The sequence below is a fragment of the Dipteris shenzhenensis genome, chromosome 2, assembly GCF_047967505.1.
Source record: "Dipteris shenzhenensis isolate YYH24624 ecotype China chromosome 2, Dip_SZ_1.0, whole genome shotgun sequence".
NCBI lineage: Eukaryota > Viridiplantae > Streptophyta > Polypodiopsida > Gleicheniales > Dipteridaceae > Dipteris > Dipteris shenzhenensis.
Window position 1 is genome coordinate 57,277,806 of NC_141597.1, and position 288,358 is coordinate 57,566,163.

A 288,358-nucleotide genomic window follows, 5' to 3' on the forward strand; every position below is an offset into this window, starting at 1 on the left:
GTAATCAACATAAGATAGATTTGAGATTGGATATTTGAGTGCAATTTCTTAGTGTTAAATATATTTCAATGAATATAAGTTTATTTATATAATATTATATAGCCATATATAGTGTGGTTGGAGAGGTGGCATGCTTCCTCTTCGAGGGCTATAAAAACCAAGAACGGACCCTTCCCTCGTGATGTATTGGTGTCGTGATCTGTCAATCCATTGCTTTCGGTCCATCGGTTTGAATTGTTAATAGTTGAGAAAATTAGATTACCTTTTCAAATGTTTGTCAGGTCGCAAAAGTATATGAACAATCATTGTTAGATAAGGCAGATGATCTCTGGTTCGGTTTTCTAACCTGTAACATAGGATAGTATTAGAAAGTTATGGATAAATAGAATAAGAAATAACACAAGAATGAACACAATAAGCTTCCCCTGAACATGTTTGACTCGTTATCTATATAATTGCAAAGACATATATATCTTTATATGTATGTATGTATGTATGTACACACACACACACACACACACACACACACACACACACACATATGTATGTATGTATGTATGTATACATACATACATACATACAATATATGTATATATATATGTGTGTGTGTGTGTATAATCGCCAGTTAGAATTTATTATGCATCTTGATTCTTGAGTCTCCCTTGCTCAGCATGGTATTAGCTCTAAGGGAAATGTTTTTTTGCTTAATTTCCAATTTCCCATGTCTTGATGTTGAGGTAGTATCTGCAGAATCCAAATATAAAAGTCGTGAAAATTGAATTAAATGTGAAGAAGTGTGCAAATTCACAATGGGTGATGAATTGAAAGAGTGAAACATCCCGTTTACATTATCCAACAGTCAATCCAAAAGCCTGCAATGCAGAAGCAATGGTCATGTATTGACATTTACATATTTGTATCCGTGTGTATAAACAAAGGCTAAGATTTCAAGGGTGTGCATGCATTCCATTTTATGCTTTTGTTGTGTTAGAGTTAGCCTCCAATATGGCAACGGTGAGATATGTCGAGTCAATCAATGCTTTTTTTGCCCTCAAGCAATCCCCAGTAATTATCCTTCCCATCAACCAGTACTCCCCTTGCCAATGTCACCCATTTCCTCACCATGTTGAGCATAAATCCAAAATGATAATCCATCTCTTGCCTTTATGAAGTTCTGTGTGTCGTCCATCCATGCTCAGTTTAATCTAGACATTGTGGAGTTGGGGGTGAAGATAGATGCCTTGTTTATAGAATCTCCTAGATGGGGGTTCTCGTCAGCTTACTCGTTAGCTTACTCGAGAGAGTAGGTGAATGATCTACTCTCTCCATTTCATTGCAGTACAGCATAGCGAATTCGGCCCTTAGACTTTCTCATGATGATTGCCAAGATTTTATTCCCCTATATGCATAGGTTTCTTTGACCATCTTGGTAAAGATGTGCAAACATTTCACAATAATTTTAGGGCACCAACACTACTCCTTGTTTGGAATGGATGTTCCCCTTTCCCTTTTACTCCCCACTGTCATCTTCTTGAGGACTCTTCGAGCTAGAAAACTAGTATTGTTATAAGCACAGAAAGCCAAATTAGTAAAATCTTGATGTGGCCTTCAAAATGGTTTGAATCGAGGTCTAATATTGCTATGATGGGCAACTTTGGAAGTCATGGGTTTAATCCACCAAAGAAGTGGTTTGCAATCAGATACATGAAATTGACATATGAGCAATTTGCGTTATAGACTCAAGAGTGGGACCTGTGGACATGTTAGGTTATAGATAGAGTCCCTAAGGGTGTGGTCAATAGATTCCCATTTGTTCCAATAGGGTTCCATGAAAGTGATTGTTTCTAAAAGAAAGGTCAAGAAGTGAAGTGCAATTTGAGAAGGCAAGTAATGTGCCATAGAAATTATTAGAGGACAAGTCCAAAACTTGTAAGCTGGAGAGATTACAACTATTTGAGGCTTGGAAATATTGATGTTGAAAAGGTAGCTATTGTTTGCAAAGCCATGAACATGCATAAAAGGAGGCCATGAACATGCTTGCAAAGCAACATAATAGCATAAAACAAACAATGTGAAAGTGAAGCGTACCTTCAATGAAAGTTATTCACAGGCTCCAATTAGGTTGTAAGGCATGATGAATCAAGGATCCAATTATATTGTAAGGTATTTGAACAATCAAGTTGCATGTAAAGGATGGTTGGAGCACCTTTATATAGAAAGTAGAGGGAAATTCATGTTGGATCATGGCTAAGCAGTGAGATGGAAGTGGAACCACCAAAACAACTTTCCTTCTTTATTCATGAGAGAAGGACAAGATATAGGCACTTGATACATACATGAGAGCCAAGCTCAGCTAATTTCTCTTCTCCATTGATTTCTCAATCAACATCTCTCAATCACACCACGCTCCTATATTCACTCAATCACAACCTACTGACTGGCACATCATAAGTCACACCTAACTCAGGCACACCTACAAACACACATGCTTTCACACACTCACTCATGTGATCACACTCACAACCACAAACTTTGTTATCCTTGGTATTGACCCCAATACCTCAATTTGTCCCATCATACCCCCTCACAAATTGATGACCTCAACCCTAGCAGTAGTCCATGGGAAACTTCATGGCTTGACCACCTCTAGAGTGACAACACTCATGATCCCAACCTAGCACTTACTCTAGTTGCATCAGTAGTAGACTTACTTGGGCATCTTCACCCCAACATGATCTCACTCTGACTTTGGTCTCCTGGTTTACAATTGGGAGACTAGACAATGACTATGCATGGGAAGTCCCCATAGGTCTAACAAGGTAAAACCTCAAACATAAGACTAACAATTAATTCTAAGTTGAAGATGTGGGGAAATTCACCCCCTTGATGGTGGCAATATTTTCTTGCCTTCATTTCCAAGCCACTATTGTATCAGACTCACAAACTTGCTTGTCCATTGCATTGTACCTCATGTCAATGAAGCAAAGCTTTCCTTCTTTATGTATCTTCTTGGTATACCAAAGCATAATCTTTTTATCAATGTGAAGCAAAGTATCCAATTCTAGGCAAGGTCTTACCACATGGGCAATGTCTAATGCCTTACAAGGTTTGACAAATAGACTCAAGCAAGTGGAACTTGAGAACATATTCTTTGAGAGCACAAGCATCATATCATCCGCATAGAAAAAGCTTATAATGATGAATATAAGCTTCATGACTGAGTTCTTGTGGTGAAACATGGTAAACATATTCAAAACTTTTAGTCAAGTATAAAAGCCCCAAATTTTGATTGCTTGGTGAAATATCTTTGACCAAAATAGGAACAAATCTACCTAGACATAGATCGGTTGGAGGGTGGAATTCGCCCTAACTATAGAGGCTATTCAAAGGGTCTTTTGGTGGCAAAAGAAGCCTTGAATAGCAGAGAAGATCCTCTAGCAAGAAGGGGCAAAATGGATGCGCAGGTCGACCGAGAGAACTGTAGCAGATCTGGCATCAAATCACCTTGAATATTAAAGCATATGAGCTTAGATTTGAAAGAGAGGTAGATCTTAGTGTCGCCCAGCCTTCCTTGAGAGGAATTAGAGAGATTTGTCTCTAGTAGCTCGCATTTGACAAAATGGCACAGACTAAGTATTTTGTCAGCACCGGCACATGAAGCGAGCATTTGTCAATTCCTCCTAGCCAAAGGTTTGCTCTAGCATGGAGATGATTGAGCTCAAAGGGCATCATCAGTGGCTCAGAGAATGAGGATAACAAGCCTAAGGGAAAAACTTGGGAAGAGAGGGAAGAAATTCTTCCAAAAAAAAAAAGTCAGAACAAAGTTTGTAATATATTATATCATCAAAGATATGATCAATACATAGTCTTTAGAGTAGATAGCCAGCCCCCATGGGGAGAAGGCTTTTTAGCAAAATATTTCTGATAGAAACTCAAGAGCTTTGAAACTTCTAAGTTTGTCACAGCAACAGAATTACACGAGGGCTACTAATGTATCACTTATACCATCATCAGTAAAGTAATCAGAGTATGTGAAATCCTTATCAGATGAGTCACCTGTATCATCAGAGTCATCAAAGATAGCAGCATGAGCTTCACTGTGTGAAACTGAATCATCCTTCATAATTGGAGGTTGGATCTGCTTAAGAAAACAAGTAAAGTCACTAGGGATTTCAAAGGGGGTAGTGTTGTCCATCCCAAAGCATCTTTGCACATGGTCTTGAAGATCAACATTAAAAAGGGCAGCATCAAATCTGAACTGAGTTATCATTTCTGCAATTTTCCTTTGGTCCTGTGCATCCAATTAAGATAAAGTATATCAGCATGCAACTCAAGTTGGTTAAACTGAAAATTGTTTTTGGTTATCCAAATAAACCACAGTGCATGTGCTCTAATGGGTGCCCATATCTCCTGATTTATCTTTGAAGAGTCCCCTAATAGAATAGCTTTCCAATTAATGGGACCTCCTATTTCATATTGTACTATTTTCCAAACCTTTCTAGTAGTAGGAAAGGCAACAAAGAGGTGGAAGACATCTTCCTCTGGAGACATCTCAAGCACTTTCCATTTCCCTTTACAATTCTCAGTCCTCTACTGTTGATCCAAACATCTTTGTGCATTATTAACCAAAGCAGGGCAGGCATTTCAATAGGGATTGAGCTTGACCAAATGCAATAGAATATGAATTTCTATTTGCCCCTAGAATCCTGCAATTTCCATCTAGTATTAAGGACAATGAAGAGATCCCCTATATCCCTGGCTGGGGTAGAAATAGGGAAGAAGGAAGTACTCTCAACCTAATTGAACTCTCTACTGTAGACAAAAAAGGATCCACCTTTCCATTTCTATTTACCCTCCCAGAGGTGGATTCTATTCATGATCAATGTCTAGTTCTGATTATTTAATATGAACTCCCTCCTAACCTCAGTCCACGCTTTCCATCTGAACTCACCTCTGCTCCAAAGCTGACCCCAACATTGCAGTCCTTTCTTGTAGAGCTAAGAAGCCATATCAAACTCTTCATAGGGAGAACAACCTCCTTAAATATAACAGAGACCCAGATTGAATCTAGTGACATAAAAGCCCCTTTGCTAGAGAAGATAATTTGGCTTTTAATTCCTTCAAAGGCTATTCATAGAGAATGCCAGATCTGATTGCCTTTGGCTTTACAAGGTTCAAGATTACATATGGCTGACAGTATGGGGAAGTTTTTTTGCTTGGGAGCTCTCAGAGGTCTTAAAGGACTTACATTCCTTAGTAAGAGTTGAGGCCAGTCATCTTCAGGATGGAGAATTGCTTTAATTATCCAAGTTGAGGATAACTTCAAAGAAGATTGTTCTATATCAACAACCTTTAGGCCTCCTTCCTATTTGGGTTTGATACAAAAATACCATCTGACCTTGGCTATCTTGCCCCCCCAAAGGAAGGACCTACAAATTCTGATGAACCTGGCAATTCCTGTTCTAGAAGGGGACCAAGATGTGAGGTAGAAAATGACAATTGGGTATATGCAATGGTTGAGAACCATTCTCCTTCCAACTAGACTACCTCTCCCTTTTCTCAATCTTGTTTTGAAATCTGCTAAAAAAGTAGTCCCATCTCTGTTTGAGGGAGATGTCAAAGCCCATAGGTATACCCAATAATCTGAACATAGTACCATGTTTGATTCTCTAGCAACCCATCACCTTTGAGAGTTGCATACCCAGTTTTTTAATGATTGATTCTGGAACCAAACACTTTATAAACAATATCTAATATCCCGAGCCTTGTTCCTGAGGGTTAAATTTATGTCATCAGCAAACTGTTGGCATATAAGGTGTTTGCCAGAGGGTAACTCAATGCCTTTAACATTTCCATCTTGGCTTTGAGGTTGAAGAAGCCAATCTAGAGAGTCTGCATCAATTGCAAAGAGTAAGGGAGCAATAGGACAACCCTATCTTATAGATCTTTTAAGGAAAAAGGGTTGACTCATGACACCATTGACACAGACCTTGGTAGAGGTATTGGTGAGAAGAAGTTTGATGTATCAGATGAATAAGGGGTAGGGCCAAGGCCCTATCAGAGAGAGTCTGAATGATGAAGTCCCACTCCAATCTGTCATATGCTTTATCAAAATCAACCTTCAGAAAGCAGATTTCCTGCTTTGTTTCCCTAGCATATTCATAGCCCTCCCAAATGTTAATGATGGCTTCCAATAAGTGTTTTCCCTTTATGTATCCCCTCTGTTTTGGTAGTATCCACTTAGCCATTCTATTTTTAACTCTCAAAGCAAGGGCTTTGGCAAAAATCTTGTAACTACAATTAAGCATGGTGAGTGGCCTCCAATTTCTTAACTCCTCCGTATTCCCCTCCTTAGGAATTAGTTTAATAACTCCCCCATTTATATGAGTAGGTAGATTTCCACTGCTAATACTCTCTCCACATAAAAGAAGGAGATAGGGACCAACAATGGACCAACATCTTTTGTAGAATTCAATAGGCAACCCATCTTTTGCTGGTGTCTTGCCATCTACCATTACCTCGACAACTCATAGAGTTCATCAAAAGAAAGAGGTTTTTCAAGGTATTTGTTATCAAAGTTGAGTACAATGTTCTTTCTAGCAAGCTTATAGAGTTCCCTGGCATTACTCACCTCAGCATCAACTTGTATAGTGGAGGATAACAAATTCTAAAAATGGAGATGAATGAGCTCAATATTCTCCTCAAGAGAGGACACAAGAGACTTTTCAGCTTTTGTAAGGAGGGGAATCTCTTCATTAGATCTTTTTCTTCTAATAAGCTTGAAGTATTCCTCGGTAGGTCTCTTAGCTTTGCCAGCCCACCAATCTCTAAAGTATACTTTAGAATCATTAAGAAAAATCTATTCTTGTATCCTGAGTTCATTCCTTTTCCCAACCAAATTAGCTTGGGCCTATAAGTCTCCCTATCTGGCTAAGCTTTTCAAAGAGACTATCTTGTCTCCATTCTCTTGACCCTTATTTTTGCTCTATCTTTTCTTGCTTTTATGAGTAGCCTTTAGGTCTATTCAATAGTTGTATACCAGGACTCAATGGCAGAGATAGACTCAAAGAAGGCCATTAGCCAGATTGCTTTTATCCTTTCCTGGACACTTTTAAGGTCAAAGAGTTTAGGGTCAGGAGGTGGTCTTTTGTCCTAGGCCAAAGTCACATTTGAGGAGCACTGGCTTGTGGTTAGAGAGAAAAAGAGAAGAGAAGACCTGAGTTTGAAGAAAACTAGCCTGACTTACTAGCTCTTGAGAAGCATAGACCCTATCCAATCTAGCCTCTCTTCTATTGACTCCAACTTGACTGTTGGACCATGTAAAAGAACCTTTCATCCCCATGTCCACAAGGCTTAGGTATTCTTTCAAATTCTCCCATATAGTGAATTCACTACCTCTGATTATTGTACCTTTTCCAAGCCATTTGTCAATGGAGTTCTCCACCATGTTGAAGTCCCCCACCATAAAACACTTGTTGCTTGCATGTAGTAAAGATTCCCAACTGACCTTCCTGTCTTTTATATTGTTAGGGGCATACATTGAAATCACAGTGAAAGTATGACCTTGTAAAGAGAACTTGAGCATAATCCATCTGTGTTATGTGTCCAATTCAACACTTAAAATTCCATGTGAATAATTAGAAAGTATCCCAACTGCCACACCACACTTTCCCTCCTGATGCGGGGTGAAGAACCAGTATCTCTTATAAATAGTTTTAAGACTGTTTTCAAGAGAGGCTCTAGAGACTTTGACCACTTGTAAAGTAAGAAATGTAGGAGAGAGATTATTGGCTCTCAGCCAAGAAGCTACCTCTTCTCCTCTACCAGGGTCAGTGAGATGACATTAAGGGAGAGAATGTCTATTGACTGAATTGGGGCTTTTGACTTGGGGGGAAGCACCTTTACCTTGGAGAACTTTCTCTTGCTTTGCACTTGCGTAAAGGTCTTTCCTTGTTCCAGAGTATCCTTTTCAATAGCATTGACAATGTCTCGGTGATCTTCTGGAAGAGGTCATCTCATCATCTCTATTGATGTCCTCTTCAAAGTCTTTTGACTAGCCTGGCTCTACTTGAGAATCCAAGTCCATATTCTGATTCTTTTTTATCCACTCCTCTATCTCACTATCCGCAATGGCATCAAAGGTATTGTTTAGCACTAGAGAGCCATCTATTTTCCCTTTACCTTTGTCTTAAGAGGGTTGGGGCTTGGTAGCACCTTCACTTAGAGGGAGGGACTTTACGAAAGTGGCAGGGACCTTGGGGATCCATTTCTCAGTCTGCTTGGGGTTATTAGGTGTAGGAGGATCCTTGGGTTTGGATTTAACTCTCCTCTATGCATAGTTTTTAACTACATGACTTTCCAATGCATAGAGGAAGCAAGAATTTGGCAGATTCTTGTAAAGGAGGGGTTGTTCTCTGTATATACTGGCATTTCTATTCACCATGACCAGAGTGCTAGGAAGGTCCTCAGCAATATCCATTTTGATGCACACTTGAGTTTTAGCTCTAGGATTTATAAAATTTCTTTTCTCAACCCCTACTATCTCAACCAGACCACTACATAGGGAGGCAAGTTGGTTGTAGAGGGATAGAGGCAGATCTGGCAGTTCAACCCAAACAGGGGTAATAGTGGACCTAGGTAGGTCAGGTTTAAAGTTCTACTTCTACCTCTTTAAGTAGAGAGGTTGATGTCTAATGGTCCAAAGAGTATAGTTAAGGGCCTTGAAAGCCATATTGGTGGACTCAAAGAGGAAGACAAAAAAGCCCTTTCTTAGAAGCCTCACATTAGTGACATTAATGCCTTGTCTCACCCAATTGGTTCTCACCTAGTTCTCAATAAATGCTAAGGGTGGGGTCTGGGACCAGGAAGGAAGCCTATCAGTGCATGGGTGTTAAGCCATTCTATAGACTCAGAAAGAAGGTCCTCGTTTACAAAGGCTGCAACTTGCTTACCTCTTGCAGGTTTTTGGCTCTCACCAGGAGAAGTCTCTTTCTCTTCAGTGCACTTTCTTTCATCAGACGAGATGTTGGTGGTGGTGGGGGCCTATGGGTCTTCCTTTTCAGTCTTACAGTGAAGATTCCTTCTTTCAGCTGCTTCCCCAAGTCTGCCTTCTTCACCGATTTTGGGGTCTCTTTGCTTGTTTCGGTTTTGCATGTGCCTCATCTTTGGCATTGCGGGTTCTTTCTTTACTTCCATCAACATCGCTGGTTCTTCCTTTACTTCTTTCAGTTCGAGTAAATTCATGAACTAGAAGTTGGAGCTCTCTGGCTCCTTGTTGGTTTGCTTTGGAGCTAGCGAACCTTTCAGCTTCTTCGGAATCTTCCCACATTGGAACCCCTTCGGGGTTGGCAAAGAGAGAAAGAGAATCCTTTCTCGTAGGTAGCGAGAAGAACCCTCCTCTACGCTTCTGTTTTGCAACCGTGTAAGATACCATGGCCCCCCCCTCCTAGCTCAGAAGGCTAACGGAGAGTGTCCATTCTCGCCAAGTGGTAAAGGAGCATAGATCGAAATGGCTGAAGTTTTGTCGTGACTCTGGGACCCTCTATCTCTATTCAAAAAAGGCTGGTTGCGCTCAGAAGAAGACAAAGTGTTCTTTTCACCAAGCTCAAGGAGCATGTCCTCACATGTCAAATCAACAGACTAGTCTTGGTAGGAACGAAGAGCAAGATGTGATAGGCCGCCATCGTTATCATTTCCATTCTCATCCTCCATCTCTTCATCCAAGTCCTTTCCATGGCTTATTGCACCGTAGTCTATTCTAAGTGGTGGGTGAGGAAATCCAGTTTGCAGGTCTTGGTCTCCATCTCCATCTCCATCTCCATCTCCATCTCCATCACCATCATCCAGCACCAGTTCGTAATTATCTCTCGACATAAAATTTTCAACTCAGAATTCCTTCATTTGGGAAGATGATGACATGGCATTGAAAGTAAGGCTCAAGGAGGACATGGTGGCTCTGATACCACATGTTGGATCATGGCTAAGCAGCAATATGGGAGTGGAACAACCAAAATAACTCTCCTTCTTTATTCATGATATATGCACTTGATACATACATGAGAGCCAAGCTCCACTAATTCTCCATTGATTTTTCAATCAACATCTCTCAATCACACCACACTCCTAGATTCACTTAATCACAACCTACTGACTGGCACATCATCAGTCACACCTAACTCAAGCACACCTACACACACACGTGTTCACACATCATCAGTCACACCTAACTCAGGCACACCTACACACACACACACACACGTGTTCACACACTCACTCATGTGATCACACTCACACCCACATACCTTATAATCCTTGGTATTGAACCCAGTACATCAATTTGTCCCATCAATACAAAACTCAAAAAGCTCATCTATGATTTTAAGAGCTTAGATCCACACCATTAGATTTGTACAAAATCAATGTGTATGATTGTGACAAGTGGCTTCATGAGGATTCAAAAAGCCCAAAACCTTCTATAGGCTACCTTGCATAATCAAATGGAAAATCAATATGTGAGGAAACACAAATTCAAATTGACTTTCATTGGGAGACTTGGGATGAGCTCATGGACTCGCACTTCCTCCATAGCTTGTTGAACTATGAGCTCAAATGACCCAAATAAGGTTTTGAGTAATGGGAGACCCAAGGGGAAAAAACTAAATTTCATTGGTTTTTTGAATTTTCATCTCTTATTTGGAGACTTGGGATGAGCTCATGCAACTCACACTTTAGAGTGATCTGAGGTAAAATAGAAAAGCAAGGGGGCATATTGCAACCACATAGAGGCCTAGGATACAGGTTCCTTGTGAGCTAGCCCTTGAAGAGTATGCTTTAAAACATTTTATTGGGCATTCCATAACTAGGGTGCAATAGGCAACCCTTAGACTAGAGTAAGCAAGCAAACGCAAACATGAGCAAAAATAAATAAATAAAATAATATCTATGTATGTATGTATGTATGTATGGCACACACACACACACATACAATATGCATGCATGCATGCATACATACATACCTACCTACCTACATACATACATACATACATACATACATACATATATATGGTTATAGTTATGGCTCTTTAAATGGCTTTTTGAGTAGCATGATCTCCTGAGAAATGGTCAAAAATTAAATCCGCTTATCATCACTTCCCTCCTTGGCATTCATTTGTTCATTGCTTGCTGCATAGATTTTATAGTCCTTGGTATCTAAGTATAAAAAAATGAATTTGTGATTTGAAAAATATGAGAAATACGAATGAATGATTTGATAGGGGGAATAAATCGGGTAAAAAAATGCTACCACGTCACATTTTAAAAATAAATTTGCCACACCATCCGATAGTATTCATATGAATAAGTATTCATACAAATATTTATTGGTATGAATATGTGCTGCGATGCCTATATATGCACATAGAGGAGCTTTTTGCATTCATCTTGCACTTCATTCTCTAGATGAGCAAAAGAGATCAAAGAAGAAAAATAAAACAAGGTAGGCCTTGGAGGTTGCTTAGACAATCTTAGAGGTTTTCATCAAAATGGAGTTTATTTTGTGTGAGCTCTTAGGATCTCTCTTTTGAGGTTCTAAGATCTCTTTTGTGAATGAGTACAGTTTGTGTGAGTTCTTAGGATCTCTATTTTGAGATTCTAAGATCTCTTTTATGAATTGTGATTTGTGTTTTGTTAAATGGAGTTTGTTTTATTTGATTTGTGTGAGTATGGAATTTATTTTGTTTGTATGAGTTCTTAATAATCTCTTTTGAGATTTTAAGATCTCTTAAGAGAATGTAAATTTGTGCTTCTATTAAGAAAGTTCTTTGGATCTTGTTCCTAAGATCTCTAAATTGTGCTCCTGTAATTTGTTTTCTTGTTTGATAAAGTTCTTTGGATCTCATGTATATGTATTCCTAAAATCTCTAAAACTATTCTTTGTTTTAGTTTATAATTTATTTATTTTTAAATATTGGTGAAATAGTTTTATTCTTGCATACATGATTAATTTTTAATCTTACGTTATAGGTTCTTACACTTATTATTGAAATAATATATATATATATATATATATATTCTTTCTATTTTATGTGCATGAACTTTTAAGTATTCACATTCTTACACTTGCTTTTGAATGAATATTTTTTATTCTTTCAATAGTATGTGAATGAATGTTTTGTAATTTGTATTCTTTCATATGATAAAGTTGCATTCTTTCACTTACTCTTGAATGAATATATTTATTTTTTCAATTGAATGTGAATGAATGTTTTGCAATTTGTGCTCACAAATTTGAGTTCTTACATTTACTCTTGAATTAATATATTTATTCTTTCAATTGAATGTGAATGAACATTTTTCGATTTGCACTCCACGAATTTGAGTTATTACACTTATTATGGAAAAAATATATATATATACTTTCAATTTTATGTGCATGAAATTTTAAGTATTCACATTCTTACACTTGCTTTTGACTCAATATTTTTTATTCTTTCAATAGTATGTGAATGAATGGTTAGGAAGCTTCATCACTCTTGTCACTAAGATGACTATGGCACCATCATTGGTGGCTAAATCTAGGGTCATTATAAGAGGTATTAAAGAGGTGCTATTGTAAAGCTGGGGACATTCTAAGAGAACCTCTTATACAAGGCTGAATAACTCCTTACTCCAATGTCACTTTATCTCTATGCTTAGCATCTTTATTATCCAAACTATTATCATCAAACATAGAGGATGTAGACTCATTCGATGATTCCAATTTATTGGCTTACCCCTTCCAAGAATGCTTATGCTTATGGAGCATGACGTGCTCGACCCGATGTGAATGTGTAAGAGCAAAGGTATCTATAGAATCCATAACATATTTTAGAGGTTTAGAAAACAAGACACCAACACTTTGATCCAATTATACTTAGCGGTTCACAAGGGTTCCTAGTTAGGATTTTAGCCAAAAAGCCATAAAGATAATATTCTTATGCAATAATTCCAATGGGGTCCGATATTTTTTAGTGTTTACATCAACTTCATCGCACATTATTATTGTTTTTCCAAATTTCAGGTCTGTGTCAAGTAAAATTGTTCTTTAGTATCTCCTCTAGAAACATTAATTATGAAATATTTTGATCTATTATTATTAACTTTTCATTTGTCCATTTGCATGATTCTACGAGATCTACTGTAAACCTCATCTTTCATCCCTGTTAATTAGTCTCTCCTAAGCAATAGAGCTATTCAAAGTTAACACTTCTGTATTTTTTGTAAAATTATGCTCTATGAAAAGATACTGGTGGATAAAAATGGTTCTTTCAATGAGCTATTGTTGCAACTCATCACATGAAGGCTAGCTTCATGTAAGAGGTGCTATTGTGAAGTTGCAGTCATTATAAGAGCACCTCTTATATGAGGCTAAAGAATATGATGAATTGCAACAAGAGCTCTTTTCATATAGTATAGTTTCACCAAAAGTACAAAAGCATTAATTTTGAGGAGCTTCTAATTTTGTGAGATACTACTCAATATGGATGGGAGGATAAGTTTACCTTGGATTTGGTAGAGTTTAGGGGATTGAAAAATGAAAACTTATTAATATTTGATTTAAATATCTTCCATTAATTCCACTGGAGGAGATACTAGAAAACAAATTTGAACTATCATTGTACAAGAAATTAAAGGACGATAAAATTTGTACAATGAAACAAATGGTCACATAATAATAATATTGGTGTCTATTAGAGCATGTCCTAAAGAAATTTATCTTTTGAGGGTGTCGTGTATGATATTTCATGATGTGCATTTGGATGTTGCACTCATGAAACAATCATTAAAGAAAGATAAGATTTTCCACCTTGACAAGTTTTTGACATGTCTTGACACACATATGGCTTTGCTGGTCACTGACTTGATACACATTTGAATGCATCGATCACTCTGACAGTCATCTTTATATATGCAAAGTAATGTCCAAGTAATCATGAGTGACTTTCAATCAACCAAAGTCAACATGGCCCTTGAGGGATCCCCATTAGGAGCCAGGACATATTGACAAGCCAAATATGTCCCAGTGGCATCATTCACCCACAAAACCACTTTGGTGATAGGTTATTCCATGTAAACCCTTGCAATGGATGGAATCAAACTTTGATTACACTTTCATGCAAGCATTCAAATAATCATGTATTGCCTATAATTGCTCTTTTTTAGTAGCTGTTCTGTCGAATTAATTACATGCTAGACCATTCAAATGTCTAATTAATCATGAGTATCCTTCAATCAATCAATTAGGCATCCAATGCTAGTGAGGTGGCTTCATTCACAATAGAAATTAGTTCTTCGTCTTTGGTAAAACAAATACTAGTTTATTCGGATGAATAAAAGTATTCATATGGATAAAATAACATAAAATGTCTAGTTCATTTTAAATCGAGAAAAACATAATTTTATTTGATTTTTTGAATTAAAAAAATAAATTGACAAATTAATGCAACTTAGCTTGGAATGTATTCATTTATTCAGGTTTGGTAGTCCCATTTTTGTCATGGAGGACGTAACTACAACTTGAAATTGAACTTAAGAATCCTACCATTTAACAAAACCTTTAAAGGAAAAAAGAAGAATGAGTAAATATGTACATAAGACATGGCACATGGTCCATTAAGATGAGATCCTTGCTCTTACTTCATCTTAAGGATATAACACAAAGTGCTTGTAATAAAAATGGCAAACTATATAGCTCAACCTTGTCCATGCTCAAAGTGTTAAGCTCTTCATGGCAGTATTCCTTTGTTTGGAATACTCCCTTCTCCAATTGCTTATGCACAACAAACTTGTATTTTTTTATAGCTCAACCTTTTTCTTGTAATAAAAAGGGTGCTCAAAAGAGTATATAGCTCAACTTTCTTTATGATTAAGGTATTAAGATCTTCACTGCAACCTTTCATTGTTTGGAGCACTCCAATATCCCATCACTTTTGCACAACAAATATCTTTCTCATGCTGTGTCAATGGTTCTCCTCTCTGCTTATACTGGACCTTAGAAACTCGACAATCTAATCCAACTTCTCGGTGATTACTTCCTTCCCTTAGACACTATTCCAAAGATGTCCATTTTGGAAGTGAGAAAATGAGAAGCAATTAGTGACTTAAGATAGTGAAAAGGAGATGAAAATTCTTTGGAGAACAAAAGAGAAGAAGTCAGCGATGACAAAGAAACAAGAATGCTTCGATAACTTCATTCTAGGTCAAATTAGATTGTATAAGTCCCAAAAATGATGAGTGACAATGCTATAAAATAGTGTCATTTACTATAATAGACATGAACTGGATAGCTTAATGAAAATCAAAATAATTGCCGAGTTTAAAAAATTCATGTTTCATGTTTTTGTGGCCACAAAATCATCACAAGTAAACACATTAACATATTTCTATTTACTTTCTTTTCCTTCATTGGTATCATTTACATAGATTTCATATTAGCTCTCTCCACATCAAAAGACATTTGTCTTTCAATCACTTGGACATCCTTATCTTTGACTATTTCACACAAGTACAAATGTTTTAGGCAAAATGAGATTTTTGCTTATAAATGTTTCTCCTTTCCTATTTTTTTTGGTTTCATGGAGGGGAATAAACTAACCAAAATAACTACTTGTAACAAAACTATGCATTAGAAGAGAGAAGAGCTTCTCCCCTATTTGCTATAAATTACAAAGTCTTCTCTCACCCTTCGCATGTTCTCTCTCTCAATGGTATGAGAAAACTTATCGACTTCTTGGGTAGAGCCCATAGGCACCTCTTTCTTTTGGACTCCCTTGTAGAAACACCTTGACTCAACTCTCAATGAGTTGGTAGACTTAGTACAAGAAAATTGGGGTAATTGAACATGTAGCTAGAGGATAGAATAAGGTTTTTCTCCCTTTTCCTTGAGAATATTAGCTTGAACTAGGTTCCTCCTACAGCATCTTTGTTTCTTTACAAGGTGTGCTAGTAACAATGGGTGGAGTGATCACGTTGCTAGACTTCCATGTGATGCATTTACAAATGATCTCGATGTGCCAAATGGTATAGTTTAATGAAGCACTTATCCAAAAATGTATCCCACAATGAGGAAAATGGAGATGAGGAGAGTGATGATGACTTAGAGGATTATTATGAAAGACAAACCATATGACTTAGAGGATTACCATGAATCCGAAAAGTATGGAGATCTCTACCAATGTTAAATTTTTGGCTTTGTTTTTATTATTTTTCTAACAAATATTTTCACTCTGAGAGAAAATTATATGCATATATACTTTATTTTCTCCCAAAGTTTCATGGTGTTTTTAGGATGAGACTTCAGATGATAAGGAGAAGATTATTACACATGTCTACTAGGGTCTAAGAACAGTAGGGTGTACATACTATTGGCCACAAGGTATACTATTTGTACAGGGATTTTCATGTGTAATGGAAGTCTCATTAATATAACATGTCTCTTGCTTTATTTTGGAAAGAGTAGGTAGTAAGTAGATTCTCATGTAGGTCATTAGAGAGGCACATACAAAATCTTTGAGGAAGCAAAGCACATTTTGAAATTCACATGCCACTCACTGAGCTCAATTCTGCACATTTGAAATCTGGATAGGTGCATTAAGTGTATGGTGCAATCACTGCTCTAGGCTTGTGCTCTCTCTCTCTCTCTCTCTCTCTCTCTCTCTCTCTCTCTGTTCTGTCTCCTCTCTCTTGTAGCTCTGTCATTCTCTCCTTCTCACCTTTGGGGCCTCTCTTGCTACACCAAGATTTAAGAATTGATTCACAAATTGCTCAAGCTCAACTCCCAACCTGAAACTTTATCAATGTACATATTCCTTCTCTGCCTCTTTGGTGATCTTTTTTATATCTAAATAATTGGTCAACTTTTACATGCTGGGATTGTTAGATAGGTTGATAATATTTCCATCATTGGGTTTCTAATTCTTTTTTAAGTGTACTGCATGTATGTATTTTTGAGCCACTAGCTAGATTTGTGCATAAATCTTAGCTTTAAGCTCAAGCACCTAGATTTAATTCATCTCAACACCCAACCTGAAACTTTATCAATGTACATCTTCCTTCTCTGCCTCTTTAGTGATCTTTTTTATATCGAAACAATTGGTTGACTTTTGCATGCTATGATTGTGAGATAGGTTGATAATATTTCCATCATTTGGATTCTAATTCTTTTTGAAGCATACTATATGTATATATTTTTGAGCCACTAGCTAGATTTGTGCATAAATGTTAGCTTTAAGCTTAAGCACTTGGTTTTTAATTCATGAATCTCATAAGTGAGAGAATCCTCTATATGTTCTATGGATGCAGCTAGATGGCTTCTCAACAATGCAAAACGTCCACTTCGGAAGAGGTACGGGGCAAGAAGAAATTTGTGTATTATTTTGAGCTAAAGTTCGAGGCACATCCCAAGATGCAGAGATGGTAAATCAACACATGGGGGTCAGAAGAGAGAGCCGGAGATGGTACCTATGTTTGTCTCACTAAAAGAAGAATGGAAATTAGAGTTCAAAGAATTATACATGAACATCTACAAGTGTGACACCATAGTCAACAATGATGTAGGGGTGACTCTGGCGCATGCCTTTGGTGCATTTAAGCATGGTGAGAAGGCAGACTGGGCATATTTTGAAAGAAATTAGAACAAGATTCCCATGTACATACTGACTCACCATCTTGTGGCTCTTTCATCGATGTGATTCCACAAAAAGATGTGAAATCATAGGTTTTGAAGCTCTTTGCGAACTATGGTTTGTAGGCTATTATAGAAGAGGAGATGGCCATATCCACTAGGCAAACTAGCATGAAGACAGTGTTGGCCTCACTTTCTATCAGTTACAACAAGTTGTGGCAAAGGAGAAGGAGCCCGAGCTTGTCTCCATGAGCACAAGGGCACTAGAGGTCACCTTAAAAGGAAAATTAAAAAATTGAAGATTCCATTGCAAACATGCTTTAAGGGTATTATTTGGTGATTGACCTAGATCTTCTATAGACCACCAAGCTAACAACAAAATAGACCTTCACAACATTGGGAATGACATTGCCTTAGTGCAAAAGCACCTTGAAAAACATGTACTCATGCACATGGACTTGGAGGTTGAGGTGGATTTGAAATCTAGATGCCATAAGAATCTATGTGATTTTAGAGATGACATTGCAAGATGCGGTATCCACAACCTCACCCCATAGCCTATTGATCACCTACCCACGATACAAGAAATTAGGCTCGGGACATTACACCATGTGAAAACCCCTTATATCATGTGCATTCAAAGAAAGGGCTTTTAAGTACCCCTTATATTCCCTTTGAGTCTTCTATTGAACTCACGTGCTATCTTACATATTATGTGGTGAACTCCCTAGAAAATTAGGTTGATAGTAAAACATTAACAAGTATTACTTGTCCTTTTCATTTGTTGATATTAAAATGATTATTAGAAACATTCCATTAGGAAAGTTGCTTTCTCTGTAAATGTTGTTGCAGTTGTGCATACTGTGGGTTGGGTTTCCACCTGCTTATGCTAGATGTTATTGTCACCCCGTGCCTTCATGTGTATCACCTATTTTGTGCTTTGTTGGTTTTTGGGAATAACACTACCTGTCATGAGTATAGTTGCCATAAGCAAATGCTAGCCATGTGAATTTTTGCAATGGGTTTCATCAATCAGCAAGTAGCACTCATTGTAACTATTAAGAGTACCAAAGTCTTAGTAGGGCATGATGTTTAGCTTCCTAGTTTATTTCTAGAGTACTTAGTACTCTATTACTTGTTAATTAATGTGTTGGTTGATTTGAAGACATGTATAGAGTACTTTTGTGTTGAAAGAAGTATCTTCAAGCATTACACTGTAGTATCATGACTATTATATGTTGTGTGATTACTATGAGCAGGATGAATGATTACACATGTGAATACTATTATTACTACAGAACTCTATTCACCCTACATAGTATTATTTTGTGAGTTGGAACAAACAGCTCTGTTTTTGTTCATACTATTAGTATTACAATGGTATGAAAACTAACCCAATAGATTTGATAACACAATTAGGTGACAGATTGTAGTGGTGCAAAAGTAACCAAGTAGTGGGATTTGCACCAAGCAAGTACTATAAGTACTTTAGAAACTCAGTTTTGATTAATACCATGACTATTATTAGTACTTCACTTACATTTGTACTTACTTTCAGTAGACTATGATACATACATGTACTTCAGTTACATTAGTACTTACTTTAAATAGACTGCAATACATACATGTACTTCAATTATGTTTATGTCTACTTTAAGTAGCCCAGGATACATGCTTTAAGGGAAATGGAAGAATAAGTAGCTTGAATTCATACTTGCTTTTGATAGCTTGGATACTCTCTAGTTGCATAGTACCAGAATTCATGGAGGGTCACAACCATATGACTTTTTTAGATTTGTGGTTGCTACAAAGATATTAGGCATACATCCCATGGCACTTCAAAAGACATTACTTGGTCGAGAAGAGTGCTAAGACAAATGTCTCCAATTAAAATTTCATTTGCTTTTTGCAAATCCTCTGCCAAATGTGGCAGAGCGAGATCAACAAAAGAATAGAAAACCTTCCCCTTAGTGTTTGGGAGTATCTTAGTACAACAGTCTTATAGATACTTTATAGATGCATGTATTTATCTCAATATAGCGGTCCTTTACATATTTTGTAGGTACATGTGCATTGCTCAATATAGTATTCTTATAGACACTTTGTAGGTACAATTATTTTTCTCAATACAAAAACAAAAATTCCAAAACTACCATTGGAAATGGTTGGCCTTTAGGCCCTTTGAAAAATATTGGGTCTGTGTCTTTTAAATAGCTACAATCCTCAAAAGAGTTGTGCTATAGTCCTTTGTAAAAACCTTGTGAAGACAAATTCAAAGAAGACATGGTGAACCATGTGAGGGGTCTACAAGTAGCAATTCAATTTCCGAATATGAAGTAGCAATTTCAATTGTGGGTATGATTGTAGGACCAGATTTGCAAAGGGGAATTATAGAGAGGGTTGATGAGATTGTCAGACGTCTTGTGGATGTAGGGTATGTCCTAAGAGAGATTGTAAATGTGGATGTTCAAGATGATGTGAGAAGGATGGTGAGGATGAGAGGGCATGATCTCTTATGTTTTTGGGGTCGTTCATAGAACATACTATAGAAAGAGCATGTAGAATGGGGACATCTATTCTTGTGAAGTGAATGATATTTATTGACTTGATGTCAAATGATTGTACCAATAATATAGAGAGGGTATGTAAAGTGGGGACATGTATGCTTGTGAAGTGAATGATATTTGTTGACTCAGTGTCAAATGACTATACCATATGCATGTGCCAAAATTACTATTTTTTGTATACTACTTCATATTATACTAAAGCGTTTATTTCATTTTTGTGTATGTTGTTGGCAAAATATGTGTAACTAGGTTGGTTTTTCATTATTATTATGTCTTGTTGGGGAGAAAAAGCTTAGCTCAATTATGTTTGCAAGAAAAAGATATTATGTCTTGGAAGTTGTTACCTATATGTGGGAGTCATGTATATTTAAAACAAATCTTAAGCTCTTTGTTACACGCAAAAGTAAAAGAGACTACAAGTTGTACATTAGAGGCTTCTAAACATCACCACATAGTATTCTCCATTTTTTGCATTATCCTTAGCTACATGAACCCCAAATTTATCTCCCATGGAAAAAGCATGGCAAGTTGTGGAATGCATTAAAGATCGCTAGCACACATCTTTGCATGTGTAATAACTATGATTGGTGTAAGCTTCTTTAGTTGCCATGAACTAGTATGGCACAAATTGGGGCATCGGCGGTCCCAAGCCTCATCAATGCAAATGGACAAAAGCACGAAAGGGATTTGAACAAAACTTATGTTGGGTCTTTCTTAAAGCTATAAATTGAGTGGAAATTATGTGTGCCCTGTCCCATTGATTCTATTGGTTCACATTAGTGGCCTTCACTAGCACATACCTCCTTTTGGCATTCTTAGTGTCAGTTTGGGTACTGGTTAACCAGCCAATGACATCTTCCATATTTTTTGAAGGTTTGCCCCATCTATCTTTATCTGTTTGGCCATGAGTGCAAGCTTCACCACTACTACTTCACCTTTCTTGTGTTGACCCTTCCTATGGCTTGAGGCAAAGTAGTGGCACATCATGTGTACAACGGTCATAGAGAAAGACTAGGGTGAAAGACACAATTGGATGCTTCAAGTCCACTTACATATTCATGTTGCAATAAGAAACAATGTTGAACAAAGAGGGGAGGATTACCAAAAGTGAGCAATACAAAACAATAAAAGATTTACAAATCTTTGCATATAACTTTAAATCTACTAACATTAATTTCACATCAACCATAAGAGAGTTGGTATGTTTTATTGCCAAGTCATTATTAGTATCAAAGAAAAACCCTATTGCAATCAAGTTCTCTATTTGCACCTAGTAATTGAGATCATCAATGCAACCTTCCACACAAGCTTACACTCTGGGGGTCACTCTTCATAAACCCATAAAGCATGTGTAAAAAATTACCCCTATTCTTGCATTTTTATATTTTTTCATGCTATTTACATTTTTAATTTTAAAATTGAGACACCGCTTAATAAATCTATACATAAACTATGTTAAGTTGCTATTTTATAAATCCCTTGGTGTACATAAATGGTTTATAAATCCCTTGGTGTACATATATGGCATGTAAATCCCCCCTTTAAAAAATATGCCTCGATGCACAAAAGTGCTATGTTACATGTTTATGAGTGACCCCCCGGGGTAATTGCCAAACCCAAATGGGGTCATGTTAAAATAGTTATTAACTTTGGAGTTCTCAATTTCAAGATGTGACACAAAAACCCCCTTTTGAATACTTTATAATTCAAGCAATTATTTTATGGGACACTCAGATTCTTTCTTTGCTTGCTTCATTTTCCTAATGCTTCAACAATTTGTTGCTCTCTTTTTTGGGCTCGCTCACTTTTTCCCGCTCACTCTATTGACTGTCTCCAAAGAGGGTATCATGTTGTTTATCATTGGAAATATAAAAATTGTACTCCTTTTTTAGTTTCCCCTCTTTGCGCCAATAGCATATGTGAATATGCACTCCTAGTTGTGCCAATGCATGGATTATGCTTCATTTTTTGTTTGGAATGAATATTTTTATGCAAAATCGATAACAAAGACCACTACATCATCCAAAAGGTTTGCAAGACATTCTTTTACTGGGAGTGCTACCACTATGGCCTAAAATTTTGTGTAATAAAAAACTTTAGGAGATGTTGGAATTGCCCAATCAACATTGACAGAGATGTTTCTTTATATAGCATATCAATTCTTTTCTTCTTACTTGCTTTCTTAGACTTTTCCATTGTGATATATTCACATGTCCTCCATTTTAACTACAACTCTGGATCAATGTTGTTCAACTCACGCAGACAAAAGAGAACCTTGGATAGTGCATTTTCCCAATAGGCATGTTTTTTAATTCCATTGGCATCCATCACCTTTGCACATACCACAGATGTCCATAGATCTTTAATAGAATAATTGTTTGATAATTTGTTGAACCTTATGGGCAGTAGACAACACAAAGGCAATCACAAGCCATAGTGTGTAGTGAAGACCTCATCTGATTAACTCCCAGCATCAGCAAGTGTGTGTAAACATGGTAGACACAATAGCAAGTGTTCCTCTCAGGCTTTAACTTTCGAAACGCTCGAACCTTGATGTCACATTTTGGGTGCTCCTCTTTGAACTTGCCAAAGAACTCCATCTGCACAAATGTCTAGACCTCGATGTGATAGGCTAGGTGCTATCTACCAAAGAACTCCTTCTTATCTAATTACACTCTAACTCTACTAATTGTACTAGCAATGCAATAGAATTTATTGTTTGGAGTATATCTAGTACGTACTATTTGGCATATACCTAGTATGTACTCTACATACTACTACACATATACACATAGTATGTAACATGCATACTATGCACTTAGTATGTAACATGCATACTATGCATACTACTACACATATACTCATAGTATGTAACATGCATACTATGTACTTATCAAATCTATCTTCATATATAGTAATATTTAGGGTTGCAATTCTCTTCTTCCCTTCCTATCTCCTGCTCAAAGCCTGTTAGGAAGGAGCGATGAGTCATCGTGCACAATAAGATGTTATAGTTTTTCACCACTCCTTGCCATCAAGTTGACTCCAACTACATTGTCAGTCCATATTGCCTATGCCCATACATTAGGGGAATTTTGGATCACAAAGGGCCTAATAGTATGTACTATGTACCATTAATCTCAATGAAATCCAACATGATATAGTATTTCTTGGAGTATTATTAGTATAGAATACATAGTATGTAGTCAAATTATAGAATACATAGTATGTACTTAACTGACTATCAATTCTACAAAATCTAACTATTTAGAGTATTACTACTACTAAATACATAGTATGTATTGTGCATAATATGTACTTACAAATCTAATCGTATATGCACTACTATAGATAGCACTATTGATGCCAAATACATAGTACATACTGGGTATAGTATAGACTAGTCCAATCTAGCTATGTATATAGTATTGTTTGGAGGACTATTACTACTACATACTTAGTATATACTTATTTAACTATTAATTCTAACAAATCTGACAATGTTTATAGTATTGTTTACAATAATATTAGTACTAATTAAATAGTATGTACTGGGTATAGTATGTACTTATTTAACTACTATTAATTCCAATAAATCAAATAATGTTTATAGTACTATTTAGAGTAATACTAGTAGTAAATAAATAGTATGTATTGGGCATACTGTGTGCATAGTATTCACATAAAATGTACCATCATTCTTAGCGACATCCAACAAGATATTGTACTATATATATAGTAATGTTTGGAGTACTATTAGTACAAAATACATAGGATATACTTATCTAACTATTAGTTCTACCAATTCTAACTATGTATGTAGTATAGTTTAGAGTAATATTAGTACTAACTAAATAGTATATGCTGTGCATAGTATGTGCATAGTATGTACATAGTATGTACTATCACTCCCAAAAGTATTGCTTGTAGTATTGTTAATACATAATACTTAGTATGCACTTACTAATAACTATCTATTCTACCAGATCTAACTATGTATTTAGCATTGTCAGACTATTACTAGTATTGAATACATAGGATGTACTTAGCAAATCTTATTGTCTATATACTAATATAGATAGTACTATTGATACCAAATACATAGTATGTGATGTGTACAACATAGTATCTACTATGTGCGACATGGACTTGTCCAATCTAGCATTGTATATAGTACTTCTTAGAGGACAATTACTTCTAACTACTTAGTATGTACTTATTTAACTATTAATTCTAACAAATCCAACTATGCATATAGTATTGTAGAGTAATATTAGTACTAAAGAAATAGTATGTACTGTGCATAGTATGCACATAAAATGTACCATCACTCTCAACGAAATCCAACAACATATAGTACTGTATGTAAACTAACGTTTGAGTAGTATTAGTACTAAACACAAAGTATGCACTTATTTCACTATTAGTTCTAACAAATCTAGCTAGGTATATAATACTATATGGAGTTACAAGTAACATTAGTACTACATAAATAGTATGTATTGGGCAACATATGTACATAGGATAGTACAACAAAATCCAACAAGATATATATAGTATTATATGAAGTACTATTTGGAGTACTATTAGTAAAAAATACAAAGTATCTTCTTAGTAAGTCTAAATGTACTACATATATACTACTGTAGATACTATTATTGATACCAAGTATTTAGTATGTGATAGTGTGCATAGTATGGACTTGTCCAATCTAGTTGTATATATAGTATTGTTTAGAGCACTATTAGTACTAAGTACATAGTATGTACTTACTTAACTATTAATTCTAACAAATATCTATGTATATAGTACTATATACTATTGAATAAATAGTATATACACTACATAGTAATACATAATACTATTTAGATTAATAATATTAATATTAAATAAATAGTATGTATAGTGCACAATAATGCATTGAAGAAAAGAATAAAAAAAAAGAATACCACATCCACCTCCAGCAAATGTAGTTTGTACTTATTTCACTATTAATTTTATCAAATCTAACAATATTTATAGTACTTATTTAACTATTAATTTTAATGAATTTAACAATGTTTATAGTACTATTAGTAGTAACTAAATAGTATGTACTAGGCATAGTGTCTGCATGGTATGGACATAAAATGTACCATCACTCTCAATGAAATCCAACAAGATATAGTGCTATTTAGAGTATATTAGTATAGAATACGTAGTATGTACTTATCCAACTATTAGTTCTACCAATTCTAACTATGTATGTAGTAGTAGTACAATTTAAGACTGATATTAGTACTAACTAAATAGTATATAATGTGCATAGTATGTACCATTACTCCCAAAAGTACTGCTTTGGAGTATTATTAGTATAAAATACATAGTATGTACTTATCTATCAATCCTACAAAATCTAACTATGTATTTAGCACTTTTACAATGGCCAGTGTACATAAATTAGCTAATTCATAGCACTAGTTGTGCACTAGTTTGGCACGTTGAAGGATTGATTTTGGTTCACACAGTCTTTTGTTCTAGACTCCATGTCACCAGCGGTTACCCCAATCTACCTCCCTTTGCACCCTATGCCTCCCCTTTGCATAGCTTATCTGTGAAAGACAACCTGCTACACCCGGTGCAAATGACATATCTCTTTGGTGTGCTACATGGCACCTCCCCAATTCAAGGTGTGAAATAGAGCACTTGCTGTGCATTTATACATCCTGTCCACATTTTTGTATGGCCCAAAGTGCAGCGCCTCTAGCTACGCACTTTGGGTTGCATGTACATAAGCTCTTTTAGTATTACTAGTACTAAATAGATAGTATGCACTTAGCAAATCTAATTGTCTATATACTACTACACAGATAGTACTATTGATACCAAATACATAGAATGTGTGATGTACAGTATGAACTTGTCCAATCTAATTGTGTATAAAGTACTTTGTAGAGGACTATTACTTTTAAATACTTAGTATATCCTTATTTAACCGTTAAGTCCCAACAAATCCAACTATATATATAGTATTTTAGAGTAATAATAGTACTAAATAAATAGTACGCACTATGCATATTATGTGCTTACTATGCACATAAAATGTACCATTACTCTCAACAAGATCCAACAAGATATAGTACTATATATAAACTACCATTTGGAGTAGTATTAGTACTAAACATAAAGTATGCACTTATTTCACTATTAATTCTAACAAATCTAACTTAGTATATAGCATTTTTTGGAGTAAGTACTATTTGGAGTACTATTAGTATAGAATACATAGTATATACTTAGCAAATCTAAATGTCCTACATATATACTACTATAAATAACACTGTTGATACCAAGTTGGTGGTGTGCACAGGATGGACTTATCCAATCTAGCTATATATATAGTATTGTTCGGAGCACTATTAGTACTAAGTACATAGTATGTACTTATTGAACAATTGATTTTAATAAATCTAGCTATGTATATGGGATTGTTTAGAGTAATAGTACTAATGAGTAAAAACTATGTACATAGTATAGTAATGCACTAAAGAAAAGAACAAAAAACAACATACCTCATCCACCTCCAGCAAATGCGGGGAATGTTTTTCATATTTGCCTACTCCGATCCTCTTTTGGCATATGTCCTTATTTGGTAAGACATGAGTGTTCTAATACTAGAAATTGACTACACACTACACAATCATAGGGCTCAAGCAATCAGTTCTGCATTTATGTTCTCCAAAAGGCCATAATTTTTTTTCATAATGAATGTCTTCGAGTTACGAGGGTGGATGCCTAGAGCCTTAGCAATTTTTGAATCACTTTATGTCAACTCCATTGTTGCACCCTTAGTAGTTGCAATCATGTGACATATTGACCTCCTTGTGCCCAACTAATCTCTACTATGAGCTCCCTTACGTGGCTCGAATATTGTTTTGAGTTTTTGCAAAATGGTTGATACATCGTCATGGCATAATTTTGCAGCACTTATCATTTCTTTCATTTATGGATGTTGCGAGAATCTCCACATAATGTTAGCCTTTGTTTCCAAATCTAGAAGGTGTGTCTTAGTTTTGGTATCTTGGGAGTGTCTTATCTGAAAAATATTTCACCATCTCCAATGGGTATCTCCTCATTGAATGATCAGAGTATTGCTCTCTAGTCAGGAACTCTCCCTAATCCTGCAAACGATTTACCAATTTGCCTTTAACATGCTCCCCCACATCATTTGTCGTGTTGTTTGGTGTATGGCTACTTTGAGCATTGTGGGAACCTATTGCGAGTGGAACTTCATGAAGCTATCGAGGCAAATCAGGCGGACCTAGCTAGCTATATTATGTGTCACCATCAAAATATACATGACTCAAAGAGCTTTGAAATTGCAAATCTTTGTCATGCAAAAACAACCACACTCTCATCATTACACAAAGCCATGAAAAAAACATGTTTCCTTGATGGACTTGGAATTTGATGAGATATGCATGTCTCTTTTGTGAAAAAGTTCTTCATGAATACTTTGAGAAGGTTCATTGGTAAGACATGTGGAAATACCTTTCCCTATACTGCGTGAAGATGCTATCCACAGAGAAAGTGACAATGCGCAAAATTCCCATGCTTGGTGGTATGGAGAGAGAGAGAGAGAGAGAGAGAGAGAGAGAGAGAGAATATGAGAGAGTGGATGGAACTTATGCCACACAAAACTTGAGGTGTTGTGTAGAGCGAGAGAGCGAGAGCAAGAGCGAGAGAGAGAGAGAGAGAGAGAGAGAGAGAGAGAGAGAGAGAGAGAGAGAGAGAGAGAGAGAGAGAGAGAGCCTAGATAATCTATTTTTAAGGAGTTTGTTTAATTTATTTTTAGAGACTTGGTTAATGTAGCATTCAGTGTATGATGGTGATAGTTTTCTTTCAAAATTTTAGGCAAAGTATACTATTCAGAACAAAAGTACTTCTTTAGGTGCTTGGCAAAAAACAATATTTTTTAATACACCTGTACCCTGCTTAGACCCACATTGCAAATTTAAAAAAGTATAACAAACTATACTGGTGTGTTTTCTTCTCTGTGTTTTAACTATTTTCCAAATTGACTCTTTTATTTTAAGAGAAAGTTAGATGCAAGATTATTCAAAATTTTGTAACCTTTTACAATTTCTAACTAGATGAGGTCTCGGAGGATGACAAGGAGAGCATTCCACACATCCACTACTACCATACAACACAGAGCATTTGTTTTCTTCTTTCCTATAACTTGCAATTTTTTATACTATGTTGTCTGTGCAATAGGTACCTTGTTTATCTATGAATTAAAAGAGTACACTTCACTTGAGCATTAAAATTGAGTGCCAAAGCAATTCCTTTCTTGTAGGAAGTGATTCCATTGCAAATGCTTCCATTCCAAGAATACATATGATAAATAGTCAAAGAAGAAACAAAGGAAGGATTTCCATTGTAAATAGTTTCATTCTAGGCATTAAAGAAAACAAGTTATAACCACACAATTGGAATGGAATCTCAAGTTCAATCTACTAAAATTTAAAATAAAATTTCAAATGCGCTCTCTTATTCTAAGAGAGCATAGTTGGAGGCCTTGTGCAAATATAAAAGAGAGCATACATGTTGCAAGATAGCATATGGAGTGCATTTTGAAAGTCCAAAAGTAATGAGCAATGCATTTATTACAACACAAGCTATAATGTGTTTTGATTTTACATACTCTAAGATGATTTCTTCTCACTGTAAATTAAATCTTCAAAATCTCACACTTGTTGTTTGCAAGAGAGCATACATGGGAAACCTTGTAAAGTACAAAATTGATGAGCAATAAGTTTCTTAAGACATAGTTTGAATTTTTTAAAATATTATAAACAACAATATGATTTCTTCTCATTATAGCACCCTTTAGTAATAGAAATAATAAATTATTTTATTATGTCACATTGTAAGCTCAAATGTCCCAGGGAGTGTTAAAAATTTATTAAAGCATGTTTCATCTCTATCAAAAAAGGCAACATCATACTAGTAGGGTACAATTTTAAAATAGCTATGTCTTTTCCCTCAATAATATAAGAGACTAAAGGATAATGAACCCTCTTATCCATGTCACATTATCATGGATGAAGAATAATATACCTCATGCCATTATGACATGAACATAAACGTAAACAAACATTGAAAGGATTGCCTTTTATGTACATGAAGGTCATTGTTTATCATAGGCATGGTCAAGCTAATTCTATTTGGCATGCAAAATATATGCTTCAAATAATAAAAATGAATTTACAATGTAGCTTAAGCATCCACAACATTGGGAGCACTACTTAGATAGTCACACTTACATTAACCTCAACAAATTGTATAGTGTCTAAATTGAATAGCAAGCATGTATTGTTCCTGCTCAAAATTGTCCATGGTGAGTGACTCAAGCATGGGTGGTCATGACTAAGACACGTGTTTCCTCTCACCTTTACCTTGAGATTTATTCTACTTTTCTTTCACATCCTTTTTCATATCCTTAGCCCTCAAGGTGTCTATCTTTCACCTTGCCACAACCTCTTTCAAAGAGTGCCCTTTTTCCCTTAGGTTTTTGATTGTGTATCATCTAAGGGAATGGACTTGATCAATTTGGTTTACTAATTAGTACTTGCATATGGTAGTTCCTACTTAGTATCTAAATATGGTCATGTCTGGTCTGCTAATTAGTGTTGAAAAATGTTTCGTACTTTGATTGCATCCATGATAAAATTAGCCTACAATGGATGCATAGATGGAGGAGCTAGTTGTAATGTGATGTTAGTGGTCATCCATGATAAACTCAGCCTACAATGGATGCTTGTACTTGTATCAAGATCAAGGTGGTTTATAGAAGAAGGGTTCTACCAATGGGTGGTAGCTTCAGATACCTTGACTTTTAGGGGAAGCTATAGCTTGGATAGTGGGAATTAGTTCTTTGACTTCTATTATTGACCTTCTAGATCTACCTTTCTTCTTGTGCCCAAATCACTTCCTTCCCTCATTATCTTGGCTCCGAAAATGTCCATCAGAGGGTTATTAGAGTTCTATTCTTGACTTTTTTGGTCTATTGTCTCTTCTTTTGCCCAAAATTACTTCCTTTCCTCATTCTCTTAGCTTAAAAGACTTCCACATCATAGGGTTACTCTAGCTCTAGGATATTTAATCTAACTGTTTGATCAAGACACTTGAACCACTAATGACCCTTCTCTTATGTGTCCATGACAAGTAATTCTACTCTTATCCCTCATAGGACGATGATCCCCCTGTCCCTTCTCCACCACTAGCCCCCCCCCCTCCCGATTTTGAGTGTCAAGAAGATTAAATATTACTTCATCAAATTTTGCAGGGCAGAGAGCTACTCCACTGCTTGATGATAGAAGAGGACATGGCTACCAAAAGAGGTAGGAAGAAGAGGAGCATTTGCTTATACAAGTTGAAAGTAAAATGTAGGTATAGGTTCTTGTTTGTTTCTCTACAAACCATATATTATATGAGATCATATCTAGGAGTATAATTTTAATATCAAGCAAATTGTGGAAGGCAAGCTATAACTTTTCAAAAAGTTAGATGAGTATGAAATTGTGAAGGCTAGGTCCATGAGCATTACCCCTATGTAAATGCTTATGAAAAATTTTAATATCACGCAAAAAATTTTAATATCACGCAAATTGTGGAAGAAGACTATAATTTAGATGAGTATGAAAGTGTGAAGGCTAGGACTGAGAGTGCTCTCAACGGAAGCAAGAACGGAAGAAGGGACAGAGAGAAACAGAGAGCCACACAAGTTTTGGTGGATGCAGAACCACCCTAATCTTCTTTTTCATTCATTTATATATGTGTTTGAGTATTGTACATAACTAGGGTAAAGGCACAGTGACCTTTAACCCCCACAACCTTCCACTTAAAGGACAATGTGCCTTTAAGGGAGAACAACCAGTGAGCATACTATCCAATGCCCATCAATACACGACAATACTCAAACCGCTGACTAGGTAGACTCTTCGTCAGCATATCTGTAGGGTTATCATCTATATGAACCTTGACAAGCTCTATGCGCTTGTCCTCGAGTACCTCCCTGATGAAATGGTACCTGACCTCAATGTGTTTGGTCTTTGCATGAAAGACCGGATTCCATGCTAGCTGAATAGCACTCATGGAATCACTATGCAATGTCGGTACACCTGTATGAATCCCCAAATCTCCCACTAGCGATCAAGCCATATAGCCTCCTTGCAACCCTCTGTGGCTGCAACATACTCAGCCTCTGTGGTAGACAAAGCAACGCACTTCTATGCACGAGACATCCACGACACTGCACCACCTGCAAAGGTGAACACATAACCAGAAGTGGATCTCCTACTATCCACATGCCCTGCATAGTCTGAATCTGTGTATCCAAGTACACGCATGTCTCCTTTACCAAAGCAAATGCACATCTCCTTGGTACCCTTCATGTACCTCATGATGCACTTAACTGCCTCCCAATGCCTCTTTCCTAGATTAGCCATATACCGGCTAACAACTCCCACTGCAAATGCAATGTCTGGTCTAGTAGCTATCATAGCATACATAAGACTCCCAACTGCTGATGCATAAGGAACCTTGGCCATCATGGCCCTTTCCTCATCTGATTTGGGACTATCTGTATGACTCAGTTTCACATATGGAGGCAATGGAGTACTCACTGCCTTCCCCCCCTCCATATTGAAACGCTGCAATACTTTTGTAACATACTCTTTTTGTGAAAGCCAAAGGAGTTTCCTACTCCGATCACGCGTGATGCGCATACCAAGAATATGACCTGCAAGTCCCAAATCCTTCATATTAAAGGCCTCATGCAACTTGGCCTTTAATGCATCTAGCTCATAAGTATTCTTGCTAGCCAATAGCATATCATCCACATATAGTGCCAAGATTATCAAGCTATTATCCTTAGCCCTTTTAGTATAGAGGCAGTGATCAATTTCACTCCTCCTAAAACCCTGGGACCGAATGAAAGCATCAAACTTCTGATACCATTCTCTAGGCGCTTGCTTAAGACCATAGAGACTCTTCTTTAGCTTGCAAACTAAATGCTCTTTGCCCTTTTCTTCAAAGCCTTCCGGCTGCACCATGTAAATTTCCTCATGCAAATCCCCATGCAAGAAAGCTGTCTTGACATCCATCTGCATAAGCTCCATATCCTCTGATGCCACTAGTCCAAGCATGCATCTAAGTGTGGTCATCTTCACAATCGGAGAGAATATCTCATCAAAGTCCACACCCTTCTCTTGCTTGAACCCTTTAGCAACCAAACTGGCCTTGTACCTAGGCACATCATCACCTGTGACCTTCATTTTGTAGACCCATTTACATGGCAATGCTTTCTTTCCATGTGGCAAAGAAACCAAGTCCCAAGTCTTATTCTTCATAAGTGAACTCATCTCTGATTGCATAGCATACTCCCACTTGCGTTGATCCTCACGCATCATAGCCTCTCTATAGCAAGAAGGCTCCCCGCAATCAGTAAGCATCACATAGTCTACCCCTGGAACAAACCTATCAGGCGGTCTAGACACTCTAGATGATCTTCTCAAGGGCATTTCAGCTTACTGTCCCACTTGCATATCAGCCACATTTGGCTCATCATTTCCACCAATAGATGATCCATTATCTACCCTTGATTGTATACCTGTGGGAGTACTTGGTGGTACCATTTCTTGCACATTTGGTGCATGGGCAGCTAGCTTGTTGTCTATCAACATATGCAGGTGGATTCACATCCTGGAAAGTGATTCTCCTCATTTCCACATCCCTCATGGGTGCCTTATGCATCTTCTTCTCATTGAAGACCACATCATGGCTGCGTATGATCTTTTTTGCTTCTGGATCCCAGAGACGATAGCCCATCTCTCCACTTTCACCATAACCCAGAAAGATGCATTTCCTAGACTTCGGATCTAGCTTCTTTCGAAGCTCTTTTGGCACATGTGCATATGCCTCACACCCAAATATACGCAAATGAGAGTAAGAGGGCTTCTTGCCACTCCATGCCTCTTCAGGAATACCACCATCCAAACTCTTACTAGGTGATCTATTGATCACATGCACTGTAGTCTTCATTGCCTCAGCCCAAAAACCACCAGAAAGAGTTGCATTGGAAAGCATGCATTGCAACCTTTCTTGAATGGTACGGTTCATCTTTTCTGCAACTGGATTTTGCTCTGGAGTATGAGGGGATGTGAGCTCCCTCTTAATCCCACGTGTATCACAGAAATGCTAAAAGTCATGAAAGAGATACTCTCCACCATTGTCAGTCCGTAGGCATTTAAGCGTTCTACCTGACTGATTCTCAACCAAGGCCATCCATTTCTGAAATACCTGGAATACATCACTCTTCCGAGCTATAGCATAAGCCCACACTTTCCTAGTTGCATCATCAATGAATGTCACATAGTATTTAGCCCTGCCTAATGACCATGTAGGCATGGGACCGCATACATCTGAATGCACCAAATCAAGCTTTTCAAACTCTTTCTTTCTCCTTCTTTTATGGGCTAATTTAGTCTACTTCCCATAGAGACAGTGCTCACAAAATTCAAAATTAGAGAAACTCAAATGCGGTACATAACCCAAACGGCATAAGAGTTTCATTCCATTCTGGCTCATGTGCCCCAACCTGCAATGCCACAAAGAAGTGCTTGGCTGCTCGGTTATTGCAACAACATGATCAAATACCCCTGATACATGTAAGGGATACAAAGTCCCACACTTGGCACCCCTAGCCAAAAGCATAGAGCCCTTCTGAATTTTCCAACTTTGAAAGCCAAAAGTGGTGTGAAAACCAGCATCATCTAGTTGACCCACTGAAATAAGACTCTTGATCAACTTAGGCACATGTCTCACATGTTTCAAAATAAATGCAGACCCATTTGCAAAAGAAAACTTTATGTCACCTGCTCCCACTATGTCACATGCATAGTCATTTCCAAGATGCACACAACCTGTCTTTCCACTATCATAAGTGGAGAACCATTCCCTATGGGGAGTAACATGGAATGAAGCACCAGAATCCAAAATCCAATCCTGGGAATATGCATCATCTGAAGTGGTAAGCAACTCTGTAGATAAACTAGACATGACGAGAACGTCATTGTTACTATCATGTGTGACTGCATTGATCTCCTCGATCTTCACTTTTGCTTTGTCTTCCCTTGGACTTTCTTCCTTTTGATTTGCACCCCAATTTGCATTCTTTTTCTTATTCTTTTGCTCTCTTTTCAGCTTGTAGCAATCCTTTTTCATATGGCCCTTCTTGCCACAATGGTAACACTCAATGTTCCGTGCCCTGGATTTGCTACGAGACTTCCCTCTTTCTTGGGACTTCCCCCTGAACTATGATCTGCCCCTTTGCACATTTAAGCCTGCATCCTGCTTGTTGCCATCCATAGACTTCCGTCTAATCTCCTCGGCCAACAAGCTACCCATAACATCATCAAATTTCAGTACTCCACCAGGTGCAGAGTTACTGACAGCTGTACGGAAGGTATCCCATGAGGATGGCAATGAACATAAGAGAAATATTGCCTTAGTCTCCGCATCAAAATTCATTTTCTGAGGCTGAAGCTGGCTGAAAATAATATTGAATTCATTCAAGTGAGAAGCAATGGAGACCCCTTCCTTCATTTGCAGCTCAAACAACCTCTTCATGAGGTAAACTTTATTAGAGGCAGTTTCCTTTTCATAAGTGGCACATAGTTTCTTCCACAAATCTTCCATAGTCTACTCATTTACTACTGTGAAATAAACTGACTCTGCAAGATGAAGTCTAATAGTAGACTTTGCTAATGCATCCAACTCATTCCAATCATCCTCAGACATATTTGCAGGCTTAGCTTCAATCCCTGCCAAGGGTTTAATCTGCTTCTTTTGAATAAGCACATCCCTTATCTGTTCTTTCCACAAAGAAAAGTTTGTCCCATCAAACTTTTTAATGCTGACAAACTCCTTTTCAGGCATGGAAGAGGATGCCATGATGCAAATAAAGCAAAATCCCAAATGCTAGTGCCTGCAAGAGAGAATCACACCAAATACCAAGTGCACCCAAATGTGTATGCCACTATAGAGTGAAATATCACCAAAACTCAAAGCTCAAAGCATCAAAAGATGCATCTGACTCATGTGCATATACTATGCATCCATATGAGCAAATCTGGCCCAAAAGAAAATGCCAATAAGTGCCAAATGACTCAAGCATAAACACCGTCCACTGGCATATGCATCAATAATATCTCATCCAAGAGAGCATAGCACTATCAGTGCATCACCTGCAATGTGTCAAAGCTGTCCCTCAGCTTAAAATAGCATCCATGTGCAAAGCGTCCATAAAAATAGCATCCCACAAGGCAATTTGGGCCTATCAGTGCATCCAACAAGGACCGCAATGCATCCAAATGGCCTATAAATCATCCATTGCAACCCAATGCATACCACGAATGAGCGCACACTGCTCAAACTGCAACCAGAGTGATCTGCATAAGGTATGCTCAAGGTAATGAGCGCTACTGAAAATAGAACCTGAGATGCTTCAAAACATGGGCGCCATTGCATAATCGGACTCAGCAAGAAAATCTGCAAATATCTCTCTTCTGCCAGAACTCCAAAATCCCAACCGATGAGTAAGAAATGGGAGTCAACACTTATCCAGTGCCATGTGGCATAAATCTAAGGTTTCAAAACCTTAGTATGAAAAATGCATAATAGAGAGACGAAATCGAATACACAGAGATTTATAACTCTGAAAATCCTCCACCGAATCACGCAAGAACTGATAGGTAGGGGTTTTTGGGCGTCCGAAATGCAATGGGACAGACGGTTTTGGAAACCGTGGTCTCAATCACTAGGTCCAACACACGGACTGAAAAACGTTTTTGGAAACAGAGCTATCTGTAAACTCCACTGGAGTGCAAATGATGAGCAACATAGAAGTTTTAGGACCTCCTGAGTCCACCGGAACTGACAGAACTGCAAATGGTTGCTCCAAACTTGAGTTCCAACACCCGGGCAAAAAACGCAGGAACTGACACAGTGAGTCAGAAATCCACTAAAATGATCCCAGATTCAAGAATGAAGGTGTTTCCAAGCTCCTGAAGTAATGTGGACACCAAAATCAAGCAATAGTTGCCTCTACAAGTCAATACGGAGTCTCTGTCATCGAACGGAACAGGAAAAAGCTCAAAAAACGACTTTTTCTTTGAAACCACTTAACAGGCTCTCAAAACCACTTCGCAAAGCCAAAGTGACTTTTCCAAAGGTTCCTCCAAGGTCTCTGCATTACTCGGATGCAAGTAAAGTCACCCACAAAGTTTCCCACAAAGCTTCTCCTTCCTCCCACAGAGCTGCTGAGCTTCTAAGCATTCACGCACGCTCAGCTAGATCACTCGGGCTCTGATACCAGTTGAGAGTGCTCTCAATGGAAGCAAGAACGGAAGAAGGGATAGAGAGAAACAGAGAGCCACACAAGTTTTGGTGGGTGTAGAACCACCCTAATCTTCTTTTTCATTCATTTATATATGTGTTTGAGTATTGTACATAACTGGGGTAAAGGCACAGTGACCTTTAACCCCCACAAAGACCATGGATGATTTTTTCATGTTAGTTTCATTAAGAAGCAAAATTTTTATCTTGGTGTCAAAATTTTCTATGCCCTAATTAAAATAAATGCTTGAAACATTTGCCAGGATTTAAAACTTTTATGTGAAAAATTTTAAAGTTTCGCCAGGATTTACATCTTACTTCAAATATCAAAAGAAAATGTACAAAAGTGTACTATATTCTATCAATATAGTGAAACTTAAAAACTAGCTCAATAAACTGTTGCCAAGATTTTATATTATAGCTTATAAACAAGGCCTTATATCCTCATTGAGCTTATTTGGTGTTTTCTCAAGCTTTTTTGGTGGTTCTAGAGTTTGTTGGGTGGTTCTCTTTACTTTTATCTTTCCTCATTCTCATCCTCTTTTCATTCACTTTGCCTTTTTCCTTTTGTCCTCCTCTCTTTTCATTCTCTTCCCCTTTCTTCTTTCCTCCTTCTTTCTAGCTTTTCTCTCTTTAGTCTCTGGCTCTTTCTCCTTTTCTCCTCCTTTCCCTCTTTTTGTAATTTTCCATAGGGATTTACTGCTCTTCTGAATTCTCCTCACGCTCACCTTCCCCCATTCTATTTTAAATTTCATTCTCCCTCTTTCTCCTTTTCTCTTCCTTATCTTCTCATTCTTTTCCTATTATTTTCATATTGCGGAGGTTAAGCAAAGAACACGTTCCTATTCTTTTGTCCTTCTCTCCTAGGTTTAATATAGAGAATCATTTTATGTTACATATTGAGATATAAAACCCAATGGGGCTTTGTTCTTTATTAAGAAAAGGGTCTATTTTGTCACATTAATAAAGCATTCAAGCTTTCTAATGTAAAAATTTGAAGATCATAACTCTATACACCACATAACGTAGGCAAAAATCTACCTTTCACATTTGAGTAATAGCCCACAACAATGAGGACTATTTCCATACCTAGAGAGGTTTCAAGGAAGGATGACAGCTCCTTAATGGTAAATGAATCTTCACAACCAAGAAGAAGAAGCATTATAGAAGGAGAAGCAAGTTTGGATGAGAAGCGTAGCACAAGGGAAATATTGAGCCAAAGAAGGGAGGTAGTGTGATGAGGCAAACATGAGACGAAAGGAAATGGGCATGGAGGAAGGTGCGAAGCAACAAAGAGGGGAGTGCATCATGGACAAAGGAGGAGATGTGCGCTGGAGAAGGAAGATAGTGAGATGAGATGTGAAGAAATCGGAGGAGAGAGTTGCGGAGAGGAAGGGCAGCGAGGTGATGAGTAGTGTAGTAGTTAGGATAAACTGATGACATGTCATGCATGGCCTCATGAAACTACCACATGAAGGTTGCAAACCCTCAATCACTAATTGCGATAGATCGGATCGTCATATGTACACTAAAATGTGCACAATTATAGCTTCCAAGCTACATTGTGTAGTACCATTGCCATAAGTCCTTTTCTAGTTCACGCGTGAACTTAACAAGTGCACAACCATAGGTCTTTGGATTCGCATTTAGGTGCATGTACGCTAGTGTTCTCAAAAAGTGCACAATATATACAAGACAATTGCAAAATTTTGAATCTACCTCATAATATCAATTTTACAATTTCTAAGTTGTGCGATTTTCCTTGTGGAAAGAGTTAGATTTTGGCCCTGATAACTTGAAAACAAACGTGCTATGCATGTTCTCTATCTATGAATCTCTTTGAAGACCGGTGTGTATAGTGCACCATCTCTAAATGATGATTTTGAACTTAAATTGGATTTTGAGTGGCTAATTGAGGAAGAATGCCATAAAGCGCATGTGCTTCCACCCTTTCCACCAATTGGTGTTGCAATGCAAGGCTGCACATTGTAGCATTGCACTGCCCTGAGCAACAGTCGGGGGCTACCATGCTTGTCCACCTATCATATTGTGCTTGGTCACTACACAATTCACGGTCCCATAGCATATAGCTTTACTTGTTTCTGGGCAACGGGCAGTGACCGGAAATCTTCTCCAGTGTTTGCTCGTCCATGTCATCAAAGCCTCAACATATTGCCATGGCATTGAGCCGGAGTGACCTCTTAGAGCGTGATCACGTGCGCAGTTGGCTTGGTAAGTATTTCCTTGCCCATTCTCACACTGTTGCACCACGTGATTTCACTAGCAACAGCAGCTTACCAGTGCAGGTATTGCAGAGGGGACGTAGAGGAGAGTAAGTAGCAGTGAGCCTGAGTGTAATAATGCGTGTGAATGAATTTGCGAGTGATGTTTTCATGCCCTGTCGGTGCATAATAGACCAGCCGTACTTAACTCTTAGGGCAGTGCACACAAGACCACTAATCCGCGGCTGATACTCAGCTTGCCTGCGAATTTTGGTTGTAGCCTTGAACGGGCAAGCTGAGTTCACACGAATGAGTTTTCCTCAATTTGCATCACTGGTTGTTTGCCTCTGCAGGACTTGTCTGGCTCCGTCTGCAATCGCTAGTACTGGCAAAAGTTTGTGAAAACCCATTTGCGCACTACTGCGATGTTCGGTATCTCCAAAATGGAGTCTGCATTTTTAGCACTGGCCTCGCATTGATGCAGCCTCCTCTTCATCCTCGAACTGATTCGCAGCCAGTCTCCAGAGGCGCTCCTGAAGCAGGAGTGCAGTGGTCCTCAGGGAGTGGAGTTACTAGAGTGGCCCTTAGATGGGCACCTAAAAGTAACTATAACAGCTTCATTAATTCTCTCATAAGGGTGAGCTGGAAACTTGAGCCCTGTTTCTTCATATATGCCTGGGCTCATTGATGATTGGGTGGCAATGGAGCGATCATCATCACACAGTACACTGTCCGCTGAACAGCTCTTCAGACTGGCACCGTCTTCAATCACAGAGAGTACCCTATATCTTTATGAAGATCTATCGCCTCCATAAATTGAGCTCGCTTCTCTTCATCAATTCAGCTCCTCGCCATGTCGCCATCTAGACAGTGGCATGATGCATCCCTACATATATAGTGCAATCTACGACCCTACGACAGTACGACAGTACAAGCGTGAAATTTCAGTGCTTTGGTCTCGGGCGTTGGACTTTGGGAGTCGGGACTCGGGTCCCGGGACGTTCCTCTCACGGTCGATTAACTAGATACCCAGTCCCAATCGGGGCCCCAGTTCAGCGACCCGACTGCCTGACTATCCATCCTAAGGCAGTGACAAGTGTCGTCTACATTTGGAGACTACAGTGTACACTGTAGATACGCGTTATGTACTCATGTAGAAACAGGATACTTAACAGTGATTGCACGCCCAATGCCCATCATTGCCTTTCTTTACGTTCTCCGAAGGGAGAAAGAGCGTGATTGACTGCTGAAAGCTCACGCTTGCGAGCTTGTCACTTGTGAATTTGCGAACTTGTCACTTGTGAATTGTGATGAGTCAGGTGACCTCCGAGTCACTCAGGTCGCCGGTACTAGCATCTAATGCATTACTTCCGCAATTCAGTACCCGTACAACAGCAATGTGTGCACTGTACCACAGTGCAAGCTGTGCGATTATCTATCTGCCTATCGATGGCTCGTATTCACATGGGCGCCCATTCTCTCGCATGTGATTTGACAGTGAAGGCTTGTAGTTGCAGACTAGTCCCGACCCTATTCTCGGCAGCTACTCTGAATTCTCAAGCGGCGTTGAGGTAGCAATTAGCACATTTCATTCTAATTTCTCCGCGTTCTGCCGGCAGCCGGGGGGCCCTCGAGAATGACACATTCATTCCAGAATCCACGAAAAGAGGTGTTCAAGTTTTGAAATTGGGCTGGAAGAATCGACCAATGTGCTTATGAGACTGGAATTCCACGGCCATGGAGCCTATAGCAGAAACTAAAGGTCACCCGAAAGTTCAAACTTGCCTTGCGTGTGTCAAATCTGTTTATCCATGGATCGGATTCGTGATCCGAAGACCGAGAGACTTCCAAGTGCCCAACTCCACCAATCACGATCTTTTCATTCATCGGAACGCATTCAATATTAATGAGAGCCTAAAGGTTCTTTCGAGTTGTGGGAGGATTCTTGAATCCAAACTCTTTGCAAGTGCCCAAGTGAATGGATTTGCCTCCAAAAAAACTTCAAAATTATTCCAAATTTAACTTTTAATTTCCTTAATACAAGTCGGCATTTTTTATTTATATTTATAAAGAAAAGAAAAAAGAAAAAACGTGAAGCCACCTCATACATTCAAGCATTTAGTACAACAAAGGAATAGAAGCTATAAAAAGAGTTCCAAATAGCATAAATGAGGCAACCATGAGTGGACAATGATGCCATGGGAATTCGTAATAGAGAGTCACTCACATCTTGATCATGGGTGGAGATAGGGGCTTAGGTACAATTTGCAACCCAAATGCATTGTGAATTAGCAACTTGAGCTTTTTTTTTCGTCAATGACATGAAAGATGTGCAACCAATTTACCACTTTAAGGCCTACTTGTTAAAAAATAATTAGTACAAACGAATTATTTAATAGTTTTCTGACCTTCATTGAAATATTAAAAGTTAAGTCTTTTTGGTATTTCGAGGACCTTTTAATAGTTTATGGATTTTCCATAAATTAGTGGCCATGTTGGTCAATAATCTCCTGTGGTGTACATCACAACTAGAAAAACCTCCATACAATGTGTGTTCAAGGCATAATACTTTTTTTTGTGAAAATAAAGAAACAGTCGACTTTTATTATGGGGCCCAGAAAAAGGACCAGATACTAAAGGAGGCTAACCAAAAGGGGAAACCGCTCGTAGCCTACACTGCTCATGCATTGGAAGATCCACTAAATGAACTTGCGCACTTCAAGAAGGCTAGAACTAAAGAGGGAGTCCTTCCTCATTACCAAGGTACCGAAATCAAAGAGGATTAACCTCGGTTTCTTTCGCATCTTGTTGGCTCGTAGACCAAATGGCAGTGAACATATGAACACCAATGAATTTTGAGTTAGCCAACTGGCCCAATAGACCTCTACTCTGATATAGATCCAGTACAGAGCTAAAGTCGATGGTAGCTATACTGCATCACTGATCAACACCATCTTCTATTTGTTTCATAATGCAAATGACTGCATCACCCCGCATTTCTGATGGCCATCTCCACACATTTCCAAACCTCCTTCATCAACGGGCATTCCCAAAACAAATGTTTGATATGTCCACATCAACACCACACAGACCACAAATTGGACTAACACGTGCCCTTTTAGAAAGTCTACTGCGAATTGATAACCATCTATGAATAATCTTCCACAAGAAAAAGCAAAGCTTGCTTGGGAGACGATTCTTCCGAATGTCCTTGAACATCTTTGTCCACCACCCAGGGCTTCCTTGTAGACCCCATTCAAGAATTTAGATCCTCTCCATCCACATCGCTCCTCAAAATCTCCCTATACACTACCCTTGCAATAATCTTACAAAAATTGGTTTTTCCAATAGTCCAATGATTAAGCCTCTAGTGAGCAGATGGAATTGAATTAGTTGGCCAACATTGAGGGAACATTGCCACTACCTAACACCCTTTTTATAAAGGGACGTTGGACATTATAAATTTAGAAAAGCTAGGAGTTTACCATTCACTAACAATGCATTACCCCACCAAATGTGCTCTAAAAGGCTGGAATCACTGCGAAGGTGAGTCCTTCCCTTCTATTTCAACAAACTCACACACTGTTTCCAAGCATCTACTAAGCCTGCAATCAACTCTGACACAATAACATTAAGAGGAAAATATGACAATAGTTTGTCATAGCAAGAGAGACCCACCCATTTACCAATTGCTTTCCCACCGCTCCTCTCAACATAAAATGGACAATTTCGGACCACAAGGCTGAACATTAGAAAAACCTTGGGAAACAATTTGCAATAAAGGGAAATATTCCTTAGCCCAATATAAGGGAGAGACAAACCTCCACACTCCTTATGCGGCTTGATCCCATGGCACATAACGTAGGCATCTTCAACCACTTCGCTTCGCCCAAAGGAAAGGCCTAAGTAATTTCTCCAACTCTTGCCAAGGAGAGGCCTTATAGTGCCACACCGAAAAAACATACGTTGTAATAGTAGAGAAGGATGCTTAATCCATGAAAACATGGCATTCCACCCTAGGCTGAGACCATGCCATGAGCTTCTGCTGGACTCGCTCTTTGAACCAGTTAAGCCTCTGATGTAGACTAAGTCCAAGACACAAGGGAGCACCCAAATAATGAGTAGACTTAAACACAATTCCCAATATTACCAGTGGTCAATTTAAAATTATTTTTTGATGGCCTATATAGATAATTCTTGAGGTTGTTTGAGTAGCCAATTTGTGATGCAGAAGTTGGGCAAGCATGTCATGTTGTCCACAAAAGATGAGACCTTTAGAGGATAAACAAATCAATTAGCCATATAATTACATTGAACAAGCCAAACAAAAATATTACATACTTGATAAAAAATGCAAGCCCAAATAGTCATGCATTTTTCCTAGTAGACTTGCCTTTGCCAATGGGACTAGGAATTTCATGATCGTGTTGGAACCTCTATGTAATAGGAGCAAGATGTGAGTGCGTAGGTGTGTGGGGTTGGACTGAATAAGCATGTGAGGAACCAATGAGATGTGAGTGAGTGGATTAGGGAATAAGGACCTCAATCCATAATGTTGTATAAGTACACACACAATTGGAATGTGTGGTGTGAAAATAAAATCCAATAGTTGGAGTTGGATCTTATCTCCTTTATGTTCTTGTGAGTTCCCTTTGTGATATCTCTTTCTTTGAGAATCTTCCACCCTCTTTCAGTTGCTCTTCTCTCTTGTGCACTTTGAACCTAGTTTATCTACATGGTATCAAAGCTATGGTAGCTCTCATCTCGATTCTTACCCTTGCCAAGAAAATTGTGATCCCGATATGTTTTGAAGATCAAGGTTTTGTGAAGGTTGGTGGTGTTCTATAGAAGGTGGTTTTAAGGACTTCTTATCAAAGGCAACTCTCTATGTTCCCATTTTCATTAGGTTTATTTGTTTGTTGGGTTTTCACTTTCCCAAATTGCCAACTCTCTTTGGAAAGTTTCCATCTCTGTTATGTCACCAATCTATGTGTTGTTGGTCTCATTTTTCTCTGAGAGGCCACTATATTGGATAATTTTTGAAGATAGGGGTTGCGAAGAACATTCCTCTAAGTTTTCAACACGTGGAAACTTTAATTTTTGGCCCGGAAGCCTCCCTTTTGCAAACTTTAGGAAGAAAGGTCAACTGTATGATTTATTGACTAATTTCAGTCACTCTAGTTGTATTTTGAGAGGTCTGTTTACTTGCCATTTTTTGGCAATATTTTTTATTTTTTCCTTGGCTGTTATTGGCAAAATTATTTTTCAAAAATGGCAAAGAACATATTGCCATATGTTTTTGGGAGAAGTTTTTGATCCTAATAGTGCAAGAGAATAAGAGAGAGATGGAATCTCTAATTGGAAGAGGGCTATGCATGTAGCAAGAGGTTATAATTGAAACCTCTTATGCATTTTTCTAAACACAATTTGCACATTAGAATGTGCATGGACACCTCTAGTGTAAAGAGAAGAATGTAAGCATTAATCATTAGGAGTGAACACATGTGCTCCACACACATGCAATGCTATCTTGTAAGATTGAAGATAACAAGAATTCTGATCGTGCGTGCCACATGTTGGCTTTTAGAGGGAATGTTGGAATCTCTATGTAGTATGAGAAAGATATGAGTGCATGGTTGAGTGGGTGTGAATAAGCATGTGAGGAAACAATGAGATGTGGGTGAGTGGATTAGGGGACAAGGACCCCAATCAATACTATTGTATAAGTTGTCCCTGATCTCTCCTCTCCATGTTTTTCTCTTCCTTCACTCTCATGCGTTGCATTAAAGGTTTCATGGTTCCCTCTTTCTTTACTGTCCCTCTCCTCTCCATACTTCTTTTCTTCCTCCCTCCCTCCTCCTTTTAACCTAGTCCTCTTTCTTTTCCTTCTACCCTTATTCTTTCATATAGTAGGGGATAATTAAACAACACTTCACGTACTCTTCCCCTATTAACAAGGTCTTAATATCTCATCACTTAGTATTTGTCCGAAGTAGCCATCTCCTTCTCTCCTAGGTTTATGTTGAGAATTATAGATGTCACATATTGCAATATGAAATGTAGAAGGATTTTGTCTTTATGTCTTAAGCCTAGTTTATTTGTTTTAAATATGGCTTTCAAATGAAGTAAAAACAAAGGGGCAGCTAAGGAGCTAAAAACCAACTCTAAAAATAGTGAACAAAATCTATGCTATAGGCAATCAATATGGATGCAAGAGATGGAGTTACAAAAGAGAGATTTGCTGAGAATGCAAGAAGTTTTGTAGTTCCCTGTGTTTAGAGTATTCACATGCATCTACAAGATAAAAATTAATAGTAGTGGTAACAACACTTCTTAGTTCCAAGTATCTAATTATATGCATGGTAGGCAATGTGATCATTATAATGATGATGCTCATGTATACTATTCAATAAATGTAAAAGATGCTACCATCATGGATGTAGCTAGGCAGGCCATGATTTCACAAGTGCACTAGCTTGTATACACTAAATCCACAGAGCTAAAAATGCATTTTCAATCACCACCAAAGGATGATGTGGCCAATGAGTTGAATTAAAAAATTTACATGCCTAAGAAGAAGCAATTTGATCCATTGTCGACTCTTGAAAGGATGGATATATCTTGAAACATAGAAAGAAAATGATTCGCAAGGCAATAGAAGACCTCCTTTTATGAGGCTATCCCATACACATAAATATTATTTTGAATATTGAGATCCCCTAGGAAGCACAAGAAAAACCTTAAAGCTACAAGAATTTGGATAAAGAAAGTGGGACAATACTAGTTGAGATCAGGTAGCAAGGTGTGGTTCATGGCTTATTTTATGAGTCATCTTCTTTCTCTAAACCTTTTCCCCTATCACTTATCCCTTACAATCTTATTTTTCATGTGTCTACAAAAGAATATGATAGGTAATTGTTAACCCTGTGGCAATAAGGGCCAGAAGTGCAGTCTAGGACAACAACTATGAGAGCATTGTGTGTATAGAGTGCGGCAAAGCTCTGATTGTAATATCTTGAGCCTGAAAGATAGTATGATAAATCTTAAAGGATGAGGATAGCCAAAATTCTCTCTAGAAAAGATCCAATCATACTTGCAAAATGAGGATCTAGAGAGAGAAAGACTAAATCTAGAGAGAGAAAGACTAAAAGCCTACACTTTCGGAGGTCCCTCGACCTTGTGTAGAGACCCAAAAAGTCCCTCCACTTTGTGTAGAGACCCAAAAGGTCCCCCCACTTTGTGTAGAGACCCAAAAGGTCCCCCCCAAAAGTGGAGAGACCAACATGTATAGATATCTCTCAATGGAATGAAGCTCCCACTCTTTGGGGTTCACTATTGTGTTCATGCAATTGATCTCCATTGCATCCATGCTCTCTTACACTATCATGTTCTAGCATGCCCTTACCCTTGTACTCTCTACCCTTGAACTCCCTCCTCCTCCTCCTTCCTCCCTCTTCCTCCCTTCTCCTCATCCTCCTCCCTCATCCTTCTCCTCCATCTCCTCCTCCTCCCTCCTCCTCCTTCTCCTTCCTCCTCCTCCTCCCTTCTCCTCCTCCTCTCTCCTCCTCCCCCTCCTTTCTCCTCCTCCTTCCTCCCTTCCTTCTCCTCCCTCCTCTTCCTCCTCCCTTCTCCACCTCCTCCCTCCTCCTCCCTTCTCCTCCTCCTTCCTCCCTCCCTTCTCCTCCCTCCTCGATCAATTAGTAATTAACTTTAGTTAGTTGGACTAACTATAGTCATATTCATTATTATAGTTAGATAAACTAGGTTAGGCTAAGAACTAGTTATAGTAACTAAGTCCAAACTAACTAGCAGTTAGTGCACAACCCTAGTTAGCTCAAAGGTCTAGGGCCATTCACACTTGGCCCTAAAGACAAAAGGGCCCCTAAAAAATCCCTAACTTTGAGGGTCCATATCTTGCCCGTTTGGGACCCAAATGGAACCACAACTTCACACATAGAACCATTGAGCTACAGGAAAATTTTCCAACCAATCCCATACCATTCAAGCATCCATAAAACATGTTAATTTGCACCCCTGTGTGGGTGACTTTTTCGCACTAATTCACTCATAAGATTCCGATGAGACCTCCGATTGACATCCTGTCTACACTGACACATTTTTACACTCACGTGGAACAATCCTAGGCACGTTTTTAACATGACGATTCCTATGACACTAACACATCTCTAACCCGCCTAACAATTTTGACTCCTTTTTTGGGAACCCGTATCTTGGCTATTTAAAGAACAAATTGCACCTAGATTGAACATAGATTGCATGCATGTAAAGATCTATTGTAAATGAAGTGTTTCAAAGTGTTTAACCATCAATTTTGGGCTTTGGATTTGGACCTACTGCTTGCTTATTTTTGACCATTTTCGGGTCCACGAAGGTTGAAATCATAATCGAACTTCGTAGTCATATGCACCCACCTGAAAGTCACAAATAGGACTTGTTTATGCTCCTAAGATTAGGAAAAAGACTGGAACCTTCCTACTTCTGGGAGCTTTCTTTGACCCTTGCTACTCTTCAAGAATTCAACCTCTCACCATTGACAAGTAGCATGGAGGAAATTACAATTGAAGAAGCAATAAGTAGCGACAATCAAAGTCCTTCAGAACACCTTAAAGAACGACGCAACCACAACAACAACAACAATGGCAGAGGACACTTTGGTAAATTGGAAATGCCAAAGTACAATGGATGAGGGGACCCCGCCAGGTTCCTTCAACTCTTTGATGCAACATGTTGTGCTGGAGGCGACCAGTCAAAATGAAACCAAAGCCGCTAGGTTCTCGATGGCCCTAAGCGATGAGGCTTCAAAATGGTACCTCGACCTTCTCGTAGAGGAGAGAACCACATGGGCACTGCTATCTGACCAGTTCAAAAGAAGATTCCAAATAGAAAGGCTGCAAGATGACCCCACATTACAACTCGGGAATATAGATATGCGCAAGAAAGAAAAGGTCAGAACATACCTAGGAAGAATGAAAAGATTACTAGCAAAATGTGATCCCTGTCCGGACGATAAGTACCTCATAGCATGGTTCATCTTTGGCCTGAAAAAATCCATTCTCAAGGATATGAAAAAGGTCAGCAGCTATGCACATTTCAGCGATGCTCATGAAGCTGCAATTGACATTGAGGATGGCATGACCAATTCTGATAGCGACAGTGATGGTTATAAATCAAGTCATCATGACAAGAAATCTTCAAAGAAGGGAAGCACTTCCCACAAAGATCGCACCACCAAAGACAGAGTGGAAGCCATGGCCCTAAGAGTAAAAGAAGAAATGATGCAAGCCATTGAGCAAAAGTTGTGTGTCTCTCAGCCACCACAGTACCCACGGAGAGAAAATATTTGGTGCCCACATTGTATGGCCAACCATATAGGTAATGAATGCTCGATCTTGAGGAACATACTCAACCCACCAAAAGTGGCTCAACCCCCATGCTTATGGTGCCCCATTTGCAATGCTGCAGGGCATGATGTAAATAGTTGCTTCTACAATATGAGGGTAGCATGACCCTGGTCCCAATAATACTAACAGCCGCCACAAATCCTAGTGTACAGACAACCAAGACTCGCACCTAATGCACAAGTGCCACGTCTTAACCCACTCTTGGTGAGAACACAAGTGCCTCAACTAATGAGGAATCCCAATCCTCCGCAATATCCATGGGTTCACAATCTTGCTCTAGTAGTTCCAGTGCAACAACTCCAAATTGAAGAGCAAGAATCTCACTATGAGTATGAAACAGAATACCCTATGTACTACATGGATGGTGCTGAAGGACTCATCCCGGTGTATGCAAATCACATAAGACCCACCACATATCGAACACCCATTAAGTGTTTTGGTTGTGGAGAAAACCACCGCATAGCAGAATGCCCACACAAGGGTAACCCCACTTCATTGTAACGTGTGTGCAAGGAATGCAGAGTTGGGCATGCTTGCATGGATTGCCCACTAAGAACAAAGCCTCAGCCAACCATGAAAGTAAAACCTGAAGTACCCCTGGGGATGATAAGTGTGGAAAATCACAGTGTGGCAACACAAAGTGTGGCATCATAGTTGACAGTCTTGATCATAATAAGACAACAAAAAGAAGTAGCACAGCAAAAACTCCTTTCCGCTCAAAAAGCAAAGAGTCCTCTAGCAAAACAAGCCATGCCAATCCCATAACACAGTGAGCCCATGCCTAGCATATCCACGGAAAGTGCCACCCAAGGAGCCAAGGAAGCATACCCCAATGCTGAAACTAAAAAGATGCGCTACCAAGCCTTGAAGCAATGGGTTTAACAAGAACAAGAAAAATTTGAGACAAATAGGATGGCACTAGAAGAGATCAGAGCACCATCATCACCTAGCATTGACACAGTGATTGATCCCAACAACTTTCAAGAGGTAATAGAGCAACATGCAAAACATCCCCAATTGGATGGCACTGCACTAGCAAGCTTGATAAGCTGCCGAGTCACGATGCCAATTGGGACCTTACTAAGAAATTGCCCTATAATGTGGGAAAGTTTCAAGGGATGGATCAAATCTTCACAATACTTCCCCCATCTGAAGAAGAGGAAAAGAAAATTTTGGTAAAATTCGGTGCTCCGGACGACATAAAAAATGTAACCATCCCATTGGAGCATAAAGCCTTTGGTCAATACCCGGCAATAGTGGACAACGGAGCCGGAGTAAACATTCTGGCAAGAGAGCTATATGAAGAATGGGGTCTACCTCCAATGCAGAAGGCCACATTTAACATCCGCCCAGCTAACCACACGAAAATGAAGCCATTGGGTATCATTGACAATGTGTCAACAAAAATTGTTGGAGTAAGATTCATGCTGGAGTTTACTATCTTGGATCTTCCCAAGGGCACCACAGCATACCAGATATTGTTGGGAAGACTATGGCTTCGAGAAGCATCAGTACTCCATGATTGGGGCACTAATAGGATCACTATCCAAAATAGAGAAACTGTTGTAAAGATAAATCTGGGAACACGGGAAATCAAACCCACTATTCCTAAAAATGTTGAAGACACTTCTTCCACTACAAGCACTAGTCATGCATCCCTTGAACCTACCAATGCACAAAAGCCCATAGAGGGGGATACACAAAGTGAGATCAACAATTGAATACAGACGTTTGGTACAATAGATAATTGTGAAACAACACATCTAATGTTGCCAGATGTGGATGCCCAAATGATACAACTAGAAGCACCAATCTGGGATGATGAATCAGAAGTAGTGGAAATGCTAGTCTTCATGACAGGCATCGAATGGGACAGTGACCCTAAAGAGTCCATAATAGAAGGCTATGGTGCCGACATAGAGTGGGATTTGGAAACAGAAGCTAATAATGCATCCTTGGAAGGCCAAGTATTTGAAAATGACTTGGCAATCCTACAGGCACTCATGGCCATTGAATTCCCCAAGATCGACCCTCCATCACAATCCAAAAGCAACCGGTCTAGGAAAAAGAAGGAGGGTGTACAACACCACAAGGCCAAGATAGAGCATTTCAATGAATTCGAAAGAATGCAGACAAGAGTGGTAGAATTGTACTTGACTAAGCCCACAAAAGCACCTGAGTACCAAAATTTTAAATGGGATCCTAAAGGGCTTGAAGGTTTTTGTATGACCAAAGAACCACTCCTTGGGAGTGCAACTCCTATTGAAATTCCATCACTAGTCTCACAAAGCAAAAGCTTAGGAAGTTCAAACCCAATGTGAGAATGAAGAGTGAAAAGGTGAATAGTAACAAAAAAGAAGAACAAGAGAACACACGTTACTGATGAGCAAATAAATGCAACATGCTAAGAAGAAATGCCACAGAACTAAGGGATACTAGAGGCAAGAAAAATTGATTATGCAAGATACAGGTGCAAAACATCTTGAGGACCAGTCCAACAAGGAGCTAGCAACAAATGGAACAATACAACTTGTATGGCCATAAGTCTCAACGTTCGCCATGTCACCCAATGCTTACAACTTCTTGTAGTCAAAGGGACTATGTAGTCTTTTTAAGAAGCTAAAATCCTTCTCACCAACACCTGCTATGGCAGAATGCATTTGTTAATTCATAACATCATATAAAAGCAAAGATTTGGAGAAAGATAAGTATGGAACAGTAACATATAAAGAAAAGACCTTACAAATTTACCTCAGTAGATCCACTATGCAGGAGTCTTTCTCATTTCTAGATGCATAAGAATAATATCAAAAGAAACATTTGGATGCAATATTCTCTAGACTTTAGGATTTATTCCCACCTAACACAAAGTCACAAAGCAGGGGAATACACCATGATATGATTCTGGACCCCATATGCAAAGAGGTAGCTAAGTTTTTGGCTGACATTTTTAATCATTCAGGAGTGAGAAAAAACTATATGTCAATAAAAACTCTTACACTCCTTGGTAGAGCAAACTACAAGATTGGGCTTAACACATATTCTTGCTCTAACCAATTATGTATCCACTACCCATAATGGCAAAAGCTACATTGCCCATCTATTGGCCATAATAATTGGGTTTGCAATAGAGCAAGAGGATGACTCTACACCCCTCTCAACATAAGATATAGAGGACTTTGAAGCATTGATATTATCGCCAGAATGGGAATTAGACCCTCCACCTACTCTCAATGAGGATAGCATGGAAGGGCAACAATTCGAACAGACTCCAGAGAATGACAATGTGGAACTCTGCCTAAGAATACTACAACTCAATTCAGTCTTGCTCCTACAATAGAAGGACTCGAGCATGGAAATCCAAGAGGATACCATTCCACATAATGGCTTTGCAAGAGAGCCAAATAGCATACCTCTCTAGGAATCACAAGTCACCAATGTTGACAACTCCACGACTCTAGAATCACAACCCCCAAATGTCTCTATTGGCACCATACAATAGACTGTTGTTCAAGACATAGATCAAAATTCCACATGGGCACATGGGAATCAACTGTATGTCCAATACAAGCACGGCCATAGCACATTTCAGATCATACAACATCATAGCCAATAGTTACAACAATGGTCTCAATTATTTGCTACCATGGTGTCAAATGAGCAGGAAAGAGAAATGGAAAGATGGATGCTCCCATCACTCCAATCCAAGTTGCAAAGTGCCGAGACTGAAATTATGAAGCTCAAGGAAAGCATGGCAAAACAAATGCAGCAACAACTCCTTGCACACAATGCTCTAGCAGAAAGTAGAAAGGATGCCCTATAAGCCACGGTTTCTCTCCAAGATAAACACCTACATCTATCTGAGGCCTTGAACCAAAAGGAAAAGGTCGCATTATCCCTCTCCCATATGCAAGCCACTTGTGATGATATCAAGAAGGAATTGGTGCAATTAAATGAAAGATTACTACTTAAAGAGGATCAGCTACATGCCACATTAAACACAAAGAATGAGTTGCAAAACAGCCTCAAAGAGGGTGAACATCAAATTCAAGCACTAGAGAAGGAAGGCATGGTCAAGGTAGATACTTGTGCACACTAAAGCAGAACTGGACACTCAGGAACAAGAGATACTCCAACTCCGCATGCTTAATGATTAATTTCTAGGGCATCCAAAAGTAGCTCAATAATTCAATAGTCTAAAGCTTGCATACACCTCCACATTGGGTAAGTATAAAGATAAGTGCATGGAGTGGAAAAATCAAAAAGCTATAATTTCCAAGTTGGAAATTCAACTACTACATCAAGTTGATGATGATGCGGAGGGATCAGCACAAGATATTTTGATATAAGAATCACTACATTATACCAAGAGCTTGTTGCAGTCCTCCAGCAAGAGGATCACCTTGAAGGAAGAATACGCATACTTTGGAAACACTTGCAAATCAAAATGTTACATGTAGTATCTGTTCTTGATTAGACCAAACTAGTAAGCACAAAGAATCTTTGAGATCTATGCCAGCACATGGATGAAGACGAGAGGAATGTGTTCTGTCTCTTAGTGCATGCAAATCTCATACACATAAAGGCTGATGCAATACTACATTATGAATGCTTGATGGGAAGCCCCCCTCTTTGGGTAATAGCCGGACTCCTACCTTTACTGCAACAATCACCAACAACTTCCATGGGATACAACTCCCAGAAAAATCCAAAATTAAAGCTGTCAATGCCTACCAGAAGTGACAGGGATTTGCCAGAGGAATATTTGGTCTCCCCTATCTTGCCACTCTCTATTCTGATCTACTCACATCTCTACCTAACTCTAGTACTATCCTCCATACCTTTCCAAAAATCCATGCTAATCCATATTCCTTGCCATGCCTCTTTGCCCATGCCTCTCAACACTATCGCCTAATCCAAGAATCTAACTCCTATCATCTAGTTACACCTAACTTTTTCCCAACACTTGACAATCCATCCCTTGAGGATTATCAAGTTGCCACATCCCTACTTCTAACTTCTCGAATTCACTACTTGCTTTGACCTCAAGCTTTTCCCCTATAACATCTTCCTCTCCCCCAAGACCATATGTCCCTCCAATCTCCCTTAAGTTTTCAATGGAAGACACCATTAATGATTCCATCAATGAGCTTCAAGAATTGGATAATCCAATTCGCACACCCACAAGGGAGTTGCAACAAGATACAGATAGGATTCCCATGCCTAGTAATCCCATTGGTGGTTTTTGGAGGCAATACCCAAACATGCAATCAAGAGGAGGATGGGAACTCTCGGGAATTTCAATGAGTATCCACCAAGCATAAATCACTCCAAACATCATCATGAAATTGGAGCCATAGCCTGCTTGGCATAGACCAAAGCTACTTAATGAAAAGTACCTCCTTGAATACATGCAGGCTCCATCTTCCTTTCACACACATCCCACATTTGATGTAGTGCCCCGTCGCTACCAGTGGGATGCCAATCATCATGATCTAGATGATGTAGATGCTCCTCACAATTGGCCTTAATCAATAGAAACTCTAAAATCAAATGGACAAGCCAGGAAACACTCATCAGAGCCTTGGATAGTAGACATGCATCAATTATGCAAAGCAGTTATGACAAAACACTCAAGGAAAGTGCAAGATATAGTGAAGCCTTAGCAGTCATCCTGGAGGTGTCCCTCACCATTGACGACCATTTGCCCAACCTCAGCTTCAATCCAAATCAATAGGTAGATGCTCAAACAACAAGTCACCTCTTTCAAAGGGCCATATCTCTTCAAGGGCATTATGTGTGTTTGTTTGAAGAAATGGTTGACATTGGCTTCTTAAAAACTGAGCAAGCAATCTACGATGTTCGTGGATTACAAGGAAAAAATCGACAAGAAGCTTGCTCCATCTATCACTGCCACCATCATTACCATATTCATTGGGTAAAGACAACCGCATCACAACATCATCTGCAGACCCAACCATAACCTGGGGATGGGTAATCAAATCGGTCCAGGGGCATTGTTAACCCTATGGCAACAAGGGCTAGAAGTGTAGTCTAGGACAACAACTATGAGAGCATTGTGTGTGTAGAGTAGCGGCAAAGCTCCGCTTGTAATATCTTGAGCATAAAAGATAAAATGATAAATCTTAAAGGATGAGGATAGTCAAAATCCTCTCTAGAAAAGATTCAATCATACTTGTAAAATGAGGATCTAGAGAGAGAAATACTAAATCTAGAGAGAGAAAGACTAAAAGCCTACACTTTCGGAGGTCCCTCCACTTTGTGTAGAGACCCAAAAGGTCCCTCCACTTTGTGTAAAGACCCAAAAAGTCCCTCCACTTTGTATAAGCAGCGACCCAAAAGGTCCCCCCCAAAAGTGGAGAGACCAACATGTATAAATATCTCTAAATGGAATGAAGCTCTCATGAAGCTCACACTCTTTGGGGTTTAGTGTTCAAGCTCACTATTGTGTTCATGCGATTGATCTCCATTGTGTCCATGCTCTCTTACACTATCGTGTTCTAGCATGCCCTTACCCTTGCACTCTCTACCCTTGAACTCCCTCCTCCTCCTCCTTCCTCCCTCTTCCTCCCTCCTCCTCATCCTTCTCCTCCATCTTCTCTTCCTCCCTCCTTCTCCTCCTCCTTCCTCCTCATCCTCCCTTCTCCTCCTGCTCCTCCTCCTCCCTCCTCCTTTCTCCTCCTCCTTCCTCTGTCCCTTATCCTCCCTCCTCTTCCTCCTCCCTTCTCCTCCTCCCTTATCCTCCTCCTTCCTCCCTCCCTTCTCCTCCCTCCTCCTCCCCCCTTCTCCTCCTCCTCCCTCCTCCTTATCAAACTGCCAACCAACTGCCTGTACGAAGTGCCATCAAACTTTTCAGTAGCATCATGCTTACTCAACTTGAGTCCCTTTTCCAATGGAGTAGTCACATGCTTACAGTTCTCCATCTTAAATTTCTGCAACAACCCCTTTGAATACTTTGTCTGTGACATAGAAATCCCATCATGGGTCTACCAAAACTCAATGCCAAGACAATAATGCAATAGGCTCAAATCTGTCATGTCAAAGTTGTGACATAAAGCTAACTACACTACTGTAATTTGCTACAAATTGCTGCTAGTGAGTATCATTGTCATCCACATATAGTACCAACATGACCAATTCTGATTTTTGCTGCAGAACATACAGATTTGGCTCTGTATGAGTGTTTACGAAGCCCTGTGACATCAAAACTGATGTATCTTGTGATACCACGCACGACGTGCTTGCTTCAGCCCATATAGAGCCTTCTTGAGCTTGCATACCTTGTGCTCTTGTCCCTTCACCTCAAAACCTTGGGGCTTATGTACATAGACCTCCTCTTTAAGATCTCCATTGAGGAAAGCGGTCTTGACATCCATCCGGTACACTAACCAACCATAAAATGCAGCAAAAGAGATGACAGAACGAATGGTGGTCATCTTGGCCACTGGAGCAAAAGTCTTCTCATAATCTATCCCCTCCTCTTGTGCATACCCCTTGGCAACCAAAAGGGCTTTGTATTTCTCAACTGTGCCATCTAAATGGTATTTCACCTTATAAATCCATTTCGTGCCAAACCACATTTTTTCCAATGGGCACATCAACCAAGTCCCATGTGGCATTCTTCTCAATGGATTGAATCTCAGCTTCTATAGCTTTCTACCATGCTGGATTATGATGAGCATCCTTGAAGCTCTGAGGCTCATTTTCAGCTTCCATCACTGAGGTCATCAAAGAAAAATTGACCTTTTTTTAAATTTTCTGAGTGCTTGCCTCGGTTTTCCCCAAAGTAGGTTGATCCTTAGCATCTTGAATGGTCAACCTTGCCCAACGTCGAATAGATTTCTCTACTGTACCACTCAGGGCTGCATCAACATCTTTAGTGGTCTCACGACATTGATAATGCCTCCAAACATGAGGCTATCTATTCTCATTAATTGGCTGCAAATATGACACATTTGAGGGAGAGCCATCCTCAACATGTGGCAAGCCATTTGAACTATGAGAAGTAGAAGGGGAACCATCAAGAGACTCCATCTCATCATCCTCAAACTGGATGATGTCCAAAGGGGTGTCATCGTATGGTGGCAAGTCTGCACTAGCCGGCTGCATGCACTCATTCTCAGCAAAGAGAACATCTCTACTGATTAATACATTCCTGGTAGTGGGATTATAAAGCCTCAATCCCTTGCTTTCAATGCTATACCCCACAAAAATGCATTTGACACTCTTGTCATCAAGCTTTGTTCGATGTGCATCTGAAACCAAAGCATATGCCATTGAGGCAAAAATTGTGAAATGACTAACCTTTGGCTTAAAGCCATACAAAGCCTCAAATGGAGTCACATTAGCCAAAGCTTTGGTAGGGCATCTATTTTGAATGTAAGTGGTTGTCACAACTGCTTCTCCCCAAAAAGCCTTTGAGACTCTCTTGAATTTCAGCATGCATCTCGTCATCATTGTGCACTATCTGCAACACTCTAGTTCCCTTGACCCAAAGCCTGCCTCGTTTCCTAAATGGCAAGCGATGCAATTTGCCAAGTGTACACCCCTCACAGACTTCATTTGCTTGTTGCTGCAATTTTGGCATTCCCTGAGTCATATTATTGTTGTACAAGTAGGACAATGCCCTGTGATGGACATGTCCAAACCTAGCATGCCATAAATCAACCTGGAAAGTGTTTGCTATAGCCAATACCTTCTGATCATAAGGCTGAGCATCAAGCTTGTATAAGCCTCTATCATATGTGCCTATTGCTACAACCTCATATCCTTTCTTTGGATCCTTGATCTTGCATCGGTTATCCTGAAATTCAACCAACATATGTTGATCATGGGCAATGTTTGAAAGTGAAATCGGATTTTGCCTCAAATCTAGAACATACCAAGCATCTTGAATATACTTAACTTTCCCATTATCAAGCTGAATGGTAATGTACCCAACTCCGATGATGTCTTGAGAAGCATCATTGGCACATGTAACCTGTCTGCCATGAACAAGTCTGATGCTCTCAAGCCACTCCCAGTGAGGAGTCATGTGCTTACTAGCACCACTGTCGATATACCATGTATCACTTGCAATAAGGGAAGCATCCCTTGATTTATTTTTAGCATTCAAATCCCCCCTGGCATCCATCTTCATTAAATGCAGCAAACACCAAAACCTCTATCACCTTGGGCAAGATGAGCTCCACCATGTGCATCTGAAGCACGAGTTTCAGTGGAGGCAACAAATTACTGCTAAAGCTGTCCCTTTGCCTTTTCTTTTCATTGGCAATCCTTTTCTAACACTCTACCTCCACTCTGCAATGTAATGTCCTTGCTTCTTGCAATAGTTGCATTTGTCCTTTTTCTGATTTTTGCTTGAACTACTTGCATTCCCCTCCTTGGGCTGAGTTGTATGGCTGAAACTGGCCTCTAATCACTCAGAGGGCAGTGGAACTAAACCTTTAATCACTTCAGCACTTATTTATAGCTCACAAAGCATATACCACAACCATTAACCATTGCATGATCACCATTTGGCATTTACCCATTTGTTTACAAACAAAACCACTGAAAAAGGGATGGAGGCTAGAATGCCCCTACTAAATAAACATAGACAAGTGCACTCGATTGGCCCCAAACACCATGGCACCCCTTTCGGTATTTCTTTATATTTCACAATGAAATGATTACAAGTTGCATCTGGGAGACCTTCCCTGCAACTGAACATGCATCCCCAATTCACTAAGCCTTCGCAAGGCTTTCAAGCATAGAATACCATCACATAAGTGCACTTAACCCATAGGCTCAATCCAAAGGCATTCTCTTTTCTGACTGCAATTCCATTGGCTGTCTAGATGCAATCACATTGCACCCGAGCTACACTCTCTTTGAGTGGTTTCTAGATAGCATTCACAAAGCTTTTCAAAGCTCCAAAATAAAATCAGCAAAGTACCCAACCAAAGAATGACTCATGTAGCACTGCCTGGGCACCTGTGAACCAAGAAAGAGGTGGCACACGAGGCCAACCAATACCTTATGGCAAAAAGAAATTGCAGTAGCAAAATGACAACTCACCAAGCCCTAAAAACGTGAATCAAGTCCTCAATCACCAAGAGGACATAGTAGCCAATGCCCAATTGCATTCCCAACCAAAGAGGGGTGCAAAGGCATGAAGAAAGAGCATTTACAAGAGCCGACTAGCAAGAATTCCACTGAAAAATGTGAAAAAAAGCACTTCTATCATGAAGAAGTGGGAGTTCTTGGGCTCAAAAGAAGCGTGCTTTAGAGAGGAATGCATTGAGAAGGTTTTGAGAAGTTTTATCGCTGAAAAGTCCTCCAAAACTGAGAAAAACCAATCAACCAGCACGTGGGACCACTCGAAATTCAACAAAAAGTTGTAGCTACTTTTCTATTTGTGTGTGAATGCATGCATGAGTGCATGTGTGCATGTGGGACTATGCATGAACATGCCATGCACGTGCACGTGTACACACACACACACACTTTTTGTCTTTCTCCCATTATCTTCAATCCATTTCTACATTTCCTCATAGTTATAGAGACAAAATATATTCACCTTTTTTTGCAATGGCACTCATCATTTCCCCTTTGATTTTTGGATCATCCCTATAATTTTAAGGTGAGGGATGAATGGACTCAATTGCTCAAGAAACTATGTGATATAAAACATTGATTCTTGCACCCATCAACCTTTTTCCATGTTACTTTTGGCCATCCAACATTTTGCCTCACAATCCCTTTTAACCATTTCATAATACATACAAGAAAAACGTCCATAGGCTCACCTTGGGTACCTACGTATGCTGATTGGCCCACTACATGGACAACCAAATGTAGTTGAATATTGAAAATTCATTTTCAATCAAGCATATGCTTTAATGGATTGAACTCACATTGGCTCAATTGATGACTTTGAAAGATCCTTTGATGATATCCAATTGTAATATACGCACAGTCATGTAGGAAAGTATAGTCATGCATGGTCTACACTAACATCCCCCATGAGATTAGGTCTCTTCTTCTCAACTAGTGGTTGTGTGGTATAGCATACACCTAAATTCCATGCTATCTCATCTACCAATGATGTTCTTCAACTTGTTTGTAGCACACTATCAAGTCCAACATGAGATGACCCTTATTTATAGTGAGCATGGAGGAATTTTGTGGTTCACAACTATTAGTGGCCATGTAGACTAAGGTGTGGATGCTTGGTAGAAGCAATTAAATCCAACCATAGACAATATGAGACATTTTCTCTTATGGCATGCCCTACCTTCCCATTAGTTAGGATTCTCAATATGCCATCTATTGATGAGCTATTTTCAGAATGGTAGTCCATAAGTTGCACCAATGAAGGGAAACATGTGTTTTGGCAACAATGTTGATTTAAATTGTGCACCCCTTTCACTTTGCAAAGGCCATCTCTCAAGTTAGAGGGTAAAATCACTTGGGCATGCATCTCTTGAGGTGTTACTAGAGTTGTCACTCTATAAATTTTTGGACCCCGTGTAGGCTAAATCTTTTGAAGACTCAAGATTGATAGTCAGTGGAATGGCCTAACGTTGCTACCTCAAATTCTCCCACCAAATGTGAGACAGATCGTGTTCTTTGGCTATGGTGACAATGTTCAAATCCATGCATCTGCCATAGCTACTTGCTATTGCTCTACAAGGAGCTTTTGCTCTTCACATTGTTTTCCCTCTGTAAATGTTGCAAACATTTCTTTTGTTGTTGTTTCAATACTATGTTATTTCTTTCCTCACCCCTCAATCTGCTCCTTGTTCCTTGACCAAGCTTTCAACTGTGTCACTCTTTCTACACCCCATATAGCATGTACAAGCAAGCATGTATTAAAAATGCCCTTATTCTTGCACTTTTACATTTTCTCATGTAATTGATTAACACTCTGTTGCATGTATACATTTTTAGAAGCTTAAAATTTAGATACCTCCTTATAAATCTACACATATAAATTACAATAAGTTTCTATTGCATAAATCCCCTTATCCATGCAAAAGGCATGCAAGTCTCCCTATGGAAAAAGTCCCCCTTTGTGTACTAATGTGCTATGTTACATGTTTATGAGTGAATGCCACCAAAAAAGGCCACTGACAAAAGGGGATGCTGAACTCATGAGTATGTGTATACCTCCATTCACATTAAAAAAAACGACTCTTCCACCCTTACCTGGTAGAGATGCATATAAGGGAGATATCTCTCGAAGAATGATGCTAAAAAATATTAACCCTGTGATGGTTGCGAATCAGGTTTGCTAGTTTATGATAGGGATAACATTTAGCACCCCCCTTTGCCACATGCATTCCCAACTTCATGAACTAATTATGACTTTCATGGTCTATATGGTTGCAGGTACCAAAAGGGCACTCTCTCTATGCTTCAAATCTTTGAAAATAAAAATATTCTCGTCTCTACTCCTCTATCGATTTCTCTTGAGCTTTATTTAGTTTATGAAAGCATATGTGTGTACACACACACACACACACACACACACACACACTTACTTTTTTTTTTGGTGAGAAACACACACGCACACTTTTTTTTAGGTGAGAAACACACACACACACATGCACACACTCATGCAAGCATGCATGGATAGATAGATTTATATGTGTAAATGTATATGTATATTTATATATACATATATATATGCCTATGTATATATGGATATTTATAAGCAAAAGACGGGTTAGGTATCGAGGAGAGTTATCTATGAAACTACATGTGCCTATCTGAGGGAGGAAATTGTGAGTACTAGGGAATGAAATATTACCAAGTGTTGCAATTTTCACATAAGCAATACTCTCATAATTTTATAGTTCTCATGATGAAAAGTTGTAAATAGCATAGACCATCTAAAATATTAAATTTTCATCTTGTTGTTTATGCTCGGTATTGATATTCAATGCAAGGTGGTCACATGTGTGACACATTTGTGTAGGGGAGGGTGTGGTGAAGTGTAATACATCTGATCATGGATTCATGGAGAATTTTTCTCAATCAAGCCATGCTATTGCAAGGGGTACCCAATTAGTCAAAACAATGCTACATTATGTTGGAATGATTCTAGATAGCATGAAAATTTATGACAGTCAAACATCTTTATATTGGATTTCAATTGGTTACTACAGTGTGTAGAGGAGCTCAAGCAATTATGAGAAAATGTTAAATTTATTTTTTACCATTGACCCAACAAATTCTAGGATAGCCTTACAAATACATTAACAAAATCTTATCATTATAACTGGTGCATCTTTGTGCTATCCTTTCTCAATATATTGTCAACCCATTGTCAAGTACCCATCAACAATCATTTTAACGGGTCGACAACATATTTGGTTATTAGCTTGTTATTAGGTTATTTTCCAATTGGATCACATAGATGCAAAATGGTGGCATGTGGTGCAAGCCGCATCGAGGGAGCAACATGTCTTTGAAGATGTGAAGTTCACGAAGAGATGCAAAATGTCACATTAGGTGGCATGTTCCAATGCTCCTCCCCTATCTAATGAGCCAATAGTTATAAAACTCCATGAGGTGTTGATAGATTTAACTCCATGGATTATTCACATAAATAGACGTGCTTGTAAATTTTTTGTAAATGAGGTACAAAATTCTTTAGAAATACTTTCTATTCACATGAATACACTAGTTAACTTATATAGATGGTCTAAATGAGGCTTGGGGGGGTCACTCATTATATGTAACCCTATCACGTGAGTTCAACATAAGGTTATTTTTAATTTCTAAATTTTACAAAAATTAATTTACATAAGGGAATATTTAATCTAGCTTTGGAAAAAAATTACAGATTTGTATAGAAAAAGGGTACATTTATTAAGAAATTTTTTACTGATAAGGGATTTTACAAATATGCCTTGAATGCACGTGATATAGAGGGTTTATACGTAGTGACCCCCCTAAGAAATGAGGTGCAAAATGATGTCAAATTGTGATGACACAAGATCTATCAACTCAACTTAAGAGATTCTCAAGTTATTTCTCTAGATTTCTTATTTATTCAAAGTCACAAGCTTGATAAGTATACTACTTAAAGTTATGCACGTGTGTGTGCGCACACACACACATGTGGGTGTGCACGCACGCACGCACGTGCACACACACACACACACATCCCTACCATCTTATTAGTGGAAGGGGATTACCATGGTCTACCTTCGCTTGGTGCAATTTTTTATAGCCTATCTTTGATTATGTCTAAATTTTAATTGTACATGCACTACACCATAACATAGAGGGAAATCACGATATGATGGATAAGTGATGCATTGACAAATATATAAAATTCATGATATATTTTAATATGTAGATCCTTTTTTGCAATAAAATGAATATGTTCAAGGCTTGATACTAGTAATATATTAGCGAAACATGGCACATTGCATGATTAGAGAACTCACACATACACATATACAAAAAGTATTCTTTCTCTTATAAACAGTTATCTATCTATTGTAAGTACAGTCTCATTAATGTGATTTTCTATGCAAAGTTTTGGTTTTATATAGAAATAAGTAGTGAATTTATATACTAGAGATCATTATTCCATTTTCTAATAAGAATATTCTTTCACAACTATTGGAAGCAGATCCTGTTTCACATTAGCAAAAGTAAAACCTTTACTCAAAGGTAAATAAGTATGAGTACAGAGAATAAATAGCCTTGCCTACTTTCATATGCATGTGCTATTGTGCTCAGCTATTGAAGTCTCCCTTAAATGCAAACACTTGTAATATTAAATAAAATAGGTCAATATGTTAGTTTTTATAGTCATAGAAATCAAAATTTTTATATATTGAAATTCGAGCTTTGCTAAAATCCCAAACTAATCACACTCTTAAAATCTTATAAACATGGGATAAAGCTCCTCTCTTAACATGTCACTATTTTAAAATTAGCTCTACAAGTTGTTATAAAACGTTCTCATAGCTGTACCCTTTCAATCTAGGCAAATGAAGACCCAAGGAACACCCTATCATGACTATATCATTATGAGCATAGTTTTATTCCAAGTGAGCTATTTATTTGTATATGTTTTAAAAAGGACAATGAGGAAATGGATAGTTCCATAAGATATTCCCAAACACATTTTTCTTATGTGCCCCATATAAAACTCAAGGATTAAACATAATATTTTTCCATTACATCTTCCCAAACATTTTTCTTATGTAAACATATAAAATTCAAGAATTAAAAATAAGGAAAGAGGGTACATCCAAGTGCAAGTTGCTCAATATTATCATGTTAGGCAATCATATTTCAAAGGATGCACATAGTGTAATCTCACTCGTCCACCAAAGTAGGCAAACATATAGATCTTCTTAATGTGTTTTATAAGGCAATAGTTAATTGACACACTCATATGCAAATATAGCATGTGGGTTCAACAAAAGGGTTTTTTAAGAACAAAAATTCTTTAGATAGATATAATTATTATTTTTAACTTATAGAAACTCTTTAGAGAAATTTACTTATAGTAAGGCTTTTTTAATTGGTGTATTGACAAAATCGTAAGTTAGAATAGAAAAAGGGGTTATTTTAAAGCCTTATGATTTACAAGTAAGGGGTTTTAATAACACCCCTTGAATGCAAGTACAAGTGCTAACCCCCCAAGTTTCATATAATCTTGCAAGTACAACACATCCTTTCATGGTTTAAGTATGAATTGGTATGAGAGTAAAACTTGTTGACATACTAAATATGGTGCTTGAATATAAATTGATTTTTTAGGAGTGTGCACCTCTCCTTTTTGTGAACCAAGTATAGGCTATTCAAAGTTATAATGACACCTTGGGTTAGTCATAAGACCTAGTAAGCCACATAAGTAAGCTTTTAGTAAATTTGGATTATTTCGAGTAGAGTCTAAAAAGATATAGGAAGACAAAATAAGTAGGAGAGATGAGGTGGCATCCATTTTTAAAGAGAATTTTTTAGGATCACCATGTGAATAACTTAAGCATATTGACATCTTCAAATATGTAAAAGAAGCGCACATGCGTTAGTACGCCACTAGATAGGAAGTAGTGCATGTCCATAATAGAAGGAACTCGTCACAATTGTATATATGTAGCTAGTACTATATAGAAATAATTCAAAGTCTGATAAAGTAACATCATAATGATACGAAAAGGCTTCACTTAAAATTTGAAGAAAACCATAATTCTATCATCGTACTTGCAAGTTGATAAGACAAAGAATTTAAAATATGTGTTGCTAGCATTTCTAGTTCAATATCTTACAACATTATTGGGGTTGCTATTAAAAAGAGGAAAGTTAGGACGGAGAGAAAATAGCTTCATGATGAAGAGGCAACATCCAAGCATCCAAAGCTCCAACAACATTTAGATTTGCCACTCATAAGCTTAAAGATTCTCTCATTCTAAAACCTCATAAAATTCTCCAAAAATCCCACAACAGTTAGATTTTCCATTGCAATGCTTAAAGAAGAAGGATTCTGTATTAGAAAAGCCTCATAGAATTTATCACATGCATGTCATAATAACTAGAAGTAAAGAATATAGAAGCTCTTTCAAGCTTCCAAAAGACATGAGCTTAAAGCTAGATTCAACTTCTTCAGTGCCAAATGAAACAATTTGTGAGAGATATAGAACCTTAAACCACGTTACACAAGCTTTTGCTAATAATGTAGCAATGCACATAACTCAAGGCTTGATAATGCTAGTGTCAATTAGGGCATTGCAATCAATGATTGAAACCTTGAATTACTAATATTAGGATTAATTTGACACAAGGGAGCTTATTTCAATATTTTTATAAATATATCAAAAGGCAATAAGGGCATTTCCATACAAATCCTAGAAGAGGGAGTATAAGCCAATGTAACATAACATTGTGTTTAATGCTAGAAGATTGAGTGCATAATGCTTCCAATGCCTTGAAGCAAGTCATGATTATGGATGGTGTAATCCAAAAAAAGAAAGAGCAACAAACAATAGGTAAAATTATAAAATAACTTGAAGCACTAGTCAAGGTTGAAGCTAATGGTTGCATAAAGGGAAAATTTAGAAGATATGTGAAATAAACTAATACAAATTAAACTTCAAGAAGTTTGAATGTAGAGTCTAGGAAATGAATTGTTTCTTTTTTTCAAGATTCTCCTTTTAAAAGTGTTAGATTGCTTATGATTGTTCACATTCCTTTGGGCTGGAGTTTCATGCAATCTTATAATCATGTCATGTGTCTTTATGCTTCTCCTTTCATGATTTTCTGAAGTTTTAAAAACACATCTTTGTGAAAAGATCTCTATAAGACTATTGTTTAGCACCTACTTGGCATTCTTTTATAAGCTAGAGCCGTGCAATTTTCACCCAACCTTTGTAGGCTAGTGCTAAATTTTTGCATCATTATAAACTCTTTTGTAATAGAAAGCATTAGAGAGAGATTGTAGCCTACTCCTATATTTTCAGATGTAAGGTAGTATATCCCTTTACATGTTCTCAAGGTCTCTTATTTTGCTACTGCTACATTCAAAATCGGAAGCCTTTACATGGATTGGAGATGGGGAGGCTTTCTGGTCTTGTATTATAGAGTAAGCTTTAGTGGTTGGTGGAATTTCACTTAAATAAGACTTCAAGTCTTACGTGGGGATGTATGAGAGTATAAATTGCTCTTTGCACAACAATTGGGGCGAAGAGCCAATGCAAAACTTGCACTGATTAAGGAGGAGAGAATGACTCATCTTAATTGGTCTCCAACCCCATCAAGGTTTGTCACGATAAGTCACATGAGGTTTAACTTGGCATGATAAGGAAAATATGAGTATGTGACCAATTGTCTTATGTTGTGATGTCAGTTGGGAGCCTACACTGGGAGCCTACACATGTGAAATGTGGAGCTAAGGGCTCATTACTCTCTCCTTGGGATGGCTATGTGGGACATGAAGAAATGAATGTGGGGAAAAAAATAATCAAGAAGAACATGTAGGGCATAGCCACATTGATGATGTTGCATTGGTACTTGTTAATTGGATGCTCCCACTAGCAGTGCCCCTAAAGCTGTGGTGCCATAAATTGGCAAGGTTCCTGCAGGAGCATGGCATAAAGCAGCAATATTCATTCAGTCATACCCCACAGCAAAATGGACTTGCAGAAAGGAAAAACAGGCATATTGGAGAGGTATCTCGGGCCATGCTAAATGAAAAAGACCTACCAGATTATTATTGGGCTGAAACAGTTGCTATAGTAGTTTACATAATGAACTACTTCTGTCATCAGAGCTTGCTTCATGGGGATGTGATTTCACACTGCTAGTCGAGCAGCTACAATGCCAGCTCTTTCACCTTGGCAATCGTGAGAGGAGGCTCTCTAAATGGGCACTTGAGGATGCATAAAATCTTTCACTGGTGTTGCAGTGTTTGGAATGTTACAAGTGCCGCTCGATGGGCTGTGTGTGCACAAGCTCTTAGAGGTCTTTCTCGCACATTTCTAGTCACTAGGGAAGCTCGACATTCGTCCCCATGCTTCAGTCGATGGCAAATTTGCAAACCTGAGCACTATATTTTTTGGACATACATGAGTACTGCGTTGGAATCAAACTCAAAAAAGGTAATGCCCGGGGAAAATTCCATCTCCATCGGTCGGAGCTAGGCGGGGGAAGCTGCAAACATATCCACAGCCGCTTGGCAAATCGTGGAAACGACCTGATAGGAGAGGGTCGCTAGATTTAGCAGAGGGGGCGTTAAATTGGGGAAGGCGGGTCGCGGTTAAGCTGACGATTCAAGAGGAAGAGAGAGGGGCCGGGAGTGGCGGCGGCGAGGGTCAAAGGGTTTGACGGGGATTAATAAAGAGAGAAACAAACAAGGGACGTTACCTCGGGGCAGGCAAGCAACCTCATAATAACAAGAGATCCATCGAACAATTACGTGAGACCATCTCCGTCGTCGTCGTCGTCGTCGTCGTCGTCGATCGACTAGAAACTATCATCGTCGTCGTCAATCGATTTTACGTGGTTGATCGATCCGCGGCGAGACTCGTCTTCATCATCTTGTGCTGCTGCTGCTGCAGCTGCGTCTCATGTCCGAACAAGCAAAATCGTTCTCTCTCTCTCTCAGTGTTTACTGTTAGTGTTGGTCTTGTTCGTGTAAAAGTGCTGACAGAAATCACCAGCACTCTCAATTCTTTCTTGCAAGCTACGCTTTGCACCATCATCTCTCTCTCTCTGTCTCTCTCGCTCTCAGCACCATCGTCTCTCTCTCTCTCTCTCTCTCTCCTCCTCCCACTCTGCAAACCGTCCTCTCTCTCTTTGTAGTCATTCCTATCTTTCAAAAGCGCTCTCTCTCTCTCTCTCTCTCTCCCCATCTCCCCTACTATATCTTCCAACCCACAACGTAACGCTTCAATCAACTTTCTGTTCCTCCTCCCTCCCTCCCCCCCGCCCCCCCCCCCCCCCCCCCGCTCTCTCTCTCTGTGTCTCTCTCACACGCACACACACCTCCATAGCTCACTTGCTTCCTTCTCCACCATCTCGTGCCAATCCTCCCTCCCTCCCTCCCTTAGATTCTCCCTCAGATATTGCCCTTCAAAATCCTCCCTCATTTCTTTCCCTTGCCTCCCAGCTCCACATCCTCCAGCACCTCTCTCTTTCTTCCTCATCCTGCCCATGGACCTCCCCCACTCCTGTCTTGACTTTCCCCGTTGCCTCCTTGCTCTTGCCGTCTTCCGTGACACCCGCAAAGCAGGTCCGTTTCTCTCCCTCTCTGCACTTTGTAACGTCACAAGAGCCAGCCCTCTACGTCGGCCTCTTTGCATAACGGGACGTCCTCCTTGCTTGCTTTCTTGTTGCGCATTATCGTCTCACCCTTCCTGCTTTCTCACAGATTTTTCGCTGCATTTCGTGCAGAGTATATAAGAAGCATTCACCTTTACGATCAACATGGCACCGTGTTTTCGATTCAGCAGGAGTTCCTGCTCAATCCAGGGGATTACTCTCGCGTAGGCCAGCCCATCCCCTCGGCATGCTTCCGCACCTTCACAGCTCTCAAATTGAAGCAGTACATCATCGCCCTCAAGAAGATGCAAGAGAGCGATGGGTGGAAAAGCGTGCTTGAATTCCGAAGCGATTGTCCTAACGAGACCACCATGATAGCGTTGCTCAGTCCCTCCAGGTCTTGCAAGAATCAACACTGCAGTCACTGTAAGAAGCATTCTTAGCGCTTACGGGTGTTGAAAGCTTCCATTTTCTGATGACTTCGCTGATTCCTTTCTCTGTAGAAATGCTGAATGGAAGAACATACCCTCCCTAGCTCACGATCTTCGATTAGTTGAGGCTGCTGCGGCAAACTCTCAAAGCTTCGACTCTACTTTGGGGTCAACATCTTGTACGTTTGTAACTGACATTGGAGATGGCCGCAGCGAAGAGAACTCAACCGTGAAAAGCTCGTGTTGGACGCTTCCAACCCTATCCATCTCTTCGGAAGCATTCTCGGAGAGCGAAATTCCTGGTCTGGAAACACCAGACAGAACCCCTCAAGCTCTTCGGTCGGATATATGGCACGAGTGGGGGTCTGATTTAGAACTGGCAAGTCCTCGGATTTCTTCAACGCTTGTGCTGGGGACATGGCGAACCAGCTTTGCAGACCTGAATCAAGGTATTCAACTCCCAGCGTCGTTGCGTTGGAATCCCGAAAGAATTTATGTTCTCTACTGTATGGTCGCATTGATAATTGTATCGAACCTAGAAGCGCTAATGAGGATCCATACGATCCCTATGTTGCAGCAACCTTGAATTCTTCAAGCCCTACTTCGTCGTCGTTTGCAAGCCAAAATGCAGCGGATCCATCTCTTTGGAGCCCCTCCCTCCTAGACTTAAACTTGCATGTCCCAGACTTTCCGTTAGAGGAGGAGACAGCAGGCAGTGGCGTTCTTAACCTTGAGCTCGGCACATCAGCGAGTCTCCAAGTTTCCGCCATGACAGAAGCGCAGGACCGCGAAATGGATTGTTTTTCCCTTGATTGTTTTGGGCTGGAGAGTCCTCTCGCTAGCATGTACGCAAGTGACTGCAACAGGAAACAATCGCCCACATCTCGGTGCAGCGATCATAGCATCGGATCAATGCCGAGGGACCAGGAAGCCGGACAAGATCTCACTCTGGCGCAAATATTGTCCCCGTCAGAATTCAGTATCCAAAATTCTACGTCAAATGCAAGCGGTCTATTTCAGGAGAACGCCAATTCTTCAGCAACATCGAGTGATGTACGCTGGGGGGATGGACGAGATCACCTGAAACTTTTCGGCAAACCGTTTCAGGACTTCGGCGACTCTCCCGCAACATCAAGCGATCGTCACTGGAGCGGAAGGCCAACCAGGAGGAGCACTCCGGGCCGGCAGAATTCGGAGGTGCATTCGTTACAAAGGTCAGGTACATGCGACAGGATTACAGAGATATCTCTGCAGGAGCTCTCCCAGTACTTCAACATGCCTATTATGCAAGCTTCGAAGGAGCTCAAGGTCGGCCTCACAGTCTTGAAGAAGAGGTGCAGGGAATTCGGCATTCCTCGTTGGCCGCACAGGAAGATGAAGAGCCTAGAGAGCCTCATCAACAACATTCAGGTATTTGTACTCTCCAATTCAGACGATCCATGGACCTTCTCTTCATTTCAAGCTTCGCCTCCTGTGCACGTACTCAGTCTCTAGCTGGTCTCGCCGCTGATTCTTCTCAAGGTGTCGCAAAGTCTTCTTTAGAGACGCATTTGATTGTCCCGGTGATTTCGTTTGTCAGTTGTAGACCTGTTCTGCTATCCTTTGTTCGCCTGATGGCTGTACTTACACGAGCTAGAAGCAGCAGTTCGTTTCAGTCAAAAACATGACGCTTGATCAGTATCAGAGCAACTCACGACGTGCCGTTTGGGGTGGCTCATGAGTATCGGCCAGAGCGTTTGCCGATCGGGTTCAGTAGTGCAAGGTTTTTCTGCCATGCTGAAAAAATGACCCGAGAGAAGTGGTGAATTGGTCATGATCGCGGAGGCTCTGCCTAAGCTGGCGTCTTGGCTTCGCGAGTGTAAGATTGTTACAATGGGAGGACGTGATTGACACTGATGAGCTGCTGATGTTTTTTACGTTTTGCAATCTTGTGTTGGATGTTACCGTGAATCCGTGATGTCGTCTGTCAGTGATTGTAGTTGTACTCTGTTTCGTTTGATTTTTCAAGCGAGCTACGAATAGCCAACACGTTGTTGACTGATTGATCTGTGGCAGGATCTGGCAAGGGATCAAGGCGTAAAGACCTCCCCCAGGGTGCTGAATGCCGTGAAGGAGTTGGAAGAACAGAAGAAATTGATGGAGGAGCAGCCAGGGGCGGACCTGGCAGAGAGGACCAAGCGTCTGAGGCAGGCGTGTTTCAAAGCGAGCTACAAAAGGAGGAGGAACTCGCAAGCTCATCCGAGCTCATCGCCATCGCCGATGGATCATCAGCAACCCATTTCTCAAAATCTGTCCCTAATCTCCTCTGATTTTCTGGCCTGCCGCTGATACAACTGCGGGGCTCCCTTCTGTCCAAAACCCATCACGTTTTAGCTTAATTCTACGTCTGCTTTCATCTTGTTGCTAGCTTGTTTTCTTTTTTCCGGCATCTCCATTGTATCGATCTCCATTTGCTGCATGTATATACAGTTCTCCTTTCGCCTTGTGGGAATGTAACTACAAGTCTGAACAGAATGAGCTGGATTCGACGATCCTGAGCACATTGAGAATTTGATCATGAGTATTAACACAGATCGTTCTGGCATAAACTCGAGCCTATTGTCCTCTTTGATTGCTGTCAAATTCAGCAGCGAATAATTTGCTGCCATCCTAGATCCTCTTTCTGTTGTGTCATATTTTGACGATGCAGAACAGATGCTGCTTTCCTAGTATGAGCCCGCCCATGGTGCTCCTCTTAAAAATGCTGGCTCTTTATGAAGATAATGTGTCGCTCTCACGGGATTGAAAGAGTTGATGATGTTCCTGTTGAGCAACGTGCGCCCAACAGCTGCTGCTTCCTAGCTTGTTGGATATTCGATCGCTGTCAGGTCATTGCTATGCAGATGATGTCTCGCTCTTATATGATACATCTGATTGAAGTTTCACTAGAGCAAAATTGTAGATGTTGGATCTCTCTCAGTTCACTGCTATGAAACTGATGTCGCTCGCTCTTATACGATACATCGGATTGAAAGATTCGATCGAGCATCGCCCTCTCGTGTGTCTTATGAATCATGAGCTACAACTAAATTTGACCTCTAAAATAAGCAATGCTAAAACAAGCAATGAATCAATCAATCTCTCTCTCTCTCCCCCGCGTTCTTGGGAGCGTGCCTTGTTCTAAAGATCGTTTTTACAATAGAAACCTTAAGTTCAACATTTTTCTTAACAGATACAAGAAGCTTGAAGTTCAAAATTTTTAAGATTTATGGGTGTAAGCAGTTTAAGGTTTTCTAAATAGCATGTCAAGGTTTACTAAATGGCATGTCATGGACATTGCTTGGTAGCTTAACGGGCGTATACAAATGCAAAAAGTCTTGTGTTTTTTAATATTATTGGTTTCTCTTATATAAAATTTAAAAATTCAATCGTTACTCACACTTCTCCAAGATAGTTAACTTAATTAACACTAGTTTGGTAAAGGGAAATTAAAGTGTCCTAAGGCATAAAAATGTCTTGCTAAGTGGCCATGTTTGAGGAATTTTCATGACATGCAATGATTTTTCATATCCTATCTTTATCATGTCCTTTCTTATGATCATAAATTTAATTTAAAAACATTGTAAGTTATAATTTCGTGTCCTAGGATTAAATTTTATAGAATTTGTCCACCCTAAAATCCTGGTGGTCAAAACAACAGCTTTAAATTTTGTGGAAATTGGGTCTTACAAGTTCTGAATGCGTATTTTTTTGGATCTATAAAATTATAATCATTGCTATATGGACAAAAGCATCCTGTTTGAATAAAAGAGTCCAAAATTTAGGGAAAAGAGTCCAAATTTTAGGGATGTCTCTAGGATCTGATTGCCATTTTCTCTTATTTTTGTTGTTAAACAGATTTAAAATGACTCGTAATGAGTGACTTTTTTCTCAAAATAGATATTTGTATTTTAAGGTTTCTATATATGGATGGAAAATTCTATGTATATCAAAGATAATGTTACATTTTTCAAGTCCTTAAATTGGCTGAATGTGAGAGTTTTATCATCTTTTTTTGAGTCTATGCAAATGAGGAATTATAATACTTGAGCCTAGAGTTGAGCCTAGAGAGTGATATAGTGTAAAGTTAAAGGTAATATATTCCTTAAGAAAAGTTTCAGGTCATGTATGGTTATACATAGGGTTGTACATAGTAACATGGGTTATATAAGATATATTCCCACACTTTTATAGTATTATAAGGCCATTAGGGAGATATACAAGGTTTCAATGGTGCAGAAGCTCCATTATATTGGACTAAGAGCTTTTGAAACCTAATTGAATGGTTAAAAAATGATTACTCATGATTTGATGTTATATCATATTGTGTAAAACAAAATTTCAAGGTTTAAAATTTGTTGAAGTCAAAACGGCAACCATGCAAGTTTTGCAAAGAAAATGGAGGCTCTGTAATAGCTTTTTCTCTATGGAATTATTTTTGCCATGTTCTTGAACAAGTCAACAATATATGTCTTGAAGGGTACTTACATTGGATAGAGGTCCAAACCAGTAAAAAACAAATTTGGAGCCCTAAAAAGGACACTTTTATGTCCTGTTCAGCTACTAAACTAGTATTAAAGGTGTGTTTTATGTTACGTTCAGGTCTTTTTTGAAAGTCAGTTACTCTCACATCTACCATGTCTTCTCATGCAATCCTCTAACTCTCTCTAACAAACATGTCAGAGGTAGCCATGTTCATTTCTCCATTTCTGCAGAGATGGTGGACATAATTCTTTCCTTGACATCTCTCCTCTGCCTTTCCAAATCTAGCATGCATGCATCTATCGCCTTAATTACTTTCTTTCCCTTTACTTAGGATGTTTGTTGTTCTTTTTATAGATAATTTTCTTCAAATATACATATTAACAAGTCCACCTATGTCACTCTTTCTCTCACTCTCTTCTCTCTTACTCTCGATTCCCTCGAAAGCATGGGCATTATACCTTACTTCCATAGGCTGATATTGGAGGAGAACAGAGATGATTCCCAAGCAGAATTGGAATATTTATGGAACAAGATTCACATATTGTATTCTTCATGTGCCGTTTAATTTGAATGTAAGCTCACTTTCATTTATTGTAGGATTTTGTAGAGAAGAAAATTCAAGAAATCATAGCATGTGGGAGGAGGACCTTGAATCAAATACAATTATTTCTCAGTACGAGGCCCACAAAAAGAGAGCACAATGAGAAATAACAAGCACAAAGGGAGAGTAATTGAGGAAGATTAACAAATCCATAAAGCAATGAATCGTCCTTTAAATGATCAAGACAATGCCTAATGCATGTGAAAATCATTTTTGGTTTTTTTTTTTTTTGGGTAGATTGAGTTGTTTCATAGCTTCAAAGCTTGTCATCCTAAAGGCAAATTAGTAGCATCATTTGAGTCATTAGAGCCTTTCTTTATTCGTCAAGTCAAGGATATCTATATACATGTTGCTGTGAATATCACATTCATATGTCTTTCTTGAAGGATTCTCTCAACCACATGCATTCTCAAAATTTTGGTCTCCATGCATGTGGATGTCGATGCAGATGTAAGGTCTGTGCAAGACAAGGTATAAGCATGGCATGTTCATTTGGAGTTCATGCTTTCAATGGTGTCACACAATCATGGGAGTCAATAGTCTACCCAAATCCGGAAGACAAAACCTTCCATGATAGAAAGTGCTTGATGGGACAATGCCAAAATTATGGTGTGAAGAAATTAGAATGCTACCATTTAGAGACAAGAAAGGGAGGAAAAAGTATGACTATGAAGTTAATGTAATATGTGGAAGCTGTGGACAAAAACTGAAATGAAAATAAAAGAAAAGATCTCATGAATAGGAGATACAATCTTGCCAAGTTCCTTCGATTGTTGAAAATTAATCTCTTCATTATTTAGAATTTTATCGTAGGCACAATAGTTCAAGGATTGTCTTCATACTTTCCCTGATGTTGAAACTATGGACATTTTCATTCCAAATGATAGAATTCATTATATATTATTTGTGCAACACTGCTTCATGTTACACTTTCAATGGTTGAAGGAACGAGGAAGGAACAAGGGGTAAAATTAAACTGACATGCAGAGAAGACTATGGAGATGAATGGGAAAATGAAATTCCTCAACGATCATATGTCATTAGAGGTAAGAGGTAAGAGGTAAGAGGTAAGAGGTAAGAGAGCAAGCTGAGATAAATGAAAAGGTCTAAATCCCTAAAATAGAGATCCCAAAATGAAGATGAAGGCATGCCTATCAGTATGAGATATGTACTAGTGGGGAAACGAAGACAAAGGCATGCCAGGCAATATGAGAATACATAGGGTGGTTACATGGTGTGGATGTATTTAATATCAGTCCCATATATAAATAAGCATGCTTAGATGTCATTTTCAATGGAACTTCTTGAGCGCAAGCAAGGGAGCTAATTTATTCTCTTAATAGCTTATGGGACTAAGCGAAAATGTGACTAAACTATAATAAATTATATCATAGCTGTTGTCATGAGTGATGATGTGAATGAAGCCTCAGTTTTGGTGCAACTGAGATGCAACTATCCCCAATGTAGTGTATTTTTTCTATTAATACAAAAAGCCACAAGGATACTGTCAAAACATCAAGGGTGAATGCTAGAAGCCTTCCTTGAGGTTATGAGGAGATAGAGGTAAATCTCCTTCTCTCATGCTCATATTAGCCAAGGCCTTCCTAGTAATAATAGATAGGCATTCGTTTCCATAGTAATGAGAATCATCCTTACTGTATAGTGGATACTCCAACCTCAAATGGAGATGAAGACATGCATGTCAATATGAGAATACATAGGGTCTTTACATGGTGTGGATGTAAGATGTAAATCTCATGGTGTGGATGTAAGATGCAAATCTCATATACAAATAAGCATGCTTAGATGTAATTTTTAGTGCAAGGCTTGAGGGGGTGTATTTGCTAGTAGTGGGGAAACAAAGAGTAAGGCATTGGCTAAAGTTGGACGAGATCTTGTTGTTAATTGTTGATCTACATGTGCGTGTGTAACCATATCTCACACACCCAAAAATGAATTTTGAGATCTTTGATATGAATGTGACAAGTGGGAGAGCTAAGGTATTCTCTCAATAGTCCATAAGACTACTAGTTTAAGCAAAAGTATGACTAAACTGTGATAAATTATAACACATGTGTTGGCATGAGTGATGATGTGCATAGAGCCTCATTGGGTGCAACTATTCGCAACGTAGTGTATTTTTTCTATTGATACAAAAATCCACACTATCTACTGTCACAATTGTTGGGTGAAGGCATCAATCCTTCCTTGAGGTTATAAGAAGATAGAGGTAAATCACTTTCTTCCATACTCATATCTAGTGGTCGCGCGATGATAGTGGGGAAATGGAGATGAAGGCATGCTTGTCAATATGAGAGAATACATAGGGTGGTTACATGGTATGGATGTACTAGATAGACTCCACCAACACTCCACAAATTGACATGCCTTGCACCTTGCTATTGTTAACTGATCCAACATTTCTTTGCCAACAATCGTGTGGCCACAACATTGATGAGTCGTAGAATACTCTAGTGCAACTTTGATGTGCAAGGGGCTTTTTCATGGCTTGTTGGCGGAATCCTCTAATGGATCCATAAGAGGAAATTAGAAATAGGTTCTTAGAGCCCCACCATCAAGGAATACGTCCTTCAGCTCCAATCCATGAATCTCAATGGTGAGCTTGGGACTTTGTTCACAAGTGAGGGCAGCGTAGGCAGAGAAGTGGTCCGGTGTAGACCCATGCTGAGCCCATAATGTCTATGGTGTTGGCTCACTTGGAGAAAATCCCTTTTGTCAACTCCTGGGAGGCAGTTAAGAAATGTAATGGTCTAATGCTTGATATGGGGGGACAATAAACAAAGTTGTTATAGAGTGAGGTTGGGCTTGAAACTCATAAGATCTTCAAATAGGGAGTAGTACTGGACACTAGTATTAGCCTTGTGCAACCTCATCCTCCTAGCCTTTTGTTGAGGGACGAAGCTTACACGAGGATGAGGAGCAAAGATTTTAGATTAGTATAAGGTAGAATAGATCAATGCAAGCAAGTTTGGGATTACAACAAAACAAAATCATGCGAAGAAACTAAATTTGGGGATTGAAAAGTTATTATGGTGAGAAGGAGTACGATTTAGTTTCTCAAAGTGATTTGAGTGCATAGGCATGGTTTGGGGGAAGTTTAAAAGGGTTCTAGGCCATTTTTGGCACTTTTGAAAAAATTAAAAACAAAATTGTTGGGGAGGGGGAGGGGTGTTAACCATGAGATAATTTTTAGAAATAGGAACCACTTCAAAGGGTGTAAAGAGTGTCAACTTTTTGGAAGTGGGGGACCTCTCCAAGTGGGAGAGGGAGGTGCACTTTTCAAGATGACCAAGGGCCTAAGGAGATGTACTTTTTTCCCCCCATATGGAGGTGATGGGACCCTCTATAGGCCGTGTTACTTCTTCATAAATTTTTCTAATTCCCTACTAATCCACTCCTTATGAGTCCCTTTTTGAGTCCAAAATTCCCTTAATGGCTCGTCAACTACCTTTTTGTACAGTGCTCCACCCTCATCTCTCAACCACCATCGTCTCGTACTCCAATCTCTTGTTGCACTCCTTGCTTCACCCTCATCTCCAACTTCTCACTCCACCAAGTGGTATGCCTCGCCTCTAGCTCATCCCTTTCTTGTTTCTAGATGTCAACAATGTAGTGAGAATTCTCTTTCATAACCTTCCATGGCTGGGCATTCTGCCCAATTTAGTCTAAATGAATTGCATGTTTTTGAGTCCCTCATTAATACTTTTTTTATATATTCTATATGGCAATAGCCCAATTTAATTGAGCCATGGAAACCATCTTGTGGGAGCTTTTGCAACTTGATCATAATTTGTCTCCTAATCCTAATTAGATTAAAATTTGGCTGGCTCACCAGTCGGGCATAGCTTCTTGAAAGAAAAGTTGAGCAGTTGGCCATTTGATCAAAGCCTTTTTGTCTTGAAAGATGAGTTCAATAGCTCGTCCTTACTAAGCTATTTTTCTTGTATTAAAAGGATACTTTTTTGTAAGTCAAAATTGTTAATATATGCACATGTTTTATTTATGACCAATGTCAAGAGCAAAGCATGAACTAGTGCTATAATTTCTATAAGGGAGAAATTGAATTAGTGTTTTCTAATTTCAAGGGATTAGAGAGCAATTCGAGGTGCACCAATGAGAGTGATTTAAGGAGTGGGATAGTGGTATGTTGAAGTTGGAAAAAGCATTTTACACTAGCTTGGTAGTATAATAAGACATAAAATTGTCCTTTTGAGGTTTTGGCAAAAAAATCACAACTTGATGTAGATGTGTTATTTGGTGATTTCCTCTCTTGTGCTTAAGGTAGACTCATTGGACTATTTTCTAAAAATATAAGGAGCAAAAAAATCCATTATAGTGATTAAAAAAACTCACAAATGTATGGTGACACATTGTTTGACCTAGACAGTACTCAAATTTGAGAATTTATCTAGCATGCCTAAAAATAAAATTGATTTCAATAGCTAGCATTTTTCACAAAGTGGTAATAATTATATCAAACACCTATAAGTGACAAAACTTTGTTAAAAAAACATTTTGGCAAGATTGATTGGGAAAAGGAATTAGAAGGGGAGGGAATGAAGAGGGGGACTATGACACAAGGGATGCATCCTCCCACATGTATGGTGTGTGTGGAAAAGTCTTCCATGTGGGCTAGGTAGTTATGCACTCTCAATTGTGTGCGACAACTCTTTGCCTCATTTTTCCACATAAATCAAGCCCCATATCTCAAGTCTATGATACTCCCTTGGTCTCTCCCAATTTAATAATATGTTCAAACCTCTAAGAGGACAAGTGGAGGGTTGGCACAAGGAATCTTGCCACCTCATCCTACTTTCCCCATTATTTAACTTGCTCTCTTGGACCTTCTATACCTCCCCCACATGAGCCTATCCTATATGGAGGGAATAACCCAATATAATATCCATCTCCACCTATTTTACATTACTTCTCCCATGGACTTTGAGCCATATCTCACTAAATGCAGCCTAGGTGGATGGGTGGCACATGGAGGAGCCATGCCACCTTACATTTTATAATATTACTACCATGGATTATGTACATCACACCTTATGGGTCCTCTTACGTGGAAGGGTGGCACATGGTCATGCCCTGCTACCTCAACCCTGGGCCCTATGCACACCATATTTTATTATACTATTGCCACACATGCAAACACACACACATATTAATGCCTTTTTCCTTAGACAAATTTATCCATAATAGTACCTTGCACCCTACCCTTTCTTGCTCCACCACCATATGGCAAGCTCTTCATTGGTTGCACAACCTTGATCGTATGCTTGTAACAGAGAGGGGTTCTTTTTATTTTCTTCAATTTCAAAGGCAATTTTGCAAGTTGCTTTACTGGAGAGATCAAGTCTCTTTCAACAATTTTGACTTCTCATTAATCAACCTTGTATTGCCTCTTGTGACCTTTCTTTTGTATCAATATAATTTCTAATCTCAATTTTAGAATCTGCAAGTTTTTTATTGAGACTCTGACTTGCTATTTGTTCTTGGGTTAGCTGCTCATGCAGAGTGTGCATGGTGTCCATAAGTTTTTACATTTCTCCTTCCATCTTAAACAAGTGAACCTTGGAAAATTAGGCTTCAGCACCAATATGGCCAACGAATTTGCAATAGCCAAGCAAGCCTTGAAGACCATATCCCACATATTGAAGTAAACTTGACAATATGGATACCTAGTTGTAACCAAATAATCCATCAAGAAAGATGGAGGCTTCTTTTCCTACAACTATCTCTAGTACATGTTGCGTGAAGGGAAATGGATAGCGCTCTTTTGCATAGGAGCATTTACCTTCTTTAGATCGATGCATACTCTAATTTTGCCATTTTTTTTTAGCACTATGGCTATGGGGGATACCACCACATAATAGCCACAAAGTGTCACATCTTATCGATAGCAATACTCTATCATTAGTGAAAGTCACCACATCACAATAAAGGCTAACACAAAAATAAATTAAGTGCTCCTAACCTCAACCACAGCAAACAGGTTCCACATTAAATTTCACTTTTATAGTATTGAGTTATCCCATATGTAAGTGCTCTACATATAACTTTTTTTTAATGGTATCACTCATTCATGATTAGAGGCACTTTATAAGTATAATTTGAACATTTCAAGACTCTTATGTTATCCTTTAACCCTTGTATCTATAATGAACAATCAAAATAAGGTTTGAATTTTGTGTTGTAGATGATATTAGGTTCCTTAAAAACTCACACTACTCAATAGTATCCTATTGAAGACATATACAAATTATGGTTGAGTTTGGAACGTGTTAGACATGTCAAAGTACTTACAAAAGATCAAATTTTGCCTCGCTATCAGCATTCACTAAAATTACATTTGAGGCCATAGATCTATGATTATCTAGCACCAGCCAACTATTAATATGGCAAATAATTGAAACCTCAAAATACCTTATCGATGTTGTTTATTTATTCTAGGAAGTGGCTAAGTTAACAAGGCATAAAAGTGTCCAAGGACATTTTTATGTCCTTCTACCAAACTAGTGTTAATTAAGGGTGGGAAAACCTCTCACCCATAGTTTGGCCCATAATATTTACTACAAGCCCTCGATCTAGTTTCCAATCTAAGGGATACATTCAAATTTGAGATAATATCCACCCTTGATCAACTAGTAAGATCTAATGGATGAGATGCAAGGGAAATCCACTTGAATCTCGGTCGTAAATTTGATGTAGATCTAAGGGAGGAGATGAGCACTAAATGCACTTCAACTGAGCTATAGATGGTGTAGTGGATTCAAGGGAGGAGATTCTAGCTTAAGGTGCACTACAAGTCGAGCCATCCAAATAGTTGCTTCAATTTGGCCCATGTCAATTGAGTCAATGCTATGGGGCCCTTAGCCTATGGATTACCGTATTAGGTTCACTTCCATTTAACTTAATCCATTTCTTAATCCATTATTTACAAGGCCCTTTTGAGAATAACATCATTCTAGTAGGACAAATCTACCTAGATTAAGAGGCAATAGAGATCAAGCAAAGGAAGAAAAGGCAAGCAAATTGCTGAGCAAAAGACCCTCTACCCATACCATTTTATGGTGGATAGAGAATGTCCTAGATCCACCATCAAATAATTTGGTGATGGAAAGTAGTCCTTGTAGTTGTCTAAGAATTAAACCTAGGAGTCAAGGAGGAGGCACACCAATGGTCAAGATCAACCAAGCAACAACCCCTCCCTAGTTGTAAAGAATCAAAGATCGTTTGTGAATACAAATTTAAGTTCATGTGGAATTACTCAAACCTCATAGGTGTACGCCTTGCAATTTTCGATCACCATATCCCCTTGGTCCATGAAGTGAAGACAATATGCTAGTAGGGCTACTTGATGAACCTAAACTATGCTAAGGAAGTGAAGTTCGAGCCTGACTATCTCATAAAAGCGAGGTTCATCTATGCAATCAATAGAATTTATTGGTTGGTTTTGAAATTCTATTGGTTGGTTTTGATTGTTGTGTTCCCTAAGAAAAATAGGAAGATCTAAGTATGTGTTGATTATCTCAAGCTCAATACCTAGACCATAGAAGATCCCTTTTTGATCCCCTTTATTGATAGCATTTTGCAATAAGTAGTTGGGTATGAGCTATAGTCTTTCATGGATAATTGTAATATGTACAATCAAATAGTCATCACTGAGGATGACCAACAAAAGAAAAACTATGTAACACAGTGGGGAGCTTATGCATGCAAAGTCATCCTTGGATCAAACCATTAGAAGGATAAAAGAATGTTCTCTACACTATGGATAACACACTAAATCCTATTCAAGGGAAAGACATAGCCCATATCAATAATTTTATTGGAAAGTCTGTGAATGACATACTCTAGGTTCCTAAACTCAGTAATGACTAATTAGGGCCATCTTTGATGGAGATGAGTATAGAATGTGAGATAAACCAAAGGAAATTAGCTAGAACTAGAAAAGTGGTGAAACACTTATTTAGAATGCTAGAAAATAATTACACTTTTTGCAATATGGCACAAGAGATATGGACATGCTAGATTCAAAAGTTTTATGCAATTGAGAAATGAAAATATGGTCAATGACATTTCAAAACTCCAATTTCTTGGAAAAGCCTAGTAAGTAATTAAGAGAAATCTTTGGAAGAAGCACCTATATAGCAAGAGCTAGACTTGATTTGATTGATGTACGTGTTTCTAGTTATGCACAAACCTGCAACATTAATGGTTTGATGTTCCATCTAACTTTCATTAATAACTACGGTTCTTAAGGTGAAGTTATTTGAATCTTTTGCTAAGTTTCAAGAACTTGAAGTCATGTTAGACAACAAAATAGGTAGAAGGCTCAAAGTTCTCAAAGTAAAAAAGATGAGGTTAATACATGTCTTTTCATTCATGAAATTTAACAAAGCTAATGGAATCTAGAAAGGCAATTCAAGTGTGTAGATATTCTGACATAAAATGCACTAGTTGAAAGAAAGAATAAGACTTTAGCAGATAGTGCAAGATCAAAGCTCAGTGAGAAGCATATCCAAATTAGTAGAGGATATAAGCAATCCACTATACCATCTACTTTCTTGATTGGATTCCAACTAAACCCCTTTAAGATATGACATCTTAAGAGGCATTCATCAGATATAAGCCATGCATTGGACAGCTTTGCATATTTGGTTGCATAGAATATGTTCACATACGTGAAGAAAATTGCAAAAAATTGAATGTAACACTACTACCATTAGCCTGTTTTTTTATGTTGTTCATTGACGCTTTTTACTTTATTTTATAATAAAAATGACATTTGTCGACATAAGCTGAGAGATAGTGGGACATTAAAATATCCATTGATATTAGCATCCATATAAAATTCCATAAGACAATTGGTATTATCATTAATGTTTGGAGCTAAGTGTTGATATAAACGTCCATATTAGCATTGATAAGGTCTCTGGACAATACAAACATCGATAAAAGCATAAATAGTTGTCAAGAACATGGCCATGGTAATTAAACCCAACACCTTCCAATAATGAAATTTATTGGCAACTAAAAATATATTGTATCATTGTTTCCCTCCATCCTTTAAGAAATTGAAGCCTCACTAGAGATGGCCAGGTCTCACATCTTCAACACCTAGATCAGAAACCCTTTGAGGAACTCAAACTATTTTCACATTCCAAAACTCTAGTAGAAGGGGTATCAGCTATTTATTTCTCTTCCATTTCATTCTCTATTTCCACATCTTGAAAGACATGTTGGTTTCTAGGTGCAACTTAAATCACAAACCACCATTGGTTGTCCACTCGATCTGATTGAAAGTCCAACTAAGAAAAAAATCCATGATATGTTCATGCAAGATTTAATGAAGGAAATATGATATCCATATAATAAAAATGCTTACTTTCTTGTAGTGCATGTGGAGCATGAATGTGATAGTGAGGTCATCCCAAATTTTTGTTGAGTCAATGGTAGAACTTGCATCCTTTCTAACTATACCTGGAGTACCTTTGCAAATAAATTTGAACCATTTCACATCTACTTGGAATTTTCTAAAACTCACTTACAAAATATCTTATATGATTCCAATATAATCCATTTTAACTACGGTGAGATTTGTATCCCTTTCACTAGCTCTACTATCTTGCAAGAAGTTGTCCATGATTCCTCAATCAAATGTGTTGCGCTTTACAACAATTTTCTCTACTCTGTAGTGTATATCATACACCCACATTGCATTGAACAAATAGTCCTACAAAGGTTATGGGTTCTCTTTAGTAAAATATATACAAAAAGATTATAAACGAATGAAAATAAAAGCAACATGATAATATACCTTTAGATCACAACCCCATGCAAATTCCTCCTCCGTATTTGTCACAATCTCCCCTCTTTGATTGGCATCTTCAAGAGTCTTCTAACCAATCAATGGTGCATTTAGCAAGCATTTTGTCTAACTTTGGGGGATACTTCTTACCTCTATTGTTCTTTTTCCATGCTTTTCTATCATCCTCTCTTCCAGCTCTTTCTTCTTCATATTGTTTGATCCATTTCTTCACAATTGTAAAGCCAAAAGGTGTTCACTTTAAGTCACAAGGAGACACTCATTTTCTTTTTCTTTCCCTTCCCTTGTCCAATCTCTCCTCAACCCGTGGGTCATCAGCTATCATCCCAAAGTCGAGGCATGTCTAGTATGAGTTGTACAAGAAATTCTATAATGTAAAACATTGACCCCAGCACTAGCCAACCTACTGCCATGCTTCCCTCCAGTTTAGCTTTTTGTCTTACATACCCTTTTAACACCTTCATAAATTGATGGTTCCAAGAAAAACATCCACTGGCTATGCAAAGTGCCTGCATGCTGCCATGCTTCCCTCCAATCTAGCTTTTTGTCTTACATACCCTTTCAACACCTTCATGAACTGATGGTTCCAAGAAAAACATCCACTGGCTATGCAAAGTGCCTGCATATGCCACTTTATCTACCAAGTGCACAAGTAGATGCAATTGGATGTCTAGGATAGTTGTTGGAAATGCCTTTTTGATCAAACATACAACTTTGATGGAAATAATTTTCAATTTTGAATGGATGATTTCTTGTTTTGATGATATCCTCTTTCATTTATCTATGGGTAAGCAATGGAACTAACTTTTGCAACAATGAGAAGGTAAATTAGACATGCACTTGCATACCCTTTGACAAACACAAATACACTAAGCTTGTTGATGGCATTTGATGCATCTTTAGTACTACATCCCCGCAAAGCAATTGGAAGTACATACTATAGTAACAATCATGTGTCAAAAGAGCTCAAAAATGTTTCCAAATCAAGTGCATGGAAATAATGTTAGTTGTATCATTTTGTGCCAACCATGCAACTTTAGACCACTTAGGTTTCCATTCGAAGTAAAGGCATCCTTTAAGTTATCCATGTACCCAATTGGGGTTTTCATACCCGTGATAACACTCTTCACCCAAACCTCTTCTACTTTTGTCAACACCCATGGTGCCTTTGGCAAAATTGCCTTGCCAACACGGTTTTGTTTTGGCCAGAAGTGTATTTTGGTTTTCATCGCTTTCAAGTCCTCTTGTGCTTTTGGACTATCTCTATCCCCAATCATATGTTTCCACAAAAATTTTGACACATTTTTTAATATATGCATTGGGTCCAATAGATATGTGACTTTATGATGGCTCTAATAAGGAAGAGTGTAAAATATGGAATGACGTTGCATGCCAGGTGGAGGTGTTTCAACTTGTGGATCATGCCAAAGTTGCTCCCAATCACTGGATCTCATGGCTGGAGGAATAGGGGCTAGTTCTACCTCCATAAAAGATGAATCCACTCAATATGGATGGTCCATAGGAAGAAACTGCCTATGTTTCTAATATACCATCTTTGGAAAGAATTTTTGAGTACTAGCTACACAAACTATCACCATAATATGGACATGTGTTGGACACTTGTAGACCTATTAAAACTATAGGACAAAAGAAAATAGTCTTAAGAAGTGAAAGAAGAACACAATCAATCCAAATTTGACAAACGCAAATCAATTTTTTGGTGAGTTGAGAGGAATAGAAATTTTGTACCTAGGCAGTCATGCAATCTGGGATAATCATGCATGGTCCACATCAAAATGCCTTTTACTTGAAAATAGCATTGGACGAAAGGCTTTGAAATTGCATGCCATTCCATAAAATTTGCAACTCATCTACCAAGGGGACTAGGTACACATCCATGTTCTTCACCTTGTGCTTGCTTGACACAATGAGTGCCAACATCAAATGCCCCTTCTTTATGGTCAGCCAAGGAGGAATGTTGTAGATTGTGACTACTACTGGCAACATGGACCATCATGTGGACTGATGTCCAAATGGATTAGCACCCAAGATGCAAATGCCGAGGCTCAAGCCCAAACTCTGGCCACTTCTTTTCTACGTGCCTCCAAGCCTTTCCATCTACAAGGATCCTCAAGGTTCCATCTGTGGAGTGATTGCGAGCATGCTGATCCATAAGTCGAGCTAATGATCCACTATGAAACAGATGTAAGATGAGTGTTAAGATTGGCATGTGTCGAGAACGTTTCCCGGGATATTTTTTCCTTATATGTCTTGCCGGCATTGAGATGCACCACATTGGGGACAAGATGTAGAGTACTCATATGTTCCTCTAGAAAGGATGCAATCATTGGGACATGCATGAATTGACTTGTAATTCATTCCTAATGATGCAAGCATTTTCTTTGCATCCTATCTTGAGTCAAGGATTGTGTTTCCTTTTGGTTGAGACATCGATCCATTCAATGAACTCAAAGCATCAAATTAAGTACATTCAGTGAAACTATACTTTGAAATATATCAAAACAATAGGGATGAAATGCCAATGTTCAATAATCCATATGTTGCTTGTAAATTTAAGATTAGAAGAAGTTCTGCAAGATAAGATTTGCTAGCCCCTTCATATAACATGGTGCATGCCTCAAGTTATAAGCTCTCCTCTTCAGAACTCATGTTATCCTCCCTAGTCTCTTCAACATCTTCATCTCTTTCATCTTGGGGTGAAAGAGCATCAAAGTGTTTATCATTTCTTGCGTAATTTCATCCTCATTCAGTTTGTCCTCCTCTTTAGTGCTTTTATTTTGTTGCTCTTATGCCTCTCAATCCTTCCTTAGAGCGTTTGATATCCTTGGGACAACATTGTCTTGTGAGGACGATTATGTAATGTGTGTGCTCTCAAACTTGCTAGAACCTGTTCATCTCTCTACATTAACAAAATTTAGTGAATTAGTCAAAAAGTCACATACAAGAATGGAACAATAGTACATGAAAAGAATTTAGTGAATTTAGTGAACTAGCCAACCAAAAAGAAACTTGTACCTCATCATTAAACTCAACCTAAGGTAAAGGTTACAAGCGACCAAATCTCTTTATATGTGTGATTGATATGGTGCATAGTCTCCTTATTTGTCCTTTTCATTGTGCACAATCACACAAGAACCCTTGATAAAGACTTGCTCTACTAGTCTCTTCTTTGGATTCCGATGAGCTTGAAGACATCTATAGAGGGAACACTTGCCAATTACATCTCTAGAGCATCTCATGATGACAACAAATGCAAAAGATGCATGCATACTCTCAAAATGCAAACTCTCTATTTTTTCTATATTTTTGTCAATACACTATCTGGAAAATGCACCAAAGTCGATATTAGCATCCACTAAACCATCCATATTAACATTAAAAAACTGCCAGGCTAGTAGACCACATAATCTTGCTTTGATGATCAAAGGAATGTTAAGATACCTCATGAAACTAAAAGGAGGAACAAAAAAATGTACTCAAAGAGTTTTGTGTGGATCAGATACCATTTGATGCAAATCGGATGGCATATCTCCTTGATTTTCACCATGGATCATGCATGGGCAAAAAAAAAAAGAACCGGAATGTTTCTACCCATGGAGGTGGTACTCAATGGTCATGATACATTGCACGAGCCTTAAAACAACCTATTTTAATGTCTGTTCAAAGTATCATGCCCATCAAGTACCATTTGCATGGGTAGGATAGCATATTTCCTTGTTTTTCATCATACATGTGCATACAAAAACATGCATCGGTGTGCTTCTACACATGCAAATGGTAATCGATGGGCATGATACTTTGCATGGGCATTAAACTCATCTAGTGTAAGTCTTGTGAAAAGTGTCATGCCCATAGGGTACCATTTGCATGGGTAGGATGGCATATTTCCTTCGTTTTCACCATGGATCATGCATGTGCGTACAAAACAATGCATCAGCATGCTTCCACCCATGCAAAGTCTACCCAATGGGAATGATAAAAGTATCATGTCCAGTGGGTACCATTTCATGGGTAGGATAGCATATTTCCTCGATTTTCACTATCGAAGTACATGTATGTGCATACAAAACAATGCATCGGCATGCTTCTGCCCATGCAAATAATACCCAATGGGCATGATACTTTGCAAGGGCCTTAAAATCACTTATTTCAAGGATTTTTCAAAGTATCACGCTCATTGGGTACCATATGCAAGGGAAGGATAGTATATTTCCATGGAAGTACATCCATGTACGTACAAAACAATGCATCGGCATGCTGCAAAGTCTACCCAATAGGCATGATACTTTGCACAGGACTTAAAATCACCTAGTTTAAGGCCCATGCAAAGTATCATGCCCATTGAGTACTATTTGCATGAGTAGGACCATGACAATGCATTGTTTCGTATGCCCATCCATGAGGAAAATCAACGAAATATGCTATTGTACCCATGCAAATGGTACCCTTGCATGGGATGTAAATTTACCTTTCTCTAAGGCTATCAGGTTACATTTGTATGGGTACAAGCATGCCGATCCATGTTTTTGTATGCCCATGCTGCATGATGCTCCTTAAAAATCAAGCAAATATGCTATCCTACCCATACAAATTATAACTAGTGGGCATCAACCACGGTCATAAAAAAGTGTGGTTCTAGCTCTATGGATAAGGTATGTGAAGTTAGAGCACAATGGCTAGTTTCAAATCCCCAACACCTAGGGGGGTTCATGGGGCATTGTTATTTTAATACCATCACTATTACCGTCCATATAAGCATCGATAAACGAGTTTAGTGACACTTATATTGACCATAATATCCATGATGTTTTGGTATCTAAAGCCTTCAAAATATAAGCATCGTTAAATGAGTTTAGCAAAGCTTATATTAACAGTAATATCGACGATGCTTTGGTATCTAAACCCTCCCAGAACCATCACAGCGTTCATTTCTTCCTACAATGCTATCTATTGCTCACCTCACTCTTGTGTACTACTTTGCCCCCATTAGGTCTAGTGCTCCCAAGGCTTCACCCTATCACTCTCTCACCCTTTTAGAGGATTTCCACTAAGACTTTGAAGGATTTGGGAAGCTTTTGGAGCTATAGGGGACATTTTGCTACATTGGGAGTCCAATTCTCGATAAGTTGTTTTTGCATCTCTTTGTCCATTTCTAAGCTTCTATCTATGTTTCCATATTCCTTTTCATACTCTAGAATGCCAAAATGCATGTATTCTAAAATGGTATGCTAAAAAGTGGTTTGGAATGAGTACTAAAGAATATACCTTTCCCCTTTCCCCTTTTCCATTCAATTGGTTTGGTTGCTTCCCCTTTCCCTTCAATTCTCCTTTTCCCTTCCCTTTTCCCTTTCCCCTTCCCTTTTCCCCTTTCCCCTTCCCATTCTCCTTTCATGTGTCTTTGTTTAAACACAATGCATGTGTCTTTGTTTAAATACAAAGCATGTTCCCCGTCCCCTTCCCCTTCCCCTTTCATGTGTCTTTGTTCTCCCTTTCCCTTCCCCTTTCATGCGTCTTTTTTTAAATATAATGCATGTGTCCTTTAAATACAATACATGTTTTCCCTTCTCCTTCCCCTTCCCCTTTCCCTTCAAATATAGTGCATGTTCTTTTTGTTCCTTTGGCTCATAGAAACTTGTGGGATTTTCCCAACATAATGTCCATTTTTTAAGTGGGTATCTTTGAGTGCGAGTTAACATGGCCTTTCTAACGCTTCCATTTGGTAGGTCAATAACAATCAATGAGGTGAAAGTTGATACAAGGACACATCCACATTGAATTTAGTTGTCCATGAAGAACTGTGGGGTTTTCACTCCAAAGGGGTAATTCTTCCATTTGCATTGATATTTATTTGTCGATGTAAAATTATGGGGTTTATACTCAAGAGGGGTAATTTTCCCATAGGATAAGATTTTAGACTGGGATAATGGGTCTTGCATTTAGTAGTGCTTGAGAATGGTGTAAATTGTACCATAGAGATAGGGCATAGGGACAAACTCTAACCCAAATAGCGTACAAATAGTTATCTCTTATGCACTTCACTCTCTCTTCCCATGATCCTCTAATGTAATATCACAGTCACTCGTGTTCTATCCCTTGTAGAGGGATTGAAATCTTTTGCTATGTCAAGGCAGAAGCTTTTACTTTCATCAAGGAGCAAGCCCTTTTTCTTGAGGCATCCTTATCTTTTAGCTTCATTGCAATTTAATCTAGTGTATGATTAATCCATCAATTATTCCCCTTCTCCTCTTGATCCTCCAATATGGTATTAGAGACCTCGTCCTCTATTCTTTGTAGAGAGAGTGCAAGCCCTTGCTTTATCAAGGCAAAAGCTCTTACTTCCATCAAGGCACAATCCCTTCTTGAGGCCTCCATCTTTGTTAAGAGCTTCTCACCTTCTCCAAATATCTTTAGAAAGTTCATCATTTTGAGCTATGGAGAGGTTAAGCTCATTTTAGTCTTTACTATTTTTCACCATTCTTTCATTGAGAGTCTTGAATTGATTATACAAGTTTTTTTTTGAGAAGCTTGTGTCAAACTCCCCAATAGCCACCATTTTCTCAAGAGCTTGCTTATCCCAATAGTCCACATCCTCCTAAGCAGATTTGGGTGTGCATTTTGGATCTCAAAGTAGCTTCAACTTGCTTTTAGCCCTCTGCATATGGTTCAACTATTGAATCGTATTCTAAGCTTTGTGATTGGCCAATTTCTACTAAACAATCTTTTGCACTCCTCCAATATGCTCCTATACCATACTTTCACTATATGGATCCTAGATCTAGGTCTTGTAGGAAAGCCTTAAAATATGGGTATTGGAAAGCCCTTAATGATGTGACCACAAGTGTGCAATACATTTGCTAATACAATCCTTTATCAAAAGATATGGCTATTCTTAAACATAAATTGGCCAAGCCAAAACCCTTAAAATAGATACAATATCTATAAAGGGACTACATATTATTAATCTACTCATCAAGAGTTTTCTACTGCATGCCAAGTAAGTAAAAGTGGGTGTGGTAAAATATCACACTACGATCAATCGGCATGCATAATGCATCATAATTGTATTTCAACATACCCAGTTTTCTCGACATGTCACATAAATATGAACATAAATTCATGAAACATGGATCAAGGATATGTATTCCATTTCTAAATATTATTTCTCTCTTAAGAGAGAGAGACTTACCATTTTACATACTAAAAGTAGCCATATCTCTTGAAAGAGGCGTAAAATCAATAAAAGGATTATACATTTATGATCATGTCATTAAGAGCTTTTAGATGATACCACATCTCACATTAGCTTACATAACACGCGTTCATTACACTCACATGTGGAACCATCAAAGTTCATTTTCAATATGCTGACCTTGGATGTAGGTACCATTTAACAGCCCTTGCTATCATGACCACAAGTATGCTGTTACAAGGGGTAAAATATTTACAAATAGAGTACATATCCTTAATATACTCATCAAGTGTAATCTATTGATGAGTTTATTTCATGTCAAGCAAGCAAAAGTTTGCGATAAAACATCATGTGAGGTGTTATGCATATCACTTTTATACATAATACATCAGTGACATTTCAGCACATCCACTTTGATAGACATGTACTATGGTATCAAAACAAGGTGTAAATGAGTCGATTTACTCCTTTTATAAACATTGCATCTCTTTTCAAAAAAGATAATGCCTCTCCATGGTACATGCTTAAAAATAGCTATCTGGTAGAGGAATGATATTAAAAATTGCATTTGTGCATCAATGATCACATCATCCATGACTTTTTATGGTAGCCCACATCCAACAACGGCATACCAAAAGCTACATATGCTCAAATATAGGAGACATCCTACAATATGCTACTGTATAAAGCTTCAACATGCCAACATTGCCATCTTGAGAGGAATAATATTAAAAATTGCATTTGTGCATCAATGATCACATAATCCGTGAGTTTTTATGGTAGGCCACATCCAACAACGGCACACCAAAAGCTACGTATGCTCAAATATAGGAGACATCCTACAATATGCTACTGTATAAAGCTTCAACATGCCAACATTGCCATCTTGAGATAAAGATAGTATGCTAATGATAGACATGGGTACCAAATTTGAGTCTTGTATTTTTTTCAGATGTGTTGGACATGTTTTCCAAACGCCATTGTTATTACGAGTTGCTTGTACAATTTTACCTTTGATGTATGGCCCTATATGCCCACCCTCCCTATATACCTACATCCTCTACTTTGAACATGCTAACCTACCTTAGCTCTCACCATCTCACTATGCCTTCCTATATGTCCACACAACCATCCTATATTATGGCTCTTACTTATCTCAATTTGTTTTCCTATGCGACCATCCTCCCTATAGACATCTTTCATCCTTTGTTTTGGCACTATATTATTCTTCAACCCATCCTACTTTTCCTCTCTTATATCTTCCTAAATTTTCTGTGTTCAGCACTCTCATGATCGCCTTTGGCCTAGCCCTCTTGTTCATGCTCCAACTTGCATTCCCCACTAGCTATTTCCTTTTAGGATTTTATAACGTAAGCATCAAATCCTCTTGATAATGTGTATATGCTCAAGTTAGTGACAATGACCATGGCCTAATGCAGAATGGTTAGATGCTTTATCACATATCAAATATATTAAAGAAATTATGATGTTTAATTCCAATAAACAGGTTTTATCGGGCCTTAGGATGGTCAAAGAGTACCAAAGCATGACAAGAATACCAAGAATTCCAAGCCAACAAAATACTTAAAGATATACTTAAAGAATGCAACGTGATTATGTCACAACTTGCTACTAATGATGTTTTCTATCATTCATTGTAGATTGCCAACATGCTTGGCATTGCAGCTAACTACTACATACGTGATCTGGGGTAGTTGATACATTATGGTCAAAGTTGTAGTGATAATAAATAGACAGATTGATGGTATATGTCTGATTGATCAGCTCTTGGCATGCGCGGGTGGACTGAGAGGTCGGAGATCTATGGACACAAAAGCAAGAGACCCTGTGATATAGTCCACGACACTGTGTCCACCCTCGTGATGTAGATCACCACCAGCTCTTGTACAATGTCATCTCATGGACTCACATGTGTCAAGCAAATGCTGCCTGTAGCAGGTATGTGTGTCCAACGTACGTCTGGATCTCTGTCAGGCTAACTACTTATTTTCAGGGGGGAGACTCAAAAACCCTCAACATATATTGGTCTGATCTTACCCTTCTTTTGGTACTCTTGATCTAAAGTTATATTTATCTATACACGGATCCTGTTTGAAAAAGCAAAGAGTTAAACAGTGACCCACAGTCAGAAGGTTATTAGATGCATTCTAGAAACAATCAATTTGATCAATCCATAGATCAGTCACCCCCCCCCCCCCCCCCCCCCCCGCCTCCCCCACAAAAAGCACCCTCAAATTAGGGTTGAAAATTTCCTGATCCATATTTAACACCATGTTCACGTGAGTTTTTTACAATGTTCATCTTCTATACTCCGATTTGAGAAAGTGGCCTGAGAGAAGGCGATAAACAGAGACATTACTCCTCACCCAAAATAAAGACCTGAGATAATAACAATTGAAAATACAAAAACTCAAGTCTCAGGCCAATTCTGCATATGCTTTTCATGGCTGAAAAGAGCTGTCTTCTATCTCTAGAAGACTTGAACTTTTGAGGATAGGAATAGACAATCAAATAGATCTTAGATAACCTTTTGCAGGAGTTTAGGCACCCTGCATTTTCGGCCAGTTTTTGCAGGCTCCTCTTAAGTTTTGCTGGTGCTTTCCAAACCACCTTATCCCCATGGACAAACTTGGCAAGATGAAGGGTGAAAGCTTGCCATGCGATCATGCAGTCAATTAGACTGAATTTTTTTTCTGCCCTTACCATGTGTTTTATGAAGGTGCAAGGAGACCTTATTACTCAAGCTCAAAGCCTCGAACCTTGATCAGTTTGCTTGTACAAAGCTAGCTTGGACTTGCAAGAAAACAGCAGTTGATACTTACCTTCACTATGGGAACATACAAATGAGCCTTCACAAGATACCAATGCTATAACTTTTGCACATACGCAACATTTCAGCTTCATTGTCGAGTTGTACCCAGATTGTGGCTGAGAATCTCCTGGTCCTTCAAGTGACGTTGAAATCTTGCAAGTCGAGCCTGTAAATTTACAATTCCTGCTGCTTTCCGTGAAAGGACATAGCTCAATTGTGAAACATACCGATCAATGCGGCTCCCAGGCTGGTCCACCTCTGTGAGCAGCTTCATTTCCTGCAGATATAAATTTCCAATGCAAGTCATACACAAGCATATTTAAACAAAAACTCTCTCTCTCTCTCTCTCTCTCTCTCTCTCTCTCTCCCCTTTCAGCCCACCTGCCTCTCTCTCACCGTCAGCCCACCTGCCTCGCTCCCTCAGCCCAGGCCCCACATGCCTCCCTCTCCATGCTGCGTGGCACTCCTGCTTCAGGTCTGCTTCAATCATCACGACATTCCTGCTTCATCACACACCAGGGCCTGCTCCAACAAGTCACACCATTCCTTCTCTAGTTCTGCTCCAATCAGTGCACACAAAGGCTTCTGCAACCAGTCGCACCATCCGTCCGCCTGCTGCGCCATCCATTGGGCACTATTGGTGCTGTTTTCTTGACTCCGCCAGTAGCCCCAATCTGGTGTTGCTGATTCTTGCACCATTTGCTGTGCCATGTCACCTGGGCTAGAGGCTGTTTCGATCCTGGTGCTGCTGCTGCTGATTCGACCCTGTTTCGATCCTGATTTTACCCTGCTGGTTGCTGTTGACTCCAACTTGCTGCTGGACTGGTGCCTGTGGACCTGTGAAGCCACTGCTGGGATCCACATTAGGATACAGGTGCTGGTGGCACTCACCTGGATCTGGAAATAGAGAGTAGTTGAACCTGTGGACTGTTTTCTAGGTCACTCCAACATGGACAGCTCACCAGGAACAAGGACTAGAGGTGAGAAAGAAAGGAAATGCAACTCGTTTGGGTGAGCACACAGAAGATAGGTGGTCTCCATATCAAAACATACCTGGCCACCATGAGAGAAGTAAGCAAAATGCAGGATACAGACATCGAGCACCTACAAATCACTCCGCAATGGATTCGCTGGTTGTATAGTCCCCCCACTTGGTTGTTAGCCCTGTACTAGAGATTCTCTAGGTTGTGAGTAAGGTTTCTCTGGAGAAGGCCGGTTTCTTCTTTCAGCCTTTATCGTTTTTTTCCATACTCCACACCTTCGGAGTTGCTATTTTGTATGAATTTTTGCAAGCATTAAAAGAAGATTCCTTTCTTACCAAAAAAAAAACACTAGACTAATCCTAGTCTCTATGGCACAAGAGATTACGCCAAAAGCTCGCTCTTCAAAAGAGATCACTCAGCACGTCGTCATCCCTACCAAGCTAACCAGTGCAAACCAACTAAAAGTACTATAGTTGATCAAGGTCAATCCTCTTTAACCATGGTTAAGAGCCTTGAGCGAGGTCAAAAAATTTAACCTTAGTGAAATTGGTCTCATCGTAGTCAAGACAAATACTCTGTTGACTGTAGACAACTGTCGTAACCTAAACCAAGTCTCCCTAATGGAAGTCAGGACTACTTGATCCCAGTCGAGTGTCTTTGAACAACTAAAAGAGCTCTTTGTTGATAAGCAAAATAACCTTTTGACTATGATCAAATTAGAGGTCCAGTTTGTATTTTGACTTGGAGTATTTACAACTTGGTGACATCCCCTCGACTTCTAATCAGTTGACCTCAACTAAAAAGCCTCTTTGTAAATATCCAAAGTTTATGGTTATTTCTCCAAAGTCTGTAACATTGTGTAGCATGCAACGGTAATCTGATCGTGTAATTCCCAGCAAGACCTTCTTTAAACCTTTAGCGAGCAATTAGCGTCGTACACCATAGAGAGAGAAAGGAGATGAGGATAGAGAGAAAGTAGAGTCGCCAACCGATTGGGTTCCTGTACCCACAACTACTGCTCTAACTCCCCCTCTATAGACTTGGAAAGTCAATACAGGGACTGACTTAGAGATGTCAAGTCCAGAAGTAGATCAATGCAATGGTCTTCCGATCGGTTGGGAGGAAGCTGGGGTGGTAGATCATCCTGGAGCATGATGTCTTGGAACTCTTGGAGTAGATCCACCATTGCTTGCCCCAACGGAGGAGCGACTTGAGCTGCAGTGATTCGATCGGTTGGAAGGAAGCTGGGATGGCAGATCATCCCGGAGCATGATGTCTTGGAACTCTTGGAGTAGATCCACCATTGCTTGCTCCAACGGAGGAGCGGCTTGAGCTGCAGTGATTTGGCACAAGACGTAGACAACTGCACCCATGGCGCCCTTGCGAGTGACACGACCTGCTTGAATATGCGAGATTAACGAAATCACTGGTATGCTCTGATCGCCGCGTATCACAATGGGCACAAGTAAACCTTCCACAATAGTGAAGGTGTCTTGCCGCCAATCAGGCGCGTCGGTACATGCTCACAGAACCACTGAATCCCGAGGATCATGTCGCACTCCATCAAAGGAGTCAAAATACAATCCCGCATAAACATGGTCTTCTGAACTGAAAAAGTGAAATGGATGACCTTATGAGTGATGTGTATGCGAAAGCTGGGCATGAACCCATCCACTGTAAGCTTGTAAGACACCAAGGTGCGCCCCACTGTCTTCGCAAGCTCAAGGAAGATGGCATCTTCTGAACTCCCCATATCAAATAGGACAATAAACTGATGCCTGTGAGCTGTGCCGTACGCTCGAATGAGCACCTTCTTTTCATCTGAGAAATCATCCTCCTTACCTTCAAAGACCACCGTGGGAACAGCATTCAAAGCAAGAAAGATGGCATTCAAAGCTGAGGAACGAAGTAGGCGCTTTCGCTGCCTTCTCAGCAAGCAACTTCAGACAATCCCTCTTGCCATGCCCAGTAACGTAGGGCAATGAAAGCAACAATGTTAATGGTGGTATCGCTTCTACTCGTCGGACTGTGGATAGCCTCCCGTAATGCCCACTTTAGTCTTCTCATCCAAAGTCATCTTCAATCTGCGCTAGCAGAAAATGAGGTACAAACTGATGAATAAATTGCAAAATTGTTGAATGGTCACACTTTACCATCATGCTTAACAAAATTTCGAGTGGACCGAGTGAGTGGTGTTACCTTTGTCGATGACGAAGCTGTGGTAGTGACGACTGCAATGCTCAAACTTGCCTGCATAGCGGCTAACATTTGTTTATGTTGGAGAAGCATCACCTCTCGGTCTAGCTTTTGTTGCCTCTCTGCCTGGGCGAGCTCTGCACGTCGTAGTGCCCCATTTTTACGTTCCTCATGCATCAACAAAAGCAGTTTCTCAAAATCTGTGGTTTCTCTTTCTTCCAGCAGCTTTTCTACATCTTTTTCTTCTAGACATTGTTTTGTGTGGTCTAGCTGTCTTCTGCTTTCTTCTAACTGGGCTGAATGTACTTTGAGTTGCTGTAGGAGGACTCGATTCTGCTCTAGAGGGTTCGCCATCACTTGTTGAGCACTTGGCCGAAGCGGATCTTGTTGGTAGTCTTTCTCCTCTTCAAAGTCTTTCAGAGTGAATTCTTTTCCCGACCCTTCCATGGCACTTGATTGTGTGTCCTTTCTGATCTCAACACTACCATACACTCGCGATAGTCAAGCTGGATATAGCCCAAAGCTCTGATACCAATGTAACATGCAACGGTAATCTCATCGTGTAATTCACAGCAAGAACTTTAAACCTTTAGCGAGGAAATAGCGTTGTACACCGTAGAGAGAGAAAGGAGATGGGGGTAGAGAGAGAGTAGAGTCGACAACCGATTGGGTCCCTGTACTCACTGAGGGCCCCTCTCCCAATCAGGGGAGAATTTGCTTTATACTTGGAGAACTGAGAAATGCAAAGAACACTCTTCGAGAGAGCATAGAAAACGTGCTTCTCAAGAGCTCACTATGCACACGTATAGCAGACCCAAAGACTTGAGAGGCAGCGCCAACCAATACGGAGACCTTGATGCTGTCCACACTAACGATGTAGGACGCTTCTGCAAGGCAAGGGAGAGGCTTGTGCTGTCCACCAAAATGCAGGGTTACTGCGTGGGTGAGAAAGTGAAAGCTAGGAGTGATAGATCCTATAAGAGAGCTGAGAGATGACATAAATAAAGAGCTGAGAATGAGCTGAGTGAAACTGTAAAAGATAACTGGAAAGAGCTGCTGAAGAATGAGCTGTGTAAAACTGTAAAAGATAACTGGAAAGAGCTGCTGAAACAGCTGCTGAAGAATGAGCTGTGTAAAACTGTAAAAGATAACTGGAAAGAGCTGCTGAAACAGACCCTAAACCTTACTCCGTTTGCTGTCCCGACTCCCTGTCTGATGCGCTGCATGAACACCTTCCCAGAGGGCTGAACTGGTACCAATGGCTGAGGCTGGTCAGAGGGCCACTGGGGGTGACTGTCAGGCTGTTCAGAGGGGGCTGAGGAGGAGCTGTAGGAGGCTGAAGTGCTGGGAGAAATAAACGAGGAAAGAGGGCCTGGAGGCCCCCTATTTTGGGGCTGGTTGGCTGGCCCGATAAAGGCAGTCCTAGGCCCCATAAATGGCAGCCTTAGGCCCCATAAATGGCAGCCCTAGGCCCCATAAAGGCAGCCCTAGGCACCATAAATGCAGTCTAGGGAGGAGTGCAGGGTAGCCTATAAAGGCAGCCCTTCCCCTGCCATTCTCTTCAGTTGTTCCAGCCTTGAGGGGTGTGAGAAACATGGTGAAGGGAGAGAGAGAGAGAGAGAGAGAGAGAGAGAGAGAGAGAGAGAGAGAGAGAGAGTGTGTGTATTAGGATGTGAGGAAATAATGCTCAAATGAAGACATGAAAAAGGCTCTCATTCAATCATCAAGTATATACAAGAAAGTGAAGTACAAGCCATTCTCTTCACTTGTTCCAGCCTTGAGGGGTGTGAGAAACATGGTGAAGAGAGAGAGAGAGAGAGAGAGAGAGAGAGAGAGAGTGTGTGTGTGTGTGTGTGAGTGTGTGTGTGTGTTAGGGTGTGAGGAAATAATGCTCAAATGAAGACATGAAGAAGGCTCTCATTCATTCATCAAGTATATACAAGACAAGTGAAGTACAAGCCTTATATAAGCTACTCACTCACACACTAGCACCTAGTACATCTGGAATAAGTCCCATGATGACACGTGGCACTCACACATGACTCACACACATAGACTAGTACTTCACACTAACACATCACATCACCACACTCTTTCGCTATGATATCTCCAACAAGGGGGCCCAGAAGGGCTCCTATCCTAGCCTGGACCTCAACCTATCCATAAATCTAAGACGGAAACACTACCCTACGGTTCTCTTGTGGGTACTAGTTAGCAAGGACTGATCTTCTGACTTGACCTAAGGCTAAGAGACAGACTTACGTAGCTTGTGCCAGACTGTCCCTGGACAAGGGGTCACAGCATACGACAAAATCTCCTATCAGGGAACTATTACGCACTTGTCGATGTAGCCAATGTGTCACTTTACACCGAAGTGCAGGGATGCATGTGAAACATTAGCATATTGCTCTCTTATCTCATCAAAATGTGAGAATCCTTATTATATTATAGATAGTGGCCAATGTAATGTAATAAGTGGGTTAGGGGCACTTTTCCCTCTTAGAGGTTTTACAGTCTAATCCCTAACTACGATTAGTGATTAGACAGGGTCTTGTCACTTAGACAAAACCCCTCATCTCTCTTTTGTACTTTACTTCATTCAGTCCACTATTGAGTGACCTACGTTTAGCTCACTCTTGCTCTCCGTTTTTCTCACCTTTGGTATCAGAGCAATGTTTCTTCCCGAACCTGCTCCCAACTCCTGCATCTGCTCTCAACTCCTTGCTCTTGGCTCCCGTCCTCGAGCTCCAGCTTGTCCGTACAGTTTCATACTGTACCAATGCCACCGTACAACCCGCAAGCAATCAATACAATAATATGGTCATCCGTATTATTTGCCGCCGCCAACCGTGCCTCTCTGCGTAGTTGTCTGTACAGCTCGTGCGCCATCTGTCTGTACAGGTCGTACACCTACGCCAGATCCATATAGTTGCGCCGCACGTCTGAACTGCATCAGCACCGTACAACTCTCGCATTCTGTTCGTACATGCATTCCGTAACAGTTCTGTCGTACAGCTTCCGTACCCGTCATTTCGTACAAGTAGTCGTCATACGTACATTTGTACGATTTTCATACAGTCGACTACACTTTTGTCATACACTTCCGTCCATACAGTCTATACTGTACGGACTTTTGCAAGTCGTCAGAGTAGAGTACTTGCACAAGGTTCTTGTTGGAAGGGCTTTCTTTGCAGGTGGACCTTGGAAGGCATTTTTTGGCAAGCAAGTGTTTTTTGGAAGATATTCTTACAGAGAGCCATTGTTTGGCCTGCGTTTTGGGAGCAAATTTGGGGCTTTTCAGTTTGTTGCAGAGAATTGCAAAAATTTAGGGCTTTTGGTTCATTTGTCCCTTTCAGGTGCAATTACTTCCAAAACATTGGGCCTTTTGGCATTCGGATGCACTTTGGCAGTTGAAAGGCCATTTGGGAGATTCGCAAGCAGTTCTGGACTCGGTGTGAGTAAATTTGCACACTTTTGCCATTTTTTGCAGATTTCTAGGCATTTAGCAGAGCATTGTAGTGCATTTTGAGCCTTTGATAGACTGTGACAATATTTGTCACTGTGGGCAGATTTTCTTTGGCAAACTTTACTTGTGCATTTTACATCCCAGGAAGGGATTTTACTTGTTCAGTTTGCTGTATTTTTTAGTTTGGAGTCCTCACACAGAAGGGTAAGTTGGATGGCACCAACTACTCCTTGTGGAGTTTTATGGTTCGCAACATTTTGGGTGGCAGACATCTCTAGGATTATGTCAATGGAGATGAAGCAAGGCCAAATATAGTGGCTACACCTGTCACTCCTACAGCTGGAGGTAAGGGTAGAGGTCAAAATGGAGCCCAAGTGGTTGGAGTTGTTGCTCCCCTACAATAGAATAGAAAAGATGGCATTCTAGAGATGCACAAACTCTACGAGTGATTTCTCTTTTTGAATACTCACATCACAAAGCTTCAGGATTTGAGGGGAGCAACTGCTGAATATTGATGAAGTCATTCCGGATTCAGAGATGATTACCACCACTCTGCTATCTTGGTTTCCACACCTCGCTGAATTTGTCATTGAGGGGGGGGCAGCAATCCTCTCTCTTTTCACAAGTTGGTAGGAATTCTGTTGCAGGAAGAGCAGGCACGAAGAAATATGGCAACACGGGCTGGCGAGCATGCCATACTTTCTAAGTCTAAGCCCAAGGGAAAAGGACAACAAAAGAAACATGCCAATCAGCCCGCACAACAGCATAAAGCTGATTCAGGACAGCCCTCTTATAAGGCTAAGGGTGATGCAGATAAGCCTAGAAAGAAGAGCATTTGTCACTACTGCAAGAAGCCAGGTCATGCAAGAAGCGCATAGCTAAAGAAAATAAAAGGGATTCAGGTATGGCTGTGTCAGATGCATTAGCTCCTTCATTTGCATGACAGGGGAGATGTTTCAGCCAACTTTGATCCACTTCAGATTTTTCAATGGATAGTTCAAATGCTACAGCCACTATTGAGGATGACTCTTATGCTTTCTTGACTTGCAATTATGATCCTTAAAAGGATGCATGCTCTCTCAGTGTCATTGAAACACTAAATAGTTGGTATTTTGATACTGGTGCTTCAAAGCACAACACTTCTAAGAAGAGCCTTTTTGCATCTCTGCATCCTCCACCTACTAAAAAGAAGGTGACTTGTGCAAACAATTCTACTTATTCAGTGTGTGGAGTGGGGGCAGAAATTAAAGAGATACATGCAGCCTCTCAAGGAGAGTAGGCTTGAGGAGAGGCTTGAGGCCCCATTGCCTGGTAGGACTCGTAATGTGCATTGGATGCATGCCATGCACAATGAATTGCACTCCATTGAAAAGAATTAGACTTGGGATGTTGTGGATTTGCCACTAGGTAAGCATGCCATTGGTACCAAGTGGGTTTTCAAGGTAAAAAGGAAGCCAGATGGGTCCATTGACAGGTACAAAGCAAGGCTGGTTGCCAAAGGCTATGCACAAAAGAAGGGCATAGATTATAAGGAGACTTTTGCTCCTACATCCCGGATGACCACCATACGGTTAGTTATTGCCATGCCTGCAAATTTTGTTTGAAATGTCCATCAGTTGGACATAAAAACAGCTTTCCTTAATGGGGAAATTTGCAGGAAGAGGTTTATGTCAAACAACCTCCTGGATTTGAATTTTCAGGTTTCTGGCAATGCACTTCAAGTTTGCAAGCTTAACAAAGCTTTATGTGGACTGAAACAAGCCCCACGTGCATGTTATGCCAAGATTGATGCATTCCTGGCAAGTAAGGGGTTACATAATAGTCCCATGGAAAGCACACTCTACATCAAGAAGGATGGGGGAGATATTTTGGTCATCATTCTTTATGGCATGCTGCTCACAAGGTCAAATGAGGAAATAATTGCAGATTTTAAAGCTGAGTTGAAAGCTCAATTTGACATGACAAATTTGGGCATGTTAGATTTTTATTTGGGGATCCAATTCATACAAGACAAGCGTGGCATCGTTATGTCTCAATCCAAGTATGTGCAAAAGCTCTTGGATAGGTTCAACATGCATGATTGTAAGCCTATAGCCACTCCCATGGGGCCGGGGCTGAAGCTTACTATGTATGATGCAAGTGAATCAGTGGATGTCACACTTTACAGCCAAGTTGTTGGATGCCTCATCTACTTGTGCAATACACAACCCGGTACTCAGTATGCAGTATCTCAAGTGAGCAGATATATGCACAACCTAAAGACAACACATTGGCAGGCTGTAAAACGCATCTTCCGTTATTTGCAAGGCACAAAGTCTTATGGCTTGATGTTTCCCAAGGGGGATGACTTGCAGATGCATGCTTACACTGATTCATACTGGGCTGGAGACTATGATACCAAGCAGTCCACTAGTGGTAATTGTTTCCTTTTGGACAAAGATTGCATTTCTTGGCTGAGCAAGAAGCAATCTACAGTGGCTACTTCCTCATGTGAAGCTGAGTACAGGGCAGCTTTCACAGCGACAGTTAAATGTGTTTGACTGCGACATTTGTTCGCTAATCTTCTTCGTCTCTTATTAGAGGGTCCTTCTCCAATTCTCACTGATAGTCACACTACTATTGCAATGGCAAAGAATCCTGTGTTTCATGCTCGCAGAAGCACATTGAGGTTCATTATCATTATGTCAGAGACAAGTTGCATGCAAGGGAGATCTGTATGATCTATGTGTCAACACATGACAATGTTGCAGACATCTTCACTAAAGCACTTCCACATGAGAAGTTTGAGGCATTTCGCAGTGTCCTAAACTTATCTCCTTTTAGTGATTGATCACTACCTTGTACACCACATTGGCACTGCATGGGGGTGTTAGAATTATTATTATATTCTAGGTAGTGGCCAATGTAATGTGATAAGTGGATTAGAAGCACTTTTCCCTCTTAAAGGCTTCCCCCTAACCACAGTCTAACCCCTAACTACGGTTAGTGATTAGATAGGGTTTAAAGAGTGGCCTCTCTAGGGCTGTTCTTAAGTCCAAGGCATAGCAAAAAGGAATGTATCTTCCCATGGTGCCTCCTTCAAACCATAGAGGGCCTTTTTTTACCCTGCACACCTTAATTTCAAAACCTTCAACCTCAAAGCCTAGAGGTTAGGTGAGGGTGGCATAAACCTCTTCTAGTAAAACCCCATGAAGGAAAGCAGTCTTAATGTCCAGCTCATGGACCTCCCAGTGCCTGTGGAATGCGAGAGCAATGACACACCGAATGGTCATGATGCATAAAGTGGGATTGAATGTCTCCTCAAAATCAATGCCATGCTACTACTGGGCATAGCCTTTTGCAACAAGGCGGGATTTGTAGCGGTCAACACTACCATCAGCTTTCCGTTCAATTTGTAGACCCACTAGGTGCCTATCGCATGCTTGCCTGGTGGCAAGTCATACAACTCCCATGTGCCATTTAAATGAATGGAATCAAGTTCAGCTTTCAAGGCATCCATCCATTCTCTGCTATCAAATGCATCCTTGTGACAAGAGGATCCTCATTGCAGGCTGTAGCAATCAAAGAAAACATGAAGCAAATTAGCAGCCATTTGTTTTTTACCACCTCTGGTACAGGCAGCCAAGGGCTCGGCTTGCTTGCTGTCCCGTGAAGTATCCGAGAGAGAGAGAGAGAGAGAGAGAGAGAGAGAGAGAGAGAGGATGGAAATCTGTTTTTTCATGTAGGAATGCCATTTGTGAGCATGGGAAGCTTGTTTTGGATGCTTTTTGGTGTTTCAAGTTGATAGGAACTTAGTAGGCTTGATTGCTAAGGTGTGTGTGTGGTCTAATCACCTCAAAAAACAACAAAACTAAGGATTTTTGTCAAGTTTTGAAGTAGTTTCATGTTCTAGAACTTCGCTTTTCTAAGTTTTTGCATTTTGACTTTCAAAAAGTGTTTGTTTTCTAGTTTTTTTTCATGGAGTAGGTAGAATAGGTAGTGTAGCACCCCCCCATCACAAAAAATCAGGAACAGAAACTAATCCGTGCAGAGAGTCAAGAGTTTGTTCCCACTTTCATTCTCAACCATGCCAAGAAAGTGCTTGAAACAAGAGAAGACATCGGACTTGGCCTTCATGCCATAAACCCCATTGAATCTAGTGAAGTCATCCACAAGAAAATCATAATCTATCATATGCTGGTCATAGGGGCATTGTGCCTACTTTTACAGCCCTAAATAGACTCTTCTATTGGCCAAACATGAAGTTCCTTACATTTCAAGATGTATATCATGTCAAAAAGCAAAATATGATAGAGAAAAACCCAAAGGGCTGTGACAATCTATTCACCATTGACTTCATTACAAGAATCCCCACGAAAAATCAAGGACATGGCATGATTTAGACCATAGTGAACAGATTTAGTAAACAACCTCATTCATTCCATCTCGATAACAACTGAAGGCTCGTAAAGCTACACACCTATTCATTAGGTGTATCTTCAGACATAATAGGTGTAAGACTAGAATCTATCCAATCGTACAAATTCAGATTTTGGTTCTTCTAAAGACAATTCTATAGGAGCATAAATCTATAGTTTTTGGCGGAGATTCTAAATTCACTAGTAACTTTTTACGGATCTTAGGCTCCCTAGACCTACATCCATGCAAGATTTGGTTGCAAAATGATTTTGTATGTGCCGCGTGGAAGGTATAATGCGTACATTTTTGCATGCACTCACTACTAGTGACTACGTATGAAAAATGGCGCACCTATTGACTAAATATTCTTGGCAAGTAATGTTTGAAACCTTGAAACCATTCTAAGTTTTTATTCAGCATTCCATCCTCAAACTAATGGCCAAAGTGAAATTACTATAGCACCCTACTGGATCTGCTCAAAATCTATGTACATGACCAGCAGACCATGTGGGAAAAATATCTCTCCATAGTTGAGTTTTCTTACAATAATACCATACACCAAAGATAAGATCTTTGCCGCTTATCAATTCGTAGAAAATTATGACTCTGCTTATGCCATAGTCCGCATAGCCATCCAAAAGGCTCAGGAAAAACAAGGGGCAGCTGCAAATAAAAGACAGAGGGCCTTTGAGGTCAAAGAAGAACAATGGGTTTTACTAAAGTTTGAAAAAGCTAGGCTGAAAACCACAGTGGGACAAAACAAGATCTCTTTCAAGTATTATGGCCCTTCCAGTGTCTTGAAGGTTATCAATCAAGTTTCAGTTCGGCTCGGTTTACAATCACACTGGAAGATATACATCTTCCATGTATGTTTGATCAAACCCTACGTTGGGGATATTCCTCATGAGACAATATATGAAGATCCACCAGAAGTGGAGGATAATGAGATACTTTTGGTTCCAGAACAAGTAATCTTCCACGACTTCATCACAGGAGACGACTAAAGTTACAAAAAAGTATCTCTTGAAGTTCAAGGATTCCCATCTATAGATGCTGAATGGATAGAAAAGATTAATGCTTCAGGAGTTAAGTGACATTCTTGATGCTTCCAGAAGCACTTGAGTTGAGGTCAACTGAATAAAAGACGGAGAGAATGCCACTTCTCTTCACAACATACATCCACTTGCTAGGTAATTTATTTATTGCATTATCTTTATTTGCTGGAAATTTCAAGTTCTTAAATTAGGATTTGTGCCAAAAGAATGCATATGTTTTCATACTATTCAGTTAGGTACTAATTGGCTCCCTCTACTTCTAAAATTCCTAACTTCCATCCACTAACGATTTGTGCCCGAAATCAATTGCAATAGGTTCCTAATTTGCTGTAGAAAATTCCTAGCACTAAACCTTCCTGCGCCTCTCCCACTCTCTCTCCCGCTCTCTCTCTCCCACTAAACGTAAGTTGGTGCTTATTTAATTTAGGTGGTTGAGAAAGAGGGAACCGGTTGAGAGAGAAAGAGAGGGGAAGGGAGCCAAGTGAGAGGCGGCAGTTGGGTGAGAGAGAGGGAGTCGGATGAGAGGCGGCAGCTGGGTGAGAGAGACAGGGGAAGGGAGCCGAGTGAGAGCTAGGCAGTTGAATGAGAGGGGGAAATATAAAGGAGAGCAAGGCAGTGACGAGAGGCTTCCCACAACAATGGTAATCACCTTCGAGAGACTTCCCACAACAAAGCTTACGTTAATCAACTAGACGCTCCCTTCAATTAATGCCCTTTGCTTAGGTTAATCCTGTCTTGCAACACAGGAGAGTAATTAATGCAGGACAAAAACTCATTGGGGCATCTTACTTGGCTAAGATCTAGCATTTGAGGGTGGACCTCCATTGAAGACGTTAAGGCCATTAGCCCCATGCGTTGAGACGCATCTGTTTAAGAGAAACGTAAAGACCCCAACCCACCCGACTACAAAAAAATGGGACCTATCAAATACATGTAATGCACACTGACCCAACAACTATTAAAGAGTGTGCTTGCAGTAGAGTTGGATATGGGCCTGTTAACATGAAAGAGTCCAAGAGATAGAAGACAACACGACAAACTAATATGCCTAATAGGTTATGTGAGAAGGCCAACCAAAGTCAAACTAACCCTCAGCCGAATTGAATTTCTAGTTAAACAAATAAAGAGTGGTTAAAATAGTCTACAATTTCAGTATGACACGAGGGATGATGACGTAGCATGCTGAGGTGGCAGCGCGCTGCGCCATGGGCCAAATGGTAGCCCATGAGCACATGGAATCCTATGGGAACATGTGGAGGGCCATGCATGAACCATGGCAGCCTGTGGGGACATGTGGAGGAACTGCAGCACCAATGCAGCCCACCAAAACCCAAGGGAGCCAGCCAAATGGGAACACACTCCCACGTTTTTGAAGCTGCCCACTCGTAAATCTATAAAAGAAACACTCCCCCACCCTCATTTGCACCCAGCCTTCTCTCCCTCATGCTGGTGTATACTCTCCTGCAGCTTTTCCTTCCCACAGCATCTCCTCCTGCCTCTAGAGAGCCTTCTCTATGCAGTCCTGCAGCAGCAGAAGACCTTGCAACAGCAGCCTCTGCAGCAGCACCAACCCCTGCAAACAGCACTTCTGCAGCAGCAGCAGCTCCAACAGGAGCTTCTCCTGCAGCCTCTTTCTTACAGAAACAACTCTTACAACAGCTCCTCTTGCAGCCCTTTCCTACTGCCACTCCTGCTGTAGCAGCCCTTCCAACAGCAGCCTCTGCAGCAGCACTCACCCCTGCAAACAGCACTTCTGCAGCAGCAGCAGGCCCTTGCAACAGCAGCCTCTTTCTCTTCAGAAACAACTCCTACAGCAGCTGCTCTTGCAGCCTCTCTATAGAAACTCATACTGTAGTTCTCCTACAGCAGCTCTTCCTGCAGCAGCACCTTTCCATACTTGATCCTATTCCCAGCAGCTACTCTCAATTTTGAGGCAAATCTATGATAAATTTGCATTGTTCAGTATCTTTCTTGAACCAGCGAAATCTAGACTCACACAGTTATGCTATATCAAAATCTCATTTTCAAAGCTTTGGCTAAGTGTTACTGATGTTTGGAAACAGTGATAATTGTGTAGGAATCTTCCCTCAGGATTGGAGAGCCCTTGGAGCCTTGAGTATCTTAGCTAGGCTACTTTCTGGGACACTATTCTGTATATAGGCTTACTACTCAGCCTTGACCTTCATTTTCATGTCTTGTACATAGCTCCAGCTATAGTCCAAGTCCTATCAGTTTGGTCTCAAGTTAGGAAGGCGACTGATATGATTAACTTCAACACCTTGGTCTTGTATCTCAGTGTACTAAAGAGCCTGGATGTGTGTGTGTGTGTGTGTGTGCGCGCGCGCGCGCGAAATCCAATCTTTTAGCATTGAAAGAAGCTGATTGGCATGCACTTCTCTAACCTGGCCACATCCTCCCTCCCCACACTCTTGTGAGGCATCTAGGATAACCCATTGGCTGGAATATTACCCCTCAACAACAGCTCAAATGGGTGCTTCAAAAGATCAACAAGAAGCTGGAATACTGGCATTTGTCCACTTGGCCTCTACATGTTCGACTTCCGATAGTCCAGTCTATCATTATGGCATACGTGCAATTTTATTTGCCTCTTCTTCCCTGGTCTTTTAAGCATTTGGCCTCCTTTATGTCCCAGGCTATGGAGATATTTTGGAAAAGCAAATCTCACAAAAAGGCATTGCGACTTCTTCCCATGCAGGCTGTTTGCTCTCCTAAGACTCATGGGGCCTGAATCTTCAGTTTCATATGCTGGCAAGAAAGAGCACTATGATTGCTGATTTTTTTCAGCAAAAACAGCCATGGGCTATTATGTTAGCAGCTATGTGTGGAAACATGACGTCCCATGCATATGGGCATTGGATTACAGATCACTGGGAAGCAGTCATGACCACATTTCAGGGGAAAATTCCTGGCTGTCCTGTCTCTACTGCTTTCATTCATGATTGGAAGAGAATTCTCTCTTATGCTAAATGGACAGGTGCTTCTTCCAATCATGGTAATTCTTTTCGCTTGGAAAGTATCCATTGGAACAAGGTGTTTGAATCGCCTCTTGCTTTACAGGCGCCTATCAAAGCATATAATCTTATGAAACTGGGCATAAGATTTATCGGAGATGTTGTGGATCAACATGGTTATGTGGTTTCATTCCCACAAGCTTGCAGGACATTCCCCTTGGGTCTGCATCATCGGCCCATTTGGAGAATACTTACAACTATGTTGCAGCCATTTCAACCTGTGCCTCCACTGTTTGTACAGGACAGATTGCTGGACTGGAATCTGACTTCCTTATCCCCTACTACCTGTTCGCTTTCAATGCATAATCTCGCCTCCTCGATGGTTTACAGATTTCTTCTTCCACCGCCATGGATTGATAAGCATGCCAACAATCTTTGGAATTTGGATAGGCCTCTATCTTGGTGGCAATCACGACTCAAGAAATTTTGGAAAGCCAAATTGCCATTGAAACAGAGGCTTTTCTTTTGAAGATGTATAGTGGGAGCTTTTTCCATTGGGGTGAAATTGACAGCACGTCGCATTGCTTCCTCTTCCTGCCCCCGTTGTTCTTATCACCGTGAGACAGTTCCCCATTTGTTATGGTCTTGTCCGCACTCTCGGTTATTGATCACTCATGTTTCTCATTTGCTGCGGCTTCAGTTTCCCTCTATCAGATTTGGGAAACTATTCTGGATGTTTGGATGCTTCTCATCCAAGATGTCTCCATTCCTCCTTTTCTTTCACTGGACTCGCTTTTGGGTACTCTGGACTATTTGGACACAGAGATTGCACTCTAGGATGAGACAACAGTTTCCTCAGGCATATGTTTTCTTCAAAATGTCCCTCAAGCAATCTTTACATGATAGCTATGCTGCGAGGGACTTGGATGCGACTAGCCTTGAAGTGTTTTCTGACTGTTTTTGAGTTCTTCCATTAGGCTCTCTTTTGGAGTCTAATATGATGTACATTGATCTCAAGTTAATAATATAGTTACTGGTTTCACAAAAAAAAAAGTGTGTGTGTGCGTGAGCCGCCCCAGACCAAGGAAAAGAATGAGAATTTGCAATCCAAGGCAACAAATCGAAATGGAGCAAAGAATGCTAAACCAGTTAATCAGGTGCAATCAATTGCTGGAAAAGCAAAAGAAAAAGAAAAAGAGAAGATGAAGGAATCTGTGGGGACAGATCGAGATGGTTTTAAACAGCCTAAGAAGGTGGTTGTATTGAAGCAACGCCCCTTTCAATCTCGTCAATGGGATGCTTTTTCTCCCTTACCAGGACAGGCTTCTACTTCATGGTTATGATATTTTTAATGCTGATACAATGCACTTTTCGGGGGTCTGCATGCTGGTAAAACATGATATGCAGCCCATGGTTGCTTACAATGACCCTCAGGGTCGATGGATGGTGATCAGGTGCACTTGGCAGGCTGATCTCTATGAAATAGCATCTGTTTATGCATCACAAACCTCTGCGACTAGAGCTCAAATGTGGGTCTCCCTCAAACAATATCCATGGCTGTCCAATGCTTTTTTGTGTGGAGACTTTAACAACTCACCTGCCACTCAAGACAATACCACTCATCGTTCTCACATGATCCCCACTGAGCTTCGACATTGGGAAGATATGCTCTCATCCCTGCATAGAAAGATCTATGGCTCTCAACAAGGGACAAAGATATGGGTTATACATATCATCACAATGCATTTACTCATTAGTGGGCTCGACTTGACAGATGGTATTTGCTGCATGCTCAGCAGTATGCTGATTTTACATGTACACTATGGGTTGATCATTCCCTCTTGCTATCTGATCACTTTCCACTATGCTTGACACTATCTATAGCAAGTCTGACAGATGATATGCCTTTTTTTGGTCGTCGACTGCTCCATGTTAACAATGCTTATTTGCTGCATCAGCAATTTCAGAACATGGTGAGAGTGGCTGTCTGTCCCCTCCTCTCAGATGCTCAGGAGGATATGGATTTTGCTTGGGTCAGTCTTGCTCATCGCTTGCAGGCTGTTATTCAAGATTATGGACAGAGCTACATGGGTAACCTCAGGCTCAAGCTGAAATGGGCTCAATCTCACAAGCAGCAAATGGAGTCTCACAAGCAGCAAATGGATGCAATCAGTTCTCATAGACAGCTTACCTCTTCTGAACAAGATTCTTGTGCTTATGCGGTTCATATCATTCACCAAAATGATCTTCGCAAATTAAAGAAGTGGCAAATCCGAGCTCGCATGAAACCCCTTTTGGATAAGGGCTGTTCCTCCAAGGCCTTTTTAAAGGTCTCCACGCGGATAGGCGAAAGGAGGATATTTGCAGGATCAAGAAAGATGATGGCACCTGGACCACTTCCAAATCAGAATTGGAATTGCAATGTTCTAGTCATTTCCAGCATCTCTTTTCTCTTCAGCCTGATCATTTGATACAAGTGAATGCAGCTAGGTCTCAATTTCTTATGCATGTCTAGCCCATATTGTCTCGGGAACAGGCTCATGCATTGGAGCAGCCTTTTATGCTTAGTGAACTGGATGATGCTTTGAGTCATCTACGTAAAAGCAGCTCTCCTAGTTGGGATGGTTTGACTGTCGAATTTTTCCGTGTAATTTGGGGTGATCTCAAGAACACTCTTCTTCTAATGATCAATCATGCTTGGGCAGAACAATCTCTTCCTCCATCCTGGAAACATGGCCTGGTCAAATGGATTCCCAAAAAAAGGTTGTGTGAGACGATGGCTGATTGGCGGCCTATATCTCTCATGCCTGTTATTTACAAACTCATCGCTAAAATGATTGTCCTCAGGGTTCGCTTCCTTTTGCAAGCACGACTTCATCCTAGGCAGTATGGGTTTGTCCCCAGAAGGCAGATCACTGACAATATCTCCAATGCTTTGCTTGCGATTGAGTATGCCAAATATTCTTAACAAGATGTTCTCATTCTGCAAGTAGACATTGCAAAAGCATTTGATACAATCCATTGGGATTTTATTTCTCAGACTATGCATAAATTGGGATTTGGCCCTCGGCTCGTCCATAGTATCTACTGGCTCTATTCTCAGGCCACGGCGCAGTGCCTGCTTGGTGGTGGATTGTCAAGAACTTGGACTATGACCCGCTCAGTGAGACAGGGATGCCCTCTTAGTTCCTTACTGTATGCCATTGCTACCCATCCGTTACTGTTGCACATGGACTATCTTGCAGACATATGACAGCTTCATGGCTTGCAAATTCCAGGGGCACAGTCATTTCTTGCACAGGCATATGCTGATGATTCATACTTTATGCCCAGGAATTCTCAAAGTGATCTTTCTCATTTGATGCATGCACTGAATGACTTTGGTATAGCTGCTGGACTGCATATCAATTTTCAGAAATCCAAACTTCTAGCTATGAAAGAAGCTGATTGGCATGCACTTCTCTGGCCAGGCCACATTATCTCTTCCCATACTATTGTGAGGCATCTACGCTACCCCATTGGTTGGAATATCACTCCGCAACACCAGCTCAAATGGGTGCTTCAAAAGATCAACAAGAAGCTGGAATACTAGCATTTGTCCACTTGGCCTCTACATGTTCGACTTCGGATAGTACAGTCCATCATTATGGCATATGTACAATTCTATTTGCCTCTTCTTCCCTGGTCTATTAAGCAGTTGGCTTCCTATATGTCACAGGCTATGGAGATATTTTGGAAAAGCAAATCTCACAAAAAGGCTTTGCGGCTACTCCCAATGCAGTCTATTTGTTCACCCAAGACTCATGGGGGGCTGAATATTCTCAATCTCCAGGTTCATATGTTGGCAAGAAAGAGCACTATGATTGCTGATTTCTTTCAGCAAAAACAGCCATGGGCTATTATGTTAGCAGCTATGTGTGGAAACATGACTTCCCATGCATATGGGCATTGGATTACAGATCACTGGGAAGCAGTCATGACCACATTTCAAGGGAAAATTCCTGGTTGCCCTGTTTCTACTGCTTTTATTCATGATTGGAAGAGAATTCTTTCATATGCTAAATGGACAGGTGCTTCCTCTCATCATGGTAATTCTTTTCGCTTGGAAAGCATCCATTGGAGCAAGGTGTTTGAATCGCCTCTCGCTCTACAGGCACCTAATAAAGCATACAATCTCATGAAATTGGGCATAAGACTTGTTGGCGATGTTGTGGATCAACAAGGATGTATGCTTTCATTTCCACAAGCTTGCAGGACATTCTCCTTGGAACTGCATCATAGGTCCATTTGGAAAACACTTTCAACTATGTTGCAGCCATTTATTCCGGTTCCTCCACTGTTTGTAAGGACAGATTACTAGACTAGAATTTGACTTCCTTACCTCCTGCTACGCATACGCTTTCAATGCATAATCTGACCTCCTCGAAGGTCTACAGATTTCTTCTTCCACCGCCATGGATTGACAAGCATGCCAACACTCTTTGGAACTTGGATAGGCCTTTATCTTGGTGGCAATCACAACTCATGAAAATCTGGAAAGCCAAATTGCCATTAAAACAAAGGCTTTTCTTTTGGAGATGTATAGTGGGAGCTTTTTCCATTGGGGTGAAATTGGCAGCATGTCGCATTGCTCCCTCTTCTTGCCCCCGTTGCTCTCACAGTGTCATCTCTGTATAAAGTGTTATTATTTCCGCCTTGGATTTCTGACAGAGCAAATTCTGTTTGGCATATGGATCGCCCACTAAAGTATTGGAGAAAGCGACTACGTCTCCTATGGCATTATAAAGTCCCTCTTCGGCAACAGCTTTACCTTTGGCGAGTCCTACTTGGCATTTTTCCATCTACCCAATTACTCACACATAGACATATTGCTCCGGTTGTTTGCCACAAATGTCTACGACACTATGCTGAATCTGTGCTTCACATCTTCTGACACTGTCCACACACTTGTGCTTTCATCGCTCTCATCCGACAAAGGCTTCGAGCGAGATTTCCTACTGTTACTTTTGGCAGGTTTTTCTGGTTGTTTGGTTTTCATCCAGCTAGACAGGGATTTGACCTATTTTTTGTATGGGTACGCTACTAGGCACTGTGGACTCTATGGATGGACAAAAATCATAGAGTCTTTGGTGATCCCCTATTTTCATCTTTTGTTTTTTTCAAACGATCTCTGCAACAATCATTCTATGATTGCGTTCAGACTCGTTTCATTGATCAGGATGTATATACAGCTTATACTGAGATTTTCAGTTAGTAGTAGTTACTCCACTTTCGAAGAAACTGGCAGTCACAGCATGATCGCTCAGGCATATGCTGATGATTCATTCTTTACGCCAAAAAATACTCGGAGTGATCTGTCCATGATTATGCAGGCTCTTTCTACATATGAATTGGCTGCTGGCCTTCGGGTAAATTTTTAGAAATCAAAATTGTTGCCGTTGCATGAACAGGAATGGCACAGTCTTCTGTGGCATGGGGAAATTATCCCCGCTTCTCAATTTATTCGACATCCTGGCTATCCTCTAGGTTGGGAACTCACCCGTTCCCAACAAACTGATTGAGTGTTGACAAAGTTGAGGGCAAAACTTGAATATTGGAAGCTTGCAACTTGGCCACCGCATGTTCGTTGCGAATTGCACAATCCATTTTGATAGCATACATACAATTTTATCTGCCTCTCATTATGTTCACTAAGGCAGAGCTGAATTCCTTTATGTCAGCTATAATGGAAATTTTCTGGTGTGCAAAAAATGGCAAGAAAAGTCTCAGATTACTCTCTATGCATCGTCTCTGTTCTCCAAAGATGCATGGGGGTCTGAACATTCTCAATATTCAAATGCATTTACTTGCTCACAGAGGAAAAATGATGTTGCAGTTTATGCAAGGAGATCAGCCTTGGGCTTTCATGATCCGCTCTCTTATTATATATTCATACTTCTGCGTTTGGGCACTGGCAGCCTACTCAGTGGGATTTCATATTTGGCTCTATCCAAGGCAAGATCAGAGGCTGCCCTTTTGTTTCTCGCCTGCTTCTCGATTGGAAACATATCTTATCCCACTTGGAATGGCATGGTCGAGATTCTTTGTCGGGAAACTCTTTGTGGGCTGAGAATCTTTATTGGTCTAAAGTATTCCACCCTTCTTTGGCCATTCAAGAACCAAGACGTTCTTATTTTCTCTCCTTTAAAGGCATTACATCTGTGGCGGATGTACTTCAGGATGATGGCACACTTTTATCTTTTCCTATGGCTGCCAACAAATACGGTTTGGGAGCTCAATATCTTTATGGCATAGGATTTCAGCAATGCTTCAACCGTTTTTGCCGGTACCTCGCTTGGAACTTCAGAATAGGCTTGAGGATCGGATTTTACGCTCTTCCTCCTCTTCAGCCCGTCCCTTGAAGCTCTCACATATCACAGTGCCATCACTGTATAAAGTGCTATTATTTCCGCCTTGGATTTCTGAAAGAGCAAATATTGTTTGGCATATGGATCGCCCACTAAAGTGGTGGAGAAAAAGGCTTCGTCTCCTTTGGCATTACAAACTCCCTCTTCAACAACAGCTTTTCCTTTGGCATGTCCTGCTTGGCATTTTTCCATCCGGTCAGCTACTTGCACACAGACATATTGCTCCGGCTGTTTGTCACAGATGCTTACACCCTACTGAATCTATGCTTGCTGCACATCTTTTGGTTATGTCCACATACTTGTGACTTCATCGCTCTCATCCGACAGAGGCTTCGAGCAAGATTTCCTACTATTACATTTGGCAGGCTTTTCTGGTTGTTTGGTTTTCATCCAGCGAGACAAGGTTTTTGTAATGAAAGTGGGAAAAAGAAGGATTTTAAGGGGGAAATAGATGGGAGAATAGTAGGGGAAATGTGGGAACTGTGGGGGACTATATAAGTCAAACCAAAAGGATTGTAAGGGACTTTTTGATGTGACATCTAATCCTATCTACTCTCCCTCCTGCTACCTGCTGCCTACGCTCACACTCTCTCTCTCTCCCTCTCTCTATTCCCTCAGCCTTCTCTCTCTTCCTTTCTCCTTCCCCTTCTCCTCTCTTCTCCTCCCTTCCTTTTGCTATTCTCTCCCCATCTCCAAATCTGGCCCTTCCCCCTTCTCTACATTGGTATCAGAGCTCCGATCTCTGGCACCTTCGCTTCCCCTTCAACCCCTTATCTACATTGTTGGACGCCAGCATCACCAAGGGCTTCTTGTTCCCAAGACAGTACGTGACTGCCAGACAAATCGATTGTGAGCAGCCCGTCTGTTCAAGAGCTGCGCTATAAGGGTGTACCCAACGGTCTCGATCTGCAGCCCATCCTTGCTTAGGCCCTCAGTTCGTCAGCCGCCATAACCTGCCATGCACGGGTTTACCCAATGATCTCGATCTACAACCCATCCGTCGCTCAAGCCCTTAGCTCGTCAGCCGCCATAGCCTGCATCTCTAGCATTGTTGCCCATCCGTCGCTCAGGCCCTCAGCCCGTCAGCCGCCAAAGCCCGTCACCATCCTGGCGTCGTGCCTGCAACCCGTCACCATCTTGGCGCCCACGTCGCGCTCGTGCCTTCTCCGCCCGTGCCGTTGACGTCGCCTTTCGTCGGCGTTGCGTTGCTGGAGACCTTAGCAGTTGCTAAGGTTCAGCTAGTTGGGGTTTAGGTTGGGTTGGTTAGCTACTTGGGTTTGGTTGGTTAGGTTAGTTTAGGTTTGGTTAGGTCTAGTTAGGTTAGTGATTGGATAAGGTTGGGTTTAGTCAGTTTGGTTTAGTTGAGACTACCCTAGGTGTCTTAGTTGTCCTAAGCTCCACACACAAAAAAAAAAAAAAAAGCCCTCTTATAGGGTACTCCTACAGCCCTATTCTGGGCCTTTCTAAGCCACCTTCGTGGCTTATTTTGAGCCCCGTTTCCAGCCTCTTCACCGAGCTTTCTTCGAACCTCTTCAACGACTGCATTTGAGCCTCTTTACTGACACCTCTCGAGCCTCTACATCGAGCCTTCGACACTTGGCACATTTTCCTCGTGTCACTCATGGCACCCAAACGTGCACCCCGGTCGGATGAGTCATCTCAGCACGGTGACGATGTTGCTCAGCAGGAGCAGATGCCGGTCCCAGAGGGTGCATCCCCTTCACAGCCAGTTTCTGCTATGCCTACCGACACAGTTTCTAGATGCATTGGCCTCGATGCTTCAAGGGTCTTTTCAGCAGATGGGTCAGCAGTTGGGGCAGCAGCTCACCACTGCTATGGCTATGCACGATACAACTATCACCCAGATGGGTAAGAACCTTGGGCAACAGATCACTACCGCCATCAGTATGCACGATAAGGGTAAACAGCCCGCACCCCAGCACGGGGATCAGTCGGATAGCCAGGGTGATTTTCCTGACCCACACAGGGGATTTATGGCTGATGGCTGTCGCACTTATGATGTTGGTTCTATGCATGCACCCCAGCATGGGGATTATGTTGATTTTGGTGATGCCTTGCCCATGCCGCCGAGCACTTCTCTTATTGATTCCAGGCCTCCATTTGGCTCGCATATTTCATTGGCTGAGCCGTCCATTTTGGGCCGGCCCATTGGCACATTTTTGCCAACGGCGAGCATGCCTGGATTGGGTGTTGGGTTTCAGGGCAATTGGGAGAGGGGCCAATCCTCTTCTCAACCTTTTTCTATGCCACCCACCCACCGAAATGTTATGGCAGGCAGACTCAGCAGGGATTGCATGCTTCGATGACACCTCCTGTTAATACATTCAGTCAGACTCAGCCTGCGTATCAGGGAGGTAATGCTTTCAGTCAGACGCACTTTATGCATCAGGGGAGTCGTTCTCCTAACTAGCATGATGCTGGAAGTGGGCAGCATGCAAACATGGATGATTTGCTTTCAGATGCCTTACGTTCATATAGGGCTTTGCCTGAGGATGTTCGTAATGAGATGCCCTTTTCACAGTATGTGAGCTTCAAGCGTGAGTATGCTGGTAGTCACTATAGGAATAACGCAGCCAAAGATGTGAAAGATAAAATCTCTGTGCATAAGTTTAAGGGTGACACTCGCACTCCCAATGAGTTGGAGGAGTGGCTCACGAAGCTTGAAGATTATTTCCGCTTCTACCCTAAGAATGATGAGGAGAGGATCATTTTTGCTGGCATGCATTTACAGAATTATGCACATACATGGTGGCGTTACATGCGAGAGTCACCTCAGAAGCCTACCACCTGGAAACAGTTCAAGGAGCTTATGGTCACGACCTTCGTCTCGGCCCTGATCCTTGAATAGTACCTTGCTCAATTCTATGCACTGTCACAAACAGGTACGGTCCAGGAGTACTTGCAGCGTTTTTGGAGACTTTCTTTGTTTGTACAGGATATTTCTGAGAAAGGGAAGTTGCTGCGTTTTATACAAGGCTTAGATCCCTCTCTAGCTGCTGATGTGAGAGCTCACAATCCTCTAACCATTGAGCGAGCAGCCCAGCTTGCTGAGGTGTTTGAGCCAAAATATGCTGGCAAGTACAAGCATGTGTCACATAGCTTCTATGGTACTGCTTATGATGCTGACAGGAAGACAAATTCTGCATTGGATTGATAAGAAACCAGCAGCTGCTTCCTTCCCACGATATCCAACGGTTTCTGGAAGTAAGATGCCATATGCAAAGCCATACAAGCCCATGGATGCAAAGACAGGTGTCAAACCCAGCGCTGGTTTTGGCAAATCAGAAGTTAAACAACATTCCAGAGCCATAATGGACAATAGGAAGAAGGCAAATTTATGCTCTAGGTGTGGAGAGAAATGGACACCTGAGCACCGAGATGTGTGCAAAATGAAGAATGTCAGCTCAGCCAAACTCAGCATGATAAGTGAATTATCTGATGATGATGAAGTGGCTGATGTAGCAGACCCCCATGATGTCTCTCATGAGGAATTAACAGGAGTTCATGATGTAGATGAGTCTCCTGACACAGATGCCACAAAGGGGACTGTTTTTCCTTTTGATCCGGGTGGGGCTATTGAGCAAACCACTCATGTGATGCATGAGATTGATATTCAGCCTACATGTAGCAGGAAAGGCCGTAAGCCAACACTCTCTGTGTTGGAGCATCAACCTACAATGCCTTTTCCTGTCAGAGGTGATGCTAATGGTAATGTTCCTGTGGATGATGAACAGATTTATTGGGATGCCCAGTCTACACTGTATACCATCTCACTACATGCCTTGATGGGTGCCAAAAGTGCTGACACAATCAGGTTGAAGGGAATGATTAATGGCAGATCTGTCCATGTATTGGTAGACAGTGGTAGCACTCACAGTTTCATTAATTGTAGAACACTGCAAAGATTGGGATTAGTTGCTCCAGAGATAGACCATGGTCTGAAAGTGGAGATCGCGAATGGACAGCACATGATCAGCAGACATTGTTGCCAGGATGCCAGGATCAAGTTTTCTGATCATTATGAGTTTGCAGGTGATCTTTTGGCATTGGATATGGGACCCATAGATGCTGTCCTGGGTTGTGATTGGCTGAATCCCTGGGGAAAATCAGTATAGATTTGAATGCTTTATCTCTTGAGTTTTGCCACAAAGGTAGAACTGTTACATTGCAGGGCATTGTGAATCAGAAATTGCAGGTCATTTCAGCAAGGCAGCTAGCTAGGGAGCTCAAGAACGAAAGTGCCATTTGTGCATTGAATGTCTCTGTACCTCAGGAGGGTGGTATTCCCCATGTGGATAATTGTGAAATGCAGAAATTGCTCTTAGAATTTGGGGATGTGTTTGCTGATATGCCATCTCAGTTGCCCCCAAAAAGAGATGTTGATCATGCCATAGTCCTGGAACATGGTAGTAAACCAATAAACAAGGCCCCGTACCGACTCTCTAAGGTTGAACGGGAAGAAGTGGCAACACAGGTGCAAGATTTGCTTCAGAAAAACTTCATTGCTCATAGCACCTCGCCATTTGCATCTCCAGTACTCCTGGTGAAAAAGAAGGATGGCTCTTTTCGTATGTGCATTGATTACAGAGAATTGAATAAGACCACCATTAAGAACAGGTTTCCTATTCCCAGGATTGATGACCTGCTGTGGATGAACTCAAGGGTGCTCAGTATTTCACGAAGATTGATTTGAGGTCAGGTTACCATCAGATCAGGATGAAAGAGGGTGATGAGCATAAGACTGCCTTTCATACAGAAAGAGGATTATATGAGTTCAAGGTGATGCCTTTTGGTTTGACTAATGCACCAGCCACCTTCCAGGCACTCATGAACAAGATCTTACACCACCTTCTTTTCAAATGTGTGCTGGTATTTTTCGATGACATTCTCATTTATAGTAAGGATGCACAGGAACACATTGACCATGTCCGACAAGTGCTAGAAATCTTGAGAATGCATCAGCTTTATGCCAAGGCCAGCAAGTGCATATTTATGGCAGAGGAGGTTGAATATCTTGGTCATGTTGTAAGCAGGCACGGAATCAGGGTAGACCCAGCTAAGGTGAAATGCATTAAGGAGTGGCCGCAGCCACAAAATACCATGCAGCTCAGAGGTTTCTTGGGTCTTGCTTCTTTTTACAGGAGATTCATTAGGCACTTCGCCAAAAGGGCTGCCCCTCTCACTGATTTGCTGAAAAAGGATGCCTTCCAATGGTCAGAAGCAGCACAACTCAGCTTTGATAACCTCAAGGATGCCCTTAGCAATGCACCTGTATTGGTGTGCCCTGATTTCTCACGGTCTTTCATTATTGAGACGGATGCCAGTGGCAAAGGTTTAGGGGCTGTCCTAAAACAAGAGCATGGTGTGATTGCTTTTGAGAGCAGGAAGTTTAATGCCAGAGAAATGAATTATCATGTTTATGATCAAGAGATGCTGGCAATCTTGCATGCTTTTGCAAAATGGCACCACTACCTATACGGTAGCAAGATTAAGGTCAAAACAGATCATAGGACACTCAAGTACTTCTTAACGCAGCCTAATTTATCCATGAAGCAGAAGAGATGGCTGGCGCAGTTCAGTCCTATGATTTTCACATTGAATATAGAAAGGGGAAAGAGAATGTGGTTGCTGATGCTTGTCCAGGATGTGGTCATGCAAACTGTCTGCCATTTCCACGCTTCATCAGGAGTGGATACTTGGGATTCATGAGGAATACATGCAAAATTCTGATGCAGCTCCTATTTTTGTGGAGTTACAGAGTCCGTCCAGCCAAGGACATGTTCGATTTCAGCTCCGCAACGGACTGTTATGGTGCAGGGACAGAATTTATCTTGTGCCAGACTCCAAGTACAGGTTGATGGTATTACAAGAAATGCACTCATCCCCTATGTCAGGACATACGGGTATCACAAAAACATATGAAAAAGTCAAGGAGAGCTTTATTTGGGATGGTTTGTGGCGAGATGTGGTTAAGTTTGTCAGTGAATGTTTGCCCTGCCAACAAAATAAAGTGGACAGCCGGTTACCCGCAGGCCTTCTGCAACCGCTACCCATTCCTGAAGGCAAATGGACTCACATTGCCATGGACTTCATTACAGGCTTGCCTTCTACACATAAGGGTTGGGATAGCATATTTGTGGTGGTTGACAGGATGACTAAGCAGGCCCATTTCATACCGACTAAAACTCGGTACTCCGCTTCACAGGTTGCCTGGCAATTCATTGAGTATGTGTTCAAGCACCATGGTTTTCCTCAGGAGATTGTCAGTGACAGGGATGCTAAATTTATGGGTCACTTTTGGCAAGAGTTATTCACTGCAGTTGGTACTTCCCTTGTGCCTAGTACTGCTTATCATCCACAGACGGATGGACAATCAGAGAGGGTGAACAAGTGGTTGGAGGAGTATCTAAGGCATTACTGTCATGACACGCAGAAGTCTTGGGACAAATGGTTAGCATTGGCTGAATTTTGCTACAACAGCACCAAACACCTCTCTATTGGCATGAGTCCATTCGAGGCTATGTATGGATGCAAAGTGGGAATGCCTTCCAGGGTTGCAGACTTGGCTGTGAAAAATCAGCAAGCAAGGAATGATTTGGAGAGTATGAATGCCCTTCTGCAGTTGGCTAAGAGGAATATGCAAGATGCCCAAGCCAAGCAGAAGAAGTATGCGGATGAACAAAGGAGGTACTTATCTTTTGAAGAAGGGGATTATGTGCATTTACGTCTCCATAAGAATCGATATTCCTCGCTGAAAGGTAATACCAACACAAAGCTTGCCCACAGGTATTATGGCCCCTACAAAATCATCCGCAAGGTTGGGCAGGTAGCATATCAGTTGGAACTACCGAGTACCTCCAAGATCCATAATGTTTTCCATGTATCCTTGCTGAAACCACATGTCGGAAAGCATGTCCAGGTTCTTCCTGAGCTGCCTCCTATGGATGAAGAGGGCCACATAATCTATGTGCCGGAGCAAATCAAGGGCTTCAGAGATCATGTACTCAGGAACAAAGCCTACACAGAATACCTCATCAAATGGAAAGGTTTAACGGAAGATGAGAATTCTTGGCAACCTGAGAGCATTGTGCAGGACTACCCCTATCTCCTACAGAGCTGATCAGTTTCTGTTGTATCCTTCTCATCCAGGGCAACCTCTTGGGAATTTTGAGGGCGAAATTCTTTGGGAAGGGATGGCTGTAATGAAGGTGGGAAAAAGAAGGATTTTAAGGGGGAAATAGATGGGAGAATAGTAGGGGAAATGTGGGAACTGTGGGGGACTATATAAGTCAACCCAAAAGGATTGTAAGGGACTTTTTGATGTGACATCTAATCCTATCTACTCTCCCTCCTGCTACCTACTACCTACGCTCACACTCTCTCTCTCTCCCTCTCTCTATTCCCTCAGCCTTCTCTCTCTTCCTTTCTCCTTCCCCTTCTCCTCTCTTCTCCTCCCTTCCTTTTGCTATTCTCTCCCCATCTCCAAATCTGCCCCTTCCCCCTTCTCCACAGTTTTGACTTATTTTTTGTATGGGTACGCTACTGGGCACTATGGATTTTATGGATGGACAGAATGTAATTATTCCATAGAAATAAAAGATTTCTTCTCACAAAAAAAAAAGTATGTGTGTGTGTGTGTGTGTGTGTGTGTGTGTGTGTGTGTGTGTGTGTGTGTGTGTGTGTGTGAACGGATTCCCAAAATATCTCATGTTGTGATCCTGCCATATGGTCCAAAGAGCCCAATATCTGACCCAGTACAAAAATAAAGAGTAATGGACCAAGGTTGTAGGAAGTCTGCCAAAAAGCCAAAAATGATTCCCAAAAGGAGAGTTAGGGAAACGAAGGCGAACCAACATGGAAATTTTGCATATGAAGGTCTTAGTGCTGGAGCACATCCAAAACAAATGAGGCACCGTTTCAGAAGGGGCCATGCATCGAAGACAAGAAGCAGATGCAATCCTTCGTTGAGCCAGAGTGACCCCCACGGATAAGGTTCCTGTAAGACAACGCCATAGGATAAGGTTCTTGCAATCTTATGAATATTTCAGACTCTCCCTACGGCAATCTATCTATGATGCTTGCCATCAAGGAGATCTTCCTCAATCATGCCTGGAAATAGTTTCTCTTTGCTTTTGATTTCCTGTTGAGGCTCTCTGTTTTTTTGAGACCCTCATGTAAATCTTGCTGATAATATACCTCTCATGGATTTACCAAAAAAAAAAAGTGTGTGTGTGTGTGTGTGTGGTATGTGTGTGTGTGTGTGTGAGACAATGGCTGATTGGCGGCCCATATCTCTTATGCCAGTCATTTACAAACTCATTCCCAAAATGATTGTCCTCAGGGTTCGATTTATCTTGCAAGCAGGACTTCATCCCAGGCAGTATGGGTTTGTTCCCAGAAGACAGATTACTAACAATATCTCCAATGCTTTGCTTGCAATTGAGTATGCCAAATATTCTAAACAAGATGTTCTCATTCTGCAAGTGGACATTGCCAAAGCATTTGATACTGTCCATTGGGATTTTATTTCTCAGACTATGCATAAATTGGGATTTGGCCCTCGGCTGGTCCATATTATTTACTGGTTCTATTCTCATGCCACTGCGCAGTGTTTGCTTAGTGGTGGGTTGTCAAGAACATGGACTATGACCCGCTCAGTGAGACAGGGTTGCCCTCTTAGTTCGCTACTGTATCCCATGGCTACTCATCCGTTATTGTTGCATATGGACCATCTTGCAGATACAGGGCAGCTTCATGGCTTGCAAATTCCAGGGGCATAGCCGTTTCTTGCACAGGCATATGCAAATGATTCATATTTCATGCCCAGGAATTCTCAAAGTGACCTCTCTCATTTGATGCATCCTCTGAATGATTTTGGCATCGCTGCTGGACTGCATATTAACTTTCAGAAATCGAATCTTCTAACATTGAAAGAAGCTGATTGGCATGCACTTCTCTGGCCTGGCCACATCCTCTCTTCCCATATTATTGTGAGGCATTTAGGGTATCCCATTGGCTGGAATATTACCCCTCAACAACAGCTCAAATGGGTGCTTCAAAAGATCAACAAGAAGCTGGAATACTGGCATTTGTCCACTTGGCCTCTACATGTTCGACTTCCGATAGTACAGTCTATCATTATGGCATACGTGCAATTTTATTTGCCTCTTCTTCCCTGATCTTTTAAGCATTTGGCTTCCTATATCTCCCAGGCTATGGAGATATTTTGGAAAAGCAAATCTCACAAAAAGGCTTTGCGACTACTTCCCATGCAGTCTGTTTGTTCTCCTAAGACTCATGGGGGACTGAATATTCTCAATCTTCAGTTTCATATGTTGGCAACAAAGAGCACTATGATTGCTGATTTTTTAAAGCAAAAACAGCCATGGGCTATTATGTTAGCAGCTATGTGTGGAAACATGACGTCCCATGCATATGGGCATTGGATTACAGATCACTAGGAAGCAATCATGACTACATTTCAGGGGAAAATTCCTGGTTGTCCTGTTTCTACTGCTTTTATCCATGATTGAAAGAGAATTCTCTCTTATGCTAAATGGACAGGTGCTTCTTCCCATCATGGTAATTCTTTTCGCTTGGAAAGCATCCATTGGAGCAAGGTGTTTGAATCGCCTCTCGCTTTACAGGCACCTATTAAAGCATATAATCTTATGAAATTGGGCATAAGATTTGTCCGAGATGTTGTGGATCAACAAGGTTATGTGCTTTCATTTCCACAAGCTTGCAGGACATTCCCCTTGGGTCTGCATCATAGGCCCATTTGGAGAATACTTACAACTATGTTGCAGCGATTTGTTCCTGTTCCTCCACTGTTTGTACAGGACAGATTACTGGACTGGAATCTGACTTCCTTATCTCCTGCTACCTGTTCGCTCTCAATGCATAATCTGGCCTCCTCAATGGTCTACAGATTTCTTCTTCCACCGCCATGGATTGATAAGCATGTCAACACTCTTTGGAATTTGGATAGGCCTTTATCTTGGTGGCAATCACGACTCAAGAAAATTTGGAAAGCCAAATTTCCATTGAAACAGAGGCTTTTCTTCTGGAGATGTATAGTGGGAGCTTTTTCCATTGGGGTGAAATTGGCAGCACGTCGCATTCCTTCCCCTTCCTACCCCCGTTGCTCTCATCACCGTGAGACAGTTCCCCATTTGTTATGGTCTTGCCCGCACTCTCGGATATTGATCACTCATGTCTCTCATTTGCTGCAGCTTCGGTTTGCCTCTATCAGATTCGGGAAACTCTTCTGGATGTTTGGATGCTTCTCATCTCAGATGTCTCCATTCCTCCTTTTCTTTCACCGGACTCGTTTTTGGGTACTATGGACCATTTGGGCACAGAGATTGCATTCTAGGATGGGACAACAGTTTCCTCAGGCATATGCTTTCTTCATAATGTCCCTCAAGCAATCTTTATATGATAGTTATGCTGCGAGGGACTTGGATGCTACTAGCCTTGAAGTGTTTTCTGACTGTTTTTAAGTTCTTCCATTAGGCTCTCTTTTGGAGTCTAATGTCATGTACATTGATCTCATGTTAATAATATAGTTACTGGTTTCACCAAAAAAAAAAAAAAAAGTGTGTGTGTGTGTGTGTGTGGTGTGAGATACATGGTGTGTGTATGCGTGTGAGAGAGAGGTGTGAGTGAGAGACGCTGATCGACGGAGCTGCTGCTGCTGCTGCCCGTGGAGAGAGACGGCGCTGCCCATGCTCGGCGCACGTATGCCTGCTGCTTCGGCCGTGAGCATCTACCCTGCGCGCATCTGCCTACGCCCATCAAGCCTGCCCGCTCTGCCCTTGCGACCATCAGGAGCTTCCTTCAGCCACATCACCCCGCTGTTGCTCGCCTGCTCTAGCCGTTGCTGTCCGCCTCTTCTTGCCGTCTGTTCTCCTCCCTTTTGTTGTGTATTACCCGTTCCATATCTGTGCATAACCCCTGCTGCCCTCTTTCGTCCTGACTTTGGCCATTATTGGCCCCGGCCATCTGCTCTCTTCTTCTTTCGCTATATCAATCCTGCCCTGCTTACCTCCATGGAGGATTACATTAAAAGTTATTCTCGAAAGGACTTGTCCCGGGACCCCAAAAGATAGCAAGTCGAATTGTCTACTTCTGCCTCTGAAGATGCTCACTATGTTTTAGATATGCTCAAGGATGAATTCCACCACAGCCGGAAGGAGTGGGCCAAACCTCCCCCGGCACTTAAGTATAAGTTGAAGCTGCCCTCATTGGTCTCTCCTCTCCGGAAGTTCTCTCAGCAAGCAGTTATCATTTTTTTCCCTGGCAAGTTACCTTCTGCAAATGATGTGGCTCAGTGGGTTCACGCTTTGTTGGGAGGTTGCTTTATTGAAGGAGTATACTTTGCTTCTCGAGGTTTTTATGAAGTGCACCTTTTGGATTCCTTTTTATCGTCAGCAGATATTGGAGATGTCCCCTCTATTCTATGGCAGACAAATGGTGCATGTCATGCCATGGTCGCGAAATAAGAATTATCACAGTCTCATTCGACATCACTGCCCTGTATGGGTTGAGGTAGTGGATTTTCCGGACTATATGAGGGCTGAGTTACCTAGTCTGGCAGCTACTTTGGGGCAAGTTGTATGCCCACCCCGTCCTTCGGGTAATCAAAATTGGTTTTGTGTTCTTTGGGATACAGATCACCCAACCCCTCCTTCTATTGCGGTAGAGGTGGAGGATGTTCCCTTGGGCGAAAAATATTTTGACTTGAAATGGGGAGTATTTGCAGGTGCTTGTTTTACTTGTCATAAGTTTGGCCATCTAGCTTCACAGTGTCCTACACTCCTGCATCAGCTCCCACCTACGGCTATTGCTACAAAAAATACTACCCCTCCAACTTATGGTCCGGGGCCTAAGGCTATGCCTAGCAAGTTGGGTGATGTGACATCTAAATCTGCTCTTTCCAAAGACAGTGTGGTCCATGTTTCAACCAAGCAAAAGGTTAAGGGAAAGGGCAAAATTTCAGAATCTAATGCCTCTCCCCAGAGTGCCTGGCAGCAACCCAAAAAGGTATTTGCGCTTAAGCCACGACCGTTACAATCTCGGCATTGGGATGCCTCTACTTCCACCCCTGGTCAGCCCTCTACCCCTGATGATAGCCTGACTTCTCGATAGTGGGTTGATGTGCTCAAGAAGGGCATTCCTGTATGTGACAATGATGAGGACGATAGAGCTATTGATCCAAGAGGCCAGGTGGATGTCGATGTCATGGCTGATGCCTGACACCTTGTACCTTTACTATGTTTCTCGATTCGACTGTACATATCTTTTATGTCTGCTTCAATTACTTGCATTACATAGTATGAGTTCATGGAGAAGGTTGGAGAGGCAATGAAGGGCTGCACTTGGTTGCAGAGAGATAGGTACATCCAAGTAATAATTTTGCCTGCATTTCCTTTCCATTTCAAATTATTCTAATATCTATAATCATGAGACTTCCTTTTACTTAGAATTTCAGATGTGTTCATTGTTATAGCAAACGACAACAAATCTTGGATATATGGGAGACTCGATAGAATAAATTTCATAGGCCAATCCATGCAGTAGCCCACATTTTGCACCCTCTATGGAGAAGGGAGGGCCAAATTGATGACGAGGAGTTGTCACAGGGATGGACCAAGTTCTTAGAGAGAGCATACCCTGATGCAACTCAGCGGAACTCCGTGGAGGATCAACTCCTCGCATTCAGAAACTCCTTTGGGGACTTTGGTACAGCTCGTGCATGCATCCGTGAGGCCCAGTTGAGGCTTGTTTCATGGTGGGATAAGTATGGAAAGAGCATTCCGGCCTTGAGGCTGCTTGCCAGTAGAGTCCTCTCACAGGACTGCTCATCTAGTGCCTGCGAAAGGAACTGGAGTGTATTCTCCCTTATACACACCAAGAAAAGAAATAGACTATCCACCGCTCAACTTGAGAGGTAAGTAATCAAATTTACAGCAAGATTGAAATCTGAAAATTTGAAAAGTTGTGTTGAACTTTGAAGCATGATTGCTATAATTTTTGTGGTAGGCTTGTGTATGTCCATGCAAACTTGTGTCTCCTTCGACAAACGAAGAAGACACAAGGTCCAATCGAGGTGAATCCAGATCAAATACGCGTGGAGGTACGTACCTGAGGACGATGGTGATTTGCTCCATCCCAGCAATGAAGATGATGATGTGTATGCCTTTCTCGCTGAGGAGCGAGAATGATTACTGCGTGCCACACGATCATAGACCCGTGGGCGACGAGGAGCTGCAGGAGGAGAGGGGGCTGCATCTACATCTCTTGCAGTTGCACCTACTCCTGCCTCTTCTTCCTCTTCTGCTTCTTCTTCAGATACATCATCCTCTTCAGATTCGGATGCTGATGCTGATGCTGATGCTGATGACATTGAGGGGGAATCTCAGCCAGCTGTGGACCTTGAAGAGTAGAATCAATATTTGGGAGATTGTAGCTAGCTACTAGTATCTTCTAGCTGGTTACAGTTTACGAGTTGCTACTTTTAAGTTTCAATTTAAGCTTTTTGGCTGCTGGCATTTGAGTCATGACTCTTAACTTATAAGTTATAACTGGTTTCAAATTGATGTCTGAACTTTCAAAACTTGAATCTTGACTATTCAATATTTACTATGCAGTGTTCTTGACTCAAATGATAAATCTGAATTCTGAATTTCTGATTAATCATTCATGGGGCTGGAGCCTCGCTCTAGGCTGGCTGGCTGCTACTCATTTATGGATAATGTATGTTGAAAACTTCAGTGATAAATATGAGGCTTAAATTTTAATGGTGGTTGGCTGCTTTTCTACATGTTTATGGTAGGTATTACTGTTTTTTCTATATGTTTATGGTAGGTTACAGGTATTTCTACATGTTTGATGGATGGCTGCTATTCTAGATGTTTATGGTGGGAATTACTAGTATTTCTACATGGTTATCATCATTTTAACATTACATATATATGTGGGACATATTATAGGCCTTTTTGGCACTAGAGACTACAACCATGAGTTTCAAAAAATTTTAACTTTTTTTGAAACGTTTCACGATTCTACGTTTCAAAACGTTTCTTGTGACTATGGTGAGGTGAGGTGAGGAGCGACCTCTGCCCGTTCAGCCCCGTCAAGCCCCCTCGTACAGCCTTCCCCTTCTGTCCGTACATCTGCAGGGTCCTGTACAATCTTCCCTCAGTGCCCGTGCCGAGTCCGTACATCCCTCGTAGGGCCCCGTGTGTGATTTTCGTACAGGTTGTCATCCGTACGCTGTAAAGGTGGTGGTTGTCTGTACGTTGTACAGATTCCATGCGATCCGTACAGGTTCCGTGCTGCAATCCGTACAAGTTCAGTACAGCCCCACTCTGATTTTCCGTACAGGTTACCTGCTTCCAACTGTGACAATCGGCCGTACACTCAGGTTCCGTACAGTTTTCAGCTGTACTGTTTGTGGGTTCTTCTGTACAGTTACCCCTGAGTTTACTCCCCCTCCCTCCTTTTTCCTCTAGCTGTCTATGCCCTTTCTGTAACCTCTTACAGATTTACCTTTCTCCTGTCTAAGCCCTTTCCACTTTCTTTCTTCAGTTTCTTTTCCTCTTCTCCTTTTCAGAAAATGGCAGACTGTCCATATGAAAAGGCTATTCAAAAAGAAAGATCGGTCCAAAGCAAAAAGCAAAAGCGGGTTATGGGTCAGGATGACCCTTTTCGTGCCTCTACAGAGGCCCAACTAGTATATGAGGTGATGCACGAGGGGTTTGAAGATACCCGAAAAAGTTGGAAAGATCCATTTCCCACCACAGGCATCATGGTGGAAGTGGATGATATTTTTGATCCAGTCAAAGAATATGCCAAGCATGCCATCATTATCTTTTTTCCAGGACATGTGCATGCTGCTGCGGATGTTGGTAGCTTGTTGACTAGAATCCTGGGTGGTTGCTATGTCAAAAAAGTTCACTACGCAGCAAGAGGCTTTTTTGAAGTGATCATGGCAGATGAAGAGCGCAAGCAGATTTTATTGGAGCACTCTCCAACAAATGGTTCATGCGTTGCCCTAGTCTCCCACCAGAGATTATCAGGCTTTGATCCACATAGATGCCTTGTCTGGGTGGAAGTTATGGACTTCCCTCAATGTCTGGCTTCTCTTTTGCCAAAAATTGCAGCATCTCTTAGCAAAGTGGTTTGTCCACCACGGCCTAATGGCAATTCAAATAGATTTTGTATTTTGTGAGACACAGATAATCCAACACGAGACTCTTACTAGGTCACAGTGAATAATGTTTCGATGGGCAATGCCTTCTATAAACTGAAATGGGGTCTCTTTGCAAGCGCTTGTTTTGAATGCAAGAAGTTTGGGCATATGGCTTCGCAATGCCCTTCACATACTCCAAAAATGCCAGTGCACGCTGATTTGTCACTTCCACTACCCCCTCTTTGATGAAGAATAAGGGGGTGAAATAGTTTTTCTCTCTGTCCAAGACAAAGCGAAAGCACCGGTTGCTTCAAATGGTGAAGTTCCTCCTTCTGTGCCTTCGGCCTCTCATCCTCACGCAAAGGAAAAAACTTTGAATGATGCTTGGCAAACCCCAAGAAAGGTCTTCTCACCTAGGAGACCTTTGCCCTCCCGGACTTGTAATGGTGCTTCCTCTCAGGGCAAAACACTGGCTGAAAATTCTGGTATTGGTTTGACTTGGGTTGAGGTGACTGCTAATCGTACCCTCTTTCCTGAAGAGGAAGTTGCTGCATTATTGTCTTCTCCTCAGGCTGAGTTTTCTTCTCAAGGCCGAGGCCCTCATACTGAGGTGGAAATGCAGACATAGAAAGCATTTTTGCTGTTGTACATAGCTGTCCTATATCGGTAAATATGCTTGATCATGAAACAAGGTTTGTGTGATGCTCGAAAATGGAAACTAGTCTAGCTGTATATACGACAATTGCATTATTGTCTTCTCCTCAGGCTGAGTTTTCTTCTCAGGGCCAAGGCCCTGATACTGAGGTGGAAATGCAGACATAGAAAGCATTTTTGCTGTTGTACATACTTGTCCTATATCGGTAAATATGCTTGATCATCTCAAATGTCTCACTTTGAATGTATAGGGTTTGTGTGATGCTCGAAAATGGAAACTGGTCTAGCTGTATATACGACAATTGCAGCCTGATAAAGTGGCTCTACAAGAGCATAATCAGCATATGTATGCTGGAAAATCTGGCCATTTCACTGGTTATGACATTTTTAATGCTGGAGAGCACTCTTTCTCTAGGGTAGCTTTTTTGGTTAAGATCTTCACCCTATTGTGGCCTTCGATGATCACCATGGTCGATGGATGATCATACAATGCCTTATTCAAGGTGACATCTTTGAATTTGCATCAGTATATACTCCTCAATCTTTCGAGAATTGAGCTTTGATCTGGGATGCCATGCATAAATTTCACTGGCAGCATTATGCTTTTATCTGTGGCGATTTAAATAACGCCCCACAACCGGGAGATAATACCTCGGGCCACACTCACATGGTGGTTTCTAAAAAGCAGGCATGGTCTGATTTTTTGCTTCAGTTGTCTCTGGTTGATCTATGGAAGGAATTGCAACCCATGCTTCCGGGCTATACCTTTCAGCATAATTCTCAATCTTCATATCATGCACACTTGGACAAATGGTATCGGGTTGATCCGCAGCATTTTGATGCCTTCACTTGTCAGCTTTGGATAGAACATGCTTTCACATACTCTGATCATGCTCCTCTTTGGCTGACCTTTGTCTTCATAAGAAAGCATGTTATTATGTTAGGCTAAATTTTGTCTCCAATCGAATGATCGAAGAAAGCTTGCTAAATGGGAGACCCGATCTCGGCAAAGGGCTTTTTTGGATAAAGATTGCTCTTCCAAGCAATTCTTTAAAAGTTTGCATTACAAAAGACAGGCTGCCAATATTTGTCAGATCCGGATGCCTCATGGTTCTTGGTCCTCATCCCGCTCAAAGCTTGCTACTTTTTGTCTGCAGCACTTTTCATCTCATTTTGGGCATATGGACATACCTTCTCCTCAGGTTGTGTACCTTCTCCTCACGTTGTGTCTGCCCGTCAGCTTCTTTTGCAGCATGTCCATACCATCCTCTCTGATGCTCAGGCTTTGGAATTGTAAATTCCTTTTACTGAAAGAGAATTGTTAGATGCCGTTAAATCCTCTGGTAGAAATCTCCAAGATGGGATGGTCTCACTGTGGAATTTTTTCTTGCCTTCTAGGATACTCTTAAGCACACTTTGCTGCAAATGGTTAATTTAGCCTGGGAAAATCAGCAAATGCCTATGTCATGGAAAAAAGGAATTGTCAAGCTCCTTCCCAAAAAATAGTTATGTGATTTGCTCACTGATTGGAGACCAATCACACTCATGCCAGTCAAGATCATAGGCAAAATGGTTGTTGATCGTATTAAAGGTCATTTGCATCATGGGCTGCATCCTTCACAATATGGCTTCATTCCCCGTAGGCATATCACTGATAATATTGCCAATGCTTCTATTGGGATTAAATATGCCAAATACACGCAACAGGATGTTCTGGTAGATATTGCAAAAGCCTTTGATACAGTTCAATGGGAATTCATCTCGCAAACAATGCGATCTTTGGGGTTTAGAACAAAAATGCAGCAGATTATTTACTAGCTTTACAAGGACAGCAATGCAGCTTGCATTCATTCTGGAGAACTCTCTGATGAATGGACTCTTCGTTGTTCGGTCCGTTAGGGATGTCCTCTTAGTGCTTTATTGTATGCCATTGCTACTCATCCTATGCTGCAATATATTGATCATCTCGTGGCTACAGGCTCCCTTCATGATTTGGAATTGGATGCAAATCGTAGCATGGTTGCTCAAGCCTATGCTGATGATTCCTTCTTTACCCTGAGGAATACACAGAATGATCTTTCTGCTTTGATGCAGGCTCTCTCTGTTTATGGTTTGGCAGCTGGTCTTGATGTAAATTTTCAAGAGTCCAAGCTGCTCCCATTGCATTCTAAAGACTGGCATAGTCTTTTGTGGCCTGGGGAAATCATTCCACCCACTCAGATTGTTCGCCACCTTGGTTACCCTTTGGGATGGGGTCTCACTCGTCGTCAACACTGATTGGGTGATGGTCAAGCTTCGGAAAAAGCTAGAATATTGGAAATTGGCAACCTGGCCTCTGCATGTTCGCCTTTAAATAGTGCAGTCCATCCTTGTGGCATATATTCAATTTTATTTGCCTTTGATACTATTCACCAAGGCAGATCTTGCTTCTTTCATGTCTGCTATTATGGAAATCTTCTGGCGTTCCAAACATGGCAGAAAAAGTATCAGACTACTTTCAATGCATCAATTTTGTTCTCTTAAGATGCATGGTGGTTTAAACATCACGAATATCCAAGTGCACATCCTTGCTCACAGGGGAAAAATGTTGCTGCAACTTCTGCAAGGTGATCAGCCTTGGGCTCTTATGATTAAATCTCTAGTCACACATATCAGTATTTCTGCCTTTGGTCACTGGCAAATCAATTATTGGGATTTTTTATTTGGTCGCATGGATGGCACTTCGCCTCGCTGCCCTTTAGTCTCCAGTTTGCTTCTTGATTGGAAGCACATCCTTTCTCATCTGGAATGGCATGGTCGACAGTCTTTGCTGCGTAATTCCTTGCGAGCTAAAAGCATTCACTGGTCGACAGTTTTTCAATCTCCACTGGCTTTACAGGAACCTCGCCGTTCCTACTTTGTTTCTTTTAAGGGCATCACATCTGTTGCTGATGTTATTCAAGATGATGGCTCTGTTTTACCTTGTTCTTTGGCAGCTACGCGGGTGCTTTGTGGCAACAAGTTGCTAGTATACTTTTGCCTTTTATTCCGATTCCTCGTTTGGAACTTCAAGACATGTTGGAAGATTGGACTTTGACTTCACCACAGTCCTCTTCTCGCTCTTTCAGGCTTTCTCAGATTACAGTGCCTACATTGTATAGAATCCTTTTGCCTCAACCCTGGGTTTCAGAGTAAGGCAACTCTATTTGAAGAGTGCATCACCCAGCCAAGTGGTGTAGAAAGAGATTACAACAGCTTTGGGCCTATAAAACTACTCTCAGGCAACAAGTTTTTTTTTTAGCAAGTGCTTCTGCGCATTCTTCCATCTGGACAGGTGTTGGCTATTGCTCCTGCTCATTGCCACACATGCTTGAGCTCTCAGGAGACTGTGCCTCATTTATTCTGGTTTTGTCCATGTTCTCGTGAGTTTATTGATCTTCTACGACAGCGCTTGCGAGCAAGATTTCCAACTGTTCCTTTTGGGAAGTCATTCTGGCTTTTTGGTTTTCATCCACGAAGACCAAAGTTTCACCTTTTCTTGTATGGGTTCGCTATTGGGCACCCTGGACTTTATGGACAGACAGGAACTGTAAAGTCTTTGGTGATCCCAAATTTTCCCTGCTTGGCTTTTTTAAAGCGTTCTCTGCTATTGGGCACTCTGGACTTTATGGACAGACAAGAACTGTAAAGTCTTTGGTAATCCCAAATTTTCCCTGCTTGGCTTTTTTAAGCGTTCTCTGCAGCAATCCTTCTTTGATTGCTTGCAAACGCATTGCATAGATCATCATGTATATCTAGCATACACAGAGATTTTCAGTTGATGTACTTATGGCTACCTCGTTTTTGAGGTCGCTATTCTTGTAATATAATCAATCAAAAGTGTTCACCAAAAAAAAAGTGCGTTGCGGGAGAGAGGGGGGGCGAGGGGCCATCTTGGCCCCTTAATCATGTGTTCATCTTTTCTCAAGCAATATTGTACATGTCACTTTTCATATTGCAAATATATGAGTAAAGCAATATTCCGCACTCTTATACAAAGCAATCTTTCCATTCCCCTTTAGAGAGCACTTTAAGCTCGCTCTCTCTCTCTCTCTCTCTCTCTCTCTCTCTCAAATAGGGACTCCTTTACTATTCCCCACTTATAATACATATATCTTCCTTTGATATATGTGTTCACGTCCAAGGTCTTAGCCTTCTCTCTCTCTCTCTCTCTCTCTCTCTCTCTCTCTCTCTCTCATCATAACCCAAGATATAGAGATACAACATCATAACCCATAGTGAAAGTTGCATGAAGAGAAGTTTTAGGTTTACAAGTTATGCTATGTTATCTTTGAAATCCTTTCTCTATGACAATAATTTAGCCAAAACATTGGATAGGAGGACTTGCCTCCCGAACCAGTTCCATAGTGTCCTCCACTTCCAGCCTATGAGCAGCAATCAGGTCCTCCTCTTCCTGCCAGGCCAAAAGAGCCTACGTGAAAACTTGCAATATCATTTCCACAAAGCAGTCAAAAGGCAGAAATTAATTTGGATCTTCCAAGACAACAGGAATACAAACATTTGGGTTTTTTTTAAGGTTCACCTTCAAGATGCTAGAGAGAGAGAGAGAGAGATGTGATATCATATGATATTACTCAATCTAAACTGCTTATGCATTCCGAATCAAAGTTAGGACTTGAAAATTGCAACAATTAGCGACTTGCAGCAGTCTAGGACAAAAGAAGAAACAACCCAAGAGTGTGTTGAATTTCGTCTTTTTTTAACAAACATAGAATATGGGGTTTCAAGAGTCTGAACAGGCTCAAATTTGGCACAAAACAGGAAAGATCATGCTGGTTGGTTAAAGTAGAGGCCTGCACTGTGTAATAATTGTTCACATGGTAGACTTCACTACTGATTCTAAAACACAGTTGATCAAAACAATAAAGTTGACTGTTACATGTTTGAGAAAAATCCTAACTTTGACCCGAACAAACATACAAGAAAAAGCTACAAGACTCTGATTTCAGGTACTAAGTGCAACATTTCCTTTATGCACTGAATTGCGTATTAGAGCAGAAGGCACTCAAGATGTGGACAGAATACGTTTAACGTTGAGAGTCATATATGTCTTCTATAAAAGAGGTGGCCACATCAGTTCAAACTCAAACTTGTTGACAAGAGAAGAATTAAAGCATTCTCAAAATGGCATCAACTACATATTTATAAATGCTTAAAAGAATTAAACACAGGAAGAAGATCCAGTTCAAGAAAAGGCATGTTACATATGAAACGAATTGATTAAAGATGCGGAAAAAATCAAGCCCATGTACCACCGGGCATCACAAGACTGTGAGCACTGCTATTCCACTACAAAGCTGGCTTGCAAAATGTCACAGAGATTGATTGTAAAGTGTTATTCATCAAATACCACAAGGACTGAATTTATTTTTTCCTTTTCTCTCACATCACTCCCTCACTTTAAGGCATTTCCATGCATCCATCCAGCTCTAGCACTCAGCCATATCTGCTAAGAGATATAGTTAAAGATATTAAGAAAGAGAAATATTGAAAGCAATAAAATGTATTGCCACTTTAAAACGAAATGGATTACAACTACAAAGCTTACGGGAAAAGCATGTGCAATGTAGGAAAATCCATGCCATTTTGTATTCCCTCCTACAAGCTAGCTTGCAAAATGCTTTAGCCCTTTTTACCTCAAGTATAGCTGTAATATGACCTTCGTATCCATTCTGAGAGTTGACCATGTCAGCAGAATCTCTCAACCTTGGTTGAACATTAGGAACAGGCTCCTCCTTATATAATGGCCGTCTTGATAGTGCATCGTTTCCTTCCTTTGACTCTCCATTTGAGCCCCGATTCCCATAGTTGTCATACTTTCCATCCTTTACTACTTTGTACTGGGGTGGAGAAACTCTTTCCTGTTCAGTCCTGTATATTAAACCAACGCCTGCAATATCGGTCTGGTTATTGGAACAGTTAGGTAGGTTGTCTCTGACACTAGCTCGGTCTCTCTCTTTTAAGGACAAAGGCATTTTGCTATCTTCCCTGCTAGGAAGACCCTGATTCAATGGTGTTGTGCTGGACTGTCCATCTTGTCCTCCAAATTGAGTATGCCAATTTACTTCTTCCGAGGGCCTCTTACTGTTTTCTGCAGCTCTATATTCAGTATAATCATCTGAGGTTTCCGGTGATTGTGATGGAGGGGAAGAAGTAGCTGAATCCCTCTGCACTTGCACTCCTGTATTTGGACCAGGATCTCTCTGCATTTGCACCACTGTATTTGGACTAGGATCCCTCTTTGAGTTGCTGTTTTTGGAAAGTCCCTTCACCCTGCATGCTTATTCTGGATTTGGTAATATGGACCCAAAGATGATCTCTCTCTCTCTCTCTCTCTCTCTCTCTCTCACACACACTTTTTTTTTTTTGGGGGGGGGATAAAATCCAGTGTATTTATATCCTCATAAATTTACAATATGGGAAGTCTCCCACACACACATACACACACACTTTTTTTTTGGGGGAAGCCAGTTTTATTATATTACAAGAAGCTGTCAACCTGTCCCCCAAAAAAGAGGGGACAAGTAGTTACGACACCAAAAGATCTAATTATAGGACAAAAAGGCAGGATAATCCAGATCTCGTACATGCAGGCAATCAAAGAATGACTGTCGTAGAAGAAATGATACTTAGACAGGGAAGGTCACCAAAGACTCACACGCGCGCGCACATTTTTTTCGTTGTAAAATAAACTTTCCACCAAGAAAACATTTACATTCATAGCTGTCCCAGAGTGGGGCAGCTACTACTCACAACAGAATACTGACAACTAAAAGTAGCAAACACTGCTCCAGGAAAGAGCAGCACACACACACACACTTTGTTTTTGGGTGAAACCACTCTATTTATATCAAGAAAAGTTTTTACAATGAGTATAGTCTAAAGAAAAGACTATTCTGAAAAATCAAAAGCAGTGGGAAAACACCTCTCATACAGAGATTGCCGTAACGATGCTCTAAAAAACTCATAAGGTTGGAGCAATGGCTTCCCCAAGAACACTTGATTCCTCGGCTTCCAAATGGTCCATAGTGCCCAAAATCTGGCCCAATTAAAAAAAAAAGAGAGAGTATTGGGCCTGTACTGTAGTAAGCCTGCCAAAGATCCAGAAATATTTCCCAAAACAATGACCAGGGAAACGCAATCGAAGATAGTGGGAAATACAGTGCAAGAGATCTCTAGACTGAGGACAAAGCCATAAAAGATGTGGAACAGTCTTAGAAGAACTGAAACACCTCAAACAATGAGGATTTGCAATCTTGCACTTAGCCAAAGTGACACCCACTGAAAAAAACACACACCAAACATCTCCAAAGAAACAATCTTTGCTGTAAAGGCAGTTTATTTCTTCATAATTGTTGAAGATTTGACTTCCACCAAGAAAGAGATTTATGCAGATGCCATAGAGTATTCCCATGCTCAGCAATCCATGGAGAAGGCAAAATCAACCTATAAACTTTCATAGAAGTAATAGCCTGCAAAGAAAGTGGGCGTAAGCCTAGAGTAGCAGATATGAGGTGCCCATCTAGAAGTCTATGAGATTCATCAGATGAAGGAATTGGGACAAGGGACTGCAATAAATCACTTATTTTCCTCCATATGGATCGACGATGCCATCCGGAAAGGATAATATATTCAACTAAACATGCACGGCATCATCAATGTAAAGAATCCTAAGCTTCATCAGATTGTATGTCCGAACTGGTTCCTAAGCAAGAGGCATATCAAAGACTGAGCTCCAGTGTATGCTTTCTTGACAAAGAGAGTTGGGCTGAGCTGAATTGGCAGGAGACCATTTAACTTTAGAAAGCACTCACTTCCAATCTTGTACTAAAGAAGATGAGAAAGGACAGCCCGGAATAACGCCTTGAAATTTACCAATGACCACCTCCCAATGATCCGTAATCCAATCCCCATAAGCATGTGTCCTCATGTTCATACACATGGCTGCCAACATGACAGACCATGTCTGTTTTTGCTGAAAAAAGGTAGGAAGCATAGTCGTCTTCCTAGATAGGATGTTAAACTGAATGTTCAGTATGTTAAGACCCCCATGCATTTTGGGAGAAAATACATAATGCATTCTTAACAGCCTTAAACCCTTCATACAAGATTTTGTCTTCCAAAAAAGCTCCATCACATGCGACATGAAAGCATTGATGTCTTTTAAATTCCAATGTAAAAGCGGCAGATAGAATTGAACATCAGCCATAACACTGGATTGTACAATTCTGAGGCGAACATGAAGAGGCCATGTAGATAATTTCCAGTAATCTAACTTCTGATAAAGCTTCTCAGATACCCATACCATTGCTGTTTAATAGTAATGTTTCAGCCCACAGGATAGCCCAAATGCCTGACAATTTGATCAGGAGGCAAAATTTGACTAGGCCAAAGAAGCGAGTGCCAATCGCAAGCTTTCAAGAGCAAAAGCTTAGATTTGTCAAAATTAATATGCAGACCAGCAGCCAATCCATAATCAGCCATTGCTGTTTAATAGTAATGTTCCAGCCCACAGGATAGCCCAAATGCCTGACAATTTGATCAGGAGGCAAAATTTGATTAGGCCAAAGAAGCGAGTGCCAATCGCAAGCTTTCAAGAGCAAAAGCTTAGATTTGTCAAAATTAATATGCAGACCAGCAGCCAATCCATAATCAGAAAGAGTACTCATGAGAAGTCTAAGTTCAGCAGGAGTATTTAGGGGCATGAAAAAAGAGTCATCAGCATATGCCTGTGCCAAAAAATATTGAGCTCCAGGTAGTCAGTAGATCATCAATTCTAGGGATAGGAAACCTATTCTTAACTGTCATTTTCTTCAAATCCCTGTAATCAATACACATTCTAAATGAGCCATCCTTCTTCTTAAACAATAACACAGGAGAGGCAAAGGGTGACTGACTGTGTGTAATAAATTCCTTGTCAAGGAGTTCCTTTATTTGCCTTGCCACCTCTTCCCTTTCAGCTCTAGAAAGTTTGTATGGAGCTTTGTTGATTGGCTTAGATTCTGGCTCTAACACAATTGCATGATCCACATCTCTCATGGGAGGGAGATGGTTGGGAAGATCAGCAAATACATCAGAGTATTGCTGTGATAGAAACTGCATGTCTTTATCCTCCACCAACAACCCATTACCCTCTTGAGACTTGGTCAACTGAATAGCATAGACTCCACAAACACTTTTGAGGTCTCTGGCCATTCTTCTTGCAGAAATTAAGGACAATTTAGGAGATTGGTGACCCATCAAAGTGATGTGCTTACCTTCATGCATAAACTTCATATACAGTCTGTTAAAGTCCATAGAGAATTCTCCCAAGGTTCTCAACCATTCACAACCAAGGACAATGTCAATAGGTCCCATAACCAAGACAAATAGATCTCCATGAAAAGTATAGTCTTGAGAAAGTTGCACTTGAGCAGCCTGACAATATTGCTTACTATGGAAATGCTAACCATTAGCCACCTCAACTTTGATCCCATGATCCAAAGTGGATGAGCATAACCTCACTGTTTGAAGTGTCTTTGCATTAATGAAGTTATGAGTGCTCCCACTGTTAACCAAAATGTGGACTGGTCTGTTATTGATTGTTCCTTTTAACCTAAGGGTTTAAGAGCCCTTGCAGCCCATAAAAACATCAAAAGATATGTTGTACACAACTGATTGTGTATCCCAATACACTTCATCATCATCAACAGCATCATTTCCATCAGAATTTCTGATCTCATCCTCATTATCTTCAACAACTTCAATGTTCCATTGTCTAGATCTATTTGAGCACCTTGGTAAACTATCATCCATAAGCATGGTGTCAAACATGGATAACCCACCTGGATTAAAGGGAAAGGTGGTCCTCTTTTTGGAACTACGATGCTCATCATCATCAAGGCCTTCATTCTCACAGTCCTGATATTCATGAAATTCAGATTCTCCTGCAGATGTATTAGGAGATAAATCCTCATCAATCTCTAAAATCAAGCTCAACTTTGCTCCTGTTTTTGCTTTGCACACATTCCTATGTTCAGGGGTCTACTTGTCAACACAAAGGTAGCACAAATTCTTCTTCTTCCTGTCATCGATAATTGCTTGAGATAACTGCTTAACCAACTTGTTTCTTTTGTCACTCAGATCATCCTTTGGAGTGGGTTTAAAGGATGACTTGACATCTGTAGCCTTGTAAGCCTTAGGTTGTCCCATGCCACTGCCATACACTGTGGGGAACCTAGAAATAGAAGAAGTTGTAGCAGGTGCAGGAAGTTTGCTTTCATCATTGGAAACCCCTTTGACCATAGGCTTAGTTCCAAAGTGACCAATACCCAAAGTCTTCTCCTTCCCATTGTATTTGGGTTCATAAAACTCTGCCAATTGCATGGCCTCTTTAAGAGAATTGGGCTTTTGAGCTGCAACATCTGAAGCAATACTAGGGTGCAGACAATGGATGAACTTGAGCATTCTAACTCTTTCATCAATATCATGAACAAACAAAGCCAATTTCCAAAACTGTTTGATATAATTTTTTACTGATCCTTGCTGAGTAAGATCATACCACTTACAAATATATTGATCCCTAGTAAAAGGAGATATAAAAGTTTTAAGCGTTTCAGCCTTGAATTCATCCCAAGCATTAGAAGTTAACCCTTCTTGCTGTAGATGCCTCCATTAAGAGTGGGCATAATCTTCCAAATGAAGAACAGCAAATCAGATCTTACCTTGATCACCCTTTGGATATAGAAGGAAGTAATCATCCATCTTGCTGAGCCATTCCTCCAATTCCTCAGGAGAGGTAGAATCACCTTTGAACTTAGGAGGTATAATCTTGTCTTTCATATCTTTGTCTTGATGAACAGGTCCTTTTGGTTCAATAGATTTAACTGCTTGTATATATTGCTGGAATGTCATTGCTGCCCTAAGGTCTGCTGGTAGCAACTTATATTCATGGAATTTTTGACACAACTCTTCAGCTGCTGAACTGTTATTATTAGAAGTCTTACCATGTGCTGAATCCTTATCTATATGAGCTGTAACTCCACTAGAGTGATAGGTCCTTCGGGCAGAAGCCATAAAACCAACCGGTTCAGTTACATGTATAGAATGATCATCATCATCATTTGAACCTGAGTCTCAATCAATTTGGGGATCCACAGGTCTCTTCCCATCATAAATTTGGTTTCTCTTTAACTGGTCAAACCTTTTATTAAAAATGGCAGACATGTTCTGCATCCTTTGGTCCATCCTCTGATTATTGGTCTTAATCTCATTAGTTAACTCCTTGAATATTTGTAGCATTGGGTCCATATAACTCTTTATGATTTGCTCTTGGTTAAGGGATGCTTGTACTTGAGGAGTTGCTGCTAAATCCCCTTGAACATTGCCAACATGAGGATCATTGGGCTCAGAAACTACAGCCTGATCATCAATTGGTTCCTTTTCTGAGATGGAATCAAGCATACCCATTGGTTGTTTACTAGCTTGACTAGTAGATCTCTTCATAGGCATCTTCAATTACTAGAATCTAGAGTAAATGCACTGTCTTAAGCCCTAATCAAGAATCAGTACCAAAAGCCCCAAATGCTAGTCTTGCCCTAATTTTGCAAGTCAACTTTCAGAGAGAAAACTTGAAATTTCCCACTTGATTAGGCGATCCTTATGCCAAGACTCAACCAAAGAGCCAATCAGGTGTAGAAATTTGTAACATTACACCTAGATGGCGAGAAATTGCTAGACTTTTGCAAATGACAATCCTGCGCTAGCTGTTGCAACTGATTTTTGAAATTCTCACTAATAAAAACCAGATCACTATCACACTTTGTCAATTGCATTCATGGATCTAGGCAACCATCTGCACTAAAGCTGACCGGAGATGGAGCTGTGCATCTGAAGTTCACAGCAGTTCCTCCATGCCAGCCAGTCGAAATAGCTCATAACTCCTCCAAATAGTCTCGGATCACCACCAGACTTAGGGAGCAACCTTATGAGATTAGTGCGAACTAATCAAGCCAAGAACGTCTTAGTTTGGTGCAACAAAACAGCAGATCGTTGCTTTCTTCAGCCTCTTGCACCAGAGAGAAAATTCACTTCAATGTTGACTAAATACTCCACCATTTTAGGATTCTCACACATAGAAATGATCAGGGAAGCAAGGGCTTTCCACTAATGCAAGAAGCCCCAAATTCTGAGCACTTCGAAAATCAAGGTTTCTCAGAGCCTGCCACCATGCGGCAGCTCACAACAAAGAGCACTTCTGGCACTGAATTTTTGCAAAGAGGTAGGCCCTAGGCTCAAGAGTAGATGCTCCAAATTTCAAAGTGATTGGACAAAGAATTTTCCTCAAATTCCCACGAAAGGTGCTCTGATACCAATGCAACAGGACTGCTCCTAACTAACAGTAAACACTACTAAGTTTAGTACAATTTGCACGAGAGTTAAGTAGTGTAGTACCTTATGTTTAGGAAAAGGATAAGAGAGAAAGATCATGGGCTAGATCTTCAACAAGGACTTGTGAGGGGCTGCACAAGGACAGGAGGAAGTCAATCCTTTTTAGAATTCAGTTGAGTATTGAACTCTTGCTGTATATTCTATTTCAGTAATGAAGTACAAGTCATGAATGAATTGCGAAGTACAAGAGCCCTTATATAGGTATGGCCCAGGGCAGTACAAAGCAGTATTGCTTATGGGATTACCTCCTAGGATGCCACGTGGCAACTTATGGTATCCCCCAAAAAAAGAAGAAAACACTTACAAGCCAATAAAGGCCTTTCTACTAACTTTTAGCCTAAGTAAAAAGTAACCCTCTGTTACATTCATACCGTCGAAAATCCGCACGATTTTGTCCATACAGCCAAGAAAATTCTGTACATTTTTGTCCGTCCAATTTTGTCCGTACAATCGGAAAAAATCTGTACAATTTTGCTGTCAGAAAATTCCCCCTAATATAAAAAGAAAAAAAAATCATATTGCCAAAAATCCTTACGATTTTGTCCATACAGCCAGGAAAAATCTGTACAGTTTTGTCCGTACAATTTTGTACCCGCTGTGCTTTCCTCCTTGTAAAGCTTTGCTGCTTCCAAGCCTTTTCCTTGACTCGAATGGCAGATTGTTCACAAAGACAAGTCGGATTCAAATGATTCCCTTCATGACTCTGCTGAGGCTTAGCTTGTTTATGAGATTATGCATGAAGGGTTTAAAGACACCCGCAAAGGTTTCAAAGATCCACTTCCCACCACTGGCATTATGGTGGAAGTGGATGATATCTTTGAACCAGTTAAGGAGTATGCAAAGCATCCCATTATGATTTTCTTCCCAGGACAGATGCCTGTTGTAGCAGATGTTGGGAATTGGTTGACTTGAACCCTAGGTGGTTCTTATGTCAAAAAAGTTCATTATGGAACAAGGGGCTTTTTTGAGATCATCATGGCTGATGAGGAGCACCGTCAAGTTTTGCTGCAGAACTCTCCTCTCTTCTATGGCCAGCAGATGGTCCATGTCCTACCCTGGTCTCCCACCCGGGATTATCAAGCATTGATTTGGCATCGTTGCCATGTTTGGGTAGAAGTTGTGGATTTTCCTCAATGCTTGTCTTCTCTTCTACCTAAAATTGCAGCTTCCCTCAGTAAGGTGGTATGTCCACCGCGACCCAATGGAAATTCGAATCACTTCTGCATTTTGTGGGATACAAATCATCCCACTCCAGCTTCATATTCAATTACTATGAATAATGTTTCCATGGAGAGTGCCTTTTATAAGCTCAAGTGGGGCTATTTGCAAGTGCTTGCTTTCAATGCAAGCAATTTGCGCACATGGCTTCTGCATTTTGTGGGATACAGATCATCCCACTCCAGCTTCATATTCAGTTACTGTGAATAATGTTTCCATGGGGAGTGCCTTTTATAAGCTCAAGTGGGGCTATTTGCAGGTGCTTGCTTTCAATGCAAGCAATTTGCGCACATGGCTTTACAATGCCCTTCCCGAAATCCACGGATGCCAGTGCAAGCTGAAATGGTTCAGCCTTTGAATAAGACTGCAAATGCCTCTTCTGTGGTCAAAAACAAAGGTGTCAAACAGTTTTTCTCTGTTCAAGACAAAGGCAAAGCCCCGGCTGTCTCAAGTTGTAATGCTTCTTTTCATGTGTCTTTGTCCTCTCCACCTCACGGGAAGGGGAAAATTTTTTTGACTCAAGGATGGCAAACTCACAAAGTGATCTCCCCATGCGACCTTTGCCTTCTCGGACTTGGAGTGGTGCATCCTCTCATGGGAAAACACCTACTGAAAACTCTAGTGTTGGCTTGACTTAGGCTGCGGTGGCTGCAAATCGGACCTTGTTTCCTGAAAAAGAAGTTGCTACACTTTTGTTCTCTCCTCAGGCTAATGCTTCATCCCAGAGCAGAGGCCCGGACATTGAGGTGGAAATGCAGACGTAGACAGCCCGTTAGTTGCTGTACATACATGTCCCATAACTGTAAATATACTTGATCATCTGAAGTGTGTTACTCTCAATGTAAAGGGAATGTGTGATGGTCGCAAATGGAAACTCGTCTGGATGTATATCAGGCAATTGCAGCCTGATATAGTTGCTTTGCAAGAGCATAATCAGCATATGTATGCTGGTCAGATAGGCCATTTTGCTGGTTATGATATCTTCTATGCTGGAGAGCACTCCTTTTCTGGTGGCTTTTTTGGTAAAGCACGACCTTCAACCTGTTGTGGCTCTCAATGATCGCCATGGTAGATGGATTATTGTTCAATGCCTTGTTCAAGGGAAAATTTTTGACTTTGCATTAGTTTATGCCTCCCAATCTTCTCGTGATAGAGCTTTGATCTGGGCTGCCATGCATAGCTATCCATGGCGAAAACATGCCTTCATTTGTGGTGACTTTAATAATGCCCCTCAATCAAGTGACAACACCTCAGGCCACACTCATATGTTGACTTCTGGAACACAGGCATGGTCTGATTTTTTGATTCAGTTGCACCCGGTTGATCTCTGGAAGGAATTACAGCCCATGCTTCCGGGCTATACCTTTCAACGTAATGCTCAATCTTCTTATCGAGCATGCTTGGACAGATGGTATCAGGTTGATCCGTAGCATTGTGATGCCTTTACTTGTGAAATTTGGGTTAATCATGCTTTCACACATTCGGATCATGCTCCTCTTTGGTTGAGGCTTTCCTTGCATGAATTTCCCACCGACAGATTGCCTTGCCGAAGGCTTTTGCTGATTAATAATAGTTATCTGGAGCATGCTTACTTTAAAGCCTTGGTCTCTGATGCTATTCAGCCTCTCTCTCATCAGATACACATTGATTTAGATTATGCCTGGAAGGCTTTTGTTGCTCGGATGCAAGCAGTTATTCGGGATTATGGCAAATCCTATATGCAAGCCACAAGGGAGACTGTAGCACATGCCAAATTTACTTGTCAAAGTTTGACTGAGCTAGCTCATCTTCGCCCTTTGTCTTCAGAGATAAGAATGCTCTTATGTCAGGCTCAATTCTCTCTTCACTCCAATGGTCGCAGAAAGCTTGCTAAATGGGAAACCCGATCCAGACAATGGGCTTTTTTGGATAAAGCTGCTCTTCCAAGCAATTTTTTAAGAGTTTACACTACAAAAGACAGGCTGCCAATATCTGTCGGATCTGGATGCTTGATGGTTCTTGGTCAACATCTCATTCAGAGCTTGCTGATTTATGTGTGCAGCACTTCTCCGCACGTGTGTGTGTGTGTGTGTGTAACAATCAAGGGAAACCTCTTCCCCCATATCTCCTTCATCTGAAGATGCTTCCTATGTGTTTGATATGTTGAATGATGATTTTCAACAAAGTAGAAGGGAATGGAGTCAACCTGCTCCGGAACTCACTTACAAAATGAAGTTGCCCTCTCTTGTACATCCTTTGAAGAAGCTTTCTCAAACTGCAGTTATCATCTTTTTTCCAGGCAAAATTCCTTCTGCTAATGATGTGGGTCAATGGGTGAATTCTCTCCTAGGTGGATGCTATGTAGAAGGAGTCTATTTTGCCTCCCGAGGATTTTATGAAGTTCATCTTTTGGATGCCCTGACAAAACAAAAGATGCTGGAAATGTCCCCTTTATTTTTTGGTCGACAAATGGTGCATATCATGCCCTGGTCCCCTAATAAGGACTACCAGAACAAGCATCATTGCCCTGTATGGGTTGAAGTGGTTGATTTTCCAAATTACATGAGAACAGAGCTTCAAGGTTTAGCCATGACATTGGGACAAGTCATCTGTCCCCCTCGTCCCACAGGTAATAAAAATCGTTTTTGCATCCTATGGGATACTGATAGACCCACCCCCTCCTCTATTGCAGTTGAGATTGAGGGTGTTAATTTGGGAAGGAAATATTTCACTCTAAAATAGGGCATTTTTGCTGGAGCTTGTTTTTCTTGTCACAAGTTTGGGCATCTTGCTTCAGAGTGTCCCTCTATCCTTCATCCACCTCCTCCAGCAGCTATCCCTCTGCCTTCTAATAAAGGAGCTCAGAAGATATATGTGGAAAAACTTGAGGCTAAAGGAGCAAAGCCTTCACTGCATACAGGGAGCCAGGCCAATTCAGCTCAAAATAAGGAAAAAGGAAAAAGCAAGTTAGGGGAAAATAACACATCTTCTCACGAGGGATGGCAGACTGCAAAGAAGACGGTGCCTCTCAAACAAAGACCACTCCAATCTCGTAATTGGGATGCCTCTGCTCCTTCTCCAGGACAATCTTCTACCTCTCCAAGCAACCCCATCTCGAAGGCATGGGTTAATGCAGTCAAGAAAGGTCTTTCCATTTGTGAAGAAGATGATATTATCAGAGAATTGGATGCTGAGGGTCAGCAAGACCCTGTGGCAATGGCAGAGGCTTGAGGCCTCCCGTTCTTTTGAAGGAATGATCATCTCTTGTATATATCTTCATGTGTGCTTCTCTTAAATGTTTTTCCTATAATATATAGGGCCTTTGTAACTAGAATAAATGGAGGCTTCTATGGCATTATATAAATACAACTCACCCAGATGTTGTGTGTTTACAAGAGCATAATCAGCATTTTTTTGCTGGCCAGCATGGGTTTTTTTCTGGATATGATATATTTTATTCAGGATCTGAACAATTTTCCGGGCTGTGCATTCTAGCCAGACATGAACTGCAACCTTGGATAGCATATAATGATCTTAGTGGACAATGGATGATCATCCAATGTATGGTTAATGAAGAGATTTTTGAAATAGGATCTTTGTATGCCTCTCAGAATTCAGCTTCCAGAACTCAAATGTGGAACTCCATCAAGCAATATCCTTGGTCTTCAAATGCTTTACTTTGTGGTTATTTCAACAACTCTCCACATTGGAAGGACAATACCACACATAAATCTCATATGCTGCCCTCTGAAATTCAGCAATGGGAACATATGACATCATCTCTTCAATTTGCAGATTTATGGACAGCAACTCACCCATCAGTTATGGGATTCACATATCATCATAATGCTTTTACAGAATATTGGGCCAGGCTTGATAGATATTATCTCATTCATGCTCAGCAATATGATGGATATACATGTCAAATGTGGACTGATTATTCACAACAATTATCTGATCATACTCCGCTTTGGCTAGCTCTTTCTTTTGGTATGCCTCTGGATGATTTGCAGCTCTCCTCAAACAGGTATTTACAGGTCAATCAAATATATCTCACACATGAAAAATTCCAGCAAATGATCAGACTGGCCTGTATCATGCTCAGGAGAATCTGGCATTTGCTTGGACCTCTTTCACACATCGTATTCAAAATGTCATAAAGGAATATGGAAGATGGTACATGGCAGAAACTAGACAGCATATCCATTGGGCAAAATCAAACAAGCAGTATTTGGTTCAGCTTGGTCATCAAAGATCTCTATCTGCTTCTGAGCAGCATTTATTGTCCTATGCTTCCTCTATAATAGATGCCAATGACAAACGCAGGCTGTCCAAATGGCAGATCAGGGCTAGAGCTAAACCTATGCTAGATAAGGGCTGTTCCTCAAAATCTTTTTTTCGGAACTTACATGCAAATAGACAAAGCCAATCTATCATGAGGATCAGGAAATCAGATGGCCTTTGGACTCAGACTCTATCTCAGCTGGAGAAACAATGTTTGGATCATTTTCAGCTTCTCTTTTCTCAGCCATCTTTTCCTACGCCTCAGGTTGTTCCAGCTCGAAACAGATTTACTGCACTTGTTTCTCCTATTGTCTCTCCGCAAAAAGCCTCAATGCTGGAAATGTCTTTTACAGATGTGGAATTGGATGAAGCTCTTCGGCATTTGGGTAAATATAAATCCCCTGGCTGGGATGGTCTGACGGTTGAATTCTTTGACGCCTTTTGGCCTGAATTGAAAGGTCCAATTCTGCAGTTTATAAATGTAGCCTCGCAACAGCAACATCTTCCCTCAGCTTGGAAGCATGGTCTGGTTAAGCTGGTGCCCAAAAAACCTCTATGTGAGACTATGGATGACTGGAGGCCCATCACTTTGATGCCGGTCATATACAAACCGATTGCCAAAATGTTGGTACATCGGATAAAGGATATCCTTCATGATGGACTTCATCCCCGGCAATATGGTTTTGTTCCAAGACGGCACATACATGACAATATCTCTAACACTCTCATTGCAATGGAATATGCAAAATATACAGATCAAGATGTGTTGGTTATGCAGGTGGATGTGGCGAAGGCTTTGGATACAGTACAGTGGGATTATGTCTCTCAAATCATGTCAAAACTTGGTTTTGGGCCAAAGTTAGTTAATGTCATATATTGGCTCTACTCAGATTCCACTGCTCAATGCTTTATAGGGAATCATTTGTCTAAGTCTTGGACTCTTGAACGTTCAGTTCGACAGGGATGCCCTCTCAGTGCTCTGCTATATGCCATCACTTCACATCCTTTGCTTCTTTATATGGATCACATGGTTGATACTGGACAGCTAGAGGGGCTTCAGATTTCTGGTTCACGACCCTTCATTGTTCAGGCCTATGCAGATGATTCATTCTTCATGCCAAAGAATAGCCCTTTGGAGATTCGCCTTTTGATGGATACCCTATCAATTTTGGGTTGGCGGCTGGTCTTAAAATCAACTTTCAGAAATCAAAACTCTTGCCTCTCAAGCACTGTGATTGGCATGCTACCCTGTGGCGAGGCCAGATTATTTATCCAGAAAACATAGTAAGACATTTGGGCTATCCCATTGGCTGGAAAATCAGCAATAAGCAACAAATGTCATGGGTGTCAAACAAAATTCAGGACAAATTAGAATATTGGAAGATCTCCACTTGGCCACTGCATGTACGGCTTCGAATTGTCCAGTCTATTGTTCTAGCTTATGTCTAGTTCTACCTTCCTCTATTACATTGGTCATCCCGAGATCTCACCTCCTTTATGTCTCAAGCCATGGAGATTTTTTGGAAAACAAAGCTTCATAAAAAAGCTTTACGGCTGCTCAAAATGGATATGCTTTGTTCACCAAGAATGCATGGTGGTTTGAATATAATCAACATCCAATTTGATGTGTTGGCAAGAAAGATCACTATGCTCAAGACATTTTTTCAACAAGAGCAGCCTTGGTCCAGGACAGATGACCACAAATGCTTATGGACATTGGCTAGTTGATCCATCGGAAGTAGTACTAGGCAAATTTCAAGGTAAAATACCTCGCTGTCCATTTTCTAATTCCTTGATACAGGATTGGAAGCAAGTACTCTCGCACATCAAATGGTCTCCCCTTCCTACTTCTACAGATTCCTCACTCAGAATGGAAAGTATTCATTGGAGTGTTGTGTTCTCTCCCCTTGCAGCTCAACAACCCATCAGAGCTTATAATCTTATGAAAATGGGTATCCATTTCATTGATGATGTAGTAGATATGCAAGGAAATATCCTCACTTGTCCAGTAGCATGTCGACAATACAATCTGGGGATGCATCATAGACCTATATGGAAAGCTATTGCTGATCTCTTACTCCCTCTGGTTCCGATACCGACATTGAATGTCAGAGACAGGCTTCAAGATTGGCACCTCCAGTCTTCAAATACAAGCATCTCCTCTAAGCCTTTGCATTTATTGACTTCTATATAGGCTTATCGATTGATATTACCTCCTCCTTGGATTGCCCATCATGCTAATTCTCTATGGCATTTGAACAAGTCATTAGCCTGGTGGAAGGGAAAATTGCAATTGACATGAAAGTTGAAAATGCCATTGAAGGAACGTCTATTTTTATGGAGATGTATTGTTGGTATTCTTCCGGTAGGGGTGAAATTGGCTCAAAGGCGGATAGCTTCACCTCTTTGTCCAAGATGTCATCTTACTTCTGTGGTCTTGTTCACATTCCAGAAACCTTCTCGACAGAATCTCCTATTTCTTATCTCTCAGATTTCCAGCACACAGGTTCTCCAGGTTTTTCTGGATGTATGGCAAACTATCAGCATCTCTGTCACAGTATTCTCTTTTCTTCCACTGGATCAGATACTGGGCCTTATGGACCCTCTGGTTGCAGCGTAATCAAGCATATCTAAATTCTCCCCTTCAGCATCCATATGAGTTCTTCCGAGACTCATTGCGGCAATCGTTATATGATGCCTTACATGAGGAAGATTTGGATGTCTCTTGTATTCAACTTTTCTTTTACTGCTTCTGATGCAAAGGGCTTTGGCTCTCTTTTGAGCACTGCCCAGATGTAAATGAAAGTTTCGTAATGTAAATATCTTGGTTTCACAAAAAAAAGTGTGTGTATGTATGTATGTGGGTTTACCAAAAAAAAAAAAGTGTGTATGTATGTATGTATGTATGTATGTATATGTCTATGTGTGTGCGCATGTGCAAACATTTCGTGGCTCAAGCATATGCAAGTTACTCTTTCTTCTTTCCACACAACACTTAGTCGGATAGGCCCTCCATCATAAATGCTTTTTCATATTAATTTTCAAAAGTCAAAGCTTTTTCCTCAGACTGCAAAGATTGGCATGAGCTATCGTGGCCGGGTCATATTTTGGAACCAGGACAAATAGTATGGCACTTAGGATATCCAATTGGCTGGTATATATCTTTAAAGGAGGAAACCTCTTGGGTGATGCAAAGCATACCACAAAAGTTAGATTACTGGAAGCTCTGTACTTGGCCGCTGCATGTAGGCCTGCACATCACACAAGCAATCATCATGGCTTATATGCAGTTCCAATTGCCGCTAATACCATGGGAAAAGAAAACATTGGATGCTTTCATGTCACAAGCAAGAATACCTTCGGAAAACAAGAAACGACAAGAAAGCTCTTCGTCTTTTGAAAGTGGAGCTGGTTTGTTCTCCAAACATGCATGAAGGGCTCAACATTTTAAGCATACACTATCATTTCATTCCTCGGAAAGCTACCATGCTACGTATTTTTGCAGCTCAGAAAGAACCATGGACACAAATGCTGGCTGGGATGTGCACTAAGGTTTCTACACATGCTTTTGGTAACTCGGAAACCACTTTCTAAGATTTTCTTATGGGTTCATTGCAAGGAATATTCCTGGCTGTCCTTTCACTATCCGATTGATTGCTGTTTGGCAAGTAATTTTGCAATACATCCTCTGGTCTAGACGTCCACCGGATATGGGAAATAGTATGGCATTGGAGAGTATACATTGGAGTAAGCTCTTTCCTACACCTATGGCTGTGGTAGAGCCCAAAAAGACATATTTTCTTGCATGCAAAGGTGTCAAATATGTGTAGGATGTGATTCAAGATGATGGTACTTTCATGTCCTTTCAGATAGCAGATAGGCATTATGCTTTGAGCACGCACTCCAAGCGTATTTGGCACAAGCTGCGGGAGTTAATTCAGTCATTCCTCCTGATTTCTCGTCTTCAGGTACAAGGTAGACTGGAGGATTGGAAACTTGCAAGACTAGAGACTGGTTGCCAGGACCTGCCGATGATGAAACTGACAGTAGTGAGAGCTTGTCGGCTACTAATCCCCCCCACCGTGGATACAGCATCATGGCAATGAACTTTGGCGGTTGAATAAACCTCTCAAATAGTGGACAAGATCGTATCATATGGAAGAATGGGCTTCCACTAAAGCAAAAGGTCTTCATGTGGCGGTGTTTTCCCACTGCTTCTAGCTGCCACACTTGCTGGTAGCGATTGTAAATACCTAGATGAATCCAGGAGCGATTGTAAAGTGCATTCATTAATTGATTCAGTGGTTTCACCAAAAAAAGTGTGTGATGTATGAAATATTAGCTTTTCATTCTTCCAAATGCAGTAGCCAAGGAAAGCAGGATATGAACATTCGGATTCTCAAAGATAAAAGGGATAAATCACATTTTGTAGACCTGCTATAATTCATCATTATAAAGGGTGATACCATCAGTGAGTCTTGTTGGCATTGTTGAATGTTCAAACATAAAGCACCTTTTATAATGAAGTGCTTCTGCTCTTTATTGAGCTTGCCCAATGTCTAGGGATGTCACATGCACCAGTCCAAGGCACAGGTGGCATTGACACATGGCTCAATTCTCAGCAAGGATTCATGGCATTTCAGGCTATCCAAGCAGCCTGTTTGCAAGCCAGCTGGGTTGCCCAAGGCCGGTCCTCAGGGCTGACCAAGTCGGGTCCAATCCCCCGACCAAGCAGGTCGGTCAACTCAGCCTGGTCAGGTCAGTCAAAACTGCCTGCCAGCCTGTTTCCAGCCTATACAAGGGGCTTTTCAGTCCCTTGTTTCTCATTCCTTTTGGCCGTTTCTCCTTCAGTTTTCTCAGCCTGCAGCCACCCAGAGATGCCCACAGCCAGCGTGCGGCATGGACAGCAGTCAGAGGTGGCATTTCCAGTCCTGTTTCAGCAGCACCATAACTCGTTCTCCCACAGTCGCAGATGCTCAGTTTTGTATGCCGATTGGCACTCATGTACAGACAGTAGTTAGGGCATTTTTACCAGCATCTATATATCATAAATAAAGCATTGAACAGTAGTTAGGAAGACTGGTGCCCTTCATGCTTAAGGTCTCTCTATGCATTCATCTTTCCATTGTCTTCTAGAAGAATCTAGGTACTTGCCCAAACCCATGAAAGGATCTAAGAGCTTCACTCCATACAATGACTGTGAATTTCAAAAAAATTGCATGCTCCATGATAGAAGGCCCAAGAATGAAGCCAAATGCAATGTGAAAGGTCTGGCCCTTACGATAGAAACCACGTATCCATAAACCTTTCGAGGTATATATAGCCTACGTATTTTAAAATTGAAATATTCAACAAGTATGTTTCTTTTCTTTTATATCTATCCAGCTCAGGTCAACTCCCAAATTGACAATCGAGAGAACTCAAGCAAAATGTTTATATCTAGCTATGGGCTGCTCCATCGATATGACCGGAATCTATCATGTCTGTACTCATGCCACATTGATCTATTCTATGATAATCCTACTCAGTACCCATAAATCAGAGCAGTCCATTTGCTTGGAAAGCTGCAATGCAAAAATGCAGTAGTTTCTTCTAAACCTGTACAAAAAGGGATAACAGTCTACCATATTGATTCATGGTGAAAAACATCATCTGGATGGAAAAAGTTGGTTATCATATCATACACCTAAAAATTTTGCAATCACTTGGATAATGTACCTCACATTTACCTGTCAGCATATCGGAGTGTATTGAGTGTGTGCTCACAAGAGCCTGTATTTGGGGAAATACAAGAAATCATGACAGTGCGGGAGTCACCAACAAACGAGTCTCGCAAAACCTCAGTTAGCTTACTTCCCCGAAAAGGAATGTGGCCTTGTTCATGATCAAGTGCCCTGATACACTCTTTCAGAGCAAGTAAGCTCTTGTTGATTTCTGCCCCTTCAATTCTGCATTTCAAAGCCAATCCAAGTTGAATTCACAATACACAACATACACAGAAAAACCTCTAGTTCAGATCAACGCGCCACCATTTTAAACATCACCTTGTTTGGCGATCATTATCGGTAGTATCAGCTCCACGCTCACTGCCAGCCAGATCAATAAACGAAAACTTTCCAACCAATCTGCCTCCCCTCTCCTCCTTCTTATTGGAATGCTTTTTTATCACCAGCTGAAGAATTGCATGGGACCTCGAGGACTCTTCATTTGCTCCAGTTGATCCTGTACTCCGTGATGCATTTCCCTTTTCAATGTAGTCTTTCACAAGGTCTACATCTGAGACAGCAAATTCTTTCAAGCCTACAATGCAGACTTGTTGGCGTCCATCTTCTCGCATACAAAGCTTTCTGCAGAGTTACAGCGAATCATTACATTTACATCCCTGCTTAAGGTTTGCATCCATCCAATCTTACAGCTTACAACCATCTTCTAATATTAGAACCACACCTTTCATTCAGTGGCAATCCAAAAACAAAGAAATACAGCACAAACACACCATATAAGCCCCCAAGGGAAAGTTGGTGAGCTCACCACCCAGCCATAGGTTTGGTACCTTGAACATGACGTCTAGACCACCAAGCAAGCTATGCACTTGATAGTGAAAACATGTGTTCCCATATCACATGTCCCTTCCACCTAGCTAACTTGTAAAGTAGATAGGGAGATACCTTACCCAACCAAGGCTACCTTATACATACACAAATATATACATATATATACATATATAGATATAGATATAGATACATATATATACATATATATATACATATATAGATATACATATACATATACATACATATACATATATATATACATATATATAGATATAGATATAGATATAGATATACATACATATACATATATATATACATATATATAGATATAGATATAGATATAGATATACATACATATACATATAGATATATATATATATATACATACATATATATACATAGATATCTATATACAAACATAGATATACATATACATATATACAAACATAGATATATGTACATATACATATATACATAGAGATATATATATATATACATATATAGAGATATATACATATACATATATAAAGATATATACATATACATATATATACATTTATAGAGATATATACATATACATATATATACATTTATAGAGATATATATACATATACATACATACACATAGTGTGAGTGTGTGTGTGTGTGTGGATCATTCTCAGCTAGAAAAACAATGTTTGGATCATTTTCAGCATCTTTTTTCTCAGCCATCTTCTTCTACACCTCAGGTTGCATTGGCTCGTAACAGATTTACCGAGCTTGTTTCTACTATTGTCTCCTTGCAAAAAGCCTCAATGATGGAAATGTCTTTTTCAGATGATGAATTGGATGAAGCCCTTAAGCATTTGGGTAAACAAAAATCCCCTGGCTGGGATGGTCTGACGGTTGAATTTTTTGAAGCCTTTAAGCCTGAATTGAAGGGTCCAATTCTCCAGTTTATTAATGTAGCCTGGCAGCATCAACATCTTCCCTCAGCTTGGAAGCATGGTCTGGTTAAGCTTGTGCCCAAAAAACCTCTATGTGAGACTATGGATGACTGGAGGCCCATCACTTTGATGCCGGTCATATACAAACTGATTGCCAAAATGTTGGTACACCGGATGAAGGATATCCTTCATGATGGACTTCATCCCAGGCAATATGGTTTTGTTCCAAGACGGCACATACATGACAATATCTCTAACACTCTCATCGCAATGGAATATGCAAAATATTCAGATCAAGATGTGTTGGTCATGCAGGTGGATGTGGCGAAGGCATTTGATACAGTACAATGGGATTATGTCTCTCAAATCATGTTAAAACTTGGTTTTGGGCCAAAGCTAGTTAATGTCATTTATTGGCTTTATTCAAATTCCACTGCACAATGCTTTATAGGGAATCATTTATTGGACTCTCTAACGTTCAGTTCGACAGGGATGCCCTCTCAGTGCTTTGCTTTATGCCATCGCTTCACATCCTTTGCTTCTTTATATGGATCACATGGTTGATACTGGACAGCTAGAGGGGCTTCAGATTTCTGGATCACGACCCTTCATTGCACAGGCCTATGCAGATGATTCATTCTTCATGCAAAAGAACAGTCCATTGGAGATTCGCCTCTTGATGGATACCCTTTCAGATTTTGGGTTGGCAGCTGGTCTTAAAATTAATTTTCAGAAATCAAAACTCTTGCCTCTCAAGCATTGTTACTGGCATGCTATCCTATGGCCAGGCCAGATTATTCATCCGGAAAACATAGTAAGACATTTGGGCTATCCTATTGGCTAGAAAATCAGCAATAAGCAACAAATGTCGTGGGTGTCAAACAAAATTCAGGACAAATTAGAATATTGGAAGATCTCCACATGGCCTCTACATGTACGGCTTCGAATTGTCCAGTCTATTGTTCTAGCTTATGTCCAGTTCTACCTTCCTCTATTACATTGGTCATCTCGAGATCTCACATCTTTTATGTCTCAAGCCATGGAGATTTTTTGGAAAACTAAGCTTCATAAAAAAGCTTTACGGTTGCTCAAAATGGACTTGCTTTGCTCACCAAGAATGCATGGTGGTTTGAATATAATGAACATCAAATATCATGTGTTGGCAAGAAAGATCACTATGCTCAAGACATTTTTTCAACAAGAGCGGCCTTGATCTATCATGCTGGCAATTTTGTGTGGTCAGATGAGCACAAATGCTTATGGACATTGGCTAGTTAATCCATCGGAAGTAGTACTTGGAAAATTTCAAGGTAAAATCCCTGGTTGTTCATTTTCTAATTCCTTGATTCAGGACTGGAAGCAAGTACTCTCTCACATCAAATGGTCTCCTCATCCTGCTTCTATAGCTTCTTCACTCATATTAGAAAGTATTCATTGGAGTGCTGTGTTTTCCTCTCCCCTTGCTGTTCAACAATCCATCAGAGCTTACAATCTTATGAAATTGGGTATCCGGTTCATTGATGATGTGGTAGATATGCAAGGAAATATTCTCACTTTTCCAATAGCATGTCGACAATACAATCTAGGGATGCATCATAGACCTATTTGGAAAGCTATTGCTGATCTCCTACTCCCTCTGGTTCCGATTCCGACATTGAATGTCAGAGACAGGCTTCAAGATTGGCACCTTTAGTCTTCAAGTCCAAGCATATCCTCTAGGCCTTTGCAGTTATTGACTTCTATACAGGCTTATCGATTGTTATTACCTCCTCCCTGGATTGCCCATCATGCTAATTCTCTATGGCATCTGAACAAATCATTAGCCTGGTGGAAAGGAAAATTGCAATTGATATGGAAGTTGAAAATGCCATTGAAGCAACGACTCTTTCTATGGAGATGTATTGTTGGTATTCTACCAGTGGGAGTGAAATTGGCTCAAAGACGGATAGCTTCACCTCTTTGTCTTAGATGTCACCTTACATCTGAGAGTATTCCGCATGTATTGTGGTTTTGTTCATATTCCAGAGACCTTCTAGATAGAATCTCCTATTTCTTATCTCTCAAATTTCCAGCACACAGGTTCTACAGGTTTTTCTGGATGTATGGCAAACTATCAGCTTCTTTGTCACACTATTCTCTCTTCTTCCACTGGATCAGATACTGGGCCTTATGGACCCTCTGGCTGCAGCGCAATCAAGCATTTCTGAATTCTCCCCTTCAGCATCCTTATGAGTTCTTCAGAGCCTCATTACGGCGGTCTTTATACGATGCCTTACATGAGGAAGATTTGGATGTTTCTTGTATTCAACTTTTCTTTTACTGCTTCTGATGGATAGGGCTTTAGCTCTCTTTTGAGCACTGCCCGGATGTAAATGAATGTTTCATAGTATAAGTATCTTAATTTCACCAAAAAAAAAAAAGTGTGTGGTGTGTGTGTGTGTGTGGATCACTGGGAAGCAATCATGACCACATTTCAGGGGAAAATTCCTGGTTGTCCTCTTTCTACTGCTTTCATTCATGATTGGAAGAGAATTCTCTCTTATGCTAAATGGACAGGTGCTTCTTCTCATCATGGCAATTCTTTTCGCTTGGAAAGCATCCATTGGAGCAAGGTGTTTGAATCGCCCCTCGCTTTACAGGCACCCATTAAAGCGTATAATCTTATGAAATTGGGCATAAGATCTGTTCGAGATGTTATGGATCAACAAGGTTACATGCTTTCATTTCCACAAGCTTGCAGGACATTCCCTTTGGGTCTACATCATAGGTCCATTTGGAGAATACTTACAACTATGTTGCAACCATTTGTTCCTGTTCCTCCACTATTTGTACAGGACAGATTATTGGACTGGAATCTGATCTCTCCATCTCCTGCTATCTGTTCGCTTTCAATGCACAATCTGACCTCCTCCATGGTCTACAGATTTCTTCTTCCATCGCCATGGATTGATAAGCATGCCAACACTCTTTGGAATTTGGATAGGCCTTTATCTTGGTGGCAATCACGACTCAAAAATTTTTGGAAAGCCAAATTGCCACTGAAACAGAGGCTTTTCTTTTGGAAATGTATAGTGGGAGCTTTTTCCATTGGGGTGAAATTGGCAGCACGCCGCATTGCTTCTCCTTCCTGCCCCCGTTGCTCTCATCACCATGAGACAGTTCCTCATCTATTATGGTCTTGCTCGCATTCCCGGATATTGATCACTCATGTCTCTCATTTGCTGCGGCTTCGGTTTCCCTCCATCAGACTCGGGAAACTCTTCTGAATGTTTGGATGCCTCTCATCTCAGATGTCTCCATTCCTCCTTTTCTCTCACTGGACTCGCTTTTGGGTACTATGGACCATTTGGACACAAAGATTGCATTCTAGGATGGGACAACAGTTTCCTCAGGCATATGCTTTCTTCAGAATGTCCCTCAAGCAATCTCTATATGATAGTTATGCTGCGAGGGACTTGGATGCTACTAGCCTTGAAGTGTTTTCTGACTGTTTTTGAGTTCTTCCATTAGGCTCTCTCTCGGAGTCTAATGTCATGTACATTGATCTCATGTTAATAATATAATTACTGGTTTCACAAAAAAAAATGTGTGTGTGTGTACACATGGATTGTGTGTGTGCGCGCTCGTGATGTGAGGTGTGTGTGAGAGAGAGGAGCGTCGATCGTGAGGGTCTAAGTGCTCGCTGATCAGCGTCATCCGTCATCGTTTGACGCCCGCCTTTTTGTCCGTACCACCGTACGACTTTTGCGTCAGGCTACCTCACCATCGCGGCTCCATTCAACCCTGCACGACAGTTCTTACCTGCAGTCTTCCTTCCCAAAGTCCGTACAGTCCGTCCGTACTTTTCCCGTTTAATCATTCCATACAGTCGTTACCTCTCCCATACAGACTGTCTGTTGTCCCGTACAGCTTGTCAGTCCTTTCCTGCAATCTCTCAATCTGTCCGTACAGTTTCTGTCAGTTTCTTCATTGCATCCATACAGTGCTTCATCCCAACGTCCGTACAGCGTGCCATCCTTTCTTTGTGCCCTGTCCGATTCTCCCAGTTTGATATCTGTTCAATCCCTTAGCCTCCATGGCAGAAGCAAACAAGTACTATGTCAATAGAGCCCTCTAACCTGAACCCAAAAGACAATCAAGGGAAACCTCTTCCCCCATAGCTTCTTCTTCTGAAGATGCTTCCTATGTGTTTGATATGCTGGATGATGATTTTCAACAAAGTCGAAGGGAATGGATTCAACCTGCTCCGAAACTCACTTACAAAATGAAGTTGCCTTCTCTTGTGCATCCTTTGAAGAAGCTCTCTCAAACTGCAGTTATCATCTTTTCCCCGGGCAAAATTCCCTCTGCTAATGATGTGGGACAATGGGTGAATTCTCTCCTAGGTGGATGCTATGTAGAAGGAGTCTATTTTGCCTCCCGAGGATTTTATGAAGTTCATCTTTTGGATGCTTTGACAAAACAAAAGATGCTGGAAATGTCCCCTTTATTTTTTGGTCGCCAAATGGTGCATATCATGCCCTGGTCCCCTAATAAGGACTATTAGAATCTCATCAAGCATCATTGCCCTGTATGGGTTGAAGTGGTTGATTTTCCAGATTACATGAGAACAGAGCTTCCAGGTTTAGCTATGACATTGGGACAGGTGATCTGTCCCCCTCGTCCCACAGGTAATAAAAATCGTTTTTGCATCTTATGGGATACTGATACACCGACCCCCTCCTCTATTGCAGTTGATATTGAGGGTGTTAATTTGGGAAAGAAATATTTCACTTTAAAATGGGGCATTTTTGCTAGAGCTTGTTTTTCTTGTCACAAGTTTGGGCATCTTGCTTCGGAGTGTCCCTCTATCTTTCATCCACCTCCTCCAGCAGCTATTCCTCTGCCATCTTATAAAGGAGGTCAGAAGACATATGTGGAAAAGATTGAAGCTAAAGGAGCAAAGCCTTTAGTTCATATAGGGAGCCACGCCAATTCAGCTCAAAATAAGGATAAAGGAAAAAGCAAGTTAGGGGAAAATAACTCATCTTCTCATGAGGGATGGCAGACTGCAAAGAAGACGGTGCCTCTCAAACAAAGACCTCTCCAATCTCATAATTGGGACGCCTCTGCTCCTTCTCCAGGACAATCTTCTACCTCTTCAAGCAACCCCATCTCAAAGGCATGGGTTAATGTAGTCAAGAAGGGTCTTCCCCTTTGTGAAGAAGATGATATTATCAGGGAATTGGATGCTGAGGGTCAGCAAGACCCTGTGGCAATGGCAGAGGCTTGAGGCCTCCCGTTCTTTTGGAGGACCAATCATCTCTTGTATATATTTTCATGCGTGCTTCTCTTAAATGTTTTTCCTATAATATACAGGGCCTCTGCAACCAGAATAAATGGAGGCTTCTTTGGCATTATATAAATACAACTCATCCGGATGTTGTGTGTCTGCAAGAGCATAATCAGCATTTTTTTGCTGGCCAGCATGGGTTTTTTTCTGGATATGATATATTTTATTCAGGATCTAAACAATTCTCTGGACTGTGCATTTTAGCCAGACATGATCTGCAACCATGGATAGCATATAATGATCTTGGTGGACGATGGATGATTATCCAATGTATGATCAATTGAGAAATTTTTGAAATAGGATCTTTGTATGCCTCTCAAAATTCAGCTTCCAGAGATCAAATGTGGAACTCCATAAAGCAATATCCTTGGTCCTCTAATGCTCTACTTTGTGGTGATGTCAACAATTCTCCTCACTGGAAGGACAATACCACACATAAATCCCATATGCTGCCCTCTGAAATCCAGCAATGCAAACATATGACATCATCACTTCAATTTGCAGATTTATGGACAGCAACTCACCCTTCAGTTATGGGATTTACATATCATCATAATGCTTTTACAGAATATTGGGCCAGGCTTGATAGATATTATCTCATTCATGCTCAGCAATATGATGAATATACATGTCAGATGTGGACTGATTATTCACAACAATTATCTCATCACACTCCACTTTGGCTCACCCTTTCTTTTGGTATGCCTCTGGATGACTTGCCGCTCTCTTCAGTCAGAAATTTACAGGTCAATCAATTATATCTTTCTCATGAAAAATTTCAGCATATGATCAGACTGGCTTGCAGGCCATTGCTATCCCATGCTCAGGAGGATCTGGACTTTGCTTGGACCTCTATCATACATCGTATTCAATTAAGGAATATGGAAGATGGTACATGGCAGAAACCAGACAGCATATCCAATGGGCAAAATCATACAAGCAGTATTTGGTACAGATTAGTCATCAAAGATCACTATCTGCTTCTGAGCAGCATTTATTGTCTTGTGCTTCCTCCATAATTGATGCCAATGATAAACGTAAGCTGTCCAAATGGCAGATCAGGGCCAGAGTTAAACCTATGCTAGATAAGGGCTGTTCCTCTAAATCTTTTTTTCGGAACTTACATGCACATAGACAAAGCCAATCTATCATGAGGGTCTGGAAATCAGACGGTCTTTGGACCCAGACTCTCTCTCACCTAGAAAAACAATGTTTGGATCATTTTCAGCTTCTTTTTTCTCAGCTTCACCTCTTTGTCCAAGATGTCACCATACATCTGAGAGTATTCCGCATTTATTGTGGTTTTGTTCATATTCCAGAGACCTTCTAGACAGAATCTCCTATTTCTTATCTCTCAGATTTCCAACACACGGGTTCTACAGGTTTTTCTGGATGTATGGCAAACTATCAGCTTCTTTGTCACACTATTCTCTCTTCTTCCACTGGATTAGATACTGGGCCTTATGGACTACTTTTCTTTTACTGCTTTTGATGGATAGGGCTTTGGCTCTCTTTTGAGCACTGCCCGGATATAAATGAATGTTTCATAATATAAGTATCTTGGTTTCACCAAAAAAAAAAGGTGTGTGTGTGTGTACACGATGGGGGGTGTGTGAGCTTTTTCCATTGGGGTGAAATTGGAAGCACGCCGTATTGCTTCCTCTTCCTGCCCCCGTTGCTCTCATCACCATGAGACAGTTCCCCATTTGTTATGGTCTTGCCCGCACTCTCGAATACTGATCACTTATGTCTCTCATTTGCTACGGCTCCGGTTTCCCTCTATCGATTCGGGAAACTCTTCTGGATGTTTTGATGCTTCTCACCTCAGATGTCTCCATTCCTCCTTTTCCTTCACTGGGCTCGCTTTTGGGTACTATGGACTATTTGGACACAGAGATTGCATTTTAGGATGGGACAACAGTTTCCTCAGGCATATGCTTTCTTCAGAATGTCCCTCAAGCAATCTTTATATGATAGTTATGCTGCGAGGGACTTGGATGCTACTAGCCTTGAAGTGTTTTCTCACTGTTTTTTAGTTCTTTCATTAGGCTCTCCTTTGGAGTCTAATGTCATGTACATTGATTTCATGCTAATTTTATAGTTACTCGTTTCACCAAAAAAAAAAAAAGTGTGTGTGTGTTCGGTACAGAGAGAAGGAGAGCGTGGAGAAGCCTTGCAGAACAGCTCTAAGCCTCCCGCAACCAGCCCGTGAGCCTCAGCTCCCTGTTGCGCTGCATCAGCACCCTAAAATCGGTCTTCTGGAGCAGTCATCAGCCACCGTACAGTCCGTCAGACTTCCATACAGCTTCCGTACAGCTGTATGGCCTGTACGGACCATTTTGCCTGCTGCGGTCTGCTGCTCCCACATCAAATCCGGTTCCTGGATTGTTTTCCACGCAGGGTTCTACCTTCGGACTACATCTATGCACTGATCTTGAAGGCCTTCACTCCCGTTTTTTTCCTCTTCAGTCTTTGGGTCTGCTGCACCTTTCTCATCGCCAAAATCTTCCCTTTTCCTCTGAAACATAGTTCATCTAGGGTTTTTTACTGGTTTTTTCTCTCTACAAAACTGTTTTCTATCTTTTCTCGACCTCTACATCCCTCTTTCCCTTCTTTCTCCTTGCAAATATACTCTTTTTGTCTTTTCTGTGGGCAACCTGTGGGCTTTTTGTGAGACTGGCTTTTTTCCTCCACTACCACTTTACAAGTACCTCCTTTCTGAGTTCCACTTTTTACAAAGCTATGGCTGAATATTCCTATCAAAAAGCCTTTCAAAAGGAACGTTCGGTTCACTGCAAGAAGCGAAAGTAGGCTGAGGGTCAGCATGACCCGGTACACGATGCTCTTGAGGCCCAACTGGTCTATGATGTCATGCATGAAGGATTTGCAGACACAAGGAAAGAGTGGGAAGACTCGGTTCCATCAGTTGGCCTCATGGTGGAAGTAGATGAGATTGTGGATCCAATCAGAGAATATGCTCAAAATGCAGTCATTTTATTTTTTCCAGGCCGGATGCCACCTGCTGCAGAGATAGGCAATAGGTTGACTCGCACACTGGCTGGCTCGTTTATTCGCAAAGTGCACTATGCAGCCAGGGGTTTTTTTGAGGTTATTATGGTGGATGAGATACACAGACAAATGCTTTTGGAACATTCGCCCCTCTTTTTTGGGCTGATGGCACACTTTTATCTTTTTCTATGGCTGCCAGCAAGTACGGTTTGGGAGCTCATTATCGTCCTTTATGGCATAGGATTTCAGCAATGCTTCAACCGATTTTGCCCGTACCTCGCTTGGAACTTCAGAATAGGCTTGAGGATTGGATTTTACACTCTTCCTCCTCTTCAGCCCGTCCCTTGAAGCTCTCACATATCACAGTGTCATCACTGTATAAAGTGTTATTACTTCCGCCTTGGATTTTTGACAGAGCAAATACTGTTTGGCATATGGATCGCCCACTAAAGTGGTTGAGAAAACGGCTGCGTCACCTTTGGCATTACAAAGTCCCTCTTCGGCAACAGCTCTTCCTTTGGCGAGCCATGCTTAGCATTTTTCCATTTGGCCAGTTACTCGCACACAGACATATTGCTCCGGCTGTTTGTCACAAATGCTTACACCAAACTGAATCTGTGCGTCACATCTTTTGGTTCTCTCCACATACTTGTGACTTCATCGCTCTCATCCGACAGAGGCTTCGAGCGAGATTTCCTACTGTTACTTTTGGCAGGCTTTTCTGGTTGTTTGGTTTTCATCTAGCGAGACAGGGTTTTGATTTATTTTTTGTATGGGTACGCTACTGGGCACTATGGACTTTATGGATGGACAGAAATCATAGAGTCTTTGGTGATCCACTTTTTTCATCCTTTATTTTTTTCAAACGATCTCTGCAGCAATCATTCTATGATTGTGTTCAGACTCGTTTGATTGATCAGGATGTGTATACAACTTATACTGAGATCTTTAGTTGAGTAATAGTTACTCCATTTTCGAAGTAACTATGAATGTAATTATTTTACAGCAATAAAAGATATCTTCTCACCACAAAAAAAAAAATGTGTGTGTGTGTGTGTGTGCGCGCCCCAGGTGTGTGTGTGCTGGTGTGTAGACTCGAATAGTGGATTATTCCTATAAGAAGACCTTTCACAAATACAAGTCGGTTTCCAACAAGAAACAAAAACAGGTGATGGATTCAGATGATTCCCTTCATGACTCTGCTGAGGGTCACCTTGTTTATGAGGTTATGCATGAAGGGTTTGAAGACACCCGATGATATATTTGATATAGTTAAGGAGTATGCAAAGCATGCCATTATAATTTTCTTCCCAGGACGGATGGATGCCTGCTGCAGCAGATGTTGGGAATTGGTTGACTCGAACCCTAGGTGGTTCTTATGTCAAAAAAGTTCTTTATGCAATGAGGGGCTTTTTTTAGATCATCATGGCTGGGGAGCACCGTCAGGTTTTGCTGCAGCACTCTCCTCTCTTCTATGGCCAGCAGATGGTCCATGTCCTACCCTGGTCTTCCACCCCGGATTATCAGGCATTGATTCGGCATCGTTGCCCTGCTTGGGTAGAAGTTGTGGATTTTCCTCAATGCTTGTCTTCTCTTCTACCTAAAATTGCAGCTTCCCTCGGTAGGGTGGTATGTCCACTGCGACCCAATGGAAATTCGAATCGCTTCTGCATTTTGTGCGATACGGATCATCCCACTCCAGCTTCATATTCGGTTACTATGCATAATGTTTCCATGGGGAGTGCATTTTACAAAGCTCAAGTGGGGGCTGTTTGCAGGTGCTTGCTTTCAATGCAAGCAATTTGCGCACATGGCTTCACAATGCCCTTCCCAAGCTCCACGGATGCCAGTGCAAGCTGAAATGGTTCAGCCTTTGAATAAGAATGCAAATGCCTCTTCTGTGGTCAGAAACAAAGAGGTCAAACAGTTTTTCTCTGTTCAAGACAAAGGAAAAGCCACGGCTGTCTCAAATGGTAATGCTTCTTTTCCTGTGCCTTTGTCCTCTCCACCTCAGGGGAAGGGGGAAATTTTTTTGACTGATGGATGGCAAACTCCTCGCAAAGTGATCTTCCCCGGGCGACCTTTGCCTTCTCGGACTTGGAGTGGTGACTTGGAGTGGTGCATCCTCTCATGGGAAAACACTTGCTGAAAACCCTGGTGTTGGCTTGACCAAGGCTGCTGTGAGGTCAAGCTGCTGTGACTGCAAATCAGACCTTGTTTCTTGAAGAAGAAGTTGCTGCACTTTTGTCCTCTCCTCAGGCTGATGCTGCATCCCAAGGCAGAGGCCCGAACATTGAGGTGGAAATGCAGACGTAGACAACCCCTTAGTTGCTGTACATACATGTCCCATAACTATAAATATGCTTGATCATCTGAAGTGTGTTACTCTCAATGTACAGGGAATGTGTGATGGTCGCAAATGGAAACTGCTCTGGATGTATATCAGGCAATTGCAGCCTCATATAGTTGCTTTGAGAGAGCATAATCAGCATATGTATGCTAGCCAGATAGCCCATTTTACTGGTTATGATATCTTCTATGCTAGAGAGCACTCCTTTTCTTTTCTTTTTGCAAAAAAGAGACTTCTATTGAGTCAGAAAGAAACTCCCTAAAGCAAGCTCTGTGCAGAAATACAACATGCTAAGCATGTAATAAGAAACACCTCAGAAGAATGAGGTAGAAAGAAACCAAGGCTAAGGTTGAAAATGCCAACTTAATCCTGTAGAAGTCTCAGCAAAGAAGGGAGAGTCTCTTCAATCTCTGAGAAAAGTAACTCTCTTGGAGGAGGCTGCTTGAGAGGATCCCTGCATGGTCGCCAAAAATGGCCATCAAAGTGTACCGTATTTGTCCAAGTACTGGCCAAGATCTGAGAAGGGTGAACCTGAGAACCCTCCAAAGCCTCAATGCATCTCGCTCTCCAAATGTGCCATGCTGCAACGTGTCATATAGAAGGGGACGCAAACAAAAGTGCTGAAAAGTCTTGCAATCCCCTTCCATATGATTCTCGCCTGTCTGCAATCCCAAAGGCAGTGTTGTATGGTCTCCGAAGCAGAAAGGCAACAAGGGCAAGTAGGGTCAGCCCCGAACCTGGATCTCCAATGGTTCACTGCTATCCCACCATGAATAGAAAGCCAAAAGAAGAGAGTGATATTTCTATTCCGATGGGATTTCCAGAGCCTCTACCAAAAAAATTTCTGCAAGACAGCAGAAATCTGAAAGTTCTCCCAATGAGGAACTCTGGTAGGCCTCCAATCCCTACAGCTAAGCTGGAATTTCCTGGTATTACTGACCGTGTAATGAAAGAAGGGGATGCCCTTCTCTCGGTGCCCTTCATCTATCCATTCCCATTCCCCAGGGTCCCACTTAGCACTCCTTTTCTGGTGTGGCTATTTTGGTAAAGCTTCACCCTGTTATGGCTCTCAGTGATCGCCATGGTAGATGGATTATTATTCAATGCCTTGTTCAAGGAAAAATTTTTGAATTTGCATCGGTTTATGCCCCCCAATCTTCTCGTGATAGAGCTTTGATCTGGGCTCCCATGCATACTTATCCATGGCGACAACATGCCTTCATTTGTGGTGACTTTAATAATGCCCCTCAATCGGGTGACCACCTCAGGCCACACTCATATGTTGGCTTCTAAAACACGAGCATGGTGTGATTTTTTGCTTCAGTTGCGCCTGGTTGATCTCTGGAAGGAATTACAGCCCATGCTTCCGGGCTATACCTTTCAGCATAATGCTCAATCTTCTTATCGGGCACGCTTGGACAGATAGTATCAGATTGATCCACAGCATTGTGATGCCTTTACTTCTAAAATTTGGGTTGATCATGCTTTCACACATTCGGATCATGTTCCTCTTTGGTTGAGGCTTTCCTTACATGAATTTCCCACTGACAGATTGCCTTGCCGAAAGCTTTTGCTGATTAATAATAATTATCTAGAGCATATTCAGCCTCTCTCTCATTGCTCTTATGTTAGGCTCAATTCTCTCTTCAATCCAATGATCACAGAAAGCTTGCTAAATGGGAAACCCGATCCAGACAACGGGCATTTTTCCCTCAATGATAATCAAGGCCGATGGTTGATTATACTAGGGAGAAATTTTTGAATTCACATCCATTTATGCGCCTCAATCCTCTCGTAGTAGAGGTTTGATTTGGGCTGATATGCAAGAATATCTTTGGAGACAGCATGTCTTTATTTGTGGGGATTTTAACAATGCTCCTGAGCAAGGTGACAATACTTCTGGCCATACTGCTTCTGAGCGCCATCACAGGTCTAATTTATTGCTTCAGCTAAGCCTTGCTGACCTCTGGAAGGAATCAGACCCGATGTTGCCAGCTTATACTTTTCAGCATAAAGCCTACTCTTCTTATCGGGCTTGTCTGGATCGTTGGTACAGAGTTAATCCTCAGCACAATCATAATCTCACCACCAAACTTTCGGTGGATTATGCTTTCACACATTCTGATCATGCCCCTCTATGCTCTCCCCTGCGCTACCCCTGCGCTCTCTCTCTTGCTACCCCCTGCTCTCTCTGCTACCCCCTCCGCTACCCCTTGCTACCCCCTGCACTACCCCCTGCACTCTCTCCCGCTACCCCCTCGCTACCCCCTCCGCTACCCCCTCGCTACCCCCTCGCTACCCCTCTGTACCCCCCCGCTACCCCCTCCGTACCCCCTCGCTACCCCTCTCTCTCCCCCGCTACACCCTCGCTACCCCCCGCTACCCCTCTGCTACCCCCTCGCTACTCCCCCGCCCAGATCATGCTGTCCCCACCCTCAGTACAACCTCAGCAGCCCACCTTCATTCCAACCCCTCTCGAGATCCAGTTCCCACCTGGACCAGGACATCTTAGGCCCCCACTAGATGCTTCGGACTCCCGATTGGCTCAGATACACAGCATCCGGGCCCGCCAGGCAGAGCTGACACATTACACCCTAGAGCAGGCCCGCATTATACACGAGCAATGCACCCTTATCCAAGGACTCAAGCACAACATCACACAACTTCGAGAGGAGCTCGGGACCCTCAGAGCAACGCCTGGAGGGACCCCAGTCACAGAGATGGAGGCACAGATAGCCACGATACAGTCGGCTATAGCAGAGACGACTAGATGGGTGGACGTGGTGAAGCAGGAGCCCGCAAAGGCAACCGTTTCAGCCGCCATACAGGAGCAGCAGCAAAGGGCTTCGAAGGCCCTCAACATCCGGATACGAGGGATCACGCGAGACAGCGCCAGCACCACTACGACGCCCATGGAGGAGGCGATCACCTTTGTGACCACTACCATGGGGGTCCCCGACCATGGCATAGAGGGAGCATGCCCTGTTGGGAGAGATCCCAACCGAGAGCAGCCCCTAGTCATTCGCTTCACAGATTCACATGCTCAACTCGCGACACTCCGACGCCGAGCCGCTCTACGAGAGCATCCCACCCTGTCCATGGATGAGGATTTGACACCACTACAGATTGAGGGGCGATGAGTTCTTCTGCAGCAACAGGATGTTGCCCGCAAGGAGGAAAAATGGACCGTGGTCTCAGATGGTAGGTTGTTCACCGGCACCCGTCGGGCTCCCACACGTACCCCCTAGGGGGACAGGGCCTATGAGACTCAGGTTTTCGAAACCCTAGATTGCACCATTTGGAACTGCAATGGTACCTTATGGTCACCACGGAACTTCTCGGAGTCTTATACAGGACGAGACATAGTCTTTTACACGGAGACACACCAGAGCCCAGAGCGTCCACTACCGATAGTCAGTGGCTACACATGGGAGTCAGCCTTCAAGGATGAGATGAGGGATACAGGAGGAGTCCGAGGATCAGGCGAGGTCGCAATATTGTATAGGTCTTCCCTCGCTGAAGCCATCTCCATTGAGAGGAAGGACACACACTCCCGATTCATGTCGATCCAAATCCGACGCACAGACACCCGTGACCTATTCATAGCAATATGATACTTCCCGCCAGACACATCCCACTTCGCCAGAGTGGCGCGAGAGGAGGGTGAGACATCGCCATATGCACCCTTACATCAGGATATCCCAGACATCTCAACGCGCGGGGAAGTTCTCCTTGTTGGGGACTTCAACGCCAGGACGAGCACGCGCCAGGCACCACTCCTGGACTTCCGAGACGACTCTATCATGCTACCAGACATGGACATAGACGGAGGAGGTATGACCAGGACCTCATCGGACCGACACGGGCATGTTACGCCATATGGACACGCGCTCCTTGATCTGGGCAGGATGCATGATCTCATCATCTACAATGGGCTTGACCTATGGCCCTCAGGTGGCTTTACTTGCTTTCCACACGAGGGGGGCACTAGTGTAGTAGATTACATCATGGGATCCCCTACCTTCACTTCATGTATCACCAACTCCCTCCAGGAGCTGATCACACATACCTATTCTTCACTATCGCCACCCCACCCTTAGCCACACCACACACACCACATAGGATGCACGACACCTACCACGACATACACTTTGATCATAGCCTCTCACCGGCCTACTCTGGACGCCTAAACAGACTCCTAACCTACATCGATCACATACCACTCATAGAGGACCGTGCTGCCCTGATTAGTCGCACACTCCACGAGACTACCCTCCAAATCTTTCCCCACACCACACGGTCCACTAGACCACCACCTCTTGGTTCTGTACCCCGCAACAATTGATACGTTGTGGAGTGCAAGGCTTATCGCCGACAGCTCCGACTTGAAACCAAATGTCTCCTCCCGAACACACCAGACACGGTACACAAGTACCAACATCTCGTACGTCGGAAGAAGCAGGCATTTCTTCCTCGAAATGAGGAGGAGCTGCTGCACTTTTGGCGGAGATTCCTTGAGCATAGGTCTCCATCACCCCTCACCGACACGAGAGTCTGGCACACGTATGCACACCATCTTTATGATGTCCCACACCAGCCCACTCCAGATCTCATACACACACCTCGCCCCACCACTTGCACGTTGTTCACAAGAGGGGGAGTCAAGGACGCGACATTGAAACTGCACAATGGCCGAGCTAAGGATCACAAGGGGCTATGCACTAAGTTTATCGCATATGGGATCGACACGTCAGCCCCGATCCTAGCAAAGCTATTCAATGACGTTGTTTGCCTTGGCTTCCCCCGCACCTGGACACTCAACACCATCACCCCCATCCAAAAGATAGGGGATCCCATGAACCCGAGTAACAACAGGGCTATCATGATTGGACATGTGATGTCCAAGATCTATGCAGCTGTATTGGATGCGTCGGTCAGCTTGTTCGCAGAGATGAGAGGGCTGACAGCAAAGAGTCAGGCCGGTTTCAGGCGAGACCATGGGACTATGGATCACATACTCACACTCAAGAGTGTCATTGAGGAGGCCAGATCACGTAAGGAGAAAGAAAGAAAGAAAGAAAGAAATTTTATTAGAGTCTTCGAAAGACCGATGGGTCTATGAGACTGAAAGAAAACCTGATACAAATCACAGTAAGGGTGGAGCTACTGAAACGAGCATCATCACCCATGCTCAATCCTAAGTCTGATCATACATAATCAAATACATCTGGATGTAACAATGAAAAGAAAAGCACTGGAGCGGAGCGGAATCCTCTGTATGTCATGTCGCCCTGGCCAGTGCATAGCCGGTGATGGGACATTGGCGCCCGTCAAGGGGTGCTGTACGTCTCGGTCTCCTAGACGAGGCTCGACGCAAGACCAAAGCCACCATGACTCCCATGGGACGTATCGCGGGTCTAAACGATGGCGAAAGGTCCCCTAGAGTGATCTGTGTGTCCCCTCGATGTCTCGTGTGTCGTGTTGCAATCGTGGGGAGAGGGTATATTGCTGCTTTGTGGATTTCCACAGAGCTTTTGACACAGTACCTCGAGCTCATCTCATCACATGCCTACAGACACTGGGATTTGATCAGGAGATCATCTCGGCAGTCATGGCACTGTATGAGAGAGTCTAAGGCCGAGTTCGGACAGGCGCAGGTTGGACAGATGAGATCTTGAGTACCATAGGAGTCAAACAGGGTTGTCCCTTATCACCGACCCCGTTTGGCCTCTACATCGATGAGCTTGAGACTTTCATGGGCGCGTTCGGAGGGACCGATTGCTCACTTGTCGAGATCATCATCAAAATTCTTCTTTATGCAGATGACGTGGCACTCTTGTCGTCCACACCCGAGGGGCTCCAGCGACACCTGGATGCACTACACGCTTTTTGTTTATCCCATGATTTAAAGATCAACCTTGGCAAGACCAAGGTCATGATCTTTAACAGCTCTCGAGCAAACATGCAACGGAAGCAATTTACTTTTACTTTCGGTGGGTCACCAGTTGAGATCGTATCCTCATACACTTACTTGGGGGTCATCTTCTTCGGCCCGATCTTCACGATGAGACTAACGATGCATGCCACACTGAGCAGGGGATACGCCTCACAGGCTCGGCTAGAGAGACAATGCTTCCACTCCTACTTCCAGGACCCTCGGACCAAGGCTCTTCTCTTCGACTCCTTGGTCCGACCAGCCGGTATGTATGGCAGCCCTTGTTGAGGGCTTGACATGTCAGAGATAGAGTGGACAAGTGTGGAGTGCCTGCAGATCCTCATGCTCTCACGAATGATCCGAGGGAAACCGTCTGTATCACATCACATCATTCAGGCCGAGTTTGGTGCTTCTCCACTCTAACTAGATGCAGCCTTTCAGACCATTATATATCTACACTGGGTTAGATCATATGGGGATTGCACATCAAGGAGATAGAGGTTGCCATGGTTGGCTCTTAATTCCTCCATGAGGTTGGCAGCAGAGGGAGACGAGCAATGCTGGTATGCACGGACTCACACATGGTTTGTGAGACTAGGGTTCCACATCGGTAGGATACCTCCTTTTCAGTACAGTTTAGATGCCCCTCCGGTACTCCCACCCACCATCCCGATTGGGCCACACACCAACCACGTCATTCGAGAGGATCTCCTGCAACTACACACCTTTAGGACTTGGTTGGAGCCGAGGGAGCATCCAGTGAAGCTGAGTTTCTACAGAGATTACTGTCTTCTTATTTCGGAAGAGGGATTCATCACACCACCGAGGTACACTGAGCTTCATTTGCCTCACTCACTACGGATCTCCATCGGACAGTTTCGGGTATCATTACACCGCCTCCGCATAGAGAGTGGCAGAGCAGAGGGGATTCCTAGGGAGCATCACTTATGCATATTGTAAGACTGTCAGGAGGTCGAGTCAGAGGAGCATTTTATTTTCAGGTGCCCAGTGTACTACGAGATCCGAGGTCGCTACTACTGCCTCTTCAGAGATAGCTCCGAGCTCCTTTCCAGATTCCTCGCCTACCCAAATCAAAGATGCCTCACGGCCTTCATTCACGAGGGGGTCCGACACAGAGAGTACTTACTCAGGCGACGGGGCTTGGCCACATCATCAGACACCTCTTAGAGCAAGATCGCAGAGTTCTTCCCATCGAGTGACATTGATCGTCTAGTCTCTAGCTGCAGATGTGACAGAGACCCCGACCCGACGACTGTAGCATGACACACGAGACATCAAGGAGACATAGATCACTCTGAGGGACCTCCCATCATTGTTTAGACACGGGATACGTCCCACGGGAGTCACGGTGGCTCTGGTCTTGCGTCGAGCCTCGTCCAGGAGACCAAGACGCACAGCACCCCTTGACGGGCATCAGCGTCCCATCACCGACTATGCACCAACTAGGGCGACATGACATACGGAGGATTCCGCTCCGCTCCAATCCTTTTCTTTTCATTGTTACATCCAAATGTATTTGATTTGATTATGTATGATCAGACTTAGGATTCAGCATGGGTGATGATGCTCGTTTCAGTAGCTCCACCCTTACTGTGATTTGTATCAGATTTTCTTTCAGTCTCATAGACCCATCAGTCTTCTGAAGACTCTAATAAAATTTATTTCTTTCTTTCTTTCTTTCTTCATGACATTCCAGATGATCGGATCACACACAGAAGGCTGCTCATTGTCAATAACAGCTATCTGGAGCATAATGAATATCAGGCCATGGTTAAGGATGCTTTTCAGCCCCTTTTGCAACAGTCACACTTTGAATTGACTATGCTTGGGAAGCTTTTGTTGCCAGAATGCAAGCATTATGGGAAAATTTGTATGAAGACCTTGAGGGAGAATGTGGCTCAGGCTAAAGTTGATTGTCAGTCTTTGACTGAACTAAGTCATTGACTGAACTAAGTCGTTGGTTGTCAGTCTTTGACTGAACTAAGTCATTTCAGGCCTCTTTCTATGGAAGAAAATCAGAATTTATGCCGGGCTATATATTTTCTGCAAAGTAATGACAAAATAAAATTTTCTAAATTGGAGACCCGGGCACGACAAAGTGCTTTCTTGGATAAAGGATGTTCGTCTAAAGCATTTTTTTAAAGTCTTCACTATAACAGGCACTCTGAAAGTATTTGCAAGGCTCTTCTTTCTGATAGTGTTTGGACCTCTTCTCAAGCACAGCTTGTGTCCATCACTTTTCTTCCCAATTTTGGAATGCAGATCCACCCTCACAAGAAGTTATTTCAGCAAGGCAGCATTTATTACAGCATGTCACTCCTATTCTCTCTCCAGCACAGGCTTTCGAATTGGAATCTCCTTTCATTGAAATGGAATTAAGAGATGCTGTTAAATCATGTGGTAGATCAAAATCTCTTGGCTGGGATGGTCTCACTATTGAATTTTTCCTCGCGTATTGGAATCTCTTCCAGTCTCCTTTGCTACAGATGATAAACAGTGCTTGGCAAAATCAACACATGCTGGATTCCTGGAAGAAAGGACTTGTAAAGCTTCTGCCTAAGAAGTCAATCTGTAAATCATTGGCTGATTGGAGGCCTATCACTCTTAGGCCTGTCAGTTATAAGATCATCACCAAAATGGAGGTTGATCATATCAAAGGATATTTGCATGATGGCCTGCATCTGGCACAATATGGCTTTATTCCTCGTAGGCATATCACTGACAATATTGCAAATGCTTATGTTGGGATTGAATATGCCAAGTTTACAGAGCAAGATGTTCTCTTATTGCATGTTGACATTGCCAAGGCTCTTGACACCATTCAATGGGATTCCATTGTGCAGACTATGCAAGCTTTGGGTTTTGGTCATAAATTGCAGCATGTTATCTATTGGCTCTATAGTGATAGTAAAGCTGCATGCATATTGTCAGGAGATATCTCATAATTTTGGACACTCCATTGTTCAGTCCCCCAGGATTGTCCTCTTAGTGCCATCTTATATGCCATAGCAACTCATCCCATGCTTCAATATATGGATCATTTGGTGGCGACTGACAGGTTACATGGAACACTGAAAGGGATCTCTCCATGCTTATGCAGGCTCTTTCTTTATATGACTGGCTGCTGGTCTTCATGTGAATTTTCAGAAATCTCACCTATTGCCCTTGCACTCAAAAGACTGGCATAGTCTTGTATGGCCAGGGGAAATTCTCCTACCCACTCAGCTAGTACGTCAAGAGAGAGGGAAAGAGTAGCAGCATGATTTATGCCCAAAAACATTACATAGAGGTGGCCTCCTCCTTGAGCTTGCAAGCTAGAGAAGGTGTCCAAGGGAGGAGAAGATTATAGATGAGGTATTCAAGAGTCAGAGTGTTATGGGAGAGAGATTCGAAGAGTTGCTACAAAGAGATCTAGCTAGACAAAAGGAAAAATCTAGAAAGAATGCGACATGAAATGTAAAGCCAAATCCATTATCATCAAAATAAGCAGCGGTATAAGCATTGGAAATTCCAATTTCAATGCTTATACTGATGCTAGTCTTTTAACTCCTATGCAATGTGGACGTTGACTTCTTCCCTCATTTTGCAACATGTAAACAGGTATTACAATGGGTGTGGATGATGTGGATGGAGGAGCAATTCTTAACGAGAAGGAGGATTAAAGTTGAAGAAGTGTGATTCCTCGAAGTGGAAGCTTGAATGAATGATACACAACCCTTTCGAATGGGTCCACATTTTGATAATGCAAACCTTTGGGATCAAATATAATATCAGCTTGGAAGACGGGGGGGGAGTTTTGGGAGGATGTAGGGAGCAAGGGGATCTTGACTCACATGTGGGCATATTTGCAAACAAACCCATCCTTAGCTACTAGGAGCACGTCTACTTTTGCTTCTAGGTACTACCTGAAGGTAGCTCCTACAAGTACACTCCTAGATGGACATTTGGGCCAGCACGGTGTGGGAGGTTTGGGGCATATCAAGCAATGGTAAGAATGCATGGAGCTCATGAGAGGTGAGGGAAATGTAAGAACATAATAAGTTAGAGTTCTGAGGGTTAGTGTCTGTGATTTGACATGGGACATCCAATAAGTAGTGCAATGGATGATGTAGACCCTCAGGTCGGGGGGTTTAACCACCTTTAGTGTGCATGCCTCAAGGCATGTTAGGCAATTATAAGAATGCATGGAGCTTGTGAGAGGTGAGGGAAATGTAAACCCATAGTAGTTTATAGAGTTGTGAGGGTTCTTGTATGTATTTTGACATAGGACATCCACCAAATCATCCTCTAGAAAATGTAGACCCACAGGGCGGGGGCATTTAGTGTGCAATGATCCACCCTTTTTTTTGTTTGGCCACCATTCTTCTTCTCAACCTTCTTTGAGTTTTCTTGGAACCGTCTTGCAAATTTTAAGCCCCTATCTAGTTATTTACAAGCCCACAACCCTATTAGGCACTTTGATTTTTATGAGGAGCAAGGTGGGAGGCAAGGAGTATCAAGGTGGGACGCAAGTTCAAAGTGGATGATCTACAAATTTGAGCATATAACTGGTTGGTGTGGGAAGTAACAATGAAAGCGAATAAGCCATGAAGCTTGAGTAGAAAAATAGTGGCATGAGAATTGATCATCAATCTATCAGTGTTTATGAATACGTCTACCCATGAGGGTTTGATACTCTGACCCAATCTTAGACCATTAGTAATATCCAACACATGCACATCCATATGCGAAAGGTGACTCCATCACGCATATGAAGCATGGACTAGTCATGGAAAACCATTGTGCTCTTGTAAGATGGATAATGAGAGGTTTTTTATGTCTAGTCTCTCATACGTGCTATTACGCAGTATTCTCATTGTGCTCTCGTAACATGAATAATGAGAGATTTAGTATGTTTGGTCTCTCATAGGTGCTGTTACACAACATTCTCAAAAACCCTTGTAGTGCTCTACACAAGCCGACGATTAGATCAATAATGTAATCATTGGTGGACTCAAGAATTAATAGCTCTACCTAGGAATGTTAGAATGAAGCGGGATTTATTGCATTGTGTTGCCAACGCAAATCCTGTCGAGATCGGCAATTGCATGGATGATAGCATTAATCTCGAGCTGTGTCATAGCAAACTCTGCCGTATGATCTAGTGGGGGATCGAGGGCTAGCTCCAAATCATCCTAGATCCCATAGTCACATGTAGTCTCTCGAAGCATCGCCACTCAGTTACTATCAGATCACATCTAAGAAGGGTGCTACATATCTGGCTATAGGCCTCTCTAGTGTGTCAAATAGCCATCTCGGGTCCTGAAAATGCACCTGAAAACATTATCGCTCCATTCGAGCCAGAGCTCCATGCCCTCCTATAAGGCGTGCCCTAGATGCATGGTAATCGTGAAGACTGGCCCTACAAAGACTGCCCCTAGATAAGTGTGAGACTGTACGATCTCCACTGGCTCTCCTCCGTAGGTGAAGCTATGTCGATGTAGTGCTGGCCGGGAGGTATTGAAGATCATAACCTTGGTTTTACTGAGGTTAACTCTTAGATCCTAGGCATCTATGTGTTTCTGTAACCTTGTTGCTGAGGAGAGGACTATATCGTATGCGTTTAACAATATCTGTATCATCATTTCGGCCAACCGCGATCCTTCGCCACCAAGGCGGTCAATGAATGTTGTGATCTCATTATTATATAGCCCAAACAAGGTTGGTGAGAGGGGGCACTCTTGCTTCACCCCTATCATACTCTTGACCCAGTCCGACAAGCCTCTAGGGGCACGTACTCTCCCTCCGACTAACTCATATAGACTCATACTCCAAAATCATGATAGCTAGGATCTGCATCTCATGTAGTCGTCTGATCATACGATCTCGTGGGACAATATCACATGCCTTTCGAAAGTCCACAAAGCAAGCGTACACTTTCTAGTGTAACGATCGTGCCTCAATGATTGCCTGCAAGATAAAGATATGATCCAAAGTGGATTGTTGTCTCCTAAAGCCGGCTTTCCCCAATGCTCTCTGCCCATGCATCTCTGTGTAGGTGTTGATCTCTCTCTCTAGTACGTATTCGTAAATCTTGGCCAATATGTGGCCAATCATGAGAGTGCAATAGTTCCCCATTTCCATGGGATCTCCTGCTTTGTGTAATGGTACCGAGGGTGTACCTAGAGTCATCTATGCGACTTGCACGCTCTCTAGTTCGTTGGCGGCCAACCAAAGATTCATTTCAAGCAGTATGCTGGACAACCTTGTCATTTTGGAGCAGAGCCCTATCTTTCTTGGTCTTCATCTGGTCTTCCTCTTCCCTTGGTGCCACGGCTTCACAGTGGAGAACATGGACACGACTCACCACCTACCTTGCTTCCCAGTGACGCTCCGCTTCTCGGGGCTCCCAAAGGAGTCTCGATCCATTCTCCAGTCTATCAGGGGATGTTTTGGTTGCTTCCCGGTGACGCTCCGCTTCTCGAGGCTCCCAAAGGAGTATCAGTCCATTCTCCAGTCTATCGGAGGATGTTTTGGTATGGTGCTGGAGTCTCCTCCTCCCTCGCAAGCCACAGTGGTCGCAGATGATGGGGTCCCCAGGCTCAGAGTGATTGTGGACACCCCCGAGACGCTTCCTGAGGAGATCCTTCTACGGACCTTGGATGGAGGCGAACTACGTCAAAGAGTTGAGGTCTCTAGGCTTCCAGGCCAGTGCCTCAAATGCAAACAGATGGGACACTTAGCTCGGGACTAGCTGAGAGCAAGAGGAGACCTTCGATGTCACAAATGAGCCGCAGGCACCAGCAGAGCAAAGCGCCCAAGACCCTCTGCAGCAAGAGCCTCGAGCCACCACTCAGCAGGTCTCAATGGACCCTCCATCGAGGCTTCCCCTCCCCCCCCTCCGTCCCCCCTCAGTCCCCCTGCCCCGTCCCCTTGAACCTACAATCACCCGTACCACCCACTCCCCCCCCTTCTCCCTGCCCGCCTCCCCTCCCTGCCTCCAGAATTGCAACCCCCTCCGCCCCTTCTGTTACCCATCCCCCTTCTCTTTCCAGATCCATGCCTTCAAGCAAGGGGATGCCATAGTCCTCTACCTTGCAGCCCCCTCCGCCCCTTCTGTTACCCGTCCCCCTTCTCTTTCCAGACCCGTGCCTTCAGGCAAGGGGATGCTAGAGTCCTCTACCTTGCAACAGGCCCCGGGTCCCTCTTCCTAGGTGCAGCCTAGTCCTCGTGAGGCCTCCACGCAGCAGAGCTGAGGCGGTCCGTTTTTGCAACTTCCAGGTCCCAAGCCTCCTCTAGGATAGCCTCTACCTAGAGAGTTCTGGTGGCTAGGACCGTGGAACTATCTTGAGATCCCTGACAGATACCCAATGGCTCTAGAGGTGTCTGTCTTGATTTTGCACCTCCGAGGAGGCTCTATAGGAGTGTTTGGCTCGCGGTCGCGCCCTTTTTGGGGGTTTCTCTTCGCGGCGTCCAAGGAGGAGCAATAGACTCCCACACTATTTAACCTTATGATGCAGCAGCAGAAGTTTGACATTATGATGCAGCAGCAGAAGTTTGACATGATGGAGGAGGGGCTTGGCCACTAGGGGAGGGAGATGTGGGTCACCCATAGTCACACCGCCACTTTTCAGCTTGGCTTCGCAGCTGACCATCGGGAGTTGGGTGTTGCACTCTGTGTGCTTCGCCTAGGACCCGAGGTTCAACTGAAGCACGTCACCTATTGGACTCTACAACTTTGTGCAGACAGATTATGGGTTGAGTCCTCATTTTTGAGGCAATGGACCACCAAGGTAGGCATCAAGCCAGTTATGCCCTTGGTGCGACGCTGTACTGACACAAAATACTCCCCCTCTAAACCCGCAGCAAAGTCCCAGGTCTCAGGTTTCAGTACAAGCTCCCACTCGTAGGCGAGCTCTGTTCTCCACTCCCCCCACCTCCCCATGAATTGAACCATGGTGAGTTGGAACGTGCACGGGCTCCACGACCGCATGCGTCAGCAGCCGCAGCATCTGTTACTTCGACACGAGTTGCAGAGGGCAGTGGTTGGGTGGACAGTGGACTTCCTCTTGATCCGGGAGCATATGTTTTCAGCCGCAAATGTTCGACGTAAACAGCACCTCCTTCTAGAGAGAGGCCCTAAGGTGTGGTCCCCCATGGTTGACAGGAGTGGAGGGGTTTGCATTTTGGTGTCCCAATCCGTTGGAGCAGATGTGTACGATCAGGGCGAGCTCATCCCAGGCAAAGTAGTATGGATGTATTTGAGGGTTGGGGACTCCACGATTCGGGTTCTCAATGTGTATGCCCCAGCTTGTAGACAGTAGCGACTCGCCTTCTAGAGGCGGTTGACGGAGTCCCTCCTGGATGTGGACTCGTGGATTGTTGGAGGTTACTTCAACAATCTTGAGTTTGAGGACAAGCACGGGGGTGCTTCTTGTTCCGAGATGTCGGCTTCGAAAAATAGCACCTAGCAACAGTTCATTTTCTTGATTTGCGGTTGGGACCATTGGAGGGAACTGGAGTTCTCTAGGTCTGAACGCTTGGTACGGAATTTCCTATGGGCAAGATAGGATGGCACACGCAACACCCGAGCCTGGCAGATAGTAAGCCCAAGGAGGATTGGGCATCATTGATCCGCAGATGAAGAGCAGAGCCCTATTGAGCAAGGTGGTAGTGAGGGGCCTCACTCCAGGTACAGAGCCCTAGGAGCTTTTTCTACAGCGCAGTCTCCTTCAAAACACCCCCCCACGCGTGGTCAATGGCAGCAATCACACAGATGGCTCTTCTCGGAGGCCCCCCTTATAGGAAAGGGCTCTCCCTTGATGCGGAGTCTCTTCAGAGTTTGGCAGCGATTGGCCAAAGCTCTTATCCGAGCTAGTCCTCAGTTTTTGAAGAAGTTTGCACAAAATCCTCTGCTCTAGCACCCGGAGGTCCAGATCAAGATGATCGCATGCTTGGACAAAGATTACACATTGGTTGGACATAGTGGGACAGCGGCCTGGCTTGATCTTTCATAACGAGGGCGAGACTCCTGACTGATGTAGAGATACGATTAGAGACCCTCTCACATCTTTGGGGCACGGGCCCAAAGATGGTCGCATGCTAGGACAGAGGTTACACATTGGTTGGGCATAGTGGGACAGCGGCCCAGCTCGATCTTTCATAACGTGGGCAAGACCCCTGGCTGATGCACAGATACGATTAGAGACCCTCTCACATCTTCAGGGCACGGGCCCGAGGATGGCAGAGATTAAGGCAGCTGTCCCAGAGTTTCAAGGACATGAGTATCTCTTCGGATTCAGCTATGCCCCCTCCCTCCCATTCTCAGCCGAGCCCGATTCTACAGTGTGGGTCCAAGTGGACTGTTGCAGTCTCTGACAAATGGAGATCCTGAGATGGATGGAGCCTTGGATCAATTAGGGTGACAGAGGGTCAAAGTAGTGGGCTGTCTGGGCAAGGAGTGGTCGATCAACCCCTCTCACATCTCAAATCTGGATGCAGCTCGTTGGCGCTTATGGTTATGGGAGGGTCGTCCCCTCAGTGAGGTACAGTGGGACGCGGGTGAGTGGTTCCAGCAATCCAAAGTAGGCCACTCAAAGAGAGTGGAGGAGGTGCCCTTCTTCTCTTATACTACACGCTTAGGACGCCGCTTGCAGTTGGAGGCGCGAGCCTGGACTCTATCGACAGAGAGGCATTATGAAGCACAGCAAGTACCTCGAGAGGTGAGATCCAACTTCTGGACACGCCTCTGGTCCAATCTCCAACTGCGGAAGATCTCCTACTTTTTCTGGATGATAGCACATGGAGGTCTTCCTATTGGCCCTTGGTTGGAGCAGATGCGGGTGGATGGTAGCTGCCATAGATGCACGATTAGGGCTTTGGAGACGATCCCCCACTGCCCTTGGAGCTCCCCAAGCAGCACAGAGAATATGGTGAGGAGCGCTTCAGATTGTGGCGAGGCTTTAGGGCACGCAGAGGGACTTCACGTGGGGCATGGCTGCTTGGTTGTCAGAGGGTGGCCATGCCTTTCCCATTGACGTGATCTCTCCAGCATCCAAGATTCACGGCCTGTGCATTCACAGCATTGAGTTTCATGAGGCGCCCCTCCCAATAGTCATCGACCTCTTTCTTCGACGAAAGAGGACGTGTGGGAGACAGTAGCCAGCATCACGGCATGGAACATCTGGGTTGCTCGCTGCAGCTGGGTTATGGGCCACCACCATGTTCCACCGTCAGCCACCTTGGCAGCCATCTGGAAGGACATCATCTTCACGCTTCGCGCCATTTGGGAGCGAAGCTCTCCAAGTTCTCGAGCTACCGTCGCACGACGGGATCGTTTCTGAGCTCAGATCTCTAGCAGCAGGAGTGTCTTTCTGATAGCCAGCATTTATTTTTTGTTGATTTTCACGGTTGGCACCTTTATGGTATTTGCCAACTTGTATGATCGTTTTTTTTTTTAAGCATTAATAGAAGTTCTTTTCTCTGGAAAAAAAGGCCCTATATGTGGGCTGCACCCTGCTCACATACCCCTATATGAGGGCTGAACACAAGCCCTGTAGGGCCAACTGGTAGGCCTCCAAGAGAGCGGACTGGCTGCTCTCCTCCACGCCCTATAAGGGCTGCCCACACAGCCATGACGAGCTGAGCTCTTGCCCCAACTGGGTTGCTCCACCCGGCCGACTCCACCTACCATGTGCGCCTCACAATGGGGCTGTGGCATGGCAACAAATGGGCCTAGAAGGACCTCTCTCTCGTACTCTACCCTCACAGGGGGCAGGCACACCCACAACACAGGCCCTCTCTCATCTACCCTAGCCTCACAATGGGGATGTGGCATGGCAACAAATGGGCCTAGAAGGACCTCTCTCTCGTACTCTACCCTCACAGGGGGCAGGCACACCCACAACACAGGCCCTCTCTCATCTACCCTAGCCTCACACTGGGCAGGCACACCCACAACCAAGGCCCTCTCTTTAAGGTGACACTGGGCGGGCACACCCACAACCAAGGCCCTCGCTTTAAGGTGACCTCCAAGACAGCCACAGGTACTGTTGAAGAAGTCCCCTCTTGGCGCGAACCAACTCAGCACGATCCCTGGAAAGTTGGAATTCTAGGTACACTCCTCTGGTCCGATACTGATACAGTAGGTCATCTGGTACAACAATCCAGCTGTTGGTACTGGTACATCTCTCCAACAGAAGGTACTGGACCAATAATCCAACTGATAATGCCACCGGTGCAAGGTCTGTTTCCCTGCATGGGCACCTATGTCTCAAAATCAGACAGCCCCTCAAGTCATTGTCCCCAGATCAATGAACGTCAGTACTCCAATGACAATGGGCATATAACAGCTCACAAGGATCAATCAGCTGTGTCTGGATTCCTGCACTGGCAATCTGTTGACCCATCCGGACTCCAATAGCTCATCAGGCAATAGCTGCAAAAGAACACTAGGAGACCCCCTCTAGATCTACCAGGTCATAACGTCCAAACAAAATACATACTGATAAAATACTGCCACCTAAGTCAACCGGAATAACTCTCGTGGCTCAAGGTCCTGCCTCGATGAAAGACTCCCTTCCTACTGCACCTGACTGGCAAGTACCGCTGCCACAAACAAGAAAGCAATCCTCGAAAGGGATCCAGAAAGCCTGATGGCGGGACATCTTGTCTCGTGCTACTAGAAGGCTGGAGTATATGTCGCCGCGGCGGTAACATTGTCTAACTAGATACTGGTCCCCTCACTGTTCCTTTGGGGACACGGCCGCCAATAATGACCTTTCTGGCCACCGGTTGCACATACGAGATGCCTTGAGTGCTCTTCATTCTTCTGCTGTTTACTGCTTCCGTCCTTTCTGCTCAGCGGACAAAGCCTTAGGCTAACATTCATAGGTACGATCTACAAATCGCTCCTCTTGCTCAAGCACCATCGAGACCAGTTCCTCCCCGGTCAATGCATTCATCCTTCCACTTGTTATCAAGGATGAATAGAAGGCTCCATACTGAGAGGCTAATTGAGACAGTGGAGTTACGGCCATGTCCTCAGACGATATCTACTTCCTTGCCTAGAGGATCTCCTAATGAAGTTTCTGTAACTTGTTGATGTGCTCCCACATCGATGAAGACTTCTTGGGATTCAATAAACGCATCTCAACTTCCAGGGAAACCCTCTTCATGGGAGAGGTTCGATTATAAAGGGATGCCAAGTGCTCCCAGTCACTCTTGCCATTGTCATGTGCTTCACATGATTAATCACTTTAGGAGTACATTTAAGGAAAATAAACGACCTTACCCTTGCATTGACACGGTCCCAAAGCTGAGACATGGACTCGGCCTCCTTCTGCTCCAAGATGCCAAGGTTGGATGCAAGGGGATCAGGTCTAGCAACTCCCTAGAAGGGGACACAAGTTTGAAGAAGGGAGAGGGCTGGAGAAGAGGATGAAGGGGCTAACAGCCCAATGTACCTTCAATCGTCGCTACCCGTCCCTCAGGAACACCTCTATGATCTGGAAAACACCCTTCAAAGTCACCCCTTGCTGGGCACCCAAACAGTCCACTCCTCGCGGACGCTCCTCCTCAAAGGCACCTCCAAACAGCAACCTAAGCCTCCTCTCTGTATGCTGCCTCAACACTCCTCCGCTCCTCGGGTCTCTAGCCAACCGTGGCTATGATACCATGTGAGAAGTGCAGTGGAAATGAACAGAAATGGAGAGAGAGAGAGAGAGAGAGAGAGAGAGAGAGAGAGCAAACCTCACACACACCACACTTACGAGGGAGAGAAAGAAACAAGAGAACTGAAAGTGATCTCTCACAGCCTGCTGGGGAAAACATCTGCTATACAATGGCAGAACTGCCCCAAGAATGAGATGACAAATGAGGGCTGAGGGGGGGCCTATAAATAGCCCGGCTGGTAGGCTAGGGCCAACCCCTGCTGGTAGGTGGGCCGACTGCAGCACCTAGGGCTAGGCATACAGCCCTACAAATGGGCTCCTAGGGGGCCAACCCCCTGCCCTATAAGTAGGGCTCCAGGGCTCCACAAGGCCCTATATGAGGGCTGCACCCCTGCTCACCTCCCCCTATATGAGGGCTGAACACAAGCCCTGTAGGGCCGACTGGTAGGCCTCCAAGAGAGCCAACTGGGGCTGCTCTTCTCCACGCCCTATAAGGACTGCCCACACAGCAAGGAGGGGCTGAGCTCCTGCCCCAACTAGCCTGCTCCACCCGGCCCACTCCACCTGCCCTGTGCACCTCACAATGGGGCTGGTGCCTGGCAGCAAGTGGGCCCTCTGTCATCTACCAAGCCTCACACTGGCAGGACCACCCACAAGCAAGGCCATCTCTCTCTTTGGTGACAACAGGAGATGTTGACCTCCAGAGTTTCTACAGTATTTCACCCATACCATGGAAGGGGGTTTGTTAACTTTTTGGCCCTTGTATGGCCGTGTAGGCTAGTTTGCATGCCAGTGTGCACATGGTGCACTATTAGTTCATAAGCATAGTGTCAACCTTATACGTGAAATTCTTACCCCTAGATTTACCGGGCTAGGGCTTTAGGGTTAGCCCTCAAAGTCATGTACCATTACTTCACTTGTAGTAATCTTGCACTCCTATGCTGGTACAATAACTTACAGAGCCCGTTTTTCAGCTCTCTAGCTCAGTTTTTCTGCTCCATTGCTTCCCAGCAACCTAACAATGATCAAGTTTCAGAGAGCGTAGGCTTACTCATAATAAAACTGAAAGTTGTGATTTTAAAAAAAGCACAGCATATATCCACGTTAAGCATCGATCCTTGATCTCTTATACACAACCCCCACCCAAAAATGTCAAGCGAAACTAAGAGACAAAGACCTGAACTGCTCTTTTGAAAAAATTTAGCTCTTGTCAATTCAGAATCGCTCTAGACAAGCAAAGAAAGTAAGGATATCACTCTGTTCTTGAACCTCTTATACATGGCGTGTTCAGCTCTTGTGACGTGTACCATTGAGCTGCATTTGATCACATGGCTGCTACCTCAGTGACGCATGGCGCATCTTATCAAAAAGAGTCTTCTAAATCCACATATTTCTATATGTCAATATATCATTCTAGGTTGTTATTTCTAGAACTTATGGGAAATATGTCCATGCCTTGTTCACATTTATGTATGTCCAAGGAGATAAACTCACTGAACCATTCCACTCTAGAAGTCTCCTCCAGCTTGTATAATCGTGGTAATATCTACTTGGCTGGACATCCCACATTGGAGACTCTGGCACAAGTTGTAGCTTGCTCGCCTACACTCTCGTTCAGTTTATTTCATGCCATAGACATTTCCAGCTTTCATTTAGCATCTCTCCACGTCTGTGTTCACTTCATTTCCATTATTATGTCTCCATTTGCTTTCAAACTAAACTATCTATCTCGCCTCTGTTACATTTGTCATGTGCTATCTGTCCTTGCTATATATACCTTCATAAGACTAGAATACATCCAACCTTACAAATCAAAATTTTTTTATATAATGAGCAAAGGGACAAAGGAGAGAGAAGAATAGACATTAAGCAAAATTAAGAGTAAACACATCTCGGTTTCAAAAGATTCCACAATCGCTTAGGTAAACCCACTGCTTACTAAGCTTTAAAATTACAATCAAAACAACATAAATCTTGACAAAAAAAGGAAGATAACAAAGCGACAAAGGAAAGCACACACATGAGAGAGAGAGAGAGAGAGAGAGAGAGAGAGAGAGAGAGAATTAGGTTATTATTTAAAAAAAAGAATACTAATGCTAACACTAAGGAAACAAACATAAACCAATAAAAAACAAATGAAACTCCAAGAAAACGCAAGGAACTCATAACTTTAATTCGTTATTTATTTTGTTTAATTATTTATTTTAAGTTAAAGAAAAATATTAATTAATAAATAAGGAGGGGAATAACAAAACAAAGCAGGTACCTAAGATCACTCAGCAAATGACCTCCAAAAGTAGTACAAAGTTAAGGCCAAATTTCCAAAGATATAACGACAACAACGTAGAATAGAGCAGAGCTCTTTCATTACTTTCTTTATTATAGCCTTTCAGGTAGGTACTAAGATTAAATTCAGAGATAAACTGTCCCTTCATATCATGGGCGCCACAGAGATGTTGTCCATTCTTATAATGGTATTCAGGTATAGTTGTATAACTCTCTCAGAAACACATATGGGTATTCTTTAAAGTTGAGGATCCACACATTATACTGGTAATTGTGCTTGCATCTCGCTCAATTTTGAATTTGACAAGCAACATGTTACAAGAGCAAACTAAATGGCGGCCATTCAAAAAGAAATCAATAAAACTCGAAATGATAAAAGACTCAACTGGACAGTACAGAAAGTAATTTGCCGAAATGCCTTGGGATTTTGAACACACACCTCCTATCATTCAAAAGATCATAGAGTTTCCCGCCATAAATCTCGAAAAAACTAAGCCACAGTTGGAGCCCCTGATTTTTGTAAGATGGGTGTTGCATCAGATTGAGGATGTCTTGACAGGCTCTAAGAGGTAGAGGCTGCATTGTATAAGTCTTTCCACTCCCTGGAATACGTGTCCAGACAGAAAACAGACAATCTCAATTCATCTCAAGTACAGTTTCTCAGAACATACACTGAAACATGTGACTTCCCCAGGGCATCACACAGCAGAAAAATAATATGCTTGCCTTGAAAACCAAAGTATTTCAATATATTAATCTTTACTTTGGGCCTTTTTGTGCAATCTTAACTCATCAATAGCACATAGATACACATGAAATCACAATTTAGGAGCAATGCACCTGTTTGCCCATAAGCAAAGCAAGTTGCTTTCGTTCGCTGGAAGATTGTGGGAATTATAGGCTCAACAGTTACTCTATATACCTGTACACAACAAGAGAACAGTTACTCTATACACCTGTACACAACAAGAGGGCGAATTTCAATGCAATACTCTACCCGCTCACCCTTCAAAACTGTTGCAAATATTATATACTGCAGTACTATTAACAACATCCAGACCAGAGCAATAACAAAAGGCTAACCCCTGTCAGCTCCTTTTTAATCATAACCCTACCACCCCAAACTCTCGTGAAGGTTTTAATAGCATAAGCTCAAACCTTTTTCTCTTCTACATCCCATAAAAAGAACTTATGAGAGAACTTCCAGTTTCCCTTCATAGGCTTTTTGTAAGGGTATGAAGACAGAGCTTGCCTTGCTGAAGAGTTTCTCTGCTGCCTTACAGAAGTTTGAGAAAACAGGTCCATTACACCAGGAATTGAAATAAGAGTTTGCCTTGCTAAACAATTATGTTTGCTGCCTTGCAGAATAGTAGATATAATATAGATATTTTAGAAACCAGACGATTGGCTTGAAATAGCTAAAGAGGATAGACTTGGCTCTTGTTCTTCAAGCCTATAGTCAGCCTGTGTTCCAGCCTCCTTATCTAAGTCTTCCAGGCCAGTGTTCCAACTTTGCCCATCATCTCCTGCCTTGCCTTATCCCACTCCAATTACTGAGGTGCCAAGTATTCTTGTCTAGCATCCTTTACCACCTTGCACTATATTAATTGCAGCAGTACCTTCCTCTACAGCTACTCTTGCCCTTCAGTTAGCCATTTCACTCTTCACTTCACCTTTGGCTGTAAGTTGCCCAATTTCTTATCATTTGTTAGAGAAACCAATTGAATGACCTTCTCATAAGTGCTTCAGCAAACTTTTGCAGACTGTGTGCCCCTGAGATACATCTCTCAGGATGTGGGGTCCCCGCTGATGCAGTCTGGCTGGTCCTTCTCCCTTAGATCCTTGCTCATTTGAGTCTTGCTTCCTTTGCCTTCCTACAATTTTGTTTCATGAATACTCCAATTTTCAAGCTGCAAGCCAGCCCCACTGCTATAATTGTGTCCCATTCTATTTGTTACAGAATGTGGGGAGATGCTTGAACTCATGATACAAAGGCGACCCATCAAATCCATCATTTTGACTTCCAGTCAGAGCTCCAAGGATTCTAGCTTCATGATAAATGCTGGCACACGACTCAGGCTGGCTCTCTAGGGTATGTCAAGGCTCAGTGAGTTGCAGTGGAGAAGAATTTTCCTTTTTGTAGAGCCTCTAATCTAGCACTCAGGGCCTTTTGTTCCAGTATGAGCCCATGCTCCCAGCCAAGAACTAGAAGACCTGATAGAGAATCTTCCTGCCATAAGCACAGACATCTCCTCTTGGCGTAGTTATGGGTTAAGAAAGTGCCTCCCAAGCTTTATGTCACTACTGAGGAGAGGAACCCTTTATTTTGTTTTAGTAGAAAGTAAGCCGTAAAGCTTCACGAACTCAAATGCTTTGTTAATTATGCAAAGCGGAAAGGAGCTCCTCGTTCATTTTTCACTGTGTGTCCAGGAGTTGCCGTGGTACTTATTTATTGTTTGACTGGTTGTTAAAAGATCTTTTGACTGCAAACAAAACTTATCCATGACGTCGTACAATGAGTGTTTATCTGAGTGGCCCCTCATGACTACCAATAAGAAATTTATTACAAACAACACACAAACTATCCTCAACAAGCACTGGAAACTAACACAGAAACAGATGTGGTCCATAAATGGCTCCTCCAGATCATAAGCATCCATTCTACATCAACCCCTGCACTCTTTCTACACTAAACGGTGAAGCATAATGCAGAGACTAACAATGTGTTGTTCAGACATTTTTCTTACTTCATCATTCGAGACGCCATCATCCAGTACAGCATCAAATGTAAAATCATGTTTTTCCACATAAGCTGTGAGATCCACCTGCAGAGGAGCAACAATTGTGAGAAGCTAAATTCAAAAGCAACTTGAATACATGCAACTCCAAGGACTCAAATCTACAGTCTTGTCTACTGTCATCAATCTTTTTTCCTGATTATACCTTGCGAGAGGACTGGCCCATGTGTTTACAAACAGAGGCTATGGAACTTCAAGCTCAACCGCAGTGGACAGATCTAAAAAACTCTCTCCAATCATACACAAATTAAATGCATACAAACTGATCGCCACACAGAAAACAGCAGAGAAAATAAGGAGAAAATACACAAATATATTTATCCACAACTGTGGCGAAACAATGATCAGACGCGCAGCAAATATCCAGCCTATACTGGGCTAACACCTATGAGAATACGAGGGGCTAAACTGAGGCCCCTCCCTCCCACCCGGGCAGCCATGCACAGAGAGCATTTCTCCTTGGATGGGTTACCAGTGGAGGTGGTTGCATCCTACACATACTTGGGGGTCCGTTTCTCCAGCCCGATCTTTGCGATGCGACCAGCCTTACAGGCCCAACTGAGCAGAAGGTACACGTAACACCACACTGACCAGACTGGAGCAGCAGTGCTTTCACTCTCATTTACAGGACCCTCAAACCAAGACTCTTCTCTTTGACTCTTTGGTCCGACCCGCAGGTATTTATGGCAGCCCTTGTTGGGGAGCAGACCTATCAAAGACAGATTGGGCTCGAGTTGAGAGACTTCAGGTTCTCATGCTTTCACGGATGACTAAAACAACCTTTCATGTCACTGTTTTCACACAATTCACTCGGACTCTTTACAAAGAAGGTTCTCTCTCCAAGACCTAAACGCCGCTCTGATACCCATTGTTGGATATGGAACTTAATCTCATGCATACACTCATGTAATAAATCATGCATTTCTATTCATGTACACTTGAAATGTTCTCACTCACATGAAATAATAACGATAATCCAATGTTGAGAAATCCGGATTCTTAGAGAAACCGAAAGATTTTGTATTGATCGTAAAGGACCGACCAGACATGCCGCACCTCTACTGAGTTTGTAGGCAATACAAAAAGACCAGATTACCACTAAGGACCCTACGACCTTGTGAGCAGCTGCTCTACCACCATAACTAGTGAACTATGCCGACTCTCATAAGCACGGACCAAGAGAGAGATATCGAAGGCTCGCGGCCTGGGTAAAAGAGAAAAGAACATCGCCAGCTTTCCAACCATGTAGCAACCAAATAAGTTGCCTCCACTCTAGAACCATGTAGAAGGATTTGCCACATGTAAGCCATGCACAAGATAGCCGCACGGGCAGCCAATCACTACAGCTCTGCTTGCATAGCACAGTCAAGCTACCAGCCATGAAGACCACGTAAGTTACCACGTCCATCAGCCAATAAGCTCAAGGGAATTTTCACCCGTGCAATCATATGCTATTGTCATAAAGCACTCCTCTCAACCCTTAGATAAACATATGCCTTCCCATGAGGATGTAACTGATAATTCCAACATTGATCTGGTCTAGGCAGTCTAGCCTATCAATGGACCTTCTGCCTATGACAAAAAAAATGTTGCTACATAAGCTTCTCCATGTGGTCGATCCTAGATCGGCTTTGACCCCACCAAACCTATCAACCTGGTAGTCTATTTTCTGCTAGCCCCTACCCGCCCTTTGGCCAAATCTGGTCTCGGAATGTCTAGACTATAAATGACCCTTCCCAAAAAGAATCTTGCTATAGCATCATCTCTATCCCTATTTGTGCCCTAAGTCTACCCTAGATCTACTAGATCGGCTTTGACCCCACCAAACCTATCAACCTGGTAGTCTATCTTTCTGCTAGCCCCTACCCGCCCTTTGGTCAAATCTGGTCTGGGAATGTCTAGACTATAAATGACCCGTCTCAAAAAATATCTTGCTACAGCATCATCTCTATCCCTATTTGTGCCCTAAGTCTACCCTAGATCTACTGCCATGAAGTCCTCTTATGGGGGATCAAGGTGTGACAATGATCTCTGCTATGCTCAAGTTGAGATGACATGACCTCTGAAGGGTCAATTAACATTAACTTTTAAGTGATCGACACTTATATTACATCTGCATTGCACTTTATGTATATAGCCAATAAGTCTAATGTCAAGGCCGCCAGTGAGGGCGATTATATGATTAGGGGAAGGGGTAAAAGGGGGCATCTAAGGAAGCCCTTAGAAATAGGACATGTGGCAATCTAGATTTATCTTCTTCTTCTTTTTTCAAAGAAAGGAACCTTCTATTAATGCTTGAAAGACTTCATACAAAACAACAGCCCCGAAGGTGTTGAGTATGGAAAAAAACCGAAAAAGGATGAAAGAAAAGACCGGCCTGTTCCAGAGGAACCCAGCTCACTGCCTAGGAATTCTCTAGTACTGGGGCTAATAGCCAGGTGGGGGGACTATACAACCAACGAATCCCTCATGGAGTGAAGATGTAGAAAACTCCTGCAGGCCAAGCCTTGCAAAATCGAGCACGCCTCTCGACAGTCATCCTAGAGCCTGGGATCCCACACTCCCAGGTGGAGCGTATGGTGGAACCGGATGATATCTTGCCAGATGGCGACCAAGGTGGCCGAGGGTGGAACCGGATGCTCACCCATCACGAGACTGCAGCGAGCCACCCAAATGTTCCATGCAATGATACTCGCTACCACCTCCCAAACGATGTCCTCCGCAGGGGAAGGAGGAGCTGAGATACTGAGAGGGTCAATGTGCCACTCCTTCCCCAAACGTCCCACCACTCTGATCATCTACCACTGAATCCCATCAAGACTCCCAAGGTCTCTCTCAGTGAGTGGCTGAAGTTGAAGTAGGCCTCCACGTCCTACACGAAAAAAACCGAGGTGCGTGCTGCCTCACTGCATCATCATCCTCAAGGGGACACCAGTCTAAGAAAACTCGCCAAACCATCTGCTGTCCCTCCATACACGAAGTCCCTCCCACCAAGACTCAAGGATGGCTAGGTCAATCTCTCTCATCCACTACCCTCTCTCTCGCAGATGCACTACGATGCCAAGCCTCGCCTCTACCTCCATGGAAAATCTGCTCCATCTACCAAAAAACGCAACCGGTCCACTATCCCAATGTGCCCAACTAATGTGAGTCTCTTGTCCGAGTATACGCCCCTCTTGATCTCGGATCTCTGGGTGCCACACAAGGGGCTAACACTCAAACTCCTCTCTACATCTGGGCGGAGCACGAATGAGACCCCCTCCTAGTCTCTGCTAGACCCTATGAAGGCTCCTTATCAAGGGGAAACCCTTCCCCGTGAAGGGGGCCTCTGAGAAGATCAATCTGTGTGAAAGCTGCCACTACCCCCCAGCGCGTGGGGTGTTCTTGAGAAGCCCTCGTTGTAAGAGGAGCTTCCAAGGCTCTCCACCTGGGGTCACGCCACGAACAACCAACTTGCCCAGGAGGCCTCTGCTCTGCATCTTCGGATCAATATTACCCAAGCCTCCCAGTGCTTGCGGCATGATCACCGTCTGCCAAGCGACCCGGGCTCTAGTATTCCTCATGCCGTCCGAACCTGCCCAAAGGAAGTTCCAAACCAACCGTCAGAGCTGCCCAATGCACCCTCTGTGAAAACACCAGCAGGAGGCGATATACCAGGCCGTGGCAAGAAGGACCTAGATTGCCACTAAGGCACGACCTACTAGGGAGAGTTTTGCTGAGCTCCAGTAGAGAAGCTTGCACCGAACACTCTCAAGGACCGGGGCGATCTACTACTCTGTTGTAATGTCAATACCAACCTAGCATCCGAGGTAGGTATCTCACTGTCTGGCCCCGCGGCATCCATCTAAAGCCAAAGTCACTCCCCCACTCACGAATATCTTGTGTCTCCTCATAGCATGTGAAGAAATCTATGGACTTTGTCCAATTGATCCGCACACCCAAGGCCTCGCAATAAATAGCCAGGGCTCCCCTGACTCTCTCCAAACTCGCTGTGGTGCCCTCTACATACAAGGCCGTGTCATCTGCAAACTCAGAGTTAAGTAGCTCCTCCTCCTGTGCCTGATTGGGAGCCTCAACCCTGTGAGGCCCGCCACTTGAGATCTCAAGTAATAGCCCAAAGCCTTCGCCACGAACAAGAAGAGGAAGGGAGCGAGTGGACAGCCCTGGCGGACCAAGCGAGAGAGAGGAAAGGCCTCGTCCGTGTGTCCTTCGATAAGCATCTGGCTAGAGCTCCCCGCATAAAGCATTGAAACTCCTCTGGCCCATCTCTCTGAGAAACCCAATCTCTTCCCTCTAGGAAGGGCCACTCCACCCTGTCGTAGGCCTTCTCAAAATCCAAGAGGACAGCCAACGGCTCTGACTCCTCCCTGGACCAATCCACTGCCTCCCGAAACATGAAGATGTTGGCCAAGATGCTGCGCTCCTAAACGAACCTGATCTGTGTGTCATGGATGATGTCAGTAAGATGGGGCCGTAGCCGCAAGCTCAAGACCTTGGCTAGGATCTTGTATGCAATATCACGCAGATTGATCAGTCTCCACTCCCGCATGTATAACCTATATCTCCCTTTCGGGATCAAACAAATCCACCCCCTGCTCAAGGACTGAAGGAGGGAACCCGTGTCAAGTATCTCCTGGCAAGCTAGTCGAAAAGGGGTGGAGATAATCTCCCAAAAGTTCTAGAAGAAGGCCGGAGTCAAGCCATCCTCGCCAAGACACTTCTAGGTCGGGAGAGCCTTGATCCAGTATCATGTATGCAGTATCAAGAAGATTGATCTTGGCTAGGATCTTGTATGCAGTATCAAGCAGATTGATCATTCTCCACTGCCGAATGTCTGACCTATCTCCCCCTTTCGGGATCAAACAAATCCACCCCCTACTCAGGGACTAAGGGAGGGAGCCCGTGTCAAAGATCTCCTAGCAAGCTAGTCGGAAAGGGGTGGAGATAATCTCCCAAAATTTCTGGAAGAAGGCCGGAGTCAAGCCATCCTCGCCAGGACACTTTTGGGTCGGGAGAGCCTTGAGGGCTTCCCAGAGCTCCTCATCCATGAAACGCTCCTCCAGTCTGCTGCATAAATCCTGCCAGACTACTGTCGGAACGTGATCCCAAACTACCTCTCGGGCCACAAGACCAGCTGGCGTCATCCTCTTAGCCTGAAAGAGCTGGCTGTAAAAACCTGTGGTCAGGTCTAAAATCTCCTGCGGGTCAGTGTGCATGATGCCCTGTGGATCTCAGAGACGCTGCAATTGTGTGCCTGCCGATCGGGGCCCAACGGTCTTAAAAAACTGCTTCGTCATCCTATCCCCTTGCTATACCCACCGAGCTCGGGAAGAGTGATAGGAGAACTCAGCCCGCCGAACCTTCGTGTCCGGACCCTCAAGGCGAGCGGTCTCAAGCCTGTCGCTAAGCCACTGAGAACCTGGGTCTTGCTCCTTGAGCCGCTCTATGGAGGCACCTCTCTCTCCTGAAAGCCCGCTTGCGCTCCTGAAGAGTCCTTCGCCTAAGAGCATGAGCCTACAACTCCTCAGTGCTCCTCTAGATCGCATCGGCCACCCACGAAGCCCAACCCTCACACAGTGTCGTCTCTAACTGCTCCCAAATCCCTACCATGACCTGTTGAATCTCCTCGCCCTGTAGGAGGTCCTCTGCAATGCGGACCCTCTTTTGGGGAAGAGTGATAGGAGAACTCAGCCCACCGAATCTCCGTGTCCTGAAGCTCAAGGCGAGCGGTCTCAATCTGTCACTAAGCCACTGAGAACCTGGGTCCTACTCCTTGAGCCGCTCTATGGAGGCGAGGTCTCTCCTCAAAGCCCGCTCGCGCTCCTAAAGAGTCCTCCTCCGCCTAAGGGCATGAGCCTACAACTCCTCACTGCTCCTCTGGATCACATTGGCCACCCACGAAGCCTAGCCCTCACACGGTGTCGTCTCTGACTAGTCCCAAATCCCTGCCATGACCTGCTAAATCTCCTTGCATGCAGGAGGTCCTCTGGAATGCGGACCCTCTTTTGGGGAAGGCACAATGCTAGAGTCCCCGCCAGATTCAGCAGCTTTAGTGGTAGCAGACGACGGGGTCCCCAGGATCAAATTGGTGCTTAAGAGCCTTAAGTCCCTCCCAGAGTTGATCCTCCTTGAGACCCTCGAGGGGGATACACTCTGTCAGAGAATGGAGATCTCCAACTGGCTGAAGCGAGTCATCATCCGGCCCCAAGTGATAAACATCACATGCAAACACATATAAGCAAGCATAAATAAGCATCACACATATTCCTCTCTATTCCTCTCTCAATTGGGACGAGGTGAATCCAGCCGGCTGAAGCGAGCCATCACCCGGCATTAATCATGATACTACATCACTCGAGGCGAGATGAATCCAACGGATCGAAGCGAGTCGTCATTTGGCCCCAAGTAAAACACATCATGCAAGCACACACACAAAAGCAAGATTGCCGCCTGAGGCAAGGATTGATCCGGCACACTCATGGCCACTCCAGAAGGGTGCTGAGTTGTTCGGAGTAGTCGCTTCCTTCATGTTGAAGTGGGCACAGTAGATTGGCATAGAGCCGGTGTCCACCCTGGTACGCCGTCGTAGGGACACAAACTACTCGCCCTCCAAACCCCCCTCAAAGCAGACAAAACATCTTGACTGTTTGAGTGGTCCCCTTGCTAGGGTGCGGGTTGCTTGCCCTTGTCTTGCATAGCCAAACTAATCTACTGCTCAAGCTGCTGTCCCATTTGGGCAAGAGCTGTATGCTGCATAGCCATGGCCGTGGTAAGCTGCTGGCTGAACTCCTGTCCCATCTGGCGGATGGCACCCTGCAGCATAGAAGCAAGGGTATCCAAAAACGGTATCTACGTTGCCAACGCTTTGAGAGATGCAGGAGAGAGAGGCTGAGTTGTAGGAATCTCTATACCACCAGTGGATGCACCCGTTGTGGAATGCAGTTGCTCATGCTGAGCAACCTCATCACTATCATGCAATGTATCCTGAGGAGCACAATTGGGTGTCATGGTGGCTATCCAGTAGAGAGTAGCTCGAATGCAGGCAAGCAAATGAAGTAGACAGCGAAAACCAGCTGTAATGAGTACCTGATGGAGTGAGTAGAACCACTAAAAAATCAATGGCAAGGCTCCAAAGACAATCGATGAAGAGGAGTCGAAATGGAATCGAAATGGCCCCAAACAGGGCTGTGAAAGGCCCCTAAAAAGAGGCTGAAAAGGTGATTTTTTTTAATTTTTTTCTTTGGGGGGAGGGGGGGTCCTAACTCACCTAAGACAGTTAGTACAGAACTAACTTAAGACTCCTAAGGCAGTTAGGACTGTTGGTTAGCCTCACATAACCATGAGTTAACCCAATCTTGGTTAGTTTGACCTAGCCAAGCCCAACTTACCAAGCCTAGCTGGTTTGGTTAAATCTAACCTGACCTATTAACCTGACCCAATACTTACCCCAATTAAGACTAACCTAAAGCAAACTAACCTTAGGACTCGATCTAAGTGTCGGCTAAGGTTAGGGTCGACGGTAGCGTGGGTAGGTGGCGCAGCCAATGGCGTGGGCGGAGCAAGAGGCGGCAACACGATCGAATGGACAGCCAGGGCAGACGACGAATGGCACGTTGGGCAGAAACGGACAGCTAATGGTGTGGCTTGTGCTATTGCACGTGGTTGCGGGAAAGGCAGTGGCGACGGAGGAAGATTTGGGGCTGGTTTGCCAAATGCCCACCTTCAACTCCCCATTTCCAGATTTGGGGCTGGTTCGTTGAATGCCCACCTTCAGCTCTGATAAAATGCAATGGAAGGAGGCCGGGCTGAATTGGTGAAGTGCCACAGATGGCAGAAAAGGGAGAAGAGGAGAGGGGAAAGGAAAGAGGAGATAGAGAGATAGGAGGGAAAGGGGGTAGAGGGAGAGGAAGAGAGAAAAAGGAGTAAGGGGTTCGAGAGAGATTGGGAGAGAGAGTGTAGGCTTCATGTAGGAGGAAGGAGGTGGGAGTAGATAGGATTAGATGTCACATCAAGAGGGTACACAAATAGGGGTGGATGGGGACTTATATAGTCCCTCCACATTTCCCACCTAAGAGGCCTCCAAAGGTCCCCTAAATTCCCCCTTTTAACCCTTCATTACAAAGGTACGGCTTACAGGTGTCACCATGATCTCCAACATAATCTACAAACTTCAGATTGGCGTAGCTTTGCAATCTGCTCGGCTCCAGAACAGTCACAAGAACTGCCGCTCAGCTTTGGCAGTATATGCCAGCCATGGTTGTTTCCAAACGTTTCACATCATCAAATGTTCGATGTTTCAAAAAATGATCAAACGTTTGATTGACACATTGCCAATCAATCAAATGTGGGCATATTTTCAGCCCCATACCCCCCTCCCAAAAAAAACTCTCAGAATGATGACAATCTCACAAATTCAATGTTTAAACTTGAGACTAAAAAGCTTTTACATACAGGCTGAAGAAACATCAATGTCAAGGTCAAGACCTTGAGGCTGCAATTTTGCCGCCAATTTTTTCTCAGGCAAAGTTTGATAGCCCCTTTTACAAATGAATTTGATTCTGAACATTTGAACTGTCAGAAAGTAACTATGTGCATCACTCGTTACCTTCAACTTGGGCTCATGGACAGTTAGAGAACATCCATGTTCTTCAATTGTCACAATGTCCTCTTCTTTGCGTGCAATCTCTTTTCTGTTGAGAGGCCTTTTCCGGACCTGCAAGAAAAGTACAATTGTTGTCATCCGTTAAGTTAAGAAATACATACCATCATACAATGCTATCTCAAATGTAATGAAACATGGGAATGTGTCAGAAGCCAAAAGCCAACGCTAATTATAGAGACTTCCTTACATGTCAGCTTGAACACAATCCAAAGCCAGGAGTTTAAACCAAATGGAAACTGCAATCATATGGCAAAGCAATAATTCCAATCCAAAGAGCATACATAGATGTGAGCAGGACAACATACCACAACTTTGATTCTTGCAAGCCCACTTCCAATGTCTTTTCCAATTACGTCCTTTTCAATAAAAGCTGCTCTCATTGGGCTACTCTCGTTTATGGTTCTTTGCTTGCTACTCTGAGGCTTATTATTGGACCAGAGGACTTCAGCATCATTTTCATACCCTTTTTCAGCAACAAATGGAGAGGGCTCGAAAGCTTCATGCACAGCATCCTGCCAATAACACCAAAGCATCTGGGGTTATTAACATGCATATCTGTATCTATCCTAATACACATATGCCAATTTTTTCACTGCAGAGTCCTAGCAGTATAGCTCAATGGAACCCTGCAAAAGTGAAACAATATGCCAGCTCGTATATAGAGATTTCCTTCTTTACTCCCCTGTTAATAATCAGCACTTTATGAGCTAAACTATAGTAATTGATGCAAGGTGACAACCTGTCAGAACTCTTAACACAAAAGAAAAAGGCTCCCTAAATATATGTATGTATGTATATCAATATCCATAAGGTACATGTAAAGCCATGCAAAGGACTGCACTAGAATCAAAAGGAATAGAGAGGGGAAATTTGTGGAAAAACTGTGGATGTGGTGGTTTGGAAAGGGGGAGGGGGGACAGAGAGAAAAGAAAGAAAGATATATTACATTTACGAGAGACCTCATGGCCTAATGAGACAAAGTACAATCCAAAGGTAGCTCATACAAGCCACTTTGAGCTGAAGCAAAGGGCCCGCTAAGGCCCTTGCTGGGTGTTAAAGTGCTAAGCCCTAGTCTCGAAAACATCAAGTACTCAAAGTAGTGCTCCGAATACATATCCAGGCTCCATGGTGGCTCTGGAATGAGATGCAAAAATGTCTTGTATCTGTGTCTGTCGTGTTGTCTCTCGCTGTGGCAAGGGCTCCGTGATCTCTGTATCCGGTGTGCCATATCAAGAGTGACACCTGGCTCGGCCAGTCTCCACTGAATAGCGTAAGAATGAGCTGGACCTCTATCATGCGTGCTCTGGTCAGCCTTTGCATCGTGTGAGGTCTCTGTGTCTCTGGCTCCACCAATCCCGTTACTCGTGTCCCTCTTGAAAGTAACACTGGTAACGTCCTCAGATCTTATAGTAGGCTGGGCAAGTACATAAGAATTGCTACTTTGTCTCCACCTCTGCTAGTGTGCATACCTGCTCTCTAGGTGTGCCTATGGCTCTCCTTGCCTCGATCCTTGGCTAATGAGACGAGACTTGCATCTGTCTGATGGCAATCCTCAGTGCATGTGAGAGCCATCTGTCCTCCCGGCATACCTACTCTCTAGGTGTGCCTATGGTTCTCCTTGCCTCGATCCTTGGCTAATGAGACGAGACTCGCATCTGTCTCATGGCAATCCTCAGTGCATGTGAGACCCATCTGTCCTCCTGATACTGGGGTCTGACAATCACTCCATCCTCTGATACTCTCAAGAATTGATCATGGTAGAACTGAATCTTGGTGGGGAGCTCATGGTTTCCCACCCAAGTCCATTATGTATAGAGCTGCAGTAGATCCAACCATATGATACAGTTGATCTGGGTTATTGCGTTTGATATTGATTCCTTGCCAAGAAGGGTTGGTTTTTGCTGTTGGGCAGTGGCTAGGAGGGCTACAGATAAGGGCGACTTGTTTGGAAGTGCGTGGTGGGTTGATTGCACCAGAGATTGGCTGTTTGGGGCTTTTCTACAGTTGTTCAGCCGTGTCTGGCTGGTTGGGCACTGGGTTGTGCAGGTGCAGGAAGCGCACAATCAGTTGATGCCTTTGAGGTTCTGTTGCACACTTGGTTGGCAGGGAGATTGCAGGATTGCCTAGTGATTGGATGCCTATTCACCACATGAGGTTGAGCAGGGATTGCAGGGTGTGCAGGATATTGGAAGTCTGTGGGCAGTGGTTTGCCTGTGGTGCAGCTTTCAGGAGACCTTGTAATCATCTGCTTGGCTTTATATGAATATCAAAGAAATACCGCAAGGGGCTCTGGCGTTTGGGGCCAATCGGTGTCCTTGTTTTTGAGTAGGAGCGCTGTAGCTCCTTGTGATTAAGTTTGTGGTGATTGATTGTTTGGTTAATTACTGTGTATGCTGTAGTTAAAGTGGATCCCACCACCCTTTAATCTATGAAGGCTGATTTCAGATGACCAGAAACCGGTCCAGGAACGGCAAAAGCAGGCAAAAGCTAGCCTTGCTTTACCCAAAATCCACAAAAATCAGGTCATCAGGGCTGGAAAACCCTAGATCCTGCAAAGAATAGTTGATTCTGCCCTGGCACAGCCCAAAAGCAGCTTAGAAGAGGTTGCCCAAGCCTAGAAAGCTCCAAAACCAGCAGCAACAACCCAAAAGCAACCAAAAACAGGTCGAAATCCAGGTAGAAGCAGACAGCATTCCGCGACGCCTGCAGCAGCCCCTAGACAGCCAAGAAACAAATCACAACTCCTAGAACAGCCCTTGATCAACTGCGAATTTCCCAGACAGGCCCCTGGGCAAATTGTGATTTCTCCTGCAGCCTCCGAGCAGATTGTGATTCTCCTGGAAGCTCCTGGGACCTCCTGGCAGTTGGCGATTTTGATCTGGCAGCACATGGCAGCTCCCACTGGTCACGACTGATGATCTGGCTCCCTCTAGGCTGATTCTGGCCTCCTATCCCCAAAAACAGGGCTCTCTGCTCTTTTTGGAATCCTGTGCTGAAATTAGCAATTTTTTATTGCACCACTCTTTTGGCCCCCTGTTGCACACTTTGGTCCTAGGAATTAATTGCCCAGTAACTGGGCGCACAATTCACAATTTCCAAGGGCCCACTAGGAATTTTAATTCCCCATGTCTCACGCACGTGGCCAGACTCTCGCACCCCAAAGGCTCAAGGCAATCACGCGTAAATTATATGAGTCACAAATCAAAGATCCCATAAGTTCACATCCTCATGACATCATCTCATGGGATCTAGAGGGATGGGGCATCCAAGCTGTATTAGGAGGGGGATGGTCCATCTCAATACCCTGGCTTTCAAACCACCTAGATATGTGTGCGTACTAGGCCCTACAAACCCCACTCTCGGCTAGTCGTCTAGACGACTCTAGTTCCAACTTTGGTAGTCTCCAGCTAGGCAAGGCCCAAACCCTGTGGAGATATGTCATCATCTAAAAGATAGCATCAATCTGGAGCAGTGTCATAGCAAACTTTGCCTGTACAATCTAATTGCTTGCTCTAAATCATCCTGGATCCCATGGTCACCTATAGCCTCTCGAATCTCTTCCAATCGGCCGCCAATAGGTCACTCCCTCAAAAGGGTGCTGCACATATGGTAGTCGGCCTCACAAGTGTGCCAAAAAGGCATTTCTTCGTCGGAGGGTCTTGACAATGTGCCTAAAAGAACTCTCTCTCTAGTTGAGCTAGAGCCCCCTGCCCTTGTATGAGTCATGCCGTAGCTGCACGAGTCATCGTGAAAACTTTTCTCTTACCTCTTTACTGCGCTATTGGACCTTGTTTTGTGTCAGCTAGCTCCCTCTCTGCTTGCGCCTTCAAGCAATGATAATGGGCTCCCAGCTTAGGCTCCCCCCCCTCTGCAATCCTTGCTTTGGGTCGGGAAGAGATCAAGACGGTGTCCACAAGAGATTGCCTCGGCTCCAAGACGGTAAGGAATTTGATCATGCTCTGAGAGAGAAACCTTTTAAGACGAAAAATTTGATGCATATGTATGTAAAGCGTGGCAACATGGTCGAGGCTCTCCATTTGTTTGACAGCATGCGAAAGCGTGACGTGGTGTCGTGGAAACAAAGATTGCCCCTAGATAGGTATATGACTACAATCTCAACAAGCTCCCCTCGGTAAGTCAAACTATGTCGATGAAGTATTGCACGTCACGTGTTGAAGATCATAACCTTGGTCTTACCAAGGTTGACTGTCAAGTCTCTCTCTCTGCAAAACCTACTGCTGAGAAGGAGATGAGGACTAAGTCATCTACGTACAACAGTATCTATATCATCACATCAGAAAGCAAGAATCCATGTCCTGTAGGCGATCAATGAAAGTCGTGATCTCATCAATGTAGAGTCCAAAGAGAGTCCGTGAGAGGGGGCATCCTTGCTTCACTCCAATCATGCTCGCAATTCAACCTGACAGGGTTCCAAGGGCACGTACTCTCCCTCTGACAAACTCATGGTTTTCAGAGTGGGGTCGCATATCTGTGCCATACTCCAGGATGTATGATGGAGATGGGTGGCTTACCCTCATAAAGAAGCCCCCATCCACAATGGTGGGATCCCCCTCTCGAAAAGAGCTGATCGCCTCATCCATACTATGTAAGAGGAAAGCCCGTCTCTTAGGTCATGTCAAACGAAGTGATATCTGCTATGCCTAAAGCATCGTATGAGGTCATCAAACCATGCATGGGTTATGGGGCATACTTCCCAGCTAGGGGGCATGCTAGGGGGCATGCTGTAGAACTGGTTGTTGCAACGTGAATCACTAATAACAAAGTGTCCGAGGCATGGGCAAGGTATGCCTCATCTCCAAGGGATGTCGGTAGCTCATGGGACAAGTGGCTCATGTAAACTGCATCAAGGGCGTGATCAAAGCATACCTCGACACGGTGGGGGCCAATGGGTCTCGTCCTAAGGCTGGCATGGTGGTCGATATGCCGAATCTCATGTAAGAGTAGTCAACACCAAGTGGTGGGGGAGGGGCCATGAGATCATGTACATGTGATACAAAGGTCAGATTAAACCAAAAAGGAGCCACGTATGGTTGATTAGGAATGATTGTCTTACAAATAAGGCATCAAGACACGTTAGAAACATAAGTGTCTTTAAGGCGTGTGAGGTCAAGGTCATATAAGGCCGCTACCAACCAGTCTTTTTGGGCTTATGGACAGCCCCATCTTGTGCCAACTCCATGATGCCCCCACGTGGACTGTTCCAGCCCTAATCATGGGCTCCAACCAAACCCAATAAGGATCCTCCCTAGGATGATGCTCATCTGGCAGCCCACATAGACTCTAGATCTCCCTGCACAGCAATACCATTCAGTGCCCATATGGCAGCCCTCTCATGGCCACCCTTCTACCCAAACCGTGTATATATATCTAGATGAATCCGAGAACATGCCCAAGCTCATCCTTGGAAAACACAACACATGCACCCACGACTACTTGTGAAGACTATATGATTTCAGTTTAGTCTCTCCCAACGAGCATTTGTAGGCAAAAAATGCTTAGACAATTCAGTTGATAGAGCAATGCACCATGTAAGATTAAAAAACGTCAATTTGAAATTTGAACAACACATGCACCCACGACTACTTGTGAAGACTATATGATTTTATTTTATTCTCTCCCAACGAGCATTTGTAAGCAAAAAATGCTTATGGTGGGAACATATATCTATACCATAGTTAGATTAGCTGGTCTAAACCCATAATTCAACTCAAAAGGACTGGCAACCACTTGTTCCATGCACCTTGCCTTAATGAAACATATCCTCAACTGTTTAGTTGACCCTTGCCGTCTGACCCTCCATCTCAGGATGACCTGCCCACTCATTCCAAAATTAACCCTAAATGCATCAAATCCTACAATCTAAAAATAACTAGTAAAGCTCATATCTCAGTAATCCATGTAGACAAAATATGTTTCTCATAAACAAATCCACTAGTTGTGGTGCACCAACTGACTCTCTCAACGGAAGGAACTACGCTATCTTGGTAAGACAGTCAACCACCACAAGAATGAAATCAATCCTCCTTGTGTTAGTGACAAATCAACTATACAATCCATGAAAATGTTCTTCCATCTATAGATGGTATTTCCAATGGTTGTAAAAGACCAAGTGACATCACTCGCTCTACCTTACTTAACACAAGAAACATCGTGTAACATATTCATGAATATACTTTTTTCTCTTTGGCCAAGATGGAAGCTCATGTCTTCTCAATACCCACATGCCCGCACATGGGCCATCATGGCACTATTGAATGGCCTTCTACCTAAGATCATTCTCATTAGGTATAAGCATATACCTAGATGAATCCAGGAACATTCCCAAACTCATCCTCTAAAAACACAACATAGTGCAGTTTCAATCTCATGATAGTCACTCACAAAATTGAAAACCATAAACTCCATCATGCATAGCATGGACTAGCTACTATGACATCCCCACAGACGTCATCAACACCCAACAGTGGGTGTAGACCATAGTATAAAAATATGCTCTCACACATACAAATCCACACACCCACACATACTTGAGCATCCATTTATACAAAGTCTTCGTACTGAGTTTCTATCGGCACTCCGAAGAAGAAGGGCAGACTCAACCATGACGACGGCTAGCACTAAAGGAGAAGGCTAATCAAAAGGTAGTCCAAAATCTCTTCATTCAAGCTACAACTGCTTGTGAAGTCTAAACGTTTTCATTTTAGTCTCTCCCCAACGAGCATCTAAATCTAAATCTAGCTGATAGGGCAACGCATCATTTAAGATAGAAAGAATTATTACAATACCAGCAGGCCACAACTTGGACGAAAACTTCACAAGGTGAAATTCGATACGGAGTTCCAATTGCGAGATTCTTTTGTCCTACACTTCTCTTCTTCCACATGCAATCTTAACCGTATACGCATAATTGATAGACAGGTTTTCAACTTCAGTCTCTTCATCATCTTTAGATACACTATGAGCTACTTGTCCTTTCATCTTATTAATTCCATTTCGACAAAGGCTGAAAATCCAATGCATCTTCGATTTTCTTATCAACACACACACACACACTTTTTTTTAGTGAAATATATATTACAAGATGGCTATCCAGACAAAAGCTAGTAAGCTGAAATAGTACATCAAGCGAAAATGTCCATGTAAGACAAATATGCATCATGATCTATACAGTGAGTTTGCAAACAATCCAAGAGCAATTGCTGCAAAGAACGACGGAAGAAAACAAAAGTAGAAAAGACTGGATCACCAAAGACTCTTTGATTCCTAGCTTTCCAGAGAGTCCAGAGTGCCCAGTAGCAAACCCAGGTAAAGAACAAATCAAACTCTGGCCGTTTAGGATATATCCCAAACAACCAGAAATGCTTGCCAAAAACAACCTGAGAGAATCTCAATCTCAATCTGTCCCAAAGGATACCCAAGAAATTATGTGTCTCAAAGCAATGCCAAAAGATAAGATACAGATTCCCTGGGAGCTAAACACCAATGACAGATAACAGGAGCAATACGTCTGTAAGAAAAAAACTGTCTTGACGAAACAACCCCCAGTAGAACACGCCATAAAAAAACCTATTGGCGTAATGTGCCAAATCTACTTCAATCTCTTTCTCCACCATTTAAGTGGACGGTGCAATGCCAAAAGATAAGATACATATTCCCTGGGAGCTAAACACCGATGACAAATAGCAGGAGCAATACGTCTGCAAGATAAAAACTGTCCTGACGGAACAACCCCCAACAAAACACGCCATAAAAAAACCTATTGGCGTAATGTGCCAAATCTGCTTCAATCTCTTTCTCCACCATTTAAGTGGACGGTGCAATGCCCAAATCTGATTGGCCCTGTCTGACACCCAAGGTGGTGATCACAAAACTTTATATAAAGAAGAGACTGTTATATGAGATAGCTTCAAAGGACGAATGGATGAGTATAAAGGAAGAAGGATCCAATCCTGAAGCCTGTCTTGAAGCTCTAAAAGTGGTACTGGCTGAAATGACTGAACCATTCAAGTAATGACTTGCCATTCTGGACGATAGTGCATACCCAAACCATATTTTACAGCAGCCAAAGGGAAGGATAAAAGAGTGGCATCATCATTAATAACATCTGCAACAGCGGAAATGACCCTGAGCTTGAATTATGATCTGATGGTAACTACTCTTGAGATCAATCTTGCCAAAGATTGTAAATCCATGTAATGCAGCTAATAAGTCACTGATCCTAGCCATAACATATATGTGTTGGCTGGTGATATTATTTGATCCTCAGTAATATAGTACATCCTTGAAAAGAACCATCCTTCTTTTTCTTTAGTATCGTCGAAGAAGCAAAAGGTAAGAAACTGAGTTAAATGTGTCTCAGCTTGAGGCATTCTTCTAGTTATCTCTGCACTTCAGCCTCTTGTGCAAAAGCTAAACCATAGGGTCTGCCCCAGGAATTAGTTCAACTTTATGCTGAGAAATTTTTTTTGGAGGTAACCCAGAAGATTACTCATCCTTAAAACAAATAGAAAACTCATCTGCGATCTAATCAGCTAATAAGGTCATCCCCAATCTTGGGTAGCCAAAAAGTTAGTTGATGCATCCTCCAACGACTCTATTGGAAGAATCCGCAAGCTTTTCTTACCATGCTTTGACCGCCAAAAAATTTCCATAATGGTGGACATGAAGGAAGACAAATCCTTCTTAGTGAAAAAAATCAATGGCAGATAAAACTGAATATAAGCCACCAAGATAGACTGAACAATGCGAAGACAGACATGCAGCGGCCAAGTCGCCAACTTCCAATATTCCAGTTTTTCCTTCAATTTAGCAAGAACCCAGTCAATCTGTTGACGGCAAGTAATGCTCCAACCTAAAGGACATCCAAGATGACGAATCAATTGAGTTGGAACAATTTCCCCCAGCCAAAGCAGCCTTTGCCAATCCTTAGAATGCAATGGCAACAAACACACACACGCACGCACGCACGCACAACAAAACAGTTACTGACATATGAGAAGGTCCCGCTATCTCAATTTAAAGCTTAGCAGCTTTAGGACTCTCCTCCGTCTCTCCATTACCTTCCAAGATCATCATCACTGCCATGCGTTTTTCTTTATTTCTTGGACAGTCCTTCCACTAATGTGGCTGAAGGCATCCAAAACATAAGCTCTCTTCTCGCATCTTCCTTCTGCTCAGAACTCAAAGAGGACTTTAACCAAGCCCTGACTACCATAGGCAAACATCGTCTTTTCCCAGCGCTCATTCAAGAGGCATGCAGCAGAGGGACAGAGCAGGAGATTATGCAGCACCTGCAGGACTTGGATATGATGCCAGTGGAGCAACATCCTGTCCATGTGGTCACAGTGCAGGTTGTGAGGTCTCATTTGTACTCAAGCTTCTGGTCCTACTAGTGGACATATTTATACCTACTTTGATTGCATTCTGTGCTATCTATCTTCATATCCTTGCATTGGTGTAATTCATGCTTGCATGCATGCATAGAGAAGGATATGGATCAATATGAGATCTCGGGTTATAACATTTTCTGCTTCTTATTTGTCGCTAGGGCTTGGCTCAGCAAGCAAGAGCCTTCCTAGGTTAATTTCTAACAGTGCCCTGTCTAGATGCAAACCCGCTCTACAGCTTCCACCATCCGATGTTTGCATAGAGGCATGTATGTGCATGCACATATGAGGGATGCATGTGACACAAATGCACCCTATAGTAAGCAACCCATCCCAATAATGGGACTCCCTCCTAAGGTATATTGGTCAAACGTGGCCAAGGGCATGCTTAAGCACCACAAAGAGACCTCGCTAATGTGGAAGAGTCTGATTGTCGAGGCCTACTTGTAGGCAATACTATCACAACCATGAGCCTCCTTGGCCACTGCAGACATGAGGTTTTAGTGATGCCTAACAAGGCATCCAATCTCCAATATGCATGTGCAAAGGCAAGGGCTGCTTGCCGTTTTTCCTTCACACTCCCCTTTTTTCCCCGAAACTACCTTCTTTTTTTACAAAGAAAAGGAACTTCTATTAATGCTTGCAAAGAAACCACCATACAAATCAAAAAAAAACCACGAAGGTGTTGATCATGGGAAAAGAAAGAAATCTGATTGCCACTTGGAAAGGGCCAACCTGTTTCCTGAGGTCTTAGCATAATGCCTGGAGAGTCTCTGGAACACGAGCTAACGACCACAACAGCGGGCTATACAACCGACGGATACCTCTCCGTGATAACATAGAGGGAGGCTGCAGCCCATGCCTTGCAAAAGTGCTCGCCCTTTTGGCGGTCACTCTAGACCCCGGAGTCCCAAATAGCTCGCAAAGTGTAGATGATATCCTGCCAGATGGCAACTAAAGTGGCTACTGGAGTGGTCTACTGGCCTCCCATCACCCAACTGCGTCAGGTGACCCAGATATGCCATGTAGCAACTCTCTCCCACACACTGTCCTCTGCCAATGGTGCAAGGAGCCATTTGGGAGGAACTGCCTCGAGTGGCTACCGGAGCACCCAACTGCATCGGGCGACCCAGATATGCCATGCATTAATACTAGCAACTATCTCCCACACGTTGTCCTCTACCAGTGGTGCAAGGCGCAACCACCATTTGGGAGGAACTGCCTCATGTGCCTCTAGACCCCGGAGTCATGGGAAAAGAAAGAAAACTGATTGCCGCTTGAAAAGGGCCAACCTGTTTCCTGAGGAATTACTCCCAAATAGCTCGCAGAGTGTAGATGATATCCTGCCATATGGCGACTAAAGTGGCTACCGGAGTGGTCTGCTGGCCTCCCATCACCCAACTGCATCAGGCGATCCAGATATGCCATGTAGCAACTGTCTCCCACACACTGTCCTCTACCAATGGTGCAAGGCGCACCCATTTGGGAGGAACTGCCTCGTGTGCCTGGAGTGGCTACTGGAGTGGTCTGCTAGCCTCCCATCACTCAACTACATCGGGCGACCCAGATATGCCATGCATTGATACTAGCAACTATCTCCCACACACTATCCTCTGCTAGTGATGCAAGGCGCAACCATCTGGGAGGAACTGCCTCATGGGCCTCAATCCTGGTAACTAGCCATGAATCCAAAAGGGATCAATCGAAAACGCCTATGTCCCCTCCGTGAGCCAAGCAACCAGTCCCCGATTGAAATCCCGCTCCATGCGCTGGGTACTCACCATTGTCCTCAAAGCTACTGACCAAACCCTCTGTGCTGCCAGGCTCCAACCAAGGGCCAATGGGAAGGCCACCATTTGCTACCATTCAAAACAAATAGGAAATCTTCCGTGGTCGCATGCTAGCCCAGGCGTGACCAGAACTAGGGAATGATCTCTCTAGGGACCTCTTGCTCAAACCCATGTCGCTCCCTCTAGGGAGTCCACGCTATTGCCTCCAACTGCAAGCGACGACCGATGCAGGTCGTGTAAGAAAAGAAAATCACCTTCTCCCCCCTGTCAGAGTGCCCTACTCGAGCAAGCCAAAACCATTCCCTTGGATCCCATTCAACATCCCTGAGAGGACGCCCCTCCCACAACCAAAGTCGCTTCCCTCAAACTACCAAAGTCACGTCTGTACAACGGTGGCATCTACCGTTCACCCTCATTTACTTCAACCAAGGGCCAATGGGAAGGCCACCATTTGCTACCATCCAAAACAAATAGGAAATCTTCCGTGGTCGCAGGCTGGCCCAGGCGTGACCAGAACCAGGGAATGATCTCTCTCGGGACCTCTTGCTCAAACCCATGTCGCTCCCTTTAGGGAGTCCACGTTATTGCCACCAACTGCAGGCGCCGACTGATGCAAGTCATGTAAGAAAAGAAAGTCATCTTCTCCCCTGTCAGAGTGCCCTACTCGAGCAAGCCAAAACCATTCCCTGGGATCCCATTCGACGTCCCTGAGAGGACGCCCCTCCCACAACCAAAGTCTAAGGTTGTGATGGAAGCACCCGAAAGTATTTGCAGCTGCAATCTCCAAATGTGCCTCAACCTGCATGCAAAACTGGTTTCCAGGGCTGAACGTCCATTATTTGTCTTCCTTGCGCTGCTGCAGGCCCATATTGAAAGCTGCAATACCTGTTATGTAGGTTTCTTAGGACTCCTGCTTGAGCATACAGCCCCTGCAGGTGTTGCACGAGATAATCCAGGCAACTAAAAATCCATCACTGTAAAGAAGTAAGATAATCCAGGCAAGTATAAGGCCCCTCACTTTGGCAAACTCCAGTCCTAGCAGGATTCTCTCTATGACAATAACAGAAGATTGAGAGAACAGGACATCAGGAGCAGGGGGAAAACTCGAAGGCAAGGCAAACGGTGGTCTGCCAGAATGGTCAATTTTGAAGGTACCAGGACCAACACATGTATTCTCATTTTGACTATACAAATGAAGCTTTTCGACCCGTATGCGGTGGATGCACAGCTGACTCAGACCTGACCTATACTATTCTGTTGAGAAGATTTCAAGCAAGTGCTGCTTATTAAACATAATGTAATTTTTAAGAGCAGAATTCCAGAGTGCCAAGCGTTGAAGAACATTCTGCCACATTTCACAGAGGTTTAAGCCTCAAGGACAATGCTCTGTATATTTGCGTTTGTGCACAACGTTTGACGTTCTCATGTAAGAGTACATCCAACGAGCACCAGATTTAGCCTTAAGGGAAGTACCTCAGGAAGAGGTATAGTGCACCCTGCTTATCGTTCTTCCATATATCCTCCATGCACGAATCCTTTAAATCCAGCCTAAACACTAAGAGCATTTTTTTTCGCCAAGTTAAAGGACTAACCTATGCAGTTGTAAATGCAGATCTTGCATTCATAATAAATCCAAAACATGGTCATTTTTGCTAGTTAGCTTCGCTCACATGACCCCTTCGAAACAAATTGATTTCAGCTTGCAGCTTTAGTAGAAGCGTACTGCTCTAGAGTCCATACGTTGAGCCGATAGATAATGCCAATAGTTTTCAGTGAGGTACCATACAGTGTTTAAGCTCCGTCCAAATATTTGGACGGAGTGTCTAGCCAATAGCAGCTCTTTTTCAAAAGCAAGACAGTACTGAGCTGTTTGAAAATCCTTGCGGCAACCTGGGCTGACAAATATAACTTACATCTGAAAGAAGTTCGAGGTCATCAATCGAGTGCAAGTCCAAAATTCCTGCCCCAATCTCTCCGCGCAACTCAGGTGATGACAACCCATGCACACCATTTTGCCTTCCAGATCCATAAGGAGGCGGGGTGAACGGTTCGGTTGCAGCTTCCACCCCACTGCTGATGGTTTTTATGAGCCTGAAAAGCTTCTGTCTATCCTCCAATGTTTGCACGCCGTGCCTTGCGTAATCCTGAAACAGTGCATGCCACGTACCAGTCAGCAGTGCAAGAAACATACTACAGCGGTAGATCGCTAGTTCAAGTAAGTGTTTACAAAGCTGATGATGAAGGCACCCGTAAACGTGGAGGACTCGAGGTTCGCCGTTCATCTTCACTGAGAAAAATGAAAAGCTCTTGATCCGGGCAGTGGTAATAAGCTACATTGTTCAACGAGCGGACTTGCCAACAACAACACGATCGGCAGTTACCTGAATCAAGAGATTTGGAAGTAGACGAGGATCCAACGCAGGAGAAGCCGTCGGAGAGGCTAGATGCTGAAGACCAGCAGATTGCAACCACCTGGCCATAACAGCGTCGGCTGCGTCGCCCGCATGTGAGCCAGAATGCAGGTGATCATACTGAGAAGCGGTACCAGCCGGCTGAACCTGTCCACGCATGGTGTACAAGCCGCCAATGCCCGATCCGAGGATACAGGCACGGGCAGAGAGAAATCGCAACTGAAAGGGGTGACCAGGGGTAAAGGAATGTGCAGCAACAGAGCGATACGAAAGGACCCCGGGGGCGTGAAGGAGATAGCGGTTAGGAGATGAATGAACTGAAAATGGTGGAGTGTGGTGGGCGCAGGAGACGAAGTAATGGAAGATCAAAGGAACCCAGAAGATGGGGGAAGCAGGAAAGGGGAAGTTTTTAAAATAACGGGGAAAAACGGGCAGAAGAGAGAGAGGAAAGGTGCTACAAAGTCGTGGAAATGGGCAGTAGCATATCCACGATGATCGGAACGAGGAAAACTGGTAGTGGGCGATGCGAAGAGGGATGAATTGGCAGAAAAGAGTAGAGGAGAAGAGCAGAGAAAAGGGGGGTTCTGCAGAAACTGTGTGTGATTGCAGTAGAATGATCAAGGGGATGCAAACGGAGCAATCAAATGCAAGGAGAGCAAACGAGCAATGCCGGCGCAAAGGCTGACAAGGGGAGGCTGGCTAGAGCCGAAAGCAACAAAGCAATGGCTATGGCTAGTGGGCGGGACGTAGAGGAATGAATTTGCAGGAAAAGGGAGCGGAGAAGATGCAGAAGAGATGGGTTGAAATTGGGTCTGGATGAAAAGGAGCAATCGAATGCAAGGAGAGCAACAGAGCAATGGCAAATTGGCAATGACTCTGGCTATATAGTTTTGGCAACAGCTGACAAGGGGAGGCTATAGCAGAAAGCAACAGAGCAATGGCTATGGCAACTGCTGCAGCGCCAGCAACAGGAGTAGAAGCAACAACTGGATGTGACTGCGAGACTAACTCAGGAACCCACCGGAAGCTTTTTGATGTGGGTTGCTGCTCCAGCACCACAAAAAGAATACCCTTGCATTGAGCGGTCAAAAGCTTAGGAAAGCATCCAAGGCAGTTAAAAAAGGGACCCATACAATTCCAATCACGCTCACTAGGCTTATTATTGTCAGCAGAATGTGAGTCTCGAGAGAGCGGGAGAGACAAGGACATGCAGAGTGCAATACTGGAACAGCTCCAGAGTAAGGGTCTCTGTGGAGAAAACTTAAGGAGATTATAGAGAACTTAAGGTTCAAGCAAATAAAATTTTAAGTCCTATCTGACTCTAAGAATTATTAGCCTCTTTTGTTGTCTTGCCTACGTGTTATAGGAGGCTGTACTTTTTTCACTTTCTTTTTTAGAAGCTTTAACAAAATTTTGAATCTTTTATTTGCTAAAACAAAAAAACAATTTCAGCCTCTAACAAGCAAATCAATCTAAGCTTAATCTTTTACACCTTCACAATGTTTTTTTTTCCTAGATACAAAGGATAAAGAAGAGAGGGAAAAACTGCCCTCCAACCAACCTACATCAAGATTTGGCCAAGGGCCCTAAAAGTCTCATTTTTTTCCGCAAAAAAACTAGCAGATCTCTTGGCCTCTTCTATCGCCATCCAGCCTGTTGCTCTTACAAAATGAGGTCTCTGGAACACAAGATTCCTAGATCTCCATAGGTTTGCAATGACTACTCACTCCCCTTATAAGTTGCCACGCCACATAAAGAGCTTCGTTTATGCTACTCCTATCTCCCAAGAGAGCAATCCACCAGCTTACCTTGACCTATATCTGAACTGTGCTCCGGCTATCTTTACCTTATTTCCATATTTCTTTGGCAAAAATGAATTCCCACAGCACATGCATATGGGTCTCCCTACACAGGTTGCAAAAAGGGCTCACCCTTGACTTCCACTTTGAGATCATTGATCTCACGAGCAATTTTCCTATCAAAACCCTCCAAAGCAAGAAATTTAGATAGAAAGAGGGCATGGCTCTCACATCTTCTACGTCTACAAGCCCACACGATTAGGATGTCCATAGGAGCATGAAAAATCCAATGCTTCTTTGCTATCAGTGGCACCATAACCCCCGCATCCCCCTGTAAATCTTTTAGCTTTCCACTTTTCCACTGAAAGCCTCTGAAACCTCCGTCAAATTGATAGCGGTGGTGGTGGCTGGTAGGCCATTCCTCTATTTTTGTCATAAGAATTGATACTAATCTTTCTTCTTCCAAATTGAGCCCAAACCTGCTTGTTGCTGCTTCCAAAGTGAGCCATTTTGCTCCACCTAGGTCCCAGATCTGCCTAAAAACCTTAAGGTCTTTGCCAAACAACCTTTTGACCACCCGTGGGTGCCGACCACAATAGTGGCAACCAAGCTTCAAACGCTCAGTTTGTCTACCACATAGATCATTACGATAGGCAGCCTAGAAGGAAGTTTTCCTTTTCTAAGCCCTCGTTAAGCCATCTGTTGTGATTATAGGCGTTGATCTTCCAAGGGTTTGAACGTGCTTTCTAGAAAAGCAAAACTTTTGTGAGCTCTCCTTAAGCCACGTGTACAATTTTAGGCCCTTGATTTTAGATTGATCTAAAGGACTAAAACACTCCTTCCAAATTTGACCCAAAAGCGTACTTTTTTTATTCATTCTTCCCACAAATCTATTATATAAGGAGGGAGATAATTGCATATTTTCTTTCTTGCCGTCACTTGATTGCGTAATTGTTGGACAAGGTCATGACCTTGCTACTGAGACTCCAATTGGATAATAGTGAGGATTCAGGTCCAATTTGGAGTTAGAACCATGACGGAAAGGGTTGCCTACCACAACCTAGTTCAAGAGAAGCATCCCCATACAGTGACTACAATCCTCCCCAATAGCATCCTTGAGACTTCTCTTTCCAAACTTATACTAATCTAGTCTGTAGTTCTGACTGAAGAATTCTAATTGAGAAATCTGACGAGCACATCCTACCATGGGTAGTCAACCCCCTTCACAATGTTTGCATCTACCATGCCAATTTAAATTAACTTATTTGGCCTTGAACCTTTACATCCTAAGCTTATTCAAAAAGCTGAAATCTCTTGTATGAGATCCCCATGGGTGCCTAAGTATGATGTCTTTTCAATAAGTAATAACTAATAATAAATAGTCCATCATGATCATTCCCTCCAAGTTTCCCATTTATGAGCAAGGAACCCAATCCTTTCATTGTAAGGTCCCCCACAATTTCATTTCTCGCTCATTTTTGTACGCAAGCTGCTTTGTTGACTCTCCAAGTTGCCCCGCCCTCGCAATAGACATGACACCTTTTGCTTACATCCCTATTTGCAAAGGCTTGGCATTAGTATAAGCTCCTATGGTCATGTGATACCATTCTAGTGTAGGGGCATTTGAGCATAGGAACATGCACTATCACATCAATAATTTATGAGTTAGCCCCATAGGAGTGTGTGAACATTATATAATCTTTAAGTATCACATCATGTGATTTTTGTAAGGGGACAAAATAACTCGTTTGTTTTAAAAAACTCCACATCGAAGTTTCCACATATGAGTAGGAACTTTTGAGCCTTAAGTAAGCCTCTCCTTTACGTCATTGTGTTCAGTGATTTATCCACAAGACTAGTAATTTCCAAGCTTCCTAGTGACCACAAACATGCATTGAAGGTAGATGCCATATTCTCATTGGGGCTCCTTGAGAAATCTTTGGCACAATAATGGATGAGCATGCATCACTACTCTATAAATACGACGCCATGTTGCCCTTTACACCCCTTTTTCGTAAGAGAGGCAGTACTCTCCATAGCGTTATTAGAGGATCGTTAGCCCTAAAAAAGGAGACCAAAACTACCGAGGACTTACTAAAATCACACTTGATTTATAGAGAGGTTTAGGGATCTTAGAAATCCATTAAAGAAATTCATTGTACAAAGGTTCATGCATCTTTGAAACCCATCATAGGATATAATACAAAGGGAGAAGTAGAAAGGATTGGGGCATGAAGCATACTATGCTCTTGGAAGGCTTGTGCTATTTTTGAGAGAGAGCTAGAACAACATGTAGAAAGAGCGTGTGAGCCTCCGCTCATGCATGTGAGGGTCCCCGTGGATTGTAATGACAAAAGACAACTATCCAAATAAGTCTTAATTGGTATTGTCTCTATAATATATCCCTACGGGCTTTGAGTTAGTACATATAATTAGAACTAACAATCATCTTTCTCTTAAGATATCTTTATGTTTATATAAGTGGGTGATGTCTATATACAATCTATTTGCATTGCTATATGTTTGCACTTATATTTTCCTTGAATCAAAAGAACGTCAAGATAAAAGCAAAGCCCACATCAAGCTTTGTCAAATCAATGCTTTAAGCACTCACATACAATTACCAATAACATTTTGTGAGACCATCCGGACCATATAAAAATATTTTTTTTGTTCAATCGTCTTGCAGCCTAAATTTGAATTATTGTAATCTAACCACCAAATTCATTGTCGTAGTTGCAATAAAATCTAATATTGCCAAAATCAAATTGAATTATTGTCATATAGTACCACCAAATTCATTGTCGTAGTTGCAAGAAAAATCTAATATTGACAAATCATTGTCTTAAAGTAAACAAAGCAAGAGTGATAATGCCATGTCTTATCAGATCTTATGGCCTATGATTGAAACTTAAACTATACATAAGCTAATATCTTACCCATAATGAATGATTTTTAACCGATAAATGACAATTGATAGAAATAAGATTTTTCCTTACTTCTAAGGCAAACTGATTTGGGGCATGGATATGTTGATGAGCAATGATATCCTTCATCTGAAACTCCTTCCTACTTCATTGTTGATGCCACCCCTCAAAAGAATCTCCCTTCCTAGTTCTCCTTATGATTGACCTGCAAGCTCTTGATGGAAAGTCAAGCATGCTCTCCAAATGGGCAGGGTCCCTAGAAGTGCTAGTCTTTGTGCCAAAGGTGTACAAGAAGTAGAACAAAGACTGCGTGGGTTGGAGCATCCACTCTTAAGTGCAAAAATCATGGGAAAGCACATGTTAACAAGCTTTGGATGCTCAATCCCTAGGGTGCCAACTCCCGTTAGTAAGAAAACCTATCAAAATCTTAAGTATGAGATGAATTTACCAATATTCCATGAGTAGAAATTATTCAAATTAACATGGTTGTGTTCTACACTAAAAGAGCTTCAAATATGCCTTTACACCTTGAAATTTGGGTAATACATGGAAAAGTTACATCAATTTGAAAAGAGAGAAGTTTTCATATTTTAGTCTTATTTTTGTTTTACCCCCCCTTTGAGCCTCATTATGAAAAATATGTACAAATCTTAAAATCTTGCATATTTTTCAAGGTATATACCTTATAAGTATTTTGTGGGAGGGCGGACATGAAACTTTCATATTTGAAAATTTTTAAGAAAATCCATGCATATTATGTATGGACCTTGTCCCCTATACCCTAAATTTCGGACGAGGGTAGTAACATATTACATATGGAGTTGGCGCCCCAGGGCTCAATCTCAGTCATTTTTCCTTCCCCTCGAGCATTAAATGGCTCTAAATTTTGATTTTTGAAAGTCCAATGTAGGCTTTTGAATCACATGCTAGGATAGTGTGGTTAAAGAAGGTCTAGAGTAAAAACAGGGCTAGTTGTTTTGTCAAAAATTATTCCCTTAGTAGATTGGCGAGAATGGAGATTTGACTTGTTGCAACTTAGTCATTCGAGTCTAACACCATGAATCAATTATTACTTTCAAAAGATCGTGATTTGGCCGATTGGGATAGACTATGGGAGCTATAGGGGTAAGACGTAGGGTTAAGCTTCTACAAGATTAATTATCCTACTCACATGGAGACATATTTGTGAATGAAAAGGGTTCATTCCATTATAATGAATAGATAATAGTTTGACATCACAAGTGATATAGGTTATATTGTTAGTTATATTCGAACATAGTTTACTATCCTTCTTCTTTCTTGCTCTTTGTCAAACTCCTCTATTTATTGTATTGATGCCTGAAGCAATTAATGTTGTATTCGTGCATAGACCTTGATTAATGTTGCATGGAACAAGAATGATGAGCATGTACTTATTTGTGCATATGCATTATGCATCCTTTAACCACCTAGAAATGCTTGTAGTTTTAATTGTGCATCACATGCCTGCTATATATTGAATTACTCTCTAGGTCATAGGAAACATTTTAGTATTTTCTTAGGCCAAACCAACCATGTAGCAATGTTGTTTGAGTGTTGATCTATTGAAGTACCTTTCTACAACACAAGATTTTGAATATGATATGTGTCACTAACAAATGATCACACCGTGTGCATTCCACATAGAGTCACGGGCTATGGACATAGCAAATTTCCAATGCTCATTAACTCTCTCTAAAATTGTGCCACACTGATGTAATTAGGAATGCTGAAGGCAAAGGAGGTACAAAGATGGATTTTCTATTGATAGATTTAACAAATATATTATAACCTATCTTTTTCCATTAACATCCATGCTTTTGGGATTACTAATGTTTTGACTACATACATACTTCTTTTAGAGATTCATTCCTTAGGAAAACTAAGCCACACAGTTGAGAGTGGGAGTACAAGGCTTAACCATGACAATAAGTTAGTCAATCAAGTGGGTGTGGGTGTAGAAGTCCTAAACATGGCAATAACAATTGCCATCATCACTTGGAATTTGAGGGTGTTTTGGCTTTGAGTACCTAGCACGTAGATATCATATTTTTACAGGATTGAATCTCAGTAAGGTGGAGTGTGCATGGACCATCTACAAAGTCTATTGATGTTTGAATGTAAACGAATGCAATCATCCTTCAGATATAAAAATCATGGGCATTTCATTTTCATACTTTCCACATGAAAAGCTAAGTATTTAATGCCTATACTTGAAAATCATGGGCATTTTAACTTTTCATTTTTTTCTCATAAAAAGGTTAATATTTTAAATCATTAGTGAAAGACTTAACATGCGAAAATTAGTGGAAAAACAACTTGATTTAGTAGCTAAAATTATTTTTTTGTAATGTTTAGGTACTTGAAAACTCTATGGAAAGCAAATCAATTTAGAAACTTACAACTAATTAATATGATTTCCTCTTTGCAATGTTTAGGGTGCTTATTATCAATGAGCTATGATATGGTTACTCAATTGCTTGGATTTCAACCATTCTTCTATTAAGTTGAATTTCAAATCCCAATTGCTTTATACACAAAGGTTGAGGAAGTCATAAGTGTGTGTGCTTTTTGATCCCTATGCTCATAAGGTAGGGGGCTAAGGAGCATTAATACTTATGATTCAAGTATCTCAGATCTCTCAAAAAATGAGCTATGCCTTCTTATTTTGACATGCATGATGTGATGCAATATTTCTTATTGAACATTGACACTCCAGCTTGTGTGAGTTAAGGGTACCATGACTTATGATCATGAAGGTATCTTACATCTCTCTAAATATGAGCTATGCATTCTTGATTTGGCATGCATGATGTTATGCAAACTTTCTTTTAAATTATTGAATGTACCTTCCTGTATTCTACAAGGCAATTCTTTCTTGTGCATGTCCTATATCATGATTGTATGCAAATGCACATGCACGCACACACACATGCACACACACTTACATACACACTTGTACTTTATTATTGTAATACTATTCTACATCTCAATTATATTTTGAATTTGTTACACAAAGGTCAAGGGCCTAGTTTGGAGAGTGTTGCTTAGTTGCTGCAAAGTAGGGGGCTAATGAGAACCAAAATATACGACTTAGGTATTTTGAAACTCTCTAAATATGAGCTATATGTTCCCCTAGCTAAATGTGCATGAGAATCAAACTATGTAACTGTACTCTTAGTTGTTCGAGCCTCGAGGGCACTATGGTCTTTTGACATGATTTGTAATTCCCCTGGTAGAATGTTAATGAGAAGCAAATCATCTAGCAGTACTGTCATTAATTATAACCTCAAGAGCCCTTCAGTCCTTGGACATGGTCTGTAAGCCCTCAGTAGAATGCACGAGATGAAAATCATCCAATTGTATCCTCTTTAGTCATTCTAGCTCCAAGAGAACTCCAAAATTTTTACTCGGTTTACAATTCCACTAGCAAAATGCACATGAGAACCGACTTCTCTAATCACACTCTCTTTCTAGCCTAAGGAGCACTCTAGTCTTCTAACATTATTTGCAATTCTCTTGGTAGAATGTACATGGGAACCAAATAGTCTAATCATATTCTCTTATGTCATTATAGTCCTAAGAGGACTCTATTCTTTTAACATGGTGGAATGTGCATGAGAACTACTATTGTGGAATTGTGCTTTCTTCATTCATTATAGTCTCAAGAGTACTCCAATCTTCTAACATGATCTACAATTTCTGCTTTCAAAATTTGTATAATCTAATCACAGCCTCTTAAGTCATTCTAGCCTCAAGAACACTCTAATCTTTTGACATGGTTTGCAATTATACTTTCTTCATTCATTCAAGCCTAAAAAACACACTGGTCTTTTGACATGATTTGAAATTCCCTTGCTAGAAGGATCATTAGAACAAATTATGGGATTGAAATTTCATAATTTTAAATGATTTGCATACCTATCTCTTCTACTATTTTGTTGCTTGTATGCTTTAATGGCATCCTAAAGATTAGCTATTTAACGTATTTGTTTATTGTAAGTATGAAAATATTAGACAATAGCACCTTTGGATATTTTAGTATTTTCTATTTTCATGAAAGTTTTTAAAAACCATCGAGAAGATTTTGACCAAAGTTTGAAAGGAAAATTTTCAAAATATCTATGATTTACCAATGGTATAAAACCACATAAAATAATATATGAACACATTCACTATTATTATATGAGTAGATCTTTGATAAAAATGAGCTTACTTTCCAATGAGCGTAATCTCATAAAACACCAATAGTTGTGACGGTTTGTATGAGGTGCTTAATGTGTTTAGTGGCTATATCGCTATGAAGTGGTAAGCATAGCATGGATTTTATTATTGTGATAGTTATGCTTTTCCAATGTGGTAAGCATAGCATGGATTTCATTATTGTGACACTTATCTTTTTCCAGTGTATGCAAGCACAAATGCTCTTAGGAATTGTTTGCCTTTTAGATTTTTTATTGTAAAATCTTAGTAGTCCTTGCACAAGAAGCAATCACAAATATGTTTTTTTGCCATCTAGACAAATGTAGCTTGTTTTTCAAGTGAGCTATTTTCTTATACATCACATCGTTCTTTCAATTGGTGCCTTTTCTATAATAAAATGAACCATAGATACTTCTACTGGGATAGGCCTTTGATACTTCAGAACTTGGTTTGTCACAAACAATGTAAATCTTGATCTAGACGCTCGATTGCCTTGAAGTTTTCATGTAATACACTATATAGTCCATCGATTAGGGGGGACTTAGGGTCACAAAAGGGCCCTTATTGTTGGAACTGTGGGGAGACACGAAGTGGATAAAGAACACGAGAGTGTAGTCCACACACAAAGCTCCATTGAATAGTTCAACAACAGAAGTACAAGACTTGGGATATATATGAAACCCAAGTATAAAGTGAAAACCCTAGAGTAGAATAACTTAGACCAAGTCTAGCCTACAATACCATACCATTGTATGTTCTATCAAATCCCCCCTCAATGGTATGGCTGAAGTACTCTGGGAACTCCTCAGAAGTACCTAGGGTACCTAAAGTACCTTGGTTGCACAAATTCATTCAACGTGATATAGCAACCTATAAGAGTATTACAAGAAAAACAATGTCATTTTACAACCCCCCTTACATTGTTGTAATGTCTCTGATTCCCAAGCCTGTTCGATGACATACAAACACTTCTGCTGACAAGCTCTTAGTGAAGATATCTGCTACATTGTCCTGAGATGGACAATAGATGAGGCCAATGATGCCATCTACTATACAATCCCATATAAAGTGATAGTGATTTTCCACATGTTTCATGCGAGCATGAAAAATAGGATCGTTACCAATCTTTATGCAACTCTGACTGTCACACAAGATAGAGGTGGCGTGATCATCTTGTGAATGATGCAAGTCATAAAGTAGCTTCCTTAGCCATATGCATTCTGTAGTAGCTGCATTTGCTACCTTATACTCCGCTTCACTAGAAGAAAGAGAGACCGTGGCCTGCTTCTTACTTAACCAAGATATGCATGCGGAACCCAAAGAGAAACAGTAGCCAGAAATGGATTTTCTATCATCAATGTCCCTTGACCAATCAGAATAGTGCCATGCACATATCTGAGAATACGCTTGGCGGCATTCCAATGAGTGATAGTGGGACAATGCATAAACTGACTCAATACTCTTGCAACGTAAGCAATATCAGGCCTTGTGGAACACAAATAGATAAGACTCCCCACCAACTGTCTGTACAAAGTGCCATCAAACTTTTTAGCCTTATCATACTTAGACAGTTTGAGACCCTTCTCAAGAGGTGTAGCTATAGGCTTACTATTCTCCATGTGAAATCTCTGTAATATACTCTTGGCATACTTAGTTTGGGACATGAAAATACCATCTTGAGTTTGCCAAAACTCAATGCCCAAACAATAGTGTAGTAAACCCAAGTCTGTCATATCAAATAACCGAGACAAAGCTAATTTTACTGATGCAATATTTCCCTCATCACTGCCAGTAAGCATGATATCATCCACATAAAGAATAAGAATGATGATTTCTGATTATTCTTGAAGCACGTAGAGATTTGGCTCAGTTTGGGTGCTAACAAAGCCCTGTGATAACAAGAATTGATGGATTTTATGGGACCAAGCCCGAGGTGCTTGTTTCAGCCCATATAAAGCTTTGCGAAGCTTGCATACCTTTTGTTCTTGTTCCTTAACCACAAAACCTTGGGTTGCGCACATAGACCTCTTCCTTTAGGTCTCCATTCAAGAAGGTTGTCTTTACATCCATCTGATAAACAGGCCAATCGTAACTTGCAGCAAGAGAAATGACAGTCCGAATGGTTGTCATCTTGGCTACAGGAGTAAAAGTCTCCTCATAGTCAATTCCTTCCTCCTGACTATACCCCTTGCCAACTAAACGGGCTTTATGTTTCTCAACTGTACCGTCAGAATGATATTTCAACTTATAAATCCACTTGGTGCCAACTACATTCTTCCCAGCATGGAGATCAACCAATTCCCAAGTGGCATTCTTTTCAATGGACTGAATTTCAGATTTCATAGCATCTTCCCATAATGGGTGTCCCTAAGCATCCTCAAAACACTGAGGTTCAATTTCAGCTTCCATAACTGTGCTCATCAAGGCATAATTGACCTGATTTTGTGCTTGCCTTGTACTAGACCTTCTTCTCCCCAACACAGGCTGATTTTGTGCATCCTGAATGGTAGCCCGAGCCCATCTAGGAAGGGGCTGACTAGCTGCAGCAGGCTGAGACTGATCTGCAAATTTTACCCTCCTTCTTTCATAGACAATAGGCTAATTTTCATTGCTTGATTTCTGAACTGAAATTTCAGGAGTGCTACCTTTATCAATATGGGGAATTTCTCCAAATGTAGTGGAGGAAGAACTTGGTGTGTTAGACACATGTGATGGCATATCTTCTGACTCAAAATGAACGATATCCAAAGGTGTAGTGTCCTCAATGGGCATATGCAAATCATTAGGCATAAAGCAATCATTTTCATTGAAAGCAACATCTTTGCTTATGATAATTTTCCATGTTTCAGGATTGTAAAGCCTATAGCCCTTGCTTTCAGTACTATAACCCACAAATATGCATTTGATTCCCTGATCATCAAGCTTGAATCTGTGTTGATCTGGTACTAATGCGTATGCCACTGATCCAAAAATTCTGAAGTGGCTAACCTTTGGCTTATATCCATAGAATGCCTCGAACGAAGTCCGATTCACCAATGCTTTAGTTGGACATCTATTTTGGATGTATGTGGCTATAACTACAGCCTCACCCCAAAATACTTTAGACATCTTTTTATAGCTCAACATGCATCTAGTCATCTCCATGAGAGTCCTATTCTTTCTTTCAGCAACATTATTTTGAGCTGGTGTGTAAGGGCATGTCTTCTGATGATGAATCCCATGATGAGCCAAATAATTCTTATAAGCATGAGACATGTACTCCCCTCCTCTATCTGTCCTGAGTGTTTTGATCTTTGAAAGGCAAATGGTGCAACTTTCCCATAATACACCCTTCACAAAAAGAACTAGATGGTTGCTGCAATTTTGGCATCCCTTTAACCATTTGATTATTCTGCAAGTATGCCAATGCTCTATGATGTGCATGACCAAATCTAGCATGCCATAAATCACATGAAGATGCATTAGATGCAGCCAAGGCATGCTGCACATGGGGCTTAGCATCCAACTTATAAAGACCGTTATCATAAGTGCCAGTGGCAACCATTGCATATCCCTTTCTAGGATCTTTAATTCGGCATTGATCATCCTGAAACTCCACAAGCATGTGCTGATCATGAGCTATGGATGGAACTGAAATGAGATTCTTCCGCAACTTTGGAACATACCAAACATCACGAATATACTTGACTTTGCCATTATCAAGCTTAATGGGAATATGTCCCACTCCTATGATCTCTTGAGGAGCATCATTGGCACAAGTAACTTGCCGCCCATACATAGGTTTGATGCTCTCAAACCACTCCTTATGAGGAGTCATATGCTGTGAAGCACCACTATCCAAATACCAATTCTCATTCACCTTAAGTGAATAGGCATCATTATTATTGCTATGAGCAATAGCATGATCACAATCACAATCCCCCCTGGAAGATATCTCAGAGAGTGTGGCAGCAAATACAAAATCCTGATCATTTTGAGCAAAGTGTGCATGTGAGCCAGATGCATTGTTCTCAGTATGAGCCACAAAATTACTGTTTGAGTTGCCTTGCCTCTTCTTCTCATTTGCAATGCGTTTCTGACATTCTACAATGTAATGGCCTAGCTTCTTGCAGTAATTGCATCTGCCCTTTTTCACCTTAGCATCTTTGCTTGATCCGGCATTATTGGTACTATTATTTACCCCTTGTGGCTAGTTGTTTTTAGGCTTATGTTTTTGAAATTTTCCCCTCTCCCTAGTGGCTAGAGCTTGCTCACTGTTGCTCACTGCCATGAGAGCCACAATAAAAATTATGAGCTCTTTCTTCTTCCTGCAATAACAAACCAACCAATTCTTCAAAAGAAATAGATGCAACCCTGAGAGTGATGCTCAATGATGTAGCAAATGTACTATATGAAGGAGCAAGACTATTAAGAGTGATAGAGACCAATCTCTTCTCTTCAATCTCCTCATCAACATTTGCAAGCTGATCTCGCAAATTTGTAATTTTTGCTACATGCTCTGTGATGGTTTGATAATCAGTCATTTTTAGATCCTTAAGCTGATTGTTGAGTGCAATCACCCTAGCCATATTCCTAACATTATGCATATGGGACAACTTGTCCCAAGCATCTTTAGAAGAAGTACAAGACTCAATAGTCTTCATGATGTGCCTCTTCACTGATAAGGAAATCAAAGAAAGTGCTTGAGCATTGTGACGGTCAAACTTCTTTTGCTCCTTAGAAAGAGGATGAGATGAGCTAGCAATAGAACCTTGACTGCCAGGAGTACCAGGAGCAGTCACAGGCCTAATTTCATCTCCACTAACAATATCCCAAAGGCCTTTTCCAACCAAAATATTCCTAAGCATAAAAGACCACAAGGCATAATTTGATCCATCCAACTTATCCGCTTCAGTCAGGGTGCCAAAATTCTTAGAAAGAGACATGATTGCACTTCACAAGTAACCTGAAAATAAAATGCAAATATAGATAGCAAATCTGCCCCAAAGGTGTTGTAACAAAGCACAATTCCCTTCTAGAATCACAAGGCAAATGGGCAATAGTATTTGCTCTGTAAGTATTCTCAACTTTCAGCCCAACAAAGGCTCAATAAGCATCAACCAAAGGTATAAAATCTGAAGCAAATGTTTGCTTAAAAGGCATCCAATGATAGCATTCACTGTTAGCCAACCTTTGGCTCAGTTTGCATCCAATAACTTGCCCCCAATTCTGATTTTTGTATGCTGCAGGTAAAATATCACAAGAAAAGTGATCTCCCAGTCCAAAATAGCTTCAAGATGACTCCAGAAAGAAGTCGACTAGATTTTGGGAGCTGAAACAATCTAAAGTCAGCAACAAAACTACCAGGAATGAGGTCGCCCAGCCCAGATGGTCCTCCTAGAGAAATGCAAACTAAAAATAGGCTAGAAACTGATGAAAAACAGCAAGGAAATGCCAGAGCTGAAGTTGTCCAAGCACAAGATGCTCCAAGAAGCAGTTCGAGCTGATGTAGGGGCTGGAAACTGACAAAATCAGCAGCAAAAGTGCCCAGAATGAGGTCGCCCAACCTAGATGGAGCTCCTGAAGATAGGCGACTAGAAAAAAGTGATGTAAATCAGCAAATTGAGCTGATTTTGAGGATGTTTGGTTGTGAAAGATCCTGAAAACAGCAAGTCTGTAGTCGCCTAGGTCTAGTAGTGACCCTGGTGAAGGCGCCCAATTACAGGAGACCTCTAGAAAGCTGCTACAGGCAAAAACGAGCTGGCTGGACTGATTTCTTCGCAACAGGAGTGACTCTTCGCGAGAGAACTAAAACCTGGGAGTGGTAGAAGCACGGGAAGCAATGTGGGAGCCAAGCTCTGATACCAATTGTTGGAACTGTGGGGAGACAAGAGGTGGATAAAGAACACGAGAGTGCACAAAGCTCCACTAAATAGTTCAACAACAGAAGTAAAAGACTTGGGATATATATGAAACCCAAGTATAAAGTGAAAACCCTATACTATAATAACTTAGACCAAGTCTAGCCTACAATACCATACCATTGTATGTTCTGTCACCTATTAGCATTTCCTAATCCTTTTAATTAGGTGAGGGATGTGATGTGCTCCTTTTTGTGGGGCAATGTCTTGTTTGGTGCCTGTTTAGTGACACATGGGTATTCATGGGGGGATTGCCCCTCTAGCACATCATAGGACCCAAACCATCCCCTCCTTGTGCCCTTAAGTCTTGCGTGGACCTTTATAACTCCCTTCCCACTTGCACCCACCCTAGATTATTCCATTTGTTCTATTTTGATGTAACATCTCTCTCTCTCTCTCTCTTAATATTTAATGAATTGTAGGTTTTGATTTCAATTAACTCTATTGGAACAATTTGCATACTTATGGATACTAAGTTTATATTTATTAATGTTTACTACATTGCACCATCTATATACTAATTGATAATACGAAGGAAAAAAGATGGAACATATAATCTATTCATACTAAGTTCATATTTATTAATGTTTACTACATTGCGCGATCTATATACTTATTGATACTAAGGAAGATGCAACATATAATCTATCTGATATAATCTTGGCATAGCGAGAACATTAACATATACTATTGGCATCATGCTAAAGTAGGGCTCTATAGAACTATATTTAGACACTTGTAAGCAATTCAAAATATCTAGATTTGGTCCAATAGTTTGTTGCTAACTCTTCTCTTTAACTTGCATAGGGGAAATATAGCTAGTTGTTATTCTTATGTTTGCACTTTGGGTAGATGCAATTCTACTTAAGTTACCTTGGAAACACCCTGATAAATTAAAGCTAATAGTAGCAACAAGTTTTCTCGTCGTAAAGTGATAAGACATCATAATTGTACCATAGAGGTTCCAGCAGGTCTCTCATCTAGTATTAAAGGCTACATGTGACTTGCATTGTAATATACTTGTTGGAAAAGATGCATGAGTAAGTTTCAATTCCAATATGCATGCGTGAGTTTCAATTGCAATATGCATACTTAAATCAAAAGACCAACATTAAAGACACTTTAGACTTGAAGATATATGGTGAAGCATAGCTTCACACTTGAGCAACAACCCATTTGTGTGGCTGGACTTGGCTAGGGCAAGGAATATCGATCCGTGGGATCAGTATATGGTAGGTTGGCTCTTCGTCGACCAAAATCAGTGAAGGGGAGGTGGATCTATCTTATTAGGGCAGTGACGGATAGCATCCCATAATCATGGCCAACCAACAATGGGTGATCAGGAAAACAAACCAACAATGGCGGATCTATCTTATTAGGGCAGTGACGGATAGCATCCCAGAATCATCCCTCATAGTTGTGGCAAGTCAACTAATGGGTGATCAGGAAAACAAACCTTCGAAAAATCTCGCCCAAAGCTTGTATTGGCATCTCATAAAGGAGAGTTTCGTGATTCCATTACTCAACCGAAAATCAAGTTCTTTTCTTAAAAAATGCATTGTTCTCCTAAGGTTGTTATCCTAAGTTTGCAAGTACATAAGGATGCTAGCTCCTGATTGCTCACGAATCAGTAGTTGCTATGCATAAGGATGACAATATGAATTCATTAATTCATTGCGTATATCCCCTAAATGGCTCTCACCTATGGGGGGGTCTAAGCTGGAAGGTGGTGTTGATCGGGCTTTCTCTCACTATCTTGTTTATTCGTTAGCTTGACTACTTTTATACCTCTTAATTACATCGCTTGAGCGATTTGATCAAAGAATTGCATAACCCTAGTAAGGGCTCCTTTTTAAGGAATGAGTAGGCTATTGGGGTAGAGCAACATTGAGTTCACCCGACCATCCCCATGGTTGGAGCACTGCTTGGCATAACACCCTCTATGGACCATCCCCACTATTCAAGCATTGTTGAGTTTACCTTCTATGGACCCTCCCTTGGCTGCTCTATCGCTACACGTGTGGGAACAAGTTCCTGGACCATCCCCACACTACTACTGCTTCATGGGTAGCGACAACATGGGAATAGGGAGGCCCCAGGGTTACTTCCTATCCCAACCCAGGGTTTAAGGAAAGAGAGCCTCAGCTAAGCATTCGGCAGGTTAAAATTTCAAATTGATTGGTTGGATTACGAGACTAGCTAGTTAAAATTTGAGCCTCTTCCTGGTTGGAATTTCAACTTTGCTAGATTGATTGCCATTGAATAGCGACACTGCCCCAGCGTAAAGGTTCACGGTCGGCCGTCTTGCTGGCCCTTCACGTGGGGGAATAAATCGGGGTCGACGATTTGGGCCCAAAATTTGGTGAGTGGTCGCCGTCCTTGGGGAATAAAACAGGGTCGACAAACTGGGGCTAGAGAGTGGAACACTCATCAAATTCTCGGCACTTTCCAGCCTCCAGTCCATTCCCCACTGCGTAAAGGGCCTGGGTCGGCCAAGATGCAATAGCAACCGTTAGATAGCGCCGCATTTACAGGGAATGTGACCGACCCATTTGCACCTCCCCTCATGATCCTCCCTAAGGCCCTCCACGTGGGGGAATGGCCTGTGGTCGCCCTTTTCTGGCCAATGGCTCGCGACCGACCGGGACCGCGGCCTGGGAGGTGTGCATCAGTCACAACAAAACACATGGTGAACTCCATCATTGCTGGCAAACGCTCCCATGGTTCTGGACGCGGCCTTCTTGGCCACCCTCTCCTCCCCCAGAAGTTGCAAAGGTAAGCTTAAGGTTACGGCAAGATCTCCCCCTTCCCTGCAAGACACATCTTCAATCGAGTTTGCCGTGGATCGACTAACTCATTCAGGCATTTCCACGACTCCAGCTGCTCTTGCTCCCCTTTTACGGTCTTGTGGCAATTCCAAGACCTTACTGAATGGCAAGCTTGTACACCAACACATCATCAAACGCGGGCTTGAGCACGACAGGTTCCTTGCCAGCCTCCTTGTACAGATGTATGATAATTGTGGTGCATTAGGGGAAGCGCTGCAAGTATTTGCAAACATGCACGACCGAAATGTGTTTTCGTGGAATCACGTATTAAAAGTGTATGCGCATCTAGGAAAATGGGAAAAAATCATTGAGCTTTTTGATAGAATGCAACAGGAAGGAGTCGTGCCAAATAAAGTCACCATGCTCTGCACCCTTTCTGCATATGTCAGCCAGGCAGCTCTAACCGAAGGCAAGAGGATACATGCCCGCATTATAGCGAGCTCGCTCGAGTTGGATGTTGTTCTGGAGACCGCCCTTTTGCACATGTATAGCAAGTGTAGCAGTTTTAACGACGCCAATAAAATTTTCAACATCATGACTGAACGGAATGTGTTTTCCTGGACTGCCATGCTCGGGGCTTACGCTCAATTGAGACAAGGCAAGGAAGCCCTCCAGCTTTTTCAACAAATGCAGCAGGAAGGAGTCCTGCCAAACAAGGTCACCTTCCTCAGCGTTCTTGCTGCGTGCACAAACGAGGCGATTCTAGTAGAAGGTGAGAGGATTCACTTAGGCATCCTACATAGCGGGATCGAATTAGACGTGGTTGTAGGAACTGCCCTTGTAAGTATGTATGGCAAATGTGGCAGGCTGCAGAAGTCACAGGATATCTTTGAGAATTTGCCCGAGAGAAGTGTGGTTTCATGGAATTCCATGATTGCAGTGTATGGTGCTTATGGACTGGTCAAGCAGGCTGTCCAATTATTCGAACAAATGCAGCTGGAAGGAGTGCTGCCAGACAAGGTTACCTTCCTCAACTTACTTCCTGCATGTGCTAGCAAGGCTTCCGCAGATGAAGGCAAGCTGATCCATGCAGCGTTGTTGAACAGTGATTATGAACAAAATGCTGTCGTGAGAAATGCTCTCGTCAACATGTATGGCAATTGTGGTAGTCTTGATGACGCACGTGCAGTATTCTACAAACTTCCAGACCCAGATTTGGTTTCATGGACAACCATGATTTCCGTCTGCACTGAAAGTGGGCAAAGCAAAGAGGCCTTTCACCTCTTTGAACAGATGCATGTCATGGGAGTTGCAGCAAATAGGGTAACTTATGTCATATTACTACGTGCATGTGCCAACCAAATTGACGTAGCACAAGGGAAGCGGATGCATGTTCACATACTTCACAGCAAAGTTGAGCAGGATGTGGTTATAGAGAATGCTCTTGTCCACATGTACGGCACGTGCAGCAGCCTGGAGACAGCGGAGAGAATATTTTACCAGATGATGGAGCGGGACGTTGTTTCTTGGAACATCATGATTGTATTATACTGTGAGAATGGGAAGCATGAGGAATCTCTCCAACTCTTCGATGAGATGCAGCAACAAGGAATGGTAGCAGATGAGGTAACCTTTGTTAGTGCTCTTACTGCTTGTGCCAACCTCGCAGCTCTGGCTGAAGGGGAGCAAATACATAGGCGCATTTTGGACCGTGGATATGAATCAGACATTATAGTATCAAATTCTCTTATCAGCATGTATGGCAAGTGTGGCAACCTGGAGAAAGCTCGGAGTATTTTTGATGAACTTCATGAGCGGACAGTGGTTTCATGGTCTTCTATGATTGCTATCTATGCCCAACATGGACAGGGCGAGGAAACCCTCTGGCTTTTTGACCAAATGAAGCAGGCTGGAATAGCCCCGGAGGAGGTCACCTTCCTCAATGTTCTTGTTGCATGCAGTCATGCAGGTCTAGTCAAGGAAGGTTATCAATGCTTTCAATCCATGAAGCAAGTTCATGGCATCCCACCTGCTATGGAACATTATGTGTGTATGATTGATATGTTTGGGAGAGCAGGACAGTTAGATAATGCAGAGTACCTAATGAACAACATGCCATTTCAACCTAATGTTGTGTCATTCATGGCATTGCTTGGTGCATGCAGATATCAGGCCGATGTAGAGCGCGGCGAACGTGCTGCAAAGCGTCTTTTTGAACAGGATCATGAGAATACTGCACCGTATATAGTACTATCGACTATCTATGCTGCAGCTGGTAGGGAAGATGATGCAGCAAAGTTAATTGACACAATGCAGGAAATGGACCTTGTTGTGGGAGCATGTGATTGATGCTGCATGAAGGCTTATTGGATGTATTAGGACCACTGCACAGAGCAAGAGGAAGCGGCCTATACTCTTGATGAATGTTGGAAGGTATAGTGGAAAGTATTAAGCTGTTTCTGTGCTGCGTTCTAGATCATATTTGAATCTTGTTTGCACTCTATTCTGTATGTGTTGCCTCCAGATCATATTTGAATCTTGTTTGCACTTGTGTTGCCTTCTAGAGCATATTTAAGGTTTTTTTGCATTCCATTGTGTATGCCTTGCCGTCCATATTTTTTGCAATCCATTGTGTATGCATTGCCTTCCAAATTATATATACGGCTTGCTTGCACTGTACGTGGAGGTTATGTATTTTCAAGTGTTTGTGCTTATGATAAGCCTTGTAAGAAGTTTGTAAAAGGAGGAAGAAGAGCTCGAGCTCCTAATGTTTTGTTTCTGAGGCCCTTGGAGAGCTCTGAGCACGATTCCTAGGAACATTGCTCATAAAGAGCCTATGTGTGATGTTAATGCTGAATCTGATGTCAAGAGGTTTCTCGACTTCTAGGTTTTGATAAAAAATTTCGGGTCCGACCACCAACTAGTACAGATCCATCTCCCTTCAATCATCAAATTTGTAACATGGCCTTTGAAAGGCCCTCCTCTACATATAAGGCATGTGGGATCCTGATGTTTGCAGAACGGGCATGCATACGTGGCTCAAAAATTGTCAAGACCACCGAAAAGTGAGCCAAAGTGGAGACCCCTGAGGCAATGCAAATAGTGTTGTCTCTATCCAATACCCGATCGCCTACATATGTATGGGCATGTGACGTCTCCTATTCGACCAAGAGAATACTAGTGAGAAGGACAAAGACCATTTGTCCAAGAATCTCTCCCATTGAACTCTATCAATCCGTGCATATGGGCATGTGATGTCTCCTGTTTGACCAAGAGAATAGGAGTGGGTAGGACAAAGACCATTTGTCCAAGAGTCTCTCCCACTGAACTGAAATGGGAAGGCATCCTAGGTGGCTTTCTCTAGACTTTCCCCTTTCTTATCTGAAGGTAACTCCACCATGTTGAAGTCACCCCCAAGAATCCACAAATATGCAATGGGGGCCTAGGATAACAATTCCTTCCAAAACAAGACACATTCCTCTCTATTGTTGGACCGACCTTACATCCACCAATCAAAAGTAAAATCCACAGTGCTCTAGAGGGAAGAATAATGCAGTGTCCAAAACCTAGGGGGAGAAGAGATATTGGCATAAGATTTGTGAACGACCGCCTGGATGGGAGCCCAACCAAGGGCCCATTCAAGTGAGGCTGTGAAGCCTAGCCCTAGGAGGTAGTCTGTGGGGTTGATATCCCACAGGCCTGTCAGCTGTTTTACAGAGCAGAGGGTCTGTTACTTGGCATATTCACAGACGGGACAGTCTGTGGAAAATGGGCAGTCCACCAGCATAAGCAGGGCACACCTAGGTCCCCTCCCCTCTATTTACAGGGCAGTTGTCCCCGTTGCCAGTAGGCTCATGTGCAGCCACTGATACCTCAATAGGAGCATGCAGCACAACAAGAGTGTCCCTAGAGAAAAAGGATTAATGCTTGAAAAACAACAATTCAAATCAGCAATGCGCGAGGGTGCTGATCATGGGAAATACAGCGAGCAGGGATCAACCAAAAAAGCATGACCCCTCTCTATCAACCATGCAGCCATCCCCTATGTAACGTCACGTTGCATCCTCAGTGTGTTGGCCACAATCCGGAGAGCTCATTTCCAAATCCTCTGTGCTGTTGTGCAACCCCAAAGACAATGAGGAATCATCTCTAGACGAGAGAGGTTGCAGGGGAACATATGAATAGTTCAATGGAGCTTGTAAATCTCAAGGTAGTGCTAAGTAAGCTTTGATTCTACTAGCACAACATGGCACCAAGGTGAAAATAGTGATGAAAGACAGAAAAGATGCAAAAGAAGACGATAGGTGTGAAGATGTTCTGTTGGAGCTAGTGAAAGTATTGAGGAATCATTATCATCTAGATGACGGAATCCTCTAACCATGAGAAGCTTGTATTTTTCTTTGTTCTGATCATAGGGGTAGTACCCCACGCTCCGGTTTTCTACCGTTGATCAGCCTCAATGTATGGATTTTCTTCTCTTTTGAAATAATATTATCAGACACACCTTTTTCCGTTAAAAGAAGAAATTGAGATGGTGTAAACACTAGCATAGCTTCATCGTTGCACAGCCCTAATCACCTTCGATGTGCAGGTTCAATCAAGCTTTTCAATGTCCAGCATCATCTTTTGTGGGGCAATGCTTCCCTGCACCCATGTACCTTGTTATATGGTCTGTATGTGGCTGTGATGGCGTGGCAGAGATTTGGCTTGTGGTAGAACCCGACAGCAGCTCTAGGTTTTGTGGCTTCCCACAGTAGCTCCCCCCACCAGGGCGGGGCCTAGGCAGTGTAACAAAGGGTAAATTTACTTAGTTAGCGTTTAGAATGGTGAGCCTTTTAATGGCTTGTAAATAAAAAGTCTTTTAGCAAGGGGAGCCATAAGTTGCCACGTGGCATCATAGGCTGACCATCCCATAATTAAACTTGTAATTGATGCCAGGCACACACCTATAAAAGGGTACTATCTATGCAATTTATTTTCTTAATGCAAACTTGTGGTCACTCATTACAGCTGAAGCTTGAATAGTTTTAAGCTGAACTAGGATGTCTTCTCCTAGCCCAGGAATCTTCTTTCCTAGCCCTGTTTGTAGGCCATCTTCTCCCAGTTCTAGTGATGCCCTATAGGCCCTGGTATGTGCCTTGTAGGCATTGGTATAGGCACTTAGTTTATTGTGTGCCTTTTATGCCACATAGGACACTTAGTCCTATGTGACGCCTAGGACACTTAGTCCTAGGTCTAGGTACCAGTACTATGTACTTTGTTTTTACACACTACTCAAGATTGACATGACGGCTGTTTCTTTTGACTCTTTGTACCTTACACTCGCTCTTTCATTCAACGATCCTACAGTGGTATCAGAGCAACGGTTGACTCGTCTCCTCCCCCCCGGATTTGTACCAGTGCTCCTTCATCCGTACAGTCCATACGACTGTACGGACGATCGTACTCACAGCTTGCTTTCGTACGTGCCCGCGCTGCTGTACAGCAGACGTACTTTGATTCCGTACATCTGATCCGTACAGCTTTCGTACATAGTACCAGGATCCGTACAGCCTCCGTACGTTGTACTTGTGCTGTACATTGGATCTGCTCTGTACAGTGGTACTTGTCCCAGGATTCCCGTACAGGTTTGGCACGTGTGAAATCATTTGTAGTATATTCTCAAAAATTGGGGCTTTTGAGGGCTTTTGCTATCCTTATCTTCCTTCTACTGTTTGAAATCTTCTCAAGTCATTTCAACAGTTTGGAAAGCCTACATCTTGAGGTCTATACTTTGGGACAGGTGCACTTTTGCAGTCAATTTGTGGACAGCAAGTCCTAATTTTGCAGTTGCAAGCCTTGAGGCTATTTTTTGGGATTTGATCTGCAATTTCTTATTTGATTGCAATACATTGGGTCAGATTGGAGAACATCGAGTCACATTTGCAGGACATTGAGTCAGATTCTCATACATTGGGTTACATTTGCAAAAATCTCAGCAAAATTTGGGGCTTTTCTGCATTTGCCCTCTTTTTGGCCTATTTGCCCTCATTAAATTGGGGCTTTTGCCAGATTTGCTATTTTTGCAGTGAACATTGCCTGACACAGTCACATTTGGGTCAAATCTGCATTTGCTCTTTAATTTGGGTTGGAAATTTGCAGAATAGTTATTTGCAGATATTTGCTGTCATTTTTGGACAGCCAGCTCTTTGCAGTGATAGCTTTGAGGCTTTTGGGTTTTCAGGTCTTTTTCAGGGTATCCCATTTGCAATGGCTGGCAACAATCAAGATCTATTTGGCATTCTTTGTGAAGATGATAAGTTGGATGGCACCAACTATCCAAGGTGGTCTTATCTCACGAAACATATTCTTGTTGCAAAGCATTTGTGGAATATTGTTTCTGGGGTTGATATGAGGCCAGCCAATGCTACAGTGGTTGCCTCTACTGCTGGTCCCTCTGCAGGGGGTACTCCTCCTGATGCCTTATCTTCTAGCACTCCTGCTACTGCTCCCCCAACTCGAGAATAATCAAGATGGGATGCAAGAGATGCGAATGCACATTCTTGTATTGCTTTAACATATAAGAGAATCATTATTCCACACATCCGGTCTTGCAGGACAGCAAAGGATGCTTGGGACAAATTGGCTTCTTTTTATCAGATTCGCAATGAAGCACGTGTTGCATTTTTAAGAAGACAGTTGCAACAAGTCAGTATGAATGAAGGTGATTCTATGGATGCATATCTGACAAAGGTAAAGGATCTCATGGAACAACTTGCCAATATTGATGAGGTGGTGCCAAATTCTCAGCTTGTCAGTACCACATTTGAATGGATTGCCAGATACATATCAAGGGTTTGCTACAACCCTTCGGTTAGTGGCCATGGGTAATCCAGATCACTACTCTTTTGATCAGCTTGTCACTTTGCTTTTGCAGGAAGAGCAAAGTCGTGCTAATAGACAAGCTATTATTCTTGATCATGCATTTGCTTCACAGCAGACAGGAAGAGGCAAGGCCTCCAAGCCTATGGGCAAGCCTAAATCTACGCATAGCAGCTGCAATTCCTCCCATGCATCTAAAAATACAGCAGATAAGTCGAAGAAGAAAAGATGCAACTATTGTCGCAAGATTGGACATGACATTTCAGAATGCAGAAAGCGCATTGCTTCGGAGAAAAAGAAAGCAGGATTGACAGTTAATGCCTCACATGCAATTGAATCCCACGAGCCAGCAGATGCTTCACATGCACATGCTCTCCAGGATGATTGGGCATGGGCTGTCCACTGCTCATTTGATCCCTCCAAAGTTGATGCACTCTTTACTTCTAATGATGCTCAGTCTTGGTATTTTGATAGTGGTGCTTCCAAGAACGTCACATCTTGCATGTACTTTGATGGTTCAGCTCTGGAATTTCTGCAACCTACATGCTGTACTATATCTTTGCAGTGTCTAGGGGCTGCTCCAAGCAGCTCATACAGGGCAGGGGCTTGGGGGGGGCGGGGCGCGGGCGCTGGGGGCTGAGAGAGAGAGAGAGAGACTGTGCAGCAAAGGTAATAGGCAAATAGAGACACAAAGGGGTAATAAGGATAGGATAAATATTCATGATGCTTCTGCTGGGAATGGGTCAAGGGAAATCATTCAAGGAGTTTTGCTTAAATCGTTGGAAGCGGACATCCAACACGTGATTGTGGGTTTCCCTCCAAATTTTGTAAGCTCCTTTTAATTTATGTTTCTCACATGTGCAAATCTGACCTTTGTTTAATGCACTTGCTTTTGTCCTTGGTTAGAGTGGCATACATGCAAGAAAATCAGTATAGCTACGTTCTAAATTTTGTGCTTCCTTTCTATAGCTGCTGTACTTTTTGAGTCACACGGAATGATGACTTTTCCCTCCTCTTTACGCTTGGGACAATTATGGCAAAATTTTGATGTGTTTTGTTGAAGCTGTAGTTGATGGCTTCTTCCTATGTGTCTTCATGCAGGGCATTGGATTTTCCAAGGGATTACGATGGAGCCTGTCTGCAAATGAGACTAAGTACAGTCCTGCTGCACATTTTTTCTTATTCTTTGTCCGCTAGACTGACTGTAGCCTTGCTGGTGCTCTTGGTCTCCTGCACATACTGATTTACAAGGTGCACATTCGGAACAAAGGATCTTTTGATTTAGCATCAGATTTTGGTGATCTAGCATGAACATGCCATCCGTAAGCTTGCTTGACTAGTTCTTCCCTTTGCCCTGGGTCTGGTCACGGAGTTATGTAACGTAGGCTTTGAGTTATATCTATTCTAAATGCAAAAGCTGGTCCATGATTTGTTTTGGTATTTGTGTACTTCTTCAGGTGTATGAAGATGGGTGTACGAGAGGAAATCAAGTCTCAAAAGTTTTATGGTAATTCTCATATAAAATGCAACTATTTTTTTTCTTATATGGAATCACTGGAAGATGTCCTTCCTGAAATGCACACATTTTTTATTGTAATCAGCCTCTGCCATTCGCATAGGTTTATTCAATCTCGTATCATAATTAAGAGCTTACTCTCTTTGCAACTTCTATGCAGCCTATATTTTACCTTCATTGCTTGCAGCTACAGTAAGGCATAGCACTAATGGAAGAGCTGTTGCATAAAGCTATTTGAATGGACAGATATAAGAAAAAGTGTGATGATGTGTGAGGAAGTTTGCTGGATGTGGATTTGGAGTGGGAACAAGAATGTGGCATGTGTATGGAATACAATATGAAAATAGTATTGCCTGAGTGCAACCATGCATACATTGAATGCTTTAGGGACTGGTAAGATTACAGCTGCCTAGCATGATCGAGTTGATGCTGGTTCTAACTTTTAAGCAGATGGTTTATGATTCTTATTTTGATCAAGTTTCTAGGCATTTGTAAAACTCTCATCATTATGGAGGATTCATACATGATCGGAGTTCTACCACCAGGATGTTCTGATCATTGAACTTTGCAGTTAGGTTTCTGAGAAATTTACTGCCTCTCTTCGGGCATTTGTGGCTTCATGATTTTTTGTGAGTTTCGCTCTAACTTAGCTGGTTTTGTGCTACTGCCCGGAAGTTCAAGACAAGGGTCACTTCACTGTGTGCCTTAATGGAAGCGACTGAAAAGGGCCTAAATTGACTTGGAGTAAGTGCATTGTTTATGTTCTCTATGATCTTGAAAAGACCATAGTACTCTTGGAAGCTTAGTCCTCAAGAGTCTGGTTGTTTTCTTAAGCCTTTTCCTTACAAAATCAAGGCGAATCCATTCTCTTTCTTTTAAAGGCCACTTTGTTCCTGCCTTTATTGGCTTGCTTCTCCTAAGCTCTTTTAATAGTCTCCCAGGCTCATGTGAAGCAAAAACCTTGTCGTTGGTGTTTAAGATAGGTGTAGGAAGAGGGCACACATGGATGACTTTCAAGGGAGCTTTCTTGTGAGTGATGCCTTGTATTGTTGTATAGGTAAACTTTGAGATTTGCCAAAAATGGCCAATTACTTTTTTTGATCATGTGCATAAGATATTTGTATAACGGAATCTTGGTTACTTACAATTCTTGAGGCATTCCACGACATCTAAAAATTTGTTGAAACAAACAAGTTGATGCATTTGGAGCTTTGAAAATTTTCATAGAAGGCATGAAATGTGTTTGCTTGCTAAATTTTCTTAATGCCATTAGGCATTTTTGGGTAGCTAGGTAACAAGATTCAAGGCTATAAGACCGTATTAGATGATTCGGGAAAATCCCAATTCTAAGCCTGGCAGCCTCAAATCTGAAGGGTGGCCAAGAATTTCATTTTGAAGTGTAATTTAGAAGTTGACAAGATGGTTTTGCAACATTAAAGATATTGTATAGAGACAATGGACTCTTGTTTAGAGCTTGCAAGTCACATCTAAGAGCTTGTAGGCCACATCTAAGAGCTCAGTTGCAAGGCCACTCAGATGAACGTGAAATGCGGAAGGCTCAATTGCAAGGCCACTCAGATGAACGTGAAATACGGAAGCGTATCATAATTGATGGATTCAAAGTGTGACATGGAGGCACCAACACAATAGTCGCATTAGTGCAGCAATGTCTCTATTGCCACATAATAGATCTGATGATGGTAGTAGCATTGGTGCAATAAAGGAGGCTATAGCGGGATGGTAGCCACGGTAACAGTTTTATTGTGGAGAGAAGTGGGATCCTCCTTTTCGCATAAAAAAGTCAACAAGCATGTGTGCTATTCTACGTCATTGTGATTCGCCCGACCTTGCAATCCCCCCAGTAGAGCACATCACAACGTGCCCCAAAAGTGGTTTTGTGATTGGCTAGACCTGACCATGCATCGGTCCTCAACCCAGATAAATAGCCTATACCTCATGAGATTTCCTTGATTTATGAATAATTTTGAAATGGATAGCATCCATCTTACCAATCAGCCTTGGATCATTGTATTATTAATACGATAAAGCAAAGCCTAATGATCAACATAGGAAAAAATTGATTTTGAGCAAGTAACAGTGAAGCTTCTACACATTGTACCATGCTAAGAGCTCAATACTTAGTTATGATGTAATTGCATCAGCCCTCAACCAAGATAAACAATTTGCACCTCATGAGATTTCCTTGATTTATGAATAATTTTGAAAGTGATAACATCCCATCTTAGCAATTGGCCTTGGATCACTATCTTATCAAATAAGATAAAGCAATGCCTACTACTGATCAACATAGAAAAAAACAATGCCTACTACTGATCAACATAGAAAAAAAATTTGATTTATACCATGCAAAGAGCTCCATGATCAGTTATGCTCTAATTGCACTTGGGAGAGCCATAATCTACTTGCATATTATAGAGGATAGTCCAATTTTCCATCTCGTTGGGCTAATATGATACCAATAGCAAGAAGCATCCACATGAACATGGAAAATAATATTTTAAACAGCAAAATTGAGTTAAAAGAGATAATTGCAAATGGGAGTTGGCTTACACACATGCATGGGCACGTGTGCGTGTGCACACACACACACACATACATACACGGGGACGTGCGCGTGTGCACACAAACACAAAAAATAAATAAATTTGATTAGTAAATGTATCTCACACATAGAGACACTTATTTCTTTACACACACACACACACACACACACATGTATACTTTCGTAACTATGAATTATTCTTTTATGTATCCCCGTGAAATCTTCCCTTTATACTTTCTTTTTAACGACCCCACATACTAAGCCTACTAATCGTCCCATATCTCCTATAATCCCTTCTTAACCCATGCACTCATTTGCTCCTTACTCCACTTGTGGCTAAATTGTTTTTTTAGTGAAAATTATCTAAGAATCCATATGGTTGTCTATATTCTTAGGTAAAGCGATAACAAGCCAGGGAAAACAAGCAATACCTGTCTACCCAAACGTAACTATGATGTTCTAATACCTAGTTTGTTTGGATGGTGGCAGGTAAGTGGACCTCGACCTTGGAACCTGGACTATCTGAGGATTCGGCATCTTTTTTCAATATTATGTTTGTTAAACTCAATTTTATTAAAAATTCTTAGTTTGATCGAAATTTTTACCAACTCTAGTTGCCTTTTTGTTCTTAGATGTCTCAAACATTTTTTCCTTATATGTTTTCCTTTTCTAACTTTTTATCCAATTGATGGAATTAATTGTATGGCTCAATTATTGATGGGACTTTTTAATCTAAATACACACTTTGATTTCCCAACTAGCCTTTGGTCGGGCTAGTGCCATATAATTGATTCACATCCATTGGATAATTCTTTAGCATGGATAATCCCTAGTCATGTTGTGATCCACCTTATTTTTTACTAACACACAGACAATCCTCATTTTTCTCTTTTGTCCATGCAAATTATCTTTCTTCCCTTTATAATACTTTGAAAACCCTTTTTAAACTATCTTTCCCCTCTTCCTCTCTTGAAAAAATTTTCCACCACTCTCTTTCTACCCTTCTTCCTCCTCTTTTACCTAATTTTTCCTAAACCCTCTCTCTTTCCCAACTGATCCCCTCTCCTTTCCCCTACTCTAGCTTGTTATATTCCCCCTATTTTTTCCTTAAATTTTCATACTTTTAATCCTAATTTCTTATATTCTTTCCTATTTTTTTCTATTTTCCTTTATTTTTTCATAATTTCCTGATTCCCCCAATTATTTCATAAGCTTTTCTATTTTTCCCAAAATTTCCTAATTTTTTAAAATATTGCTAGCCCACGCTCTGCGAATGTAACCGCTGGGATAGCAGATGAGACAACTTACATAGATACCTGTCTCCCCATTTCGTCTCAGAGCTTACTAGATGGCTACTGTTTGTTCACTTAAGCTGTGACACAAAGCTGTACTTCTTGCATCTCACGTTATATTCTCCACATATAGCTTGCTGAGAGTCGTTTGAAGTTTTCTTCATATCATAGTATGAAGGTTTCGGGCACAAGAAGAAAGAATTCTGGCATCCAAGCTTCATACTCAGAGTTTTCTTCATCCTTATATACGCTCATGGTTCCCAGAGAGGCCTTTATAAAGGCATGATTAACTAGAGTTTTCACACTCTAGAACGTTGCACAATCCTATACCATTTTACTCTGGCTCCTCTTGGCATAGGAACCCTGAAAGAATTATGTGGATCTTATATATATTTCATTTACTTGGTCATTTAAGGGCCTTCACTTTGAAGGTTTAAGAAATTTTTGTCCTAAATACCTCTTTGTTGATCTCCTTTTGTTGAGGCGTATTGGCCCTCAAGTACAAAGCTATAATTTTGCCAGTGAAATACCTAAGTAATTAGAAAAGTTCCCGTGGTTATAAAAATTCCTAAGATTGATCTTATGATTTCTTGGAATGTTAGAAAATTTCCTCTATGAGGAAAAGTAATTATGGCATTTCTTATTCCTTAGCTCCTCGTACATCTTACTTGTTTGCTTTATGCCATTCTCCTTGGACAAGTATGACTGGAGATAAAGAAGTGCTGGTCTTATAAGAGAGCAAATTTTTACATGAAGATTTGGGAATTGGATGACTACAGTAATTGTTACACACTAGGGACTCCCTAGTTTTTTCACTCCTTGTTCAAATCATGGAATCTTTGGTCTTCTCACTGTATGTTGAAACTTATTGAGGTAATATTTCACATGCACCTATGGAGGTTTGGCCATTGACATGGCATCACAATGTATTATGAGTAGGAAATTCTTGGACCATTGCCTTTTGGAAGGAATTTTTCACCTTATATTATAGATTATCCAAGTGAATAATGGGATTATTTTGGATAACAACTGTGTGCTGGCATTGAAGCCTGGCTACGACAACTTGAATGAATTATTCTAACTTTTGTTTGGTTGTGATGGTGCCAAGTGAGTCAGCATACATCTCCATTGGATTAGCATTAGAGAATCTTTGGCATGATTTGATGGACATGGAGTACAATGTTGGGCAACTTTGAGGAGTACTTTGTGGCAGATTATCTCCATCTATTGTAATATGGGAATGAATTATTTGTTGGAGATTACTTTTGATCCTTTTTGTATCTGATACTTTGTTTGAAGGGGTTGAATATTAATGGATTATTCTCACTTGTTGTTTGAAAAGGGCAAAGACATATGTTTGCATTTGGATTACTCTAACATGAAAATTGGTCCAATAGTGTAGTAGGCTAGATTGTTTGGTAGGAAACACACACACTACTATACCCATTGTAGGATAACAAAGCCCTTACGACTAATAAGTATACTTGATTTGATTTGTTTAAGTTTCACGCCTGATTATGGCACGGGGACCTTAGGACTAGCTCCTTTTCTTGGTTGCTAGGCTGTGATGCTTGGACCGACATCAAGTTATTGGATGGAAACATTGCGCATGGGATGAAATGTTTATGAGAGAATCCATATCCTTACAGACATTGGATATTTGAGGAAAGTCTCCACCTACCAGGGATAATCTCTTTGTATGCTCTAAGTTTTAATTCTATTATTAAGGATGTTCTTTTGATACTACTGATAACCTCGACAAACTAGTCAGAGCACTTTCACTTGATATATTCTACTGATGTCCCTGACCAACTGGTCGGAGGACCCCTCCATAACTATGGAATCTTGGCTACCCCCCAGGCACTGGTGGATAAGGGTTAATACTTCTACTTACTCTTCATTAATTGATCTAGTTCCACTACCAAGGATAATCAGCATGATGATGACTCATAGGAAATCACTATGATACTTAATTGGAATTTATCTATGGCAGTAGTCCGACCCATCCATTGTGATGGGCGGACTGCTGTCCTCACTTGGATTGTGTGTCGGACCTGTGAGAATGTGGTTGGTGGGAAACTCTCTCTCTCCTCCCCTTGGGGATCCCTGTGACTGTAGGGGGTGCAAGTTGGGTCCATGTGACCTTTATGGTAGGAGAGGAGTCTCTTGGACTTGAATGAAATCTCTATTTTTATGGCATGACCATGATCACTTATGTATTACTGTAGGACTAAAAAGAGATACAAGGTGGCTTGGACCACCATGTTCATTGAAAGGGTGTAGGATGTTATGGAGGGGATTGCCTAGAGCATAGTAAAGAAGACCTTGAACGACCTTCACGGATTGAGAAGCTGCACTAGAGCATAGTAAAGAAGACCTTGAACAACCTTCATGGATTGAGAAGTTGCACTGTATCACTATTAGGAGGTTGGGAACCCATAATAATAAGAGGAGTTTGGTTCGTAATGGAATAATGAAGGAGCCTAACGTGTGTGGTCGAGATTAATGAGCTTAGGTACATCCCTGCAAACATTGGCAGCCAAAGTCGGCTGGCAAGCAAAGGAGGAAAACTAATACACACGCTCTTTGAGGGTGGAGAGTCAAGGACTCGTGAGAGAATTGTTTGTACAGTCATGCATTCTACAAATCTTTTGCAAATTGCGCACCTTTTTTTGTAATGTACCACATTAATTTTCTCTTTTGTGTCCATTACCAATATTGTTTTGATTTCACTATGAAATGGGGTTTTGTTGAGTCTTCACACACGGAGTCATGTTTCCCCTGCAACTCTGGACAGTTGCACATAGTACATTTAAGTCATTATGGCTCCTTTGCCTCTTGACTCACTTCATTGCTTCTTGAGCAATATTGCCTCCCCCACTAATTGGTCAAATTTCAATTCTTCAAAAACCCCTCTATCTTAAACGTTTCCCAAATTAACCCACTTTCCCCCTTTCATTCCCTCCCTTCCCTTCCCTAGCATTATTATAATTTATTTTGAGTCCTTTGCTTTTATTGTCTTTATACCCTCACTTAAACTTCTACCTCACTGCTCTCTCTTTCAACCCTTAAATTGGAATTACAGATACACTTTCCCTTTTGGGTAGATAGTAGGTGATGGTCTACTATCTCACCTAGTGTGTGTGCATGTGCGTACGCACGCGCACACACACACAAACGTGCACACACACACACACACACGCATGCACACATGTGTGCATGCGTGCGTACACACACGCGCATGCACGCACACACATACACACACACACACACTCTCTCTCTCTCTCTCTCTCTCTCTCACTATTCTCTCTTAGCTTTTGCATCCACACCTTTCTTGATTTCTCCCCCCTTCCTCCCCTTGCTGCACTTTTCCTCCTAATTGCCCTTATCCTTTCCCCCTCCCTAAAACTCCCCACTTTTTCCTATTTACCCCTACTTTCCTTAATTCTCACTTAATTTCCCTAATTTCCTTATTCCTCCTCCCTTTTTACTTCTTTTTAATACTTTTCTCCATTATTTCTTTATTTTCCCAAAAAAGATTTTTACTTTTTTCTTAATATTTTCCTAAAATTTCCCTCCTTTTTTTTCCTAATATTTTCTCCTAATACCCCCTTTCTTCTAAATTTTTCGTATTTATTTCTTACACCTTCCCTCCCTCTCTAAATTTTCCATTTTCTTCATAATTTTTTAAAAGTTTCCAACTCTTTTCATATATTTTTTTAAATTTCCTCGTTAAACTCTTACCCTAAATTGTACTTTCCCTAAACTCATTTTTTTTCTCTTGAGGTAACTTCTCTCCCTAGCTATACTTTCCTTAACTTAACCAAACCCTTCTCTCTCCCTAAATTTACATCTACCCCCAACCAACCCTTATACCTAACTACCCCTAACTACCCGTATACTTAACTACTCCCACCCCCTTCTCTCTCTCTCTCTCTCTCTCTCTCTCTCTCTCTTTCTCTCTCTCTCTCTCTCTCTCTCTCTTCTCTAACTACTCTCCATAACTTAACTACTCCTTAACTATTCCCTAAACCTGTCTCTCTCTACCTTATCGCCACCCAACTTCCACCCAGTTGCCCGCCCCTCTACCCAAACTGCTCACCCAACTTCTTACTACTTGCTTTTGGCTGCTCATGCACCAACTACCCATCTAGTCTCACCCATGACCACTCGCCTACTCCACTACATAGCTCCCGACTGCCTCCTCTTGCCATAGATATTGCTCTTTTTGCCTCTTATCTCACACATGCAGCTACTACCCCTTCGTTACCAGTGCCATTTGCTCGAATACACTGCCAATTTGCCCTCGGCATTATTACTACCGATTTGCATTTCCCATCCCATTTGCATCTATCAATTTAGCTCTACTCACTCTTCCATGGTGCAATTGATTTAGGACCTTCTCATGCATCATGGATTCACATATGAATTATTGGTCGGCTTCCCTTGCGTGGAAATTCTTATGGTTTCCATTAAATTTCTCTTCATTAGTCTTCTATAGTCCTAAGGCCATATTTTTATGTTTCTCTTTTACCATCATTACATGTGTCACTTACCCACCCCCTCCTAATTTTACATCCTTAAGACAGTTTTTTCTCTCCCCCTTGTCTTTTAATTTTACCCCCGTTCTATCCATCTCTATGTCTTCAATTATTTTTACTATTTCTCTTTTAAACCTCCCCACTTTCTATGGTCCTAAGGCCATATTTTACATTTATGTATGGTTGTTGCTGCGACTTTGCTTGCAACCTTAAGTAAACTTAATCAAAGCATTGATTACACTTTTGGAATAAGCTTGGTGTTCTTCTTCTTATTGTCTTGGGGTAGCTCTGGACCAATTTAAAGCAACACCTTCCTAGTTGAATAAGATTGGTGTTCTTTGTGTCGAGTCTTCTTATTGTCTTGGGGTAGCTCTGGACCAGTATACAACAACACCTTCCTAGTTGCAGGAGGGGATGGATTGCCAACCCATCATTTGGAGTCCTTTGATTATCAATACAGAGGGGAGAAAGCTTGGAGAGTAGCCCCATATCCCTTGGCCCATTGGGAGAAGGCTCTACTAGCTCAGTTTGGGTTTGGTGAGATATGTTTAGAGATGTTGCAATGGGAGTTCTGAAGGAGTTGTTGGGTTGACACAAGGCATTGTGATGCATAGACTAGAGTGATTGGGCCCTATCTGAGGTTGAGTGAGATGTGGTGGTGGCACGGGATAAAGGATGTGCAGGAGGACATCAAGCTCTTTTGGAGAGCTATGCTACAGTAGGAAAATTAGTCACCATTGCATGCTCTGCACTGGTTTGCCCAAGGTCTTTCTCTTCTCTTTATGCATTCCTTCTAGAAATCCCTCTAGGAGGATAGTTGTGCTGTAGGAGAAGAAGTGGTCACCATCATGTGCTTGGCACTAGTTTGCCCAAGGTATTTCTCATCTCTTTATGCGTTCATTATTGAAATCCCTTTGGCATCGTTGGTGGCCATGACATATCACTTTCTTTATGTAGTTGCTTGCTCATGATGGTCTTCCAGTTGGGTAGTTGGCTTGCTCAAATAAGGATAGATGGAGATTGTCAGAGATGCCATATGCATTGTTTAGAGTCTCATAACAATTGCCTCTAGGATTTCTTGAGAGCCCAAGAGATTTGGAAGGACTCTTTCAAGATTATAGCCCATACAACAACATATTTTGGCTGCATCACCCTAGGGTCATTTTGCTGGCTTTAACCTATGGAGGATGCCACCTTCTCTTTGAGATCGAGCCATATGATAGTTTAGAGATTCTACCTGGTGGAGCAAATCATGTGGGCCATGTTTAATAGAGATTCCCTTCACTTGGAGCGAGATGAGTTGAAGATGGATGTGTGCCATCCGCAAAATCCAGGTGTGAGAGGTTATCAACAATATCGTTGGTTGGTACACACTATACTCAAATTCTTGCTAATGAGGAGGTCTCTATCCCCCAGTTTATGGTAGGCATATGGGGATAGATTGTCCATAGCCTCAAGGGCCAGAAGGATCAGATGCAGGGTACCCAACTATGAGATACAGAGTTCCTTATGTGCAAGCTATGAGTAGAGGCATAGATTTCTTTGCACCTGGGATATTCAAGGTTTATTATTCCACTATGTCTCTTCACATCGACAATATGTCTGCACCTCACCACTGTGTCTCTTCCCATAGATGATATCTCCACCACCTTGGGTGGCTTGTAGCCCCTATTTTTGTCTATTTTTGGGGTAGTGCTCCGTTCATTGTTGAGCCTGTCATATCAATTTTTTGGGGGATAGTCTCCCTACTCTGGTTCATCATTTTGTCCATTGCGTCTTGGTTACATTGGGGAAATTCCATTGTTAGATCCCTGTGAAAGTCCATGTTCATTATTATTAAGGCAAAACATTTTCATAGGGAAGGTTTCTTGATAACTAGACCTGTAGCATAGAACTTCCACATGTGGTGCTCTAGTCAAAAAATGGCACCTTCTATCCAACATATGTCAACTTTCCCTCTCTTCCTCCAATACAACACCCTTGCATTTTTCACAACTAATGCATGGCTTGCCTTTGTTGGAATACCCTCCCACCTTCTATAGGCCATAGCTTACTGCCTACACATCCAAATCCAATCTATTCACCCTAGAAGGTTTTTGTACTTAGCCTAAGATGCTACACCATCCTCTTCCATGGCACTACTAATCCTTGTCAGCAGCTTGCCCTTCTGGAAGCCATTTAGACTCTTTTGTCCTGAAGAGTGTGGTGCCTTGGTGATAATTGTGTGACATTAATGAGACCTATGTTCTTAAACTCTTAAAACCTATGTATTAAAATTAAAAAGTGTATTGAAGTTTGTAAGTTCTAATGTGGAGACAGAAGTGATGGAAATTTTCAGTAATGGGAAATCTCTTTTATCTAATAACGCAGACGAGAATGGGCAAGCTTAGGTGGCGACATGCAATGGGACAACCCTCTATTCAATGTGGGTATACTGGCTTATCTCATCTCCTTCCCAAGTTTCAATTCGCAGTTAGAGGAAAACGACCTAAGAAAATAGTCCAAAAAGAAGCAAAAGCTATTCATGCTTCTTGGTAGATATCTGTGATCTCCCATCTCGCAGAAACTCGTTGTAAAGGAGATTTAGGATTGAAAAACTAAACCTAGAGATGGGAATGCCCAAGGGAGTAGTCGGTGGAGTGGAGCAGACAAAGATAGATGCCAATGGGAAACTTTCCTACAGGATGTCTTAGTTTGTGCTCTCCAATTTGGTGTATGTGTGGTCTACATAGACCTTTAGGGCTCATGCATGCTGGACATTGCTAGCATGTGGCATCTCATAAAGTTGTTACTATGAGCATGTGGCTAAGAACCTTGAGAAGGATGATGCCAATCCGTCCTTACTAGGGCACTTTTGCAGAGGGAAGGCCTTGAGGGCCTCCCAGAGCTCCTCATTAGTGAAAGGGCCTCCACCTGGGTAGTCATTGAAAGGGGCATTTATTTAACCAACTTGGGCTATAGAATGTGCCTCTTGTTGAGGGCTTACCAAGAAGTGTGCATGATCAAAAACTGCGGGCTGATCCATGCTAACATCTGAAGCATCTACCAACTACATCTGATCTATCAAGGCCAATGAGGCTCGAGCCGGGCTCAAGTTTGCATCATAGATTGGTACATACCTTGTGGCAATAAATGGTCGAAGAAGGTTCTCTTTCCACTCACGGTTCTCGTTTAGAGTCATGACTAGTAGACCGAGATAAAAAAAACGCTACGTAAGTAAAATATAATAGCATCATGAAGAATGAAACTTGGGAGCTAGTAGATCGATCACCTAACAGAAAGGTTATTGGCACCAAGTGGGTTTGGAAGCAGCATGAGGCATATTTGACAGTAAGTCCTTAGTACGAGGCAATCCCATCTACATCAGCTCAGTTTGGTTTTAGTGATGTATAGCCATCACCCTCATGCATGGATCCAACTCCATCCTTTGCCCCACAGATGCAGATACTCAGTAGGAGTTCACCTATGATCATGCAGTTATTCAACAGGTAAGTCCTCAGTACGAGGCACTCGCATCTTCTACCACATGCAGAGATATATGCCCCAGTGCATTCAGCTCTTCAGGCAATTCCATTCCAGCATCCATCATTGATGCTTTCACCTCTGACACAGAGCATACCTTAGGCTCAGTTCCCTTCAGCAGTTTAGATCATCACATTAGTCTTCAGGACATTTCAGCATCGGCTCACTCATGCCGCATTGCATCCTTGGATCTAGTTATGACCACCACTTTCGATCAGCAGATCATTCCTCAGTATGAGGATACTTATGCATTAGTGCGGTCTTGCCCCAGTGCAGTAGACATTATCAGGTTCAGCCATGGTGCAACCTTGGGAGACTCAGTGTTTCATCATGCACTTTTGACTGTCATATACAGTCCATACTTGATGCACATCAGTGGTTGGATCCAAGATTATAGATCAATCCCTACATCAGCATTCGGCACCTCATTTGCCTCAGGGACATCTTATGCACCTTTAGTTGTATTTCAAGCTTCTAGGCCTTTACACTGTCAGCTCCACCTCCAGCCTATGATAGCGGCTACATCCCATGTCGATGGATGTTTAGCTATGCACACATCAGATGACCTCCAACTCATGACAGTTGAGCATACAAGTTGGACAAGTTCCTATACCTTGTCATTTGTGCAGGCCTCTTATTCAGCACAGCAGCATATCATACTTGCACGTTCGACCCTAGATTTTCAGCCCTTGGATCACTCTGTCCAAATCGACTATGCGGTCTTCTTTGACCCTGCATCATTCGACAAAGATTATACCTCTACTGCAGCATACCTCACACATTGCTATCAATTCTTTTGGGTTGGTGACACTCTTATATATCACAACCTACCAAATCACATCGCCATAGCTACATCAACTAGCTTCACATCCAGATGCCTCTTCTTTAGAGTAGCTGCACAGTCCATGATGACTCATGACATGTTCAGCCTTAACATGTTCAGCATGCAACCATACACACAGCTCTCCATGTAGTCGTCATTCAATCATCCAGTCTTCGATCCAGGTGGACTTGACCTTCTGCATATTTCCTTCCTCTTCCCTTTAACCTATTTTCTGGGTTTCATTCCCAAGGCAAAGATGATCCACAACTTAAAAGGGATTCCTAGCACATTGGGGTGGGCCTTACAGCCATCATATATGTGGGAATGACAACATTTGCACGTAAATGATGTGCTAGTTTTGGTCAAAGGAAAACAAACACTGCATCACATGTTTCCCTCATTTCTTTCATGCTTGCATAGTACAATTTGCAAGGGGTGATGAATGTTAGGACATGTCAAAGCTCCTACCATGTAATGTTGATTGGTCTACCACATGCATCTATTAGGCTAGCTACTTGAGGTGGCTAACCTTAGCCAAAGATCCATTGTAATCACGTTCACTTAAGTGGTAAATGTTGAGAAGCATTTTGGATGTCTTGATCTAATCTTAGTTCTTGTCGTGTTTGCCCTCTTTCTCTATGGTTATAGCAATCCTAACCTTTTCACATCTAGTAAAGTCCCTCTTAAACTACTTAATGAATTTAATATTTTTCAAGATTTGGGGGATGTCGTTAGCCCCTTTAAATATTTGCTTTGATGACATTAGTGGCAAAAAGGATGCAAAGTTAATGCCTAATTGAACTAGTGGAAATCCTACTTTAAGGATGGTTCTTCTAATGATATTCAAAGGTCCTCATCAACTCAAAGCTATACATGGGTGCTCGTTTGAAAACTTTTTAAAAAGAACCATTGGTAGACCTTATAACAGGAATTTAAGCTGTAGAGAGCCTCAAAAAGTTTGTAATAGTTTTGAATTATCACTGTTCAAGGATTCCCCACCATACCCACCTTGCATGCACTAATATACTCATCAAATGCATGTGGTGAGTAACAATGTAAGAGGTGCTACTCGATAAAATCACAAATATAATATGGCCATTGTTACTCATCCCATCTGACATAAATGTGCCGTGCCTCACAAAGTGTGTTCTTGCATTGAAGGCACAACCTATTAATCATTTTGATTGGACCATGTCAAGATAAATCCTAAGTTTGACCAGTGCAGAAAATGATACATTGTCTTAAGTAAAATGCTTTGGTCATAAGCACATAATTTAAACTTATACAACTTTCCTAAGATGATGATCAATAGCAACCATCTCCCTGAACCCCTTTCCTCTCCCCTCTCTTCCCTTCCCTTCCCTTCCCCTCTATGTGGTGGCAATTGTGCACCCTCCCCTCCCTTCTCTTCCCTCTCTCCCACCGATTGCAGTTACCTCCTCCCTCTCGTGTCCCCATCCCTTGCTTACCTGTCTCTCAGTCCCTTCAATTTCCTTCCCTCCCTCCCCTCTCCCTCCCCCCCTCACCTCCCTTCCCTTCTCTCCCCTCCCCTCCCCCCGTCCCCTCCCCTTCTTGGCTAATGAATCCAAAAAGAAAAACAAATGAAGACCCACTCAAGAACAATGATAGAGATGAGTAAATGTTTTTTATAGTGTTCTACCATATTGGAAGGTTCATCTCTTTTCCTTTCCCAACTTTGCACTATTCTTGTTTCAAATATGTAAGATCTAGCTAATACTCATTTTTTAAATCCCATGCAATTGAGTATGCCTTCTTGTATGGTTTCAGGATCTTGTGCCACACAATAGATGTGATGCATGTAGAGAAGAATATTGGACAGAATCAAATTGAAGACATTAATGAAGGTGTGGGAGGATGGTGTCTAAGTAAGAAAAAAAATGGAATAGCTTGGTGCTCACGAGGACCTTTGGGCAAAGCCAATTCCGTGAGATGGATGCAAAATCCCCATAACCACAACCATGCCCCTTCCTTTTCTTTTGTTCCCCTCCACTCCCTTCCCTTTCCTCACCACTCCCGCTACACAGGGATGTTCTTTTTTTTTAATAAGTAAAATATGAGGCCACACATATTATAGTCAGTCATCCTTCCCTACCCCTTTGCATCCCTCGTTGCCTCTCTTCATATCCCTCCCCAAGTTTATTTCTTCGCTAGTGTGTAGAACATGTGATGGAACAAGTGAAGTATGGGACGGGTGAGAGTCAATACATAGGTTCTTCTATTGAACCCTAGAGGATCTAAACCCTAAAATTCCAAGAAGAGAGAGAATTAGTTCAAAATAGGATGGGTGAGAGAGACTTAGAGAGAGAGAGAGAGAGGGTTATCATTAGCTCAAAGGTCACCCCAAATCATAAACCCTTTTCTTAGCTTGGAACCTTATTATTTGCAATCCAAGCAAAGTTAAATCTTTTGGAATAAATTGTATTTTGATAATCACTTTAATCCAAAGTTTTAAAGTTAATTTCAAGCTAGGATACTCTTAAGTTATGTTAATATCTCATTAAAAAGTTAATAAATCCATGGTTAAGTGTAACTCAATGTTTATTATTTTTATTATAAATTTAGCATGTTGACTCATATAAATTCTACTTAGAATTTTAGTCACTCAAGCTTATTTAACTTGCCATGTCATCAAAGGATAATCCATAGTGTATCGAATAATCTTATGGCCATACATGCATAAACTTAACGTGAAATTCAAGCCAAGTATTGTTCAACATTTAGGAGGTTATTGCATTTTAATCATATGTCAAAATCAAACAAGCTTACATCATTGCAATGCGTACAATATGAATTACAAAGTTAAAGCATAAAACTATTGTCTTAATTGCTACAATAATAAATAGAACATTTAAAAAGAAATTTATTAGTGCTTATGCATCATCATAGTAAACAATGAGCAAGTATGCATACTCTGTCATAGAAATGATGTCCTATCTATATGAAATTTTGTAGGTATATGTGTCTCCAAAAGAGCATCCAAAAGACTTTCATGTCATAGGATACATAGAGGTAATGGTATAAGCATACTGATGCATATGTTTTTGAAAGTTAGGCATCCTCTATGGTCAAAAGTGAGAAAATGTGGATGTCCCAACACACAAAGGATGTTCAATCCTTAGGAAACTTTGCAAGTGTAAGATACTCTCATTGAAAGTTATTTCCAAATTTTCATGACCATACCATATATACATGTTTGATATAAGCACACAGATTTATTATTTCTTACAGGTGTGCAAAATGTGTGGTCATAAATGGGAAAATAGGATGTCCCATTATACAAAATGATGTCACATCCTTATGAAACTTTGTGAGAAGATATTTGCAGAGTTTCATGACCACCAAACAAATACAAGTATGGTATAAGCATAGCGTTGCACAATTTTTTAGCAGTAATGCACCATCCATGGTAAAAAATGACTTTTTGCTGCACTTATGTACCATCCATGGTCAAAAATGAAAAAATGTACACATTCTACCATATACATGAAGTCTAAACTTTACAAAACTTTGCAGGTCTTAAGGAGTTACAATTATAAGATCTTGGCATAGTTTTATGACTCTCAAACACATACACAGATGGTATAAGCATATTGATGCACAACATTTTGGCACTTAACGACTGTGCATGCTCAAAAATGAGAAAATGTGCATGTGCCACATAAAGGATGTCCTACCCCTATGAAAACTTTGTGAGTATAAGGGTCTTACTCATTGAAGTTTTTTGCAAAGTTTCATGACCATATTATGCATACATGTATGGCTTAAGTATGCAGTTTCACATTTTTTTGACAACTGTACACAATGCATAGTCAAAAATGTGAAAATATGCATGTCCCACCATATAAATGATGTTCTATTCTTATGAAACATTGTGAGTATAATAGAAATAGTAATTTAAAGGTATTCTTAAAGTTTCATGACTATCAAACACATAGAGGTATGGTATATGCAAACCAATGCACAAATTGTTAGCAGTTATACACTATCGGTGGTTAAAAATGAAAAAATGTGCATGTCCCATCATACTAATAATGCCCAAATCTTATTAAACTTTTTAAATACTTACTCAAGGAGATGTTTTTGCAAGGATTTGTGACTATTAGACACACACACCTATGGTATAAGCATATAGATGCACAATTTTCAGGCACTGAAGCACCGTGCATGGTCTGAAATGAACAAGTACACATGTCCCAATCATAGAGTCTATTTTTGATCCATTATAAGAAACTTTATGAGTATATATAGTATTTACTCAAACCAAGATTTGTACAAAGTTTTGTGACCATCAAACACAAACACACTTATGGTATAAGCATACTAATGCACAATTTTTTGGCATTTATGCACCATGCGTAGTCAAAAATGAGACAATGTGCATATAGCACCATACAAATGATGTCCAATCCTTATGAAACTTTGTGAGTATAAGGACCTTACTCATTAAAAAGACTTTGAAAATTGTCATGACCATATGTATGGTATAAGCACAAATTTTCGTTACAATTGTGCAAAATGCATGGTCGAAGTGTGCATGTGCCACCATACAAATGAGAAAATGTGCATGTCCCACCATATAAATGATGTATGATCCTTATGAATCTTTGTGAATATAAGCTCCTTACTCATTTAAAGGACTTTGTAGATTTCATGACCATTGGACGCATAGAGATATGGTAAAACTATACCGATGCATAATCTTTTAGCTGCTATGCACTATCCATAGTGAAATTTGAGAAAATGTGCATGTCCCCGCATAGAAATGATGTACCATCCTTATGAAAATTTGTGAGTACAAGGCCCTTACTCAATAAAATTTATTCGTAAATTTCATCACCAAAAGATCTTTGCAAAGTTTTGTGACCGTAGAGTACATACATCTATGATACAAGCAATCGATCATAAGTTTTTGGCACTTTTGCACCATGCATGGTCGAAAATAAGAAAATGTGCATCTCCGACATGTAAACTATGTCAAACCCATATGAAATACTATGAGTACATGTTTCTTACCTAAAGGAGAATCTCTAAAAAATGTTTAGAGAAAAGAAAATGAAAGAGAGGAAATAAGAGAGCGAAAAAGAAGAGAAAGAAGAGAAAGGAAGAGGGGAAAAGAGAAGGAAAAAAGAGAGGGGAAAAGCATATGAGCATATGAGCATATGCTCATGAATAAGCATAAGCATATGAGCATAAGCATAGGCAAATGCATATGCTTATGAAAAGAATAGAAGAGAGGATGAAAGAGAGGAAATAAGAGAGGGGAAAAGAAGAGAAGGAAGAGAAAGGAAGATGAGAAAAGAGAAGGAAAAAAGAGAGGGGAAAAGCATATGAGCATATGAGCATATGCTCACACATAAGCATAAGTATATCAGCATAAGCATAGGCAAATGCATATGCTTATGAAAAGAAAAGAAAAGAGGATGAAAGAGAGGAAATAAGAGAAGGGAAAAGAAGAGAAGGAAGAGGAAGGAAGAGGGGGAAAAAGAATGAAAAAAGAGAGGGAAAAAGAGCATAAGCATAAGAGAAGGAAAAAGAAAAGGGAAAAAGAAGAAAAGAGAGGAAAAAAGAGAAAAAGAGAGAAAGCATATGCTCATGCATAAGCATAAGCTTATGAGAGAGATACATAGACAAATGAATATGCTAATAAAAAGAAGAGAAAAGAGGATGAAAGAGGGGAAAAGCAGAGAAACAAGAGAAAGAAAGAGGGAAAAGAGAAGGAAAAAAGAGAGAGGAAAAGAAGAAAAGAGAGAAAAAAAGAGGAAGCATATGCTTATGCTTATGCAGGAGCATATGAGCATATGCTCATGCATAAGCTCATGGGTGGCTATTTTTTGGATCTTAATGGATGTCCTTGCATTTTGTGTTGTGATTTTGGAGGTGTGCAGATGGAAGGGACGAGTGAAAGCTTGTCAGATGATGCAGCCAATGCTCGGGAGCGCAGAATGGCTTACAGAGAGGTTGTATTGTCATTGCACTCATTGCAAGTGAGAAGTATGACATCAACACTGTATTGTCATGTACCACTTGAGGATGTATGGAGAGGAGTCCAAACCAGTACCCACTGTTGGTGGTGCACATGGTGATGGATCATTGAAAAGTCAATTTGTGATTAATATTACCTGCGTATATGACACGAAATCTTAAGACAAGATCTCAGATGATGCATCAATGCAGAGTGGCTTACGGAGAGGTTGTATTGTCATTGCACTCATTGCAAGCGAGAAGTATGACATCAATGTCGTATTGTCATGCGCTACTTGAGAATGTATGGGGAGGAGCCCAAACCAATACCCACCGTTGGTGGTGCATGTGGTGATGGATCATCAGAAAGTCAATGCTATTTGAGTTTGCTTCAAATACCAATCTTCTCTCCTCGCAGTTGGACTATTATAAAACCATACACAAAATCTATGAAATTGATTTCAGACGATTTAGTATTTTCATTCTTGATGTAAAATGGTTTAGAAGTATTTATGATGGTCTTTGTTCTTCCTAAGCATTATGCAAGTGCATACTAATGATTTAATTAATTGAATCTTTCATTTTTAAATATCAATTGGTACATGTACTTAAGCATAGTTTCATATAATTGATGGCATTTGACACCCATCTTTAATATAGGTGGTTTTTCATCTAGATCGTTTTGATCCAAGATAGTGGTACGTGATCCAAGTTGCACCACGAAGTAAGCAAATTTTTGAAGATAGAGATGTGAATATGAAGATGCCACTTCCAATGTCGGATTCAATTGATCCAGATGGATTTATAGAACATATGAGCCAAGAGGAAGATGTGCATAATGACATCATACGGGAGGAAGATAGAGATTACGATATTGAGGAAGAAGATGATGATCATGAAGAATCACTCGACTTTATTGAAGAAGATGATCAAGTCTATGGTGAACGTACGATGCCAGAGTACGATGATGATATAGAAGATCAACTTGGTATAGAGTTGGAGATAGACTTGTTTGGCTAGACTTGGCTCAGGATGAAACCAAGTCTCAAACGTGGACATGAATATATGAGCTTCAAACTTGATGTACATGCTCTTATACTTTTATTCTTTCAAAGGATTAAACATGAATGAAAAGAAAATTTTTTTGTCATTGGGTAAAACTATCTTTAAAGGTCGGTATGGGGAAAAAAACACTCTGTAAAACATCGCTATATAACGACCTTATACAAGTCTGGCAAGTGTCGCTATATAGCAACACTTTTATATAGTGACGTTTATAAAAGTGTCGCTATATAACGATACTTTTTAAGCCCGCTTTGCATACCGATGATTAGCACCCCACGTGCACTAAACGTCGATGCTTAATCATCGGAATAAGGTCCGTGTGTAGAAGTGATTGGCCCTTGAACAAGGTAACTATAAGAGATGAATGCCCACTTCCTCGTCTTGACGACATTCTAGATTCCCTAGCACATTCCAAATTCTTTACAACACTTGATCGGAAGTCTCAATACTGACAGATTCTAGTAAGTCTTAAAGATCAACCAAAGACTACCTTTCGTACACCATTTGGGCTCTACCAATTTAATATAATGCCTTTCGGATTAAATAATGCTCGAGCCACTTTTCAACGTGTTATGAATTTTGTATTACATGATTTGATAATCCAAGAGAAGGTCTTAGTCTATTTAGATGATGTTCTCATCCGGAAGACCACAAGGACGTTATTTTGCAGGTCCTCCATCAATTCCAGAAATTCAATCTCAAGCTGAATCGTGTCAAGTGCCCCCATACTAAATTGAAATACTTGGGATTCATAATTGCTAGCATTTGACCAGATCCAGCCATAGTCAAAGCATTGCAGAAATTCAAGCCTCCAACAAACGTCAAGCAATTACAGAGATTCTTGGGGATGGCTGGATTTAGCTCGCCATTCATGCCAGAATTATCAATGTTGACAGCCTCATTACGAAATCTAATGCAGAAAAGCACTAAGTTCGTTTGGGATGCTAAGTGTCAAGATGCATTTCTTAAAACAAAAGAACTTTTAAAGGAGGATGCCCTACTCAGACATCCAGATTTATCAAAGCAGTTCGTGATTCGCACTGATGCGTCATCTGATGGGTTGGGTGCAGTTCTATTACAACATGATGAACAAAACAATTTACGACCAATCGTCTACCTAAGCAGGTCTCTAACACACCAAGAAAAGAACTACATAGCCACTGAGCTTGAGTGTCTGGCAGTGGTATGGGCGATCCATACTGCCGCATGGATGCCCAGAGCAAATTCTCTCCGACCAAGGAAAATTTTTCAAATCAGAAGTAATTCGAATCCTGGCAGACAGACTGAATGTATTACAACAGTTTGCAAGTGCCTACCACCCTGACTGTAACGGGCTCACCGAGAGATTGAATAGAACTATCAACCTAATGATGGCCATGTATGTTGACACAAATTGGGACGTAAGCCTTCCATACATTGTAGCGGCATACAACACTGCTATTCAAGAATCAACTCGAATAAGTCCCTTTGAAGCCTTATATGGCCGCCCTCCAAAGTTCCCTGCAGAAATCGGCATCATTGAATCAGATCAGATCAAGCATAGAGAAGCACGTCAATGGGCTGATTATCTTCAGAGCTCTCCGACTTTCCTTCGCCAAAATGCAGCAGAGTACCTTCGACGTGCTTAGGGAAAACAGCGACAGCTCTACAACAGCCGCCATCAACTGACCAGCTTTTCAAAAGGAGATTTGGTAATGGTCAACTACCCGGTCAGAAAAAAAGGATTGGCAGAAAAACTCCCTGCCAAATGGATAGGACCATATCAAGTCCTTCGACCTATGGGAAGCACCACCTATGAACTGCTCCGCTGTAGCCAAAATCACCGCCAAACGAAGACAACAGCGCCTATCTCCCGAATGAAACCTTTTCATTCCAGATCGGTTTTTCTTTCTCAAGGGAGGGAAGACGTGACGGCTCATCAGTCCACGCAAGCAGATGACTCAGCAGCTCAGCAGTCCACGGAATCAGATGTACGTTGCCTCCAATTCTTGATGTAACCCAACGGTTCTAGCCGTTGTAACTTCGGGGATAAACTCCCCTGAATGGAAGAGGAAGACCAGCTTTTTGGTCTGGCCTGCTCCCTCAAATCCGTCGTCTTCTTGCTTTGATCGCTCCTTAGTCTAGCTCTTCTTGTTGACGTTAATCTGTGCTCTGACGTAGTTGTTACGATATGGCTATAGCTGTGGGTGCAGCGCTTTGATGGACGTGTGGTTTGCAGCTGCTATTGGTGGAGGTGTCTCAGAGACAGTCTCCCTTAGATGCTCGTGGTCCGTGTTGGATGGTGGAGCGTCGTTGTTGTGATTTGAGCTTGTGGCACGGACGGGGTAGCCTTGGTCGTCAGTGCAAGGAGATGGTTGGTCTGCTGGTCGAGCCTTGGAGTATGGGCTGGTTGGAGATATTGAATGCATTTGTACCGCATTGTAGGTGACTGACGCCCGAGTGGACTGTGGATGGAGAAGCGCTCCATTGCTAAAGGAATTGAGGCCTCGTTCAAGCTTTTGTCGTAGGGGCCATCGAGATAGGGAGCCGTTATGGAAGTCACCTGTGTCTAGTCGTGGCTGTAGATAGTGCTAGGTCGTTTGTTGGCACTGCCGTTTCAGTGGCGAAGTATTGGTCGTGTGGGCGGCTTTACCCACCATTGAGAGCTTTAAGCTCCCTCTCTCTCGCTCACACACAGAAGAGTTACAGTATGGAGGACTCTCACAAGAAGATTTCTCTCTCGGATCTTTCTTTCTCACGAATCTCATGCGTTACAACTATCTTTTCTTTCTCTTAGAGCTACATATCCTCTCTCTCAAAGCAATGAGATCTCTCCCTATCTCTCACTCAATAAAGGAGAACTCAAGCTAATTCTCTCTTTCTCTCAACAACGGAAATTCTTAAGCAGAAATTTCCTTTCAAATGGGTAGAATTGAACGAAATTTCTCTCGATGGAAGAGAATGAAATGAACTGACAATCACTCAAGCACTCAAGCACTCTCAATCACTCTCTCACACTCTCACTGATGGCACCTCAACAGAAGGCAAAACCATGAGCTCTCATACCATGAACAAATATGGAGAGGGGAGAGAAGAGTGGAGATGAGGAGACACGGCACAGCTATAGAGCACACCACAAATCGCTAACTGTACACTAGATTTAGTTGAAAGTAAAGAATGTATGCAAACCCTTTAGGGTTAGCATTAAGATTAGGGTTTTCAACCCTTTCCTTTTTAGCACTCTTTTGCGTTAGTGCTATGCACATATGATAACAAGATGTTGGAATGAATCCTCAACAGAATGATCACTATTGCGGGCCTCTAAGAGGTAAACCAAGGGAAGAGTTTAGACCAATGGTAGATGTAAGCAAGGTGACTTTGTCTTGATGAGGCCATCAAACCCTGTTTACCCCATATGGCTTGGGTTGCCTAATCAATTGTTGAGATGGATGCTACATCTCCTAACTTCAAGAAATTATTAATTCAATATTGGGCACCATTGGTTAAGAGAAAAGGCCTTAATGATGTAGATGTCTACGTTGATTGTTGGAACAAGTATTGGGTAGAGAATAGGCAAAATCCATAGGTATGGGAGTGTATTGATGCAGTGGTCTAGTTGCACAACAAGACAAAGCACCTACAGACGAGCACATACACGCGTTTACTCAACTAAAAAAAACTTATGGACTTGTTTATTTACACGTTTATTTGTGCGTCTAGAAACCCGCATCTAAAGGCGTGTCTATATAGCAGACAGACGCGCATATAGACGCGTAAATAGACGCTCTACTAGAAAATTTAAAAAACAGACAGACGTATCCTTAACACATTTATAAACGCATTTATAAACGCGCAAATAGACGCCCCTCGAACAAACAGACGCATATATAGACGCGTTTATAGACGGCCTGATAGACATGCTACATAATATTTTTTAAATTTTGTGTGTTTGAACAGAATGCTATGTATGTTGTGTATGCTATGTAGTTATAGGAATCCCATTTCCACATTGTGTAATTCAATTCTTACAGCCAACCGCATTTTAATTAGTACTCTTGCAAGCACGTCTATAGCCGACAATTACAATTTCAAATAAAACATTACAACTCCAAAATGTGTAGTTCACAGGGCATTAATTGATAGAACGTTGCACAAGAAAATTAAAAGCCAAAAAAATAAAAAGAGTGTATTTAAATTCATAGCTCAAAAAGTGCTTGTATGTACATATAGCACGAAGCTAAGCCACGTCCTGTGGCTTTAAGTACAAAAAATAAGAGGAGTGTATACACAAGAGGCACGAAGCTAAGCTAGTGGCTTTAAGTACAAAAAAGAGTAGCTAGCACTACTTCTACGACTAATCTAAGTTTTCCACATCCTCGCTCCCTTCTGCGCTCCCTTCTCCGCCTCCTTCTTCCTCGTCTTCTTGTGCAAGGGCCTGTAAACAAGGGACAACATATATTAATGTATGAAAAATCAAATCTTTACTTATAATATTAACATTATTTAATTACTTTCAAATACCTCGGGGGGCGCTCCAATAGCCCAGGTATACTGCTCCTCAATAATCAACCCGTCATTATAGAAGTGCTTCCATGTATCTCCTCTGCGATGGTGGCAGTGGAAGGCTGTCTCGATAGGAGTAGGGTACCTGCCCACGATATCAAGCTACAAGATGACACAATTTGCGGAGGGGTTAGTACAAAGAAACAACCTCCTAATAAACTACATAAACAATATAATTTGAGATCGATACTTACAAATTGGGCCTCCCATGATTCAATACCCCCTGCTTCAAAATGCACGCTTCCATATTGCTCCATTTGGATCCTTCGTGTCTCCACGTGCTGCAGATTGGGTTCCTCTCTCGCTGACTTCATTGCTTTCTTCCACTCATGTTTGTGAGCAGTGTGGGGCGGGCCCGTTGGTGGTTGACCTCCCTCGAGTCTGACAAGCTCCGCTAGTGCCTGCCTCTTAAGCGAAGATCTTTTATTACCAAGTATCATAACAATCTTTGACTCGGCCTATTTATCTTTGAACTGAACATTAGGGGGGTTATGATTCCTAGAGCGAACAGCATCGAGGGTCTTATCAGCCAACCTCTTTGGATGGTCTTTGTAGTAGATAAAGCAATCTGTGTAATTGTTAGCAATTATAGAGCGCATGAAGGCCATGATGTCCTTCCCCCATGCATCCATCAAGATGCCTCTTGTCTGAGTAATGTCATAGTAGATCATACCATCACCTAGAGGCATGTCTAAATCATCTGAATCATCCTCGTCTCCGAGCTAGTACGCTCGCCACTCATAGCTGGAGACTGAACGGGACTACATGGACCACTCGTAGCTGAAGAACCGAGTCTCAACTGCACAAGAGTACGCCGATGGCTCTGTGAGGTAGAAGGGCCTCTTGACGGCATGGGGGAAGGAGCATAGGACGGCATGGGGGAAGGGGCTTGGCTGTGTTGACTCCACTGGGGTAATCTCAGCTGGTGTGGGGTTGGGGTGGTTTGGAGTTTGTAGTGCTGACTCCTAGGGGGTGTTTAGAGTACCCGTCATGTAGCCGTATAACTCCCCAGGACTGGGAGGGTGCTCCAAAAGGTTATTTAATCCCAAAAGATGGTCTCCCGAAGATCAGGTGAGCTTGAAGAGCTTCCTGGCCGCATGATGAACTGGAAAAAAGAAAAAAAGAAGATTATTGATGAGCTGAGAAGAGAAAAAGAAGAGAAAAAGAGCAAAAAAGAGAGAAGGGCCCTCTTTCGTATACACCACGGATCTCATGTGCCATACCCTCACTATCTAAGAGCACTTCCAAAGAATATTCATGTGGATTAGCTACTTGACAAAATGGAGAAAGCAGAGAAAGACGAGGGGATGCATATCACAATGGAAGAATAGGAGTATGCTAGGGGATGCATGAGCAAGGTCGATATATAGAATGTTATGCATAAGTTAGGAGCTTTTAATAATTTAGATTGCTTATTTAATTGATTTTGTCTTGGTGTAGTGCACTATGTTCAATGCTATATGGTGTGAGGGCAAGCATTTTCAAACACAACGGATTGATAAGAGAAACACACAAGATTGCGGCATCATTGCCGGCTTTAAGGGAGCCAATGGAGCCATGGATGATTATTGTGACATAATCCAAGATATTATTGAGCTTGACTTTCGACGCTTCTTTGTATATGTTTTGGATGTAAAGTGGTTTAAGGACGTGGTGGAAAGAGGCCCTAATGCAATAATCAAACGCCATGCAAGTGGCTTTGTAACTATTGACTCCACAAAGTTTTGGCAAAGTAAGGAGGACACACTAGTATTACTGCAACAATGTGAACATGTACTGTACACACATATAAAAATACTCACTTTTAAATATTTGATACCTTCGATGCAAGGAAAATAACATGATTGTATTTGTGTTTGAATTAGGTTGTCTATTAACCAATGGTGGATAATAATAGATGGTGGCATATCATACCTATTATGCCGCATTCCAAAGTGATGTATAGTACATTTACTAATATGGAGCATATGGAGGATGATCATGGCCATGGAGGTGATGATGACCGTGATACAAGAGAGGAGGATGATCATGAGATAGGAGATACAGATATTAAGGCCATTACTCGTGAGGACGAGAGCCTACCATTGGTGATGCTGATTTCGATGAGCACATGAGTAGCACAAGTAGTAGTGGGTTGAATGTATTTGTAGATCCAAACACTTGTTTGGATTTTGAAGTAGATAGTTTGGCAAGGGTTTATCTCATTGAGGATGAGATTGAACCGTAGCCCATCATTGATATTGGCAAAACTATTTTACATATTGTCTCATTCTCCTCACCTCACTTAATTTTTGTATATGTGGGTTTGCAAAAAAGCATTGATGTTTTTGTTAAAATTATGTGCTTTGATAATCATGGGCAATGCTTGGAAAGCAGTGATGTATACCAAAATCTCAGTTTCTGTATTCTCTGTTTTGCATCTAAATACGCGTCTAATTCTCAGTGTAGACGCACTAATGGACGTGCTAATACACGTGCAAATAGACGCACTGACAGACGTAGTGTTAGATAGGCCCATATTTTCTCAGTGTAGACGTGCTAATAGATGTGTCAATACATGCGCTATTAGACGCGCCCGTAATTTCTCTATTCAAGCAATGCCTATAGATGCACCTGCTATTTTGCGCGTCTATCAAGTGCATCTATAGTTGCTTTGTGTTGTATTGTGGACGTCAAAGTCCATAAATCAACCCAAGAAGATTAAGATTCCACATAATGTATGTGTCAAAGCACAAGAAGTCTTGCTTGGTATTGGAGCATAGAAAATGGTGATGATCAATTTTCTCCTTGACAATGTCAATCTCCCAAACTACGAGCATAAATGTAATATGTTCTCTCATATGTTGTTTCTGATCATTAAATTTTTTGTGATCTTTAATGATGCATAATATTACAATTTACATATCCTGAAGTCTTTCACCAATTTTGTTTCTTGTGGTTCACTTTGCATGGTGTTTATTAATACCACCAATTGGTGTTTATTAACATCGCTAGTAAATTATTAACACCACCACTTCATGATTTTTAGACTCTATCACACTACCAAAATGCTACATTCCATTTACTATAACCAATGAAATTTTCCAAAACCAATGAAGTTTCCCATAATCATTGGAATTTTCTAGAATCAATAAAATTTTTAATATTAGCATAATTTTCTTAATTTATAGAATTTTCGATAATCAACGACAATTTTCTCAAATGTAATGAAACCTAACCGATTTTAAAATTCCCAAAATGCGATATTTTTTCCACTTTATCTAATATGGTGTTCTATGTCAATCTAGGGTTTTTCAAGGTTAGAAGAGACTTGAAGTTTGCTTGGTGTTTTCCCTAGGTGATACTCATTGACATGTCATTAAACATATTTTGTAACAAATTTAGGTGCATCTTGTTGTATCTTTAGCCAAACTAGAAGTGCATGACCAACCGTACTTGTAATATGTTTACATTTTGAATTTCTTTAAAGATGTATCATATAAATTGTAATGCTAGATTAAAGCCATATATAAATGTGCTAATTTAATATTTATTTATTGATTGAATTTGATGTCCTCTAGTTTCATTTTGGGGATTTTTTGAAGGTTTATCATATGCATTGTAATGCTCGGTTAAAGGTATATACAATTTTGCTAATTTAATATTGCAGCTACTTATTACCATTTAAACATAGAATTTTAGTTGTGATATACTAATCAAGCTTTCGTATGCTAATACCCACTCTTCTTTATATTGGCATCTTGCAATGCCACTTGAAAAGATTGAGATCTATAGTTTAATTTTGTTATGGCACATGGTTGTTAAAACTAACATAGATTGTTCTCAACCTATTGATTACACCATTGTACCCCAAAAAATCAATATCAACTTCCACCGTTTGAACGATCTAAATATCATAGAAAATTTATAGCTATCACATGAAGTTCAAGCTTCATATCAATTATGTAGCTAAGGGCAAAAAGGGAAGCCTCCAATGTCCCACTAATTTATCTTTATATGTGCAAATATTTATCTGATCGCATGCTTTTGAATAGAATAGTGAATGAAAATATTAATGCCAACAACAATTAAAGTTACAAATACAATGACAGTATAAAATAAATTTTGTAAAAGAATACAAAATGGGGCACTGTATAAAAAGTATAGCTATATTCATATAAAATAAAATTTCTATACAATAAGGCTTCAAAGCCTTTCTCTCTTCGCTAAAACACTAAGAACATCAGGCTTTGAATTCCCAAATACACTCCTAGCTCTAAACCTAGTCGATAGAGAGTCAATTCTATTATCGTTGCTGGCCAGGAACCTGGCTGTTGCCGTCAATGCCATACCTTGAAAATTGATTCCAAAGGCATTGAGGGCAGCCATGCGGTTCACCAAAATGACCCAGTAAGAATCTCATCGTACGGCAGAAGGCAAATGTGTTCGGCATTGCACATAAAAGTCACAACACTATCTCAAAAGCATGAACATAACGCATGCCTACCTTGCAAAATGGTACATCTAATGATTGGCAAGTATTTAATAAATTGCAAAAGTTTGTGAGAGGCAACTAGATCTGATACATATGATTGAATCAAAATGAAGAGGAGGCTTCTCATTAGACTTGCTAGTCTGAAGTGAAGACCTCAAGCTCTTCCAATTTGTAGGCTTCAAGATTTGGGTCAATGATACAAGCAAGCATCCCTGCACTGGTGAATGCTTTTTCAAGAAAATTGAAAGTGTCTTGATGCCTATATCTCTAAATTCCATTAGAAGGAAATTAAGTTTCAATATTAATTTTTCTTTTCTCACACACAAAGCATGAAATCTAAGCTCTAGCTATCCCTTGCATTGAGATTTCATATACACAATGTGATCATAGAAGGCACATTGTGTGCAGTTCTACTCTCTAGGCAATCAAATTGGTAGAGTATATTATTCATGTAATCCCTATAGTTATAAGAACCAACCAATGCCCACGTCACAGTTGACTACCTATATGCCATATTGGCAAAAAGCTGACTACCATAAGATGGTGCAGTTTGTGTGGCTTAGATGCTCGTATATGTGCCCACATAGCTACAACAAGAAAACATGGTTGCAAAGAGATATGGCCTAATCAAACATGGATACAAAGAAGTGATAATGCCAAAAAAGGAATCTATTTGGCCTAGATGGAGTTGGTATGCTAAGTTCACAAAAGATAGCCTTTAGGAAATACAACCTTTCACATCATATGTAGCTGATCAAGGCGATCAGATTGGAACTTTGTTTGCTTTAGACACACCTGTTGTGCTTGACTAGGAATCTGCAATAGTATTTTATTTCCTATCATGAAAATTGATACTTCCACCATTGAACACAAAGTTAAGGAGCACAAGGGCATCTCCACAGAGTATGCAAATAAATAATTCAAATCAACTCTGCATATGTGAACCCTAGCAAAAGTTTCACACAATAGTTTGCAACGAGTGGCAACAGGTGTCACTGATCCTACCTAAAGTGTCATTCATAATTGATGTTGCTATCATGGGCAGACACATGTAGGCATCCAAGCACAGAGTACACACTAAAAAGATTATGATGCAGGGTGCATGAATCTCCGATGCAAAATCTGGCAGTTGGAGCATCCTTCACTCCATTATCAACGAATTGCATAATTCTCAATGTGAATAGACTTGTTGATTAGTGGGGAGACATGTGATTTGTGTGGGTTCAGTCCTTTGTACATGCACATAATGCGTGCTAGGCTAGTCCATCAAGTAAATCTCTCTCTCTCTCTCTCTCTCTCTCTCTCTCTCTCTCTCTCTCTCTCTCTCCTCCCTCCCTCTCTCTCTCTCTCTCCCTCCCTCCCTCTCTCTCTCTCTCTCTCTCTCTCTCTCTCTCTCTCTCTCTCTCTCATTTTGCCAGCTATTTGATGATTTACTAGAAAGATGAACAATTTTACGATGTGAGATGGGGGATTGCAAGTCTGTGGGGTGCTAAATGCACCATGCATCAATCTTCCTCTGCAACAAAATCTTTGTAAGCTTCCATTTGGCCAACACTCAACACAGTGTAGCTGTGATTAATAAGCTCCATTCATACTGAAGTTTCATTGGTGGTTTTGCAAGAGCCCATTCCTCTCATGGAGCTGACTGTGGGTGGAATGTTGTAGCCATCGACCAAGATCACATCATAAAAGTCCTTGGATCCCAGTTTAAAAGCACTAGAGTCCTTCTTCCTCTACAATCTCCGATCCAAACATATTAGAGGGTGGGAGGGGCTACTCCCTAATAATTTGTTCATCTAAGAGGTCTTAGTAACCAGACCGGTAATCATGCAGGGCTCTTTGGTCACGAACACGAGACTCAAAGCAAACAAGGGTGGCATGACACTCTAAGGATTATCTAGAAAAGAAGAGATCTAACTCCTTGGATGGGCACAAGCATGTACAAAAGAATTTCTATTGTTATTGCCCATGACTACATGGGTAGTTTGATGTGCACAGAGGAGCATTGTGCTCATTGTGGAACGAGCACTAGAATGACTCACTCTCCTTGCTTCACAAATCAAGCTCATAAACACAATGGAATTGGTAATTCAAACGTTCAGAATAGTGTGGATTGGCCTCTTTCCTAAAACACATTTCACTTGGACAAGCCTTGCCTTTTATAGTGTCATAATAAATATAATCACTTCAAACAAAGAAAATTTATGGTAAGAGTAAGTAGTGTCCATGATGGTGTTTTGAAAATATGATGAATATGATGTTGTCTTGAATATTATGCTCGCTTCGGGAGAGTTAGCTATTGTTTTATTTTAATCCTACTCTATAAGAGACCAAACATTTTCATCAAGTAAATGTAACTAAAAAACAGTCTTTGTCTTCTTGATGTGGTTAAAAGTCTTCAAATTTAGTCTGTGGCTAATTATGCATAAGCCAATATGGATTTCTAGTAGGGCTAGGGCAATTGGTTTCGAGGAGGATAGGTGTAGAGGATGCTACCAAGGAATGGAAGATATAGTTCATGAACTATCCCCCCTCTCTCCCTATCGTGAACTTAGAAGTTGATCCAAAGTCAAGTCGTAGCTATCCCTTTTAACTATGCCTATATTTTATTGGCTAATAAGCCAGCTAGAATGAGTATGCTGATGCAAGTCAAGCATACCTAACATGGTGATGATGTACAGGTATGATGTGTGAAGCTAGAGGTCCTTCACAAGCTTTCCAAACAAGTGCATGAATGCCTTGAGAAGGAGGTAGTGACGGCCAACACTCAAGTCAATTTGGTAGCCCAAAGATGGATCCTACTTGCATACATTTTTGAAGGTATTCTAGAGCAAGATGGAACAGAGGGGCAATTAGTTGGTGGGAAAACTAAGGACATGGAACAAGGCAGAGGCACTGCTAGTCAAAAGGGTTAGGGTTTCCCTAGTGAATGAGTTCTTCCTCAAGGGATTTTCAAGCTAGGTGGAGTGGATTCCTCACCATTTGATAGAGACATTGAAACACTAGTCAAACATAAGAAACTTGGCCACCATAGCAAACTTCAAAAAGAAGCAACTAACCAAATAAGGAGTGGGGTCGAAGTTAGAATTATTGGCATATTCTAGTGTAATCCATAAGTGAGTTAGAGGCACTTTGCCCTCATTAGATGTTTTTCCCCCTAATCAATAATAGATTTTAGAAGTTCATCGTACTTTAATATATTAGAGAAATATATATTAAATTATATTTATTTAAAGATATTTTATTGTTAGACTAAATGATACAAAAATGTAATAAAATATTAAAAATTTTAAAAAACTACAATACTAAAAAATTTTAATAAACTTATTTGTTTAAATATTTGTTATTACTAATTTAATATATTTATCAAAATATATTATTCTAAATGATATTGTAGTAGATTTTAGAAGAGTTCACTTTAGAAATCTATATAATTCATATTTTATTATACTAAAAAATGTTTGAAATATATCTCCATATAATCATATATTTTGATAATTAGAATATACTCAATACGATTTAATAAATATAATATTTATAGAATATTATTACATATTTCAAATATATTCTATATTTATATACTTACACAATATAATATTTGTTATTTATTTATATTTTAATATATTAATAAACTATATAGTAAAATTTATTATATTTGATGTTATTTTATTTTATATTTTATATAAAATAACCTAGCATTACTAACCTTAACATTATAAACTAACCTGAAGGTTTAGAACTAACCTAGACGAACCTAAAAATTTTAAACTAGTAACCTAAACTAATGTTACTAACCTAAACGTTTAGAGCTAATGTTAACACTAACCAAATGTTTAGAACTAACATATCATTAACACTAACCAAATGTTTAGACTAACCTAATATTTTAGACTAACTGAATGTTTTAGACTAACCAAATGTTTTTAACCTAATGTTTAGACTAACCGCATATTTTAAACTAACCTATCGTTAACACTAACTGAATATTTAGACTGTACTAACGTATGGAAACCTAACATACTAACCTAAATTTTGCAAAACCTAAAGTATACGTACTTACCTCTCGTGCTCTTTGCATCGCCCTTGATTGCAACATTGCCATCGCCATTGCCCTGCTGCCCCTACATCTCCATCCTAGCCTCACAGTCGCCATCGCCCTCTGCCCAGCCTCATGGTCACCATCTCCCTTGCCCTCATGGTCACCATCGATAGGAACAACACCCTCACACTCACCATCATCGACTAGATCGATGCCCACGCCCTCATGATCACCATTAATGGAAATCACGAGATCAATGCCCACACAGTCTCCCTTGAGAGCATCTACTTTGATCACTGCACGGTCACCCTTGACAAGAACTACCTTTGCAATGCCACCATCACGACCGCTATCGGAGTCACCAATGCCATCACCATCACTATCGAACGGAATGGTGCTAGCAGTCTTCACTGGAGCAGAGAAAAGATCAACGGCAATCTTCAATCGTGGAGTTGGAATAGAGATAAGATCATCAGCTGGGAGGCCATCACGGGCTGCAATGGGACTCCATCTCTCACAGAGGTAGGCCTATGCTCCAACTCTCCCTCTCTCTCTCTCACAGCTTTCTCTTCCTCTCTCTCTCTCTCTCTCTCAGAGCTTTCTCTCACATAGATCTCTCTCTCTCTCTCTCTCTCTCACACGCTTGCTTGCTCGCTCTCTCTCTCTCTCTCTCTCTCTCTCTCTCACTGGTGCTCGCTCTCTCTTACTCAAAGTCTCTCTCACTCTCTCTTTCTCAAAGTCTCTCTTACTCTCTATCTCTATCTCTCAAAATGCTAAATATAGTAACCTAAATAATTTAAGCTCTTTTTAGGTTTCAATTTTTACAATTTGGGGAGATGAAGACATAATTTAGAAACCGATCTTGGCCTTCAACCTCCTTGATCGGTTTTAAAACCGATCCCAGGTGGAGGGATGTTGAGCAAAGGCTAGGCTCTTTACATCCCAACCAAGATCTTACTTGAACATGAAATGCCTTGCAGTTGTTCTTCATCCCCCAACCATGATTGGTTTTGAAACCAATCTTCTTCGGTCTTCAAGGATCTTGCCCTTACTCTTTAGCTTTCCATCAAAGATCAGTTTTGAAACCGATTTTGATTGCGGCGGTGATAAAGGAAAAAGGCCAAGCCTTCCATCTCCTAATGAAGACTTGGTACAAAACCGATCTTGGTGAAATCGAGCTTGAATTTGGGGGCTGACAATCACCTCCTATTCCAAGATTGGGTTCTAAAACCGATAATCATTGGAGGGATGAAGAGCAAACACCAGGTCTAGCAATTGCCCTCCTTCCCTCGACCATGATTCAGTTTGAAACCATTCTTGTTCAGACTTGAAAGATCTTGCCCTTGCTCTTTATCCTTCATCAAAGATTGGTTTTGAAACCGATCTTCATTGAGCCTTCCATCCCCTAACCAAGATCAGTTTTAAAACTGGTCTTGGTAAACTTTAACTTGAATTTTTTATGACATTCATCTCCTAATCCATGATCAGTTTTAAAGTCGATCTTGGTTGGAGGATGAAGAGTGACGGCTAGGCTCTTTATCTCCTTACCAAGATCTTCCTTGGACATGAAAGGCCTAGCATTTTCCCTTCATCTCCCAATCATGATTGGTTTTGAAACCAATCTGATTCGGACTTGAAAGACTGACCCTTGCTCTTTAGCTTCCCATCAAAGATCGGTTTTAAAACCGATCTTGTTTGGGTTGATAAAAGAAAAAGGCCAAGCCTTCCATCCCCTAACCAAGACTAGTTTCAAAACTGATTTGGATGAAATTGACCTTTAATTTGGGGTCTGATATACACCTCCTAATCTAGGATTGGGTTCTAAAATCGATCTTTATCGAAGGGATGTAGATGAAACAGTAGGTCTAGCAAAGCCCTTCATCCCTCGACCATGATGGGTTTTGAAACCAATCTTATTCAGACTTCAAAGACCTTGCCCTTGCTCTTTATCTTTTCATGAAATATCAGTTCTAAAATCGCAATCTTGATTGGGGCGATCAAGGAAAAAGGCTAGGCCTTCCATCCCCAAACCAAGACCGGTTTTAAAAATCGATCTAGGTGATATTGGACTTCAATTAGGGGGATGACATTCACCTCTTGATCCAAGATTGGGCCTAAAACTAGTCTTGGTTACACGGATGAAGAGCAAAGGCTAAGCTCTTTATAGATCTTACTTGGACATGAAAGACATGGCATTTTCCCTTCATCCCCCATGAAGCATGATTGGTCTTGAAACCAATCTTATTTGGACTTGATCAAGCCCTTGCTCTTTATCTTCCCATCAAAGATTGGTTTTGAAACCGATCTTCATTGGGGTAATGAAACCGATCTTCTTTTTTCCCTAACAAACATAGGTTTTGAAACCGATCTAGGTGAAATTGAAATTGAACTTATGAGATGACATTCAAAAGCAGTCTTGGATTGTGAGAGGAATTGAAAAGCCTTTGGCCTTCATCACCTCAACATAGGATTTTACCTTCATACATTAATCCATGAAAGTTTTCTTAGTTATAGGGGACAAAGGCCAAAAGATTTTACCTTCATACCCCAATCTATAACCAGTGACTATAAAATCGATCTTTGATTTAAACTAGATCTTGGATTGTGGGATGAAGGTAAAAGCCTTCACTTTCATCCCCTCAATCAAGACCGGTTTTAAAACTGATCTTGGATTAGGAGATGAATGTTATCTCTCAAATTCAATGAATTTGAAGCCTTTGGCCTTATTTACCTCAACAAAGATAGGTTTTGAAGCCGATCTTGGTTGAAGGGAATGAAGTCATAACGCGTTTATCTTCATCCCTCAATCCAAAACCGGTTTTAAAACTGATCTTGATCAATCTTGGTTGAAGGGAATGAAGTCATAACACGTTTATCTTCATCCCTCAATCCAAAACCGGTTTTAAAACTGATCCTGGATCAGGATCAGTTTTAAAACCGGTTTTGGATTGAGGGATGAAGATAAACGCGTAATCCAGGATCAGTTTTAAAACCGGTTTTGGATTGAGGGATGAAGATAAACGCGTTATGACTTCATTCCCTTCAACCAAGATTGGCTTCAAAACCTATCTTTGTTGAGGTACATAAGGCCAAAGGCTTTTACCTTCATTCCCAAATCTAAGCTCGATTTTAAAACGTTCTTGGTTTCAAACCTGATCTTGGATTGTTGGATGAATTTAAAGCCTTTAGCCTTCAACCCCTCTACCAACATTGGTTTTGAAACCAATCTTGGTTGGAGAAATGTAGGGAAAACGCTAGGCTCTTTATCCCTAACCTTTGAATCTTGGACGAGAGTTTGTTTATTTTTGTGTTCATGTAACAATTTAAGTTATTCAAAAATGCAAAGTAAATTATGCATATGTAATGTGCTTGTGGCTGGGTTGTGTTGGTGTTTTCTTATGTTTGATTCGAGATTGTGTTTTGAAATAGGACATGGCAAGTAAGATCACCTAAATGTCGACTAAGAAGTTAAAAGGAAAGAGAGTAAGTGGAAAGACCGATGATAATAGTGCAACCAGTAAGAAGAGCAAGCCCTCTCATGATGTTTGTAATGGTTGCAATGATCCAAAGTGGGGATGGTATGGAGACACATATAGTGAAAGTGGGAAGATTTTCAAGAAGGTCCACTTGTACATTAAAGGAAACGATTCTTTGGTCTTTGAAGATGTCAGCCGTGTAACAGAAGTAAATAAGGGAATAGTGGGTCAAGAAGGTGATGAGGCTGTCTTCGTCCACGTCAGCTCAAAAGTCTACTACCTATCACGTACTTATTATGACGACTCAAAACATAAGAAGGGCAAGAAGGATTCCATGGGCAAAATGGGTTGGAATATTGTGATTGATGAAAGCATAACTTTTGACTTGATTGTTGACGCAATCAACACAATGTCTCATACCATTAAAATGCCAAGAAAAATAGGTGAGGGTGATTCAACACCAGGAATACTGGGGAGGTCCATGAAATAGCCTTGGTGACTATCATTGAAGCAGAGCCATTGAGGATAGCACCATCAGAGTAGGAAATCATCGATTGGACGGAGAAAGGAGAGGGGGTCGACAATTTTCAAAATTACTATTCTTTTGGCTCAAAAGGGTTCTTAATCCTAGTTTGAATTGTATACAAGCACCGATTGATTATGTGTACAGACCCCTCGTGGCACAAATGTTTGCAATTTGATCAAAGAATTCTGCATGAATACAAGAGACTGCTCCACAAAAGCAAATGTAATGCCATATGATCCAAACACCAATTTGCCACTCACTAACGTGTCATCTAAAGACATATACACATACTCTTATTGGGTATTGTCAGGGCAGCACTCAGTTGAAGCAGCCAGAATTTTGCAATTGAGTGATTTTCCATCAGTCCAACAAATCAAAGGTGTTTATGCAAAAACAACCAGAAGAACAGTATTGAATTGTCCAAATCATATTTGTTGGATAATTTTGCGAAAAGCCAATGAGGAACTTCAGAAGAACATGAAGGATGCGCTTTATGCAGAATAGCTAAAGCAACTACAGAGCCAATGGGTTGCATTCGAGAGCCCAAAGAAGCCAAAAGCGGGAGCTGCTAAAGGACACAAATCACGAAAAGAATGGGATGTAAGCATTTCTTCTATCATTCTATTTTTGAAAGTTGCTATCTTTGTGATATTCTTCATTGATGATAGAAGATTGGTTTTGAAACCATTTTATAAAAAAGTGAGTGTCATTCTATGTTGTTTTTCCTTCTTTCTCTTTCTTGTGTAAGCTCGGTTTTAAAACCGATCTTTAGAATAGTGTGTCATATATGCTATATTGTTGTTATGCAGGACTCTATTGATACTCTGCATGTGTCTTTTGGAAAGAGTTTCAACCAAAAAGATATTTACATGATTATATGTTCAGATGATCTCTTCGAAGGATGGATGGAAATCATGCATAGATATGTCAAGGGAAATTTACCAAATCAAAAGGGTGGGGTATCGATCGAGGAGATGAGCACAGTGCAAGTTCCCACTTTTGGTAAAGTGGGAGAGATCACTCGAGCAAAGGGCAATAAAAGACTAGGACTGACAATGTTTCGCTATTTATTGGGCATGGAGGACTCCATGATATTGGCTTTGCAACATGAAACCTTAGAGAGAAAGGTGATCTTATCTGGTTCCAAGGCAACAAGCATTAAAACCATGGAAGAAAGGTGTTGGGAAATGAAAAGTGATAAAGTCCTTCAGCTAGAGATTGTTGCTTTCCTCAAGGCAAAGTCACAAGACAATATGGGTAAGAGTTGGGAGGAACTGAAACTTTTTTATGATATCAATGATGATAGGTATCAGATTATATATGGGTATTGCAATGAGTGGTTGAAAGACTGCTTAAATCCCAGTAAGCTGACAGATATGATGCTACCTCAAATTGCATTGACATTCCTTTCTTGGATACATAACTCTAAATTGGGTACCTCCAGTCAAAGTGTGAAAGAAATGCCATGGAAGACTGTAAATGCTGGAGGTAAGTTAGAGGGACTAGATAGTATGAATAGATACATAGAGCAACGAAGAATTGGAGTAGTTGTTCTTGATATGCAAGCACCTCTAAAGCAGGACTGAAACGTGTCTCTCTTTGACAAATTCTTTAGAATGCTAAATGAAATAACACATGAAGCACCGAATTATGGATTACTCGCCTTTGTTTTGATAAAAAATGTTTCATATTTGTTAGAAGCAATCCAAGGCCTAGACTTGCAATTCAAGTATCAGTGTTCGACCTAATATATTTTTAACCAAAGCTAGCCATTTTTGAAATACCTGGAACACATTGCTCTTCTGAGCCATAGCATAAGTCCACACTTTCCTAGCTGCATCATCAATGAATGTCACATAGTATTCAACCTCACCTAATGACTGTGTAGGTATGGGGACACATACGTCTGAATACACTAAATCAAGCTTTTCAAGCTCTTTCTTTCCCCTTGTTTTATGGGCTGATTTAGTCTACTTCCATAGAGACAATGCTCACAAAATTCAAAGTTGAAAAAACTCAAATGCGGTACATAACCCAAATGGCATAAGAGTTTCATTCCATTGGGCTATGGTAGCCCCATACATCTCAAGAAGCACCTCGATCCGAAGCTCCTCTCCCACACACACACCACCAGCCCGATGTTGTGGTGCTTTGATATAAGTTGTGAGTTCACAACAACGAAAGCAAAAAACAAGAGCGAGTGAGAGCCAGAGAGGAACACACAGATTTGTGGGTGCTGAACCACCCTTATCTTCTATGTCATTCATATATATATGTTGAGTATTGTGTACATAACCAGGGTTAAGGCACAGTGTCCTTTAATCCCCACACATGGCTATTGATCATGAGTATTTCATGGTTATATATAGTTGTATTTGGTATCCACTGTGTCAACTATTCAATTCCTTTTCTATCATTTCATGTGTTATTTGATGTGAGAGCAAAGTAAGAACCTTGGGTAGTAAAACACATTGCATGCATTCTTTTCTATCATGCCCCTCATTATGGTGTATATGATGCTGTAAAGGCCCCCTAGGTAGATTAGTTTGCTCAAATAATTTATGTCTTGTAATGGGATAAGACATAATTTGATAGGTTGAAGAGCTTGCATCCATGAAGATAGGCTTAACCTCATCATATTTATCGTTAAAAAAAAATAAAGTGTGTGCATAAATTGGAATGGACCCTTAGCCTTAGCCATGTATTCAATAATGTAGTCATCTACATTCTTATCTCTGAGGCTATAATACCATTTATCATCCCAATTAATAGCATCCTCCTAGGAGGTAAATGAGGGATCATAGCATTTAACCATAGCAACTTTTATGGGTACTAGAAATCTCAAAAGAAATAGACCCTAGTAGTGAGGACTCCCTTGGTCTATGATTTTTATGGATATACAAACCCATAAAGACAAGAACAAAGCTTGTCCATTTTCTTTTGGTGCCTCTTTCTGTTATAAAAAACTCTATGAATCTATTGCAAGTAGAGTTTCTTAGAGGTGCCCTCTTGAATCCACGGACTATGCCCTTCTTCAATAAAAGCCTATGACTTCTTAATTTTATAGATATGAAGCTTTCCATCTATTTAGTATCACTTCTTGGGAGGGAAATTCGATAAAAGTTGGAGAAGTTTTGTTTACAAAGTATTTATTTTATTATTGCGTAGTAACTGCTTGTAAATTTTATTCGAAGACAAACTTTAAGAAGAGGGACTAATCATGATTAGCATTTGATCAACTCTAAATGGTGGTCATGAAAATCTTTCCAAATAATCATGTTGACAATGTCTATTTTGGTGTTGTCTTAGATGGTGGTAGATTGTAGTTTGAACATTAAAAGACTATGGGAGGCTTAGATTGCTTTCCACATTTGTAGTTTTCCATCTATTTGATATCACTTCCTGGTAGGGAATTTTGATCAAAGTTGGAGAGCTTTGTTTACAAAGCATAATGGGCCTTATGATATTTTACATTACATAGTGCTCATTTCTAATTTTATAAATAGAAAAACTCTAAAAAGAGGACTAATCATGCTTATCATTTCGTGAGAATTATTGCAGCTGGAGATGATAGATAGATCGATAGATAAATAAATAGAGAGAGAGAGAGAGAGAGAGAGAGAGAGAGAGAGTAGGGGGGAGATATAAGTCTTAGTAAAATTTGGGTGAAAAAATAGCCACACATCTAACCCACCCCACAACTATGTCCATGGAAACCTCAATACTAGAGTGTCCCTATTTGTTAAAAGAGTCAAAAGGTGTAGCTAAGGTTTAATGGTTTTTGGATCAATGATGGTGATATCATGAGCTGAAATTGTGGTTATATGAGTTCCCCCTCTCCTTTTGCTTTGAAAGTCAAAATCATGTGCACACTCATGATGAACCTTTCTCATGGTTACGCAAGTCACTATACTATGCCACAAAAAATTTGAAGGCTTTGCAAATTATTGTTAAAGTACATTATTGACCTTCATAAATCACTCCCTTCTCCACAAGCTATATTGTCGTTTCCATTTGTGCAAGTTTTAAAGTCTCAAAGTGGTAGATGTGTCATGATGGCTTTGCATTAATGATTTTGAGCTAAAGTTGTCGTGCTATGATAGACACATCTATATTTTTAAAGGACATGCTTTTTGTGACAACTTGATGACAATGACATGAGTTGCAATTAAAACACATATTGAGAAACTCTACTTAGGATAAGCATTTCTTGTGTGGGAAAGAACTTGATTACGTATTCCTTATCATTGGCAAATTTAGAGTGCTGCTTTTGCCATCCTTTGTGGTCATTGTATCATGAAAACAAGGGGCTAATCAAGGCATGCAATGTTTTTGTTAGGTAGGCTGTTTTTATGCAAAGCATTTGCAAATGATTTACTAATACAGATTATTTCCTAATACAATGTTCTTTAATGTCTCATGCTTTGTTTTGATCCAAATACATAAGTTGTGATGATTATCCTCTTGCATGCTGAATGTAGTTTGTGCTTTAGAGAAAGTTGAGCATCCTTCTAGGATCCTAAGGCTCAAGGACATTGCCATATATTAGACCCTTCAGTAATGAGGGATGGGTTGTTGGTCTCAAACCCCTAGGAGAGAAGACTCGTGGGTTTGTGGATGGTAAGGTATCTTCAACTATGCATGAGCATATATCTTTTCTTTGACTTCAAACATAACTCTTGAAAGTTGGATTTAGCACTTAAAAGGTTGTGTTAGATATCGATGACTTCATGCATATGAGCCTTTTGATAAAGGAAATCTTTGGGTAGTTGAACACTTTTTGAAAGGAGTTTATTTGTCCTCTTTTAATTAGACGTGAACATGGTTTCTAGCTTTCTTTTTTAGGTTTCATAGAGGTTTAATTTCCAAGATGTGTAGCATTATATGAATAATTATTCAAGAAGAGGGAGTTTTCAATTCAATCCAAATCGGGGAATTCGCATAATTCTTGTATGTGCAAGTGCATGTGCACACACACATCAATCAAGAAACAATTAGGGTGATTTTGCACCTCCAAATATGTACTCCAAAGCCAAGATACACTTAGTTTGCAAAATAACTTTGGCACGACGTGAAAAGTTATGCAAATTGGAGAAAGAAATGGCTTTTCTTTGTTGGCTTTTTATTGCATGCATGGGCGGGGGGCTCTGGGAACGTGTTATCAATGCAACTAAAGGAGGTACTATCCATGTTCATTATAGAATAGTAATTGCTAGGATCTGCACATGGAGCGTGATTATTTTACTACAGAAGGTTTTTTAATGTGGTAGCTACAATGGCATGTAGCTTGTTGCCAACATTTATTATGGATTGTCAAGTAATGGTTCTTGCAACAAATTTATGTTGTCATTTAGAATCTAGATTATTAATAATGAACATTGACAAATGTTTCCTTACTATGTACACAAGCAAGATGTAATTTCTATTGATAAAGCACTTTGCAACCCTTTGTGTTGTCTTTGTAGTGCTTAGAAGAGATATTGTGTTGAAGTAAATGGGAGCACGATTTAAGAGTGAAGAGGCTACTTATGAAAAATAGACTGTGTGAACCATTTGAATGGCCCAAAATCGGTGAGGACTTTGGTTTGCATTTGGACTTAATTTCATGTTTTAGTTTAGAAGACCCTCATTGCAAGGAATAAAAACCATGGTTTGTTGGGACTAGAAGATGCTTTTTTAATGCAGATAGCATAGCCCTATTGGACTCTTGTTGAGCCACTTGGAGCAATTTAGAAAGTCCATTCTCTAGGCCTTGGCTCTCCTAAGTGTGTGTTCAAATTTCCTTGAATAATCCTAGGCAAAGCTGCTTCTAGGGCTATGCCCACCCCCTTCCATAGGGTGGTGCGTGGGAGTTTTTTGAAAATAAAAAAATTAGAAGAAAACTAGAAAGTCTTTTGGCTATATAGAAAAGTTGGACATTGCCTAAAATTCAGCTTTGTCCTATCATAAAATTTCGTTTTTTTTTGGGCGAAAAAGAGTGAAATTTATGATAGGAAACTAAGAAGTGAGGAGTTACGAAATAAATTTTCATTTGGCCAATCATGGAATTTCGCAAACGAGAAAAATATTTCAATGACACTGAAATCGAGTGGTCAAATTTAGGGGGGGAAAAAGGGGGATGACAAAGCAAATGACGCAGAGGCGCCAGGTGGCGGGGGCCATTGTTTGAATGGCGGCGTGGGCCGCGTGGCGTCGTGCCCTGAGGACGTGGCTGGGTGGCGGGCAACCGGCAGCGGCCGGCGGGGAGGGGCCGGTATCCCGGTGCGTGGTCGGTGCGATGTGCATGCACATGGTGACCGGACACCGGCGAATCGGGGGTTGACCAGCCGGTGGCGTTGCCGCGCTGGCAGTTTCGCGGGAAATTAAGGCTGGCACGAGGCAGCATTCAACAGTTGGCAAAAGGACAAGTTCGATAGGACCCTTTTGCTGACGCGGCAGTCTGCCATTGGCCACGTCTTCCGAGGAGACAAAATGCGATGCTGAGCTGGAGATCCATAAATGCGTTAGAGGAACCGGAGTTACGATAAGGGCAGTTCCGTGTGGATAGAAATTGGTAGTTTTGATAAAGGAGGGTTTGGAAAACCGGGGTTAAGTTAAACCAGGCTGTGGCTATGTTTAGAAAACCGCCTATCAAAACCGCGGTTTACTCTAAAACCGCCACCATTCAAGAAAACACGTTCATCACCTTCTTCACTCTCGTCAAGCTCGGCTATGGCGCTTCCTTCTTCCTCAGAGTTCCCCAATCTCATCTATGGCTTCTTTTCCCCCTTCAACCTTCCATAGTCTCCTCCTCCTCAGCTTTCTTCCGGCTTTCCCCCAACGCTTCGACTTCCCAGGTTATCTCCGTTCCAATTCCTTGATCTCCGTTTGATTCGCTCTCATTTCGCACAGAGATGGCCACAAGTTCACCTTCTCCGCCAGTCGTAGAGATGCCCAGTCTCTCCTCGATGGCGATGCGGGGGACTGTATTTCGTAGTGTGCGATACGATAGCGCATTAAGCTTTGATGTGGCCGCTAGCCAAAGGAATGCGAGGACTGTTGCCGTTGCGACGCATGCTGATTGCTACAGTTGTCCGTCGGAATGCGCAGTCCATGTAAAACGATGCATTTGTTAATGCACCTGCGAGCCATTGTTTGTGTGCGTGGGGTCAGAGTGGGAAGGAGGGACGGGGGGGGAAGAAGAGGAAGAGAGATTGTTTCTGTTGTAGTAGAATTCGCGAAGACCTCTCACGAGTCTCAAGCAAGGGCCGGCTTGGTCGTGACCTAGTGAATGATCCATAGCTTCGGGTAAGATCAAGCCTACGTTACATGTGTAGGTCTTTCTGCTGAAAATCATGCTCTCACAGAGAATGAATTTTTGTTTGGCTCTTGTGCCTTGGCCTCTTGCTCTCTTGAAAAATTCTACTACGCTTGCCCGGACCTGTCGTTTCGAGCTATTAAGAAAAGCTGGGGCAGAAGCCAACCTGACTCTTGGAGCGGACGAAGGAATACGTTGCTCATATTCATATTTTAATCTCCTTTTGGCAGGGATGACAAGTGGTGGAATTAGCGCACCGTTTCTCAGTTTCTTGAATGTGGGGCTCCTGCGTGTTGTAATCTCCGTCTGATTTCCTTACCGCGTTTTTTGTTTACAGAGACGAAGCCACCTCCAATGTTGCAACTATGTCGTCAATAAGATCCAGCAACGTCAAATGGCCTAAAAGTGCAGCAAGTTGGCAACCTCAACAGCTTGCGCACCACGACAATTTGCAGCAGGCTACGATGAAGGGCGCCGGCAAGTCTCATTCCTGGTGGTGGGATAGCCATATTGCTCCCAAGCACTCGTCGAAATGGCTCGAGGACACCTTGAATGGTAAGCTTTCGTCCTATACACCCTGCAGGCAGGATATTGAACCTTAGCTTCAGCACGCTTCATCTTGTCCAAAGCTTGTGCATCAATCTTGCCCTCGATGCTCACTCGCGCTTTTGTTCTCTCCCGTAGTCATGGACGTCAAAGTGAAAGCCATGCTGAAGCTGATCGAAGAGGATGCAGACTCGTTTGCTAAACGAGCCGAGATGTACTACAAGAAGCGACCAGAACTTGTTAGCCTGGTGGAAGACTTCTACCGTTCTTACCGCTCTTTAGCTGATGATTACGATCAATTGACAAAAGATATTCGCCAGCATACTCCCCCAGACATGCTCGATTTGTCGAGTGACTCCTCACCGAGCTCTCCTGTGACCTCTGTGCGAAGGAGAGCTGCTGGGTTTAGTGCCTTCCTGAGCCCTGGAACCCCAACACGCGCTCAGGAAACGTATGATAAAGAAATGAGTGAGAACGCTTCCAGCCGCCAAGAAAGCGGGTACGACGAGTCCTCTTCATCTTCCAGCTCGGAATCTGAGACTGATGTTAAATCTGGGAAGAAACGACAAAAGGAGGTGCAAGAAATGCAGAAGGAGAATGAACGGTTGAGGCAAGATTTGAGCAAGGGTCGTCTTGAACATGAGGCCATACAGAAGCGCTTGACGGACATGCAGGAAGAGCTCAACATACTGCAACAAGAGAACAGTCGGCTTCAGAAAGAGTCTTTCACCGCTGCGGCTCAGGTGACCACTCTCAGGGACGGGGTCGAAAGTTTGCAGCATGGCAATGCAGCTCTCGGCCATGAGGTCGCATTGGGGGTGGAGCAGTTGGAAAGATTACGAAAGGAACTCAATCATTCTCGAGAGGTAGAGAGCACTCTCCTAAATAGATTAGAGAAAAGTGCCTTGCGAGAGCAGGAGACGGAGAATAAGATTAAGGAACTGACGGGGAAATTGCTGAGTTCCACTGAGGAGCGTGACCAATTGCAACAGGAATTGGCAATCGTGCGTGAGGAGAAAACCACTCTCGCTAATGAGGTAGAAAGTGAGAAGAACAAAAGCATTGAGCTCCAAGGGCGACTGCAGAAAACATTTGAAGATCTGAAATCACAGGCGGCCGCATTGCAGGAAGAAAAAGAGACGCTTAGTGCTGAGGTTCTTCGTGCGGGTGGTCGAGTGCAAACGCTTGAAGAGCAGCTCAAGCAACTTAACGAAGCCTTGTTATCTTCAGAAGGAGCGGAGAAGAAGGCGACCGGGCTGCTAAGGAAGATGGAAGAAAAGGTCGACGACTTGCAGCGTGAGTCCTTCACTCTGCAAGAAAGTTTGGGTGAAGAAAAGAGAAAGCTACAAGAGCAGGTAGAACAACTTCAGGCAGCACTGACAAGCTTACAAAGTGAGAAAAGCAGGGGCGTTGAACTGCAAGGCATGTTGGGAAAACAGCTTGAAGAAATGCAGAAAGAGCTCAAGCAGGCGAAGGAGGAGGCACACAAGTTGAAGGACATGGAAAAAAACATGGCACACTTGCAGCAGGTGACCTCCAATCTGGAAGTAAGATTGACTGAGGAGACATCTATGCGAGTTCAAGAAAAACAAACGCTGGAAGAGCAGGTGGAACAATTTCAGGCAGCTTTGACACGCTTACAAAGCGAGAAAAGCAGAGGTATTGAGCTTCAGGAGGTCTTGGAGAAACAGTTAAAGGATCTTCAGGAAGAGCTCAAGCATGCTAAAGGGGATGCCGGCAAGTTAAGGGATGAGCTTGCAGATAGAGCTGCACTCGTCGAGAGGCTTCAAGGGGAGATTCATGTGCGGGTGAACCATCTTCACCAGGAGATTTCTTCAAGGCAAGGGGAAGGGCAAGTTCTCAGGAGCCAATTGGAAGCTGCTGCTGAAGAAATCAAGCGTCTTGAATTTGAAGGGCACAGACTTAAAGAGATTGTCAGTGTGAGGGAGGAGGCCAATACAAAGCTATCTTCTGACCTTGAAAAGGCATTGACTCAAGTGCAGACAGCCGAGGGCAAGTTCCTTCTTCAGGAGGAGACGATTCTTTACCTGGAAGGACAGAAAGAGAAGCTGAGAGTTGAGCTTGCAGATATGTCCACACGAGTGAAAGGTCTTCAGGATGAGAGGGAGTTGCTGCTTGTTGAGAAAACTGACCTTGAAGCTCAGGTCAAGGAACTGGGATCAAAGGTGCAGCAGGGCACTGAGCAGATTCAAACCCTGGATATAGAGATTCAAGAGTTGAGGGAGCAGCTTTCCAATGTTACACATGCCGGGGAAGAGAAAATTAGGCAACTGTTGTTGGAAACATCACAGCTGAAACACGAGATCAGGAGGTTGGAACTGGCATTATCCAGCAGCTATGCACAACTTAAGTCTCTAGAGGGACAGCAAGAGACTTGGAACCAGGAAAGAAGTAGGTTGCAGCAGGATGTAGAAGAGTTTAGAACTAAGGATGAGAGCATGGCAAATCAATTTATCAAGCTGAATAGTGAAATCGGAATATTAGATAAGGAGGCCAAAGAACTGAGTAGAAGGCTCCTCGACAAAACCAAGCAGCAGGAGACATTGGAAGCAGAAATTCTAAGGCTGCAGCAAGCGCTTTTAAGCACGCAGCAGGAGAGAGAGAGCCTCAATGCTGATTTTCTTTGCCAAACAGAAGCCCTAGTTCAGGAGCGTGAAAATAGGAGGGTAGTAGAAGAAACCTCTGAAAAGCTACAAATCGAGGTAGAGGGCCTCAACATGGAGATCAGTCAATTGCAGGCAAAGCTGCTGCAGATGCTGGACAAAAATGAGGAGCTTAACATAAGGGCTGAAGCTGCAGTGGAACTCGAAAGGAAAGTTGAAGTGCAAATTGACAGCTTGCTTCAAGCACTGCAAAACACAGAGCAGGAAAATGGAAGCTTCAGGGACGAGTACAAGTGGTACACCCAAGAGCGCATTTCAAAACATCTTAGTCTGAGAAATGTGGAAGAAAAAATATTTCTTTTGCTAAACGAGAGAGCAAAGATCAAGCAAGAAGCTGTACTTCATGCTGGCCGTGTGGAAGAGCTGCTCCTAGAAATTCAAGAGCTTCACCAAGCTTTGGCAGATAAAGAACAGCAGGAAAGCAGTTGGAGGGAGCAGTCTCTCAAACGAGTTCAGGAATATGCCAAGATTGAAATAGAACTGAACGAGGCTCAGAATGCCTTGTCACTTGAAAAATCAGCTTGTTCAAGCCTACAAAACGAAATCTTTTTGAAGGATCAACAAATTCAGATGTTACTTGAGGAGATTGGATCACTGAAAAACGTCTTGGCAAAACTTGAAGACGAGAATGACACATTAAATAATGAGAAAGCACTAGGATCAAAGCAGATCAGGGATCTTGAGGGGAAGATTAAGGAGCTTGAGGAAGAGCTCATGATGTTCCAGCAGCATAGGAAGCATCTTGAAGAAAAATTGGATGTTGAATTAGCACATAGCCATGAGTTAGAAGAAGGTTCATCCATCTGGCAGACAGAAAAGGCTTCCCTGACCTCAGATATCACCAAACATGAGAACAAAGCAGTGAAGCTGCTGGAACAGCTCACACAAGTGACAGAGGAGAAGGATAGACTCTTTTCTGAGCTGCAAGTCAAGGTTTTGAGCACACGTACTCAAGAAATCGAGATTCAGAAGCTTCACAAGGAGTTGGAAGATTTAGAACTGAAAATCAGGATGTTGCATGAGGATACTAGAGCCATTTTGCAGAAACATGATAGTGCAGCCAAGGAATTGGAGAATGTGCAATTGCAGTTGTCCCTTCTGCAGGATGAGAATGCTAAGCTTGAATATGAGGTTCTATCAAGGAATGTCTCCCTCGCAGAACTGAAGGAATTAGTTTCTAGTGTTGAAAAGCGGAATATGGATTTGGAAAATGAGGTGACATTACGGCAGGAACATGTCATTGTCCTAGAGCTCAAGGTAAGCAGCCTGCAACAAGAGAACGATCAGCTGAAGCAGGATCTCAAATTGGGTTTTGATCAAATGCAAGGACTCAAGGAAGAGCACTCCATACTGCAGCAGTTCCACCTCAGCTTACAGGATGAGCATGACTCTTTGAAGCATGACAAACAGAGGACTTTTGATGAGTACAGCTTGATTTTGATAACATTGGAGAAGTGTCAGAAGGATCTCTCTATCCAGCAAGCAGAGAACGCACGCCTCAAAGCAGAGGCGATCAATGGAGCTGCTAGGATACATGAACTTGAAGGAAATATCTGTCAGTACCAGAAGGAGAAAGAGGCTCTTTCTATCGAGATAGCATCTGGCGCATTGCTTATGCAGGACTTCCGAACAAAGATCAATAGTTTCCAAGAAGAAGTGAGGCAACTCAGGAATGAAGTCGAGTCTAGAAACGAGCAGGTGCAGAAAAGAGATGATGAAATTGAACGCCTTAGTGCAGAAAGTAAGGGATTGAGTGCGGAGCTTGAGAAGAGGATTGAGGAGTATCGCATGGTTGAAAGCACATTGCAAGAACTGCAAGAAGAGTATCTTTCCTTGCAGGATAAAAACAAGAAGCTGTCTGAGAAGGTTGCAGCAGGAGCCAGTCTTGTTGATAGACTCAATCAAGAGGCTGCACAACTACTGGCTGAGAAAGAGGCTCAAGATCAGGAGCTGGTCCTAAAGACACAAGAAATTCAGAAGTCCTGGAATGAATCATTGATGTTACAGGAATCAGAAAGACAATTGAGA

The 288,358-nt window shown here is 41.6% G+C and overlaps 4 protein-coding genes across 8 annotated transcripts in view; 3 read left to right on the forward strand and 1 right to left on the reverse strand.

Annotated features, from left to right (window-relative positions):
• Positions 1-67,854: 67,854 nt before the first annotated feature.
• Positions 67,855-71,384, forward strand: LOC147905032 (uncharacterized). Its single transcript, XM_087397334.1, has 5 exons — positions 67,855-68,072; positions 68,234-68,498; positions 68,605-68,981; positions 69,110-69,942; positions 70,588-71,384. The coding sequence occupies exons 1-5, from the start codon at positions 67,994-67,996 to the stop codon at positions 70,858-70,860; spliced, it is 1,827 nt and encodes a 608-aa protein (XP_087253460.1). The 5' UTR covers positions 67,855-67,993; the 3' UTR covers positions 70,861-71,384.
• Positions 71,385-92,971: 21,587 nt separating this feature from the next.
• On the reverse strand, positions 92,972-213,973 carry LOC147905033 (kinesin-like protein KIN-13A). Its single transcript, XM_087389483.1, has 12 exons — positions 212,937-213,973; positions 212,469-212,699; positions 199,664-199,870; positions 199,302-199,409; positions 190,646-190,723; positions 188,739-188,820; positions 188,338-188,500; positions 154,880-155,182; positions 154,565-154,783; positions 136,562-137,198; positions 135,253-135,318; positions 92,972-93,812 (listed from the first exon to the last, which is right to left on the reverse strand). Exons 1-12 carry the CDS (start codon positions 213,123-213,125, stop codon positions 93,624-93,626), a joined length of 2,472 nt encoding a protein of 823 aa, XP_087245609.1. The 5' UTR covers positions 213,126-213,973; the 3' UTR covers positions 92,972-93,623.
• A 16,469-nt stretch (positions 213,974-230,442) lies between these two features.
• LOC147905034 (pentatricopeptide repeat-containing protein DOT4, chloroplastic-like) lies at positions 230,443-239,963 on the forward strand. Of its 5 annotated transcripts, none has more exons than XM_087396564.1 (4): positions 230,443-233,014; positions 238,544-238,693; positions 238,900-238,949; positions 239,119-239,963. In XM_087396564.1, the coding sequence occupies exon 1, from the start codon at positions 230,534-230,536 to the stop codon at positions 232,928-232,930; it is 2,397 nt and encodes a 798-aa protein (XP_087252690.1). In that variant the 5' UTR covers positions 230,443-230,533; the 3' UTR covers positions 232,931-233,014; positions 238,544-238,693; positions 238,900-238,949; positions 239,119-239,963. The 5 variants fall into 5 exon arrangements, with proteins under 5 accessions (XP_087252690.1, XP_087252666.1, XP_087252684.1 ...); XM_087396540.1 differs by having other exon boundaries at positions 230,443-230,588; positions 230,694-233,014; positions 238,900-239,963; XM_087396549.1 differs by having other exon boundaries at positions 230,726-230,796; positions 230,975-233,014; positions 238,900-239,963.
• A 42,519-nt stretch (positions 239,964-282,482) lies between these two features.
• The window catches only part of LOC147905035 (uncharacterized), a 7,421-nt gene continuing 1,545 nt past the window's right edge, over positions 282,483-288,358 (forward strand). Inside the window, exons 1-3 of the mRNA XM_087389493.1 lie at positions 282,483-282,639; positions 283,438-283,655; positions 283,785-288,358. The exon at positions 283,785-288,358 is cut by the window's right edge and continues 1,545 nt beyond it. Of these exons, the coding sequence (XP_087245619.1) occupies positions 283,466-283,655; positions 283,785-288,358 (4,764 nt within the window). The 5' untranslated portion in view covers positions 282,483-282,639; positions 283,438-283,465. The remainder of the gene's footprint in view (positions 282,640-283,437; positions 283,656-283,784) is intronic.

Coding starts and splice junctions, on each gene's coding strand:
- LOC147905033 (XM_087389483.1), bottom strand. CDS start 213,125: ATGCGTGGACAGGTTCAGCCGGCTGGTACCGCTTCTCAGTATGATCAC. Junction 199,871..212,468: donor ACCTCGAACTTCTTTCAGAT/GTAAGTTATATT, acceptor TGTTATTGGCAG/GATGCTGTGCATGAAGCTTT. Junction 199,410..199,663: donor TTGCAAGAATCAAAGTTGTG/GTATGTTGTCCT, acceptor CTTTTCTTGCAG/GTCCGGAAAAGGCCTCTCAA.
- LOC147905032 (XM_087397334.1), top strand. CDS start 67,994: ATGGACCTCCCCCACTCCTGTCTTGACTTTCCCCGTTGCCTCCTTGCT. Junction 68,073..68,233: donor CCGTGACACCCGCAAAGCAG/GTCCGTTTCTCT, acceptor CATTTCGTGCAG/AGTATATAAGAAGCATTCAC. Junction 69,943..70,587: donor GCCTCATCAACAACATTCAG/GTATTTGTACTC, acceptor GATCTGTGGCAG/GATCTGGCAAGGGATCAAGG.
- LOC147905034 (XM_087396558.1), top strand. CDS start 230,534: ATGGTTCTGGACGCGGCCTTCTTGGCCACCCTCTCCTCCCCCAGAAGT.